Genomic DNA, 288,358 nt, shown 5'->3' with positions numbered 1-288,358 from the left:
TGGCCCGCGGAGCTGGGGTAGGGCAGACTGCACATCCCCTGCTCTTTAGAATCCCTAGCCTGTCCTACAGCCAGGATTCCCCGAGATCAGGATACATTCTCCACTCCTCGGTATCCTGAATATAAAGGATGAAAAATCCTATACACAAGCTAGAGGAAAGGAATCAAAATCGGTCACTATCAACTAATCCAACAGAACACAAAAAATGCATTTGCCACAAAAATAAATAATTCTCGGGAGTACGTGCTGTTAGTCAATAATCTGTCCTCCTGCTACGTGCTCTGCTGCAGATGTAAGCCAACTTTCTCCCAAAATGTGTTATCTCAGTCTCCCACCAGTTGCCAAGCCACGCAGCGTATACGCAGGCCTCAAGGCGCCCAAAATGATCACTGCTCGTGCAGTTCCTGGAGGCAGCATTGAAAGCAGCGAACAGAAAAGATGGGCTCACCAACTGACAAAGGAGGCCAGGTGCTAGAAAGGCCAAAAATGTCAGAGGTCCTCATTTTATCCTGCTGAAAGGAACGATCTAAAGGTCTCAAAAGAGTGCTCTTGTAGGCTAGATGTCGTCTGTGAAACCAGAAGTCCTTCTTTCCAACTGTAACGTGAAAGCGGTGTGATCCTGGGCAATCACTGTTTTGTCAGCGCGCCAGTTCCTTAAACTGCAAAGCATGAAGGAGAAGGATTACTCAGTCTAACTCATCCTACAAAATGAGCTCAGTGGCATGAGAGACAAGCTGTGGATACACGCGAATCCACCAATGAACTGGACTTCAAACTTGAACCTAAGGAATAAAATCATCTATTCTGTCCTATGCTTTTCAATGCAGTTTTTGGGTGCGCAAAGGCAACACTGAGTGAAGAACATGAAACCTGTACGTGGTACATTACCCAGTAGCCCATTGGCAGCGACCCATACTGTCCCAGATCCAACGCGGTCTCCAGTTTTACCACTGCATATGGAGCAGGAGTACAGAGCTCACCCAATAAGCTGGCGCAGTGCTGGCTGCCTGCAGAATGCCATGTCTCATCACAAACTGTGCAACTCGGCGACAGTGGGGTTTGAACAGGTAACTTAAGAAGTACTTCAAATTATTCACCGGTCAGAAATTTTGGACAAAACTGGACCAACGTATGCTCAGAGGACCCACTTAAGTTCAGGTAAGAGAGTTAGCTCCTGACGATTCCACCGGCGCTTCATGCTCCTATGCCACGACGGTGAGTATGCAACTACGGTCCAGTGATCCATGTTCACATTCTTAGCAATGAAAGTTATTGGAAAGGGATGACCATGCATGTGAGGACAACAACTGGAAGTTAGAACAATGTTTGTTGTTGGGCCATGAAAAAGCAGCCTACAGCAAGTTTTGATTGTGTACCTCTGAACACACAACAATGCTCGATAGATCATTTCCAGCACCTGGCCAGGCTTGGACTGGACATTCTTGGTCTACCAGGGTAGGAACAGGGAGCATCAGACAACTGGTCAGGCCTGGAAAAAGCAGCCATCATACTAAACCAAGCCTGGATGGGTACCAGTGCCATGCCACCTACACAAGACTATGGGAAGTAACCTCTGGCAACTATGAGTGTAAGATATGGACAGGCCACTTGGTGACCTGGCCAGCACTGAACAAAACTCATGCGCCAATTTTCTAGGAATGGACAGGGCTTCCTTGCACCATGACTAGGGCCTCGGGTAACCTCGCTGGCCTAGGACACGGCAGCTCTAGCAACTCACCAACACGTCAAGACAGATCTTCCATCAAAGAACAGAGCTGCTTTATCTGCAGCTGGTTCATGCAAAGAAGTCTGGGTCTGCTCCGCCAGGAAAGGGTGGATCTTCCTGTTACACTAGACACACTAGCAAGGCGTGAAAATACAGACACTTTCTCATCGATATTGCAAACCGCAGGCACTGGCGCCGCCGCTAGCCACCGGCTGACAGAAACCTCCAAAGATAGATATGCTGGACACAAATTGTAAGAAGTAAAACAAAAGAGAACTTCAAAAAAGGGAACAAAAGTTAAGACAAATCTCACCACCCACTTTGAAAAAAAAGTGCCTGCCTATTTTACAAGGATTACTGGCCTTACAGACAGCCAAGGTGGGAAAACACATTTCTAATTGTCTATGGCACAAGAGCACAAGAAAAACTGGGAGGAAATATGCTCTAATGGACAAACTAATGGCTTCAGTTATATAAGTGAAATCTAATCCATCTTCCACACTAGACCACATTGTGTGTTCCTGGCAAATCATCCCTGTGCATTAATCCTAAATCAGCCTACAAAGCTCGGGGCATGTAGAAACAGGTCAAGGTCAGTATTGAGTGTGATAAAAGACACTCCTTTTATAGACATGATTTTAATGCCAATGTTTGCATGCAATCAATAGAGATTAAAAATAAATTTCAGGGTGCCGATGAATGGAACAAATCTACATACATATTACAGCATTTGGGACCCTATTTTAAACCAACAAAAGGTGGTAAACCCCAACATATTAAAAAATCAAACTGGAGCAGTTTTGTTGCAATTCTACCAAAACTGCAGCGAAATCTACAGTTAAAATTCAACAAAATAAAAACTGAGCTCAGGAAATCTGGAAGTGTCTACAGTAATTTTCTCTGGTGATTTATTTTCAGAATTCTTGCTGAAAAGGTTTGTCCGTCACTCACTTTTTGTGAGCACCCAGTATGGGTGAAACTGCAATGTTGGGTAGGACTACAAAACACTGGGTGCCCACGAAGCAATACCTTTAGACTGGCAGAGGCAGACAGGCGCACAGATGAGTCAAGATAGCTGCGACTGAATGACATTTTCCTAGAGTAGACCAAATAGACATCAGTTCTAACCTCCTAATGGCAACCTGATTACAACCTGTCTTTTTAAGTGTCGAGAAGATGAAGGGAGTAAGTGAAAGGAAATGTTTTTTCTGCCACACCCCAAACACCGAGAGCCTGTGAAGTGGAAAGGAGGCCGATGAAGGCTCTACTCATCATTCAAAGAGAGGAGTGAACACTAAGCCCCGCTGAGTATTCTGCCTCTAAGAACTTTCAGAGGGACAGTGTAGGAAAGTCCCAATAGTAGAGATAAAATAATGAAGTAGGAACGGAGTTCGTATGTAGTTTAGGTATTTAATCCACAGGAACTGAGTACAGCAGAGACAAGCAGCTCTCACAGCACAATGGATAATAATCCCCAGAACCTCCCTTTAAGTCATAACATTCCAATTACATATATAGGTTCTAGTCCTAGACCACGAACCCATTTAAAGCGATACACCATCGCTACAGACAGCATATATGCTTGATGAACTGAGAAGGCTGACGAATAAACAGGCCATCGCCTCCCTCTAACTCTAAAAGCTGGAAGAGCCTACTTCGTAGCGCTATTCTAAGAATGCCACCAGTTTGCTAGCAAGGCGACTCTCAAATGCATGTTCCTCAAACTTTGAAGAAACAGTATTTTTTGGTCCTACTACCGAATAGGTTACGACAGCTGTATATGAGAAGAGAAAGCTATATATGATAAGAGAAAGAAAGCGATCAAGACAGAGTTGTACTGCACAGCAGGGATAAAGGGTTCAAATCTGTACCACAGTAAACGACACAGGTCCGAAATGAGGTACACTGAAAGCGCAGTGTGTGGCTGAAGTCCTAGCATACCCAGCTGTGGCCAAAGTCATGAGTGAGTGGTTCTGGCAGAGTGGTCTGAAGACTCCCTTACCGTAGGCGGGCTTCGAGTACTGGATGAAGCGGTCAGGACTGAGGTGCACGATAAGAACTCGCTGTGTGCTTCCAGGGCTGGGCATCTATATTAGAAATGGGGAGCTCTGCTAGAGAGACATGTGGGATCCGGCCCTGGATCAGGAGATCAGGGCTGAGGCGCTCCACATTAATGTAATGCAGGTCAAAGAGGCTGTCCACAGGCACAGCTCGCCTTGTGCGCCCCAACACCGAGATAAAATGGAACGCTACATAATAGGAGCGGGGTACATTGTTAGGGTAGCTTTCAAGGGCCCAGTACTTCAATGATAGGCATCAAGTTCCACAGCAGACCACTTTCATTGCCACATGTATGTAAGGCAATGTCCGGCCCCTCTCCTCTCTTAGCAGTGAAAAAAAATGTCACACGACCCTGCTTGTTGAACCAAGTTTACTTAGATAAAATGCAGGTTCCTCCCGAGTGTTGGAGACGCACTCTTTGAATGTTTTCCTTTTTACATTGGTAATGTTTCTATACAATGTGAACGTAAATCATTCACAGGGGTTTCAGGTTAATTTCCTACCAAACTCCGCCCCTTATTATTAAACTACTAGTCCAAATGGATGTGAAATTTACACTCAAACTGACATGTTTATGCGGTTCTAGAAAATTAAGTTGGCCATTACGCTATCAGCGACACTGCACTTTACATTCGAAATCAACTCAGAGAAAAAATAGAAGATAATTATCTCCGTTTCATTACAAAAAATCAAACATAGGGTTACTTTATTAGAGGACGGATTTGACACTTTAATTGTATGGAGTAATAGTTAATGGAAGGCTAGGAGAGATGTGGTGGATCTTGTACTGTTTCTTTCAGACTAACAAGATTGCCAATTCGTGGGCGGTTGGTTTTCATTGCGGCCTACCACTAGAGGTCACTCCAGTGCCCATTTCTACTGCGGCCAGAGAAAGGCTAAAACTCGTCACAAAGGCCCGTCCACACTCAGAACTGGCAAGCACTACTACAGACCCCCCCTGCTCTAAGGACCTAGGGCGGAGGCGCTCTTACACACTCACAGCCAAAAAACGTCAGGTCCGCTGGGAATACGTCACAAGTATCTGATGGCTAGACACGTGAGAAGGGCAGAATCACTGTAGGGCAGCTACATGGAGAACAAGCCTGTCCTAACCGGCACAGATATGACCACCAGTGAAACCTGGTAGAAAGCCAATTAAGTAAAAAAAAGAATCTTGGGGGACCTTGGAAGAGAACAATTACTTTACTGACAACGTGTGTTAGAGGAACTGTACTGTGTATAAATCCCTCAAAATAAACAAGTAAACTGCATACCTGCAAGTGTGCTTGCTGCGCCTTAGTGCAAACCTGCTGCTATAATGTGCGCGGAGAAGCCCCCGGCTCTGCCTGCTAAGAGGAAAAAACCCGAAAATAAAGAGCCCAGCATAACAACTCTGAGAAGAAGAACAAGCAGAATAAGTGGTGCACGTGCGCCACAGCGAGCGATCTGTTTTCAATTATCGCGCCCGTGTCTGGGCACGATAATTGAAAACAGATGTCGGCGTGCGGGTAACAGACACCAATAGGCCATGGGCGGAGCAACGCGACCGCCTTTGGCCTATTGCGTGCTGTCTTTCTAAAAAAGACGACCGCAAACGCCATTACCGTGGACCAAAAGGAATCGCAAACGCACGAGCTTGTGTGATTCCAGGCTCTGTTTTGGAACCCTCCACAAAAGGACTCTTGCTGCACAAGCAGGGCTGCACACTGCATCGCTAGGCGCGAGACCTAAAAAGTGTTTATTATCATTTTGTTTTCCTTTCCTGCCGATTTGAGGCTGGGGGCGACGCTTCTCTGCCATAGCGCAGTAGCCGCCGCTGAGTGGTATTTGAGATTGAAAAAGGGAAAACAATACACCATGGTATTGGTGTGAAAGGGATAATAGTTTTGATGGCATTCAGAAGCATATTCTATAGCAATTGCTGATCATTTGATCCTTTCAAAACATACCTATCATGGTGTCAAAATCACAGACAAAGGCAGCCGTACTCAGAAGGCACCTCATCTCCGTCGTGATACACATTAGATACCATTTTGTGTAATAGACAAACATGAAATTGGAGGACAGATAGAGACTCGGTTCCCTTTTCATAAAAACCACTACAAGTACTTGAATTGCTACCTGCGCTTTGTGAGTTGTCCATCACTCTATCAGGCAGTCACAGTACTGCAAATACAAGATTGGTATATTATGAGGATACAAAAAGCAGGCTTCTTTTTGTCAACTGGCCAGTTGCCCTGGCAAGTGGCTAAAAGGTGCAGCCTTTCCATCTAAGTGAAGAATGTTTGACGTAAAAGACATCTATTTTTTGAGCACCCGTAACTCTGCAAATTACACACCTTACTGCCTTATCGTGTCTGTGGTGCTCTTTTCCCACGCTTTGTAAATGTCTTATACATTTCTTTCCTCCTGCCTGGCAGATATTTAATTAATCCTATCTGCCAGAGACTTGCCTTGCTCAGCCATTTATTTCCAACAAATATATAAGTGCTTCACCCTTCAATGGACTATACAACTTGTAATGGAATCTGGTTGGGTGCACAGGAAGGCAGTCATTACTTTCCTTAGGATAGGACTCATGGACAGACTAATTGACAATCTCCATCAGCACACTGTTCAGATGAAAGCCCCTGTGCTAGCCTGGCTTGCAGATTACTAACGCGATGTGGTCATACATCACCTTTGGACTCCTCGCTCAGTCGTCTTACCTGGTCAGCAGGGCGTATGAAACAAGATGGATGTTCTTCATTTTAATTGGTTCATGGATCTGTGACCGGTTGCAGCGGTAGCAGGGATCTTGACAGAGCCCACAGTAGCTTGTTATTTAGAGTCCATTACACTGTCCTACCAGGTTTTAGTTCCATATCATAGCTGTGCTGTCCAATAACAAAGGACATCTCTTCCACATGATTGCACATCAGCAAATCATTGCAGGTCGAACATATCTCCAACATGCATTAAGCAGCTGGAAGATGTGTTTGGCCAGCGGAAGAGTTGCTATGCCGATCTCACCCAAGTTCATCTTCTGCTGTCATCTGTGGGCAATATTTGTGGACTTGTGGGCTGTCTCAAATGCACCAAAGAATGGATGTCAACTTTTCATTTAAAACAATATCACTGGGTTTTCCATCCGTGATCAAACCTTTCCTTCTTCCACAAAAAATAAAACCACCTCTCAATCTATTTATGGCAGATATTGGTTTCTCGCAGTTTTCCAGGAGTAATTCTAGAAAGCTGAGACTATCTCCATTTAACCAGATCTCCTAAGACACTTTGGAACTCCAATCATTACATGGAATATAAACATGCATGTATACTTGATAATGTCGCTTTTGTCATTTTTTCACTCACACCCCCTCCAATCTGCTAGTGTTCTCACCCCCATCGCTCCCTGGAAAGGTATTTACACCAGCCTTTGACAGGAGTAGACCTTAAGCAGTAGTTTTTAAATACAAAAACAAGTAAGTTTGTAGGACTTCTCAGTCTTCTAGCAATCCCGCCCTTGAACACCCCTCCTGTCTTTAGGATTAGATATTCTTATTCGAAAATCTTCACATGAGTATCTCTTTGCACGCGTGAAACCACGTCTTTTGAATGTCAAAAGCAATTTGACACTGGACCACAAGGTAGTTTGTGTATGCAAACTGTGTAGTTACACATGCAAATAAGTTTGTGAGTTGGGCCCACACTTGTCTTGTCATAATAATTCCTTAGGGATCTGGAGGAGATGTTGTGCCATCAAAATATTTGAAAATGGTTGATTGACCACAGGCAGTAGAAATGGCAGGCATTTCGCTATGGCATCTGTCCCAGTTTCTATCACGTCAATGAGATACAGAAACACATACAATATTTTCCAGAGCCTGTGGATATGCAGAGTTTTATAGTGACTCAATTCGGCAAAGCCCCAAATTAATATTTGGTGGTGACATGTGCTTGGCTACCTCAGCATGAAAGTGATGATTTTAAACAGTGGTGGCTCCTCCACAATGGCGGAGGAGCGTCGTCCCACTGGCCCAGAGCCTGCATCTGAAAAATAAAATATTATATTATCGTTTTTATTTTTCAGCTGCTGGCTGAGCCAGGGTGTGCAGGGAGAAGCAGGGCAAGGTTGTGGGAAGGTTGGAGGAACAAAGTGGTGTCTGGACTTCTAAGTGCGCATGTCTGTTTGGCCATCCATCTTAGGCCGGCCAAACAGGCATGCCAATTAGGTTTCAACAACTCAGCTGTATTGCACAGCTGGGTTGGAGAAACAGCACAGACTTTCTGTGCTTGAGCGCGCATTAAACCAGCCCGCTCAACAGTAGAGTGGTGGGGGGTGATTTCGACGGAGAATGACGAGAGAAAATTAAATAAAAAATTAATTTTTCCTCGTCATCATCCGTCAAAATCCTCCCCCACCCCACCGCTCTTACCTGAGCGTGCTGCTGCTGCCGCTCAGGCCAATCCCCGCTCTGCTCTCATGTTTGGTAATAGCATGAGAGCAGGGCGGGGATTGCACGGGGAGTCTCTGATGCTGTCCCACTGTCAGCTGGGACCAGGAAGCAGAAGAACACTGAGGTTTGTGGCGGCTTGCAGCTTCAGGTATGTCTTAATTTTTATTGCTCCACCCGCCCCACCTCTTTTTGTTTATGTTGGCTGTTGTTGGTTTTAGATTGTGCACTAATAGTAGCCAAATAATGGTAATTGCAATTCCTCTGTAATATTTAAAACATCTTTCAATCAGGCACCTCATCAATTGAAAAACATGTAATAAACGTTACAATAAGCATGCTGTATTCTTCATGGCATATACTGCCTCTCAAAATCCCCAACGAAGATCTGGGTGGTACATGACAGCTCTTGTTATTTGTGGTCAACGTGAATGTCTCATTCCTCGAGCTTTATTTCAGCTGTACCCAAAAGTGACCCAGTCTTCAAACACACCACTATGTATTTGTCTTAATCTACTCAAACACACGAGTGAATGTCCACCTCTCGGACGGTTCTCAGACACCTTGGGAGAGGCTTTGCCAGGAGTCTTGGTGGTCCACGTGGCAGGAGCTCCTGGATCCCACTGAAGACACCACAAAGATGTAGGCAGTTCATTGTGCTGAAGCTGGTGGAGCCCACTGCTGGCAGTACGAAAGGTTACACCAGAATGCTAAGTGCTTCACTTTCTTCGTAGGATCAAGAATTATAACAGAACTGTCAGATAAATGAGGGTGGAAGAACAATTGACTGTGCATTATAGAGATACTGCAAGTCACTGAGGAGTCTAATAAGTGCAGATGAACAGGGACAAATAATCTGTTACTTTATAAGCTCATACACTTTTTGAAACTTTTACAGAACTTAGGGACATATTATCAAGACACGGCGTTAAAGTTATCGCCGCTTTAGCAGCAGAAAACTGCCGGTAAAGCGGCGATAATGGGCTTGATAATATGCCCTTGAGAATTCCCATAGAAGCCCATGTTCTGGTGTCAACATGGGCTTCTATTGGAATTCTCTGCAGGGCATATTATCAAGCCCATTATCGCCGCTTTAGCAGCAGTTTTCTGCCGCTAAAGCAGCGATAATTTTAACGCCGTACTTGATCATATGCCCCATAGTAAATACTGTATTCCTTACAGTGCATGCTCAGACTGTCACACTCGACATACACCTCTGTTAAATCTCTTGCTTCTTTTTATGAGAGATATCTTTTAGCTGTAGGCATGCAGAATGTGGAATCTGTACTCTTGGTATCTGCAAGTAAAAATGAAGCATGTAAGTCAATGCAATTACATATTTTATATGAGAAACAGTCTTCACCGCGCAATGCCTTTACCATTCATCATTTGACATGCATGTTTTTACCACGCATATGTTTTTACCACGCATGGCTTTAACACACATTTGTCTTTAAGACGCATACCTTTACCAAGCAAGGTAAGTATAGTTAAGGTAAGTAAATATCCAAATATAGATCGATACCTCCAAGATACGGCGGAAACTGCAGAGAGGGTATCGCTCAGTTGCTGGGGAAGCGATCCAGCAAAAAATATCCCCATATCCACATAAGTAAATGTGCTCAATTAAGGTACAGTGTACTCTCAAAAACGTTTATTGGGTGCACAGCCTGCACAACGGTGCATTTCGGCCTTGATACCTTGTTCACATTACTCTCCCTATTACAATACACCAGATATAGTGGAGAAACATAAACAAAGGACAAGCAAACATTCATAACTGTGGGGGCCATCTTGAAATGGCAAATGCAAGAAATATAAACCATATTACAATGATAGTAAATATTTCATCACTATCCAGTGAACTTATTCCAAAATAAATTGATGAAAAAGTTAACTCTCGTTGCTGCTTTGTGACTCACAATTTATTTCCACTCAGCGAGCAAAGATATAAATAATGCAAAGGGACATGCGTGCCATCTTGGAATGATAGGGAACCTCATGCAATAGCGTGATGTGTTTTGCATGTAATATGATCAAGTAAAGTAAAGTAAAAATAATAATACATTATAATCGAAATCAAGGTACCATCAAGCCCCAGTGGACGGGCAGTGCTGAAAACTATAAAGCATCAGTTGAGGGCTCCCTGGCTACTGCCAGCTAGGGTTGGCGGAATTGGCGGAGTTTGATTCTACAGAATTCCACGGAATTACATTTAAATTCTGCAAGATACTACAGAATTCCATGACGGGGCAGAGTGGGAATTCGGTGCTAATTATTTAGTGCAAAATGCACCCTCAGATCAAAAAAGGGTCATGAGGATGCATTTTGGGCCATGAAAATAGCACAGCCAAACGCCACTCGGCGCCCTTACATACTTTGCAGTGCTAAATGCAGAGTATATAAGGGTGCCTCCCCTGAGTGGTATGCTGCAGTTTCTAAACATTAGAAACCACTGCATATGACTCTGCAGTTCATACCCCTCAGTGCCCTTACACTGCAGTAATCACTGCAGAGTATGTAAGGATGCCAAGGGGTATGGACTGCAGTGGTTTCTAGACAGAGTCGCATGTGGGAGCAGTCACTTTACGTTTAAAAGCACTTCAGATTACACTTTAATCTGGAGTGATTTTTAAACATTGAGGGACTGCTCCCTCTTTGGAAACAAATTTACTACAGGTTAATTACCCCGACAGAACAAAAGAATTTATTAGTACAAGAGTAACACAGAATTATCAAATTACTCTGATTCCGCTGGTGGAATTGATAATCTTGCCAGCCCTACTGTCAACCAAATTATTGCAACAACATGTGTGGGCACCATCCTGAGATGAAGAGGATCCTCCTAGAATAGTACAGCTATCTACGTCACACCAAATGTCAATATACGCATATCATATAAACAAAATGACCCCTGAGTATACAACTGAAATCTTGCACATGGTCCAAGTTACAATCAGACCTAAGTGGATGTACATTGTTGGTACATGCAGAAAGTGTTGTTGGGATTACTACACAATAGAAAATAAATTATAATATACAAAAACAAAATGGGAAAAAACATGAGAAGAATTTACATATTAAGGGTGGATCTCCACAGCAATCAAAACAAACAATACCAAAACAAACATCAACTCCTAAAGAAAATCTCATCTGTGTTGCAGTTCCATCACCAGAAAGTGAAAAAATAACTGAAGAAGAAGATAAGGTAGGGATGAAGGCAATTGTTGCTGATGGACCTGAAACATACATTATAGGTGTTGATATTGGTTTTGGTATTGTTTTGACTGCTCTGGAGAGCCATCCTTTCAATGCACACTTTTTCATGTCTATTCTAGCGTTGTTGTTTTAGAGTATAGAAATTTGAACTCCCACACACGTACCAATGCCATACAAAATGCTCATAGCACCAGACAAATGACAAATCTGCTGCAGAAAAAGGGCACAATAACCCAGGGCATTTCCAATGGGTCTTTCAGTCACAACAAGAATGCAGCTAAACTCTTATTCAGTTGATTTCAGTTAGGTTGTAAATACTTGCCAATGAGCAACTTTGGTGCCCTGGCATTATTAGACTGCTGATTTTGGTACTTTCTCTCATGAGATGTGAATCTTCAGGTTGGCGGAAATTGGCATTAAGGACACAGCTTTGAAGTGGTGCGCATCATATCTTGAAAACAAGTGGTCCATATCCTGCTCTTCCACTCAGAGTTTTGTCGTATTGAAAAATGTGTTTATTATGGCTCCACACTGAGTCCTACTCTACTAAAGGCCACTAGCTCATCTAATTCATAACTAGGGTGTTGCCTTTTGAACTACGCAGATGACACCCAGCTGGTCATCTCTGTGGACTCTAAGTCATCTGCTCCCTTTGAGAATTGTCATCACTGAAAGAACAAAATCACACACTGGTGAACCTCTAATGCCCTCAATTTCAATGAGGATAAAACTGAAGTTCGATGCTATACTTTGAACAAGATTCCCTGGGTTCTCCACTTAAATGTTTGTCCCTCTTAACCTTACTTTCTTTAGTGGGTTCATCTGCTCTCAGGGATAAAAGTTCCATTTCAATAGCAATTTATCTCTGATGATCCAGGTAACTAGGCTGGCCTCCACATGTATTCCCTTCTCAAAATACTCCACAAGATACCACCTTTTCTTCTTGCTTTTCACTGACCCCTGATTATTCTGCCACTATTTTAATTCAGCTAGAATATTGGGGCTCACATTTTTTAGGTCTCCTGATTATTTAATGAATCACCTCTTCGGCAAAAGGCTGCTGCATCTTTGGCTCTTACCCTTCCTTGGTCTTTCTATGTTTCTGCTGTTCTGAAAAATTTACACTGGCTTCTTTTAACGAAGAGGATTCCTTTTACGTTATTGAGGCCCTGTCCGCAGGGCCTTCTATCAGGTCAGCCCTGTGTATCTCTGTTTCAAGTTTAAGTGGTATTCCCTTGGTGACAAAAGCAAGCGTGCCCAATGCTCACTCTTTATAACAACGTTCGGTGCAGTGGGCCACGTCTTTAAGTGCAGTTGATGTAAAATTTGAATACGATCTAACCCTTTCTACAATACACACAAAACATACCACAAACTCACAACTTTTTACCCAGTGAAGAATACAAGAGCACATTCAACCTGGATAGCTCTACACAGCCTGTGGTTGGTACTAAACATAAATACTCCACAGCTTTTGCAACAAGGAATTTTTGAAGACAGCAAATTCAAACTGCAGCATCCATACACTAAACAGTTAGGAGGCTGCACTGCACAGATTGCAGAAACTCATGCCGTGTTATTTGCAATATAGAAGACTGATTCTTTAGTTCCTATTCTAACAGAGTCAGATTCATCCTTCTATGTTCAAGGATACAATGTTAATTTAGCACATTGATATCTAAATGGATTCAGAGTTTCAAAAAGGGAATCAATAAAAAATCATAAACAGCTTTGGGGAAAGGTAGCTTTATTACAAGATAATCTCCCTTTGGTCCAGATCCAACACAACATGGCCCATAAAAGTGACGGAATTCACACTAAAGCAAACTGTGTAGCTGACTTAGCTGCAAAGGCAGCAGTTCATACTTTCAAAGTAGCTGTGCTAACCTAATCTCAAACCAACAGCAACAGACATTTTTTGGAGTGATTCAAATAATGTCTAAGGATGAAAAGCTTCCTGACAGCTTTGTCAGTAAGTACTATACACCCTCGCTCAAGGTACACTCCAATGGTATTTTTACCCAGATTGGGAGATGCACATATTTCTAATAGGCAAGTTTGATTAAATCTATTTAAGCCAGCTCATGACGGGTTAGCATCTGTGCATGCTTGCTTGAGCGCACAGTAGTCATGCTGTAGAAAAATACTGGTGATAATAGTTACCTAACAAAATAAACATTATGTGCTGCACTGTAATATTTGCCAATAAATAAAACATACTACAAATTCAAGACTACTGAAGGCTCTCCTTACTACCTCCAGTCACCGTTCGGGTAATTTCTTTGACCATATCGGGACAATCATATCCGCCAACTGATATAAATTTATATTAGTTGCTGTTAATTCATGCTCCAATTCCTGTGGTTTGACAAAAGAAACATGCTGATACCCAGGCGGTCATAAAAGACTTGCAGTGCTTAGTAGCAATGGATACAATTAGTACCTTTCATTCAGACAATGGTCCTGCATTCGCCACAAAGGCACTAAGGATGCTCTGTCTGCTCTGGGCGTATGTCTGCAATACTTGCACGCTTTCCGTCTGGGATTAAACGGGTTAATAATGCATGTCAATGGAATACTTCGTAAAGTTTTGACCGCTAGGGTATTAAGTACAGACTGAGTTGTCTACATAATCTGTGTGGAGTTCAGAGACCATCAAATAACTTTGCATAGAGGGTCACTAGGTGGTTGCTCTTCATATAAGTTGTTTTTCAGAGTAGCTAGATGGCACATGATCTATAATGCTGCCTCCACTGCCCGGTTCAAACAAAAACCCTCTGAAGGAACTATTCTTAGAAGAGAACAGTCATGCTGAAATCTTGAGTCTCAATACAGGGACTTCAGAGCCTGCTGTGTCCCCAGCTTTACACCAAACGCCAAATTCCATAGAGGAACCTGATGCTGCAGTTTCAACAGTCCCAACAGTTTCAACTATTGCTGTGATTTTCCATGAGTTGCCATCAATTGAAATAACACCCCTGCAAGAAATAACTCTATATGAAAATCATTTTGACTTTAAGTTGGGTGAAGTAACAACACAGTTCACCATGACCAATGGCTCTTTGAATGCTACTGCTTTTGAGACTGGTATCTCATACCACTGTGGTTCTGCTTCTGGATTGTTACTGAAGACTTTTGTCTCAATGTGGATCATTGTGCTGATTGCTGTTTTGCTGTTAATGACTGGACTTTACATTCCTGATAGACCTGTGCCATTCCCCGTGGTTCAGAAATTGCAGCTGCATTTTTATCCTCGCAGGGCACATCAGGCTCATCATGCTGTGAACATCGCCGCATATCCCGTGCTGGATGGTGTGGTTTTGAGAAAAGCTTCCAAATCAGATCATGGAACTACTGAGCTACTTCAGGTCCATTATGTATTAAAAACATACACTCGATGACATCATAATTACTGGTTCCTTTTCAGATCAATGGGAAATTAAATCTGGTAAAAGAATGTTACAAGGTTTGTAAGTGCATGTCACATTTGGTAATAAGGGGGCATATGTATCAAATACTCTATGTGCGATTCTCAAATAGCGATTTTTTGAGAATCGCTATTTGAGAATCGCAAAACGAGACATAATTAAAATTCTAAAATATTTTGCTATTCCTTGGTATTCCTTAATTGCGCCTCGCAAATTGCGAGTCGCAATTAAGGAATGTCTTTCCATTCATTCCTATGGGCCTAGAGACCCATAGGAATGAATGGGACGACATTTGCAATTTGCTAGTACCCATGCAATTTCAAGGGTGCAAGGGTGTCATAAGGACACCCTGATGCACCCCTGAAATAAGCATGTGTGCACATGTGGCGCACATACATGCCCTAAGGGCATGTATGTGCGCCACATGGCACTTTGAAAAATGCCCAAAAGTGCATTTTTCAAAGAAATCGCAAATTACCACCAACTTGAAGTTCGTGGTAATTTGCGATTTCCTAAGGAGAAATCGCACAACTTGGGTGCTTTTTACATCGTATTAAAGGAATCGCAATTTGCGATTCCTTAAATGCTTACGCAAAATAGGGCATCGCAAATTTTGCGATTCCGTAGTTTGCGAGGGCCTTTTGGGATGATACATCCCAAAAGGCTTTTTCCCGTTCGCAAACGGGCCGATTCTCAGAAACGGCCTATTTGTGAATGGGAAATGGGCTTCATACATATGCCCCTAGGACCCTTATTTATGTTCACAAAGAAATGTGATGTGTTTGCCACTTTGGCCATCACTAAATTGACAGAACTAATAATCCCTGAGAAATATGTAACTATACACAATGGGAACACTGCCAAGCTCCACACACAAATAGCTATGCAGATTTCAAAATGAAATTTTCTTATTTTAACAGCGCTGACTGGTTAACCATCAGATTTGTATTATTCACAAGAGCCTGAATAAACCTGATGACTAATCATAGACTGATATATTCCAAAGAATTTATTGAGACTCTTTCTATACAGGGCTATGAGAGTTGGATAGAAAATAGTAATGAAAACAAGTATTTGGGGAGCAAACACTTGCCAAATTCAGGATAAGAAAGCCTTTTTTAGAGCATGCAGACACCCTAGAGAAATTATTTCCCTGAACAAAGCCATCCTGCAGACAACTTGTCTGGGATTTGGAACCACTAGAGTTTTAAAGACACACTCAATTCTAAAAATCAATTTGACACAGCTTCCAAACTGGTAAAGGAAAGAAAGCACTAAAGATGCTGAATTAAATGACATGGCACAGAATAATTTGACCATGTTACACCATGAAGTGATAGCCCTGTGGCCAATTGATACTAATGGATGTATGCACAGATGTCTTTCCAAGACGTCTAACCCTTAAGCTGACTGCCCAGACCCCAAGTATAATACATATACACCTGTAACTGTTACTATGTACAGTGTGGGTAAATTGTGCCAATGTTGGCCAGCACATGCCAGCCTAGTAGTTGTGATGGAGCACCTGTCCATAATTAGTGAATATATGGATGTTAGTGATTTCCTCTTGAGTCCTCACCCTGTTAAAGTTAAATACTTGTATTTGCAACACGTTATGCAACATATTAATGAAATGCAAATATATTCAGAAAAAGAGTTGATGAAAGAATTAGAAACGCCGACATAGAAATAGTACAAACTACGTTTAACATTACTGACTGTAACATGCAAGCACTCTCTAAACGAGTGTACACTATAAGCACTATATCTGCCTGTGACCTTCTAAAAGAAGACTTATGTCTTTTGCAACATGGACAGACTCAGCTGTGAGCTATTGCTCTACAAAATTAGGCACTACAAACACTAAAAATCTGAATTTAACAAAGTGCCTTGGCAGCTCATAGATGAGAGTGCCATATTTGAAGCTTACACTTTTACTTCCACACAAACAAGTGGCTAAGAAAGAAGCCACCTACAGTCTGTTGACTGTGGAAGAAATGGAAGATGCCCCGTTTTCCATAGCAGAAGACACTCATAGCAGGTGGTTTCTACATGGAGTAATCTCCCTGCCCAGTACTGTACCTCATCTATGGGTGTTCACATTTAATTTTACTGTTATAGCCAAGACAATCCAACATTCATAAATATAGCTGGATGCCCCAATCCTCTGGGTCACTCATCCCATTATGAGTCCATCCATCACTCTGTATGGGGTGTATAACCAGCTGAAGCCAGAGTTAAGCTGTAAACTTTTGAACCACCTACTTCATCCACTTCAACCTTGCACACACTCCTGAATAACGATTCCTATTTGTTAATTGAAAAATGAAACATGCTGTGGAATGTCCAGTTGTCAACCTTATCTGTTAACTGTATCAGAAACCCTAAAAGTGTGGTATAACCTTGTTCACCCCTCCAACTGAAGGGCTCTTGAAAATACTCCATGGCCCAAAATAGGGATGGGTGATATGTGCCTAGATAAGTTACGTGTTGCAATATTAATGCTAAAGAGGTCTTCATAACCGCAGGGACAGAAACCTTGGACTTACAAATAGCCCGTCCTGCATCAGAAAGTCAGAAGCTCATTTAAACTGGGTATACTACTCATTTTTTATATTTTCTTCTTCAAAAACATTGGATCTGGCTTGTTAACTGGTTTAAGACTGTCTTTACATTAATTCCTTCATTTTTCTATTCATTGTTCTCCAGTGTGTTTAGCTGATTTCCAACAATCCTTCTGATCATCTGTGGTGGCATTTGAATCGTTTTTCTGGTTAAGAAATAAAATCCAGATTCAACCAAAGATAGGATTTTTGATTAGACAACTGAAAAGCAGTGCAATATAGTGTTATGTCGCGAATAAAAGTTGCCAACTGTTTTAAGTGAGCATTGGACTCCATTGCTTCTCAAACTAGACGTCTCACAAGTGAGACTAGTCTTTTGGTGCATAAACTGTTTGCAAACAAAATCCTAGAAGTTCCATTAGAGATGCCCCCAATGGCGCCTAGCAATGTGAAACAATTGCTTCCACCACTGAAGTTGCACAAAACGTATTGTCGAGCAATGCAATGGCCAATCTTGAAGAATACTCAACATGATGGACAAGCTACTGTTTCACTAAGAATAAATCCACATGAAATGTCACCATCTATGGGATCCCTGGACATAAACGTTCTGTTCCATCACATATGACCATCTCCTCCACCTGCAATTGCTAATTTGAAAACAAAGGGTTGTTGTCTTGACCATAATCATGCTTTCTGGAATGCCTGAAATCCTACTGCAAAGATCCCAGGATCTCATGAAGACTGCATGACCTCATCACTGATTCCATAGAAATAAGCAATGTTTGAATCACTTTCCAGCATGAAAGGGAAAGGGTTGTTTCGTGCTCTTCTGAAACAAAATGAATACGAGTGTATCAAAAGGATAGGTTGTACTCTTTTCCATTTCTCCAATTTGTATATTTTTGTATCCAGCTTCATAAACAAGAAACCAAATGCTTTGACTGGTTTGCCTGTTTAGTTTATCAATCCACAGATAATAGTAAAAGTGTTCTAATGTGTGTTTCATAGTTTCTTATGCTTTTATGATATTAAAAATTCCTCCAAATCATCTCAATGAATAAACCGGGGATGTTGTGAACACTGTGACAGTTCCTATTTAAGGCTCTTTTATTTTCATCTTCTACCTTCTCTCAGGTTCTTTTATCTCTTTTTAGAAATTGTGAAGTTTTTAACCATGCAGAGAAATTTTGCCATCATGTCTACTTATTATCTACGCTTACGTATCTTATTGTTTTTAGTTATGGATGCTGACATAACATCATGGACACTCACTATAATAGTTGGCACCTTTTTATTGTTTTTTGTGATAGGAGCACATAATCAATATGTGAATCAAGATCACACATTTGTCTCCATGTTTGTTTAGTCTTGTTGATCTTTAAGTGTCTGTAAGTGTTGTTTTGTTTTATAAAAATAAGATAGAATTGGTGATCAGATACAATAAAAAGTCAGGTATCTGACCACTGGGTAGAGGGACTTTGTGCTAGGACGATCATGTCAGTGGTTGTGTGATGGAACAACGTATGCCTCAAAAATGCATGCCTGAACCACGCGGTATTAACCATGACCGTGCCTTTTCCTTGCATCCTTTACCACGCTAATTTGTGGTACAGACATGTTTGATAAAGGGACATGTGTGGTAAAGATCACACTACTGCCCCTCTGCCCTAAAATTCGGCCCTCCTGCAGTCTATTCTACCTGCCACAGCCCTATAAACTACCCAACACCCTAGCCCCCAAAAACTACTCTGACCCCAGTCTCCCTCCTTGTGCCCTAAAACCATCCCCCACCCTCTAAAACATACCCCCACCTCCCCCCCTGCCCCAGCCCAACTGCCCCCTCGGCCCGAACACTTCCCATTTCCTGTCCCCTGCCCTGAGCCCTAAAACCCTGCCCCCACCCCCTTAAACCCCTTATAAACAACCATGAGCTCAGCTCCCCTCCCTGAGCCCTAAAACCAGCCACCACCCCCTTAAACATACCTCCACCTCCTCCCTGAACCAGCCTAACTGCCCCTTTCCTGTACCCTGCCCTGAGCTTTAAAGCTCCCGACCCCCTCATGCCTGAAAACTACCCAGACCCCCAGCCCTGAAAACTACCCCAACCCATACAAACTACCCCCCACCACCCAAAACCCCACTTACCTCACTGTGTTGCGTCCTCTCCCAAACCTTCCTCTTCCTGCTTCCGCCAGCCATCAACTGGACCACGCCTATGCCTTTAACCACGCATATGCGTCGTTAAGGCATATGCGTTGTTAAGGCATATGCGTCGTTAAGGCAAGCGTTGTTACACATGCAATGTCAGACCACGCATGGCTGAGGCCACGGTGATCCGACTATTTCCCCATGCCAGTGTACAGTGCCAACCAGCCTCAGTTAGAGGTGACGAAAATAATGGATTCAGGTAGACAGTTTCAAACAGAATCAAAAGATATGGAAATTTTTTTTGGTAAAGTCTCCAGTCAAAATGTATTGAAAATCAAAATAATCTTAGTAAATCAGTGTTGCAAATGAACTCGCCAACACGTGTTTGAGGGGGCGCAGGGGGCAGTGCTAAGAAGTGGCAATCAACCTCGCACTGGTTTTCATTTCTGGGCAAAGAATAGAGAATAGCTGAGTTTCTATTTCATAACTAAAACAGGTATGCCGTGTGACCCATTTTAGGAAACTTAAACAACAGGCTTGCTATTTACTGCTTCAGGCAAAATTTCAAATAGGTCTAGAAATAGCTATTGCCTGTGAGGGTGCTAAGCGTTTTAGAAATGTTCTCGCAGTTTTTGCTGACCATGACATCCATCGCTGAATTTATATTTGCATTGTATGTGGTTCCCGTGCACTAGACTAGGATTTTAAAATAAACATTTTAAAGTACACTCTATTGTTTCTTACGGGCATATTATCAAGAAACGGCGTTACAATTATCGCCGCTTTATCGGCAGGAAACCACCGCTAAAGCGGCGATAATGGGCTTGCTAATGTGCCATGTTGAATTCCAATAGAAGCCCATGTTCTGGTGTCAACATGGGCTACTATGGGAATTCTCTGCGGCATATTATCAAGCCCATTATCGCCGCTTTAGCAGCAGTTTTCTGCCGATAAAGCGGCGATAATTTTAACGTCGGACCTTGATAATATGCCCCATAGTTCTATGTTGAGTGTGTTATTCATTGGTGAAAGAGTGTTTGGAGTTCAACTGTGACCCTGAACTAAGCTTGTGGGACTGATCATTTCCGGAAACACTTCCAGCGCAATATTCTTCAGCGGATTGTGTATGGGCTGCAGTCCAATGGAAGTTCTAATTCATATTGGTTCATCAAACCGAGTCCTTGCCCCAGGGCACCTACGCCGCTGGGTGGGAGGGGCCCAAGAGAACGTATCACTGCAGCAAGATTATCTAAATTATGTATGAAGAAATAAAAATAATACAGCAAATCATCTGTCAGCAATTATTTTTGAAACACACAAAAGGTAATAGGAGGACGCTTGCAATAAGTCTAACCACTGGCAATAGCGCAGGATAGCAGACCAACCCATCATTCTTTTGCTCACCGTGCCACCCCAGTTTGGGCCCAGTTATATCCACATTAGGCTTGATTCATCTCCAATGGGAACTGCCAAGCCAGGCCCTCCTGAACCAGAAAACAAGCAAGCCAGCTCTGGTTTCGCCCTAGTTATGGGCTCATCAGCCAGGTACAGCTTGGCTCCACTAACACAGTGAGCATGGGATCCACGTCTGGGTATACCCATGCCACATAGGGCGGTACATGAAACACACAAAAGGTGACGGTTGGCTGCTTGCAAAAAGTCTAACCACTGGCAATAGCTCCGGGTAACACTCAAACCTATTGTTCTTTTGTAATGTAGCTTTCGCCGCTGGGTAGCAATAATTAGGACCACGCTTTCATAGGAAAAGTATTTTTGGTTTGGTAATAACTTTGCACCTTTTAATGAATCTTCACAAAACTTTCCCAAAAAAGTTTATCCACCTCAGCTCATGCTTGGAAAGTTTCTGGGGGATCTTTCATGTGGGGTTCAAGCAAAATAGGGGGTCTGAAAATAGGTTTTCCCCATCCATTGTTCCTTGGGATAATTAGACACAGTCAGAGCCAAAACAGCTAAGCGGAATTAAGCCAAATTTGGCTGAAAGCAAGATTTTGGTCCAAAACACATGCTTTTTGTGATTTGGTGCAATTTCGTTCAGTATCTTTCGAGAAATTAAGGCTATACAAAATAGATATTTCACACAGCATATGATCTGTGGAGCCATCTGATCTTAAACAAAGATCTGATTGACTGCCATCACATAAACAAAGATGTGGTGGCAGCTATTTAGGACTCACGGTCACACTCCCGTTTCTTCAAGCCTCAATGAGGCCCCGGGGATCCCCTCGCCCTGGGACAATGATTAAGTAAGGAGAGGGCATGCACAGACTCCCTCCATAAACCTCCTTGAGACCCTGGGGACCCATCCCCCCGGCCGCTACTTATTTAAAGGGGATAAAGATGTGTGCCCCTCCCTTCCCTGAGCCTTCTAGAAACTCGGGGTAATACTTATTTAAAGTGGAGGGTGGTGTGTGGCCCCCATTCCCAAGCCTCCTTGAGGCCCTGAGGTTCCCATCCCCTGAGGTAAGTAATTAAAGGGGAGGGGACATGCAGCTTCCCTCTGTGAGCCATATTATGGCCCTGGAGACCCCATCGCCCAGGGCTGGCTATGCTGAATTGTCTAAGGGTCCCTATTACCCGGGACACTGCGGTTCACAAAAGCACGGGTAGGGAAGTCTAATATGCTCCCACCTAGGGCAGGGCAATTTTAAGGAAACTTAGAATTGTGTCCCCCGCAGAAGCAAAAAAAACCTGCTCCCACTGTGTGGGTGCTATGCCGACTCCGGAAAGCATCCAGGATTGGTGCTGGCAGGGAAGCCGGTGGAACTGTGGGGACCTTGGGGCTCCCCACGCAGTCCCCAACATAGAAAATGCTGTGGGGTGCCCCGGTGGGTATCAGGGCACCACCCTATTGAAAACAAAAGTAAAATGTTGCCAGCTCCTGTGTGGCCCAGAGGTACTCATGCAGGGAGTCATTGGGGTCCCAGGAACACTGGGTGTCACCCTACAGTCCCCAACAAAAATAATGATATGAGGTGCCCTGTTTAGGTACCATGGCACCCCTTTATTAAAACAATTTTTTTTTTGCCTGCTCCTGCGTACTGCTGTGGAATGGGTGTGGGACCGGGTCACCCATACAACAATTACAATAATGAAAAAGGAATAATAAATGAGCTACTAGAGCTGGTCTTTAATTATTCACTGCTCCTAGCAAGGAACACCCCATAATGCCATTTTTGGACTTATTTACATATGTTTTACTGTTGGTGATGTCCCTCATCTGGGCTGAAACACCACCAGCATGTTTGATAAGTATTTTAGGGGCAGTGATGTTATCAATGATGTCATAGAACCTTGTCGTGAGTGATGTAATATGTGAGGTAATTAGCTGAAATTAATAGGGAAAACGCATTTTGGGACCCCTACTTTTTACCTACCCCTGCATGACGGATCATCCAAAACATCCAGGAAGGAGCTGAGGTGGAAGAAAATGTTTTGAGAAGCTTTTTGAAAATTCGTCAAATGGCTCCAATGTTGTTAGCAAAATAAAAAATATTTTTCCTATGGAAACGTGGTCCTAACTATAACTACCCAGTGGCGACTGGGTGTTTAAATATACACACTTTCATGCTAAAAGGGTGTTCCAAGACATGCATGTGACATGATAATCTGAAATAGCCCTGAAAATCACCAGTTATGGTATACAGTGCCCATTGCAAATTCATCAGTTATAGTTTGCAGTGCAGTGCATGATGCACACCATAACTCACACCAACACCATTTTGGCTCTCGGGAAGGAGGCCTTTTTTTACCACACCAGTGACAAAGTGGTGCAGTGAGCATGGTTGGAGGAGAAAAATGTGGTAAGTGTTGCATTCCATAACTCGGAATTTCAGGGCTTTTCAGGTTTATTTCCCTGACCACTAACTAACTTAGAACTGCTTGTGTTTTTCAGAGAATTTCCAGGATATTGTTCCAGATACACTGCATTCACCTACCTGGAGCTGTATGAATTTGAAAATACGAAGAGTAAGGTAAAACTGCTGTCTGTCAAATTTTAGATAGCTCATAAAGTACTAATAAAGCTAGCAGCAAATCAAAATGTTTTGAGCATCCCATGAACTTTTCCACTGCTCCACCATTGGAGGTAAACAAAACCTGAAATACCCACATTGCGTGTACTTTGTTAACTTTTTGCAAAACGCACTATGTTCTCATTGTATTGCCACTAACCCCGAGAACGTTGCACGCCTCTGTCAAATGTTGTGTGTAAATGTCACACATTGCCAAAATATTTAACAAACGGACACTTTTTGATCCCTCACATTTTCAACCGGTCCTCCACTTCATGGATCTGCATTAATATGAAAAACTCAAGGGTAAATTTAACATGCTAGGTGCCTACCAAATGTCATACATATTTATCAAATGGTACCAAAATTATTAGCAAATCGAAAATGTTTTCAATCGCTTTTACTTTGACCACGTATTGAATCTGGTGGTTTCAGCAATCCATCCTCAATATCCTTGTGTTTGCTTTGTTTACCCTAGGTTGGCAGGGTATGACCAGACGTGGGTCCCTTGCCTACTTTGCCACTGGATTCAAGCTAGCCTGGCTGATAAGGGGTGTTACCCCGAAACCGGTCCCAGGATGCTTGTTTCCGGCCCAGGGAAGACCTGGCTTGGCAGTTTGGGCTAGACTGTTCCCATGATGACATGGTCAAGACTGATTTGCATATGGCTGGGTCTAACTTTGGCATCAAAGTGAGCTAAAGAACGATGATGGATTCAACCCAGATCTGTGACTGGGAGTGAGTATCTGAAAAGTTTAAACAGTTCGTCCATCATCTCCTTGTGTTCACCTTTTGAATCTGTACAGGACCTAAAACACCTGCACTGCGTGTAATTCACTAACAGCCTGCCATATTTTATACAGGTTCATCAAAGAATATAAAAGTTATAAGCAAAGGAAAATGTAACTGCCCTTCTTCTCTTTATTGGCACAAAACTTGACATACAATTAGATAACCGATCCTTCTAAACTTCTTCAAACTTTTGTGCAGAACCGTCACTATCAGCGGCGGCTCCTCTGCTATGGTGGAAGAGCGTCCTCACCCCCTGCCAGATGGCAAAAAAATGAAAAATAAAACAATAATAAACCCTTGTTTATTATCATTTTTATTTTACTCTTGGACCTGAGGCTTGGGCTGGGGCCAGGGGGATGACAGGCACTAGGGGGAGAGTTTTACACTGTTATCAGTGCTCAGGACGGTTTGGCCGGCCTTCTCAGGACGGCCACACTGTCATCCGCACTGAAGCTGTCTATGACCCGAGCTGCATTGCCGGGTTGGAGAGAGCAGGCACAGGCTCTCTGTCTAACAAAAAGCGCAAATTGAGGATGCTCAGGCCAATCCTGACATTGCTCTCATGCTGCCAGAAGCATGAAAGCAGTGTCAGGATTGGCTGCAGTGGACTCTGGCCCCCAGGCCCGCACCTGTATGCACCGTACCCCCCATGTACGCGCCTTACCCCCCCCCATGTATGCGCCGTACCTCTGCATGTACGCGCTGTACCCCAGGCCCGCACGTGTACGCACCGTACCCCCACCGCATGTACGCGCCTTACCCCCTCATGTACGCGCCGTACCTCCGCATGTACGTGCCGTACCCTAGGGCCGCACGTGTACGCACCGTACCCCCACCGCATGTACGCGCCGCACTCCAACACCGTACCCCAGCACCCTCACCCAGCATCGCGTATGTTCGGATCGTACCTACGCGAAAAAGACTCTTACAGAACCAGGACACTGTAAAACAGCACAAGGAGGGTCAATTCGACTCGCACAACACCACAAAACACATCTACATGACAAAATACATCTCAATGACTGACCTGGCACATCCAAACAGGCAAACAGAGGGCCTAAATCACAACCACCTCTTATAACACACCCACCAAAATTCAAACACAGCCACACCCAAAAATGGACCAATAAAAAGGGCCCACACACACAACCCATGAGCCTTTGCAACAGACCCACTGCTGCCAGACCCCACAGAGAAACAACTCCACATTACTCATACCTTCACTACACCTTCACTGACACACCTTCACACAACCTCCTTCACAATCATCCCCTCTTCACATTCACACACACACCGTCACATTCACACCCACACACCCACAACCATCCACACCCACACCCACACCCCACACCATGCCCACAGACAAGAATCCAAAGTTCACAACGGCGGAGCTGGACCTCCTTGTCAACGAGGTCATCAGAGTCAAGCCACAGATGTTTGGAACATTGGTCAGACAGACCAGCATAGCTGAATAATCTGCCATGTGGCAGAGGATTGTCGATAAGGTGAATGCTGTTGCGCCCATCCGAAGGACCAGGCATGAATGCCAAGCCAGGTGGTACGATCTGCGCAGGGCGGTCAAGAGGAAAATGAACGAAGAATATGCCCAGAGTAACATTACTGGAGGTGGGCTGCCCCGCAGACCCGTACACTACCATCCCTGGGAGGAGAAGGTGATGGCCCTGCTACCGCCGGTGGGAGTACACGGAGTCGAAGGACTCGCAGAGCCTGGTGAGTACACAAACAACTTACGTAACATGGGGGCAATGGGGTCCACACCACATATACACCAAATGCACGCAACTTCCCCCAAGCACTCACCGCACACAACCACACTCAAAAACCACGCTCATGCCACTAATGTTTCCATGCACCCTTCACAAATCAAGGCAAGGCCATGTCCAAGGCTACAACAACCACAAACACAAGACTGGATGTCCGGGAGGCTGGGAGGGTGGGCCCCACACAACACATTGTGAAAATGAGACGCAGCCACCAATGCCCTCAGCCTCTATGACATAGGTACATACCCATGCACAATGCACAGGGACTGGCAAAGTACTGACAAGGTAGCTGACACTTGGCCCTGCTGTATGCAGCACAAGGCCCTCCTGGGACCACTGTACACTCAAACACCAACTCCACAAGCACAGGTATCTAGCACAGGAACACACACTCACTGTCATGCCAGCATGCACCATGAGGGGACAGACACATCACCTGGGAGACCCAATGACAACTCACACTACACACAACAGCAGGCCCGGTCACAACCGCCCCCCAACACAAGCACACACCCCCGGGGCAGGCAACGGATTTACACACTCCCACAATGGACATGTGACACAACAAGACCAATCCATAGCCAAATAAGCATCATAGCCATCAATCTACAGGTCAAACACTCAGGAGAACATCCCAATCTGTCCCCCGCAACATACCCATCCCCAAGTGGACATTGAGAGGAATGCTAGGCACATCCAACTACCTGGAGGAACTGTGTCAACTTGAATATATATGAAACATAGATGTCGCATGAAACACCAGTAACATTGTCTCTCTCTCTCACACACAGGGCAACGTCGTCGATCTCCCCCCAACACTGGGGGGGAAGAATCACAGTCCCAGGCTCCGCATGAAGATGATCCCACCGGCAGCGATGACTCTCACCACTCCCTGGATGACCCCGACCAACGTGGACCCTCTGGTGCCCAAGCCCCTGCAGCACCTGCGTCAGGTACATCTGTGCCAACCACCACCCCCATTCCTGCCACATCCCAGGACACACCCAGGAGCCCTGCTCGCACTGAACAACAGAGCAAGTCTGACCAGGAGGGACAAGGTTCTCCGGGCACCCAGGAGGAGGCAGGCAACCCTGCAAATGCTATCCCTCAGGGGTCCCGTAGACCCGATGTGCTCAAGTGGGCAGGGGTGGTGGGAGTGGAGGCAGGCGGAGGTGCGAACCTGACCAGCCAGCTCAGGACACCGGTATGTCACACATACGCAACATCCTGGACTCATACCGGCGTGACACCAGAGGCATCAACCAGGACGCGTCGAGACTCTCAGAGATGCAGGGGACCCTCGATGAGATAAAAAACCTGCAGGTCGAGCATCATGCCAGTCATCAACAACACCAAGGACGGATGGAGGCAAGACTGGCTGAGCTCCTGGCGGTGCACAGGGACATGAGCCAATCACTCCGTCAGATCGCCCAAAGCATGGGCAACCCTCCCTGTACCACCAGGCGTAGACCAGCACCAGACACAGGGAGGGAGGAGGAGGAGGAGGATTCGTCTGACAGAGCGTCCCAAGCATCGTCAAGGCCTGCATCTGAGGGTCCCCGGAGAAAGGTGGGTCGTCCACGGAAAAGACCGTGAGAGTCAGCGGACCATCCACATCTCCCAGGTCACCTGGCCTGGCACCTGGCCCTCTGGCACAACAGCAGCACCTCATCCAATGACATTCTCTGTACATGGACTTGCTGGTCACAGTCTGACCAATGATGACCAACACTGTGCCCTGGACTCTGATGACTTCCAATGCCAAGGATACCATCTCCCCCTGTGAGCTTTGGATTCTATTCCCCTGGTAGAACACCTAATTTCATCTACCAATACACGTACCCCACCGCAAATAAATATATTACTTTGGTCATGAGACGTTCCTGTCATTTTGCATTATTCAACGACATATGTGTGTGGAAATGTCAAACTATGCCTGAGTGTTGAACTCACTCCAGCCATCCATACCCTGGGATCAGAGTCTGGTACAGGACACACATGGGTCACAAGGTATCATTCAATGTAGGCATGGAGCACAACACTCACCTGTGATGGCCTCTGGCTGCTGAGGGGGGGCTTGCTAAACTGTGCGGACAGACCTATTTGGGAGATTATCATCAAGGCGTAGAGGTCATGGCTCATGTGGAGGTTCCCGGGGAGGGAGTCCCAGGTATGTGTGGCCAGGTGGGAGAACAATGTCCTGTATGCTGGAGTACGGTGGATGTGAAGAACGGTGGCCAGGGCAAGGTTGAATGCACGGAGATGGCCCAACGGGATCTAGGATGACAGACGTACAAGGTTGGTTTGGGGTCGGGGTTGTGGACTGCCTCCTGAGTGTGGGTGGGGAGTGTGGAGGTCATCCTGCAGCAGACAGTGATCCATTGCAGCTATCTATGGTGGACGGTGAGGTGGCTGGGGCGCAGGGTGTTGAACTGAGGTGTGCAGATGCACCCTGGATGTGGACAAGTTTCCTGGGAGTTTGGATGTACTTGCTCCGTAGAGGGCAGGGCAGTATTTGACACGGATGTTGTCATGGACCTGGGGGATGGTCTGTCTTTTCGTGGAGTGGATCTATCTGTGGATCATGTGCATAATGCAGAGGGAGTTGCAGCATGAGGTACAGATGCTGTGGACTAGCATGGCAAATGTGAGCGAGCCAAACATGATGCACACCATCTTGTGTGTGTGGCCACTGGGTGCTTGTGCAGGGCTCTTGCGGGTGGGACACAAGTACTTGACCCAGCTGGAAGGGAACAAACTTTAGATGATCACCTCAGTCCTGTACAAGTCCAGCCTCAGGTGGCTCGTGTTCAGCCATACATCAATGGATCTCATGCATACTTGAATGATGGAACTGCCAATGTCTGTGTCTTTGTTGAGGGTGAGGAGCACCTGGTTGTCAATGGCATACGAGCTGATGAGGAGGTGCTGTGCGCATGTGATGGTGGAGAGGGGGGTCCTGGACACTCTGTAGATTGACATGCTGAGAGATGATACCTGTGCCATGTCCCAGACGATGACACCATACTACATGCTGAAGCCTTGAGTCCCACTCCCATGCCCTTGCTGGGCTACAGAGCCAGTGGGGAGTATTAGGGACGTGACCTGGTTGGTGTGACAGGGCCTGGAAGGCGGGGCAGCGCAGTGTAGGCAGTTGGAGTTGCACACTCAGCATGCAAAGGTGTCGTGTGTGTGCCCAGGGTATGTCTGACAGCAGGCATTAGATGTGCGGATGGACATAGCTTGGAGTGTGGCTGCTACATCAGACTGTAGTGTGATGTGGGTTATGCAAGGACAGGATGGTGGTGCAATGTGCACCTTGCATGTGCTGATGGCCCAGCCTCTGGCACCGCGTGGCGGCAACAGTGGCATAGACAAGCTGAGTACAGCCAAATGAATGGGTGGAGGGAGGAAGTGAGGAGCATCTTGGAGGAGTGTGTGTTGCCAAATCTGGATATTCTGTGGGCCCTTGCTGCAGGGGCCGCAGTAGCAGGCGGCATCTCCTTGCCAAATGCCAGAATTGGCACACAAAGACTAGGATGTCAGAAGGACAACTGCAACAGGCGCGTGTGTAAAGTAAGGAGTGTCCAGTGTCACATGGCACACCCAGAGACAATGCATGCACAATCACCAAAGAAGCATGACACCGGATCAGGAAACTGAAGGCCGACCTGCGCACAGGAGACACACCCTCAGCAGCTGTTGATGGCCCATTGTGTGGACCAACATGCCCAAAAACATACACGACCATGTACTTCATGCCCAATAGGGAGCCTAATCCATGAGCAACTGCATGCATGTTGCTAAACTACACATGGACTCCTATGCATAATCTTCCACAACTATGCCAGATATGCCGCATGCAAAGTGGCAAGAGACCTGCATTGACAGAGATGAGGCACCTTGGAGTGTGACGAACACCTTTATTACTCAGCCTCTCACTAAGGGAAATGCATCAATTGGAACAGACTCACAGGTCATTTGGCTGACCATGTGTGACCTACACTGGACACCCCCTTCAACACACAGATGTGGTAAATCCTACTGAGCTGGCACACAAGTGAAGGGGTTGAGCCTAACACCCCTTGCTGCACACGGAGAGTCTGCAATTCCCCATTGAGCCTCATATGAGGATGTCCCACACTATGTCCACCATTAGCATCCCGTATGTTCCTGAGGGACGTTATACACACATTGATGCCTTCACCAGAATCCACAAACCATTACAGATAACTGTCAGGAAGGGTGACTATCAATTCATGGGAGCCATGCAACACGTCATGTGGCCCATGGTGAGTCGACATGTATGCATGGTAACACACCATGCACAGGAGCAGTCCCCACATATCACAAACACGTACCACCCACAAAATGCCTTGCTGCACTCCTTACCCAAAATGACTTTTCACCATGTCTGTGCATGTAACTCTGATCCAGCACACGTTGCAATACTCATGAGGAATAGCAGGAGGGCAATGATGACATGAGCAGACGACAGCCGCAAGAACCTGGGGAGGACAGACACACAACAAGTCAGCGAAGAGCTAGTAATCCGCAGACATGTACATGTACTCTACAGGAATGATGTTGTCACCATGCTCTTAATAAATTTAGTGTCCCAGCTAAAATGTGTGGAATGACATCATCACTTGAATGAGACATCAGAACACACCTCCAAGTCACTTAGCACACAGTCAGCTGGACACACACATTGCAACACATGCCACACAAGGCTCAAAGCGTGCACACTCAGACACAGGGACTCACCATCATGAGAAGAAGTTGCGGATAAGCTGACTCCGGATGTCCTCATCCTCATCCTCATCCTCACTTGCCCCGTGCCCGAGCCCTTCATCCTCCACGGGTGGATTATCCTGCTCATCCGGATCAAGGATGAGTGGCACAGCCTTCTCCACTGCCATGTTGTGCAGCATGCAGCACACAATGAAGATTTTGCAGACCTTCACCGGGGCATATGGGAGGGCGCCGCCGGTCTTGTGGAGGCACCGGAATCTGCTCTTCAGGAGTCCAAACGTCCTCTCAATCACGCGCCTCGTCTGCCCATGGGTGTCGTTGTACCGGTGTTCTGCGGCTGTTCTGGGGTTGCGGAGAGGCGTCATCAGCCATGGCATGTTGGGATAGCCAGAGTCCCCTACATGGAAACATCATGTGAAGAAGTGGGTCAGGAGATGCCGTAGGATACAAAGATAGCGCTAAACACAGGACTAACAGAGTATACCCACCACCAAGACATGCTTGTTCCGTGTGCAGCTGCAGCATCATTTCTGGCACCCTGCTACGCCTCATGATGTATGCATCGTGTGCGGACCCTGGAAAACAGGAACAGACATGGGAAATCAGCATGTTAGCAAGACACACCACAAGGGCATTAATGGAGTGGTAATGTTTTCTGTTTCTATAGGCTACCTCCGGTGCCTGTGGTGGTACCAAAGCCACATGTGTCCCCTCAATGGCCCCAATTACATGAGGCATCCCTCCCAGGGCATAGAACTCACCCTTGACACCTGTCAACTGCTCACGAGTGGGAAAATGGATGAATTCATCCAGGTGCACCAGCATGGCTTCTAAAACATCATGCAGGACACGGCTGAACATTGTCTGGGACATGCCACCAACATCAGCTATGGTCAATTGAAATGTGCCGGTGGCTGCCATCACCTTCATCCTGGGGGTCAGAGCTGTAGGATACCTGTGTTGTGGTTGGAGGTGTGGTGCAAGCCGGCGGGTCAAGTCCTCTATCAACTCTTGCGAGAAGCGGTATCTGCGTATGCAGTCATGTTCACGCATGGCATCCAGGTCTGGCATTCGTCTGGGGAGAGGCGGTGCCCTGCAGAGATTTGGAAGGAATAACGAAGAGTGAGTACATTACCACACCAATGTCACTGAGATGAGCACATGTTCAACAGCTAATACACATCTGCTTAATACAGAGTCTGGGCTGTGCAATACATCCAGGACACGTAGGCCAGCCAGGTGATACTCTTACGAAGAGCCAGCCACAATAGTTGCATGGCAATGTTGACGTGACATGCCATTAAAATAGCTGTGGGCCAGTGTAAGTGACAAGCCAGACACATTACATGAGTGACAGACATCCACATATCAGCATTTGAAGGATGTCATCTCATACAGACAGCTGGCGGGAGTCTAGACGCACAGGTCACATGTCATCTGAAAAAGGACAGATAACACACATTTCCATGAAGGGGTACATGTCATTAACTGATGACACAGACATTGAGAGAACGCAGATATTGCCTCATGTCAGGAAGTCTTCTTCGAACCATCATGACACATGTAACGTGTGAGTCCACATGTGGCATGGTGTGCGTATATGTGTGTCATGCACATATGCACACAGACACATGTTGGATGCTGCAACAGCAGATGGAGTTGACGGAACACCAACGGAAAGCTCATGGGAACACATGACACACACATGACATAGTCACATCGTGGCACGCTGGTAGTCACATGTCAGGTGTAATTATCCGTGTACCTGGCATCAGGGGACAGTTGCGGGTGTTGCTGACTGTGCCATACCAGTGATGCAGTGCTTGACACGTGTGTCCTACATGCACACATGTGCAAAGTGTGAAGGGGAAGTGTGCCACGTAGTGCCCCATCACACATGACATGTGTAAACAGCTCATCACACATCTATTGTGCCACAACATGAGGAGACTTGTGCCACATCACTGACTGACACACCCAGGTCCTGCACATGAAGGACTTCACTGACAATGACTTGATGTCCAGCCTTGTGCGAGTCTGACACCTCCATTCCTTTCGTGTGCGCCTCCTATCACCAGTGTAAGCTGTGAAACGCAGTACACATGCTCTGAGGGTGTGTGTACGGCCCGTACTCATGCGTGAGTACCTGCCGTACACGCGTGAGTACGTGCCTATCACTATAGTTGTGTTACTGTAGGTCCGAGTGATACGGCACGTACTCACGCGTGTACAGCACGTACTCATGCGTGTACGGGCCGTACACGCGCGAGTACGTGTTGTATCACTAGGGCCGTGCCGTATCACTAGGGCCTACTGTACCCCCGACTATAGTGATAGCCCCGTACTCACGCGTGTACAGCCCGTACACGCGTGAGTACGTGCCGTATCACTAGGGCCTACAGTACCCCCAACTATAGTGATAGGCACGTACTCACACGTGTACGGGCCGTACACGCGTGAGTACGTGCCGTATCACTAGGGCCTACGGTACCCCCAACTATAGTGATAACCACGTACTCACGCGTGTATGGCACGTACACGCGTGAGTACGGCCCGTATCACTGTAGTGATGGTGCCCTAGGGGTGCGTGTGAAACGCGCCGTACCTGTGTGGGGATTTAAGAATTACAATGGGGACACATGAGGGACAAGTATTAGGGCCTAAATGCATGCTGGTTGTCATGGATACCGAGTTTCAAGTTCAAAATTTAACATCATGTGGTCTGGAAAAACCAATTGGCCACATTATACATTGTTGCAAAGTGGTTGTTGACTTGACATGATGCTGCAAAATCGAAAGATGCAAAGGCTGTCACTGGTGTATGTTTAAAGGGATTGGAGGAAACGTAGGATGCAAATGAGTCTGACCAATCACTCTGTACTCCTGTAAATGAAATAGGCCAGCAAGGCAGATATCAGGCAGGCAGAACCCATGAGAGGGCACTTGCCTGCACAACATGTCAGTCGATACCACTGCTGCTGTATTGTCTCCCTCTGGCACCATGTCAAGGACTGTGGAGAGGGCCCAGCCTTTCACCCAGGAGGAGAACGAGGCCCTGCTGGATGTGATCCTCCCACGGTACCCCATGCTGTATGGTCGACCAGGGGAGCAGGTGAGTGCTGACTCCACTACCTTTGCCTGTGCACCTTTATTGTGTCTGTCACTTCTGGCATTGTGTCCAGGTGTGACAGACATGCAATGTTGGTTGGAGTGGGTCCCAGGGGGGGTGGATGGCTTAAGTCTCTCATGCAGGGCTTGATGTAGTTCATGTGTGCAGTCCTCACTTGCATTGTGCTTACTGTGACATTCACTGCATAGTGCATTGCACATTCAGCCAGCCTAATCCTCTTGGGCATTCTAGTTCTATTGTACTGCGGTGATTCAGTGGTCACCCTGGTGTGACAGGTGCCTGCACCCACAGATGTGTGTGAGAGTTGAGTGGAGCTGTGGTGAGAGTGGTGAGAGTGTCCAAATGATGTGTACGCCCCCTGGACATTGATTTGTGTGAATGTTTCTTGTCATGTGGGCGAGTGTCTATGTGGAGTGTTGCACCACAGCTGCATGGGGGAGGCAACTGCTCAATCCATCTGATGTGTGAAGTAAGCCGTGCTGTGTGTCTGACTTGCTGAGCTTGCCCCACACCTGTGACCCCCCCTGGCAAGTGGCACATGTGCAGAGTGAGGTTTGCATCCGCTGTTGCCAATGGCAGGTGATTGATGTGTGCCTGTGTGTGTCTGTGTACTCTGCTGAGGTTTCGTCAGTGGCCTGGGGCATGTGCCTGCTTTGCGGTGCTGTCCATCAGCCTTGTGTTGCTTGGGATGCACAGTGTGTGCCATGATCAGGGATTGTTTCGCACCCCTCATGCCACCTGTGTACTTACTATGCCATGTAGTGCATTGGTGCGTCCCCAGTGGAAAAAGTCCCTATGACTAAGGTGCTATTACTTGCCAGCATACTATGCCCTGTTCAACAAATCAAAGATGTTCAAATGTGTGTCTCTGTGACATGGTGCAGGTGTAGTGATGTTGTCCCACTTTGTCATCCACACAGGTAACCGCCTACCACAAGGGGAAGATCTGGAAGGATGCAGTCAAGGCCGTGCAATCGGTGGAGGGTCGCAGTCGGCGCCTGCCACAAGTGAGGAAGAGATGGCAGGACATCCGGTGCTGGACCCGGAGGATCGCCCGGGTCATGCTGAAGGAGGAGGCTCCTCGCAAGCATGGCGGGCGCCGGCGCCTGACCCACCAGATGAAGCGGGTCCTGGCAGTGGTCTTCCCTGACCTGGATAGGCGGATACAGGAGTTACAGCAGCAGGAAGGGGGTAGGTACATGTGTGTTTGTTGTGTGTCGCCAGCTTTTGTAGCTGCTCAGTCGCCTGGATACACTGCCAGGCTATATATGTGCAGTGCATATCCTGTTCCCCCAAGTCAACCTGTGCTGTTCTTCCTCCCTTCCCCTCCTTGACATGTGTTACCTGGTCTGTGTGTTATCACTATTGCACATGGTCATCTAGGCTGCCAGTTTATCAAGGTGCACATTGCTTTCAGCATCATGTGTGGGGGTGGTCTGCCTGTGCCCTGTCCTGTTCAGTCATTTGGGGGTGCATAATTGTTGGCACTGATGCGGAGTCTCAACATAGGAGTGTGAGGTTTCAAATGAATAGACTTGCAGCATGCATTACCAATGTTGTGGCCTCAGACATGATGTGAATGAGTGGGATATATGCATAGTGCCGGGACGGTTGCTCCTGTAACAGTCAGCTCATTCCAGGACCATGGAGCAGTGTGCCCACTACAGTCCCCTGACACTGCCTGCCCTCCTACTCATGTGCGTCATCCAACACTGTGCACATTCACTGTGGGTTCAGCATGGCTCTGCCTCTGTGGCATTGTTCCCTGGCCTAGGTAGTATTTTTCACATGTGTGATACATTTGTCCACTGGACAGGGATACACCAGGTTGCTTGTGCATACTCACACTGGGCAGTGCCTGTGTGGCTATTCACAACAATCTGTTGATGTTTGTTTGTGACCAATATGTTTTGGCAGCCCTACAAGGCGATGTCGTGTTAATGAAGCTAGTTTTCAAGCACAGTTATTGTAACCCTGAATAAGAGGTGTCACTTCTTGATCGGTATCAGTCACATTGACTCAGGTATGGGCGGGTGTGTGCGGGAGGGGCGTACATGTTCAACCCTGATGTTTCATTGCCAGTTCTGACTTGTGTGTGATGATTCGCAGTACAGAAAGTCATCGTGGAATGCCCCCGTGATGTTGGCCAGTGCTTAATGTTCGTGCTTCATAGCCTGTGTCAGTTTTTGACAATCATGTATCCTGCTTGTACATTTTTGGCACCTGTGTGTGGTTCAGATGCTACACAGTTGTGACTTTGTGTGCTGACATCTGTGGGTACATTCTGGCTTGCCATGAGGGGGAACCCACAGTACAGCTAGGCTTTTTTGCTAAACAATTGCAGGCCCATTAGCTTATGCATTGTCCTGGGTGTGGACATGTGTGCCACTCCAGATGACAGTCAGTAGGTCATATGTGCAGCCAACTGTGTGATCAGGTGACGGATAGCCATGTGACAAATGACATTATTCAAGTTGTTACTCAGAGAAAATGGCCATTGGCACTCATTACACCTGTCAACATGTCTCAATGTTTCATATGCTTGACCTTGTTGTTTTGTTGTGAAGGACAATGATGTGCCTGCATGACAGATGTCTTCCAAGGAAGTGCACAAGACACCACCTTTACACTTTCCAGGGACACGCTGGCACATTTTAAAGTAAGGCACAGTTTGAACAAAACTTGTTTGGAGTTCATACATATACATGTTCCCACAGTGTGGTAGCATTTGGGTTAGTCCTTGGTTGTTGCTGATACCAACTTACAAGTGTCAAGTCATCCAGACCACTGTGGTGCCATGTATATGTACTTACTGATACGCCATTTCTGCCTAACAGTGGCTGATTTGAATGAGTCTGGCAGCTCAGACAATGACTGTGTACATGTAGTTTGGTGTGCACCTCCTTGTGTGACTTCTGCTATACAGACACATGTGTGCTGTGTTCACAGAGTGCCACATTCACACATGCTAGACATGTCCATTGTGTAAAGGGTTGTGATTCTCCAGGAGTCACAATGTATTTCTTTGGGGTGTCAAAAGTACTCACAGGTCTCTGAGTGTGGGGACACCTTCTACATTGGCATGTGGTATTTGGCCTTGGGTGCGACAATACTGTTTGGTTCACAGTGAACAAGAGGTGGCATGCCTTCATAGTCTTGCTGTGCTCAACTGATCCCAGACACTAGCTTCTCATGATGTTGTGATTTCAAGTTATTTGCTGGTGTGACCTAATTTTCATTGTTTCCAAGTGGCATGGTGGGTCAACCAACTGGGGAGTGCAGGGCTTACATATGTGGGGAGTATCCTAGATGTTACTCATGATGCCTTTCCTGATATGCACTGTTGCCTATTTTGTTTGGACTCATGTGTCAGATGTATACAGGTGACTGATTTTTTCCTGTCTCATCACCTTGCACACAGCATCATCGGAGGGCACCGAGGGAGACACCGGCACGGACGTGGAGGAGGGATCGAGCAGTGGTGCCACCACTGCTGAGGAGTCGGTGGAATCTAGTGGCACGGAGGGCGAGGGGAGTGAGGCGGAGGACCTGCCCAGTACCAACACTGACTACGAGGCAGACGGGTCCGAGGCTGAGCTCCCAGAGGGGGTGGAGGCTGCTCCCACAGCTGAAAGCAGCAGTACATCTCTCGCCGCCCCCTCCATTCCCATCACCGCCCTCCCACTTGCTTGGATCCCTATCTGTCCATGCTAGGCCACACCGTGTCTCCTTCGTGCCAGGCATCGCACCCCCTGCCCCTGTCCCCCCTGCTGCCCTTACTGCCAAGTCTGTGGACATTCAGCGGCAGTTGCAAGTTGGGCAGACATCGATCCTGACTGTCCTCCATGGCCACACCAGACTGCTGACCCAGATGGTGTCGGACATGGAGGGCATGTCATCAGCGATGTCTGACCAACGGATGTTGCTGAGGTCCCTGGACTTGTCACTGACGGCAGTAGTGAGTCACCTGCAGCGCTGCCTCCCCCCTACCCCTGCCCCATCCACAAGTCCCACACCCATGCCTGTCCCAAGCACACCAAGACATCCACACACACGCACCCCACCAGACACAAGCAGCACACCACCACGTAAGGGCAAGCGCACACCTCCTGACACGCACACTCAGGGGGAAGCAGGTACACCCACTGGGTCTGGGGCACGCAGGCACGCAGCCACAGTCATCGTCCACATGACTCACTCCCCAGTCCCTCTGATGTCACTCCCCTTGGCTCCCCTGCCCCAGATTCGGAGAAGGAGGCCTACTTTGCTGGGCTGGGCCTCAGCCCCACTAGTTCACCAGGCCGGAAACGGTCAAGGCACTCCACAGGTAGGGGAGTTAAGTCCCCCAGCCTGTCCACCACCTCCCCCAGTTGCCCTGCAACCCATCCCTCCGACCCCCCCCCCTCCTTGGGGCCTGTTGTTTCTCCGGGTGCAGGGGAGACGCTTGAAGAACTGGCAGAAGTGTGCAGCGCCGAGCTCACCTCCACCTTTGGCGCTGCCCCACCCCCTGTGGTGGAGCCGTCCGTCCCTGTACCCACCACACCTACCCTTCCCCCTCCTGTCCCTGCGGTGCCTGGTCCTTCCCCACATGATGCCCCCCCCCAGTCGCTGAACCAGAGGTTTAGTATGTGCAGGCAAGCTAGGGGAGACGCGTGGCCATGTGTCCCCCCCAAGGACTTCATATCTGGACTGGCCATTGGCCTTTGTACATAGTGTTCTTTACTACATCTTATTTTTTCATGCTGAATAAAGCATTTTCTTTTCCGTTTTGAAAAGTCTTGCATTTCATGTATTGATGTTGATGCTGAGGCTCCAGGAGTTGGGGTTGTGGGAATGTGTTATGTTTCATGGACATGTTGTAGTCTGCATCTCATGGGGTGGAACCTGGTATCTGCGTGCCCTCACAAGGTCTCTGCAAAGAATCTTTGGTCGTGTCTGCTCTTTGTGTTTGGAGACATTGTCCCTAGGAGTGTTCCTTCCTCTGTGGCACCTGACATCTCCTCTGCAGAGGGTTGCACAATTGTTGTGTTGCCCTGTGTCTACATTTCCTTTGTTGGTGATGGATCCCTTCAACTCTGGCCATGCCTGCTCAGCAATGTCTCCGGCTGCATCGTCTGTGCCATCCTTGGTACTCACTGTACTTGTGTATAGAGTATTTTGCCATGCCTTCATGGAGAAATTTTCCCTTTTCCGCACAATGCATGTGTGTAATCCCAGCCTAGTACACATATGGTACTTGTTCTGCTGGGTATTTGAACACCTGACTCACAATTGTGGGCATTGTATCTGTGGGAACTCCACCCTATTCCTTCCATGACAGACAACATCTTGGTGGCTGGCCCAGCACCTGAACATTCCTATCAGTCCTGGGATGTGCGTGACAGTGTGTGTTCTCTTTGGCTCTCTTAGTTTATTAGGCAGTGACATGACTATACAGTCTTGTGGCATGATCTCAGTGTGTGTATTGTGCTGCATCTGCCAGGGGTGGGTATGCATGTGTTATTTGTCCTCACACCCACATGTTGTGTGTCATGCAGTGGGGGAAAGACATCCATCCTCCTGGGAGTGGGACACTGCTGTCAGTGATGTGTTGTTATTGCACTATCATCATTGTCCAAAGTTAGGGATGCGTACATACACCCATGTAGTTGTGGTCATCTGATAATGATGTACACCCCCCATGTCTCTGTCCACTGCTGGGAGTCCTCTGCACCCACCCCCATTTGTCTGTGTTCACTGCTGGGAGTGATGGGTACTCACCCCCATGTCTGAGTCCACTGCTGGGAGTCCTCTGCACCCACCCCCATGTCTCTGTCCACTGCTGGGAGTCCTCTGCACCCACCCCCATGTCTCTGTCCACTGCTGGGAGTGATGGGCACCCACCCCTCACATGTCCCTGTCCACTGCTGGTATTCCTCTGCACCCACCCCCATGTCTCTGTCCACTGCTGGGAGTCCTCTGCACCCAATCCCATGTCTCTGTCAACTGCTGGAGTTGATATGCACCCACCCCCATGTCTCTGTCCACTGCTGGGAGTCCTCTGCACCCACCCCCATGTTTGTGTCCACTGCTGGTATTCCTCTGCACCCACCCCCATGTCTGTGTCCACTGCTGGTATTCCTCTGCACCCACCCCCATGTCTCTGTCCACTGCTGGGAGTCCTCTGCACCCACCCCCATGTCTCTGTCCACTGCTGGTATTCCTCTGCACCCATCCCCATGTCTCTGTCCACTGCTGAGAGTCCTCTGCACCCACCCCCATGTGTCTGTCCACTGCTGGTATTCCTCTGCACCCACCCCCATGTCTCTGTCCACTGCTGGGAGTCCTCTGCACCCACCCCCCTGTGTCTGTCCACTGCTGGTATTCCTCTGCACCCACCCCCATGTGTCAGTCCACTGCTGGTATTACTCTGCACCCACCCCCATGTCTCTGTCCACTGCTGGGAGTGCTCTGCACCCACCCCCATGTCTCTGTCCACTGCTGGGAGTCCTCTGCACCCACCCCCATGTCTCTGTCCACTGCTGGGAGTGATGGGCACCCCCCCTCACATGTCCCTGTCCACTGCTGGTATTCCTCTGCACACACCCACCCACCCACTTGCGCCCTTGCTGTGGTACACTGCTGTCCTGGGCACACACCACCCCCAATTTACAGCTGATGTGCTGCACCAAGCCGTACACCTACATCCGGGGCGTGTGTACGCCTTGTATCCATCATGTAATCGGGCTGTAGGGGTACGCGTGGTACGGCCCGTACCCATGCTCTGGGGGCGTGGGTACGGGCCGTACCACCATTGTGGCGGTGCCGTAGGGGTACGCGTCGTACGGCCCGTACCCATGCTCTGGGGGCGTGGGTACGGGCCGTACCACCATAGTGGCGGTGACGTAGGCGTATGCGTGGTACGGCCCGTATCCACACTCTGGGGGGCGTGGGTACGGGCCGTACCACCATTGTGGCGGTGACGTAGGGGTACGCGTGGTACGGCCCGTACCCACGCCCCCCAGAGCGAGTGCGGGCCGAACCACCATTGTGGCGGTGACGTAGGGGTACGCGTGGTACGGCCCGTACCCACGCTCTGTGGTCGTGGGTACGGGCCGTACCACCATTGTGGCGGTGACATAGGGGTACGTGTGGTACGGCCCGTACCCACGCTCTGGGGGCGTGGGTACGTTCCGTACCACCATTGTAGTGGTGATGTAGGGGTACGCGTGTACGGACCGTACCCACGCTCTGGGGGCGTGGGTACGGCCCGTACACGCGTATCCCTACATCACCACTGCAATGGTGGTACGGACCGTACCCACGCTCTGAGGGGCGTGGGTACGTCCCGTACCACCATTCTGGTGGTGACGGGTACGCGTCCACGTCCACTTCCGTTGTGGCGGGACGTGGGATTGGTGGACACGCCCCCCAAAGTGACCAGACCATGGAGGTAATTAATGTGCAGGATATATTTGTTTTTTGTGGGGTGTGGGTTATGTTTCCTGCCCCTTGCAATACCCCCCCCCTTTGCCCCTGGGGGTTGTTCTGACCTTCTGCGGCATCTGCGGCAGTTTCTGAACACGAGGTTGTAGGCTATGAAGGTCGGGATGACGCGTAGGTTGGGGTCCATCGCTGTCCGTCGCGTACCGGTGCTCCTTCTTCGTGTCGTCCTCAATTTCCCGGCAGTTTTTGGCACCCGTAAAAAATGCTACGTGCGGAGTGACGTAGGCATGAATCGTACTTGCTGGTCCGTAAAACGCTGTCTGACTCCGTCCGGACGTCGCGTATGCGCCGTCCAGATTCTGATTTGTATGTATTTTTTTGCCGGTCGGTCTTTTGTACGACTCGTACGGAAATGGTATTTCTGTGCGAATTGTACTTGCGAGTTTGTAAGGTGTTTTTCCCGGGTACGAGTCGGACAGAGAAAACGCTCCGTACGACCATTTGTACCCGGGTTTTACAGGATCGGAATCGGCACCTAAGTGTAGCGTGAAAAGGGGGTTTATGTACAAGGCAGCGTTAAGCCACTTAATGTGGCTTAACGCCGCCTTGTATATAAGTCGAAGGGTCAATCGCAACTGCAGGTTTACAAATAGTGACGTTTCTGTGGCGATAAGCACTTGTAAATATGCCCCAGTATTTTTGGGATGGACGCACAGACAGACGGACGGACGGATGGACGGTAGTAGGTCGGTAGGTGGTTGAATGTGTATAGATAGATAGATAGATACATAGATAGATGCCACTTACTCTAAATGAGAGTATGTGAATTTCATAGTACAAACCAAGCTATCACGGCTCATTATTGCAGCGAACGCGTTAAAATCCAACCCAGATGTTATCTTTAGAAGTGGATGACTAAGCGAACTGTTTCCGGAAAGGAAACCCTGTAGAGTGAGTGTTCTATTAAACTGGAAGTGCATAAATCAAACGGATCATCAAAAAGAAAATTGAAATCGCTGAGCACAATTAAGTTTTCGGTGGTAGCTAAGAAAAATATAATGGGGTCTAAGCTTTCTGACCCTAATATATTACAGTGTTCAGGTGACTGAGAGATAATAATTGCTGTGATAAATGCTATGAAATTAATGAGATATTTAAAAGGTAAGAACTCATGGCAAAAAAATTGGGAGTAATGATTTGGTGGATAAATTAAACCTCCCCCTGTGCATTTCATAAAAGGAGCGTGGGTGGTGCTCATTAAAAGTTAGTACAATGCCCCGACCCCATGAGCTAGAATATCATATTTAAATAAGAAAAATGCCTCCATTCAACTGCTTCTCAAAAGTTTCTAGGTGCTAAAAGTTCTGTGCAGTGGGTTGTGCTAGCAGTGCCACAATTACACTTTAAGGTGGTGAATTCTACCATAAAGAATTACGTTGTTTAAATTATTTTTTTGAAGAGAAACAAGGCCAGAAGTGCTAATAGTTTTCTTTTAATTTCTTCTGTGGTATTTCCTTAGTCTTTTGAGAAGTGAAACCTTGTATGGTAGCCATTCAAATGTATCTATGCAAGAATTAATAATTTCAGAAGCTGCCATTTTAGGTCCGAGTTTTATCAGCACATTTTACATGTCCTGATAGTAAAAACCCCACATTGTCATTTATACTGTGGCAAGGTTAGTAGGGCCGTTGGCAGGATCAGGGTTACACGCTGATAACCTAGCAGTGCTAACTTCTGAATCAGACTACCAAATATGGTACTTCAAAGTATGGAAAGAGTTGTTGCAGTAAACCCAACTTGTTGCTCAAGTTCAAGTTTAAGTTCAAGTTTATTTTTATTTGCATAGTTACTGAAAGCTATTGCAATAACATTCACTAAGCAATACCACTGAAAGTGCACAACAATTTGAAAAACAATTCTGACCATATTAAGATGAAAACCGAATGGGTTTAAGTAGTATAAACTCACATCATCAATTTCAGAAAACATGCCGGTTAGTGGAGGACTTTTAGGTTAATCGAGGTGACTGTATAAAAACGATGCCGCAAATAAAAGTGTAATTGGTATATTAAAGTGCAAGGTGAACAAGTGCAGGCCTCTTTCCCCATGGAGATTGGGAACACTTGACACATGTCTGATCTTCAAGAGTTTGATGTGCAATAGTTCAATAAGTACAAAATGCGTGGGTGCTAAAATACCAATGCGCAGCCTCCTAACACACAGGAACAGGGCAGTTTGAAGCACAATAAACAGTTGCAAGGATCATGGCCACCAGCCATTGAGACGGGCAAGTCTGGTAAGGCCCACCTAACAGAAATCCATAAAAGTACAAAATAAGCAAATTTGAATTTAGTTAATCGCCCCTCCTTTAACCAAAAATGTCAGCAAAACAGAGTGAACTGCTATAAAACCAATGGATCAATAAAGTACCAACCTGGTAGACTCAGGTGCAGATGTACTGCACCCACAGCTACGGTATAATAAAACTACAATTAAAATTACAATAAAAAGGAGGCTGACAGGCCATTAATTGTTGGCATGTCCCATTGGTTGGTGTGGTCACACTTTCAAAAAATCAGGCAGCTAATGTCCGCAAGTCGACTACGAAGCATACAGTTTAAGTCTCCCATACCCGCACGCCTGTTGACGCTGAAGCTGTCCAGCATCAGCTAAAGATCAGGCAGGCAACGTTCCTGGAAGTTGGTGGTGGTTGTGGTGGTGGAAGCCGGGCAGATCCGGGCTGGCATTCTATTTTCCACCCGTGTGAGATATTTTACCAGCCGGCAGTTCAGCTGCAGGTCCTCAGCACCTCTTGCCTCCGTGTGCGATTCCTTTTTGGTTCAAGGGGACTCTAAGCAGCTGTCTTCTTTCCCACAGAAGCTCCTTACAGGAGTATAGTAAATGCGGCAAGTCTACTTTTCCGTTGCCGCACACACATCAGACATTCAATGTGGGCTCCCTCTGCCAAGGAGGGAGGTGCAGAAGAGAGGGGAGCAGCCCTAGGCGGTATTTCAAACATTTCTCCTTGGCAGCTCTAGAGTACCCTGTATTAAAGTATCTTTGGAATGCAAGAATTCTATAGCTGTCAAGAGTCATCCATGCATGAGTTCTGCATGCAAAGGCAGCCTTGTCTTCAGTAGGTGAAAGAAGCGTCTATCAGTTTCTTGAAGGCCAAGTGGGTGATGGGAGTTTCCCAGAGCTTGGCAAGCCCAGCGACAGACAATGATTCCTGGAGGTAGTCTCTGGTGGCCAAGGTATACCTGTGTTGCAGCTCCTACCATAGATGGTAGTCCAGGGTGTTGGAATCGGCCTTTCTGGGTTTATTCCAACAATTCATGAAAGCCTCTCGCCTGGCCTGGGTCTGCTTTTGCAATCCAAACGCCAGCCTGATCTGAGTGGGTGAGGTTTAAGCTGGAAGATTAAAGATGATCGTATATGCTTTCGTGTTTGTACTGTCCAGTATTTTAGCATCCCTTCCTCTGAGTAGTTTGCTTCCATATGTTATGGTTGGTAATAACTTAGACTTCGCGGCTCAAAGGAGCGGGGAAAGCGTTGGCCCTGTCAGTTTTCTTTTTCAAATGTTTTAGCATTACTGCCATTGCCAGTCTCTTCCTTTTAGTTGCCTCTTTCTGGCAGCCAAATAGGCCGACTTTATCAATGATTACTCCCAGATATTTATATTCTTCTGTCTGAATCCGTGAATTGGCCCAATGCCTGGACAGTGTGCTTTTTTGTTGATAATAATCATCATAGTTTTTATTTTTTTAACGTAGATATTCAGTCCGTCCTCCGCAGTGTACTCTTTCGTTGTGTTGTGAAGGCTTGCACCCACCCAGGTGTGGCTTACCAGGACCACATCATCAGCATATAGGAAGCTGGAGAGTGAAATCCTCCCTAGTTTTGGGGCAGGGGAGTTACAGGTGTTCAGCCTCGCATCAGGTCAGTCAAAAGACAGTTACATAGGATATGTGCGAGAACACACCCTGCTTCAGCCCTTTTGCTCTGGGTATTTGCCTGGAGAGGTGTGTTCTGATGTTCAGCTTGACCTGAACCCACATCTCCGTGTGAAGCAGTATAAGCATGTCCAGTAGGGCCTAAGGGATTTTCCAATGTGCCAGCTTGCTCCAGAGTTTGCCCCGGTCCACAAGATCTAAAGCTGCCATGTAGTCGATAAAGCAAACGTGAAGAGGTATCCTGGAGCTTTTGGCTGCATCAGTAAGAAGTGAAATGGCCATGATGTTAGTTTTTGTGTTTTGTGTGTCAGCTTAGAAAACCCTGTCCTGTTCCACGGGATTATGGTGTTGTTGGATATCCAGGATGTTAATTCGTCTAACAATGACCCAGCAAAATATTTAGCCTTATTGGCGTTGACGGTGACCAAACAGTATTGTATTTGCAAGGATTTGTACCCGCTTTAAAGATGGGTGAAATTATAGAGCCTCTCCATGAGGCTGGCAATACACCCATAAGCCTAATTTGGGAGAAGACTGGTTCCAATGTTTCCACCCAGTGCTTTGTATCTTGCTTGTAGAGGGCAGGGGCGATGCTGTTAGGGCCCAGAGACCCCCTCTTCTGCCTTTTGCAATTTGGTGTCTGATAAGTTTAATGTGTGACAATGTTGAGGCGTTCTCTTGCCCTGCTGGGGGTTGAGAGGAAGTTGGTGCCATACTAACTGCCTTTGAGTAGATGTTATTGGATGGTGCTGTTAGAGTTCCTGTTGGTGTTTGGTGCAAGGCGCTTCTGGCCGATTGGTGATTGAAATGGTTGCTCAAAAATGTTGCCCAGGTTCCCTCAGGTATGTGTGAAGTAACTCCTTAATGCGCTAGGCTTATTAACTTATTGACCGTCACACACAACCGTCAGCTGTTTTTATGCTTAATGTCCGAAAACAGTTTCGCCCATAGCTCGTCTTTCTGGGACCTGTTGATAGCCCACTTCAGCGTCTAGAGTGAGGCTTTGTGAAGTATTAGCATTGTTGGAAGACCTGGTTTACAGCGTTGAGGTCTTAGGGTGCTATTTAACGCCCTTTTGAATTGCTTTGGTGGTGTTAGTTGGGCCCTGGGAAGGCTGGCCTGCCCAGTGAGTATTTGGTGGGTCCTTGGTTTGAGTGGAGAATGAAAAGTAACTGCCAGCCTTTTGGTGAAGCACTCCCACCTTTTTATAGCGCAAGTTGGTGTTGCCGGTAATCCTTGTTGCAAATCCTTTGCCGACGTTAACAGGTCCCAAAAGGTGGATTGTGAGTACTTGATTCACTTGAAATTAACAGTAAACACGGTGCCACTTTGTGCCCTAAGTAGAATGAATGGACCAGTGGAACAATGAGAGGGTAACAAAAGTGTAATAAAGTGGAGAGCTCATAGTAATGGAGTGGAATGAAGATGCAGGTGAGTTGCCATCTGCAAACCTACCATTGAGGGCGTTAAAACTGAGATAAAAATTAAATTTAACTTGTCGCTCAATGTAATTTTTATACAAATGGCAACTTTCGAAAGTTGCCTATTTGTTGCTCAAAGCTTTCCAGTGACCGTTTACAGTTGCATAAAAGCTGTTATCCCCGAAACACCCTTGTGTCCTCCTGGGGAAAGGTGTGAATGACTCTCAGGAAGGAACACAAAGGGTCTGCCATTGGAAGAGGTGGGACCTCGTCCTGGCAAGTAGGCCGTATGAGGTGAAAGCCCAAATAGTAAGCTTCAAAAGTGAAGACGCCTTTGAAGGGCAAAAGGTAGTCACACACTACCGGGCCTGTTCTTTTGTTTTTAGCAGACAGACTTGCATCTTGGATGGAGAGGGAGAAGCAGTTGTCAAACCACTTTTTCTGTGGCCGTTTAGCCCCCTCATATTCACACTCTTCCATGTTGGGAGCGGGCCGAATGAAGCATTTTGGGCTAGCTAAATGTCACTCTTCATAGGAAGTCCTCACTAGGTGCGAGGGGACCTGGTAGCCCACTGGCTAGTATTCGCTGCACTTCCTAGGGAAAGAATTGCCAATAAAAGTGGCACCACTGTCACCCAGACCTCACATCACATCTGTACTGGGAAGCGGACCAAAGAAGGATTACCCTGATAGTCAATGGACTGAGCAAAAGGAGGCTGCACCAAAAACTGGACTGCACCCACTGCACCTTGGGCTAGCAAGGAAAGGCTTTGTCTGTGGTGTACTACTGGAGCAAAGTTTTCCCCAATTCCAAGACAGGGAAAGGGACTCCAAGTGTTAGTTGGCAGACTTCCTTTTAAAGCTACAGGGCCATAAAAGCTGAAGTAGTCCGCTGTGGCGAGTTGGTAGTCAAGAAGGCTTGATTACTGCTGGACACTAAAGTGCAGCCTGAGAGTTCAGGCTCTCAAGAAGTTACACCTAAGTTTGCTGGGTTCATATGGGGCTCCCATTCCACAAGCTATCCCTCCTATCACCAGAGCAGTTCTTGTGGCCTGGCGCTCTGCCCTGCGCTAAAACGAGATGGGACAAGAGACTTGCCCAACATACACCGCTGTGGCATGGCACATGGCTCCATGAAACATCAGGATCGGGTCGGGATTTCACTCCTTAGAGACGTATGGGGGGATACCACATCAGTGCCTTCTTCGATCTGCAACAGCGTCATGCCCTTCACACTACCCAGTTTTACAAGTATTTAGAACTCCGCCACACCCTTAATATGCATATCCCACCAGGCACTTTGCTTCCTGAGTTCAGCCCGCTAGAAGCCCAGGTAATGATGGGAAACTTAGGCAGAGGTGGGGTGTCACGGATATACCGCTCCCTTGTTAACAATGGCCCTAGCACCCCAGACTCGCTGTGAACCCACTGGGAGGGATGGCTTGGTCCCCTAGAAGAGGCAGGTTGGCGCGATGCCCTTATGGCTCCCAAAACCTTGACGACCTCCTACAAACTACGTCTCATCCAAGTCTACTACCTCCACATGGCTTATCTCACCCCCGCGCACCTACACAGGGCAGGACTGCGCCCCTCCCCAGATTGCACACGATGTGGCCAAGCTCTGGCCGATTTCTATCACATGGTCTGGTTATGCCCTAGTCTTGCCCCATTTTGGTCGGGTGTGGAGTCTGAACTTACACAAACTCTGGGGTGGCAGGTCCCTCATGATCCTCTATGCCTTCTTTTGGGAGTATTTGGCGGGTTGGACGGCTCTAGAGCTGACAAACTCTTTTTGGGCACAGTGGGGGCAGTGGCCAAGCGAGATATTGCAGCGGTCTAGGCTCAGGCCAAACCTCCTAACATCCGATTGGTGTGTGGCCCAGGAGGAACCCCTCTTTGAGGCCCGGGGATGTCCTAAGAAATTTCAGAAGGTATGGGGCAAATGGCTAAACCTACTATCTTGAGAAGTGTGCTTGTTTTTCCTCCTACCTCGTTATACTGCTTTTCCGGTGGGGTGGCTTTCTCGAAGGCGCTAACTTATGGCTGGGATTTGTATTGTCTGTCAACAGTGGAATTTGTTTTACTATGCAGTCACAAACTGTCCTTGTATGTTTGGTTTTTTCAAATGCAAATAAATTTGATGATCAAAAAAAAAGTCTGCTGGGTCCAGGGGAGTGATCAGAGTGCAGTTTGGTTGCCCAGTAAGGACGTACCTACCAGTTGAAGGTAACTGTTGGTTTTGCTGTAAACTGGTTTTCAGCTGAACTTCACCCAGACTTTGAGGACCATCGACCCCTGATGCCAAAGTTGCCCCACCGTATTTGTGGATTGTGGGGTGTCCACAGGAAGACCCCCAACACCAGCTCAGCATCCTCCTGCGTCTTCAGCATCCTACATCCCTTGAATCAGAACCACTCCATTGATTCCTATAGAAGTTCACCCATGGACCCTGGAATTGACTGGAGGCTGCTTTAACTGCTTTATCTGCAAGGTAACTGTTCAACTGGACCTTAGTGGTCGCTGTGACTGGCGCCCGGCTGGAGTTGGCCAGTAAAAAAGTGTCCTTATAGTATATGGCAGTTTTCAAGTTACTTGTTGTCGCTAACCCTAAACTGCAAGTTACTGTAGATTTCAATGATTTATTGTGCTAAGTGAAAATCTGAGATTTAGAGTCCCTTTAAAAAATTCATATCTCCAGAACCTTCCCTTGGATTTATGACATTGAGGTCTCTATTTAAAGATAAAAGTGCAACCTATTTTTATAAATTACTTTTGGAGTTTTATTATGTTGTGTTTTATTCTTATTCAACTGTTTTAGTAACTCTAAATGCTTAACACTTGTTTCTTTGATAAAGCCTGATTGCTCTGCGCCAAAGCTACCCAAACGAAACCGACTAGAACTGATAAGGAATTGCGACTTTATTACACATGGAGATCGCACAAGCACATCATATTATAAACCACTTTCCTCAAACTGTCATGGAGATATTAGTAGGACTCAAATGAAGGCTCCATTTCCACCTGATCTTCATTTCACATAAACAGAACTGTAATGAAGGCAAGACTCCCTTCACTATAGACTGGCTTTAATTTCTTACACAGCTTTAATGTGTTACTACTGTGTTCTCCCCCTGTGTTAATGTATTAACGTCAGCACAATTGTCATTGCCACTGCTTGTTTATTAAAGGAAGTCCTAGAAATCAAAGTAGAATTAGGACGAGGCAAACACAGGCAGACACAGAAGAAATTAGATAAATAGCAAAAATGGATGGAGCAGGGTAAGCTAGAGGAGAAGAGAGGCTAGATGGATGGTGACAGGACTTCTCATCACTCAAGGAGAGCAGAAGAGTGGGAAAAAGTGAAAAAGTCAGGAGAAGTACAAGATCATTATGGGCACTTGAGAATGGCAAGACAAGGTAGTTGAGAGGGGAATCTGAGGACGTCTGCCACAATGAAAATGAAAAGTGGTGTTTTAAAGAGAATAAGGTAAGTGGGATAGCCCCATAGTAGTAGAAAAGCAACACAAAGTAAAGTATGAATTAAGGATGAAACAACTTTTTATTTAATACTATTCCAGAGTGGAAACAACAAAAAATTACATATTCCTTTTGCTGGCATGCAGGACACCAAGATCCACCTTGTCGCCATTTAGAAACATGGGCATATGTTAATATGCAGACTTGCATTTAAGCACTGCCAGCAATTAGGAGAACAACTGTAACAGATAAAGTATGACACACTAGAAAGAGTGGAAAAAAGCACCTGCCTGGCGTTGATCAACAGTTTCAATTTTTTTGGAGACCCACCTAAAGCAACGCTAAGCATATCATTTGTAAAGACACCAGAAATAGATAAAGCATTGTAAAGCCTAACCAAACAGATCCCATATTGGAAATGGCCCGTTCTGCAGGGTTATCCCCAAACCTTTTGCTTCTTCCTCCCTTGTTATTCCTGATCTGTGGTTGTTGGCTATAGGACTCTGGCCACTTTACCGCTGCTGATCAGTGCTAAAGTGCATATGCTCTCTGTTTAAATTGTTATTGTGATTAGTTATCCATGATTGGCATATTTTTTTTACCAGTAGGTCCCTAGTAAAGTGCACTGAGTGTGCCAGGGCTGGTAAATCAAATGCTACTAGTGGGTTTGCAGCACTGATTGTGCCACCCACATGAGTAGCCCATAAAAGAGGTCTCAGGCCTGCCACTGCAGTGCCTGTGAGTAGTTTGTTAACTGCCATGTCGACCTGGCCAGAGTACCAGGTCTTACCCTTCCCTTTTCTTACACCTAGGACACCCCTATGGTAGGCCCAAGGTACCCCCCTGGGCAGGGTGCAGTGTATGTGAAAGGTAGGACATGTACTAGTGTGTGTAACATGTCCTGATAGTGAAATACTGCTAATATTGTTTTTCACTATTGAAAGGCTATCTTGCCCATAGGACAGAATGGGGAATGCTGTGTAACATATTACCATCATTTTTTCCCATAGGAGTGAGATAGTGAGATAGAAACTTGGAGTCTGCTATCCCTGAACTCAGAATTTGATACCACATCTTTTAGGAAGGATGGTTTTTAAATTCTGTATTTGAAAATAGCACCTTTAAAAAGTGGCTATTTTCTTGTTCAACCTTTCTGTGTGCCTCTGCCTCTTTGTGGATTGACTGTCTGGTTTGAGAGTGACAGGGGCTGGGGTGGCTCCAGGAGTCTGGGTGAGTCCGCACTAGGCTGAATAGGCTGATCTGCATTTGGAGTGGAGGAAGGAGTAGCACCTGGGCCTGAATAGGGCTGTGCCTGCCTTCCACACTGCTGGCTCCCCCCCTGAAGTGTGTCTGATGGCCCTGGCTCACACTAACAAAGGAAGAAGTTGGGCACTGGCAGAGTGCACCCAGAACTGGTTTGGACTGGGTCCAGCACCCATACACATAGAGAACAAAGACTTTTGGGGTATAAATATGAGAGCTGAAACCCCTGAACTTTAGATCATCCTGCTGAAATTCAAGAGGAGAAGAGCTGGAGAAACTGAAGAGAAGGACTGCCCTTGCTGTGTGTTCTGGGGCTAACTTGCAGTTGCTATTCTGCCAAGGAAAGGAGAAGGACTTTGCTGTGTGCTGTGTCCCCTGCTTGAAGAAGATCTCCAAGGGCCTGAGGAGAGCTGGCCTCCTGTTTTGAAGGAATTTATGACGTTACAACGCATACATTTACAATCCATGCCTTTACAACGCAGTTTTTACATCGCACCATCCTTTACAACGCATTCTTTTACATCGCATGCCATTACACCGCATTTTCAGAAACTACCTTTACAACGCATTCCATTACATCGCATTATACCTTTACAATGCATACCATTACAATGCATACCATTACATCGCATTTAATGTAAGTGTTGGATAGTATAGGGGTAATAATTACTATTCTAACTCCAGTGAGTGCAACAGAAGGGTAAGTGTTGGATAGTGGAGGGGTAAAAATTATTATTCTAACTCCAGTGAGTTCAACAGTAGGTTAAGTGTTGGATAGTGTAGGGGTAACATTTACTATTCTAACTCCAGTGAGTGCAACAGTAGGGTAAGTGTTGTATAGTGTGAGGGTTCTATGCGTTGTAATGGTATGCATTGTAATGACTTGCGATGTAATGCCTGTGTTGTAGTGACATGCATTGTAATGACATGCGATGTAATGACTGCGTTGTAATGACATGCGATGTAAAGGATGTTGCGATGTAATTGCTGCTAGGTAAAGGTAGTGCGATGTAATGACTGCGTTGTAAAGGTTGTTTCCAGTTTTGAAGTCCCAGGAACAAAAGGACTTCACCCCCAGCTCCCCCCTGAACTCTGCTGTGTGAGTTCTGACCTGCCTCGAGTACTTAATCCAGTTGTCGGGCCTCTGGAGGTTGTTGCTGCTGTTTGGGAGCTGGAAGAAGAAGAAACGTGAAAAGAACTGCAAAACCTGCTGAAGCGCTCTTCTTGCGGCACGTTTCACCAGTGCATCTCGACGGCGTGAGAAGATTTCCACCGCATCACCGTGCCGCTGAGAAGATCGTCGCAGCGCCTGTCGCCACTGCAAGAACCGACGCATCGAGGGATCGTGGCTGAAGAGGACCGACGCGGCGCCACGCTTCCACATTGATCACTGTCGCATCCCGAAGATCTACGCATCGTACCTGTGCGAAATGCTTTCCCGATGCATAACTTGCAAATAGGAACCGGCACAAAGACTCGATGCATCGCTCCCCCTAAAGACTGGACTCGACGCCTCAGGGTCTCAGGAGTGTCTCATCTCTTTGTTTTCCAACGCTGCAGCTGTTTGGCTTGGAAACTTTTGTCGCATCTACAGGTACTTTGGTGCAAAGTCACGTATCCATAGATTTCTATGGTACAAGTTCTTGAAACCTTTTTGAAGTCATATTTTTAACTGTGTATGTTGGATTTCTGTCGTTTTGGTCTTGTGTAGCTTAGATGAAGATACTTTATTTTTCTAAACTGGTGTGGTGTCCATTTGTGGTGTTTTCACTGTGTTACTGTGAGTGTTGGTACAAATACACATTGTCTTTGGGAAAAGACTGTCTGCTCGTGCCAAGCTACCAAGGGGGTGAGTGGGGTTATCTAAAGTGTGTATCCCCCTTACCCTGACTAAAAGCAAGGGTCCCTATTTGGTCAAAGACACCTACCTCTGCCAACTAGAGACCCCCAGTTCTAACATCCCACCTAACCAAAGCCCCTTAAAGTTACCCTAGCATAGTGCACCAACCAAAGACCTACTCACAGCCTTCCACAGTTCCACAGAGAACAACCACCAGTTAACAACTACTTAGTACAGCACAACACTGAAAGTTGTATGTGTCACAGAGCAAAGCAAATGGAGGATCTACTCCGAGTTATCCAGGGAAACAAGGATGAAGGGTCATGCAGTTGGAGATAGAATTTGTGAACACTAAGAGCTGTGAGTCAATGTAATACAAAATTCTTATACTGTCATGAGTTAAGCAAACAGAGTCCCAATGAAGATAGCTGTGTCAGATGAGGACTGAAGGGGTTCTGGACATCTTCTAGTGTTGGGTAAAACTCCCGCCCACTGACAGCCCAACAGAGCCCAATTACAGAAAGCTCTGCCAGGCTTGTTCTAGACATTGTCTGGTCTCAAGTGAATCCCTAGTCCACACACATCCCAAGAGAACCCCATTATAGAAAGGTCTTCCAGCTGACACCTGACTGGTTCTAGGCATCATCTGGTCTCCAGTGAAACTGTGATCCCCGGACAGGCCAAGTGAACTCCATTCTAGAAAGATCTGCCAGGTGATACCTGACATGTTTCAGACATCTTCATCTACATATTTCTGAAGACAGCTGAACAGAGCCAATTTGTCAAAAGGCCTACCAGATTATACCTTGAGGACCCACCAGGGTTACTCTAGCTGTTAGCAACGCTAGCCTCAAGGAGAAAGAAGGGCTCAGAGCATGTACCTGGTCAGTATACATCAGGATGTCTTATGGACCACCTTTAAGATAGTTAGCCTCTCTAAATATATGTGCTCTAGCAAAATATGTGGCATGTTCTTTCTTAGATTATTCACTATGGGGCAGGTCACAGAATTCATTTCTATCTTCAAGAGTAGTTTGGATTTTAAAAGGGCTCTCACTTGTGATGTTTTGCAGTAAATCTAGCATTGCTTTATGCAACAACATAGGCCCCAGGGACATTGTATTATGGTTTCATGGGGTAACGTGTTACTTCTCGCTTGCCTTTGGAATCCCAGAACATCCCTTCCTCTTCTGGTCCCAGCAGGTGTAAGAGACCTGTCTATGTTTTGTAGTTTCCACTTCTTGACATTCTCAAGCCCCTCAGCAACACATAGGAGGTTACTAAGGCTCAAGTGTCTCAACCTTGTGATTTAATCACAAATGACATCAGGGCTGCAATGGCCAATGGACAATCTGGCATTTCCCCTGTGGTCAGCTGGTACATGGCTGGTCTGCGGAACCCGGACCAGTCCTGGCAAAAATGCTTCGTCTCCTCACACTATCTCTCTCTTTAATCCGCCTGTCCAATCTCTCTCTCTCTCTCCTTCTCGCCTTCTCTTTTCTCGCTTCTCTATCTCTGATCATTGACTCTCGTTCTACCTCTCTTCCTAACTCTCTTGAATCACCCCATGGCCTGCTGAAATTAACCTCAGAGAGCTGGGGAAAGTGACTGAGGCACCAGCCCCTGGGCTTTCAAAGCAGGCCTCCAAGAGAGAATGTCCAGTGGCCTAAAGGTCCAGTCCAGCCCTGTGGGAGAAGGTTACTTTCAGAGATGGGTTTGTTGTCATTATGCAACTATCAAAATTATTTCCTAATATAGTTGAAAACAAAAGGTGCACTTATTTGAACCATTTAGACCCATTTAAAAAAAAAAAACATTTTTCAGGAAGAATTCCGGCTTCACACCCAGAGTCTTGATAAAAAGGCTTTCTCGCCAAGCTCACTCGCATGAAAGGGCATTTATGCCAGGGCTGATATGGTTCCCACTGAGGCCCTAGTCAAAGTGTCATCATGTAACTTCCCACTTTCACTATTTTGGAAATGTTGGTAAATTGCCATCCATGTGCCATTGGGCGGGTACTTAAATATATAGGTGCCGATTCCGATCATGGAAAAACCAGGCACGAATCGTCGTACGGAGCGTTTTCTCCGTACGACTCGTACCCGGTAAATAAACCGTACAAACTAGCAAGTACGATTCGTACAGAAATCCTATTTCCGTACGAATCGTACAAAAGACCGTACGGCTAAAATACACATACGAGTCTGATCCGGGACAGCGCGAACGCGACGTCCCCACGGATTTAGGCAGCGTTGAACGGACCAGCAAGTACAATTCGTACCTACAGCACGCCGTACGGCTCTTTTTTTACGGGAGCCAAAAACTGCCGGAAAAGCTAAGTACGCTGCGAGGCACGACGAAAAGGGGGCCGGGTACGCGACGTACACGCCATCAACCACATCGTACGTGTCATCATGTACGGTGCGTACTCCAACATTGCATATGTACGGTGCGTACATACGCGCTGTTGGGGTACGCACCGTACATAGGCCAAGAGTGCGTATGTACGGTGCGTATGTCTGGAGCCTCCCCCCCACGTATGTCCGCACCGCAACCCAGGCGTACCCCAATCCTCGCGTATGTACGGGCCGTACATACATCCCGTATGTACGGGCCGTACAGACATCGCGTATGTACGGCCCGTACGTACGCTAGGATTGGGGTACGCCTGGGGTACGGTGCGGACATACGCGGGGGGCCGTACGACTCTTACCCCGGGCACAAGTTTACCCGAGATACGAGTCGTACAAAGTTCGCTCCGTACGGTAAGTTTTCCATACGCTTCTGTATTCGGAATGCCGGTACAGATCGGACTTGTGCGCTCGGACTTCAGTTTTACGAATCGTACGTAAAACTGTCTGGGTACGTCTCATAAACCTTTTCCCGATACAATTTGTATGTATTTTTTACCTACAAATCGTACTTCACCGGTTGGACGGGACTTGTACGATTCGTACGTAAAAAAATACGGATACGAGTCGTACGGGAAAATTATTTCCAGGATCGGAATCGGCACCTATGTGTCCTCACTATGTTCCACATATACCAAACCGTTCGGCTAGTAGCGGCTTCTGAATGGTGAACGCCACCTTTGAATTATTGTGGCTTACCAATGTGAGGTCCCAGAAGTCTAGTTGCAACTAGGTGGGTAAATTATCTTAAATATTTTCTAACTCTCGAAAAATGCTAATCCCAAATAAATATTTCTGGAGAAATGAAGACTGTTTGAAAATTACTTTTGATGCGCATTTGAAGCTGTCTCAAAAACTTGCTTACACCATTGATAGGGTCTGCATTAGGTGAATTGTGTTTGGTGAAAAGAGAAAAGACGTATAACATGGATTAAATAAAAATCTGTAAAAAGTTACTGCTTTAGCCCTGGGTGTCCCCCTTATTCTTCCATAGGAGTTTGTGAAAAGGTGTGAAGCAGTTCAATTTAGGCTCCACCCTTATACGTCACAAAAATGCAGGTATATACTCATAACTGACATTATACGCACTGTATGCCTTATTTCATTAACGTGTGTGAAACATTTAAAGGCATAAATGAACTGTAATCATTTTAGGGATTAGAGATTTATATACGTATACACTAATGTTCCATTTAAACATGTAAGCATATATTCTTTATTCACGCTTTTACACTTACACTTCAAATTATTTTTGAATGTGTAAACATATACTCTTTACTTCATATTTTCCATTTATTCTTAAAGTTCATGTATAACCATATATTCAAAGTCTTAGCTAAACTCAGCCTGACTACAGGCCTCAATTTAAATGCTTTAGTTCTATTTTTTTCTTTTGAGGTGTATTATGATGATTTTAGTTAGCTAGAGAAGGGCTTATTGATAGTGAGGCATGGAGGAAAGAACTTAGCAGTGAACGTGGAGAATTAATGGCCGAAAGAGGAATTCATTTACTCATGTACCAGGACAAAAGATGTTCAAGGTTGAGAACTCCAGTTCCAGTTCGAGGCGATGGGAAACTAAAGGAATGTTGTAAATGTACTTGAGTAACAATTTGGGTGGTCCCTGGTGGTGTGAAAGGAGATTTCTGAATCTCCTGTTACTTTTAAGTTAGTTAGACAAGCTCAGCAGGTGCCCAAATACTTCCATGAATGGGAACTGAAACAAGACCTAGCAAAATAAATATTTCAACAGGGGTGAACAGCACAGATAGACCAATTAGCAACAGCAGAAAATGAAAAATGCCAATCTTTCACAAACAGGCACTACCATCCTCAGTCTCTGTCAAATGCACTGTCAATGAGCTGGGATATTTTCTTACCCGTTTCCCCTGGCACCATTGATGCACATATCCTTAAAGTTCAGCACATCCCACATTCCTCCGACTCAAGTGTCAAAAGGGAGGCATATCAAGCATGGTTGTCTTACATAAAACCGAGCACTTATGGGGACAGATATACAAGCCCCTTGCGTGACTTTTGCGCCGCCGTTGCATCACTTTTGTGATGGAGCTGCGGTGTAAATGTTGCGGCCCATTTACAATGTTACGCATCTAGGGAGATGCATCACATTGTAAAGCCCTGCGTGAGGTATAATGTGTGCAGGGTGGGTGTTTCCATGCAAAAAGCCATGTAGAACTGACACAGTGAAATCTACAAGATTTCAATGCGTTACTCTACGCGTTCACTGCATCGAAATCCCAATGCCTGCTCAGACCAGGCGTAAGAAATGACGCAGGGCTTTTTGAACGGGACTCACCCATCTTTTGTGGTGCATTGCTGGAATTGCGTCAATTTCATGAGCAACTCCAGCAATGCATCACTTTTGCGCTAACCGCTGCGCCAAAGTTTCTGACGCATCTGTTAATCCTTGCGCCATGGAGCCCTGTATTGTAAATACAGCGCATCCATAGTGGCGCAAGGACATTCGGCACTGACGCAAGGAAACTGACGCATCTATGCAGATGCATCAGTTCCTTGTAAATCTGCCCGATGGGCTTTTTTCAAAGATTCCAATAGACCCAGACACTCTAACAGTGCAAAGGGGGGTGTTTCACCAAAGTACAGCAGCAGGGGTGTAAAAAAACCTCAAGTGGCTCTCCTGCAAGAAATGATAAATGGGGAACCCATCTCCTCACAGTGCTACCCAGATTTCCCCCGAGTGTTTAAATACCCAACCACCGCAACACACAACCTATGGTATCAATAGGAGTTTTAGTGATACAGTTAACTTAAAAGATGAACATGCTGTACAGTCAGTGGCATCCAGGCATAACACAAGCCATTTTCTTTGTCATTGATTTACAAAAGTGGTGTTGAGGGGCTGACTGTGTGTCTTTCATTGATCTTAATGAAACTTACATAATTGCACCCCTTAATAAGAAGGTCATGATGGGTGTGCTATAGCGTTTACTGGGCCAAAATAATTCTAAAAACGCAATGGACAGGAAATGTCAAGGATGAATTTACCACTCTCTTGGTCCTCTGATGGACCTTACTGGGTGCTGAGAGGGGTTGGATATAAAGGGTCCCAACAGTCATCCAACTAGGACCAGGAATTGGATAACTGAATTACAACATAGAGATAAAAAACATGTAGATTACTCTCAAGACAATACTCTAAATATAAAAATTATCACTGCAAGCCCAAATTTTCTGAAGAAATGTAGGCGAGTCAAAATCATACATACCAAGAGTTCAGCTAAGGCTATACAGAATAATAACATTAGAATTTGATGCTCTGAGATCTCTCTAATAGGTTCTCCTCTAGACATTAGTAAACCCAAATTGGAAATGCACTCTAACTTTTATAAGGATGAAACATGACAGCTGGGTCAAAGTAGTAAATTGTTTAGTTTATCAAGTATTGCAAAGATAAGTACATCAATGGACTGCATATGATAGCATTCAAATAAAGAAAGGTCCAAATAAGTACCAAAAGCTCAAGAGTTCAGTAAAGGGATAATTGTGCCAGTTCCAGTAGTCCCCCAAGGAAGAAACCACAACCACATATGCCATATGTGTCAGTTCAGGAAAGAAGCCAAATGAGTCAACCTCATGAAGGTTAATCTACCAAGTAAGTTCTTCAAATCTCCGTTAGCAGTTCATAATCAGCAGGCAATGCAGAACAGCAAATTGTCAGGTTAGACAATAATATATTCTTAGTGTTTCCGTGGGTGACACCTCCTGGAATAACCTAATCTGGTCAGACAACTTAGTTCATTGGTCAGTTCGTATGGAGTGTATGTCTGGCAACATAAAGAAGACACAAAATCCAGAAAAATAGGTGTGACAATAATGCAGTCCTTAACCCATCCAGTGTTGTGTAGTTCCTAGGAATCCCCAGGACCTGCACGTTTTGGATGACCGAAACTGAGGGCTTGGTGTCCCAACCGCTTCAGGACACACCCACAATATGATGTCAGCCATTAGACCAGCTAGCTCTACAGTGCCACTACCACCCCCCTGTATCTTACATCAGTGTAGGTAGTTTCTGGCAACCACTGAACATGATAACCCTGATTCCTCAGGGATCATGGAAAACAGTACAGTACGTTTCGCTCAGACACTTGTGCTTGCTTATTCTCTCAGAAAATACACAGGAAGGCGATTAGGATGTTTCAATAAGTATTTATTAGTCAAGCGTCAGCCTTGTGTAAAACATATGTGCTGCGACCATCAGGAGACAGAAGCATACAAAAGAGATTGTTAGTACCAATATAGTAAACAGTAGATACATTTCTACCATAGTGCTAATAAGAAAATAATCAGTTCAGATAAAAACAGTAGCACTTGCATATTCCTAAAATGCACACCCTAAGTAATTTGCCTAAATGTACCTAGCCTAGATCTGTATGTGTAGCATGTATATGCTTATACGTATGTATGGGCAGCCAAGAAACCCCTAGGGAAGGACCATCCCCCTCACCTGATGGTTTAGAACGAAGGACCCTGTCCTGGGTCGAGGATGACAAGCCCGCAAAGGATGTCAGACCGCTGCGTATCGAAGATTCAGCATGCAGGACACCGTGTCAGCTTGGAAGGTATTCTCCTCTAATTTGTAGGGGGAGTGAGGGTCTTTTATACTAGAGTGGACACCCCAGGGTTTCTTCTAGAATCGATATGTTTTGAAAACAACCATAAATGTTTTGGAAATAATCATGAATGTTTTTACAAACAAATGTGATTATGCACAGCTGGCAGTTGGCCAAGTCTGAAAAAAGTGGTGACCCTTGTACAGAATTATTATACCGTGCCTGAGAACATGTTTATGTACGTCAGTACAGGGATTATGATAGAATACCGAGAGCCTGGTGTCGAAGAGTTAGGAGCAATCTACTAGGGAAAAGGTCACCTGTTTGGAATCGTCATTGTTGTGTGGATGGAACAATGTATGTTAAATGGGGTATACATGACAGGACTATCCTAAAAGACATGACGCCCACTCCTCATTAAAAGGTCAACAGGGTCAGCTAGGTAATGATAAAGCTAACGCTAATAAAATGCATAAAAATCATTTACAATAAAATATGCTAAAAAGCACTTTTAATAGCCTGAAAAAATGTCCATAAAAGAAAAGTCATTTTTCCCTAAAAAGCATTCAGATAGGTCCTCTAAGCTTGTATATGTGGTTGTTATTACACTGAGCCCCTTGAAAGCTATTATGCTCAGTTACAGCAGAGAAAGAGAAAAATAAAACAAAGTCAGTTTCAACCTTCAATTTAGTAAATGTTTAAAAAGTTGCCAAACGGTTCCCAGCACAGGAGAGGCCAGATTGTTTAGGAATTGTGCGCAGAAGACTCAACATCACTGAACATCGTGTGCACAGGTGGCAATCCCCCCAGAACTTTCAGTATCATGTCGAGTGAGCAAAGATGGTCATCTCTGGTTCCCACAGCCGCAGCTGCGGAAGAATTAGATGCCTACACAGCTGATCCTGATGCCTGTACTTCTGGAGCAGAGCTGATTTCCCTTCCAACAGGAGCGGAAGAATCCCTTGGAGGCTCTAGAAATGCCACCAACAACATGGGAATACGCTAGGGACAACTGCACACGTGGGCCTGCAAAAGCTCCAGGAGAATGTCTAGGTCTGGCAGCGCAACTAATGGAAGTGTCAGACACAGGTCCAACACGCAGCCAAATCCGCAGAAGTGGCAACGGAACACAGGCAGGACACAGTCTAGCCAGACTGGTCTGAAAGACAGGAAAAAATGCTCACTCAGCTCTCGTAGCCGAGACATAGTCAGGTAGAACACCAAATGCTCACGACAACGTCGTTCCAGCAGTATTATCTCCAAATCTTGAGGGATTGAGATGTCCATTGCGAAGCAATAGGATTAAAATCAGGATGCCTGCTACCGAAAGCAGGACCAAAGGAAGCCCTCCAAAAACACTTCTGAGTACGGAGTGTATAAAGGCTGGAATTAATCTGAAGATGGTCTGAAAGGTGGTTAAGAGACCTGATCCATGTCGCTTAAATAAGTGTATGATCCCACTCGTATCAGACTTGTTAAAGATACGATGAACCGTTTCTCTGAAATGGATCGGGATGTTCGTACGGGCCAGGGCCTGTAGACCTTGCAACCTGGAGATCAAAAGTCTCTCCGGCTGAAGTTAAGACCACATTTTGTTAAAACAACATGGCTTTCAGTCTGATCAGCGAATCAAACCATATACTGGAAACATTCAATAAAGGCCACAGTGGTGCCTCCCTAACTGTGCAAGCCGGGGGAAACAATACTTGCATACAACAAACAACCCTGAGGTTTACTCTGACTAGATATGTGATGCCTGGCGCCATCCCACTACAGCCTTTATCATTCAGCATTAAATAACTACCATTCAAAAGTAATTCAAAAACTGGATAAATCACTGCAGGTGGGGATCCTTGCTAGTGGCATGATAAGTTCGCTATTAAAGCATTACACGCTCTGTGAAGTGAGACCTCCTTGCACACTAAAGATCCACTTAAAGCCCTCTCACAGTCTGTTCTACTTAGGAAAACTTCAGTGTCCTGATTTCTGCATCTATATCAATACGGTAACTCCCAGGTTTCCTGTATGTACCCTACACTCAACAATTCATACCTGCTTGCTTGGGTGTATCTAAGGCAGTATTGTAACTGGAATGTCGTGATTGTCAGTGTGATATAGCCATGCATTAACCATTCAGTAGCGGGTGATTCTGCTACTGTGAAAGGTAACTTCTCCAATTTTTCAATGATCAGCAAGAAGTACTTTGCATCGCTGCATGCCAAGGTCAACTGTCTGTCGGTCAGATAATAAGCTGAGGACAGATTTGAGCCGTTACTGTACCGCCATGGCACGTGGCCAGAACTTAATGATTGTAGCATCCAGCTTAAAGCACAATGGAGTGCAATTGAGATTGCCCATGTTGTATAATAGACAAATCTTGTTCCATTATGTCGATGGCTGAGGACACAATGTTGCTCAGTGAGTAAATTTGCGAAGAAAGTGTGGTCCTACCATTGTCTACCACAGCCAAGGCCTTTTCTAGGTTAAATCTATCAATCTGACGTAATCTCTCAGCAGCAACCTGTTGGGAGACTTTCAACAGTTCATTGTAGATGGCATATAAGAAGTGTTCTTTAAGCGGTTTCTTAGGACCTAGAAAGAAATTCCTAAGATCCATGTTGTCTGACAGAAGAGACAAGTGTTGTTTCACCTGTCGTAGTGTTGAGGTTTTTAACCATGCTAGGCACAACTACCCAACACTATAAGAAGCCACTACCCCTGGGTCGTCTGTGTGTACATAGCGTGGGTCAGGCCTTTGGATACTAAACCCTTCGGTGGTAGCCTTGAATCTTGACTGGCACCTATTTGTGTCGATAGGCCAAACCAACCATCCCTTCCAATTGGGAGCTGATGAATTGTATGTACCCTTCTGTACCATTGCACCCCGCATCTCCTCACTTATTAGTGTGTTATTCAATAAAACTTCAATAGGTGTGGGTAAGGGGGTGCATGGTGTTCTCAGGTCTTTTATTTTTGCAAACCCATTGCACGGAGTCTGGTGCACTGTTCTGTTTAGGAAAATTATCTGTAATGGTATGAGGCAAGCTCTAAATAAAGCCTTAGATCCTCGAACTTGCCATTCTTTTGTCCCACAGATGGAGTTTGTGTCTATTGTGTCCCTCCAATAGTTGAAACCTTGTATAGACAGTTGGGAGATAAAAGGTGCTAAATATATGGACTTGGTGTTTGTCAGCATAATGTCTTCGCAGTTGCATTCATCTGTACTAACTTATAGTAATATGACATTGTGTCTGATGTATTGAACCCTGAAAACTATGCACATTTCTGTACGAATGTGTCAGAACTACCTTTCGGTGGTGTCAGTCAATGTTCCAATTGATGGAAAGTGTTAACAGTTTGTGGGACACTAGCTCTGTGCAAAAAGTGATGACCATAATGTTGGTAACAATACATACTGTCGAAGTCAGGTGTGTCTTCATACAATTCCCTGTAAGAAAATGCAGCCTATTGTCCCAGATCTGAGAGCATAGTATTTACAGTCTCAATGTCCCAATCATCAGAGAGTGCACTCAAGCTAATAAAATCATTCAATGAAATTTTAAATACGTGTGGAATTTTCAAATGTTCGGTAGGACCAAACACATCATAGGAACCTCTATCCCAAACTTTACCATCCAGTACTGGAACTGCTGTAATGTTCACTAGGGACCAGTCTCTTTGTTCACGGTGTGATGACGTATGTGGTTTCAGGACCAAATTCAAATGTTGTACTGCAGAGCATTGTGAAGTTAATGTCCATTCAGTAGCAGGAAAAAGACAGTTACTGTACCAATCCAAATTAAGAGGAACATGTTCCCTAATGAAAACCAAAGATGCAACCAAGGGAACACAAATTAAGTCATTTTCAACCAGAGATTGAATTGTCGAAATTGTTCTTTCTTGGAAATGGGTGGCATTTGCTCAGGTTCACTTGGATCTGAAGAGAAGTCATCGAAGTTGATGAAGTAGCCAGACGCAGTTCGATCTATCTTTGGGAGCTCAGCAGTGTTTGTAGAACTGGCAGTTGCTTCTTGTGAAGGCAGGTTGATGTAAAGTTCATTATTGGGCCAATTGCAATTTGCGTTTCAGTTTACATGAGTAATTTTTACTCCTTATTAGCCACTCTGGCAACTTGCGCAGAGGAGTCTTTAAATGTTATTAGTCTTTCCATCTGAAATTGCTGTATAGTAGCGGCTACTCAGGACTCCACGCAGCCTGCTGTTGAGAATCGGCCACACAGTGTAGTTTGCTCAGATCAATGGAGACAAATCTTTTTTCTTTGTTGCCAGCAAGAGGCAGAAGAAGAACTATTCTTGTTCCTTGAACCTTCAGGACTGGTACAGGTGTTATTTAGATGGCCCAAACTCCTTCTTCTCCATGTTCTTTTCTCTGACCAGGTCCCCAACCTTTGGGACCCAGACAGGTCTTGCCGGAATTGGTTTCACTTCCTCATTGGTGGTACATTTTACTTGGAAGTTGCTTTGTAATGCCCGGAATTCATTAAGTTCCTGTAAAACAGCCAAACGATCATTCAATTCAAATGGTTTTACATCCGGCACTGTGCTGGCACAATCGAGGTCAGGTACCCACATTCTTGTCCCAAACAGGATCTCATAGGGGGTACGTCCTCCCAAGGATTTTCTTGGCATATTGTTTAGTGCCCTCTGGACCCCATATAGGTGATTAACCCAACTACTGCCCACACCTAATAACCTTGCTGTTAAGGATTGCTTTAGGTTCCGGTTTTTCCTCTCCACCACCGAATTTCCCTAGGGATGGTAGGGAGAGGAGTACCCCAAGGCCACGCCTATACTTTCCATGGCTTCCTTGTAAGCCCAATAGCTAAACGCAGGGCATGGTCAGAATGTAACTTTCTAATTGCGTATTTCCCGATGAAGACTTGTAAATCCTATATAACAGTTTGAGAGTCAGCTAAGCGCTGAGGCAAAACCCATAGAAATCTAGAGCATGAACCCACTGCCACCAAGATGTACTTGTAAGCCCCGTCTGAATTTAAGGGGCCACAGTGATCCAAATAGACACATGCAAGAGGTCTGTCTGAAATGAGTAATGGTGTTTGTGGTGCCCGTGCTATGGTGGAACCCTTCACTCGCTGACAGATGTCACACTTTAAGCAGTGGCAGCTGGTGACATTTGAAAGTTGTGGGGCGTAAAACCTCTGTATGGTTGCCCGGTGGCGATCAAGCGTAGCGAGCACCCCCGACCACCATAAGAGTTTTTTGAAATAAAAGAGTGGGCAAATGGTGCATTCCAAGTAAATTTGAGAAAGCAAGAAATTGATAAAGCAATTGTGAAAGAGTAGTTGTGACATCACATCAATAACGAGATTTCATAGGATAATAACATAGGTAGCTGCTTACGTAATGAGCAGGTATTATGGGCAATTTTAAAGTGACATTCTTTGTTTAAAAAGCACATCTTTAATTCCAGCTACATGCACATCGTGTTATTCCACTTAAACAAGCATGTTTTGCTTTCAGGATGCCCGCATGATCCCTTGTGTGTGGAAGGAATGGCTGCTTCTTTCCCGCCTATACAATATATATGACATACGTCTTGTAAGAACATCTTTTTGCAGAACCAATGTATGTGTCCCTTCCTTTGAAAGTAATCCCTGTGCTAAGAATATTCTGCTATGTGTTTTATCTCGTACCAGGGGAGAGTTTCTGCAAGAGAAGCCCGTCAGACTCTTGTTGAGACAAGCACAATTCAAATGTTTGCCTTTCTTTTGGTGTACTGCTTCCCCTTGCACCAAATCTACTCCCACCCCCTTCTCAGCTACTCGGCACCTTCACAGCGACCTTGTCTGACCTCTTTCCAAACAAGGTACCGAAAATGCTGTTTTTATGGTCCTTTTCAACATTACTTTGTGAATCTCCCTGGTGAATATGTCACTGTCTTGGGTACAGCGGCCCCTACTCCCGGCCCAGGCCTCCCTCTCTCCAGCGCAGTTAGCCCTGCCCCTGGAGAATGTGCCAACTCTCCCTGTGCCCTTGGTCCATGCTGGTGTCTATCTCGCTAGTGAACGTGTTTCAATCTCTGAATGCAGATGTCCCTCAGCAGCACGCGGCAGTCTCTCTCTCGCTCTCTCGTGCAGGCCTCCCTTTCTCTAGTGCAGCTCTCCCTCTCCAGGTCTCCCCCATGAACGGGCCCCTCTCGCTAGTGCAGCATCCCCTACCCCGGAGTAGGTCTCCCTCTCCTGGTCGCCCCCCCCCTTCCCTCCCCTACTGTGAATGGGCCCCTCTTCTCTGGTGCAGCACCCAGTCTCCGGAGCAGCAGGAGTCTATCTTCCATGTCTAGCACTCAGTAACCCGCTGCTTTATGCCCCGGCACGGCTCGGCCCCGGCCTCTGAGATCATTTACACGCACTTTATGGCTCTCCTGGGCCGGGCGCATGAATTACCATACATTACCAACTTAATATGCTTTTAAAGGCTTTAGATCACGCTTAAACCTATTTATCGTTCTTTAGGACTCATATAACAAATTAAATCGTGTAACTTAACTGCTCTAAGGGCCAGATCACACACCCCTCCCCAGCGCATGCAAGAACCCGGCTGTGTATCTCTTCAGCGAGCAGCGTTGCTACATTTTAGAAAAACAGGAGAGACAAAATGACAAGTGCACACACTGTGCTGAGGTAGATTACACTAGCAAACACACCAAATGCCAGGATTACCTCTGGGGCCAAAGCCTGGCCGATCTGCTGCACCCCCTCCCTGCAGCCTCCCCCACCCCACACACACACACACACACACACAACCTCCCAGGCTGGGACAAAGGGTTTTTAAGTAAGTGGCTAATTCAATTGCGGTCCAAAGGTGACGTGATCGAAGATTCGAATTACAGAATTCCCAGAGAAATGCGAGTTTATTTAAGGAGATCAGAGGCGTGATAAAAACATTAAAAAAAACACACTCAATATTTCGTTTAGGTATTGGGGGTTTTGATTTCCTGCCGTTTTTCCAGCCATGGGAAAATAGACTGCGGACACCCAGTCACGGCCGGATTTGCGGGTGGGGGGCGGGAAATGGGGTTGTCGCGGGGGAATGGTGGGAAGCGGGAGGGGTTTAATTAAATACAATGAATTATCAAATAAAAAACTTTCAAAAAGTACTTACTCAGCTTATGGATGGGTCCGGGTCTGGGTCCGACTCCAACCGTCCTACGGAAAATTCCTGCAGCTCTCCTCGTGAGTCTGACCTCGTCATCAGGAAAGGAAGCCTCCCTCCCTCTGCCTCCGCCAATCACGACGCTGCTGAGGCGCTGGGGAGAGCGCCCCAGCCGTGCCATTTTCTCCCGCATAGAGAACAAGGAAGAGTGGCCAGTCGCGCTGGAGGGCAGGGGGGAGTGACTTTCACAGTGTTGTGGGTACTGGCTGTTTGGTCGGCTCCAGGGACCGACCAAACAGTCAGTACCCACAACAGTGGGTAAGCCACTCCCCCCCTGCCCTCAAGCACGACCGCCCACCCTTCCGTCCCCAACCAGGCACTTCTGCTTTCTCGCAGTGCGAGAAGCAGAACCATAAAATGGTAGTTTTTACCATTTTATGTTTCTGCCTTCTCGCACTGCAAGAAAGCAGGGGGGCGACGCCCAAACGCCCCTATGAAGGAGCCGCCACTGACTTTAAGACATAAGCCTTTGTTTGTTTAGAAAAATCTGGCCACCAGAATCGCCGCTTCAGTTATGAAATTGTAGCGGTGACTCCTGCGGGTGCAGAGCCCAGACCCTTGTGTGCAGCTAGCATTAAACCTAATCTGAGAGCCATGTTTGGTATAACTCTATCCCCCACTCCTGGAATTTGAGCATACAATGTGTTTTGTGCATCCAATTTCTAGTAATATGGCAGAGCCGTTCTTTGAGGTGTCGACAGCTATCAGTATGTCTCTGTCTATCCTCATGCTAGAACGAGTGATTGCAGCAACGGCAGTAGTTCACACTGTCACCTTGGCAGCTTCATCAGCCAGTGAATTCCCTTCAATGTGTACACCAACATGCTGATGACTCAAGGTGTGAATAACTCAAGCCAGTGGCAGGTATACTTTCAGCTTTGCCTCTTGTTCCAATAACAGTTTATATTTAATTGTGCAACCCTTGGAATCTCTAAACCCATTCTGGCCCCAGTAATAAAGATATTCATTGTAAGACTGCGCACAGTAAAACAAATCGCACACTATCAGTGTGGGGAATTTCTGATCCGTATACTGTAGTGCTAGTATCAGGGATTTCAGCTCTGTCAGCTGTGCCGTACAATCTCCTAGAGATTGCCTCGTCGTATTGCTGGGATGGAACTAACCGTCCCGCATACGTCCCTTCACTATAGCACATGCTGCGCTATACTGTTGTTTACTTTCCATGGCAGGCTGAGCAGAACCATCAGTATAAATGATGTATTCATATTTTTCTAGAGGCAAGATTTCATTCGAGAGATGGTATTCTTGTTCGTACTGCAGGAACGTTTTGTGTTTTTAATGTAGAATCGTATTTGTAATCTACTTCTGTTGCAGTGAGAGAATTAACCCATTGTATCTATCGTGGATGGAGTGCTTCCACATTTGGAATGCTTGCTTTAGTTACAGCTTCTAAACTTGGTACCGGGGTTTCGACAATATGGAGTTCCTCCTGTGCTAGTGCTCTTTCTCTCATTACAGCAGTCTGCACTGTGGTCAATATTTTTTCAGTTTCCGCAAATCGTATTTCAGCATTTCTGTATAAATGTGATTTGTATGCAATCGGGACTGTCTTACCTTCATTGAAAGTGATGTAGGTATATCCTGATGTACCGGGGACCAACCGGATCAACAAGTTAGTAGTATTCACACGTGTGTGCAAATGTTTTGATGCTATCATGCCAGCCGGAACAGAACGTAGTGTATCTGTGTGTTGCTGTGTCCAATGATGTGGTGTGAAATCAGGTCCTATTAAATCGTAGAAATGTTTTACTTTTTCTGCGTAATCTAGAATGTATGTTCTGCCAAAATTTAGAAATCCTATAATAGATTGCAAACCTTTGAGAGTTTTTGAAGGTTAGAGCAGCGCACACTTTTCTAAAACATTGGCTGCCAGGCTCTTGCCTTCATTTACCAGCTCATATCCCAAAAATAGGACATTGAGATGGGCAATTTTAGTTTTCTAAAAATTAAATTTGTCAATCAATCAATGGCATTTGTATAGCGCGCTACTCACCCGGAGGGTCTCAAGGCACTGGGGGGGGGGGGGGGGGGGAAAGTTACTGCTCGAACAGCCAGGTCTTGAGTTGCTTCCTGAAGGCGAGATGGTCCTGGGTTGTTCGGAGGTGGATGGGGAGGGAGTTCCATGTCTTGGCCGCCAGGTAGGAGAAGGATCTTCCTCCGGCGGTGGCTCTGTGGATGCGTGGGACGGCGGCGAGGGCGAGGCTGGCGGAGCGGAGCTGGCGGGTGGGCTGGTGGAAGGTCAGGCGGTTGTTGAGGAGCTTGAGGCCCAGGTCGTGGAGGGCCTTGTGTGCGTGGGTGAGGAGTCTGAACGTGATCCTTTTGTTGACAGGGAGCCAGTGAAGGTCTCTCAGATGTCCGGAGATGTGGCTGTGACGGGGGATGTCCAGGACGAGTCGAGCTGAGGTGTTCTGGATCCGTTGGAGTTTCTTCTGGAGTTTGGTGGTGGTGCCGGCGTAGAGGGCGTTCCCGTAGTCCAGTCGGCTGGTGACGAGGGCTTGGGTGACCGTCTTCCTGGTCTCGGTGGAGATCCATCGGAAGATCTTTCGAAGCATGCGCAGGGTGTTGAAGCACGAAGACGAGATGGCGTTGACTTGTCTGGACATTGAGAGGGAGGAGTCCAGGATGAAGCCCAGGTTGTGTGCGTGGTCCATTGGCTTGGGGGTGGCGCCCAGGGCAGGGGGCCACCAGGAGTCGTCCCAGGCGGAGGGTGATGACCCCAGGATGAGAACCTCCGTCTTGTCTGAGTTCAGTTTCAGGCGGCTGCTCTTCATCCATTCGGCGACGTCTTTCATCCCTTCATGTAGGCTGGCTCTGGCGGTGTCCGGGTCGTTGGTGAGGGAGAGGATGAGCTGGGTGTTGTCGGCGTAGGTGATGATCTTGAGGTCGTGTTGGCGTGCGATGGCTGCGAGGGGGCTCATGTAGACGTTGAAGAGGGTGGGGCTGAGCGATGACCCCTGTGGAACACCGCAGATGACTTCAGTGGCCGCTGACCGGAATGGGGGGAGGCGGACTCTCTGGCTTCTTCCGGCGAGGAATGAGGTGATCCACTCAAGGGCCTTCTCCTGGATTCCGGCATTGTTCAGGCGTTGTACCAGGGTGCGGTGGCAGACAGTGTCGAATGCTGCGGAGAGGTCCAGGAGGATGAGGGCCGCTGTTTCCCCGTTGTCTAGTAGGGATCTGATGTCGTCTGTGGCTGCGATGAGGGCAGTCTCCGTGCTGTGGTTGGCTCGGAAGCCAGACTGCGAGTGGTCGAGGGAGCCGTTGGTCTCAAGGAAGGCGGCTAGCTGTCTGTTGACGGTCTTCTCGATGACTTTGGCAGGAAATGGGAGGAGCGAGATGGGGCGGAAGTTGTTGAGGTCGGTGGGGTCAGCTGTAGGTTTCTTCAGCAGGGCGCTGATCTCGGCGTGTTTCCAGCAATCCGGGAAGGTGGCGGTGTTGAAGGAGGCGTTGATGATGTCGCAGATGTGGGGTGCGATGATGTAGTCGGCCGAGTTGAAGATGTGGTGTGGACAGGGGTGCGTGGGGGATCCGGAGTGGATGGTGTTCATCGTGCGTGTTGTGTCTTCGGTGCTGACCGGGGTCCAGGTGCGGAGGGTGGCGGTGGGGGGCGTCGGTTCGGTGGTGGGGGTCGTGGTAGGAGGGCTGAAGCTGTTGTGTATGTTGGCGATCTTGTCATGGAAGAAGGTGGTGAGAGAGTCGCAGAGGTCTTGCGAGGGAGTGATGTTGTTGTTTCCGGCGTCGGGGTTGGAGAGCTCTTTGACGATGGTGAAGAGTTCTTTGCTGTTGTGGGTGTTGTTGTCCAATCATTCCTTGAAGGCTGTCTTCTTCGTGGCGCAGATCAGTTGGTGGTGTTTGCGGGTGGCGTGCCTGAGGGCAGTCATGTTGTCTGTGGTCTGGTTGGTGCGCCAGGTATTCTCCAGGGAGCGGCAGTTCTTCTTGGAGGTGATGAGTTCGTCGGTGAACCAGGGGGTTTTCTTGCTGCCGCGTCTGCTGGGGGGGTTCTTCAGTGGTGCAAGGGCCTCAGCGCAGTTGGTGATCCACTGAGTGAGGTTGTTGGCGGCTTCGTTGGGGTCCATTGAGCTGGTGAGGGGGTTCTGGCTGAGGAAGGTGGTGAGTTGGTCGTTTGTGATCTTGTTCCAGTTCCTACGAGGGGCTTGTTGCGGGTGGTGGTGGGTTGTCGTTTTTCTGAAGCTGAAGTGGACGCAGCTGTGGTCGGTCCACTGGAGTTTGGTGGCGTGGCTGAAGGCGACGCGCTTGCTGGATGAGAAGACTGGGTCAAGCGTTTGGCCGGCGTAGTGGGTGGGGGTGGTTACCAGTTGCTTGAGTCCAAGGTTGGCAAGGTTGTCCAGCAGGGCGACGGTGTTGCGGTCCTTGTTGTTCTCCAGGTGGAAGTTGAGATCCCCTAGGAGGATGTAGTCGGTGGAGTTGATGGCGTGTGGGCTGATGAAATCTGTGATGACTTCGCTGAATTGTGTGCGTGGTCCCGGTGGTCTGTAGACGAGGGTGCCTCTGAGCGTTGTCTTGGGGTCGGAGTGTATCTGGAAGTGGAGGTGTTCGGCGGAGTTGAGGGTGTCATCTGAGTTGCTCGTGATGCGGATGGTGTTCTTGTGGGCGATGGCGATGCCTCCACCCGTCTGGTTGACGCGGTCCCTCCTGGTGATCTTGTATCCGTCCGGGATGGCTATGGCGATGTCGGGCGCTGAGGAGGTGTTCGTCCATGTTTCCGTCAGGAAGGCGATGTCTGGTGATGTCGAGTCGAGGAGGTTCCAGAGTTCGACGGCGTGTCGGTGGATGGAGCGGGTGTTGAGCAGGATGCACTTCAGATGGTTGTTGCTGGGGCTTGGTTTGGCTGGTGCAGTGCAGGCTCGGAGGCAGGAGAATCGGCAGTCAAGGCAGGAGAAGGGTCCGTGGGTGCGTCTCGGGGTGGCGTGGTGGCAGGCGTTGTTTTGTCCGGCGTTGAGAGCGAGGAGGGTTGTGGCGTCGTAGGTGAGTCGGGTGCACCGTCGGCGACGCGGACCAGGGGGTCTGGTGCTGGGCGCGGTCCAGGCGCGGACGGGCGCAGACGGGCTTACCTTTGGCGCACCTTCGGCGCTCACTCGGCGCTCCCGCTGCGCGCGTCCACTGCGCGGTCATAGAGGGGGCGTCATAAGTAAGGAGCCGGGAGGGAGGGTCAGCTGGGTGGCGGGAGCGGGGCGGCGAATGGGACTGGAGGGGGGTGGGGCCGCAGGGAGGCAGCGGCGGGAAAAACTCGGCAGGCAGCGGCGGGAAAACTCGGCGATGCAGGAATCAGGAAGCTGGAGCGGGAGAGTGGAGTGATCTGGCCTGGAAGAGGCAGCGGTCACACTGCAGCAGTCCCCTAGGTCCCCTTAAGTAAGGAGCCGGGAGGGAGGGTCAGCTGGGTGGCGGGAGCGGGGCGGTGAATGGGATTGGAGGGGGGCGGGGCCGCAGAGAGGCAGCGGCAGGAAAAACTCGGCAGGCAGCGGCGGGAAAACTCGGCGCTGCAGGAATCAGGAAGCTGGAGCGGGAGAGTGGAGTGATCTGGCCTGGAAGAGGCAGCGGTCACCCACATTGGCGTATCCCACGATTATGTTGTGCACCCTGCACAAGTGTTCAAGGAATTCATCATCCATCAGATAGATATCATCTACATAGGACACTGCCTCCTCATTGCATGTTTGTAATATTTCTGACACTCTTGCCGAGCATAGCCTAGGGCTTTTCTTATACCCTCGAGGCAAATGATGGAAGAGACGCTGAGTGCCGAGGGCAGAAAATGGTGTCAAATATCTGCTTTCCAGAGCTATATTTGGTCTGAAGAATCAATTTGAGATATCTCATGTCATTTTGTACTTTTTCCGCACAATGTCATTCACTAATGCGGCACTGTGTGCATTTTGAACTGCAAATGTTCACGTGCATGTGTTCAAATGTCTGTAATCTAAAACCAGACAATATATATTGTCAGGTTTCATTACTGAAAACAAAGGATTATTAATCGGGGAGGTGCAAGTCTCAACCACACCTTGGTATTCAAGTTGGTCTAACATTTATTTGACCTGTCTTTTTGCATCGTTTTTTTTATAGGGTACTGTCTCTGTGGATTTGGAGTAGAAATTAATGGGATTTCGTGGTGAGTTGACTCCATGCCACGTCCCACCCTACATAGTTGCGGTATAATGCTAGAGCTAGCGCTAGTGCCCACTCCTGCGCATATGAATGTTTTAAAGATTCTGGAACGAGGTCGGAGAAAGCAGGCAAAATGACGCTTTCCCCTTTTGAGCAATCCATTACAAACTCAGGCAGCCAATCTTTTTCTGCTAGCAGTATGTAATATCCATATGTTAAGTTCTCCCAAAAGAGACCTTTAACCTTTCTTGAGATGTCTCTTTCTATTTGCAGTGTAATTTCATACAATCTGTGTGGGACACTCACTCTTCTATCAGGTGTTTACACCATGATATGCTCATTCAATACTGCTGTCACCAGAAAATCCTTCAGGTTCTGGTGAACTATTGTTACTTCTGCCACGCTGTCTAGCATCGTCAGAGACCATTCCCCATTTAGAAGCTGAGTCCTCAGTAACTTGGGCATGTCTAATTTTTAAGCCAGCTACTTTCTTCTTTTTGTATTGAGGTTTTGCTTTAGGTTGCTCATCCTGTTTGATAATATATTCTGAACTACAATGTGTTTCCCTTTTTGTCTTTGATCGATCTTCTTGCTTTTGTTCTGATTGTCCATCCCTTTCCAAGTTTTTTGATGAACCCTGAAAGAAACAAACGGAATGTGTATCAGTATCCTGATACCTGTCAGGTTCCCTAATATTATCACGATTCCTAAGGTTATACCTCTTTTCAGAGGACTCCTGTTGGGGAGACCCACCACTTGATCGTGAATTCTTATCTGAATTGTTATTTTTAGAACTGTTATTTTCCCATCTCTTTTTAGAAGAAGGGGGTGCTTGCTCGAGTTGTACTTTTCTGGACTACCCGCCATTTGTGGCTTCCCTGCTTTGGTTCCCAAATTATCTCCACCTAATGCAGCATAGGGTCCTTCAATAATTCCTGGTAATTCTTCTAGGTGCTATTTCCCTTAGGCAGCTGTGTAAGGCCATTGCTGTTGCCTCCCCTTTATGTTGCTCAGCATTATTGCCGAGACGTAGGCAAAATTACCTATCAGTTTCATGTCCAGGGCAGGTCCTGCCCCGTACTCATTCTGTATCTGTTTCAATACCTCAAGAACGACTGCTATGGAAGGGGTATTGTGTATTCTAATACATACAGCAGCAAAGATTGTTCCCCATGTGGTACAATCCTTGATCGAGGGAACCTTTCCTATTGGTAAGCAAATGGTTAGCATTCTGTGTTTTTCCTGCAGACCCATATGGGCATATACTGCTTCCAGCTGTGTTATTTTTTGTGCAATCCAGAATGGAATTTGCTCCTGTTTGGAAGGAATTGTTCCTATTACTGATTTCAGCGTCTGCGGGTTAATTGTAGGTGTGGTCTGATGGGGACCAGCTGGAGCATTTCTAGCAGGTTCGACTGCTAATGTTCGCATGACAAATTACACAATGTGTCTGTATAGCCTGACTATGTCTTTGTATATTGCGCGGACTTCATCCACTGGTAGTGTATCTATCTCAGGATGTGGAGTATGTGTCGCTAAGACCAGCCAAATCACTCCTCTGTTGGGTGGACCGAGTCTCACGACAGATGTTATGTGTGGGAGGGCACCTTTAAGCCAGTTTCTATGTTGCTGGTAAGTTAACGGGAATTCAATGTCTTCGTATGGAATGTATTCATCTGGTGGTTCAACTACAATGTGTGTGTAGAACAAATTGGTCACTGGATCTGCAACTGGGAACTGAACCCAGGAATAGTATACAACTGATCCGAACACCTTGTGTGCCTCAATCACGAAGGTAACACAGCCACCTTTTGCTGGTACACCGTGTTCTAACAATTTCATAGTTGCTGCATGTCTGCAATTCTCTGTGATGTTGAGAGCGTTAGCCAATTCTTCTTCCCCCGAGCTACTCGTGGGGTCAGTCATTTTTAAAAGAGAAGAGAAATTTAAGAGGTAGGGTTTTGCACAATGTGGGGAACCTTTTATCCTTACAAGCTTGCTAAACCTTCAGCCAATACATAGGGTATATCTGCAGAGCTAAGGCAGATTTCCCTTCCCACTTCAGATGTCTCTGAAAAGCTTGAGTAGGGCTTTCTGAGAAAGCATGACTGAACTACTCAGATTTTTATTGATAATATAAGAACCAAACCAACGTTGGGCGCCATGTCGATAGTTCCTAGGAATCCCCAGGACCTGCACGTTTTGGATGACCTAAACTGAGGGCTTGGTGTCCCAATCGCTCCCGGACACCCCCACAGGATATTTAAGCTATTAGACCAGCTAGCTCTACAGTGCCACTCCCACCCTCCTGTATCTTTCATCGGTGTAGGTAGTTTCTGGCAACCACGGAACATGACAACCCTGATTCCTCAGGGATCGTGGAAAACAGTACAGCACATTTTGCTCAGACACACGTGCTTGCTTATTCTCTCCGAAAATGCACAGGATGGAGATCAGGGTGTTTCAAAAAGTATTTATTGGTCCAGCGTCAGCCTTGTGGAAAACATATGTGCTGAGACAATCAGGAGACAGAAGCATACAGAAGAGATTTCTAGTACCAATATTGTAAACAGTAGATACATTTCCACCTTAGTGCTAATAAGTTGAACATAGGCAGTTCAGATAAAAACTGTAGCATTGCATATTCCTAAAATGTGCTTCCTAAGTAATTTGCTAAATATACTCAGCCTAGATCTGTATGTGTAGCATGTATATGCGTATATGTATGTATGGGCAGCCAAGAAACCTCTCACCTGAGGGTTTAGAACGAAGGACCCCGTCTCTGCATTGAGGATGACAGCCCAAAAAAGATGCCAAACTGCTGCGTGTCAAAGATTCAGCATGCAGGATCCTGTGTCAGCTTGAAAGGAATTCTCCTCTAATTTGTTGGGGGGAGTGAGGGTCTTTTATAGGAGAGTGGTCACTCCGGGGTTTCTTCTAGAAACTATGGGCCCGATTCACAGAACTAACTTAAGACAAAATCCTAAACTTACTACCATTTTGGTATTCACAGAAGGCACTTACTCATTTTGGTATTCACAGAAGGCACTTACTCATTTCGGTATTCACAGAAGTTAGGAGTCCTAACTTTAGGACTCCTAAATGCCTTCTGTGAATACCGAAAGTCTTAAAATTAGGATTTTTCTCAGTTTAGTAGTAGTATAGTTAGGACTCCTAACTTTAGGACTCCTAAATGCCTTCTGTGAATACCGAAAGTCTTAAAATTAGGATTTTTCTCAATTTAGTAGTCCTAAGTTTAGGACTCCTAACTTTAGGACTCCTAAATGCCTTCTGTGAATACAGAAAGCCTTAAAATTAGGATTTTTCTCAGTTTAGGAGTCCTAAGGTTAGGACTCCTAACTTTACAACTACTAAACTGAGAAAAATCCTAATTTTAAGGCTTTCGGTATTCACAGAAGGCATTTAGGAGTCCTAAATTTAGGACTACTAAATTGAGAAAAATCCTAATTTTAAGACTTTCGGTATTCACAGAAGGCATTTAGGAGTCCTAAAGTTAGGAGTCCTAACTATACTACTACTAAACTGAGAAAAATCCTAATTTTAAGACTTTCGGTATTCACAGAAGGCATTTAGGAGTTCTAAAGTTAGGAGTCCTAAATTTAGGACTACTAAATTGAGAAAAATCCTAATTTTAAGACTTTCGGTATTCACAGAAGGCATTTAGGAGTTCTAAAGTTAGGAGTCCTAAATTTAGGACTACTAAATTGAGAATAATCCTAATTTTAAGACTTTCGGTATTCACAGAAGGCATTTAGGAGTTCTAAAGTTAGGAGTCCTAAATTTAGGACTATTAAATTGAGAAAAATCCTAATTTTAAGACTTTCGGTATTCACAGAAGGCATTTAGGAGTCCTAAAGTTAGGAGTCCTAACTATACTACTACTAAACTGAGAAAAATCCTAATTTTAAGACTTTCGGTATTCACAGAAGGCATTTAGGAGTCCTAAAGTTAGGACTCCTAACTTCTGTGAATACCGAAATGAGTAAGTGCCTTCTGTGAATACCAAAATGAGTAAGTGCCTTCTGTGAATACCAAAATGGTAGTAAGTTTAGGATTTTGTCTTAAGTTAGTTCTGTGAATCGGGCCCAAGATGTTTTGAAAACACCCAATCATGAATGTTTTTCCAAACAAATGCGATCATGCACATCTGGCTGTTGGCCAAGGATGAAAAAAAGTAGTGACCCTTGAACAGAATAATTATCCCGTGCCTGAGGACATGTTTATGTACGTCGGTTCAGGGATTATGATAGAATACCGAGAGCCTGGTGTCAAAAAGACAGGTGCAACTACTAGGTAAAAGGTCAGCTGTTTAGAATAGATATTGTTGAGTGGATAGGACAATGTATGTAAAATGGGGAATACATGACAGGACTATCCTAAAAGACATGACACCAGTATGTGAAACGTTAGAACAATGCTCCTTTCGCTAGCGCACAGGAGAAAGTTCAACAGGACAGTTTCCCAGGCAGCTGTCCTGGAATGGCAACATAATTGTAGCAAAGTCTTCTATTCAATACATGTGAACTCAGTCAGGAAAAACACTTGCACATAATTTGATATATTGGAGAAGTTTCAAACAGTCAGTGAGCTTAGCAAGGCAGGAAACTTCATGAATGCATTCAGGCCTATATTAATTTTAGGCTAATATAACACTGTATATAGAATTATAAGCATACATCCACAAAGGAATATGAAGATGTAATGTTTTTACTATAACTTCTGATGCACTAAGGAACATTTAATAGGATTACAAATAATTTGTGTCAATATAGGGTACTTATTAATTTTGTGAGTACCAGCATGCAAATACATTTCAAATCACACAGTATTAATATCGTTTCAGATAAAATATATTGTTATACAGATGAAGTACATTCTATATCCGTTTTACAGAAGTATCATCAAATAAAAATGTGTAGAACACTTTTCTTTTGTCCTTTTCGGTGCACATGGTTAAACACACACACACACACACAAACACACACAAAGACCGTTTTTAGTACATTTTACTATCATAATCAGGATAATCATACTATTTAATACATCTTATTAGTTAGTCTTTCATATAAATGATATTCAGAAACGATTAGACATAAACTTTATAACATGAGAGTTCAACATTTACATGTTAATAAAATATAGTTCTTTTTTCTTTAGTAAATCACAACTTAAGTTACCTATACATATGATAGCATCCAAACTACTCTTTTTCTGCATGCTTTTACGATGCAGTAGCTAAAATTCTTTGTTTTTATCAATTTACCGATGCAGTAGCTAAAATTCTTTGTTTTTGTCATTTTTCTATAACTTGTGTTTGACGCACATTTGTTATTTTTCTCTCAGAAAGTGTCATGTTCAGTTTCTCTTGTCATTAATAGGTGTAAATGTGATTTCCACTCCAACAGGGGTGTTTTATAAGGAATATGCAGATGTGACCGAAAGCCTTTCAAAAAGAAGTGAAGACTAAACTTTCATCAGTAACTTCCAATTTGAAAAATAATAAGGTTCTTCCTTCTCATTTTCAGTATCCAAGCGCTCAGCTTTTTATAGAATAAAGTCCACCTGGTGTAGTATTACCCAGAGGCCACTGGTGAGAAAAAAACCATCTGACATTGGTCAAATCCCAGCTTGTCCTAGTCTGTCAAAACTGGAAATGCCTAAAGGTGATTGCTGGAAGCTGCAGCAATAAGGGTATAAATATTTTCTCCATTTTGTAAAGAGTGGTCAATCCAGACCCTTTCCATGAGATGCAGGGAAATGAGTAGCGTTTCAAGCAGTTTTGGAGAAAATAGGCCACACTTTGAGTTTTTCAACACAGCTTTCCCAATAAATGAGCAAATATTCGAAAGCTTTGCACACCATTTTGAAGTGGACTCCATTAAACATTCCGTTACTAGAAGGCCTGCCACAGTACCCTAAAGTATTTTTTCTCAGCATTAGCAAGACATGTCTGTGTTTGTCAGAAAACTGGGCATTGGAAAGAAAAACTGTGCACACAAAACACTAATAATTGTGCCACACCAGATGCAGCCCCTGATTCTGTGTCCATTCGTCTTCCTGTGAGTGTTGTTACCCCATCAAATGTGAGCAACAGCAAATAAGATCTCTTGGGAATTTCGGACCTTGAAGACAAAATAATATGTAAGGATGCAGCCATCCGGGCTAAACCACTTGCAATATATGTGCCTGTTGCTTTAACATCCCAGAGGGCTGCTCATCTATATCTTGGGGTGCTGCCAGAAACACAAAGTTCTATGTGCCAAAGCTACTGCTTAAGAAAGAAAAGGGATGCTCAGGGCACCAGAGGCTGCTAAAACCTTCCTGGGGTTCTTATTGTTTGAGGAACTGCTCTTGGTGTCCTAACTATTGCATATGTTCTTGTGTTACAGTTCAATACCCCATACAACATGCAAACCCTTGAAAGCTTCCATGCTGCCACCGCATGCAGAGCATACATTGCATGGGTCAGAGCAATAATGGATGAACACGGTTGTGAAGAGTTGCAAGAAACTAGTATGTAATAATGTTGTTGCCAACTAATTGATGCTGAGTTGTGCCACCTGAACAAAGGCATTCTCCAGTATTGTTGAAAAACTTTCTAGATCCGTTTATGTAAGACATCTTCACCAGACCCCTGTCTATAAGGAAGAGAAGAACAGTAGCTAAGGTAAGTAAATTATTTATTTGGGAGCCTACACCCCATCCGAAGGTGGGGAAGAGATACTTGAACAGACCCTGTGTGAGTGAGTGTCCATTAGAAATGACATCTTTGGTTATGGCTTCGACCACCTAAATTGAATTATTAGGAAAGTCAAGAATGCAGCTGCAGTGGTGTGGACCATGGGATAAACATAATCTGCAAGAGACATGTCCATATTGGGAGGATGTGAGTTAGAGGTGTTGTATTAAGTGAAAGATGGATATCAATCAGTGGGCAGTGTTTAGAAAATAAGGGGGTAAACCACATGCCCCTTGAATATTTGATGGATGATAACACTTTTCCATGCTGACTGCCTGCCACATGTTAATTATTTTGTAGGGATGCGTAGTTGCCAATATCCAGGGTGACTGGGGTTACAAGCCTAGAGACTCTTAAGGAGTCTCTTGAAGCTCTGCACACTCCCACACTACTTCTATCCCATTGTGTAACTGTTTGTCACATGCTTTGTTGGATATAGTCATCAATAAGTCGTAGATATCCAGAGCTCTACTCTCTTGCTATCCAATTTGCTAACATCGCTATTCCTTCTCTTGCTTGGTGTTATCAACTGGGATGGTCAGGGGATGCAAAAGGAGGTTCTATTGGGCACATGGCTTAAAGCCAGGGGCTAAAAACTACATTTCTCAATGATTAAACAAATAAAATATTAGATGTTTAGGTTTGAATGGTTAGATACAATTATAGATGTAAGTAAAATGATAGATGCACATGTCATCCGCGTAAAGTGGGTCTTTTTTCAGAGATGCTGTGCAACATGGCTTAAACCCATTGGCACAAAGACAAGACCATTTGACTTTGCCAGTGGTTGATTACACCTATCCTCCACCACTCTGCCGTCACTCCTTCCAATCTCAAATCTACATTCACCCTGTTACATCCCTGCTACCCCCTGCCAACTCATTACCCAACTTGCACTAAATTGCTCCATCCCTTTCCCTGTGTCTCCTGATCTCATTTGGGGCCACAAGTATCAAAAAAGCATTTTGCGGTCATCAAATTGCTATTCCTTAATATTACCTAATAGCGATTCGGTAAACAGCAAATCACTATTAGGTAATATTACATCATTTTTTCCTATGGTCAGAAAAGACCATTGGTGCGAATGGTTTTGGATTATCTAATTTGGTAATCACAAATTATCTAATGCAAAGCCAAGGGTGCCTGGGGGCCTAAGCCCCCCCCCCCCACTTCCCTGCCGGGAGCACCCCCCTCAAAATAAATGTGCATGTGTAAAGCGCATGTATTCCCTGGGGACATGTGTGCCCTGCACTTTGAAAAATGCAGGTTTGTGCATTTTTTCACAGTTTGCATTTGGAAAATGTTTCACACATGTGTTAAGGGAATCACAATTAGCAATTCCCTATTTTAAAGGGCAATTTCAGGTAATCGCAATTTTTGCGATTACCTAAAATTGCAACTACAAACCCTTTCATACATTAAGAAAGGCTATTTTGCATTTGCAAACAGACTATTTTACCGAATTGCATCGTTTGCGAATGCAAAAAACTTTCATACATTTGGCCCTTGGTCTCCATTTTATGGTTTACTGCTCATGCTCTTTTTCCCAATCTTTGACATTTCTCTTAGTTTCTCTATCTTTTTGGATCATTAATTCCATTCTCTGTCGATTGCCTTTCTTCTGTCTTTGTCACCTCTTTTCTATGTATGTATTTTCCTGCTCCTGTTTTCCTATTACTGTGTTTTCTATTTCTGTCATCTCCACATCTTGCATTTCTTTGTTCCATTTTCCTCTTTATTCTGCTCTTGCTGTTATATATTTTCATTCTATTTTTTGCTTTCTACTTCTTTCTAAATTCTAGTCTTCCCAAACTTGTAATGCTCTCCTTTGTGATTTTCTCCCCATTTTATTCCTATCATTGTAATGTGTAAAGAAGTGGTCGGAGGGTATACTATTTGGGACCTACAGTGGTAGACTAGACTAAAAGTCCTCCAAATTGTCCAGCAGTGTCTGACAGATCTTTTCGGTTATTCGAAGCCTATTCATTTGGTGAGGTATGTTTATTGGAGGTAAGTATAAGTATAAGTATAAAGAAGCTTATTAAGCGCTCGAATGCCATAAGGCGTCTTGGCGCTAGGGTGTGTGTCATGATTGCCGGGAACAACGATATGCCGCTGTAAACAAATCACCTGTAGCGTCTAGCGATAGCGGCAGGCCAGTAGAAAAGCCTGACATCCGGAAGGCTCGGGGCTTCGCGTTCTAGTGTTTGCCCCGCAGGCTGTTCCGTGTACTTCCTGTTTCCTGTTTCCTGTTTGTTCCTCTGGGAGTGGGCGCTCCGGCGTCCGTTTCGTGAGAACTGGACTTCCTTGCTTCCCCATCCTCCTTGCGTGTGGTCGGAAGTACGTTCCTTTATCGGACGTATGTATGAGAGTCTTCTCTCATTTAGCAGAGCTCTGTTTTATACTTTTTGGTACCACACTCCACTTTTTGTCCCGTCCCTCCTTACGGATTAGCTGGCCTTGTCTCTTCCGGTTTGGGTCCTGGGTGCACAGGGATCAGAGCGCTCCGCCCACCTTGCCGGATTTTGTCCCGCGGGCCGGCCGGGTGTCTCTGCCCTGTCTCCCTTCAACCCAGATGTGAGCTGTGGACCTACCAGTGATCCCTGAGGTAGGCTTATATCCAGCTCACGCCATTTTCACCCCTCCTTCTTCACGAGCTCTTCTCCTGCTGTCTTGTCCGGAATCAACCTGAAGACATCTCTACAGGAGCCTTGTGAGACTCCCTAACCTGTGAAGACCTCCGGATTCCCCGAGTAAGATAAGTGGGAAAGGGGAATTTTGGGATTCATCAGAATTTCCGTTGGTGAACTAGTCTATGGTTTTCCCTTTTATGTTATAGGGTCGAACTGCATCCACTCCAGTATTGAAGGGGAATTACGACTAGCCTTTGCCTTTTCCTGACCTCTTCCGTTCTCCTGTGCAACCCTATAGATAGCGGAAGGCTTCTAGCAGTAAGGTACTCAGATAGGAAAGCTACACAAAGGGGGGGTTCCCAGGGTCCCCGTAGGTGTGTTAGAGTCACTTAAATTGTTCTTCTTACCATTTACAGAACACTGTTTTCACGGACATAGACACAGTTCCATAGACACAGCAGAAGGAAGAAGACCGCAGCTCCTGTGTTTCCCCCTCTATCCTTGTTTTGTTTCCCCTCTTTCCGCCACCACCTCTGTGCTCTAGGGATTGATAGAGGCAGTAGGTTGGGGTGGAAGGTTGGGACTTTCTCTACATTGGAAGTTGGTGTTGCTTGACGTCCCTGCAGAACTTCGACCGGGTAAGATTTTTACAGAACGCGAAGCCCACGTGGTGTGTTCTGCCCGGGCGTCATGGAACAACAACACGTGACGTTGGCGGATCTCGCCAACATGATTGGGAATCTTCAGGCAGAGACCCAGGCGTTGGCATTGCGAGTGAATTCTATACAAAGGGAGAGGCAGGGGGAAGGCCGTGTTAGTGATTCCGCTCCCATAATACAGGTTAATACTCCTCCGTCAATCCCTCTTGCCCCGCCTGAGAGGTTTACTTGCGATTCCTCCAAATTTGCCACGTTCATCAGCCAGTGCCAATTGCATTTCACTTGCAAAGCTCCCTGTTTTCCCACTGATCAGGCTAAGGTAGCCTTTGTGATATCATACTTAGGGGGGTCTGCTGCAAATTGGGCAATTCCGTTAATAGAAAGAGATGACCCTCTTTTACAGAACTATAGGGCTTTCAAAGACGAATTTAGGAAATTATTTGATAAACATACGTATACTCTCACGGCAGATACAGCTTTGCTCTCCTTAAAACAAGGGACCAATGAGATAGCCACCTACATCACTTCCTTTCAGAGGTTAGTTGTTGAGGCAGACTGGCCAGAGGAGAAACGTGGTACACTGTTCTATAGGGGTCTGAGGGATGAGATCAAAGACGCCTTGTCCCACATAGTGGACCTTCCCCGGTCCTGTAAGGACCTCATTGATCTTGTAGTTCAAATAGACCATCGCCTGCAGGAACGTAAGAAGGAGAGAGGAAGGACAGAGGTTCGGGTGGTAACGATAAGGGAGAAAAAACCTGAAATCCCCTCTACAGGAGAGGAAGCAGAGCCGATGCAAATCGGTATTGTGAGAGGACCTTTGACCCCAGACGAGAGACGCCGAAGGCGAGAAAACAGGATATGTTTATATTGTGGCAAGGCGGGACACTTTTTGAGGTCCTGTCCCACCAAGCCTGTGCCAAGCAAGAAGTCGGAAAACTAGGAAGCCCGGAGACCTGTGAGACAAGGACTTCGGGTAATTCTGGACTGAGTGTCTCTTCTTCCGACCCCAAAACGCCTTCTTCTGGTCATTTTTTTGTCCCAGCTGATTTGTTCTTGAAACAAGGACAGGCTACAACTCAAATTATGCTGGATTCAGGGGCTTCGGGGAACTTTATGGATAGGACATGGGCTCAGGAACACCACATTCAACCACAAGACAAAGGGTATGGAGAGACAGTCACCACTATAGATGGGAGTGTGTTAAAGTCAGGACCCATAACACATAAGACTGAATCCATCAAGGTTCTCCTAGAAACCGATCATGTCGAGCAGGTGGAATTCGATCTTATTCAGTCGCCGCAGTTTCCTGTTCTCCTAGGCCTACCCTGGTTAAGGAAACATAATCCCCTCATAGACTGGCATAAGGCCACTTTACAGTTTAGACCAGAGTGCTGCAAAGCACACACCCTAGCCGTCAGTCAAAACCAGGAGATTATGACTACCGAGAAGGAAGAGGTGTTGCCTGAGGTGTATCAAGACTTAAGCACTATTTTTGACCCAAAGGAGGCCACTTCCTTACCGCCTCACAGACCCTTTGATTGTCGTATAGATCTTCAAGCAGGAGCCAAGATACCATTCAGTCGTGTTTATTCCCTGACTGAGAAGGAGAACCTTTATTTACGGGAATATTTAGACAACATGCTTTCATTAGGGTTCATCCGTCCCTCCAAATCCCCTGCCTCTTCGTCTCTGTTCTTTATCCCTAAACGGGAAGGGGGTCTACGCTGTTGCATAGACTATAGGGCCTTAAATAAAATAACCATCAAGAACCGATACCCTCTTCCACTCATCTCCGCCCTCCTAGACAGAGTAAAAGACGCCCGTGTATTTACGAAATTGGACTTACGGGGGGCATATCACTTGGTACGGGTAGTAGAGGGGGATGAGTGGAAGACGGCTTTCTGTACCAAGTATGGACTTTTTGAATACTTGGTAATGCCCTTTGGGCTTTGTAATGCGCCCTCTGCTTTTCAATTCTTTATAAATGAGGTGCTAAAGGACCTGTTGGACGTCTGTGTAATTGCCTATATCGACGATTTGTTGATATATTCACAGTCATTACAAGAACACATACCACATGTAAGACAGGTTTTACAGCGCTTGCAGGACAATCAGCTGTACTGCAAGTTGGAAAAGTGTACGTTTCATGTGCAGTCAGTTCCCTTTTTGGGGTTTATAATCTCTCCCCAGGGGTTGCGAATGGATCCACAAAAGGTGGAGGCCATTTTAAGGTGGCCTGCTCCTCAAAAGGTCAAAGACATCCAACGTTTCATTGGTTTTGCCAATTTTTATCGGCGCTTTATCGATGGCTTTTCAGGATTAGTGGCACCTATCACGCGATTGCTCAGGAAGGGGGTTCCGTTCGTCTGGTCAGCTGAGGCCGATAAAGCGTTTCAAACCCTAAAGGAGGCATTCACCCAAGCCCCAGTACTTCAACACCCAGACCCGAGTTATCCCTTTGTGTTGGAGGCAGATGCGTCTCAAGTCGCGGTAGGTGGGGTACTATCACAAGCGGATAAACACTCAGGAGAATTGCATCCAGTAGCCTTTTTTTCACACAAATTAAACCCCGCAGAAGTGAACTATGCGGTGGGAGACAAAGAATTGTTAGCCATTAAGAAAGCTTTTGAAGAATGGCGACAATACCTGCTGGGAACTAAACATACGGTGACTGTGTATACAGATCATCGTAATTTGCAGTTCTTAAAATCAGCTAAGGCCTTATCCATGAGACAGCTCCGTTGGGCACAGTTCTTTAGTGAGTATGACTTCACTATACAATACCGGGCGGGTAGAAAGAACGGCAAGGCGGATGCCATGTCTCGATTAGGGTTTGAGATACAAGAAGAGCAAGTGGAACCTCCCCTAATCATCCCGCCAGACAAGATCATAGGAGTATTATCTGAGAAGGAATTCCTTTTGGAAGTATTGAGGGAACAACAAAGTACAGAGGGGCAGGAACTGATTAAGACCGCAGAATCTGAGAATAGGGATGGTGTTATGTATGTACAGGGAGGGATAGTCCTTACCACACCAGCCTTACAAGGACAAGCTTTAGAGTGGTGTCATTCCCATCCTTTGGCAGGTCATCCCGGAATTAAGAAGACCATTGACAATGTGCGACGCCGTTTTTGGTGGTCTACCCTGGGAAAGGATACTGAGCAATACGTTAAGACTTGTCATGTATGTGCTCAAAGCAAGGTGTCTCGTCAAAACTCCTCAGGGCTGCTCCAACCATTACCCACTCCTCCTCTCCCTTGGCACACGGTGTCGTTAGACTTCATTGTAGAACTCCCACCTACTTCCAAGGGCCATAACACTCTGTTGGTAGTCGTGGATTTGTTTACGAAAACTGCTCACTTTATCCCCCTAAAGGGATTGCCCTCTGCAGCGGAACTAGCCACTGTTTTTTTACAGCATGTGATTAGGTTACACGGATTCCCCTCTGTGGTAATTTCAGATAGGGGTGCCCAGTTTGTTTCTCGATTTTGGCAACAGCTATGCTCCTTACTACAGATTGATGTGAGACTGTCCTCTAGCCACCATCCACAGACAGACGGGCAGACCGAAAGGGTCAATCAGTGTTTTGAACAGTACGTGCGGAGTCAGTCTTTACACTCACACAGCGATTGGGATAAGATGGTATGGGTGGCGGAGTTCGCATATAATAACAGCCAACATGCATCCACGAAATACACTCTCTTCTTTTGTTCGTATGGTTACCATCCAAAGGCTTTTCTCTCTCCAAGTGTATCATCTTGTAACGCACCCGCAGTTAGTGAGTTCATTCACGAGATCCAACATATACATCAGCTGACACAGACTAACTTAGAACAAGCAAAGGCAGCTTACAAGAAAGGAGCAGATCGACATAGACAGTCAGAACCAGAGTATAAAGAGGGCGATGAGGTATGGTTATCCACCAAATACATTCCATTGAAGGGGTCTTGTAAATTTAAACCTAAGTTCCTTGGACCCTACCCGATATCTAGAGTCATCAATCCTGTGGCAATGGAACTAACACTCCCTGAAACCATCAAGGTACACCCTGTTTTTCATGTATCCCTCCTAAAACCTGTGGAACCCGGTACTCGTCTACCTACTCACCCTACTCCGGTGTTGGTAGACGGAGAAGAAGAATATGAAGTGGAGTCCATTGTTGACTCCCGATGGAGTAGACGCCGCTTACAATATTTGATACACTGGAAGGGGTATGGCATAGAAGATCGCACCTGGGAACCAGCCAGTCAAGTACATGCTCCTCGCTTGATACGTTTGTTCCATAGAAGACATCCTCACAAACCCAAACCCGTGGGGGGTGTGTTGGGGGGGGTGTACTGTCATGATTGCCGGGAACAACGATATGCCGCTGTAAACAAATCACCTGTAGCGTCTAGCTATCGCGCATGCGCGATAGCGGCAGGCCAGTAGAAAAGCCTGACATCCGGAAGGCTCGGGGCTTCGTGTTTTAGTGTTTGCCCCGCAGGCTGTTCCGTGGACTTCCTGTTTCCTGTTTCCTGTTTGTTCCTCTGGGAGTGGGCGCTCCGGCGTCCGTTTCGTGAGAACTGGACTTCCTTGCTTCCCCGTCCTCCTTGCGTGTGGTCGGAAGTACGTTCCTTTATCGGACGTATGTATGAGAGTCTTCTCTCATTTAGCAGAGCTCTGTTTTATACTTTTTGGTACCGCAGTCCACTTTTTGTCCCGTCCCTCCTTACGGATTAGCTGGCCTTGTCTCTTCCGGTTTGGGTCCTGGGTGCACAGGGATGAGAGCGCTCCGCCCACCTTGCCGGATTTTGTCCCGCGGGCCGGCCGGGTGTCTCTGCCCTGTCTCCCTTCAACCCAGATGTGAGCTGTGGACCTACCAGTGATCCCTGAGGTAGGCTTATATCCAGCTCACGCCATTTTCACCCCTCCTTCTTCACGAGCTCTTCTCCTGCTGTCTTGTCCGGAATCAACCTGAAGACATCTCTACAGGAGCCTTGTGAGACTCCCTAACCTGTGAAGACCTCCGGATTCCCCGAGTAAGATAAGTGGGAAAGGGGAATTTTGGGATTCATCAGAATTTCCGTTGGTGAACTAGTCTATGGTTTTCCCTTTTATGTTATAGGGTCGAACTGCATCCACTCCAGTATTGAAGGGGAATTACGACTAGCCTTTGCCTTTTCCTGACCTCTTCCGTTCTCCTGTGCAACCCTATAGAAAGATCTTTACAGTGTGTGAGCGTTGACGGAGAGGAGGGCTGATAGCTAGTGGAGATTGAACAGTACTGATGATCCACAATCTTTGTAGCAGATATGTCTTATGGAAAGTAACATGTCAAAGTCACAAATAGCTGCAGCACTCTGAATATTATGGTCTTTGAATTATTGTGGGCTATATATGAAATTACATAATTAAATAATGCCTTGGCGAACCACAAGGCAGCCCTTTTTAGATTACCTGCATATCGAAAGCAGTTTGCTGGTTAGGGTGGTTCCAAACTGTGGGATGTAATCTAAAGATTGCGAATGAGGGTGCAATTATCTCACTGGGCTCTGTTGCCGGGATGTGGGGTAGTGAAGGGTCTAATCCTTGGCAGAACCATCTGGTGATGGAGCAGCCTGTTGGGTGTGCTGAGTTGAGAAAGGTGGTCCACAACAATTTGAGTTCAACAATAGAAATGGATTGTGATAGCAAATGTAGCAATGTTGTATATCTCTCAGGAACTGGGTACAGCCTAGACAGGGACAGTAAAGCAGGCCTCTCTCACACACAGCGAGTACACTAAGCGCATGAGTACAAGATTGTCTGATGTAAAGTATATGTTTGCAGCATGTTTGGCTATAGATACGCATGCAGTGCATACATGCACCATCTAGTTTTGGGTTTGAATGTGTACAACTTGTTTTTCTTTAAAGTACGTTTTTTCAAGTCACGGAATGTGCTGCTCCACCTATTAGTGGTATGGTGCATGGATATCGGCTCCAGTGTTAGGTTGTTTTTTCTCCACCGTCTTGTACAGATGAGTTGATAGGAGCTCCAGTTTGACGCTGTGTGCTGTTCTTGCCGGGAATTCGGATCTGTTCCTTGTCGGTTTTATTTATACCGGGATCCGCTGTTGGTCCTCCATTGTCCACTCGGCTTAGAAGGGAGAGGCACTGTGTCGTGGGGTCACCTCAGTGGATGCATTGGCGGTGTCCATGTCCTGCCCCTGATGGTTGTCTAGAAAGAGGCAAGGATCTTCTGGGTCATAAAAGTCCTTGGAGGTGCCTTGGTGATTCAGAACCGGGCAGGCTCAAAGAGACCGTACTTGATGTTCATCTGGCACAGGTGGGATCAAAGAGAGAGGAAGGCTTTCAGGCGATCATTGAACTCTCTGGAAAAGTCCACTGCCATGCGTATTTCATGGCCATCATGAGAGAGAGGGCCTTGTGAGCGATCCACAGAAAGTAGTTGACTTGGCACAGAAAACAGGCAATAATAGGCCGGGCGAGCCATGGGGTCCTTATGTGGCGGGCCAATGCGGTAAGCGTGTTGCAATTCTATCAGGGGTTCAAAGTGGACGCCCGTAAGTTTTGGGAGGGTCTCACTAAGGAAGGCTTTGACATTAGAACCCTCTATCGTTTACGGGAATCCAAAGAAGCGAACGTTGTCTCTCCTACTGCGTTCTTCCAGGTCAAACAGTTTGCTGAGGAGGAAAAGAAGCTTCCGATCTCGGTCCGGTACATTGTCCAGATGGCCCTCCACCACTGTCAGTCTCTGATCCAGCCCTTCTACACGAGTCTGGAATCTTGCAATGTCCATCCGTATTGACTGTGTTTCCTCCGTCAGGGCGGATATGTTAGCCTCCATACTGTCCAATTCGACGGCCTACAGCCAATATTTCCTGCAGGATATGTTCCTTGGTGTTGTCTTGTGTGGTGTTAAGTAGGGGTTGGTATGTGACATTCGAAAGGGGGGTAGGCCCCTTCACTGCAGCCATGGCATGTGGCTGTTTAACAGCTTCTGTGAATAGGAGCCATCGTGTGGTTTTTCCCGAGGCTTTGCCAGCCAACATCCGTTCATTTTTGTCCTAGGGCATTTTGTTCCCTGTTAATACGTGTTGGCCTCCTGCACTGGTCTTTGCCTGGGACGATGCCTGCCGTCCTGCTCTCACAGCCTCCAGTCTGCAATCGGCGGCGATGATACACCCCCAGGAGAGTGTGAGGTGTATGGATGGAGGGGTGGGGAGGGGCAGGCATCCTCAGTTTTCCAGTCCAAGAGACTCAAAAGTAGCGCTAGTTCCGCTGTATGGGATGGACAGTGTTTGCTGTGGCTTCGCCCATGCAGTACGGTCGCGGGTCATCTGTTTGACCATTAGTATCTCTAGTTGGGGTATCTCTTGCCGGGGCGGTGGGTGAGCCGCAACAACAGGTGATTGGGCTTGCAGTGCTCACTTCCCCCTCAGATGTCCCTACGTCTGCTGCATTGCCCTCCTTGCAAGCAGGCTGTAGAGGTCGTTCTTCAGGCAGTTATGGCGCCATAGAGCTTCTGGTGCAAAGGTGGAAACTTCCGCCTCAGAGGTTGGAGGAGGTTCGTGAAGCCAAAGAGTGGTGCTGGTTCGGTTATGCCCCGCAACAACACAGGGCAGACCACAGCAAATCCCACTGCGTCATGTTGTAAGCAGGCAGGAGAAGCTGGAGCCGTCAGGCCTGGACACTTGCAAGTTGAAGGGCTATGGGTTACAGGGTAAGATCCCCCTGCAAACCTGTACTCTCCAAAACGTGTGGAGCAAGCGATCTCCAGTTTTCTTTAGGCTGGGTGGGAGAGCGGGAGGGTTAGGTGTGTGATGGCCTTACGATCGCTGCTGCCTGTCTAGATGGTCAATTAGGGGGAGGAGAGTGATGAGCAAGGTTTCGGGACCTCATCGTCCACCATCACCCGCACTCCATCAGCTGCTGCGTCCCCACTCAATGCAGCTGTGCAGCAGGTGGGTGGAAAAGAAATAGTGGGGGTGAGAATATGGAGCCCCCGCCTATTTCTGTTCAGTGCTACTGGTGCATTGGGTGCCAGGCGGGACCCTCCTCCTAATGTTTTCCCGGACCACTGGTGCAGGCTGGAGAAGACAGTGGTGTATAGGAGGGGGGACAAGAGAATGCAGATCTCCCATCTACCTACAACCAATGTCTTCATCTAGCCTGCTTCTGTATAGATAGTGGCCGGTCTGCGGTCACCGCAAGCAACACTGGCAGATGGCGTGAGGGGGCCCGTGAATCCCACAAGACGGGCCGCATCACTGTTGTCCCCTTGGTCGTGGGGCAGCAAGACTCCTGGTCAGGACCCATACACTGGTGCCATAGGTCCTGTACTTGTTGGGGCCACGGTAAAGGTTGGAGCGCCGGCAGCTGTTAACCAAACTCAGAGAGTCGGAAGGAGAAGGGAGGGTCTGGGCGGGACCATTGTGAGAGGGCTGAGGCTTCGTTCCTGCCTCAAGGCCCAGCGGGCATCTGTCCAGCCTCAGATTGTGCGTAGAGAGGCTTTGCCGGCGCAGAAACATCCAGAGCTCCCCGATCTGGTCTCAGGGTGTGGGAGTGAAATAGTAGGGATGGGCTGTGGGGCTCTCGTGCCACCGCCGAAGCTGTTGACTCTGTCCAGGAACCGCCTCTCGAAGGAGCTCCAGCCTTAAGCGGCCATCTTCGTTTGTGGCCAGATCACGGCCCCACACATACTTTCTAAGTCCTTTGTGTCTTCATTAAGACCTGTGCAAAGGTCTTAATTTTCAAATTTCTTCATTTTTCATTTATTGCCCTGAAATGTAATTTTTGTCTTTATTTTCCCATAAGGTAAGAACCCCAATGCGCACTGTGCTTCACAGAAAAATACCTCTACTTCCACTCTGTGAGGACCATCGGCAAAAGAAGATGGCTAGACAAAAAAAACCTGTAATGAGGACATAATTACATTTATTTATTTATTTATGCGTTTTTATACAGCGCATACTTTACCCGAAGGTGCCAGGGCGCTTAACAATAGAACCAGTTGCATTACATAAGGACTTCAGAGTAAATGCATTACATAAAAGATAGAAACGGATAAACTCTAAATTCACATTAGAATGGTAGTAAGTACAAAGTCTACTACAGATACTAGTGTTTAGAGTTACATATACACAAGTTGCAAATTCACTCAAGGGTACATTGACGAACCTAAACCAGTTTGTCCCATGTACCCTTTTCCTCTTTTCACCCCTCCCCGCTGCCTCAGGAAAAAAGAAATTGGAGGGAAACTTATAAACTTACTCTTTCTCAGTGGAGGAAAGTCCGAATAATATGCATTTCCGTAAATCCACTTAACATCTAACAAAGTCACCGTTTGTAATGTTTTAAACATGCAGGGTCCGTGTTCTTGCAGATGCATAACTCTACCTCCAATTTAACGTGTGTTAATAAAAAACGTTCTCTGTGTGGCGCTCTATGGTGTTCTGTGGCATGTTGACTGACGTGATACAACAGTGCGCCCCGGGAATCAAATTAAACAGGGTCTAAATTGTTTGACGCGTGACACAAAAAGTCCCAGATAACAGGCAGATATCGGCCATGCTTCTGTAGGCATGCCCTGTGTCTGAGAGGGCTGCGTGACTGGCAGCTTGTTTTACTTCCTCCTTCTCATGCTGGAGTTGCTGACAGAAGTACAGACAGCAACAGAATGTCGACTGGGTCGCCCCTCAGGTGAGCAACTCCTCTCCCTCGCCCCCAAGCGTGGAGCTAATTTGAGGATAAGCGCACTTTAAGGACATTAAACTAGGCGCTTTGTGTTACCGATTCTTAGTGCAGATAAAGTTCGCGTTTACGAGTTCTGGACACAACATCGGCGCGAGGGTGGAGTTCAGCTCAGAATCACTGGGTATGGACGCCTGACGAGGCGTTCGAGGGCGGTAGACGTGGTGGGTGAGCTGTGTGTTTTGTTAATGGCGATGGTGGATTTAGGGGGAAGAAAGAGAATTGAGCTGACCCCCTTCATGTAGAATCAGGCCAGCGAGGGTCACGTGGCTGCAGATGGGACGGTGTTTGGTGTCACAACTATCAGATTTACGAGTGCCCAGGCAGGATGAAATGTTTGGTGGAGCACTGGACTCTTCAGTTGAAAGTAAGATTGCATGTCAAGTCCATCGAATCACCCTTCTAAGAAATTGGGTTACTGATTGAAGGAAGAGAAACCCTTCTCACGCAGCAAACACTATTAATTCTCAGGGTTAAGTCACAAGCAACTAACTCTAAATTAACCTTTGCTCAGCCCTTGGGTAGCCTGGCACAGAGCAGTCAGGCTTAACTCAGAGGCAATGTGTAAAGTATTTATGAAACACTTCAAACAGTGACACAGTGACAAAACACCACAAAAGCATCCAGCACCAGATTAGACAAATAGGGTAATGTTTAATAAATATAACAAGCCCTAAACAACATATCTAAATCACTAAGACCGCAGATATGAGGGTTTTATGATTTCAATAGAAATAGCACCAAAAAGAACAAAGCGGGTGCTGTGTATATCTGGTTGCGCCGGACCGGGACAAAGTCACAAGTTCAGGCTGACTGCAATGGATTGTGGGCTGGCTACAGGGACCTCGTTAGGCCCGTTGAACAGAATACCTTAAATCCTGGTTTTTCAGAGCATTGCATGGATCAATGTCAACGATGCGTCGTGTCAGTTCTGAGATGCGGCGAGGATGCGGTGCGGATGCGGTGCGAGGGCTTGTGTCATCATCGATTATCCCGTCGACGAGGGCTTGCGATTCATAGTTCGGCGAGGATGCGCAGTGCAGTTGGGGTGATGCATCGGTTCCGAGGAGCTGCGAGGCTCCGATGTAGAGTCTGGCGTCATCTTCGAGGCTGCTGTTGATGAGGAATGTGAGTACCTGCACCGACGATGTGTTGCGTAGCGGCGGTTTCGATGAGGGGACGGGTTACAATGCGGGTTTTTGTGACAGTTCTGAAGCATGCAGCATCGGTTCTGCTCTGGTTTGTGCCGCAGAACAGAGGAGGTGAGTCGGTTCCGCTAGATCCACAGAGGCTGGCAGAGCTCCTCAGGCCCATTTCCAAGGGTCCATGGCTGGGGTGGCACCACTTAGCAGGGTAGTCTCACACATGGCAAAATCCAAGTGCCGGGTCCGAAGTTGTTGGAGCTTTCTGTCTCAGAGGATCTAGTCAGGAGGCAAGTGAACTAGCACTTGGAGTCACGTTGGATTCCCGAGTTCAGCAGTTGTAGGTTCAGGCCTTCTTACTTAGGCAAGAGGGCAGCAGGTCAGTACAGCAGGGCAGCAGTTAGAGCATCAGAGTAGTAGTCTGTTCAGCAGCACAGCAGTCCTTCTTTCTGGCAGAGTATCTACAAGCCTAGAAGTGTACTGAAGAGTTGGTGTCCAATATTTATACCCTGTTCCCCTTCCTCTGGAAGGTGGGAGAAGCTTCTATAAATTCCCTTTGAAGACCTCATGCATCATGCCTTCCCTGCCCTGGCTCCAGACTAACTACAGGGGTACACAGTCCTTTGGGTGTAGGGAGAACACAGCCTCTTCAAGTTTAAGTAGGGCTGTGCCCAGCTCAGCCCTCCCAGCCCGCCATTGATGGCCCATCCACACACACCTAAGCTCTGTATTTTATGTGGCTGTCTAGAAGGAATACACAAAGCTCAGCTGGCAATACATGCAGTCATGCAACCCAGAGACAAGCTCCAGGCACTAAATGGTTAAGGAAAGTAAATGCTTTCTTTCTAAAGGTGGCATTTTTCAAAATTGTAATTTAAAATCCGACTTTACCATGAGAGTGGATTTTTCATTATGATTCTAAAGACATCAAACATGACCTGGGGACCTACTCTCAGTTGGCAATTGCAGCGGATTACATGTAAAAAGGTAACTTAACGTTTACCTAAAGGAGAAGTAGGTCTTGCAGTAGTGAAAAAACGAATTTAAGAGTTTTTCCTTACTAGGACATATAAAACTTAAAAGTACATGTCTCACTTTTTAAATACTCTGCATCCTGCCCTATGGGAAGTCCAGGGCCTACTGTAGCAGTGACTTGCTTGCATTATAAAGAAAGCTTTGGTCCTGATAAAAGGCTCATTTTACCAGGTCGAAATGTCAGTTTAAAAACTGCACACACAGGCTGCAATGGGAGGCCTGAGACAAGTTTAAAGGGGCTACTTATGTGGCTACTTAAGTGCTACAATCGATGCTGCAGGCACACTAGTAACATTTAATTTACAGGCTCTGGGTACATGTAGTATAACTTTACTAGGGACATACACATTAATTAAATGTGCCAATTGGGTGTAAGCCAATTTTACCATGTCTTGAAGAGTGAGCACAAGCTCTTTAGCAGTGGTAAGGTGCACAGAGTCCTAAGTCCAGCAAAAACGAATACACCAAAAACTGGAGGGTAAAGGCAAAATGTTTGGGTGTGACCCTGCAGGGAGTGCTGGGTCAAACAGCCCTGTACAATTCTTATTTAATCTTATAACTAGGTTTACCAAAAAGTTTTTTAAATATTCAATGCTCCTATTGTGGGCTATCATTTAACATCCTAATGCATTCTGGGTATTGTAGTCCACGTTAACCTCAGTTAGTCCAAATTGAAATAATACACCTTAAAACCAGTAGTGTAGCAAGAATGCAACAAGCCCTGGTGCAAGCAAGGAAAATGGCCCTTTTGAATGCTGTTGGGGTAGAAAATACAGCAATTAAAAGATTTCAGTGGACCCCTCAGGTCACCAGTGGCACTGCACCAGCTGCACTAATGGTATCCATGCCCCTGCTGAAACAATGATTTGTAAACGAAGGACCCAGCAGTGGATCATTTAGTTCTTAGTGACATGAAGTCACCCAGTAAGTTTAGCTGTTACCGACCGGTAACTGAAACGTTTACACCACTGCACTGATTTTGAGATCAAAAGGGGAAGCCTGCTGGCGAGTTTTGTTGGACTGCACCAGAAAGTGAGAAGTTAGGCATAATGGAAAAGAAAGTCTGCCTGCTGAGGAGCAAAGGGCAGAGCGAGCAGGTGTTGTCAGTGAGGTATTAAAAACAGATACAGATAAGAACATCTTTGAAATGGTAATTATTAGGGGAAAGGAGCAACCAATTCATGCTGTTTCAAGTTTTGCGAGCACTGTGACTTTCACAGAATGTTTTGCAACTATACAGAGATAACTTAATCAGGAGTCCTGCTACTTTAATGTTTCTCAATTTCCTGTCTCTTCCGGGTTTCATACTCGTGACCGTCCAGTCACTGCTGAGGTTCCCGATGGGAAATGACTCGCTGAAATGCATGCCAGCATTTTAGAACATGAAAGTGGGAGCATTTGGAGAAAAAAAGTTAGCATGTATTTTACCCATTGATTTAAATTGTAGCAGAGGCAGTGGAGAGCAAAAAAAGAAAAGCAATTTTGTCTTCTAAAATCGGGAGTATCCCGCCGGAATCGGTTCTGTTGGCATGTGACTGAGCCTCCCCCATGTACTGTACTGTACTGTAATTGCATTTATATAGCGCCTACTACCCCTGACAAGGCATTGAAGCACTTTTTCGGCGAGCGGCACGATACTCTGAAACCCATAAAGGGTTAGTGGTGAATTAGCATAGTGAAATATGAAAGTAATTTGAGTGGTGGGTATGTTAGTCTATTTGACTTGAGAAGGGTAGGTGGCGGGATAGAAGAGGGAAAAGGTTTGCATTTATATAGCGCTTGCTACCCCTGATGAGGTGTTGAAGCGCATTTTCGGCACGAAGCACACAACTCCGGAACCCATAAAGGATTAGTGGTGCATTAGTATAGTGAAAAATGAAAGTAATTTGCGCGGTGGATATGTTAGTCTGTTATTTGGATTGAAAAGGATAATGGAGGGATAGAAGAGGGAAATGTGTGGCCAACGGAGAGGTTTTGGTCCATAGTTTCAATATGTTTTACCTTAAAAATATTTTCTCTCCTGTGCTTTATAATCTGTGGTTGGATTATGTAGGTCCTGTTTCCAGATTTCAACTTTTGGGAAATATAATGATACTGTGGGTCCAAAGTGTGAATGGAAGCTCCGTCTGGGAACCGTTGTACCTTATGAAAGGGCCACAGTACCCCTGGCACAAACACAGATATTTTCAAATCTTGGCCCATTGGGGGGCTTCCTGCGTGTCACTAGATGGAGAGGCCCCTTAAAGGAATGACCCAAAACCAATGTTTTGCATTACAGAATTTATTTTAAGAAAACAGCATGTGGAATTAAAAATACATTGTAAGAAAAGGAGCCACAATTTGTAAGGCAGTTTAGAAGGTGTCTAACAAAAATAATTGTACAGTCTTTCCTTTTTTTTTTACAGTATCATTTCTGGGTCAGTTGACCTTATGCTATGGTATTACAGCTTCCAGCTCTGGATTTTTAGCCAAACACACTTTGTATGTTGAGCTTTGTTTTAACCTTTTACTTACAATGTTAAAAGCGCATTTATGAGTTCTACTACAGGACCATGGTTAATATATCCAGACTGATTGATGGTACACAAGGTGTGGGATCTCTTGCAGGTCTGAATATATTTAACATTTCAAATGCTGCAGTTATGTTCAGTTATTTTTTTTAAAAGCACCCTGAAATACATGTTGGCCATTGGCAGAACATCCACCCTAAACATCTTCATAGTGTGATCCTTTATCAATATTGAGGTGATTTGGGGGTTGTATGATGCTTCATTTGACCCCTCCTAACCAGCACCTGATCTGATTGACTAGTGTTACTAGCTGCCCGTTAGCAACCGGCTCCAAGCTGATCTGTTTTCTTCCACTAAATCTCAAAACAGTGACAGACTAAGTTCTCCTCTGCTTCTGAGCCCCGCTCCCCCTTGACAATCCTTTGCGCCCACCATGGAGGCTGCCGCCATAGGAAAGGGGGTTTGAAGAACATTGGTTTAGAGGCTTGGTTGTCGCTATCAGACAAATTAGTCAGGACTTTTGGTGTGAGACGACAGGATATGGAGGGGAAGGCACTGTAGGAGATTAAGGTTTGTACGGGTAGCATTTGAAGTGTGATAAATCAGGTAGATCTCACTCACAACACGTTTCAATGTTTAAAACAAACACACCATGTACAGCAGCAACAATTTGATTTGCCCGAACCGATTGCCAACTATCTTAAATGTATCTCGGGAATAAGCACCAATATTTAACACTACAACTGTGCAATCCAGTGGCTCATTAAAATAACTTTGTTAGAGTTGAAACTATCCGGTAGTAGAGGTGTGTGAATAGTGATAGAGGCCAAAAGTTGTTTGGGGCATTGATTTTCGGTAGGGGTGGAAGGGATGGAGAATTTGTGGTTACTGTGTGATTGATTTAAAGATTGCTTGGCGTTAGCTCAGCTCTTGTTTATTTCCTACCAGTGATCAACTCATTTATCCTCACCACCCTTTATTTCTCCGTCCTTTTGTTAATAAGATAATAAGCCCGGATGCTTCGAGTCTATATGGACAGTGTACAACGGGAAAACCTACTGGGAGGTATTACAATAAGGGTAGCCACAGCTTTTTAAATTCATTGTAGCCTCCTCCCCCCTACATTTCCACCACCCAATTACTAAGTCTTTTTGTGGCTGAAATGTTCCGATTCTTTTGTTCCGCTGCATGATCGAACATGGTTCCCCGCATTTCTAGTTAAAAGTTAACACTGATTTGGGAGCTCCTAGTCAATTCAACACAAGAACCCTTCTTGCCTTTGTCTGCCGCTTGGGAAGGGGGGAGCCTGAGCCTAACACCACAAAGCCCATATCATTTGGTAGAGGATTGCCAATAACAGTTTTCATTCCTGCTGGAATTTCTGTCAAGTATCTTTAAACAGTTTAGCAATCCCACCATACATGCTTACTCTCCAGGAAGCTGCAGCCTCTAATCATATAACGTCAGCCTCTGGGTGGAACTGATGTATCTTAGTCAAGTACATGTAGCCATCATAAATGAGTTGGTGGTGCGAGTCCATCCCCTTCATGCTTTTGATGTTTTACACTAATTTCTTGCCAGAGTAATCTCCATGTGGCCTCCCTGATTTACATCACTAGAACATGTGACCATTGTTCTATGTGGGGGCATTGGAGTATAGAGGTTGCATCAATTAAAATGTCATAGATTTTTATATAATGCCTTTTGAGCCTGCTGTGGAAGCCATGAATTTCTAGACGGGTATGTGATCCCTGGTACCTACAGGTTTCAATGTGAGGTGCATTACCCAATGCCTTAGTTAATATCATGGAATATTTCTGCCTCTTCAATATTGAAATTAATTGTACAAGTTTTGAATGATTTAATTTGGGTATTCTTAAACATATCCATGATCATGGTATATCCCATCTTCTATTGCCAACCCTCTGATGTACCCGATGCTGGAGAGAAGGCTGGGTTCATGTTAATAGGTATGTATTGGAGGGCAAAGTGGTAGGATCATGGGGGACCTAAAGGACATGTTAAAGGGGTGTTTTAAAATGCAAAGTAGACCTCCTTTCAGTGCTTGCTCATGTTTGGCAAATTTTATCCTAGCAAGACCACTCTGCTATTATCTGTGGTTGATCTGCTTTGTTGCAGACATGGAGGTTGGGGCAGTCTATGCCACCTACTCTCAAGGCCTTTTAAGGATCTTTTGTGCCAGTTGTGGGCGTGAGCCCTGCCACATGAAGGGGGTCAGATGCTGATTGGTCTCTTGAACAAAATTAGGATCGACTATTACTGGAAGTGCCTGAAACAGACCGAGTAGGTCTCAGCCGGACATCCAGTTTGATAGGATTGATTTGCCCTAGCCGAGAGATGATTTTCTCAGGTCACTGCATAGCAGTATTGAAATCTTTTGTGTAGTTTGTTCCAAATAAGTTGTGATATTGACGCGTAGATATTTAATTAACTTAGCCACCCAGCCAAAGACCATCTTTTTGTAGGGCTGATGGATAAATTGAGTAGCTCAGACTTGCTCAAATTAATTTTAGAGCTTGCCATCTTTTCAAAGTCCGGCAGCAACATCATTGGATTTGTGCATGATGGTTCAGGAGAGGAGAGGGTAAGAAGAACGTTGACTGCAGATATTGATAGTTTTAGTGGTTATCTGGGCCAAACAAATTCCTTCTGTGCTGGGCTCTTCCTGGATCCCAGTTACCAGTGGCTCTGTGTGCTAAGGATCAATTGGAAGGAATAGATCTGTTGGCATGGGATGGCAGTAAATCTCATTGATGGGATTTTGTGAACAGTTTTGCATTAGTGTTAATAAGGGATACTGTTCTGCAGCACGAGCACAATATGGGATCTTTCCCAGGTTTAATTATAAAGGATATATCGGCCTCTCTTGTTGAAGGAATCACCCTAGGCAGCACATCAAGATTGTTCTATTGGGAGGCAAGTTTAAGGAAGAAATTATGTACAAAGGCTCTATAGAAACCTCCTGGAAATCCATCTAGGCCTGAGGCTTTACCAGGTTTTAGGGTTTGGATGATCACTCCCACACCTCTGTTATGATATGGATGTCTGTGAGATGGCAAATTAATATAAATGATCAACTTGTAGACGGAGAGTCCACTTTGTAAAGTAGGATGTGGAAGGAGTGGAATTCCTCTAGTTTAGACCCTTAAGAGAGAAGGTGATTCCCCTCAAGAGACATTCTGCTTATTAATCTTTCCCTGCATTTCAGTGCCCTGGAGCGTAAGGGCAACAAGGGAGTCGTCTTGTGTTGTTGCTTTGTTGCTCAAGGTGCTTTCACTACAGGCTTCCTCTCCTGAGCCCTAATTCAATTGAGACCCACTGCATTTCCATCTCATCACTGTCTTAAAGGCATCCAGTGCAATTTTAACACCACCTCTCTTGTATAATTGATGGTGAAATATTCCACCATTTGGGTGTCCAGTTTTGTGCCTCATGTGTGATATGCTGCACTTTGCAAATCCTTAATTGATTGATCTGAGGGCCAGATCTCTCTGCACGACTGTCTGTAGGCCCCATCTGCGGTATGTTGGAGCTCCTGTGATCAGGGTCTGGCTGGGACAGAATCTCGGCCCGGGCACCAAAATGAAAGTGCCCCCATTAGTGAATTACACACCTAAAAGAGTGGCTGTTTTTTGCAATTTGGGGATTTTTCAATTTGCAAAGACACACTGTATAAGTGTTTTGAAAAGTATGGAAGACTGCATATTTTTGAGCTTGCTGCAGGCAATGTTTGTTTTAATATCGGGGAAGTCAACAGTAAAAACAGGCACAACAGTCCATGGAACAGGCCCACAAACAGCCAAAAACTGTCCCACACAATGACCTATGAGACCAGCCCATAAGGCACTGCCTGATTACCCTATAGACCAGTCCGATCCCGGGGCTAGGGAGTGTGTCAACCGGGCATGGTCTGAAAAAGTGGTGGAGTGAATTTCCACTCCGATGTTTTCTGCTTCTAGGTTGGTTCTATTCAGTATATAATCTATGCTTAACTACGTTCGATAGTCCTGAACAAAAATGTGTAATCTCTAGTGTCATTGGATTCGCTCTAATTGTCTTTAAGGTCCAAGATTAGTTTGAGGATTAGCAGAGCCTGCTCTGTCTGTTTCGGGTTTTATACTGAATTGAAATAGCGTACGTGTACTCTTTACTGTGTCTCCATCACTGTTATGCTCTGTTGCGTGTTTCCTCTCTTAAACATTTCCGCAAAACAAAATGCAAGACATGCTATAATACTGCACCTCTAATTCAATTGCAATGCAATATTCTAGTCTCGTGATATTCACCACAGGCGAATTAAAAAGATGTATGCTATAACTGCAGAAGGAACAAGCATTGGTAATGCATTGGTTTCGTCTATGTAACGGATAAAGAGCTGTTTTCATCAATCATCGTCCAGGAGAAGGAAAGAGCTCCTTAACAGATAACATGGGAGTGGAGAGGATGTGGGGCAGCGGGCAGAGCAGCTGACTCGAGAACTTGGGATCCCGGTTCGAGTCTCTGCGGCGCCGCACAACATCCTGTGATTCTATGCATCACCCAACACCTGCAAAAACTCCACTGGCTCCCCGTCGAGAAGAGAGAAACTTTCAAGATACTCACCCACGCCTACAAATGCCTCCACAACACGGACCCCAATATCTCAATGGAAGAATTTCCTTCCACGTACTCAAGAGAAACCTCTGATCCGCCAACCTCGCCGAACCCCCGAGCATCCACAGAGCAAGAACGGGTGGAAGAACCGTCGACACAGACGCGCCCCCACTCTGCACATCTTCACTACCAACCTCAAGGCCTGGCTCTTCGAATGAACCGGAGCTGCTCCCCCGCACCCTCCCACCCCCCCCCCCTTCTCAGCGCCTTGAGACCCTCACAGGTGAGTAGCTGCACTTCAAAACCCCCTGATTGATTGCTTGATGCAAATCACTTAATCTCTCCGGGTGATAAATTGTTATATAAATATGCTGCAATAGTAAAAGGGAAAACTTTATGAAAATATAGTTCCACCAAAGTGGGTGACATCAGTTTCCCGCCACCAAAATACTGTTAAGAGAAGCAGACGAGAAACAAGCATTGGTAAATACAAGAAAATATGCTACAGCCAATAGAAATGGAGGAAAGGTAAGTGGCACAAACAGGAACCAATGAGAAGCCAGGAAAGCGAGGAGGCGGGATGTAAGTCCCTTTTAAGTTTATAATAAAAACAATAGATTTCTCAAGCACAGCGCAAGCACTGTGCAGACGAAACCTAAGAATAGAAGAACTGAAAACTGCTGTATAAAGAAAGTAATGTAAGCATTTACAAGTAATAAAAAGCAGAGGAACTCTGTTCCTTCTCACTTCAGTGTCGATATAGTCCCTGAAAAATACACAGTAAGTGGTTCAAAGGCATCTGTGGATTCCTGAGGTTTTAGGTCCAGCTATTAAAACTTTGCTGAAATGCACGTTGTGCTTGGCTGTCCATGGAGACACAGGATGTAGGATCCACATTATTGACTGGGCTGTGCCTGTATGGAAGTACTTATCACTGTAATGTTTAGTGCAAAATCATTAAAAAAGTGATGCACAGTCATCCAGACACGTTTGACCTGCACTAAAGCACACTTTTTATTTAAAATATCTAAGCAGTATGTATGTCATCAGAGTTGATTCCAAAATTAATGTTTTGTCAAACCTATGGCCCCTTTACACAAGACAATGGATAATTCTGGAATTTTTAGCTTGCTGTAACAAATAATCTTCCTGCTATATTCCTAATTTGGATGTCCCACTTACAGACTGTGGCCAACCACAACTGAATAGCCCAGCCTAGCCCTGGCTTAGTTGCTTTAGCAGTTACCACCCCAGATGCAGACATCCATTCCTTTAACATGGGTCTTGATCAGACCTAAATAAATGCATGCGTGCTAGCACGGAGAAACTTGAGACACAGCTCAAATTCAAGATTGATCGCAGTCCACTAGCAACATTAAAAATAAAGACTCTAAAAGGAACAGGGGCCAAATGTGGAATTTGTTGGATTGGCACACCTGACAACAAGTGGAGATGTCTCATCCGCCCTACTCAGAAACCCATTGACATGAATGGACTTGTAATATAGCAGACAGAACATCTTCCTGCTATATTCCTAAGGTGGGTGGCCCACTTGCAGTATCCAATCAACCGCAATTGAATATTAAGCCAAAGGTAAGCAATGAGAGGGATGCATTCCCAGGGAATCTTTCAGAATGTCCACAAGAAGTCTTTAGCAACCAGACAGCAGACAGTAGCAGCACAAACTAAATAAAAGACGCTTAAAAAAAGAAAAATGAGTGGGTGTGCAGTGTTTATTTGAATTTCAGGGAAATTTGGGAATCACTACCTCTTTTGGAGGGGTTGGTCAGTATTCACGTAGGGTCCTTCCACTGAAGTTAGGAGGGGTGTGTCTGCGTTCACTAGAGGATTTGTTTAAGGCAGGTGTAGGCAGCATCTTTCAAACGCCCAGCAGGATTGTGGAAATCCTCCTTTGTTCGAGTCTGGAGTGGCAGGTAACAAAAGGTGTCTTTTCGACCTTCAGAGGCAGCTGGTCACGCCTCCCTGCCGTGGCATTTGCAACATGTGGACTTTACAAACATGTATTGCAGGAATGTAGAAAAACTGGAGAGCTGTCCACAAAAAACACGAGTGCATAACTAAATCCTCCATCTACATTCGTCATAGATTTCAAATGAATACGTGTGTTTGTTTGGTAAAAAGTGTCGTGAGCCTCAAAGTAAGTTGATGAGGGAATGAGCAGGAGAAGGAGGAAAGGCGAGAAACGGAGCATGTGCTGAATAATCAAGAGCGACAGCTGAGAAGTAAGGCCTGTGATGAGTGTAAACAGAGAGTCAGAGGGAGCAGTCTGTGATGAATGAAGTCACAAGTGGAGAGGAAGAGAGAAGAGATACGAAATGAGATGAATGAAGGCAAAGGGCGGGATGAAGAGGTGACAAACAGGAGCTGTGATGAAGAGAGGCATAAGATAATATAAATAACGGAGAACCACAGCAAGTGCTGAACACACACCCCATGAAAGAGGGAGAAACGAGCAACTAAGACACACCCAGGGCTCGCTTTAAGGTGGTGTGAGCGGTGCCACGGCCCTGGGCGCCGAGCTCGGAGGTGGGCGCTGAGTTTATGGGTTTAAGAGCACCTGCTGCAGAGATCCTTGTGGGTCCAGCAATTGTCAGCCAACAATAAAAATGTCTAGTAAACTCTGGTGATTAATCTACCTGCTGGAGAGGGAACGAATTTTGCCTGGGGGCGTTTTTGACTCCTCATAAAGTAGCAAATATGTTTAACATGCCTGCTTCGGAGTCCGTGTACCATGTCAATCATAGAATTGTATTTTTATAGAGATTGCTCAGTGGGTTACTACTTTTGTCAGAGATTTTTTTACTTGTAGTTCATAAGTTACAATCTTTATATAGCAGATTGAGCTATGAACTGTAATCAAAGAGCATAAGAATTGGCTTGGTAGTTTGGTTTGCCCTGTTCCCATCATGCACTGGGACAGGTACAGACTAATTTGCATGTAGCCAGGTTCTGAGCTGGGATGGTGCAGTGAGCTAAAAAACGGTGATGGATTAAAACCATGATCTCTTGACTTGGTAAGAGTATTCTGCATCATTCAGAAACTCTGTCCATCACCACCCCCTTTTTCCCAAATCGTTTTTAACCACACTCAGTGTGGGAGGGTATGCTCAGACGTGAGTCCCTTGCTCATTGCACCATCAGGATTCAGGCAAGCCGGGCAGACGAAGGCTGTGAGGCCAGAAACCGGTCCCCGGAAGCTTGTTTCCTTCCCAGTATAAGAATTGGCTTGGTAGTTTGGTTTGCCCTGTTCCCATCATGCACTGGGACAGGTACAGACTAATTTGCATGTAGCCAGGTTCTGAGCTGGGATGGTGCAGTGAGCTAAAAAACGGTGATGGATTAAAACCATGATCTCTTGACTTGGTAAGAGTATTCTGCATCATTCAGAAACTCTGTCCATCACCACCCCCTTTTTCCCAAACTGTAATCAAAGAGCTGCATACATACTGCAAGGTATAGTCTAGAGAGTTATGTTTTTCCCCTGTCTTTCATTGTCCTAATACTGGTAAACAAGCATTTGCAATGCAATAGGTCTCACATTTACGCGAATTTGAGCTATTGATATTGCAAATGATAAAGCCATTTATTTTTGTTTTCCTTTTTAAAACATAAATGAAAGGCATAGTAATTTACAATGCCAATAGCTTAAAGTCACGTAAATGCGAGACCTATTGCATTGCAAATGCTTTTTTGGTTTAAAGATATCGGCATTTTCATCTAGATTAGACACAGAGGGAAGGGATGAAGTTCCCGCTAACGCCCAGACAAGCTGCCCTAAGAAGTGGCTATGACGAAACCAAACGAGGTGACGCAAATATGATACAAGGTGGTACACAGTAGGGGGTCCAGGCATAACAAGTGGATTCTCCCATCCTTTTAAGTAGTAAAAGACAAATGTAATGGAGGTGGGATGGGCCCCTCGCACTCCTATCCTAGATGTGACATTCCCTGATGCGCGTGCGGTAGTTCTTCCCCGGGCAAGTTAATTTACAGTAACATGGTCTTCGTTGTATGCTAGGCCTAATGGCAGAAAAACTCGCCTTACATCTATGCAAACTAAAACCTAAGGGGAAATAACTGTTCGAAAGCTCACGTTTCCGGAAGGTAAGACGTTCTACAAAAATGACATTAATAAATGGTTAAAGAACAGCCGTGGTCGCATCTGTCATCAAGCCTTCGGACTCCAACCCAAAATTGACTGTTTAAAGAAAGCTGATGTTACGTCTCAGGTTAGTGAGAGATTACTTTTTCCAATGAAAGCCTCTACCCAAGCAGATAGAGCTGTTCATGAGCATCCCACATGGAAGCCAGGGCATGCTCCTGACATTAGCAGAAGAGCCATAGGTGAACGCTGCAGGGAGCTGAAACTTGTAAACGCATTGCACCCCATAGGGGTGCCGGAAGAAAGAAGACAACCTCGACTGCATTTTAAACTTATTTCAAATGCAGACAACCGTGGACGGGGCAAAATAAATAAAGAAGTGTGCCCGAGGCGGACCAAACTCAAAGCGTATCGCACTGAAAGTAAATTAAGAGTGCTTAAAATTCCCCGCGTCAAGAAAGCCAGAATGGGCGGATGTTCCTTTCGTGTTGTGGCTGCCAAAGAATGGAACTCTCTCCCCACGAATATCAGGCAAGCGGATTCAGAGCCCTTATTTAGGAAACTTTTAAAAACTTATCTGTTTTCTTCTTAAACTGCCATCTCTTGGCTCTGACTTTTCTCCACAGCGCGGGGACACGCCGAGATGGCGTCACCATGCGCTTTACAAGCTCCTTTATTATTATTATTATTTGTGATTCTGAGTCTGAAACAAACTGGGATTTTCTTTGCAAGTCGCGTGTGTTCTCCCGCTTGCCCCTCAATCCCCTCCCTTCTTGCAGCCCCCGTCAAGATAATAATAATGCCTCACCTCATATTCTCCCCGTTCCCGGATGACCGGGCAACCGCGGCCAAGGCAAAATAAATAAAGAAGCATGCCCGAGGCAGACCGCACTCAAAGCGGATCGCGCTGAAAGTAAATTAAAAGAGTGCTTACCGACTTTTAAAGGACACCGTGTAATGCCACAATTAAAAGATCCAGACCAGGTGGGCGAGGCAAAAAGGAGACAGGGCGGTAACAAGGAGTTACTAAAAAGCCTCACTTACAATGGAAAGCCAGCGTTTAGCATGCACGATGATGCAAACCAGTGGAAAGAGGGGGCGGAACTACACTCCACTTCTGAAATCTGCTCGATTACAAGAAGCCTCGCAGAGCGTGCAGCGCATGCGCGCTGCAACGCAGGTCTGCGAGACCTAAAAAGGGTTTGTTTGGGTAGAAATATATTGTTATTAGTAAAGCCAACCCCAACCACTGTGTTATGTTTTAAATTCTGAGTTTTTGCTTCTTCAGGCCAAGCACTCTTAAAATATATTGCATGCTAGTATGGATGACATGTGACTCTAACACCTTGTGGTTCTCTTTGTCTTATGCAACATTTTCTATACACTGATTTACACACGTATGATTCATTGTCTCTGTATAATGTATGTGTGATGTAAAGTGTTTAACACCCTACACTAGTATGAGTAGCACTATAAAACAAATAAAATACCTTTGAGATAGGAGCTATGGAGAGATGAAGGGCACCGTTGGTTGGTGGTAGTGAGGGTGCACCAACAAAAGTTGACGCACCAGGCGAAATCTTCACTAAAGTCAGCCCTGACCACAGCCAGTGATGCATAGAGTCATAAGGGAGTGGGAAAAGGGAGAAACAGAGACTGTGTTGAATAAAGTCACACAGTAAAGAAATCCCAAAGCTGCCCCAGATGGTCTCCAAAATTACAGTCCAGTCTCTGAGTTTCCATACCATGCCAGAATCTTGGAAAATGGTGTCAGTGCTCAACTTAAAGACAGCAACATTTTAGTTGAGTTTTACTGTGGGTTCAGAGTACCAAGGCAGCTAGCTTACAAATCTTCGACGAGGCTCTTTGCATTTTGGACAATAGTGACTTGTCCTTGGCCTTGTTCTTTTGGCAGAATTCAACGCTATCAACTATGACTTCCTCATTCAAACTTTAAAAGACCACATGGGCATTAAAGGGAAAGGCATGATTATTTTGGACCACTTACTGTCTAACGTGGTAGCTGTCTCTCAAAGGGCACCCCAAGGGTCTGTCCTAGCACCCGCTTTATTTAATCTTTACTGCAAACCTCTGGGTGAAATTATAAAATAATCTGGTATCTTATCACCAATGTGCCTCTAACACCCAGATGTACATGAGGTACATGACCTGATATCTCCCAGCTGACCCAATCCTGTATAACATACAATCCTGGGTGATGATGCACTATCTTAAGTGCAACCCTCAGGAGTTGGAGTTCTTGTGCCACAAGCATCATCCACACCAATACAAAAATGCCTGATGTCCACAGTCAAGTTGACTGCTCTTCCTTTATTATTAATAGCACAAAATCTCGAGGTTTCATTTTGGACTGTAGACTGGATCTGCAAAGACATATCATCACCCTGGCTCGAAGCGTAAATTACAAGCTCGGATTTATAAGGAGGATCAAACCCTTCTTACCTGAACAAGACCTAAAGGAAGTTATTTAAGCACTACTATTATCAAGATTAGACTATGGGAATACTATTCTATCCAACTTTTCCCAAAACTCCAGCTCTTCTTAAAGTCTTCTCACATGCTGCAGCTTATCTGACCCGAGGGGCCGACTGCGTTGATCACAGTTCTCGCTCCTAATTGATGGCCTGCAAATTCCAGAAACTCATCCACTTGAATGAATTGTGCTGCTGGCTAAGAAACTGAAGTTCTTAGGTAGCCCCTGCCGTCTTCATAGTAAGGGATCACTATTACGCAAAATTAAATCTTTCAAGAAAGATGTACCTTTTTACAGTCCTTTGCGGGCTGTGATCCTAAAGCATGGAACTCAAACCCCCCTGAAATTCGGATTCTACCCTCCTGAGAAGTTTACAAAAAACAACTATCTACTTTCTCCTGATCGAGTGCTTCTCAAGCTTTTACACCAAGTATATTATATTTACATTGGAGGCCTGGTACTCGCCTCTTTTCCACTTACAACTACGCTTGATCTCTCACTTGGTGGCCAAGTTGCTGCTTTACAAAGACCGTGATACTCTGCTCTACTGGGAACGCATTAGTTGCCATGTTTCTAGACTTTACAGCAGCTGTGCAAGCTAAACAGGCATCCTTTATGAAGTGACACAAGGACTTACATAACATATGTATTTGTAAAGCGCACGTTCACCCCCAAAGGGGTATCTTGGCGCTGAAAAACAGATGTTTTTTGTTACCCAACTCAATGGTACTCATTTTATAGACCTCAGAAAGGATGAAAGGCTTAGTGGACCCGCTAGGAATTGAACCCGGGACCATGAGGTGGAACACACGCCCCTGCAGTGGAGGCATTTGTCCACTAAGCCACCGGACCCAGATATCACTCCCGGCGAAACTAAGTGTGATGCTCAACAGTACCCCCCACGTCTTCCTGACCCCCTCTGATGCCTGGGAGTGGTTTGAATTGTACCAGGCTGTAGGCCCATGTGAAGTGGCAGTGAGGGGCAGGCCCCAGCCTCGGCATCTGTGAAGGAGATGCTGCAAGCCCACAAGCCTTGAACACCGGAGAAAGCCCACACAAACACAGGTGGATGCAGTCAGGGCAGCAGCATTGCGGGCAGTGACTGGGATCATCAGTGGGGTCACTTTGGATCCAACCATGGCACACTGTTTGATGACCACTCTGAGGGGTCTTCTTCTGATGCCACAACTGCCAGTAAATGGAGCATGCCCCAAGTGACTCCACAGAAGTCTTGATTTGATATCAAGGACTCATGTGGGTGAGATAGTTCCACAGTAGAGGGGTGCTGCAAATGGCGATGAACTTGAGGTGCTATTCTGGGTAGGTGTCTACCTGTAGTATGTGGATGGTGGGCTGCACAGGCTGAGCACTGGAGGGGGACAGAGACCTGTCGGTCTTGTGATGGATCACCTTGGCTGTACCAGACCCACAGCAGACACCCACCTGATGCTGACTCTCTCTGGCTCGTCTAGCTGTGTGTCCCTGGTGTGCTTTTCTACCAGGGTTTTCTTTGTGATCACTGAGGGTGCTTGTGGCCTAAATGAATGAGATAGAGTCGGAGCGAGATGCCTGCATGCACTGCTTGTGTGACTGTCCTGAGCCCTTACCATTATTCACTTACTTGTGGATAGTGGTAGTACATTGCACTTATAGTTCATCGTGCCTGCTCCAGGGTAGGGGAGTTGGGATCGGTTTGTTTGTTTTTGGACTCTGAGATTCGCATATCCTTGCATGCTAGGTTTGCCCACATAGGCGTGGGGGCCCAGGATGGGAAAGCCAAGACGTGGGAGGCACACTGTTCCTGTGGAGGCATCACATAAAGGGTTTAAACTGCTTACATGGAACATAAGGGGCATGGGATCAGCGGCCAAACGCCATAAGCTCTATATGTTCTTAAAGTGCATGGCAGTTCACGTTGCCTTATTGCAAGAAACACACCCTACCAAAGGCACAGCAGCTGGAAAGGCGCTAAAGGGGACAGGGACATGGGACAGGTATATGCTACTGAGTATTCTGCATTGGCTAGGGGTGCTCTGGTCTGGACATGGGCAAGGGTCCCCTTTGAAGCATTGCAGGTCACAACTGACAGATAACATTGGATTGGATAGTATCCTTAATAGAAAATATATAAAAAAAGAAAAGACTTTAGAGGCACAAAGAGAATCTAACATCTGCTTCATGCCCTGACCAGCATTAGGCTATTGTGACCTTAGAAAATGAAACGGACGTGAAATATTTCTTCCTCTGAACTTTCTCCTATCCGAGTTGCCACAGAAATTGGAATCTCTGTAGAGACCGTTTAGTTGGCTCCTACAACATGCTGTTTTGAATTTACATTCTGATTCACAGACATCCTGACAAGTTGTATATACATTTCACATTTTAATAAACTCCTGTTGGTCCTGAAGAAGGTGGTCTCCCACTGAAACGCGCGTTGACCGCGAAATTGCTTTCAGCACAGTGATACTGGAGATTGTTATCTCCCATTTTGGAGATCTGGAGAAAACAAAAAAAAAAAAATGTTTTTCGATCTATCTCAGCACACGACGACATTGAGACCAATTCGAGGGTCTTTTGTTTCCCATTTCCCTTCCCCTAATTTTCCTCCTTTTAGATAGTGCTTATTGCCTTGTATCAATGGAAGTATGGATGAGTATGCAAGTGATTTTTATGTCTAGGGTGTCACTTTATAATATGAAGTACGTTATATGTTTGTACCAAAATCATAGTGGTTAAAAATTGCTTTGTTTCTTACAAAAGGAAAAAATAAAAATGTTTTGTTTGTTCTGACTATATGTGATATCAAGTTTAAAAGATAAAAGAAATAATACATTTGGCTCAAAAATCAAAAAAGGAGTCATAATTTGTCTACATAGAATAATAAAATGACATTGTATGATATGTGGCAGGAATCTTTGGCAATGTAGAATCTAGCTAGATCACTCATTTAAATATATAGGCCGGTATAGAGGTTTCCTTGTTACAGGGAAGGCAGATATGTCTTACTGGACGGGAGGTTAGATGGCAAACACTTATTGATAGGGTCCATATATGCCCCAGAGCAGGGCCACCTGGCCTACCTTTCCGGTCTATCCACACATTTGAGCTTACTCACTAACAGGAACATGCTCCTGGGTTGAGATTCCAACTGTGTGGCTGACACAGAGTTGGAACTCTCCACCCAACATTTGCCAGAGGCTCCTGCTCGTAGACTAGCGTGAGGGCTCAGGGACTGGATGGGAAGCAGGGGGATTGAAGATGTCTGTAGGGTGCTGCATGGCCTAACCAGGGAGTACTCCTTCTATTCCAGCCTATATACACTGCATGTCTGCTTGGATAAATTCCTTTGTCCCAGCCAACTGCTTCCATTTATCAGGCATACAGAGTACCTTGGCAGCACTATGTCTGATCATAGCCCACTATTGATGCGCGTCCACCTGGGGAAAGAACGTCTGGCAATCCCCAAGTGGCGCCTGTGCCCCAGTGCTCTGGAAGATACTACATACTGAGAGGGCCTCCGGGAGTCCAGATCGGGCTACTTTGAACATGATCAAGGTACTGCGTCAAACTGCCTTGTGGGGTGGGAGGTCTTTAAGGTGGTAGTGCGGGAAAGCTTTCTGGGTGCATCTGTGGGGATCAGGAAAGACCTTGTGAGGGATTTGACTAAAATGGATGGCACTATTCGGCATCTGGACCATCAACTTGGACTTGGTCGGGACTTGGGGTGCGAGGCTTGCAGAGGGCAGGGAGCAGTATAGTGTCCTTTTGGAGAAGCTCCAGTGTCACAGCTATAAGGAGTATATAGCCTGAGCACACAAGAGCGAGGGTAGGACGGTACTGCTATCGGCATGGATGGTACGGCCAGAGAGTAGGGGCCCAATGATTACTCAGTTGCATTTGCCGGATGGAGGGCTGGTGCACTACCAAATGTATATCAATGACATCTTTCGAGACTATTATACGATCCTCTGTGAGAGACATGATGAGGATTCCAAGGAGACCACAGGGACCTTTCTGAGCCCCTTGTTATAACACAGACTTGCTGCAGAGGCTGTGGAGGGCCTGGGAGGCCAAATCACACGGCAAGAGATTAAATGTGCCATGTGTGATTTGGCACATGGGAAGACTCTGAGGCCGGATGGCTTACCAGCAGAGTTTTACTCTGCCTTTACTGGAATGTTGGCACTGAGACTGGCCGCTGTATACACTGAGGCCCTGGAGAAGCAGGAGCTACCTGCCTCCGCCAGGGATGCAACGGTGAGCTATCTCCCTGAGATGCAAGTGCGAAGAGCACCTGCCACTGCGTATAGACTATTGTTCATGTTAAATATGGACTTTAATATTTTAATTAAGATTCTAGCGATGTGACTGCCCTCACATATGAAAATGCTGGTGCATCCTGACCAGTGCCTCTTGTATATGCTAATGCATGCTCCATCTTTGCAGGTGTAGGGTCATGAGGGGATAGTGTCGATCGACCTGGAAAAGGGGTTCAACACAGTTAGCTGGTCATATTTGGAACAGGTCATGCATAAAATGGGATTGGGAGTTGCCTGGGTGTGCCTGCTCTTCACTGGCCCTACTGCCAGGGTGAGGATGGGTCATTGGGTTTCCGGCTCTTATGGGGTTCATCGAGGTGCAGTGCAGGGATACGATCATCTCCACTCCTGTTTGTGCTGACTATTTAGCCTTTGGTGGCATTGTGCAGGGAGAAAGGTTGGGAACGAGGCACTGAGCTGGATGGAGCTGAGCACATTATTCCCCTGTACGCTAACGGTTTGCTATTTATTATATGTGTCCATTGTGGAGACCAATGTCCCATACAGCCCCGGACTCGATCGTCCGAGGCTTAGCCGAAATTATCACCAACCTAGACAAGGAACGCAGGTCCATCCAATCCCCCCCTGGGTACCCTCTACATCTTACACCAACCACCACAAGTGCCCTACCTGCCCCTCAGCAATCACCGGGTCACGATTGCAGAGGCTACCAAGACCGGTCGCGGAAAGCTGGTCACAAAATTCCCAGAAAAACTCAGCCCCCTCCACTAGGGCGCAAAGACGCTCATATTCAAATACCGTGCCTCTGACTTCAAGACCCACTAGGACAGAAGCTGCAATGACGGACAAAGAAGCAGCTGATCTAGCCTCCTCATATGGCACACCCCACACACCTCACACCAACTCCCCAAAATCCAAAATCCCAGTGATCACGCGTTTCCGAAAAGACCTGCCGTGCATAAAAATCCCCAGACTGCCCTGCCTTTCCACCCTACCAAGGGCCCCATAGCAATGATCCCTAGCCACGAAGAGCCTTCCACCAACTGCTTGCTTATTAATTGCAGGTCGGCGTCCATGCATGCTACGGAACTAGCAGAAGCCATCCTCTCACAGGACATCGACATTGCATTCATCACGGAGACCTGGCTCAATGAGCTCTCCTCACCATGCTTAGACATGCTTGTGCCACCAGGCTTTTCCATTATCAACAAAGACAGAAAAGACCAACGAGGGGGAGGGGTAGCTATCATTCATAAAGAAAACATGGTCATCTCGGTAATAGAATCCTGCAAATACAACACATTTGAATGTCTCTCAACCAACATAAAGACCAAAGATAATGGTACTCTGCTCTGCCACCTTCTTTACCATCCACCAGGCAATACCTCCGTATTCGGTGAGCATCTATCTGACCTGATAGCTCAATGTGCACTAGGAGATGCCAACTACCTAATCCTTGGTGACCTTAACCTGCGGTGGAATGAAACTACCAACCCGCTAATTCAAATGCTATCCAATCTCCTCCATGACAACAATTTAATCCAACACTGCGCGGAGGAGACACACTACAAAGGAGCCATCCTGGACGCCATCATTGCTCAACGAAACGCAATTACAATCAACCACATACTCCCCGTGGACTGGTCGGACCACCACATGATCCTATTCCACATCAACCAACAAACTGTCTCCCAACCGCCTAGGCAAGCCCCTTCCAAATGGATTAGAAACTTCTCTCAGATTCCCATGGAAATCCTTGAAGACAGGATAAACTCGCTTCTTCCCCAAACCAATGACCTCCTCTCCACAGCTGAACTCACCGATCGTTACAACGCAAAGCTAGTGACCATGCTTGATCAGCTTGCTCCCCTAAAACTGAAAAAAAGCAGAGCAATCCCATCCAGGTCATGGTTCAACTCTGACCTGAATTCTGAAAGGAGAAAACTAAGAGCCAAAGAAAGAAGCTGGAGGAATAACCCTACCTCCATCCTCCGCGAACAGCTCAAAACAGCCCGCAGGAAGTACAACAACCACATAAAAAAAAAAGAAATCCAGCTTTTTCCGCCCAGCGCTCGACAGCGCAAAAAATAGACCTAAAGAGCTCTATAGCATCATTAGGAAACAAACCTCCAATCCCGTGAACTCCTCTATACGGGCGTCCAAAGAACTCTGCAACATCTTCGCCAACTTCTTCAGGGATAAAATCAATAAGATCGAACTCACACTCGACACCCCCAATACACACCCTTCAAGAAGCATCACGTCCGGGTCGCTCGACTTCTCTCCCGATACCCCCGCCAATTCCTGGCTCAGCTTCCGCCTCATACAAGAATCCGAGATTGTCACGCTGATCTCCTCCTCCAAACCATCAGCACATGACCTAGACCCCATTCCTCCCCTATTGACCAAAAAACTGAAGCACACCCTGGCCCCTCTTTGGTGCACAATCATAAACAGATCCTTAAAAAATGGAGTTGTTCCAGACTGCCTTAAAATGGGACAAGTTACGCCTCTGCTGAAAAAACCCGGCCTTGACACTACGGAACTGAATAACTTCAGACCCGTTTCGAATCTCCCTCTTCTGTCCAAAACCCTAGAAAGATGCGTGTTCCAACAACTAACCCAACATCTGAACAACATCAACCTACTGGACTCCCACCAATCAGGCTTCAGAAAAGGCTGTAGCACAGAAACCGCGATCCTCAACATCATTGACAATATCCACAGATCACTTGACTCTGACCAATGCTGCCTCCTCATACTCCTTGACCTCTCTGCAGCATTTGACACGGTAGATCACAATCTGCTCCTTAGGGCTCTCCAAGAAAGAGCCGGCCTTGGTGAAGTGGTCCTCCAATGGTTCTCCTCCTTCCTGCACAACCGCACGCAAAAAATTAAAATCAAAAACTTCACTTCCGACCTCCAACAAGGGTGTCCCGCAAGGCTCAGTGCTATCCCCACAACTCTTCAACATCTACATGGAGCCTCTCGCTAAACTACTCAAAAAAGCCAACGTCCGCTTCCATCTCTACGCTGATGATACTCAGATATATTTGGAAACTACCTCCCTCAAAGACATTCAAAGACTCAATGACGTACTGAGCGATGTTCAACACTGGCTATCTTGCAACCACCTTAAACTAAACCCGGACAAAACTGAGACACTCCTCATCTCGAAGGAAGAAAACCCCCAAATTGCCGAATGGCTAAAGGCTGTCGATGCGCTCAAAGGAAATCTCACTCTTGCAGATTCTGTCAAATCACTAGGCATCACTCTAGACCCGAAACTGAACATGACCAGACATATCAAAAATTCGGCCAAGAGTGCTTTCCTTAACCTCCGACTACTGAACAAAATAAAACCCCTCATTCCTCCCACCGATCTCAAACAGGCCACCCAAACTCTGGTACTGTCAAGACTGGACTATGGGAACGCAGTCCTATCTGGAATTCCAAAATCGCACCTGGCTCCCCTCAAAAAGACGTTGCATGCGGCAGCCAGAATGATCACCGGTATCAAGAAATTTGACCATATTTCTCCTGCACTCAGGGAACTTAAGTGGCTTCCGGTCAAAATGCGGATTAGCTTCAGAACAGCCTGCCTCACTCATAAAGCACTACACACCGGCAAACCCGAATATCTGGCAAAAAAACTCAAAAAAGCCAGTCAGGCTAGGAATCTCAGAAGCTCAAACTCACTTCTACTCATCCCACCAAAAACTCGAAAACAAAAAACTGAAGATCGGTCCTTCGCCGGTAGCGCTCCAAAAATCTGGAACTCTATTCCACCTCACATCAGAACCATCCCCTCCTTTGCAAAATTCAAAAGCCAACTCAAAATCTTGTTCCTCAACCGTTCCCTAGGGAATGGATAGGATCAATCGGAGCAGCGAGCCGACACTGCGCTCTGCTCCAACGCCAAGGCCCGAAGGACTACAAAGACTCAGTCTGTCTTGCACTGTTATTCTGACACTCTACTGTTTTGTGTTGTTGAATCTATGCAATTTTTCCCGCTGTAAAGCGCTCCGATACGGAGCAGCGAGCTGACACTGCGCTCTGCTCCTACTCCAAGGCTCCGAAGGACTACAATGACTCAGACTGTCTTGCACTATTATTCTGTCACTCTACTTAAATAAATAAAATTAAATAAATGTTGCAATTGCTGCAGTGGTTTGGCAGGGTTTCAGGCCTATGGGTGAACCTGGTAAAGTCTTGCATATTCCCTCTGAGCCTCGGGCTGGCAAGACCTCCATTCTTAATACCAGACATTCAGTGGGCCCACCACACCTTCTGCTATCTGGAGATTCAAGTTTATCATAGGCTGGTGGACACACAAGAGTGTAACCTAGGTCCTGTGCTGCGCTCCTTGCAGTGGTGCGTGGTCTTTTGGTGGACATTGAAGCTACCCCTTATGGCACAGATAGCACTGGCCAAGATGATTATGTTGCCCGAGCTGGTTTACTACTTCACTAATCTTTCTGCCTGATTCCCGGTTGGGTGGGTCAGACAACTGGACCTGCTCTTTCGGGAGCTTATAGGGGACAGTGGATGCCATTGAGTGTCCTTGGCCACCCTTGGGCAGTTCATCATAGGGTGGGCCTGATGGTACAGAACTTTGAGACCTAGTATTTAGCAGCCCAGTTACATAGGATCATTAAGTGGCTATATGGAACCTTTTTGTTGGAATTAAGTTGGCGTGGAACTGAGCCTAACCAGGAGGTGCTACTGGTGTGACTCCTGCAGAGAGTACCAGGGAGAGGGAGGGAGACCTTGTTACTATCCACGGCCCTCCACTGTTGGTGGAGGTGTGTTTAATGCATGAAGGACTGCCCATTATATGCCCCAGTGCTCCCACTGGTGGGTCTGCCACACGGTGACCCCCAACTTTTTATCTGGTGACACAGATGGCAAGCTTGACTGAAGCGGGGCTGATAATGATGAGTGACTGGTATGAGACCTCCATACTGATATCTCTGGAGACTCTGATTGACACTTATGGTCTGTTCCCGGACCAGTTTCTCCGTTATGATTCACTTGTTAGGACCTTCACGGCTCTTTGTGATAGTGGGATGGATGAACCGCAGAAATATTTAGTCCTCCAGCTGTTATTGTACATGGCAGCCAGGAGGCACCTGGTTAAGTGGTTTTATGGGACTTCTAATGGAACACTCAGGAAACCTCTACATGCACTAAAGGATGAAGTGAAAGAGGATACTCGGTAGGGACATACTGCACTGTGAGTGGACGAGTATGTTGGCGTACCCACGTCTCCCATAACACACACCTCAAATGTATGCTATTTAACTACCTTCATCAGTCATACCTCACATCTATGGAACTTACTGCCATTTATAGGTAGAGGCAAGGCGCTGTGCTAGATGCGCCATGGAGGAGGTAGACTTCTGCCGTATGACCTGGTCCTATGCTTACTCCCTGGACGTTTGGTCAATGGTGGTGCAGAAGCTGGGCAGAACACTCAACCCCAGTATGACTTGCACTTTAGAGATGTGCTTGCTAGGGTCCTTCCCTCGGCCAAGGAGTAGGAAGGTGGGGAACCACTTCCTTGATTTTGCAATAATATCGGCCAAGAGCTAGATTACCATGACCTGGAAGTCAGCAGTGACTGCACTTAAGGAGTGAGCTAGAGCAGAAAAGTTAGAGCTTTGGAGGGAAGAAGCAAGTAAGGGCCCCCCTATAGTGCCTCTTTGGATGGAAGTGCTGGATGCTTTTGAGAATCCAGACGGCCAGTCTGCACCCTTCACAGGTGCATCAGGTTCAGAGGACGGAAGTGAAACAGTAGACCACTAGGCAGCCACCGGCAATTGTAGGTTCTTTGGCTGTCTGGTATGTAATTGGTGGCCCGCAAATGGATATGTAGAATGTGCCATAAGTTAGCTAATGCCTGGTATTGTTATCCCTGATGGTTCATGCCTCTGCCACCTTCCTGAATGAGTGGGGGGAAGCATTGGCCCAGCTTCTCAGGCTCATACGTGGCAAAAAAAGAAATAGATAATTACCTAGACCCAACTGTTTACATTGTTTGGTTATGGTTAATGTTTTCAAGTCTGTTCTGTACCTCGACAGGAGCTATGTATCAGACATGGCTGTTCTGTTCCAATGTAAGGCAGGCGGAGATCTCCTTTTCCGGGGCATTGTGCATATATAGTGGAATGCAGAGAAACAACTCTGAAGACCACTGTGGACATCCATGACCTATTACCGGCATGGTGTAAATTCCTAAGACATGTCATTACATTGTTTGTATGTTTCACTTTGAGGAAAACCTAATAAACATATTCTTTTTTAAAAATAGAATCATTTTTGATTGATATCAATATTGCTCCATGAAGGACATTATTTCTTGGACTACTTGTAGTCTCCCTGCTGTCCAAGAGTTCTTGGGTATATATGGTATATATGGTTATACATGCATACTCTATGCCTCATTTCTACATAGTTTGTTTTTCCATTATTCCTGAAGATGTCATATGCATGAACATGTGTAATGCACTCTGATACTCTGAGGACTTATAAGCGTTGTATAAATATCTTCATAAATAACATAAAAATGTAAGAAACATTAAATAAATATGAATTGAAAAGAAGAAACTGAAGAATGACTGAATTCTTGACTCAAGTTTCTTGTGTTTATGGCATTTGCCTATGTCACATACAAATTGTGGATTATGAGTGCATCCCACTTCTTGTATGCAATGTTTTCTCATTCTAAATTATCTTGGTCTAGTACAGGGGTCTCTAACCTTTTGTTTAGTGAGAGCTACTTCTGGTCAGTGAAAATCGCCGTGAGCTACTAAACCCCAAGCAACTTGCGCATTTTTCCGAGAGACCTCCCACGCACAGTTTCATTGATGTTAAGCCTATTTCTTCAGAGCCCATACTGTGGTTTGAACACAATAACACTGAAAGGAATTACTTTCGATTTGTGCTGTTGGCAAAATGCTTTTAAGACCTTTCAATTAATAGCTTCAAAATTAGGACCTATCAATAGCTGTCACTGAAATAATCATTGTAATACAGCTCAATTAACAAACAAACAAGAACAGCAATCTTACCTTCACTGTGGAACTGTATGATGTCCTCTAATGCTGTGTAATCTGGTAGCCGGGGGGGGCAGTTGCGAAGAAGTCATTATAGTAGTGAAGTAGTCACGGTGTGTGGCAGTCAGCCTGTGCAAAGCTTTGCTGAATCACAATTGCAGATGGATTCTTCTACTGTAGCTTTGACAAGATCGCTGTGTTTTTCACTTGTCAGATAAGCTGAACTTCAGCTCTGTTTGGATTGGATTCATAGGAAAGTACAGATTTTGTCCTCCACTCTGAATTCTTCATAAGGTTCCGTTTTGACTTTGAGGTTTTTATGGCACCAGTAATGTTCGCAGTTGTATTGTTATTGCTCCCTTTACTTTGTAGGAGTGTCAGTAAACCAGGACTGCAGTACAAATTGCTTTGTTCTTATTCCACTTTAACCCCTTCGCTGCGGCACGAATTCCGCCGCAGCGCTGGGGGGGGGGGGGGGGGTTGGGGTGAGCGCGGCGCCGCCATGCTCATGACGGAACCACGCCGTCATGAGTCACGGGCGAGCTGTGCTCATGACGGAGTGGTTCCGTCATGACTCCACCCACTTGCGCTGATCGCCCGCACAGGCGGGGAAACAGCGCCACATGGGCGGAGCGGCCGCCAACGGCCGCAGCATGACGGAACCACTCCGTCATGAGCACACGGCGCCCGTGGCTCATGACGGAGTGGTTCCGTCACGAGCATGCAACGGGTTAAAGAACTTTGAAAGTTGCTGAAGATTCTTCTCTTTAGCTCTTTTTTTATCTTGATGTCAATACACCAGGCCTCCAGTAAACACTACTTTTCTCTTATCTTGTGCAGCAAATAAACTTTTAGAAAGGTGCTGAAGATTCTTCTCTCCAACTACTTTTTTCTTGGTGTTTGAAACCCATGTCTGAACTACACATTGCTTTGTTCTTGTTCAACTACTAACAACTGTTACTAACAAAAGGAATTTTGAAAGATGCTGAAGATTCTTCTCTATAGCTATCTTTTTTCCTTGATCTCAATAAACCAGGCCTCCAGCAAACACAGCTTTGCTCTTGTGCAGCAAATAAACATTTGGAAAGGTGCTGAAGATTCTTCTCTCCAGCTACTTTTTCTTGTGTTTGTAAAACAGGCCTGCAGTACAAGTTCCTTTGTTTTTGTTCAACTAATAAAAAAAAACTGGGGGCTGAAGATTCTTCTCTGCAGCAACTTTAATCTTGGTGTTCGTATGAAACAGATACCTAGGTTTGGGATTTCACCAGGAACTGTCATTGAACAAGTATTGATTGCGAATGCATTAAAATTATTTCAGTGGGAGACTTGACACTGCATGGTGTCCACTAATCCCTTGTAATCTGGGGTGTAGCTTGAGAGGGCAACTCTTATGGAGTCATTTAAATGTTCGTCAGTTAGACGTGTGCGTAAATTAGATTTTATGAAGTTTATATCCGAAAATGTTGATTCACAAAGAGAGGTAGAGCCAAATAGGGGAAAACGTTTCAATGCAGCTGTGTGGATGTTCCTAAACTTTTCAGCATCCACAAGACTCTGGAAGTTAATGTCAGATTGCCTTGATTTCAATTTAATGTCATTTTGAAGTGTGATAATCTCCATTTCCATTGTGGCTGAGTCAAGGTTCAAAAGCACACTAATTTTCTCAGAAATGTTAGTAACATCCACTACCATGAAGGGGTTTGAAGTGAACATCACACAGGGCTCCAGTTGCTCAAAATCACTAAATCTGTCACTGAACTCTTGATTAAAAAGCCTCATAAGGAGGCTACTATATTTGTCTATGTCCAGGAGCTCAGCCTCAGCTTTGTTTTCTGAAAGGATTTGGAGAACAGAGGGAAAGTGCTGCATCTTTCTTTTCTGTACATGCTGTATGAAAAGGTTAGGTTTTGATTTGAATGTTTTGACAGAACTTACCATGTTGGTTATTGTCTTGTTTTTGCCCTGCAACTCGTAGTTCAACACATTAAATTTTTCTGTCACATCTGTTAAAAAAGCTAAATCGAGCAACCATTGAGTGTTTGATAACAGTGTGGTATCTTAATTTCTAGACTCCATAAAAGCTTTGACTTCTGGCAATAGCGAAAGGAATCTTCGCAGTATTTTTTCCCTGCTAAGCCATCGGATCTGAGTGTGCAGTAAAAGGTCACCATACTCGGCTGATAGTTCTTCAAGGAACAATTTGAAGGTTCGGTGCTGCTTGGCCTTTGCACTAATTGAATTAATAATTTTAACAACAGGAGTAATGACATGATCAAACCCCATTACCTTGGCACATATTGCCTGTTGATGTATAATGTAGTGGTAGTTCAATAACGGAGGGAAATCTGGATCTGCTTTACAATTGGCAATGAAGCCAGAATGACGTCCTATCATTGCGGGTGCACCATCAGTGGTTATCGCCACTAACTTTTTCAATGGGACATTTTGCTTCACAAAATAATTTTTCACCTCATTGTGGATGTCAGATCCTCTGGTTGTGGTTTTCAGAGGCAACAAAGTTAAAACTTCCTCTTTATCAGTAAAATCTTCAAAAACCATTCTAACGAACATTGCCAACTGTGCAATATTGCTTGCATCAACAGATTCATCACATTGAAGAGAAAAATATTTGCATGTCTTTAAATCGCGCTCTAACTGCTCTACCATGTTGGATGATAATGCAGATACCCTTCTTGCCATAGTGTTTGACCCTAACTGCACATCTGAAATGGCAGACATAATTTCAGGGCTATTTTTAAAGTCTTTGAATAAGGACTGGGCCATTAGAAGCATTACTTCCTTCACAACGGCTCCATCTGAAAATGTTGCTTTGTGCTTAATCAAGTGATGAGAAACTATGAAGGATGCTTCAGTTGCCGCAGTGGCTTTCTTCGTGGGCTTTGTAAAAAAAGATTGCTGTGTCTGCAATGCAGATTTCAGTTAATTTACTTTTTGTGACCACAGGCTGCTTCCTTAAGGGAACTTCCTCTCAAAATGCATGTGCTTAGTTGAAAAATGCCTCTCAACATTGCCCTTTTTTCCCACTGCAACTTTAGCTCCACAGATTAAACATACACAGTTGTCTTTAATTTGTGTAAATAAAAATTTGTTTTCCCACTCTTGATGGTAGTAGTAAGTCTTACTCTGTGCCCTTTTGGAGGGACCGGGCTCTTCATCCATGATTAGTTGTTAAGGCTGTAAGCAAGAGTAAAAATTTTGATGAAGTCAACATACGGCTAACAATACTGCAACCCAATGCCTCCCCTTTCTTCATTATCACACATGACAGCACCTTGAAATGCATAAGTTGAGTGTGCACTGTACAAAATGAATGAGGCCACGCATAGCCACCCTGCCTGGCCTTGAATGGCCTCATACATATATGGAGGCAAGGCAGCGCAAGTGGCTGTGTTGCGTTACGCTGCCCCACGGAGGTGTTCCATGAGTGGAGCATGGGTGCTACCAAGCATCGACCCATAGATTTTGGCACATTCTCAAATTTGCTATTAGTGGTGGACCTGGGAATGCGTCAAAAATGCTTCGCCACCCCAGGTGAGGCGTAACAAGGGGAAATACCTTCATGGCTCCTCTTTTTTTCCCTTTTGAAATGTGTGCTGCTGGGGGTATTGCCTGCCATGAGGTAATAATGTGAAGAAGACCAAGCCAGAACTCTCGCACCCAAGCCAGATCTCAAGTATGCACAGATGTACAGACGTACATCACACTTTGCCCACACAGTTGCATTCCATCCATGGCAAAAGAATATCATTACACATTTGTCATAACATAAACCGGCATAAATGATAAAAAATGTGGGCCATTTCACACAGTAGTACACAGTCACTTTTTTTTTGGTTTTGACTGGACCCCACACGCTTCAGATCACCTCGAGGGGGTCATGTCAGACTCAGTCCAGCTCCAGCAAATAGTTTATTAGTCGGTCCCGGCTTGTTGAGCACGCTAATCCGGTGATTAATTTGTTATTCTATCTTGCAGCATGGAAAAGAACCAGAGTGTGGCTTCTTTAGTTAGTATCTTCCTTTACCTGAGCCCAAGGCAAACCCAAACTGCCCAGTCACGCAGAGTACACTCGTCCAATTAACTACTGACCCAGTCATATGGAAGTAGTGCCCCATCCATGCTGCATTGTACAGAAATGAAATCCACTTACCAACATAAAAGTATGACTAACAGCTATTATTACACAGTGCTTTATTCACTGGGCAAGCCAGCAGCTACTCGGAAGCCAACGGGGCGACTCTGCAATGACTCAGTAATTATCAATCCCGTCATCCATCAGTAAGCAGGGGACTCACAGGGAACGCTAGTCTTTTTATCACATAATTAAGGGATACACACGCCTGCTGAACAGATCTCCAACAGAGCATGTCATTTCTACATAGGAGTCTCCAGTCAAGAGCCATGAACTAAGCCACCTACATTGTATGCTTGGTTCGATTCACTTCCAGACATTTACTAAAGCAGCATTGTAAAGCATCAGCACTTTAACGCAGCAGTGCACTCTGTGATTCAAAGTACAATTCATAACAGCCTTACCCTTATTCATCTGACGCCCTCTCTCCAATGCACCGACTGGGTAATTGAAGTTGTCAAAACAGCATGTGCGTTCAGCGTTTGAGAAGCACACATAAAGCAATAAATAATACGTGTGATGCACAATGAAAGGCATTTTTTCACATTGAGATTACCAAATCCACAACAACATACAAATACTGCAAATCAAGCTGAATGACTCAGAAAACGGTAGTAGGTTGTGTTGCTGAAAAAAGACAGTAGTTTTGGCAGGTATGCCTGGGTTAGACCTCTGTGATCTCCATTACAGCCTCTTTTCATTCCTAACTGTGCAGTCCCTGTGTGTTTGCCAGTCCTCTTCAGACCTGGCCTGCCCTGCACACGTGCTCAACCAATGGTCGCACCTTCTTCCCTTATTCATGTGTTTCACTCTGGTGGAATATAGGGCTAGCACTCTCAGATCACACTCCTCCTGTTGTAGGTTTATTTATTCCAAAGGTTTGGTCGTCTTTTACAAACGCTTGTGAAATGATAAGTGTATCAGGTTTTTTCACAACCTGACACGGCTTCCTATGTTCCATTCTGGCCGAATGTCCCCCTTGCACCATCGCACTTCGATACATAATGATTTAGGAGAAATCACAGTGATAACAACTCAGAAAGAAATGCCTTTAAAGCAGGCCTGCTTAAAGTTTAACTTTTGCAGCTCGCTTTTTTGCCCTGCAGACTGACTCTCTTGCAACTGACGCGTGTCACCTCCAGGTACCAGCTGTGGGTCACAAGCTAAAATGGATGTCACAGCAGGATGTGGATGAGCCTTACAAAAAGTCTTGAATCTGTGTGTGCACGCTCGTGTGTGTGTGCACGCTCGTGTGCGTGCACACAAGTGGATGGTGTAAGTAAGCCACTACACTGTCGTGATCATTCCTGCCATACTGTGACACCTGTGGCTTGATGGAGACCCCCCTGGCATGGTAGGACCAAGAGCTCCATGGCATACTGTTGACATCCATGGCTCAATGATGCCCAATCTTGGTATAATAGTTAGTAGTGATTCGTCGTGGTATATTGAGGCCTTCCATAGCATAAGGTGGTGATACAAGAGCATGGAATGTGAGTTTTATCAAAGCAGGGTGACTTTGGTACTAAAAAGGAAAGGCTCCGTAGCAGGACAAAATAGGGCTGGCTTTTCATGGAATTTTTCACTTTTTATTTTGTGGACTGCGCATCCTTTTCCAAAATGAAAGGTTTGTTTATGATAGCAAAATGTGTGTGTTTTCACATTCTGAAGAGTGTATGTGTGAGGTCAAAATTATTCATTTTCAAACAAATTTTTAAAGCTGATAGTTGAGTGCTATAGCTGCTGCTGAGACCCTGCGTTGTGTGATTTGTGTATGATTCCCGTCCAAACCTCTAATTCTCTATGACTCGAGTGACAGGATTGTGGTAGGAATGTGCACCATTAATGCCTCTTTTCTCTCCCAGAGGATATTACTATTTGACTGGACGTGGGAATAAGTCAAATTTCATGAACCATCGGCCTCGACACTTTTATGGGTTTTAAAATTGGGTTTCAAAACTGCACTGGCTGCAACGTGCAACTCTAGGGCCCAGATTGATAACGTGGGAGTTTTAATTAATAAAGTGCAGATACCAGTTTACTCCGGAAGGCGCTGACTCGTTGATAACCAAGCTGGTGCCCCATTATTAACACCAATCACGTCGTAGTTAATGCTTGCAAAGGCAAGTCACAAGTAGAAGCAAGGGTCCTCAACCTCACACGCTTTTCTCATATGCCACGTCTAAGTGCAGAAATCGGATATTACACGGCGGAGCATTAGCTACAGCTACTATCATGCAGGCATAGATTTGGGGCCCACGCTTCAGCACACAAAGGGCTGCCTGGAAGAGACGGATTGGGCCAGAGAAGGGTTCATGGAACGGTACACCCTGCAACGCGTGACCGCCTCGAGTGTGACAACTTAACTTATTATCACTAGGTATCAAAAGTAAGTAACAAATCCGTGTTAACACCTCTGAGAGGCCTCTCACACGGCTTGCCTTACCTGCTGCTCGCTTGATAGAAGGCGGCAGGCTGTACTGTTGAAGAGGGCAGATGGCACGGGTCCCAGCAGTTCTATACTGCGTGCGCGCCCTGCTGCTCTGCCCTGTCACGCCCGCTTCATCTCTGCACTTGGCACTTGTGACTGAACAGCGCGGTGCCTGTGAGGAAAAGGCAGGGGGCGCTTAGAGAGGGTCACAAGACTCTGCTCACGAAGGAAGGAGAGGAACATCATCCTCTTCACCCCGCCCCACCCCAGCTAAGCTTAAGGCCAATCTTAGCAGCTGGTTTGGGTGAGGGCGGGTTCTGTGGACGTGTAGGGACTGTTTGCAGGGGTGAGGGGATTATAAACAACATGCATGCACATTAATCGCTCAGACCTGTGTAAATATAATCCTACATTCACGGGTGGGAATGCCTGCTTCAGATCCGTGCATGTACAATACATTATGGGTATTTACAACGGCATAATTTTAAAGATGCCACCATGGCAAGGCACATTGAGCACAATGCAGCGCAAGCTACCGTCAGGGTCTCGGCGAGCTACCGGTAGCTCGCGATCGACTGGTTGGAGACCCCTGACATAGCAAAAACCAAAGGAAATGATGGACGGAGTGTTGAACATTGCAAGCACTCACCCCCAGTCAACTGATCTGGGTTTAATCCATCACCGTTCTTTAGCCCACTCTGCCACCCCAGTTCAGACATGGCCATATGCAAATCAGTCTGACCCTGTGCCTCATGGGAACAGTCCAGCCCGAACTGCCAAGCCATGTCTTCCCTGGACGGGAAACAAGCTTCCTAGGACCGGTTTCTGGCATTTCAGCCGTCTTCAGCCAGGCTTGCTTGAATCCAGTGGCAAAGTGAGCAAGGGACTCACGTCTGAGCATACCCTGCCAACTTATGGCGAACAAAGCAAAAACCAAAGGAAATGATGGACGGAGTGTTGAACATTGCAAGCACTCACCCCCAGTCAACTGATCTGGGTTTAATCCATCACCGTTCTTTAGCCCACTCTGCCACCCCAGTTCAGACATGGCCATATGCAAATCAGTCTGACCCTGTGCCTCATGGGAACAGTCCAGCCCGAACTGCCAAGCCATGTCTTCCCTGGACCGGAAACAAGCTTCCTAGGACCGGTTTCTGGCATTTCAGCCGTCTTCAGCCAGGCTTGCCTGAATCCAGTGGCAAAGTGAGCAAGGGACTCACGTCTGAGCATACCCTGCCAACTTATGGCGAACAAAGCAAAAACCAAAGGAAATGATGGACGGAGTGTTGAACATTGCAAGCACTCACCCCCAGTCAACTGATCTGGGTTTAATCCATCACCGTTCTTTAGCCCACTCTGCCACCCCAGTTCAGTGGCATCACTGATGACATCACTGATGGCATTTCACATGACATCACTGATGACATCAATGATGACCTCAGTTGAGTGTAGTGTTTTTAAGGGTTTAATGGTGTTAATCATATATACTAACCCACTACAAAAGTTAAATTAGTATACTAGGTGCACTACTACTGAGTGATACTAATTCTAACATATATCATGTGAGTGGCAGTGTGACTGTATGCATCCTTGTGTGTATGGTTGTGTGAGTGGCTGTATGGTTGCATAAGTGGGTGTGTGAGTAGCTGTGTGAGTGAGTGAGATGCTGTGTGAGTGGCTGTATTGGTGAGTGAGTGGGGTGTCAGTGGCTGTATGGGTGAGTGAAGACCCGCCTGCAGAGGATATAAATTACCCTCATTGCACCAGGGTCGAAACGTCGACACTCTCCCCCAGTGGGTCTGTACCTGATATCATCCCAGCCTGCCTTTTCACAGATGAATGTTCTCTGTGCATCATCAGAAAATCATGAAATGAATATTTGTAAATCCATAAGGGACTGGCCTATCTGTAAAACTGGTGCCACTATGAACCACGACCAGTTTTACTAAGGATACCAGAATGTGTAATTGATTGGTTATTGAAATTGGCTTTTGGATTCCCCTCCTTTACATCTGTCCTACCTCACGAGCTCTTTCCTTTTTCACACTCCCCTTGGAGCAACCTCTTTCTCTATTTTGGAGCATTGAATATGGTGATCTGTTATAAAAGTAACTAAATAATAAACAGTCACTATTGGAGCGATATTTTGTGCCTTCTGTGTCTTTTGAGGATATACTAGTTTGCATTGTAAAGAGTATGGTGGTACATTAATGATACAATGCTAATTCTATTTGTACCAGATGCCCTTTGACTAATGAATGTTTTTCATAACTGAATTGTAGCTTTAAAGACGTCTAGGACCGTTATCTCCTATACCAATCATTACCCAGGTCCGTGGACAATTGTGGGTTACCCCATTATATCATAATGGATGCTCACCATAGCACAACGGATGCCTGGATTATGCCTGTAATGACCACCATTAAACTAGGGCCACAGTTGTGCCAAGGCTGAAAACCAGAAGGATCAGTGATAAAACCACATATCAGTCACGACCATTAATATGCCAGGAATAGGTACATATAGGCCAGTCATGCTCAGAGTAGGTCTATGATGGCTGCCAGCATACCACAACTAGACCAAAATACTAAAATAGTCAAGGATGACCATAATTATGCCATTGGCACTATTATGTCAAGAATGGACACACTTATACCAAATTTAACACTCTTATGGTGGGGCTAGCATATATATTTGGCGGTTCTTGGCACCAGGCATAGTTTCAGGAAGCAATAGTGTTTATTATGGGCACACACATAAATGTTGATGAATCTCTTAATTTTCTCTGGTCTGGATCATACCCTGTTCTCCTCAGGTCTTGAGCTGATCATGCATCTAACTGACACATTTTCACTCTGACTCCTGCAGTCCCGCACTTTGGTGGGTCAGCACTGATTACAGCTCTGGCTACTTCTGCCATACTTTTTTGATGGTGCACTGTTCACACACATGTTGTGACTGATAAAGGAGGACTGTAACATGGTCAATCTCCTTGTGGCTTAATTATATTAAGATTGGATCATGACTGTCATGTAGCTGGTCCTATGAGCTGGCACAGTGTGTGTTTGAGTGTTAGTATGAGTTACTGTGATAAGTTTGGCTGGCTTTCACTCTTAGTGTCTTGAGATGATCAGTGCTTGCTTCTTTAATAGGCACCTACTCTGAAATTGATACTTTGAAGGTACTGGCAAGCTACCAGTTGCTCCCGAGCTACTCGTTGGAGACTGAACATTTATGTAGTCTTAATCGCTTTTTGGACCAATACAGAGAGAAGGAAATTAATCAGTTTCTTATTATTTTACTTGGTGATTTTAACATTCATTTGTGTCACAAGAAGTGTCAGGTCTTTGATGAACTGGGGCCAGTGGGCAACTCAGATGTTCATTTTGAACATTCTACACAAGGGGGACTTTTAGAGGATGTGATAGCTGATTTTGGGCTGGCATTGCCAAATATATCAGAAACGGGAGTGAGCATCCCTTCTTTTAAAGACAGGGGATTGTTTTCCACCGTTGATTTTATATTTGTTAACACCACCATGATTCCTATGGTCCTGGATTATACTGCAAGGTGGTCCCCTCATAGTGACCACAATCCTATTTGTATCAGTTTAAAGGGCTGTTTAAAAATTACAGAAGCGGTAGAATCAAGAACCAGGGCTTCCGTGATTAAGACCAAGGACCAAGGCCGTAGACTGAAATGGGCCAAAGTGGTGCTAGATCTTTTTTTACATGATCTGTTAAACACCATAGGGAACGAGATAGCTATCTGCCAAGATAGTTCACAGGGGGGTGTGGTGATTGCCACAGCTTTTGACAGGATATGTAAGCATGTAGCCAGTACTCTCTCCTTACCTAACAAAAGTGGTACCATTAAAGCAGAGAGGTGGTTCGATCATAAATGCACCTCCACCCATCAGAAATTATTATGTGCCCTAAAACAGAAATCACAGGATAGAAGTTTAATAATCAGGGCAAGGGCGGAATACAATCAGGCCAGGTATACACGCACATTGGAAATCAAACAAGAAGCATGGGAGGACCTGCTGTCTGTCGACATAATCAAGAACAGTTCCAAACTTTGGGAAATAGTAAATGGGCCCCTTTTCTCTGGCCTTGAGAGTAATGTTGTTGAGTGTAACATGTCAGAAGAACTCTGGTACAACCATTTCAAACATATCTATGATAGTCGCAATGACAAGATAAACACAGGGACCTCGTGTTCCACATCTGAATACAGCTTGATTTTTTCCACACAAGAAGTGGTTGTGGCCATAACCCAAATGACAGGCAATAAATCTCCAGGCCCGTACTGGGTCCCGGCTGATCTCTTTAAAACAGATGTATTTCTATGGGCAAAGTTATTGGCCAACGTTTTGAACACGGCATGTCAATATGGAATGCCCAAATCCTGGTCCAAATCAACTATAGTCCCGGTTTTCAAAAAGGGTAATAGAGGGGACCCAGGGTGTTATAGGCCTATATCCCTGATTGAGTCCCAGTCAAGGAGATGGGAACGGTGGTGCTAAACAAATTAAAAGAATGGATTAATGAACGAGGTATATTGGCCGATATCCAATAGGGTTTTAGGAAAGGCAGACGCACCCTGGATCAGTGTCTTAATCTTTATCTCATAATAGGAAAGTACACTGTAGCCAAAAAAGGATCCCTCCATATTGCGTTCATTGATCTATCCTCGGCGTTTGACCGAGTTAATCGATCCAAGCTATGGGCTCTGTTATCAGCAATGGGTATGGACAAAAATCTTGTGTATTTTTTGTCTGACCTGCATATTGAACTCTCGGCTGCAGTAAGATTCGACCAAATGGGTAATTTGACACAGAAGATAGATGTGACAAGAGGAGTCAGACAGGGTTGTATTCTGGCTCTTCTGCTATTTACCCTTTATATTATTAATTTAGACCTGGTATTGTGTGGTGCTGCTCAGGATATTCCCCATGCGGGGGATCGACTGATTCCAGCCCTGCTCTATGCAGATGATGCAGCCTTATTGGCACGCACTGACGTGGGGCTTCAGCATCTGCTATCGTCGTTCAGTGATTTTATGGGCTCACTGGACTTGAACATCAACTTTCCCAAATCACACGCTATGAGTCTGGGAGAAAAGACTAGTAAAACCAAGACGCTTGGTTGTGACGGGAATGAAATAACCAGGGTCTCCTCATTTCCGTATCTTGGCGTCTTATTCGATAAGAGAGGCTCTTGGGTTGCACATATGAGGGCAAAAAGAGTAGCCATGGCTCGCTCCTCAGGCTCGATACTTGACTTTGCACGATGGTTAGGTGCTAACCCAATGAAGGCAATGTTAAACATATTTCAATCTAAGTGTATAGCTATCGCTTGTTATGGCTCTGACTTCAGGGGGTTCACAAATTGTCCAGAGATCCAAACTGTAGGAAATTAATTTCTAAGAAGCCTGCTTTCAGTTCCTCAGTCTACATCTTCATATATTATACATGAGGAACTGGGTGTTGGCTATGTGACTGATGTAATTAAAATGTCCCCTTTTATCAAGTGGCTCTCTAAATGGTGTAACCCAGAACTGGAGCTAAATCTCAAGATCATTAGAGATTGTATGTCATTGGATAGGGCCAGTAGGATTCCATGGCTCAATTATGTGATAAACATTGCAAGGGAGCTAGGTCGCCCCAATGTTTTTAATAACCCAGAAAATGTATGTAACAAGGATGTGGGTAGGGGAAAGACGGCATTCTTGTGCCTTGCAACCGCAGAAAGAGAGGTTGCTGAACTACCAAAGCCCACAGTACGAGCCCATCAGGTTTTAAAAACTTCCATCATGATGGAGACCTACCTGGACATAGTTACTGAACCCAGACATCGTTTTTTATTGACTAGACTGAGATTTAACCTTTTACATTTCTTGTTGGCTGAGCCCCTCGGCTGGAGCAGGCTAGAGGACTTGGGCCCCTGTTCTTGTGACAGTTTCTCAAGGCAAGACACCATGCATTTTGTAATGTTTTGCGACCACTACTTGCAGTTACGGAAGCGTATTATATTCCCAATTCTAAAAAATAAGGGCTTCCTGCAGGTTCGACCAGCCCTAGTGTACCTGCAGATGCTGAACAGCCCTTGGGAAATTTTTAATATTGCCAGTTTTTTAGTTGCAGCAGTTAGAGCAAGAAGCAAAAGAAAATAACCTCTTATGTGGCTGAATTAATATGTGTCATAATCTTGTCTCCCTAATGGCTGTTGCATTTAAGACTGTTTTATCTATTTGTGTAGTAGATTCTCCAGTAACGCTGTACATTTTTAACATGAAATATTTAGCCCTGTATTTTATTACTAACGGCCCATGAAATGTCATAGATTTTATCTTTTTGGAATACTGTGTATTTTTGTATTTTTGTATGCTTTTATGATTTTAATTGATCGAATAAAGCAATCTTGACTGACTGACAATTTATATATATTACCTACTGGCGGTCGCCAGTAGGTAGTTATAGTTAGGACCACGTTTCCATAGGAAATCCTCAACATTCTATTTTGAATAACTTTGGCGCCGGTTGACGAATCCTCCCGAATTTTTCAAAATAGGTGGGGCGCTACGCTCCGCTCCTACCCGGAAAGTCTCGGGGGGATTCGTCAAGCGGGGGCTGAGATAAAAGGGGGGTCCCAAAACGCGTTTTTCCCATGCATTTTTCCATAGGACCTTTAGACAGGGCTACAGCCCGAACGGCTGAACAGAATTACTAGAAATTTGGCAGAGAGGTAGTCCTCAGGTCAAGGAAGTGCCTTTTGTAGGTTTGGTGTAAATCTGTTCAGTAGATTCTGAGAAAATAGCCTTTAAATCAATATATATATCTGAGCCAGCTTACGGTGCGCTTACGGTACGCTTACCGTACGCGTACGGTGGCGTGCGCGAGCGCCATTCTGATTGGCTCTTAGATCTTAGTAAACATTCGAATCGGCCGAAACCAGGAAGCGGCGGCCGCCATTTTCTCTCTCGCACTGAGAGTTAGGTTGTAAAATAAAGCCAAAAAACATGTAAAGGGGCTGTTTAGACAGCTCCCACACACATAGCCATGTTGAGGGAGTCCCCAAAGACCCCCCAAGGCCAAAAATGCAATTTTTATTTTTGCGCTAATTTCACCGATTACGCTTACCGTACGCGTACGGTAAAAAATTATAAAAAAAAAAAAACTATCCACACTCTCCCCACCCTGTGTGCAGTTGGTGGCCGCAGGCCACCAATTGTGCATGGCGTATTAAAGGTGTGAAAAACTAAAATATTTTAAACAAAAATAATAAAAGAAAAAATTATCCACACTCTCTCCACCCCGTGTGCAAATGGCTTATAAAAATTACTAAAAATTAAAATATTACCTTTCAAAACGAAGTGCATCATATGTCCTCCATGTGCGCACGGTGCGCGAAGCGCATCGTGCGTACATGGCCCATCTAGCGTAACGTGGGCACGCGGTGCGCGTAGCGCACCGCGTGCCCACCGTGCGTGCACGGCACTAACTGCGTAAAGTGGGCGCGCGGTGTGCGAAGCGCACCGCGTGCTTACTGTGCGCGCACGGTGCGCGAAGCGCACCGTGCGCGCACGGAACTAACTGCATTAAGTGGGCGCGCACGCCACGAATGGCGTAAAGTAACTTAGCATTTAAAAAAACGTACAAATTCACTGAAAAAACCATAGGTTTCACACACGTTATAGTTAGGAATTAGCATTTAAAAAACCTTGCAAATTCACTGAAAAAACCATAGGTTTCACACATGTTATAGTTAGCGGAAATTTTACTGATAAAAAACCAGTGAAATTCCCCCGTTATAGTTAGTGCAGGCAACTATAACTCACGCGACCGCAATCTTCTGCTGATGACATATGTGTCTTTATGAAAAAAATATATTTATAATATATGTATAGCTAAAAATGTATGGAAGAAGACATGGGCAAATAAGTGTCTAAATACAGTATTAGCATCAGCAGAGGATTGCGGTCGCGTGAGTTATAGTTGCCTGCACTAACTATAACGGGGGAATTTCACTGGTTTTTTATCAGTAAAATTTCCGCTAACTATAACATGTGTGAAACCTATGGTTTTTTCAGTGAATATATATATATATATATATATATATATATATATATATATATATATATATATATATATATATATATATATATATATATATATATATATATGTATGTGTGTGTGTGTGTCTATATATATATTTATTCTTGTCCTTGTGCTCATTTTGACTCTCTTTAACTTATTATTGTAGTCACCCCCTCGCCCAGCTACAGTACCACACACACACCCACAGTCTCTCTCTCTCTCTCTCTCTCTCTCTCTCTCTCTCTCTCTCTCTCTCTCTCGCTCTCTCTCTCTCTCTCATAAATCAATGAACAATCATTTTTAGCAATAGGCCAAACCTATTTGATTTAATTTGATTTGATTTAGGATTTCTAGAGCGCGTAGCTACCCTCGGGCGTCCCAGCGCTAACGTAAAAGCTTGACAGTACTCCTGGGGGTGGATTATTGGGGGAACAGCCAGGTTTTCAGCAGTCTGCGGAATGAGAGAAGATTATTTTCTTTTCGGATGTTAAGGGGGAGGCTGTTCCAGAGCTTAGAAGCGTTATAAGAAAAGCGGCGACCGCCAGCACGAGCTTTCCTTATTGTGGGAACGCTTGCTAGGAACAGGGTGTCCGATCTGAGCTGTCGGGATGATTTGTGTGGCTTGAATAGGGGTCTCAGTATTGGTGGGCCCTTGCCTTGTAGGATTTTGTGGGAGATGCACAAGGCTTTGAAGGAAATGCGTTCTTGGATGGAAAGCCAGTGAAGAGCTTTAAGGGAGGGTCTAGCTGAGCATCTAGATTTTGTTCCAGTCAGAAGTCTTGCTGCAACGTTCTGGGTATGCTGTAGTTTTTTTATGGCAGCTATAGGTGCACCCAGGTATAGGGCGTTTCCGTAGTCCAGTCTTGATATAATGAGGCCCTGAATCAGAATTTTCCTAGACTGGGGGGAATGAGCGGAAGGATCTTACGGGCTGCTCGCATGAGCCCAAAGCAAGTCCCGGCTGTCTTTCTTGCTTGGGCTCTGAAGCTGAGATCCTGGTCTAGCCAGAAGCCAAGGCTTTTGATTTCTTGTTTTGGTATGGGGGGGGAGCCCATGCTAGCTGGCCAGGCAAGGCTTTTGGGGAGTTTGTTTGGGTTGCCCAGAAGCATGATTTCGGATTTCTCTCCGTTGAGTTTGAGCCTGGAGTCGCCCATCCATACAGATATGTTGTGCAAGCAGGAGACTAGATTATCCATTGATTGATCGTCCTGGTTGATGGAGACGACTAGTTGTGTGTCGTCAGCGTACAGGACCACCTTTATGCCGAATGGAGAGACGATGTCATCCAGAGGGGCCATGTAAACATTAAAAAGTGTGGGACTCAGGGAGGAGCCCTGAGGGACTCCACAGTTCAGGGGGAGAGATTTAGAGTGGCCGTGGCTATCGGCTACCTGGAAGGACCTGTGCTCCAAGTAAGATTTTAACCATGCCAAAGCGGTCTCTGAAATGCCCGTTTTTTGGAGGCGGTGTAGAAGAATGGTGTGATCCACCGTGTCGAAGGCAGCACTCAAGTCCAGGAGGATCACTACCACTGATCCTCCCGCGTCTAGAATGGACCTTGTCTCCTCAGTCACTGCCAGAAGGGCGGTATCCGTCCCCTGTCCAGGCCTGAACCCTGTCTGTGAGTGGCGAAGGAGGTTGTTAGACTCTAAAAAAGTTGAGAGTTGTTCATTTACGATTCTCTCTGCCACTTTGCTAATGCCTGGCAGGAGGGAGATGGGTCTGAAATTAGAGGGGTCCAATGGGTCTAGGTGAGGTTTCTTTATGAGTGCGCGAACTACCGCGTTTTTCCAGCTGGCGGGGACTGTGCCGCAGGAGAAAGAGGCATTTATCAGCCTCGTGAGATGGGGAGCTATCGTGGGGGCTACTAATTTAAGTTTGCTCATGGGGACTGGGTCATCTGGGGATCCACTCTTCACACGGTTGAGAGTGTCCAGCAGCCTCCCGGTGGAGACGGGAAGGAAGGCTCTTAGTGTTGGTGCGTCTGGGTCGATGGGCCCAGCTGGGAGGTCGGTTGAGGGATCGGTGTTGGGGAAAGTCATTGTGATTTTTAAGATTTTAGCAGAGAAAAACTCAGCGAGTTGGGTACACCTGGCACCGGTGGGATCGGCGGCTGGTTGAGGTTCAGGGACTTTCAAGAGACTTTTTACTACGTGATAGGTCTCCCTGGAGGAGTTGGAGGCAGCCATGATTTTCTCTTCGTAATAGGAGGCTTGTGTCTTTTTGATAAGAAGTTTGTATTGTTTCATAGCCGATTTATAGGTTTCTTTGTTGTTAGGGGTCCAATCTTTTCTCCAGATACGTTCCAGTTTTTTGCATTTTTTGCGGAGATCTCGTAGTTCCGAGGTGAACCAGGGGGATTTGTATGAGTTCCTCTTACTAGGGAGCAGTTTAGCGGGGAGAACTGCATCCAGAGATGATTCTATCCAGTCTCGGAATTGGATGTCTGCTAGCGAGGGATCTTGACTCAAGGTAGGGGTGGAAGCTACGAGCTGGTGGGTCCAGGCATCCGTATTTAGTTTATTCCACGGGCGCGACGGCGCTTGGGGTGGAAGGCTGGGCTGGTCTGACTGGTGCTAGGGATACTGAGGAAGATAATGTGGTGATCAGTCCAGGGAATAGGAAGGGGAGAGGAGGTGAAAAGTTCTTGAATATTTGAAAAGATGGGGTCCAAAAGGTGGCCCTTTTTATGAGTGGGCAGGAGGTTTTTCAAGGAAAGGCTGATTGCTGAGAGATCTTCCTTGAGGTCTTCCGCTATTTTGTTCCCAGGATCGTCAAAGTGGATGTTGAGATCTCCAAGCACTGTAAAGTTGGACGATAGACAGGCTAGGGAGGTGGCGGTCTCTACCAGAGAGTTAGGGAACTGTTCAAGAGGTCCCGGGGGTCTGTATATAAGTATACCCGACAGAGTTTTTTCCGGTGAAAGATGTAGGGAAAATTTAACATTTTCACAATTGAGGATTGGACTGTCCTTAAGCTGGCAGGTAAGGTGGGCTTTTGTAATTATTGCAAGTCCGCCTCCTGATCCTTGCGGTCTATCCAGATGTTTAATTGTATAGCCTGGAGGGAGGGCTTGGATTATATCTGGGTCAGATGCGGAATTAATCCATGTTTCCGTGAGGAACAGTACTTCAAGATCGAAGTTCTGAATTAGTAAGTTTATTTCGGTACCGTGTTTGGGGAGTGATCTACAGTTGAGTAGAGCCATTTTGATTGTCTGTACTTTAGGGGTTGACTGCGAGGTGAGTTTGTATGCACAGTGTTTACATTTGTTGTGCCGCTCTTCTGGAGAAATTGAGTGGAGACAGAGATCAGGGGAGTTTGTTGCTAGTTTCCTAATAGTGTCTGACGAGTAGGTAATGGGGGCTACAACGAGAGGAACAGGGGTGCTGGGCTCTGGGCACGAACTGGCACGGACGGGCGCAGACGGGCTTGCCTTTGGCGCCGGCAGCGAGCGTCCGCTGCGCGTCCGGTGGAGGCACATCCTTATGAGGATAGTAGTAGGGGCGTGTCCTAAGGGCGGTGGGCATGGCCTCACTTCCCTGCAATATGGCGGCAATTAGTTGACAGGTCCGCGGCAGCGTTTAGATCGGCTGTGCGGTATGAGAGCAGCTCTAAGGAGGGGCGAGTGCTCAAGGAAAATGTGCAACAGCAGGTGAATATTTAAAAAAAAACAGCTATTCAATTCAGTGCTTTTTAAAAGAAACGGCGATCGTACCTCCCGGCTTCCGCCTCAGGAGTGTTTGTGTCAGGCTAATGCGGCTTGTTTACTCAGCGCGTCTTATATAGTCTCCAGGGGGGGCGTGGCCTAAGGGCGGTGGGCGTGGCCTCACTTCCCTGCAATATGGCGGCAATTAGTTGCCAGGTCCGCGGCAGCATTTAGATCGGCTGCGCGGTATGAGAGCAGCTCTAAGGAGGGGCGAGTGCTCCAGGAAAATGTGCAACAGCAGGTGAATATTTTTAAAAAACAGCTATTCAATTCAGCGCTTTTTAAAAGAAACGGCAATCGTACCTCCCGGCTTCCGCCTCAGGAGTGTTTGTGTCAGGCTAATGCGGCTTGTTTACTCAGCGCGTCTTATCCAGGGGGGGCGTGGCCTAAGGGCAGTGGGCGTGGCCTCAATTCCCTGCAATATGGCGGCAATTAGTTGGATTTGTAAAAGCTTGTCCGTCATGATTTGAGAGTTTGATTTAATACTGACATTTGTTTGGTAACTGTCAAAGAACTGACAACGATATCAACGGATTATCAATGTCTCTAGAGTAAAGCCCGGTCAGAGGCATTTTTGAGGAAGTGAGAAAATGAGGATTAAGATGCATAATGTAATATTTGCCAATGATATTGGGTTGCATTTGGTTCTCATGTCATGCACGTGTTTTTACAGATATTTGTGATAAGTATGCACGGATATTTCCCATTGCTCTACTTCAGGCTGGTCTGGGACTTGTAGTTATTGTCCTGATGCATTCGGTGTACGCCTTACCCTCCTGTTGGTTCTGTTAACCTTCCATGCGTTGTGACATTATGTCAGCGGCACTTGGGTGTGTCGGGGCGGTGTGGCTTAGGTAGGTGTGCAGAAAACCATTCTTCATCCGATTACACTAGAGATTGCAGAGGTGCTGAAAGTAGGAAGTGCGAGAGCTCGCGAAGAGCCCTATTGTGACTGTTTTTTCCTGTGGTTCCTTTTTCTACGTCGTCTTCCTCATTTTGCTTGAAATGGGAACAAAACGTGGGTTTGGTGAAAGCAGAACAATGACACACCAAGAGAGCAGAGTGTTATGCTTCTCTTCATCTGAAATGGATGTGTCTTGCACTTTACAGGAGTCCCTTTCCCTTTTATCTGCACAGAGGCAAGATGCTGGTACCAGTACAGCTCACCACACATGCGTTTAAGGCACCAGACTTGGAGTCAGGGCCTGGCGGGTGCTGCTTAAAGACCATCTACCCTACGATCCCCCAGGAACCAACAAATGACCTCAAAAATGGCTTATGCAAGAAGAAAAATGCAAAATATTTTTTTGTTGGAAACGCTGTAAATGCTTGCACCAAAGCAGGCGCGACCCAAGACTAGCTGCCTCACTAGCCGAACCATGGCACCTCACCTGCGTTTACCATTTTCAATTCTTTAAGATACCTGCCTCGAATTTTGCACCCCATTTAACTTTGCATCGTAGGAGCTGCCTTGTTCACCTGTTTTGAGTGGGCGATCCCTGCACCGGAGCTGATCTTAGGAAAGGCCTGGCCCTAGGCAAAGATTCCTTCACTGTGATCACTGCACATCTGGGCCTCTGATTGGGATTGTGCAATCTCTCTCACAGGGCACACAATACCAATTGATAAAGACTTAAGAAAACACATTGTCTACTTTTCTCATCTTGTCTTTGCTTCCTTTAACAAAAAAGCATACTTCCGTGCCAACGTTATGTGTGATGTTATACGCAATTATAGAGCATGCAGTGCGCCTTTAGTCTGGCCTTACATGATTTGGTACCTTCTTAACCGGTTTTTGCTTACAATAGGAGTGAGAGAGGTTGGTTACGGATGGTGAAGGTTGCAAGTTCTTGATCTGGATCGTGTGAATTGGTAGGGGCTTCCTTTGCATAAAACACAACGTTTTGCAGGACACCAAATTGAGAACTTGACTCTGTTAACCATCATGTCCCTCTTAATACCTGCAGCCTTCACTTTTTCTGGGTTGCATTACTCGGGTCTGGGAAGATAAGCAGTTTACACCCCCAAGACTAATTTGTCTTTTCTTAGCCATTTCCCTCATCATGATTTCCCACTGTGAAATAACAGTCCTAGCTCCGAGTGTGCCGCTACCAACGATCCTCAGTGCCTTGTGCACGTCTACGGAAGCCTTAGGTGTAGCTTTCAAGAATTGGAACGTAAGGGTAGCAAGGTCCTCACTCTCCGATAGGGGTAGACAACCAAAACATAGATTTTACTGCCCTTGGAAAATTGTCCAAATGGTCTATTGCTTGCGCCAGCCTAAACAAGATGGTGATTTTGCACTCTCGGAAGTCCTCATGTGTTGCTAAACTTCTGTGTATGACCCCATCCTCACCTGTAATGAATCAACCCTTTTGCTGCCTCCAACGTCAGCTGCTCTGATTTTCCAGCTTGCTCCTTTAGCTCCTCTAGGATATTCCCCTACACTGTCACTTTATTCTCAGTGGTCGTGGTCTCTCATATACTGACATGGTCTCATAGCCATGAGCAATGTGCCATTCATGGATCTACCTCCTCCCCGTCATTCTTTGTAGATAGACACGCTGGGGCAGCATGTAGGGCAAGGAAATCCTTCTCTTAGTGCGCTTTCTACTTGCCCTCTTTATGGGGCATTTTGAAGCAATCTCCACAGGCTATGTTGTGGCCCAGAGTTCACTGTGCACCCTCACAAGTAATGTTAAACTCAATTAGCAGAAGGGAAGCCTCGTCTTGGCTTCTACTGCTGCCCCCCCAGCTCAAGAACATTTCCAGCTTCCCTGTGTTAGACTTCAGTGTGGGACAGGCAGGATCTCCCTGTATGTCGATTTATCACCTATGGGTCTCCATTCAAGTTGAAAGGCAGCCCAAAGTTCCTCACAGCCAGTCTTGGAACCTGGTGAACCATCTCCCCTGTGATTGAGTTCAAACGTCTGCCACAGACGCATTATTACTTGTAGCAGCAGTGGCTGTGAGGGAGGAAGGGTGCTCCACTTCCCTGATCCCCGCGCAAGATGCCCAATGTTTCACCAAAACTATAGCAGTATTTAAATTGACATTGCTTGTGCTTTGTTCCGCCATGATGATATTACCTGAAGTGATGACGCATGAATGGAAATCCTGATGAAAGTCCAGTGTTCTTAATATTATAAGCAATCTATTTTATTAAAGACTCCAAATTAAAATCCCTCAGTCCCATTGTGGGAAAGGGGATTGACTAATCTCTTGGAGCTGTAAAACATTTGTTATGTACAGCATCACAAAACACATCACACACCCATGAAGGTTAAGGGTGATCAAATCAGGCCACGAGCAATCGAAGAAAGAAATAAAACTACCCGAGATAAACCCCACCAACATTACCCCTTCACACATGCCGACACAACTATGCAAAACATGGTACACATGCATACTGCAACAGAGGTTCCAAAATATTCGGAAAAAAGAATGCAAACTTAACACAATATCAACTCCCACAAATAACACCTCAGCAGTGTGTAGATCAGGGGTCTCCAAACTCTTCTGTGTTGAGAGCTACTTCTGCTCAAGGAAAGTCCTGCTGAGCTACTAGTATATGTTATCACTGTAAAGTAGTGGCAGCATGTGTTAGCATTACATTATGACCACTCTAAGCAGGATTGTCAGTAGTAATCACCCAAGCATTCAAGATAAGGTTACCAGCAGAAATAGCAGGAAAGCATTTCTCACTATTAAATGCCACCCCCTCACTAAGGAAGTTACATTCAAATTATCAAATGCTCTGCGGCACAGAGGACAGAACTAGAGAAGTAAGTCCCCCCCCAACTCAGCTTGAATTAGCATTCAGCTATCAACTTTAAATGTGTTTTAGAAATAAAATATTTTGTCTTCGTCAGCATATTAGTTATTAAAAAAAATACACATTTTTTTTTCTATCAAATACCACTTTCCATTTTGGGCAAACAAACTCAGTTTCCAGAATAAAAATCTTTTCTAAAATACATATTTGCCATTAAAATATCAGTTTTCAATTTTAGAAAACACAAAATCCGCAAATATCAGTACTATCATGTAAAAATGCCTCACATAGACAGATTCTGCTTAAAGTGCCCAGGTATTACAATTATAGGTAATGGATTTTCACCATAGCACCAAGTATGCTTTTGTTATGCAAATAATGCCCACCGTTATACCAGGGCCAACGTACCAACGCTGGGCGCCATAACATCCAGGATGCCCAATGTATATCAGTTATGACCATTTTTATGCAAGAAACAGTCATCATTTTGTCAGGGGTGGCTAAAAGTAGGCCAGTCAATATGTCAATGATGGCACCCGGTATTGGAAAACTACACTAAAAAATACCCGTAATAGTCAAGGATGACCATTTTTACAGCATGGGCACTATTATGCCATGAACGGAAACAATTGCACCAAAGATAAAACCCTTATGATGCAGGCCAGCAAACACATTTGACGGTCCTTGACTCTAGACGTAGCTTCCAGGAAACAACACTGTTTATTAGGGAGCGACACCATGTCAGACAGACGACACATAAATAAATGCAGATGAGACTATAATTTTTTATTTGCTTTGGATCCATACACTGCTCCTCTCAGCTCTTGGGTTGATCATGCTCCTAACAAATGTTCTCTCCGTCTCCTACAGTCCCACACTTTGGTGGGACAGCACTGATTACTACTGTCATTCTTTGATAGTGCATTGTTCACATATGTGCTGGGACTGAAAGAGCAGGGTGTATAACATGGCCAATCTCCTTGTGATTTAGAGTTAGAGTGGATACAGACGGTCATGTGGCGACCCAACTCAGTTTGTGTTTGAGTGTTATTAAAAGGGTCTGCTATTGGTTTGGTTGGCTTTCACTCTAAGTGTTTTGAGATGAGCGGTGCTGCCGCCTTTAATATGCATAGACTCTCTGAGATTGTCTTGGCTTGTCTTCAACTCTGAGAGCTACTTTCAGGGTACTGGCGAGCTACCAGTAGCTCCCGAGCTACTCGTTGGAGACCCTTGGTGTAGATTATAACCTCCGCTACAGCCTGCATGGCTCCCATGCCACCTTTATACTGGATACTAAACCCAGGTCGATTGCAATCAACAGCCAATCACAACTCAGCTGATTGCAGCCTGGTTAATGGCTTTAAATTCAGTTTAGGCTTGAAATTAAGGGAATCCCAACGCAAGCGAAAGCATCCACAAATAACTCACTCAGTCACACACTCTCTCTGTCCCTCGGCATTTCTTTCTCTCTCGGTTTATGACATCAGGCAAACCATGGATCTCAAACACCAAAGTATTCCGTTAATACCCTCAAACTTACAAATCCCGCTCTTATCTCTTCCCATCTCTTTCCACACAAACAAACCTGGCATACACAAAGCTTCCTGGGTCCACAGTAACTATCTCTCCTACTCCAAATTACACCACTCACTTGTCACTCATTGATAGACTAGTTGTAGAAAATTAACCCCCAACTAAAAAAGTGTAACGCAGAAGTCCTCCAGTGGCTAAAACAAACTCGCCATCAATTACACATCACCCTCCCAAATGTCTTTGTGCACAACACAGCAAATAGATATTCTACTTTAAATGGGTGCTCGTATGTCTGCCTCACTCACCAAACCAAATACACCTCTTCCTAAAGCCTGCATTTATTCAGCATTTCTAATTATTTCAGCCAAATGGGAATAACCATTCCTGCATTCTAAGGCTTCTGCCTGCTTTTGTTGGCCCTCTGCAAATCCATTGCCTTCAATAGGCCATCTAAAATGCCAATATTCTAAAAAAATGTTTGTAAAGCTGCTTGCAGTTATGTCTGGTCAATATCAAATAACTTTTTTTATATGGGCAAAAAATATAAATATCGACAAGTAAATGTGCGTTTGGATTTCTGAAAAGCACTGCTAATATGGCAATGCTTGTTTGTACAAGTGAAGCATTTACACAGTGCTTAATTTGTAAACGAAATATAAGTGTCAGGGACAATCGGTTCTCTTAAGAAGTCAGTCTAGGTACTGTGACAGCTGGTGCAGTGTACGACATCCCCCAGGGTCATTAAGTTGGAGTTTTTTTTCCGATATAGTGTTTTGTGCTATCACATCAAGCCCATCACCTCATCCTGCAACTACTCCAGAGCTACTAACTCGGCTACAACTAAATGTAATTGTGCATTATTTAGACCCCACTTCTACAACCCTGCATCTACATCCCCACCAACATTTAACCTACCCATATTCCTACATTTTGAAAGTCCAACAAATTAAAGTATATTATATTAAATTAAATTATTTGTTAAATCTTATCTAACCCTAATTGGAACTATAGCAATACAATTTAAATAATTGATGTGCTTTAGTTACTACCCTTAACCTAACTCTACTGCTTACCGTATTCTTAATTATTTTTATTTTACTTACATTTAATACAAATTAACCCAGCCCCTAATCGAACCCAAAATTTTAATTTAAAAAATATACAAGTAAATTCAATCTAAACCTGATTTTAACACAGGTCCTATTTGTAAATTATTCTTATTTCAAATAAAGTAACTAAACGCTCACCCTACTTACAATAATATTACATTAATTTATCTTTAGCCAATTCATTTAAGTCGAAATTAGGTTAAACTCTGTTTTGCTTACTAGTTTCTATGTAGTGACATCTGTAATTGTACTAATTACTATCTAGTGGCACTTCGATGTAGTAGATCTGAGGTAGCCCACTACCTCAGATGTATTACAACCTCTAGTAGTTCCCATGTCAGCCCTGTTGCATTGCTCCTCAAAGAGATTTGCACAGCACCATAGGAATGCTAACACACACTTCATCTTACCATTTGTTTAAACTATGCTGAGTTCCTTACTTATGTAGAGGTGGTCTGATTCTGGACTGTTCTATTTCTTTTTTAATGTCCTGTGCTGTTTTTTTCCGTAGCATTCTGGTGTTTGTAGATGAGCATTTATAATGGAAAATATACCACAAGTGCTTGAGTTCAGTGTAAAACATGATGGATTTGGTTACTTTCCTGCCAAGGGTTTGACTGATAGTTTTAAATCCTTGGTAGTCTCCCTAGAGATGTTGTATGATGCTGGTGCCGCTTCTCATTAGTTGTGCTAGCAGTGCCAGGATACCATCCTGTTTTATAGCGCGCTTTACAATCAATATAGCATAGCACTGCACAGCACAACACAATGCAACCTATTGTCAACATAAAAATTTGACTGTCTGTTTGGATGTCAGCATTCTGCTATTATCAAAATATAGAATTCTAAATTATGCTTGACAGTTAAAGCAAACTGTTTGATTGAGAAATTGCACACTGAGCTATTTAATACCACTGTGAGAGAACTATTTTTCAAAAACTGTTTCTTTTGAAAATGCGTAGAACTGACAATTTTAGTTTCACTTGCTTAGGGTAGCGACATTTCATGCTTTGGTTATTCCATTTCTTGATAATGTTCAAACGTTCAAACGTTCACATGTGTAACATGAAACCGCTTTTAGAGAGGATGGATCTTGTTAGACCTGTCAGCCTTAGGGTGGTCTTCCCCCCCAAACTTTTTGCCTTCATCCTCCATTTTTTTCCTGATCTTGTTTTTGCTGGAATTAGGACTCTGAACACTTTACCACTTTTAACCAGTGCTACAGTGCATGTGCTCCCTCCTTTAAACATGGTAGTATTAGCCTATCACCAATTGGTATATGTAATTTACTTATAAGTACCTATAACAGGGTGCTACATGTAACCAGGGTCTGTAAATTAATTGTTACTAGTGTGCTTGCAGCACTGATTGTGCCATCCACGTCAGTAGTCCTCTTAACATATCTTAGGCCTGCCATTGCAGAGCCTGTGTGTGCAGTTTTAAACTTCCATTTCAACCTAGCAAAAGAAACCTTTTGCCAGGCCCAAAACCTTCCTTTGTAATACATCTAAGTTACCCCTAGGTTAGGCCCTGGACAGCACAGAGGGCAGGGTGCAATGTATTTAAAAAGTTGGACATGTTCTTTTAAGCTTTACATTTCCTGGTACCAAAAACTCTTAAATTCATTTTTCACTACTGCAAGGCTTATCTCTCCTATAGGATAACATTGGATTTGCCTTATTTTATTTTATAGGTGTAATTTCCAAATGGGAAGAGATACCCAGTTCATGTTTGGTGTCTCTGGAATCACAATTTAAAATCTTAACTTATGGTGTTGGATTTTAACTTGCCATTCTGAAAATGTCACTTTTACAATTAATTCATAATCACCCTTGGCAACGTTGTAATTCTTATTGATTTGTGCATGTACTAGTTTATTTTCTTAACAAAAGCATTTTCTAAAACTTGGTATGAAACACCATTTGAGCTTGCTTGACCCGTTCGCTACTCATCATGTATATTTGGATCGATGATGTTGTTTACAGTACACTGTATACAGTGTTTTGTTTATGGTTGCCGTTTTTCGCGAAACGGACTCTTTTAAGTGCTACCAGACCTTTGTTCTTCTATCTACTCCATTCACACTTTTGGTGATTATTTAATTTTTTTCACTACTATTAAATCTTCGCAGCACCACTTCACCCACACACTTCACCATTGTAATATGGCCGCCTACATTTCACTACTAGTCCCCTTTTCGTTGTTTATGTCACCACCCAGGGCTCGCTAGCAGCGTTGGCTGAACAGTTAAATTAGCGGCAAGCCTTTCACGCTCGTTAATTCATTTCCGGCAGAACCGCGTTCACTGGCAGTTCGAGTGCACAGGTATTTACTTCATTAATCAGCGCGGTTTTAGGCGTTTGTTTTACCTGTATTACTACATGACCTAAAAGCACGCAGACAAACACTTCATCTCGTGTTTATTTTCGGTTATAGGTTATCATTGACTACCCGTCGTTTTGTTGTGCATCTCGCCAGATATGTTAAACGTTTTTTAACGCATGCCGTTCATACTGTTTGTTGAATAACATAGCGGGATTTCACGCCCGGTGAGTTGACACACACTCTTTTGTGATTATTTCGTCAGAATATTAGTTACTTTTAAGACATGGAGACTTACTTTCTGTTTTATTCACAGATACTTGCACACTTTATTTGGTTGAACATCCAGATTGACATCGTTTTTTCGTTTCTTTCGTTTTCTTTGAGGTAGAGCAGCTTTGGTAAATACAGCACTGATGGTGTTTGGGATGTTTCACATTTCGGTGTGTTGAAGTTTTTCAGCTTCTCTGTACGGTCACTCTCCCACCCTCTGTTATCTAAATCACTGGTTATGAGTTCTCTCTTTCAAACTGGCATTGCAGGTTTCTCTATTCCTCTGTGGCACTTAGCCCCTCCTCGATTTCTAATCATCTCTTTGTTCTCATCAAAATGATATGTATAGTGAATAAATCGATTTTACTTTGTTTATAGATATCCCCTGAAGAAGGGTGATAGATTCACCCGAAATGCATTGGGAATGTATCTCAAGGTTCAACACATTGTTTTGAAATATGAACTGGATGACCTTGCATTGTTTTGAATTTCCAGAATCCACAGAAGTACTGTGATTAAAACATTACTTCAGCAAGAAGGAGTCTGTTTTCTATTTGGATTACACCATCTATCACAAAGTTGTTAACACTGTTCCATTGTATATATATTTTTTTAACCTTTGAAGTGATGTATATAATGTTTATTACTCATTTTTGAGTGTTTTAAGGTAGTGCAGTTCCTGTCTGGAGCAATTCGCTCCAGTCTTATTCTTCACTTTGAACCCGGTGGGAGGGTGGCACCACCTCAGGCACAGCACACCAAGTCTTTAGTATTTTGAGTAAGAGCATCTACACGATAAATTTGGCAAACTCGAGTGCACGTCAGCTGTTTTTCTTTACCTGTTTTTCTTTACCACTTTTACAAAGTTGGCATTTTCCTGCATTAGCCATTTAGTGCCTGTAACCTGTCTCTGGCCACACAATTGGATATAGCTGACAGTTGGGCTTTGTTTATTCCTCCTAGACAGCCACACTCAATAGGGAGCTATTGAAAGGGCCTTCACTGGCAGGATGGGAGGGAGGAGCTGGGCACAGCCCCACATAAACCTGAGTAGGCTGTGCCCTGCCCTAACACAAAGGGCAGTCTACCCCTTTTAGTTAGTTTGGAGCCAGAGCAGGCAAGGCAGGATGCTGGGAGACTTACCTCTAGAAGCTTCTCCCCCACTTCAAAGGCACAACTAGTTACAAACTCTGGACCTCAGACCCCATCACTTCACCATACATATAGACCTGTGGATACTCTGCCAGGAAGAAGGACTTCTGTGCTGCTGAAGCACTGCTACTCTGCTGGACTGCACTCTGCTGGTCTCCTGCTTTACTGTGGTGACCTTCTGCCCTATTGCCTGGGTGAGAAGGACTAGACTTGCATCTCTTGAACCCAGATCCCAGAGTGACTCCAAGGGCTAGTTGGCTGACCTCCTTATCTGAAGCTTCAGGGACATAACAGGCTTCCAACAACTGTGCATCTGCACTGGACTCTGCCATCTGTGAATCTACCCTGCAAGTGGTACCACCCCAGTCTTGGACCCTTGAGAGTGGGCTTAAGGTGCTTTATCAGCCTCTGTGAATCGAGCGGAACTGACGCATCTCCTCTGTTGCACAACCCTGAGCAGAACCGATGAATCACCACTGCTGTGTTGATTGGACCTGTTGTAAAGACCCACACTGCATCGCAGCTATTCCGAACCACCATATCTCCCCAACTGCGCAGCACAGCGCATCCTCTGAGCAGGCTCTTCCATCCCTCTTCCACCAGCAAGCTCTCTCGGTAGCTGGCACTTGCTTCCACATGATAAAAATCCTCAAAATAGTTTTTGATCTACTTCCACTTACTACTAGAAAAACATTTGCAGTTGCCTTAATCCTGTCTCATCTGGATTACTGTAGCAGCCTATACGCAGGAACTAAGAAGGCAGTTCTGAAAAAACAACAGATAGTCCAAAACGCAGCAGCCCGTCTGGTATTAAAACTGCCAAGGGGGTCATCGGCATCAGCAGAACTCAAAACCCTCCATTGGCTGCCCATACATAAAAGGATTCTTTTTTAAGATCCTAGTAATCACCTTTAGAACTTTCAGGTCAAGTGGACCTAAATACCTCAGGACGAGGATCAAACCTATGTCACCCAACGGCTACTGAGATCATCCTCTGAAACCTTTCTAGTACCTCCCTGCTTTCATCTGACGTCCAGAGGGGGAAAGTCAATAGCAGTCCTGGGAACAAAAGCTTGGAATAGTTTGCCCACTCAGCTGAGACTCTCACAGTCAGAACCTATGTTCAAAGAACTTTTGAAACACTGGATTTTTGCTGCCCCAGATAATTTAGTGTTATCACTCATCTGAACATTTCCTGACTGCTCTGATGACCTTCATACCACTGCCCCCCGCATTAGCACCAAGATGCTCCTCGGAGTGAAAGCTGCACTCTATATATTACATAATTAATTCATTGATTTGTTGCCAGCATCCGTGACAACAACGCCAGATTCCGCATCGCAGCCTCCCAGCTCTCCGGAACCAAAGCCTTGCTCCGACTGCTTGACGCATCCTCGGCGCTAGACTTAGCATCGCAAGCCCAGCTGACATGATCCTCGACGGTGATGCAGGCTCTTGCATCACAGTCTCACCACATCTCGGAACTGACACATCATTTTGACTGCGCAACGCATCTTCGACGCGGATCCACGCAAGGCTCCGCAGACCAGGATTTGAGGTACTTTGTTCAGCAGGCCTAACTAGGTCCCTGCAGCCAGACGGTGCTCCATTGCGGCCGGCTTGAACTTGTGACTTTTTCTCAGTCTGGCGCAACCAGACATCCACAGTTGGTGCTTTGTGCTTTTTGGCGCTATTTTGATACAAACCTTTCTTCTAATTGGATTTTTGCGGTTAATTTGGGGTTTGCTTGTGCCTGACCCTGACACGAATTGTGTTAGCTGCTTGACCACAGCTTCCACCCCAGTCAACCAGTAGCCCAGTTTGTTGTAGATCTGAACACTGGTTTGAGTCTTCATACAGGTATAGACAAGGCCACTAGAATTACGCAATATTGTGGCTGTGGTGTTTTCTGCATAATTATGAATTTGACACATAATCCATCATCTGCTGCATAATTAGCAGATTATAACAAAAAAAATGTTCTAGCTCAATTGGGTCAAAAGTTACTAAAATGTGACAACACATGATGCTGCACAGTGAGGGCCGTTTGCAAAGGTTCGACTGGTCTCCTTTCTGTTGCTGTATTTGTGTGTCAGACTAGCACTAATTACATGAAACCTTTGCCTAGACAATGTTAATTTGTAAAAATGACAACATAACGAAGTCTCAAAATGTGCCTTATTATGCAGCATAATTCCCTTTTTTGGCTGCATAATTCAGCTAACCCTGCCGCATAATTTTGTCCTTCCTTGCAGCATATTTCCATTGGCCCTGGATGTAGGTGTCGAAGTGCCACAAATGATTAGGATGTTTACATGCAAATGACAGTATAAGTGTTATGAGTTGCCTATGTGCCTCTTTGCCACCTGTCCTTTTTAGGTTGAGCATTCAAGACCTCTTGTATATACTTATATATTAGTATATACTTATATGTGTATGTACTTTGTGGGCTCTGGAGATCAGCCCTAGGACTTCTGCTTCCGCTTAGGGACTTTTTTTTGTTCAACTGCTTCTATTTAACTGTCTTGATAACTTTGTGGGCTCTGGAGATCAGCCGAAGGCCTTGTCTGCTTCCGCTTAAGAACTTTTCTTTGTTCAACTGCCTCTATTTAACTGTCTTAATAACTTTGTGGGCTCTGGAGATCATCCCAAGGACTTGTCTGCTTCCGTTTAGGGACTTTTTTTGTTCAACTGCCTCTATTTAACTGTCTTAATAAAAAAGAACCAGTAGAGGTCAGTAAAATGCCAGAATTGCTTTCTGCCAAGGGACTTTCTTTTTTACATTTTTCTGGCAACTTCCGCTATTAAACTTTCTTGATAGAAACCGACCAGCAGAGGTCAGTAAAATACCAGAATCACTTTAGCAGTCTCTAGATTCCAGTCCATAGAAATTGTCTTCCACGAGCACCCCTAGACAATAATATTTTTTTCAAATCTTGAATTTTCAGTGATATGACCACCGAAGGCCCTGATTTTATATTAAAAACAGAGCTTTGGACTATACCATTTCCCGCTGATTGGCAATATTTCTCACCATGTGGTCCCATACTTTGTGTGTCATGCAGTTTGGTGCTTACTTTCCCTCCATGTTAAAGAACAGTAGATGTTTCAACATTAAGGCTAATGTGCTGCATAGCTAAAGACGTATAAAGTCCCAAAGGCGAGACCGATTGTATTGCAAATGCTTGTTATAAGTCCGGTTATCTCTATATTTTCCTTGCAATCCTTCTTTGCAGTTACTCTCTATCTTCCTTCTAAAGGCTTTTTTAAACCTTCCTTTCCTTCCTGTCAATAGGTTGTTGTCCATCGCGACTGTGCTAAATTCCTATCTTTTATCTGCTCTATCACCTATTCTTCTGCCCTGTGGTGCGTATCACCCTATCTTATCTGTTTTTATTTCTTTAATCTGTCCAACCACATAGGCTCTCATTAAAGGTTTGCCAGTTTTTGATATAGGGCCCAGGAAATGGGAAACAACCTTTCTTACTCTGGAAGAGCTTGTACAATTATGTGTGTGTTTCCCTGATTCTATAGACAAATCCATAAACATTTTCCACTTGCTCAGAGCAGAGGGATGTCAGTGTGATGGCAGGATAGAGTTGGATCTGCAGTTGGACTTGGGGTGGGGTTGGTGGGTCATGCAGGCCAAGCCAGTGGGCCTGGGAGAGCATTGTCTGCTTCTCCGTGGTGCTTCAAGTACTTAGCAGGGGTGTTAAAGCGCTCCTGTTCTCATCCCCAGCCTCTTTATCACCATCAGTTTCACAGAGTTTCATTCTTACCTGATGAACCCGGAACCAGTGTCTTTGAAACAGGAAGTAGACACTGGGTTATTTGTAAAGGCCTCGGGTGATACCCCCTTGAGTTAGTGCTTCAGTGGGATACCGCAACTAGTAATGAGGGCCATACAGGGAGGCAAGAACAGGTGAGACATTTTCTCTACTGCTCTTCTAAAAAACGTTCTTTCTGGTCTCTCTCTTTTTATTCTTTCCTAATATTCTTCTCTGCTGTTTGCCCCTCTTCTGGTATACTTTCTAAGGTTTATTCCTCCTTTATCCAAACTAATTCTCATTGATGCTCTTCTAATATTTCTATTTGGTGTCAGCTTCTAACTTTCCTCTGTTATCACTTCCTTGTGCTCCCTGTCTTTACCCTACTAGATTACCTCCAGTTAGTATCATCTTTCTCGGCCCTGCTGTGCTTACCTTTCACTTTGCAGTCTCTGTTGTTGCGTCACTCTCTAATTATTGGGGCCGCAACCAGTATCTCTCCCAAGAAAAGGAGAACTGGCAGGTGACTCTCGCTCCGCTGCTGAACTTCTTCGGTAGGTGGGTGTTCTAGGACTAAGACAAACCTGTCCGAGAATTTCTCATCTGCAGATAGTATATATAAAGTCCCGCCCCATAACACAAAATCAGTACACACACAATTGTAGTATTTAACTCTATAATTATTTTTCATAGACCTACAAGGAATAGTCTGACTGTAAATGTTAACACATCAGCAGTTATTAGACAAATAAGGAAAAGTTGAGATAAGCCCCTAACATGTTTTATTACACACTCCTATCCTATTCTTCTAAAACCTACCTAAATTATCACCAGCTGCATAACAGAATGATTGTGTTGGTTCTTCATAATATTCCAAATCATGTAAAGTCTCCCTGTGTACCTTATTGTTCCATCAGGCCTGAAGTCGATCTCTGTTTTGCAGCATCATTCCAACAGCTGGTCTGAGTGACTAACCCTGCCCTATGGTACTATCTTCTAAACCTTTTTTTGGAGTTCTTTCTAGTGAGGTAGGTCTTCAGTGGAGCGTGGCCAAGTCAACTCATGCTCAAATCCTGTGTTGTTACACAGGATATTGAACAAGCTTTTGGTCAAAATATAGTCATACGCTGAAGCTTGGTGTTACTTTTCTTTCTTATTCCTACTAGACACACCACACATATCTCTTCTTGTAGCCATATTTTAGCTGCCACGTTCGTGAACGGTGCATGCGCAGAGGATGGAAATTTTCCTTCTCAAATTTGATGGTGTATTTTAAGAAAAACATAAAAAAACATTCAGTAGTTACAGCACAGACAAGGTACCCTGCTTTTTAGGACCTGAAATTGTGCCACCATATTGTCATCTGTATTGCACAGTGACCATGTTAGCATACAGCCAGGCCTGTGCTGTATGTAAAATGAAAAAATTCGATTAGGAACCTAGTAGCCACCAGTACTCTCTCTCAGGATTGTGTATTTCACTGTTGCACGTATGTTATCATAATCATTCTGTTGTGTAGTCTTTGTTTTGCTATTGCTGTCCTTCATGTACATAATCGTTCTCCCCAACTCCCCAGCTCCTTTCTGATGCCCACCATTCTTCCCACAGGCATACATTGGATTAACTGAGCGTAACATTGTTTGAAGCTACTTGCATTATATATTGTGATCTTGTGGGATGGTTTGAGAGGTTACAGAAATAAGGTTGATCTCCACAATCAGGATCTAGAGGGATCTGAAAAGCCAAGAGTGTACCGATCCCCAAAACAATAACAATTTCACACCATGTACAACTGGCTATAGGTGAAACAGTTAAGAACTATATAGTGACAATTAACTATATGACATGAAGCTGTGAGCTGAGGTGTTTTCTCAGAGATGAGCGGTGAAAGAGGGTGAATTAGTGGTAGAGTAAGAGAAAAAGTGATTGGGGTGGATAAAACTATCTCCAGGGGTCCACTTAAACTTTATTGGGTGGTGTCTAGGATAGAGTCTAAAAGAGGACTAGGGATTAATCAAATATATCCATTACAAGGGTCAACATGTTTCTGCCTTAAGTATGTCCCATACAGGGATCCAGGGGCATTCGTCAGGACCTCTGGGTTAAATAGTTACTCAGCACGTACTCTGCCCCTCATTCACCCTCTTTCATCTCTAAGAAAACACCTAGCTCCTCCCTGTTGGGGAGTCGTAGCCCACACCTTGAACCTTCCAGTCCAGGTGTGAGGAGGGAACCTATATGATGAAGCACGTCACCAAATGGTGAGTGTGGGTTCTTGTCCTGAAAGGATTTCTCTCTTTCCCTTTTTCTGTTCTGACAGCTTCACAACATATAGTTAATTGCCACTATATAGTTCTTATCTGATATCGGATATTCAAATTCTTGTTCTTTGTAAATTGTTTTAAGAAGGCCTGAAAAATTTAAAAAGACCGAAACGTGGCAATATGAAAGAGGCAATTTACAAAAAATTAGAACTTGAGTACAGTGTACCTATACTTAATGACACAGAGAAATATCTTTGAATGTTCCTCCTGTTAGCAATTAACATACACCCATAAAGAATAGTGTGCCTGGTGCCTGAAAAGATTAGGCAGGAATGGACATGCCCTTTTAATATATGTTTCTAATGAGATGAGTTTATATACGTGTGAGGTGATAATTGAAATGGAACTAAAATGATATTAAATCTTGATTGATACATTAGACATCTGAGAGATTTCATTTTTGGTTAAGGAAAACAGTTGGTAAATGAGAGCAATGCATTCTAACCAGCTTCTATTAGAAAACCCATGGACCAAAATTTAATTAGGTTGTCTCTCTAGATACATAAATAAAAGGAATTCATCCACATTTAGGTATTCTTCACACATTCAGCAATCTAAACAAATTCAGATGCTGAGCCTCGACAGACACCTGCTCAATTTAAGAATTATATTACTTAATCTTGGTCCTGTATCTTCGGCGAGCCACATGAAATTGTTGACATGAACTATGGCTGCTTTCTATATATAAAATACTGTAACTTTTGGGGTCTATTGCCAACACCTTTCTTCCTGAAATGTGTTTCTTTCTTCTCTTTCCACAGAAATTCCATGGGACCAAACTATGGATCCACTAATCCTTTGCTTGGTGCTGACTTCTCTGGAGATCCTGGTATGATTACATTTGTGTGCCATCAGTGAATGGCTTTATACCTATGAAGCAGCAGTTAAGAATGGCATACTAATGGAATTCTATGCAATTTTCTAGAGAGTCGTGAACCAGTGGCTTTTCTGTTAAAGATGCCGGATGCATCATTCCCATTTATTAAGTGTTGCATTGTAGTTCCACTGGCTAGACTACGTGGATTCTGAAGGTTAATTCCTTACATCTTTCCTAGGATGATATGATGAAATTATGAATTATGCAGCACTAACGCCTATTAATTACTGGTCAATATGCAGTCCGTTCTGTAGTGTGGCATTTGTAAATTACCATATTAATTCTCACCATCAATCAGTGAGCCTAACTCAAAGCAAGTTTGAAATTATTTCAATGAATATAGTTTGTTAGAGGGCAGAATGCTTTTAGCTCCTCCGTTATTTTTCTTTGTTAAATCTTAGTAACGCATGTGACTTTTATGGAGTACTTCAGGACCAAGCAAAATCGAGAATTGGGGCAGTAGTGAAAGGCACAGTTGCCACTTGATCCTTTCTCAAGTGTTAGTGTTACCCAGTTCTGGCCTTTTAGACAACAGTGCTTAGCTTGTTGGGACCTAAAGGTCCCAGTGTGTATAGTGGTGTTCTCTAAAAAGCTATCCAGGAGCCATGTAAAGATCTCTTTAAAATTGAGGGCAAGACACTTTCTAAGATATCAGTCAGTGAAGGCCTCAAGTCGCTGTTTTTCAATCAGGACTTGGAAGGACTGGAGTATTGAGAAATCATACAAACATTCCTGAGAATGCATGCAAGTGATGTCATTTTGACAAATGCTACAGCCTGAAAATATTTTTTTTAGGAGGGATGGATTGTTAATTCACAAGATCAGCGAGGAAGTGTCTATAATTTAGGTAATGTGTTTGACTCATGGTTTGAGCTGCTTATTCTTTCCATTTAGGTGCATCAGGTCCATATCCACCCCCTATTGGTGGCAATGCTGCCACCGCTCCACCCTCTCACTTGATGGACAATGTAACTGGGTATGAAGGAATATCAACAGGAGGTGAAGGTAGGTGTTAAACCGATTGAAGGCATAAGATAGACTTCAGAAATGCACTGAAGGTGACTACTTACCTTGTTAATATTTTGGTTGTCAACACTTTGGCCATCAGTATTTTTGCAGCACAATATCTCGAACTTGATATTCCAGTACGATAGTGTTTTGTGATGTGTATCTTCTTTCTATTTGACCTGTCTTTTTACTATCTATATCTTTCTATATATGCTTCAAGTGTTTTGCTGCACCAGGCCGTACACCTTCCTGCAGTGCCAGAGATGGCGGCAGCTGCCGTCTGTATTTTCTCCCCAAGTACTTTCTGGAAATCCAAGAATAAACAAAGCAGCACACCTGTCCAGAGGTGTGCCGCTTGGTTTATTCTTGGATTTCCAGAAAGTACGGGAGAGAAAATCTCTCTATATGAAAAAATAAAGGTTAAAATAATGTTATAGTAAAGTGTGATAAAAACATCTGTTTTTGTTTGAAAAAAACCTTAGTAATTCACTGAAAAAAACAAAGGTTAAAGTAACGTTATAGTTAGATGAATTTGTAAATGCCAACATTAAAGTTTTAAGTAGAACAACCTCAGGTACACATCAGCTATGGTTAACAGCACTAACGATAACTTGCACCCCCCGCCACGCACTGCTTATGATCTCGCTTATGACCTCACTCATGACATGTTTTATGACATAATTTATGACATCACTGATGACATCTCAAATGACATCATTGATGACTTCACTGATGACATCATGCAAGCTTTGTTTCCCCCCCATATGGCTCTATAAATTACTATGGCATTATAGGCCTGACAGTAAGTACAAAATAGCTCAGAAGAATATCAGGCATCATTAGTGCCATCACAGAAACATCTCTCAAGTGTAGAAAACAAGCATTATGTGCAACATTGACCCTATAATATACACTTTACAAGTTGCATATATCACATTAACAGTCAACCACAGATATTTGGGAATCCTTAATTGAGTATCGTTTTCAATCTCTATACAACTGTTCACAGAAAGCTAAGTTCCAAAAAATAGCGAATGTTAGTTCCAAAACAAACAGCTTTTATCTACATCAAACCCTAATATCAGTAGAGAACTGGGTACTGTAAACAGTGTTTACACTATGGAGGAAGTATATTCTATACTATACTGTTTGGAAGCAGTGAAACTCGCATGAGAAATACACCACAGAGTATTAAAAAGAGTCTATTAAGAACAGTGTACACCCTACGCAACAGTTGTTAAAGAAGACCCTATTTGCTAAAAATAATCAAGATCTGAAGATGCTAAGATCAGATTCCCTGCACTCCTCATACTGTGGTGAAAACTAAACAGATATATATTCTGATTCAAGACAATCACATGTACATAGGTAAGTACCTGGTGCACACAGTCTTCTATGTTAAGTAGAAATTGTCATGCTGACACGATTCTCTCTAATAATAACTCAATGCTGCTTAAAAAAGTTAGTATCTACTAGGTAGTAGAATCTGACTCCTGTTGAAAACGTTTTCTGCAGAACAAAAAAACTTGTGTAGAACATAATGAACACAAGTTAACTGTCACCTGCTCACAGAGTTACTCTTGAATACAAAGATTTAAAACGTGTTCAATACTTCTACACACCTATGGTGCATTAGGAGCACATGTGTTTTGTAAACACTTACACCCATTAGCTGGACCCAGTCTGTACACAATTACGTAGATAAGTAAAACATACAAGCATTCTTATTGGATGATGTAATCACTGATGTCATCAATGATGTCTTAGAACATGTCATAAATTTATGACATATGTGGTCATAAGCAGTGCATGGCCGGGGTGTAAGGTATAGTTAATACTGCTAACTATAACTGGTGAATTTCAGGTTTTTTTTTAGTTCAAAATGGTAATGTTGTCATTTACAAATTCACCTAAATATAACATTAATTTAACCTTTGTTTTTTTCAGTGAATTTCTAAGGTTGTTTTTAAACAAAAACAGACGTTTCATCACACTTAACTACAACATTGTTTTTTTCAGCAGATTTCTAGTTTAAAAAAAATATAAAGTAATACTTAATTACCATATGTAAATGCAACCGCCGGCTTGCACGGCCTTAAACCATGCGCGGCGGGGGGGTTGGCTGCAGGTCCTGGCCTATTGCCAGGCCCTGCAGCCAACCACCCTCCATACAACCCCTGGGACTCCCCATGGCCTCCAGAGGATTGGGGGGAGAGTACCATGTGGCCCCTCCCCAATCTAACACATTTTGGCCCCGGGGTGGGCTACCTGTGGCCTTTAGTGCCCCAGGGAGGGAGGCCACTCAGTCCCCCTTCCCTTCTTTAAAGAATTTGACCCTGGGGAATGGGGTCCCTGGGCCCTCTAGAGGCTTGAGGAGGAAGGCTCTGTGGTCCCCCTCCCCTTTTTAACACATTTTGTCCTCTGGGGTGGGCTCCCCAGGGCCTTTAATGGCTTGAGGAGTAGCAGACAGAAGAGACCCAAAAAGCAGCTTTGTAGCTGCTAAAGTTGTGGGTTCATGACTCCCCAGCATCCATCCTTTACTCCTTTCACTCATTCATCTAAACATCCTTTCGCTCCTCTATCTATCCACCTTTTCACTTCATCCATCCATCCACCCTTTACCTCAGCCATCCATACTTTCACTAACTCATGCATCCATACTTTCTCTCATCATCCATTTACCCTTTTGCTCATCCATCCACCCTCCTTTTCGTTCATCCATCTATTTCACTTGTCCATCTACCCTTTTATCCATCCTCTCTCACTTATCAATCCATTCTTTCACTCATACTTCATTTTGTCCTTTCACTCATTCATCCATCCATCAACTCATTCAACCTTTCACTCATCCATCCTTTCACTCGCACACCCATCCATACTTTCAATCACTCACGCAATTTTACTTTATTTATGAGCCTTTGTTTGCCAAAGACAGTCTGCTGTCAGACAGAAAAGCCCCATCAAGAACCCGAATGCAAATGATGACTTTCTGGTCATACAGAATACCTAGTCGCAACCTTGTTTTTTTATGCCCAGGCCCAACATAGTACTTCTTTGTCTGTCCCAGGACAATACACTGATTAATTGTCATCGCCCCTGACTAAAGGGTCATCCCTGAATTCAGACGTTTAGCTGAATAATTGTTCTTTGTTGTATTGTCCTTGATTAACAACTTATGTCTCATGACACAACCTCTACTATTCTACAGCATGCACCTCCGATAAAAAAGACCTACCTCTATTAATTTTATGGGCCTGTTTTAATCTTATAACGTCCGTTCCCAACAAAAGGGTGGTTTGGCCTGACTTACTGCAACATATTTAGCTACACCTAAGGAATAGAATGGTAGTCTGAAACATACAATGCTTGAGCTACAGCATCCACTTTGCAACAATCTCTTGAATTGTCAGTCATCTGTTTTTTCAGGAGGAAAATATCTTCCTCCCCCGTCATATCCAGGATCAGGCCCTGGGAAAGCTGCTGCTCCCCCAGATGTGCAATGGAGGTAAGATGCTTCCTTTCATGTCAACTGCGATATCATTACATTTGAATTATTTGTTGTCTGTTCCTGTGACACTAAGTAAAGACTTATACTGGTTTCTTCCCTGTGTTGGCGGCATGCCACAGTTTTATGTGGAAAACAGTGCTTTGTCTTAGGCTCATTTAATAGAAATTTACCAATTTCACAAATATTAATGCCATACTTATTAACTTTTATTGAGCGACATGTCTTGGGGTCTGTCTTACTCCAGATAGTCACTCCACATTACATATCATTACATATCATAATTGGTGTAAAGGTCTCCATAGAGTCCTGAACACTTAGAAGTTACTTTTTATGGGTAATGTTCTTACCACTGGTGTTCTAAGACCACAGTCCTATTTCACTCCAAATTAGATATCAAAGCACTTGACTCTCTCACGATAGCATTACTGAACAGTCAAGGCTGACATGAAGTGTTGGGGCTTAAAGAATCATTAAGACAGAGCCAGAAAACATTTACAGGCAGTCAATGCTTCACTTAAAAAAGTGCAAAACTTTATTATCAGGTAAGTAAAATAGTACGCAAATGAAAATGATACACCGAGAAAACCAGAAAGTCATTGCACCTTCATAACATATTAATAATTTCAGTGTCCAGAAAGTATGCTATGTTATATAATGAGTAGGACTTCAATAATGGATAAAGTAGTTCACTTACCAATTTGATGGAAAGCCAGAAGGTTCTAGCATAAAAAGATAAAAGATACAACTGCAGATATTTTAGAGCTCTCTTGCACTAAGTTTTAGAAAATAATTTCACCCGGAGACCAAACACCAAAGTTTTCTATAGGGGTCGCTTAGGGACATCTCTGGTCCTTTGGGAAACAGTACAATGCCTTGTAAAAATATGAGAGGTATGGCAGGATACTGGCCCAGTACTCTTACCCAGGAACCTTTTTGACCTAGCTGCCTATGGTATAAAGGATGTAGCAAAATGAAAGGGGTCATCCCTTAAAATTGTCCACAGTTTCTAGATTTAAAGGGGGGGGTTCCTAAAAATCCCAATTATCTCTAAGCCTAAAATCCCATCACCCAAACTACAATGTATCCACCCACAAGAGATGTCTTGGGCAATATCTGTAGGGCCCTAAGTAGCATATTAACTAGTCAGTGGTGTCTGGTTGAGGCTGCAGGGTGCAATCTCTTGAGCCCAGAGTCCAGTAATGATCCAACTGGACCCAGTGTTGAGATCAGCGATTAAATAGTGGCTAATCCTCGGTATATGCCACTTTAGGAGCCTTGTGGGATAGGAGCCCTGTATGTCAGTGCTCACCACTGACAGTAAATATTTTTCTGTGGTGTAGTTTTCAATGTGACCAGAGCACCCCTCAAGTCACCTGGACCACCTTTGAGTTAGAAGCGACTGCATCCTTGACCAGTAATTGTTTAGGAGCTCTAGCAGTACCAATGGCTGTGGAATCATGGTGGCATCTTCAGATCAATGGAAATAGACTCTGTGCCAGGGTTGAAGACTGACTGTCTTCTGGTCCAACAGAAGCAGTAAGATTTGGATTTTTCCATCTGGCTCATTCCAAGAAGATTCTCCATAATGTTATATATATATCATGATGATATTGAAAAGAAAAAGAGTAGAAGTGAATTAATTATTTTGATAAATTTTAGGAGACGGAATGAAACTAAATGCCCTAGGTATTACCTGTATAACATATGGTGTTTGGCTTAATTTTTTGGTTTCTTTTTTGTGGGGGGAGATTTACCATCACCTGTCTCACCCTGGGGGAGAAAGAAGGGGTTGGCCTTGTACTCTGATATTCGAGGCTTGCCTTATCACCTCATTTGTTCATTTCACATTTGACAACTGCGGCTTCTTGAATTTTAAATTCATTTGAAAATGCGTGAACATATCGTTAAGGGATAGCCATGCATGTGACAACACAGTCAAATTAATTAGTTATGTATTCTTTATTTTCTAATAAGCCACTTTTCATCCTAAAAAATAATGAAATCAATATTCAACAAATATACAGTACATTTCTGTTATTAACTCGTATTAATCTTTTTAATTCTGGCTGAAGAAAGAAGAGGTTGTAGCACGAGATACAATACTGAGCATTGAATATCTTCACATAGATCCTGGAAGCCAAGGCAAGCACTTTAACGTATGATCTATTACTCAAAGTCTAGCATTGAATGGGCTGAATCAATCGCTTACTGGGCAGCATTAGGTGGAGAGGATTTCAAAAGTGATGTGTGCGGTAACACTGGCCATAATTTATGCTTAGGAAGGGATAATGGAACTTCAGTCTTTACGCTCTTGCAGGCACATGCATCAAGCTAGGATTTTGCTAGTCCTTAATTGCGAATATTAAGGATTCGCAATTAAGGACTCGCAAAATCCGATGCATGTAGGGATCGCTATAATAATAGCGATTCCTACACATTCCTTATTTGCGACTCACAAATTGCGAGTCGCAAATAAGGATTAGCTTCCCATTCATTCCTATGGGCCTACAGGCCCATAGGAATGAATGGGAAATTGCATGCGCAATTTGCGAATACCAATAGGTCCTCGCAAATTGCGCATGCAATTTCAGGGTGCAAGGGTGTCAAAAGGACACCCTGTTGCACCCCTGAAATTGATCTGTGCACATATGTTGTGCACACACATGCACTAAGGGCATGTGTTTGTGCAACATGAAACTTTGAATAATGCACATAAGCGCATTTTTCAAAGGTTTTGCAAATTACCATGAAGTTCAACTTCATGGTAATTTGCGCCCCCTATTATCGCTAATTTTTTAACTTTAATGCACTGCATTTAAGGAATCTCAATTTGAGATTCCTTACATGCAATCGCAATTTAAGTTATCGCAATTTAGAGATTACTTAAATTGCGATTTTTGCATTTGGGATGATGCATCCCAAATGCAAAAATACCAGTCGCAAAGGGGCAGATTCTGAGAATCTGCCCGTTTTCGACCGTTTTTTCTTTTGATGCATGTGCCTGTTGGCCTCTCTACTGAGTCACATACCTGTGTTTCTGTACATATGGCAACCCTGCTAAGAAGTGCCAGAAGTGTCCCAATAAAATATAACCGTTCCTGAGTAATCTCACATTACTCACCATTGTCCTGATGAGTAGTGTAAGAGGTGAGTTCAGACTCCATCACGACTCAGTCTTTGTCATTTCTGCGAAGACTTCCAAGGAGCGCTGTGCCCGAAGCACTCACCTGATCTCTGGAACAGCACAAACTATGCATTGTCATGCTTAACACAAACACACACTGCACTTTAAATTAACCTGGTGTATTTAAGTTAACACACATTTTTCTACTTCTAGTATTCCTTCAATTTCTGAAGATACCGCAAAGCAAGCCTTTATACAGTTTGCAGAGAGCAAGTGCTGCTACCAAAGTGCTCCTGCCAAGGAAATGGTGTTTCGCGATTTCCAGTCACTCAGCACCTACAGAGTATGTACTATAGAAGGAATTATTGTACACTTTCTTCCAGAATCCCAATTAGTTTCTGGGCGATTCTGAGTGTGCCAATACATGTATCCAGAAAAGCAATAGCTGTATGTTGTGTGTGCAGTGAGTGTGTTCAACAGCCTCTGTGTATGCTCTAGAATCCTTCCAGAAACGTGGACATCTCTGCTGTAGAGGCATCAGCTGTTTCATTACATGGATGTTCATGCGGCTTGGCTGCTTGTATTTGGCTTTGAGGGGTTAATCTCTTCTGTTTCCTAGCCAGTGACTATTTGCTATGCACTGGGCACTCGTCTTGTGACATGATTAGAGATCAGTGCTCTGCTCAGTTCAATGACCATTCTATGTCTGGAAAGGTCAGCCTTAGTATGAGGGGTGTCAGCTTCCTTCCTACTTCTAATCTTTTACATTCTGAAAGATTCTCCTGAAGGGTTGAGTTCAGCTCATGCCCACTCCATGTTTCCCCTCCTCCTCACAAGGACTTGAGTTGTAGTTTTGTTGTCTTGATGGTGAGAGAGTTATCCATACACATTGTGTAGCATTGGAAACCCTTTCGCCGGATGTGAGGCAGGTGACCTATTGTGCATATTCAGTCTGTTCAGAGAGCATCACTAGGTCTAGAGAGCTTGAATCGGAGTGCCATTCTCTCCTTGGGTAATCCATAAGTGTAGTGTAAGAGATCTTTAAGTTTATGACCATTCTTTATCTTGTCCAATCTTGTGTCTTCTTCTTTCGTTTGAAATAGTAATAAGTACAATTATTGCTTTATTACTATATGATTTGTTTTTCCTAGTATCGTCTTGAGACGTTCACGGAGTCCAGATCCTCAGAGTGGAAAAGTGTACCTTATAATGGTAAGCTGGGGTGTCATCTTAAACCTTGCCTAAGAGTTACACTTAAATTAATGCATGATATTTAATGAGGAAAACCTTCCATTTCCTCCACAGAGAGTGAAAGAGCTTGTATTGCTAAATGCCAAAGAATGGTACATAAAGACTGCTGTACTCAAGTGAAACTGCTGGCTATTAACTCCATTTATTATTTTATTTAAATGTTTAAATCGCTGTATTCGCCTGAAAACATCTTGGCAGTGAGGGAACCAGTTACTAGATATGGGTGAACTTATCCAAGAATGCTACATGCACATTTGTAGTTTTGCTAAGTCACCAATGAATCTTTCAAGGTAATTAGTGCGCCTGTCCTAACTTCATATATTTGTAATTTTTTATCTCTTTGGGAAGGGCAGACACTTGCAGTATGTGTGATAGACTTCAATCAGAAACATTAAATAATGTTAAATTTGATGTTCAGGGTATTAAATAGTGAAATCAGTTGAGTAACATACAGCTAATTTGCTATATAGCCCGCCTGCCAACATATAGTTTGCAAGATATAAATGATCATTTTGTCACTTCCAGCTAGAGAAAGGTGGTTCTGGGTAACTGAGTCAAAGATTTGTCCGAAGTTAAAGAAATTCCCATCCCAACATCATCAGCAGTAAGTTGCTCTTACAACGTGTGAGGAAGTGGGTTCCTATTTTGCTCCCCTAGTTATTTAACTTTAAGGACAACTAGTTGTTTTATCTCTACAGAGAGAGATTCTGACTGAGTCTCTCTTACCATATTCTTTAGTAATAATGGATTTTGAGTGTGCCTGCCTTTTAAAATAAGGTCCACTTCTGCGCAGCTGTTGTAAGAGGCTCTAGGCCGGTTGCTCATGGACGTGACACATGCCTGTGCATATCTGTGTGCGTTGAGCAAGTGGGACTACTTTCTAAATCAGTATCCGTATCTACTCACTGGTAGCCTGTTGTATATGGGACCCTTAACAGATTGTTTATGGCGTGTGCAAGCCTTATGATTTGATTAGGGATTGAAAAAAAATGTTTCTATTTCTTATTGGCTGTAGTGTAAATCTGTAGTGCTTCACTGGAAGTCTAAAGTGTTTAACTGTATTCACATTGTTTCGACCTGAGGAGGAGCTTGATGCATAAACCTCCTAAGTAACTATTGATCCTGAGTGCAAATATAACATTATTTCAATCATACTTACACTCCTTCATGTACTCTTCAGTTTGGTCATATTTATCTTAGCGCTCTGAGTTAGCACCTACTCTGTTGGCCAGCGGGAGGATCAAAGCCTTCCACACACAATAGGTCATATGAAAGGGATTAGGCCGTTTCTGGGAGAGGGCAGTTTGTGGGGGCTGAATCTCCTTAGATTAATGATATTTCTCACTGCCTAGAGAGCTGTTACCACTTGAAGTCACAATTTTGAAAAGTGTCATCATGCTGTGCAGAAGTATTGGGACAGGGCTGGAGTGATCAGTTGCATTCTTTGGACTAGGCAGATGTGCCTACTTTCTGGAATTTTTCAGTCCACGTAAATATCCAGCACTAGGGAGAACATGAAAGAGGAGCTTTCTATAGGATCCCATAAAAAGTTAAACCCCTGAAGGACGTTTTTCTTCTGGTGAGATGGGACATGCTGGACTTCTTCTGACGTGGATTCTGTAGATCTCTCCCTCCAGGCCCAGTGGCACTGGCCTCCCCAATTGTCTGGTGGTGCAGGGAGTGGACCTGTTGAAGGATCCTAGAGTAGAGATTTTCCCTAAAATATCTATGGAATTCTCTTGTAGCTTGGCAACACCTGACACGGGGACTCCCTGACTTTTACTAGATGTATAGATATTCTGTATGTGCCAATGAGACCATGGAGTTTGGGGAATGCCAGTAGGGCGAGTACTGTCCCTTGAGGGCTTTGGTCTACCATGCTCAGGACTGAATTGTATATGGCTGGGTCTAATCTAAGGTGGCATAGTGGGCAACAAGAAATTATGGACTGGAATGCAGCCCTAAGTAATTATCGGTGGCTGAGATTAATTCTAGCATTCCATTCCATTCATTACTTTTTTGTTTACCTTAGTGGGTTACCCTCAGTGTGACAGGTATGTGACAGGTATGCCCAGACATGGGTCCTTACCTCAGTGTGCCGCTGGAACCAAGCTGCCCCCACTTGGGTAAAACTGGCTGTGGGTTGTTTGTGGTCCAGTTCAGAGAGTCCTTGGCTTGGGCTGGATTGTTCCTGCGATCAGTACAATGTAGGCAGGATCAAGACTGGTTTGCGTATGGCTGAGTCTAGTCTGAGGTGGGATAGTGGGCATGTACTAGCGGCAAGTAATTACCAGTGACTGATAATAATATGAGCATTAATTTAGGCATTCCACCCATTACATTTTTGTTTACCTTAAATGAAAAGGCACCTGAAAGTACACTTTGCTGAAAAAAGGACATTTACGCTGCCATGCATGCCCACATCTTATGATGCCCTAAGATTCAAAAATCGCCCCATGAGCCCCTACAGTAGACTTTAAAATCCTCATACTGGCTAGTGGTGCCCAAAGGAGCGGGGCCGTGGCATCACCAGGTGAGGTTCAACATGTTTGGGGGACTCTCAGGAATTCAGTGGCCAGCCCCAGGATCAGGAATTACAAAAATTGAATGAAAGACTGACCTTTGGAGACTTATCTTCAGTTTTAAAGAATACTCATAGCTGGCACTTTTGTTCCAAGTTTAGGAGTGCAGGGGCCCCTAACTTGCAGGTCCTTAGGCTTCATTGTAGAACATCATAAAGTATTAGAAAAGATTCATGCATGACACAATATTAAACTTTCAATGCTTTACTGCTAATGACGATGATATTCAGGAATCATCACACATGGGATTGAATATTATCAAACTGTGGTACCATCCTGCAATGTTTTAATATTGTTTGCATTGGGTTTTGATTTTATATTTATACTTTTTTTTAGTTTAAAGAAGAAGTTTATTAAAGAAAGGAACAGTAATAATAATTTACAATGTAATGAGTAAACAATATGATAAATAATGTTATGTATCTCATAATAAATTACCTATATAACAGAAGTGAAAACGAGGGAAGAGGCAGAAGAGAGAAATGACACAAACAATGTATATTTATGGTGAAAATAATTAATCTAAAACATCAAGAATCATAACAGTGTAAACTGAACAATCGATTTGTTCAAATCTGGAATAGTACAAAAGTCAATTAAGTAAATAGAGAAGTTAAGGAGGGTTAGAGACTTCTTTGGTTAAGGGTTGATGTAGTATAGCATATAAAACACAGAAAACAAGGAAAATAGTAACTGGAGACCAAAGAATATCTCTTTTGATAGTTAAAGATTTATTTGAAAAGTTTTATATAGCGCTGGCTAGACCCTAAGGTACCAGAGCGCTTTACATGAGGATCCACAGGTTACAGGTCAAGATATTTGGGTGGTACATGCTTCATCTAGTCTATGATTGTAACATACACCATACCATCAGGCTTCAAAAGATATATCAAAAGAATGCTTCCAATTTATTGTTATTTTTGGAATGCAACTGCAAGTAGTAAATCTACAATACTTACATTAAAATCACAATCATTCTAATTGTCCGAAAGACTTTATAAAACAGATTTGTAAGTGTGAAACCTATGTGTATATGAAAAATTTAGTTAATTTGTGACCAAATCTTTAACCAGAATTGACAAGTGGGAGTACATTCAAATAATATATGTTATACGGCTGGAAAAGACACATTACATGACCAATAGGAAGATAGAATAGTGGGATTAAATGTGTGTAAACTAGCTGGGGTAACCATAAGTTGGTTGTAAATGAAAAATGAGGTTTGAGTTGTGCTGGCAGCACAAGATATTTTTTGTATCTTGAGTCATATTCTGTTCCATAAAGAAGGAGAAAAAGAGGTATGTAAATCAGTTTCCCAGTGTTACTCCAGTAATGTTCTCAGTCTGATTTCTGGGGAGATTGTAAGATTCTTATAAATAGCAGATGCTATACAAACGGTTTATAAAAATGATTGTAAAGGGGATGAAGTAGTAATGGAAGTGGTGATTAAACAGTCGGGAAGAATAGGAGTTGGAAATGACCAGAATCAAAGAATTCAATTTGTCTTTTAAGAGTTAGGAAAATTAAAGATGAGTTGAGCTTGAGAAAAGGAGATAAAAGATGGATGTTGGAATAACTGATGTGTCCGTAATGAGCCTTTACCTCTCCAGGATTTCCAAAAGAGAGCTCCATTATTAATTTTAATGAGTTTATTGTACCTACTTGAGGAATGGAGAAATCGATCAGAGATAGAAGTAGAAACATAAATTAGATGTAATAATCGACAAGCATTTTCAAGAATAGGAAGACACATGGAAGAAGGACATTGAGTACATGGAAAAAATTCAGAAAAAGAGATGGGATAGATAAAAAATAATTCGAAATCAATCCATAAGGGGTAAATATTTGTATATTGATATTTTTAGTAAAGGGCTGACAGTTGAAAAAAGAAAGCATTATGATATGATTGGAAATCAGGAAAATTACCGCCTCCTTGAAGTTTAGTGTGCTGTTGTAATCTGCTGAGGGAAATATGAGGTTTTGTAATGTTTCATAAGAAAGTACTTAAGGTATTATATATATTTTTTTAAACGGAGAACAGGATGTTAAATGGACATTTCGTTGTCAGGAAGGCCAAACGGAACTCTCCACGGAGGCAGAATGAAGATAAGTTCCCAATGCCCTCCTCCCAGAGCTCACTGCGTTAATTCAGCTGCTCCAGGCAGGGGGAAAGGGGAGTTGGACAGAGAAAGAGACACTCGAGCTGGCCTGGCTCCCTCCTCAATCTTCAGTGGGATTTCTGGGAGACCTAATGCACAGAAGGAGACAGAATGCCATTCAGTACCCTTTCTAACCTACTTAACAGATCTTGTTCACTCGCTCTCTCTCTCTCTCTATCTGAGCTTTTCTCCTACCAGATCTTTTGCTTGAGTATTGCCTCTCTTTATATTGTGCGATGTTGTTCTGGTTACGGCTTTCTATAACCTGTATATGCACAGAAAAACCCTGGGTTACTCTCCACTTACTTCCCTCAAGATTCCACCATAACATTACTCTTCTACTCTTTCTTACCAGTCTATGTTCTTAGCAGATATGACAATTCGTAACCGGAGTTCTGAGAACCTGTAGTTCTTTCTTCTACTACAAGTCTTGCTGCTTGGAAGGATGGTTGCAGTGAAGTCTCAAGTCTCCCTTGCTCTCAAGGTAACGCGCAAAAAGGGACAGGGAAGGATAGACAGGAGGAAGGGAAAGTTCAAGGAAAAGCGCATAGGGCGGTAAGGGGAGACAGAGCTTGAGACGAAGCAAAGTTCTGCTGAATGGAGAATGAACTGGACACCAGTCTCTCTGAATCTGCCACTTGAGATAACTGAGTGAACACTCTCACCGTATCTGCTGTCGGTATCCAAGCGGACTCCTTACTCAACGGTAAGCCTACCGGAGGACGAGAGACCCTGGATATTCTGAAGTTACTCTGGAACTCTGATACCACTTCTCCTTACTTCCGCGACTCTGGTTCAATTCTTCAACTGACTAATGTTTTTTCTCTCTCAGACTTTAAGTCTACAATTCTCTCTGAGATGCGTCTCCATCCGCTGACAACAGTCCTGCGGAGACAAATGAATTTCCTAGTGACAGGAGTTCTTTTGTGAGGAGCGTGAACTAAAGCTCCCTCACACGACTATGGTTAAATTGAAGTGCGCAGCAAGACGCGCTTCGTGAGGAGACGAAGTCTCGTGATCCCGCGAGACTTCAAACGCAATGGGCTAGTCAGGAAAACTCGGCGGCCATCTTTGAACGAAATCTAAAGCTCTAAATACTTGTCCATAAATTGCAGAGGGAGGGCTTAACCCAAACTCGATGCAGTCCTAACGAACTGCGCGGCGTGATTGTAGCATTCAGCCCCATCCTGACATTCGTAAAGATAGAAAAGGATGATAGGAACTAACATCATTTTGGTAGAATCTAACCTACCCCACCACAAAAAAAACAATGGATGCCAACGGTAAGTATGAGTGGATAAAGTTGTGAGAAGGGTAGAAAAACTGCGAGAAGTTAAGGAATCAATAGACCAGAGACCCAAGTATTGAATTTTTACCAGATTTCAAAGAACGTTTGATGGTTTGAAATCATGTTTATAACATCATTTGTTAAGAGGGAGAATCTCACATTTGTCACAATTACCTTTATAACCAGAGTGGGAAGCAAAAGAGGAGACTGTTTCCAAACCTAGTTATAAGAAGGAATCAGGGAAAGACATTTACAAAAGAATGCCATCAGCGTAAACTGAAAATGTAATTTCTTTATTTTCATAGTGATAGCTAATTTCTTTATTTTCATAGTGATAGCTATGTATGTTTTTATGTTGTTGAATCTTAGATAAAAAGGGCTCGAGTTCAAGAACAAAAAGAAGATATGGAGGTCAGCCTTGCAAACTCCTCTTTGAAGGATAAAATAAGTAGAAATGAAGACATTGACTAAGATTGATGCTTTAGGAGATAGATTAATGAACTTTTGCCCAAACCGAAAGCAAGTGAGAGTAGAAAAAATACAGCTCTAGGGCATGTGGTTGAAGGACTTCCCAGCATACATAGAGATAGCTGCTAATGAATGTTTATATGTTTTGGATTTATTCAAGATGTCAAAGAAGATGTCTGCCTTTAACAAATCCAGATTGTTTCATGCCAATTAAGTTTGGGAATAGAAGATCTAGACGTAAAGCAAGAATTTTAGTAAAACCTTTATAGTCCGAATTAATAAGGGAGAGTGGCCTGAATTTTGCAAAATCTAGGATCTTTGTTATCTTTAGGAATAAGACCTATTAAAGCATCTTGAAAAGAACCAGTAGCAGTATTGAAGGAAACATACAATTTTAATAATTTATGTAATTTAGGAAGTAACTTTTTGTAGAAATGTAGATTAAATTTGATTGGGAATCCACCAGGACCAGGGGCTTTGCATCTTTTAATGGAGTTGAACTTATTGTGAATGTCTTTAACTGAGAAATCAGCTTCAAGGGAAGAAACATCAGTGTTTATATGAGTTTCTTTACAGATAGAAGAATGGTATGAGTTGATGTCGATTTGTAGAGGATTAGTTGTTGCTGTGTAAAGAGCTTTGTTGTATTTGGTAAATTCAGCCAAAATATTGTCCTTAAAAAGAGATCAGTCATCACGTAAAATAGTTCCTAGTTTGACGCAACCTCTTTTTATACTTTAAGTTTGCCTGCTTTATTTTAGTGTCCTTGTATTTGACACTGGATCAAAGAACATAGGAGGCAGCATATTCCGTAGAGAGTTTGTTAAACTCAAATTTGACTTTTACTTATTCATCTTAGCGTGTCTTAGATTTGGGCAAAAAGTAAGAGTGTTCTAGTGTTTTAATAAAGTTAATGATATCCAATGCTTTTTTTGAATTTGCTTTCTTTTTTGTAAGAAACATATGAAATAAGATTCCCAGAGGCAGCTTTAAAGGAGTCTAAATCTAACATGATCTGGTACCAATATCAGCTTGTAAGATGTGTTGAGATAAAGCGTCAGATACAAATATGTGATCAATCCTAGACTGAGAGGAGTGGATTGGAGAGAAAACTGTGTATTCTCTTAAACAAGGATTCAAATTCACCATACATCTATAAGGTATCTTTTCTTATTAGCTTAAGTGAATTGTTTTTTTTTCTCAAAAACCTTTATTGAGGCACCGAAATACAGACACATTACATCGTGCAATAAAACAGCTCAGATGAGCTTAAGTGAATTGTTTATGAATGGAAGAGGGATCAAAAGTAGTTTTGGAGGATCGATCTAAAAAAGGAACTATTACAAGATTGCAATCACCACCAAAAATTATATAACCATCAGTGATAGACATCAGTTGGTGTGTAATATTAGGCCAGCATGTTTCAGAAAGTGTGTTGGAGCATATACATTAAAGACAGTAAGTGGTATCTTATTGATCGATAATTTCACTATAAGCCAGTGACTTTCCTGATGTAGTTCTTGTTACATTAATGTAACATCTAAGGTCTTTTTTTACAAAGCATTACAACACCGTTACATTTTCCAGATCCTGGTGAAGTAAAAGCATGGTGTGCCCAACTTCGAATTGGTTTCTTGGTTTCCGATTAAACAATATGAGTTTCCTGTAATAATGCAATGTCAGCATTAAATTTGGCTATGTGACACAGTATTCATTGCCATGTGATGGTTGAACCCAACCCTTTAACAATCTAAGTAATTACACGTGTAGTCATACAGAAAAAATTAAAATGTAATTAATATACTCTATATACAGACATTTATTAGAAATAAATGTACTTATAGAATGAAGAACTGTGTACATGATGTCATCAACAGGGAATAATAAGAAAGAGAAGCTCTCGTTTTAATGTGACCTGTCACTCTAAAGAAGCTTGGATGAAATAGACCAAAATGGGCACCAAGGGAGTGTTGAGCTCGGCGCATGTCTGGGAATGTTTTCCGTCTACCCACCATAGGTTTGGCTAGATCCTGAGCATAAAATAATGAGTTACCAGACCAAATAACACTGTGTTTACATTTTGCTTCTGTAATCACCACAAGGAGCTCCTGGTATTACAGAAAGAAGATAATAGCTTAAGGTTTGTGTGATGACGAAGACAGTTGATGAAGATCACCAAGTCGAGGGGCTCATCATATATTTAAAGATATAGATTCTGGCATATCAAGAACTTCAGGCATATATGTTTGGAAAAATGCAATAGGTTGAGAGCCCTCCACACTCTCAGCAAGTCTATAAATGTGAAGGTTGTTACTTCTATTGTGGTTCTCTGAGTCTTCAGTCAGTTTTCTGAGATGTTTGACTTCGTATTTGAGAAGTTTAACATCTTGAGAAGTATCCTGTATGTTGCAGATCTGCTGTTCCATAGAAGTAACTCTATACTCTATTAAAGACCACTTTTCATCAATTTGCTGAAGTTTCTTGTTAGTGTCTTCCATGTAAGGCTTACATGCTTGAATTTCATCTAGTATAAAGTCCATGGACACCAGAGTAGTAAATTTGACTGGGGGGGGGGGGGGGGGGATTGTTCTTTTCAGGTCTTTTGTTGGTTGATAGAGGTGTTGTCATGGGAGTTTTAGAGAGAGCCTTAGATGAAGATGCAGGTGTGCAGGATGAGCATGATGGGATAGCATCCTGAAGAGAAGTATTGAGGCATTCCATATTATATTCCGGAGCTGAAAAGGAATATTCTTGGTATCAACCATATACTGACTAGATATGGGTTTAACAGGTGTATTCAGCTTTAGTTTTCTAGTTTTTCCACCAATAACTTCAAGTAAGAATAATCAAGATAAAGCTACCAACAATGCTTGGTAAAGTTGAATTGAGGCGACAAAGCAGAGACTTAAATTACTGGATTTTTGCACTTGGAAAAAAGTGTATATTGACGAAGCTACTAATAAATTATGAGGTAAAACAGAAGCAAGATGAAAGAAAGATAGTGGAAAAATTGTATACTTCCAATAAGCTGTAATTATCGCAATGTTATGAGCAGTATCTTGAAATGAGAATGCAGGCAACAAATGATGAAACGCAACGCAACTATGACCGACCTGCACCTCGTGTATGTTTTCTACATGAAGGGACCAATCAGCATGACGGCGCAGCACAGTTTTAAGATTCAGGGCTTGCTGGTGTGTAGGCTGTTAGTGGAACCTTTATCATAGAGGGTACAGTGTACATTCAGGGGGCTACTTATCTATGGGACTCTCTTTAGTATGCAACCTTTGTTAATTGTGAGGCCCTTTAGATGGTGTCGCCTTAGGCATATCCGTCAACCGTCCTGTATATTTTTATGAATTGGTGCATAGTCTTTTGAAATTTGTAATTTGTGCATAATATTTTGTAGTGTCTGCAATAAAATTGAGTATTTTTCCTTTTGATTGGAAAAAGAACTGACTAATGCTTGATTGCTGCATTCTAGGGAGTAACATGTCTGGCCCTCAGCTCTTCCTGTTAGTAAGCTTTGGACTGCCCTGCCTCACTACCCTGAGTGACAAGTGCTAAAAAGAGGCACATGGTTCTTATTAAATGTAAGATTTTGGTCTCACGTCCTTCTCAGCTAATAACCCATTTTCTTACGAAAAGCAACGTTCCAAATACAGCTTAGTGAATATTTTAAAATGTTTACTCAGAAGTCAGCACTTGCTGTGTCCTAAGCACGCATGGCAGACACGAGAGGGAAATAAATCCCAACAGTTCTGTGGGTAGTATTTGACCTTTGTCAGAACCAGCTGTATCTGCAGGCAGCTTTGTGTAAATGTGCGCACACATGCTCAGAGATTAACTCGTATTCCACAAAAAAACAACAGAGCTACATAACCAATACCTATGTCCTATGCCAATGAGAATGGGGGAGTGGAATTTCGTGGACCACTTTCTGGCCTGTCGCCGCTCTGCCAACCATGATACAAGCTGCCGACAATGTGGACTCGGAAAAGAAACCCTAATGCACGTCCTATGTATCTGTCCTCAGCTCTTACTGCAAAGGTAATTGCTACTTTGTGCCGACTTTATCAGCTTAGGTGTACGCACATCCTGCCAGGCAGTAATCACCAGCCAGAATCCACAAAATTTCAACTCCACATGAAAACCTTCAAATTTCTTTAAATTGTAGCCACCAAACCAGGCACAGCAAGTACAACAAGTATTAGTTGAAACACGCACCTGGATCTAAAGCGTTTGAAACACAGTCAGGCTGGGGAGGAGTAAAATCACTCACGGCCTGTACCCCTCAGACTCTAAGCACTGCTTGCACCTTAAAATTAAAGCACTTCAGAATTGTAATTTCAAAATGTATTAACTGAACGCCCAGGGGAAGGCTGGAGCAACAGCAGCAGACATTCAACCTCACAACTTACTTTCTGGGCCTGGTCTGTAGAAACCATTTAGCAGATGGTCGAACCAAACCGTGCAATTTTGCACATGGCTGCAACGCTTTAGGGCTCCAATCGATGCAAAGAAGGCTGGTTTTAACAAGCCTTATTATGGACTAATGAAAAATAAATTGCAGCTCTTCGCACTTTATCACCATTATTATTTGAAAACTCAGTATTTTAAACTTCTGTTCTTTTGTAAAGGTTTTTATTACCTATACAATAAATATGACTGGACTATGACACTAGCTGTATCTTTGAATTTAGTGGTTGTACTAGGAAACTACCCTGCAGGAAGCAAAGGGCAGCTATTCTGAATTATTTCCCTCCATTCGTACAGAGGATAATCACCTTTCTAGCTTTTTGATAAACTTTTCAAAGTAGTTATATACTAAGAGTGTCTTCCAACCTTTCTTAGACTATGGTTCTATGCGGCATCAGCACCTGGAGGGATATCTGCTTACAGGGTGCATGTTGGGAGTATCTGTCTCCTTATTGGGGTAGGTAAGAATTGTGAATAGATCTATTAACAAGTGGCCAAAGATCAACTTTGTTGTAATATATTTTATTTTATTTTCCTCCTGGTTCCTTTTGAATGCCACTAAGAACCTATTGCACTATGAATTGCGTATACACTCACTAAACCCAAATGCGTGCACAAATAGACATCTTTAAAGAGAGGGTATGTCGCAGAACTGTGCTGTGCATCAGTTTGATTAATGTTTGAGCTTCGTGGCTTCTTTTATGAACACTTGGCTGGCTGCTGTGTGGACTTATTGATTTTTGTACCTTTCTAATGACTTTGTGATCTGATAGGTTTACAATAACTTTTTCTACCTTTATTTACTTTACGTGGTATTTTTCATCTCAGGTGAAGTTATAGATGCTTATGGTAGTGGTTCAGTCCCTCTTCCTTGGGACATTCCGGTGCTGGTTCCTGCCATGTTCAAAGATGGTAACAAAAATATCAAGGTGCCTCACACGTCGTCTCTTAAGGTATGCTGTCCCAGTGTGTTTCTAACTTTTGTTGCACAATCAATTATGCAGGAATAGCACCATGTTTGATCAATATAGCATCTGGGAGTTTGACCAAAGATTACCTACTTATAGTTTAAAAAGATGTAGCATTTCAGATCTCATTTAAGAGTTGATGGCTTGTTTTTCCTCTAAATTTTCTTGATATGAGAAATAGATTAGCACCTTCATCAATAGGAAGTTATATTCATTTTAGACCTTTGACCTAAGGACTTTACCTCTAAATCTTAAATGTTTGTTTATGTGTGGGCGTTTATGCATAAACAGTGAAATACATAGTAAAAATAATGTGTAAATACAAGTACGCTGTATCTTCTCTTGTCTTCCTTGATTACAGCCCTGTCAATTATGTTTGGGCACGGGACAAAACATCTGCAAAAAATGTAAAGGAGCCGGAAGGGTAAGTGCCATCTTGTTGCAATATCAGCTCATACTGGTAGAGATTGCATGGTTAATATTGTTTTCCTGTGAGGCTCAGGCATGACATGGTCTTGTGAAGCCTTTCAGAACAATGTAAACGAAAGCAGACATTAAGGAATTAGTGGGCCTAGGACATCCACTTAGATTAGATTTGTCTCCCAAAATCTGTCTGAAAAGCCAACTTTGTCCCTGTCTCATTTAGAGGTAAGAGACCTGCTTGGTCTCCAATGATGGAGCCTGACTCTGCTATCATAAACATATAGCTCAAGTAACTCATCAGTCATAAGCGGTAGTGTGAAAAGGACATTCCTTTTTCAGCTATGTGTCTGATGCCCTTCTCTCATGTTTGTGATAGCCATTTATCCATGGTAGTTATTAGAATTATCTGGGTTTTCTATTTTGCAGACACAAAACCCCTCTTTTGTACAGCTGCCAGTATTTTTTCACCTATTGCAACCCCTGTGCTGGTAGAGCACCTTTGGTGAAATTATCCTTGGCGAGGCAGCACAGTGGCTAATGGTTCACCTCCAGGCAGATAGAGCCTGAAATCTGCCACCCTAGTGGGTTGGCACACTACCCACCAAACTGTACATAATGCCCTAAATCCTCAGTCCTACACTCCCAATATGACATTTTGAATGTCTACAAGTTCCTCACAAACATCTTTCCGCTGATGTCTCTAACGTTAGCTATATAAATGGGCTCACTGCTTTAAGGTAGCGTTTGCTCCTGTAAAGTTGGTAACATCTCATAATAAGGTTGTCAACCAAATAGAGATATTAGATCAGAGGATCTTGTTGATCCTAAAGAGATCCATCTCAGACCCAGAAATCATAGAAAAATTTGGACCTATTACTAACCTCTCTTACTACTACAATTAAACTGCTTCATAAAGAGAACTTCCCCACTAGACTTGTCTCAGTCAGGCTTTTGAGAAGGATTCCGCATGGAACACTCACGCTGAAAGTAATGGATGGCCTTCTTCATACAGGTTAAAGGTGAAGCCTGCCTCCTGATACTATTAGACTCGTAGGCAGCCTTCTAAGCAGTGGATCAGGAACTGCTACTACAAACCTTCGAACACAGGATGGACTTCAGGGACGATGTACTCAACTGGTTCGAGACCTTCCTGAAAGTCAGTTCGCATCCAAGAAAACTATACAACTATTTATCCTCACCCAAAGAAGTATCTTACGGATATCTACAGGGAGTCACACTCACAGATTTTATTGTATGCTGAACCTTTAGGAGCGCTGCTCGGCAACACAAACATTAGGATTCATCAATACCTAAATGACAAACCGTTGCATTAAAAAATATAATAATTCAATGGTATCCCCACCCTACAGGTCAATCTAAGAAAATTACACCATTGTAGGGTTTTACACTGTTTCAAACTAAACCTGTAAAAACTAAATGTATTCTCATATTTAGAAAAGCCTCCTCTTTTGAGGCTTATAGCAATCCAGAGGCAAAAGCTGTCTCTACCTGTAAACCTGTAAACCCTGTCTAGCAGTGAAACAATGCTTCATCTTGGCCCCGCGCTCCTGCAACTCCACACCCACACTGTTCAGATTGGCACTTGACATCTTCTTTTTTCAGCAGAGGTCTGAAAACGGATCTCTGCAGAATCTACTTTGACATGTTTGACCCTTAGAACTCTAATTCTGTTGTGAGCTACATATATTACACCGAATCTCAATACTCAAATTGGATTCTAGCCATGGACTATTGATTCTTGATGGTGTGTTATGATATAACTGAGCCCCCGCATGTTTTCCCTGCACTCGTCCTACTTTCCCCTCCTTCTTCCACGACACTTTGAAAGTCCCACTGTTACTCAAACTGTCCAAACATACTCTGTTCATCGTTTACTGAGGTTCTCTGCTCTTTGTTCTTCAAAAGAGCTTGAATATGTATCGCTGTGCTGGAACTGTTAAAACTGCTAAATACATAAATAAATTAGGTCTCTGTGTTACCTAATATAAATATCAATTCTAATCGTATTTTCTTGGCTGGTATAACTGGCTGTTCTTTTGCCCCAAAGGCCAATTTGAGCAGAGAGAGGACCTCCAGGAACCAGGTTTTGAACTAGCTTAAATGACATGAAAAGGGGAGGGCAAGGAGCTGGTGACAGCAGCAGCACCAGCTGCGGGCTACAAGTGTTAATCCTAGCAGTGGGCTAAACCCATCCTCTGAATAGCCAAAGCTTATTTCAGTGAGCTGCGAGAAAACATGGTGGAAGTACAACTGCTCTTAGGTGAAAGTGGGGACTTGACAGAGAAGGGTAGACTGCGAAAGGAGCTGACCCACTCTTGCTGTTTGATTTGAGTCGAAATGGAATGGGCTTGTCATTCTTCCTCATTCCAGCCCCATCAGACCCATTTGTATGTTCCCGCTAAGCAACCAAACCAGAAATGTGATTACTTGCCTCACTTTGAGGCACTATATAGTGTTGGCAGGTGATGGTGATGCATTCTGAATTATCTTCCAATAGCCAAATTGTCACAATTATTGTTCAAGTTCAAAATATCTCTCTTTATCATAGACCATTCATTATGCATTGTCAAGAAACATTACACCTAAATCAATATGGGAGCCCCTTACTTCACACCCACAGCCAGATTATCTCAAACCCTGATTCTTGTTATGCTTCAGGTAAGCTCCACAATATTAAACTCAAGCCCTGCAACCGCTGGTACATCGAAGAACCTTACTTCTTAAGGCCAGCATCAATTTTTATCTCCTTTGCAGAGGAATCTGAAAAACCAATGATCCTAGTGCAAAGGAAGATCTTGTGAGAAAACTCCAGCTTTTACCGGCAAACCATTGATAATGCTATCAATTAATGTGAAGCTTTATTTAATGGTGCCCAGTGCAGCGTTTTTCTCCTCACATTCCATGCCAGACGTCATTGAAAAATCAACAGACATTATTTGGGCTTTTAGTTGAAAAGAAGGGAAGATCTTTTGCAACAATTATTTAAGCAATCAACCAGCTACGCCTATTTCAGCTATTCTCTGCCAGACAATTGAATGGTTGGCCGTTCACTTATATACCACAATTGACTAGCCCAATACCATTTAACCCATGATAGCTACATCTTAGGAGGAGGACAACCTTTCCTCATTAAACTTCATCGGTAGGTTGTGTTACACTGGTTGTTTACATTTTCAATCATGCTGGAGAACTCTTTTTACACAGGAAACGAAGAGGCACCGGTCAGCTAATCCAGTGGACCTCTTCCCAGCCTTCGACATGGAAGACCACAGAACATAGTTCACTACCTGAGCACAACTGATTGGAATTCTTTCTCCTTATTCTTCTATAATCAGATTGCATAGGCTTACTTGTAGAGGATCAAATCACCAATTGGCTGCTTCACTTCACAGAATCTAGTTTGTCACCCAAGCCCTTCAACCCTTACGTGGAGGTGTAATTGGTCTTTGCTAGTCATGGAAGTATTGTTCATACTCCAGGATGGGAACGACATCTAATAATACCTGTTTTTGTACTCGTGCATTGTCCAGCATAGAAGGCTGCCAGTCAGTTATAAAGATATAGATATATAGTTTCTTTCTCTACAGCCAAGATTGCTTTTGTACTTCTTACAAATAAAATCAGCATGCTTATCAATAGCAAGACTCTACGCTTTCTCTTCCTATCACCACCCCTAGTAACACATGAATTCTCTTTTGAATTGTCTTCTAACCAGCCATTCAACATTATCTAAAGAAGAGAACACAAAAGGCCTTGTTGCAGCTATCCTATGTCTGCAACACCATGTGTATGTGTTGTAAAATAACTTCCAGTCCCGAAAAATATCCCTGCTCTTCTACTTCCTTGATGAGATAATGATCTACTCATTGGCTTCCCTGTTCCTCCGTGAGGCCTCTGCATTAAAAACTGATCAGGATTGCTCACAGTCTTTAATGCCAAAGGAGACATGGCAGTGTTGGCCACATTACTCAGCTCTGGCCAAAGTAACTTTGCTCTGCCTACAGACCGGTATCTTATTCAAATCATCTACCATTTATGTCGTTTCATCAAAAAAGACACGACTACCAACGTACCCCATCACAAACTTCTCTTTTTCCTGTCGGAGCCGCTCATCAAAATTCCAAGAACTGGCTAGCCAAGTGCAAGAAGCAACACCAACAACGATAGAAAATCTGTCTCGGTCTTCACTCCACAGGATGTCAAAATCTCTTCCTCTTTCAGTCTTACTAACCCCAACTGTTTTTGTATCCAGGTGCTACTCCAAGACCTCCTGTTTATAATGCATCTTATGACAGCTCTTGAAATTTATAGGACTATGAAAACACCCTATAACTTTCTAAGGGCATCAACAATAATTACTAAGAATCATCACAAGCACACTGAAACTTATATATAGAACCCTCTTCAAAATTCATCAAAAGTGTGTAGTTTAGAATTGATTTTGCCTCGCGCCCTGAAAAGATTTACATTTACATTACATTGCATTAAAAAACAGATAGAAGCTGAAAGAAGTGCAACATTAGATGTAATACACCCTTGATCGCAATAGCACAATCTGATATATACTGGAACCACTACCCTTTTGGAAAACCCTATGTTCTCCGCAGAAACTTCAGAGCCAGGTTTTATTCAGTAGATAAGTAGTTGTTTAAGAACTATGGGGATAATATGAATTTCAACATCATGAACAGTTTTCTTGATATTCTGGATGAACATTGTTTACTCCTCCAGGACTATATTACATACAGGCAGGTGTTGAGCTGGATATTACATCGGGCAGACCTAGGTTATGCAGAGCTCTTGTGGGGCGCTAAGTGGAGCTGATGTGTCCGTGTCTGATGGACCTCATGGTCGAAAGGTGTGGATGAAATCATCAAAGTGTGGAAACATAAGGTAGGAATCAAGGGCTCCAACTCCTTCTGGCAGAGACTGCTACAGGTCACAGAGTTGATCGTTAGGGCCTCGAGTTTAGAAGAATAGAATTATTTTTTATGTGTAGTTTGTGCGCCCGAAAAATCATTAAAAGAGTGTGGTAGAAGCTTGGAGCATACTGTATTGTAGGTTTCCACTCAGCCCAGATTCGCCATTGGATTGCTTTCTTCTAGAAACCACAAACTCCTGGGAAAAAAAGATCACTTAAGCAATTATTCATCAGCGAGAATAGTCAGGATATGGAATTCTATCCCTCCCCTGTCAGGACATATCGCTCCTACGGAACAATCGCAATTAGAATGAAGCAGAGATGCTTCTTGATACAGCATTTCCCTCGATGAAAGCCTACCTGGTCCGAATGCGTGCACTGATGGCCCTCGCCAAACCCTGGATAAATTGCTCTAGTTGTATATTTTACTAGAACTATTTGCTGTTTTGATTATGCTTTATAGAACCTATATTGCAGTCACTCGCACAATGGGTTGCTCTCTTGCACTATTGTACTGTATGTTTTTTCGCATTCTTTCTAGCTTAAAGTTTATTTCTGCACCCGCTGTACAGCTCAATAAGTGTGTCCATTGGTGTGAAATTGGATAAACTGTAAGTTGTATCATTTATGATCTGTAAAAGACTCTGGTGCTCCATGGGTATGGTCCATATTACGTGAAGCTGCAAATAAATAAATACATTAATAACATTTCATGTTTTTTCTACTTAACGCTGAACGTTTACACACTTGAAATGTATCCTATTGCATTGTGTTTTCTACTTTGGTACTAGGGCTTTATCTTCATTCCTCCTCTCTTGATGCTCCTGCTTTGGCCAGTAAAGGCCTCTTGCAGGTTTATAATGGGCCCCTTATGGATGAGGCAATAATAACAAGGCTAACAGGAACCTGAGTTTGGAAAATAATGAATGAAAATGGTCTCTGAGTATTCACTGCAGTTGTAGAGATCCTTGAGGGAGGTAGCACTTCTCCTTTAGTGGTTTACAAGGGAATGTGATGTTATCGTTCAGACCAAAAGCAAGATAGTTCCAGTCCAAAAGCTTTGAGGGAAGTAGAAGGCTGCTACAGGATCAGAAATGATTTGGTCTAACACATTCATGTTTTTTGCACAGGTTGTGTGCTGGGTTTGCAATGGGTCCAGACAGCGAATGAATGAGCCATGTTCACACTGCCAAGGCATTGGCAATGAAAGGTAAGCTCTTACAAACAACCCCACTACTTTATTGTCTTATTTGGGTGATAATCCATGATACGTATTCTTGCCACCTTTTCCATTTTTACAGTCTTGCTACAGACCCCTCCACATTATTCCACAGAGTTTACCCTTGCATATGATTAGGTGGCTTTCTCATCAATCTCAGTTATTTCTTCTTATTATTTGTTTTCCTCCCAATTCTTTGTTTGTCCCTCCCCCGGAGCATAGCTCTTTTACCCTTGCTTTTGATTGCTTGGTTAGGGCTGCGCCTTGCTCTGTTGATGTCATCTGACTCATTTATATTAGTGATTTATCACTTGATGGGAGTCCATGTTTTTGTTTTCAGAGCACGCTTATGCACTCTACTTTAATATACCCAACTCTCCTCTTTCTTTCCATTGCTGCTCTTCTGCAGTGGACCAGATGGAAGCCTTCATGATGCTCTGAATGTCCCTTATCACCCTCCCTCCTAAAACTCCACGAGTGACTAAGATGAAAGAATAGAAAATAACAAAAACATTGGCTTCTATTGTTTCAAGTTGGCCACAAATTTGTGTGACTTAACAAATGTTGCTCTGTCACATCGCGCCAAAGCATGTAATGAGTCAACACACATTGCATCATGCAATTCAATGGCAATCTTGAAATTATAGAGAGCAATGTTTTCATTGCTTTCAGTACTTTTACCATAGCCCCCTGGACCTTTTCAAAGTCGATCATATCTCTTGCTGAACATTGGCAGGGAGGGTGCATGCCTGACATTGGTTGGAGAGGATTTTCAGATCCTAAGGTCATTCCCAAAAAAAGATTTCACGTTAGTGAATGATTTCTTCAAATGCGGCCCTTCCAGTTACGTATTTATTATACTACAGCAATGCTTAGTCAAGTAATCAAAACAGGACTGTTAGACCTGTCAGCCTTAAGGTGGTCTTCCACCCAACTTTTTGCCTTCCTCCTCCATATTTAGTGATCTCGTTTTTGCTGGTCTTACAACTGTGCTATCCAGTACTAAAGTGCATGTGCTCACTCCTTAAAACATGGTAATATTGGCTACTCCCCAGTTGGCATATTTAATTTACCTATAAGTCCCTAGTAAAGTGGTACTACGTGCACACAAGGCCTGTAATTTAAATGCTACTAGTGAGCCTGCAGCACTGATTGTGCCACCCACTTGACTCGCCTTTTGAACATGTCTCAGGCCTACCATTGCAGAGCCTGTGTGTGCTGTTTAAACGGCCATTTCGACCTGGCAAAATCTTGTCAGGCCCAAACCTTCCTTTATAATACATGTAAATCACCCGTAGGGTTGGCCACGGACAGCCCAGAGAGCAGGATGCCCTTTAATTTTAAAGTATGACATGTTCTTTTCAGTTTTACATATCCTATTGGTCAAAAACTCTTAAATTAGTTTTTCATTACTGCAAGGCCTATCTATCCCATAGAATAACATTCAAATTCCTCTATTACAATTTATCAGTGTAATTTCCAAATGTAAAGAGAAAACCAGTTCATGTTTGGTTTCCTTGAAATCACAATTTAAAATCGTAACTTATGGGGATGTCAGATTTAAATTTGCATTTCTGAAAAATGCCACTTTTAGAAAGTTGCAAAAAGAACAATTGATAGACAGAATGCAGAGCAATGTCATACATTCACCCCAGTACAGAGATCTGGGCCTAAATCCATAGTTTTTTTGCTCCCCATGTCATTCCAGTTTGAACCCAGCCATACGCAAATCAGGTTTGACCTTGCACCCAATGGGAACAGTCCAGCCCAAACTGCCAGGCCAGTTCCTCCTTGGACTGGAAACAAGTATCCTAGGACTGGGTTCGGGTTTTCCCCCCTCATCAGGCAGGATAGAATGACTCCAGTGGCATGGAGAGCACGGCACCCACGTCTGGGCATACCCGTCCCACTCGGGCTGACAAATGCAAAAAGAACAATTGATGGACAGAATGCTGAACAATGTCATACATTCACCCCAGTACAGAGATCTGGGCCTAAATCTATAGTTTTTATGCTCCCCTTGCCATTCTAGTTTGAACCCAGACATATGCAAATTAGCCTTGACCCTGCACCCAATGGGAAAAGTCCAGCCCGAACTGCCAGGTCAGGTCCTCCTTGGACTGGAAACAAGTATCCTAGGACTGGGTTCGGGTTTTCCCCCCTCATCAGCCAGGATAGAATGACTCCAGTGGCATGGAGAGCACGGGACCCACGTCTGTGCATACTCGTCCAACTCGAGGTGACCAATGCAAAAAGAACAATTGATGAACAGAATGCAGAACAATGTCATACATTCACCCCAGTAAAGAGATCTGGGCCTAAATCTATAGTTTTTTTGCTCCCCTTGCCATTCTAGTTTGAACCCAGCCATATGCAACAGGATTGACTTCACAAATAGACTGTAGATGTAGAATGTAGACTGCATTGTACAATCTCCCTGTTGAAATGATGGAACGACTCAGGAGGTTTATTAGGGCAGTCAAGGTGACTTTCCAACTAAGTGCATTAAAGTAGGACGGGGCAACATAATTCATAGTAAAGCAGCCATTTGATACCTCCTCAAACTTTGGGGTCAAGCATGTACAAGGTTTGGCGATAACAAGAAAAGTTTGGAATATGTGCTGATGTCACTGAGGTTAGAGGAGGTGGGATGATGTGTGGATATCATATTTTTGATGGAGTCCTGTACTTAAAGGAGCTTCTGTGTTTTCCTTGTGCAGGTGTTCTACTTGCCATGGTCAAGGCCGCACGACTTGTACTGTCTGCAATGGAAGGAGGCAGCTGCTATGCTATATCGAAGTGAAAATTACATGGTAAGCATGACCCACTTACTCAGCTGGGGTGGGGATTATTATGTTTTGTATGCCTGCTGTCACACAGTGCACCAGTGTACACCAGCTTTCTATTTAAAATATGCAAAAAGACAATACTTTAGCACTATCCATTTTGGCCTACAGGTTATGTCACGATAATCAGACTTGCACCACATATTCACTTTTTAGCAAGGTGTGCTAATTTATGTTTGAAAAAAATGCCTTTTCAGCTTACTTCAATAAGATTTTCACCATTATGCTAGCACGTGTCCCCCCTCCTATTTCGGCAAGTGTTGGAAAAGGGTAAAACATAAGGCAGCGATTCAAACCACTAAACTTATAGTCTCTAGAGAGACTGTGGAGCATCTTACTAAGATTATACAGGACGCCACAATCTTCTGCTCATCTTTCCTGTTCTCCAGTAAAAAAATGTGTTCTTTAGAGCCATTGGCAAAGTCATCCACTTTGCTTTGCTTTCTAAAAAAGTTTTGAACTATGCTTTCCCAACCCAACATAGGTACAGCTGGTTTGGAACTCGCCATAAGGAATTTTAGGGGGCTTTAGTTTCCTGGTGTTAATCGGTTATCTCTCTTTGAAAATTTTGAAAACGTGGCACCATTACCTTTGTTTACCATTAACCTTGTTTCCACTCAAGGTGAAGGATCTTTTCCACCGTGTTATCAGCAAAAGACTCCTACATAAACAGGGGCGATTAATCAAATGTAAATACATATTTTAGGCAATAATGAGAGTTGTGACTAGTTTTACAGGGATTTATTTTCTAATAAAAATGTAAGAATCTCTGACTCTTCATTCATTAGTCAGGTATTAATCAGGTTACAGAATTGATCATATCAAAAAACGTTTAGTACAGAGCATATCATCAATTGCATACAGTGCGTTCCATAAAGGATCCCTATTCTAAGAAAATGAGGCACAAATGATGTCAATCAGAACTCATGAAGAGTTCAAGAATAGAAGCGAGAGTAAGCTTAGCATGAAGCTAAATCAATAATTAATAATTCCAGGATCTCCCATAAAGAGAAATAAAGCATAGAGCAAATAAGCCTTGGCAAAGCCAGTTAGTCAAAGCATTAAGCTTGGGGATTTTAATAAAAGTCCGAATGGAACAAAACCTGTATCTAATCTGCCTTAGTCTGCCTCCGTTCTGTTCTCCATCGAGGTCTGACCTCTCCTTCCCTGCATCTGCAAATCACATCTGCTCTCCTCCCTTCATTTCTGCATCGAAGTCTGAAACTCCTCTGCAATCCCTTCTGTCTCTAAATCTTTCTGCAAGGATTCTAAAAGTGACCTGAAACTCCTATCTAGGAACGCGTTTATCAAAGAAAAATGTTACAAAGCATGGAGCATGACTTCGTCTTCATCCAACTGTAATCCAGCATTTTCCAAAAGGACACCTCCACCCCTCAGCAGACTGCATATGTCATCTTATCAGACAGGCGAAGATCCTCCCTACAGCATATTCTGCATTTTATTTAATATAACTTTATCTCCTAACCTTCCTTTAAAGAAACATTTTATTTCTAACTAAACACATAACATGAGCTGCAAAATAACTTTTTAATTAAGCAAGAAACATTAAACATAACATGGTAGGGCACTTTTAAAATATGTGTGTTTTCTATTCTCTATAAAACAAAGAATGAACAGAGGCTTTGTTTAAACATTTCCAACAACTAAATAGATGGGGCTCTGAGGTTACAAGCTGTAAATTATGCCAAGAGTTCTTCTGTCAAATGAGAGGAAAAATTCCTTTGCTTATCTCAAAGGCCAACTGAAACTCCCAGAGCAAGAGCTACATAACGAGAGCTGTTTCAGTGTTTCTATATTATGAAATGTCGTGCTTATTCTAATACAAGTTATATTCTACTAATGCACATTTAACAGTTTTACACATTAAAATCACATTTCCATAGTGAGAACAAAATCTAAACTACACACATTTAAATCAAGCTATGAATTAATTGTGCAATATTGTACACGAATTGCCAAGTGGAAAGCTTCTGACTAAAGCCTGTGAATATCAAAGCCTCATGTTTTCACTTTGCACGCCAAATGTCTGCGTGTCACTTTTTAAAATGCAGTTTCATTCTTGAAGCCCAAGGCAGGTTTGCCATTACTAATGCTTAATGGAAAAGGGGATTTTCATGCTCCTTCAGTCCTCCTTCTCATGATTCAAATCATCAAACCTCTGAGTATTGGTAAATCATCACACCAAGTTCATTCTACATGTAAGATCATTAAATAGCACCCCATCACTAGTTGGATCAATACAGTTTTCTTTACCTAATATATTGCTACTCATCTGTGGTATGTGTAGATGTGGTAATTCATTATTCGACCTAATTTCTTTATGGTATGTAAAAGAGCCCTTCTAAAACTAGTATGATCAGTATCAGTTGTTATTACAAAAATTGAGCACATAACAATTTTACATCTATTGCACAATTTTCGTCTGCAATCAGGTCATATGTAGCCAAGCTCAAACGTTCAGTGCAGAGTTCTGTAAGTAGCTTCTTAGAACGGTTTAGTTTTCAGCACTTCAAATTTCTAAGTAGACAATCCTTAAACCTACTCCGTGTTCTTCTAAAATAATAAAGTCTAACAGAACAGTACTTTTTTTTCTTTCAATTGATAAATAATTGTTTTCTTTTTACCGTTTAATAGTTCTCAGTCATTGTTTTCAGCTTTAGTCAGTTCTTTTAGTCTCAAGCTTGAAACAGGGTGGCTTATACAGTTCAAATCCTGCATCACACAGTTCATCCATTGTGACGTTCAGTGCTTTGTCCATGCAATATGACCATTCAGGTGCTGAATAACTCCAACAGAGCACCATCGATCTTTTGGACTTTCTCAACCCAAGCCTTCCACCTTCGTCTTCACTTTGTTCTGATTCAGACATTTTAGCTATGGTTGCAAATGTTTTGTCAGGGGACAACTGCAGACTTTTCGTATACACCTTTAGCCAGCTTTCTTCCACTTCCCTCATGGGCCCAGAACACTAGTTCCTTCATCAGAGGCGGACCTGGCTCATTCACTACTTCAATACCAGTTTCATCTGAGCCAGTTTTCACTTCTTGCTTTTCTAGTCCCACCTCGGTTTGCTCTAGTGCTGCTTCAGACTCAGGGTTTTCCCCTACAGCTTCACTGACCCTCTCCCGTGGCCTTTTGACCACAGCTGGCATCTATTCTGGAAGAGGAGCTGCTTCACCAAGGGGACAGAGGACCCTACAAACATGAAAGGCATGCACCCAGTTCAGAAGGCCACCACACTTCCCAGCAATCGTTTTGACCAGGATCATTTGGAACAAGACTTTCCATCTTGGTTTCCACAAAGCATTCAAAATGTGGTTCTTGATCACATCATCTCTCAGATCGAGGTTGTCGCACCGTTCACTATGCAGTGTGGTGTAGCAGATGCAACTTGGTGAGAAACTGTATGCACCATATCAGCCAATCCTTCACAGCAATGGCTTATCTTCTCATCTGTGATTGTCACAAGTGCTTTTACAGGTACATCATCAAGCCACTTCAGTGATGTTGAGACGTGGACTTTTGCAAAGCGAGACTCTATGGTGTCTTTGTGTTGTTTGATTATGCTTGAAACTTCGGGTCGATAACTACAGTGAAATCATTGTTCAGTCTGTAGTTCTGCATACATCATTTTCAAGACTTCATTGATAGAGTGGGTCTTTTGATCTGATTTCAGAGAAACTGGCAATCTATACCTGAAGATCGATTTTTGCAATAACACATATGCTACCATGTGGTTGTCATTTCTTCTGGTTGTGTAGGAATCAGGCATTTCAATTATGTTCTTTTGCATTCTATTGAAGGGACCTTCTGATCTCCCTATGTGACTCAATGTAGCGTGTATTCTTTTCCCTGCATTCATTTGTTGTCATGTCACATCTCAATGACACTCTTCTTCTGCAAGCTTCCCATACCTTTGGTGGTATCTATTTGTTCTAAAGAGATGTTTCATTTAATCCCTCTCTAAGTATGTATGTCCATGCATGTATTGTGTCATTAGAAATGACTAACTGTCTGGCAACATTGGTCTCTCATCAGCTGACATTTGGATGTCATTTGCGTTTTTCTCAAAACCTTTTCTGATCCACCCTGTTGTTCTGCCTTTGAAACATTTTCTTGAACCCCTTTTAACTCTTCCCAAGTGTACGCTATTGACATCAACATTGGATATACAGTGTCCGTCTCAGATTCACATGTGAAATTCCCCCTAAATGTGTAAGCTAGCAGGACATAATATTGTGCAACCGAATTACCATATATCTTTCCCATGACAATAATCAATTCCATTTGAGCAGTTAGACTGCATGCTATGGTAAGGGCAATCAATTTTGTATCTTGTGCTGAGATAACTTCTTGAAGCAATTAATCTTAGGCAACATAATTCAAGGTGCACTCTACATATGCTTCTCCTAATGTGCCATTGTTACCTCCTAGACATTGGCCATCTACAAAATGGACATGATCGGGCTCAATCAGAGTTCATCATTAGGGTCTAACCTTGGCTTCATGCATAGATCCATGACACCCAGACATTCAGGTTCAGCTTCATCACAAACATTTTCCTTTACTTGCAGTAGACTCAATACATTTGAATTTAGACATGTTTTGATCACAAGATTTTTCAGTAGCAACTCCACAAAGTAGGAGACCATTTCAGTTACTGGGCATTCCATAATTATATGATCACGCTTTTTGTAATTGACATCAACTGCAGCTACTCATTTAAGGCAGCTGGGCATTTATGTGACAATAGGGTCAAGGGTTGTTGGGATACATGTCACAGACTTTTGAACATCTCCATATTTTTTAACAGGAACAGAGAGAGTGCAACCCTTCCTGTCACTGCAAATTGGTGTATATTATTTTAAATAAACTTGCATCCCTAGTGCCGGGGCACAACACACTTTCTCTTTGTACTCTAGGTATGCTCCTGTGCAATATTTATCCCATCGAAGCGGATCAGACAAATCCTTGTGTGTCAGCCTAAGTAAAGACTTAGCCACTAGGGAAAGGTTTGGTGTTGACTGTCTACAGTAGCCAACCATTCCCAAAAGCATCATGACATCTCTGAGTTTGAGGTGGATTCATTTGGTGAATTGCTTCCACTCTCTCAGGTGACACCTTTCTAGCTCGTTTTTCAATTGTGTGTCCCAGATACTTATAGTCTTTTTGGGAGTACTCCTGATTATCCTCATGTAATGGCACTATGATATAAACCTGACAAAAATCAACAACAGTAAGCCATTCTTCAGTAAGTGCAATTTAAAGAGGTATGTTGGCTGGATTCGGTACCATAGGACAACATAGAACAATTATGCTGCTAATCTCCTGCACTATTGTGTACTTCTCATTGGGTTTCTGTAAACCTGTGATCAGAGTTACATGAACTTCCAATCAATTCCTCCAAAAGTCCCTCGCTCGGTTTATCTTCAATTAAAGGTGAAATTCCTGCAACTGTTCTTGTGTCGAATTGTATGATGGTGTTGCTGAATACATAGCATTTGATGTTAATTTGACTAAGCCTGGTTCTGCAGTTTTTATTAATCCGACATCTTTCTCTGTGAACTCATATGCTTCTGGGTTTACTATTTCTTTCAAATCAGAGGGTAATTTTTCAATTGTCATTTCTGAAACCAATCCTACAGCTGTCTTTTGTTGAGCTATTTTAAACTGTACATCCTCATCAGGAGTCTGAGATTCAATATCATCCGGTGTACAGTAAATTGTGCAGTTTAACTTGCATCACAAATGTCTTCCTTGCAGGCCTACAGTACTTGAGTCACAAAGAACAAATTGATAACTTAGCTCAAATTAACCTATTTTTGCTATAACCTTCTCTAAAACTGAATTTGCAATCTGTCTGTTTAGAATTCCTACAGCTTAGGTCTTTTTCCCTAAGTAATGTAGGTCTGGAATTTACACTGTTCTCACAATGGATCTGGTGATATCAGAAATGTTGGGGCTAAAACTGCAACTTTCAAATACAGCAGACTGTTGAAATCTGTTCTGATTTTGGTCTTGAAAAGAATTCAAATTTGCTTTGGACAACTGATCTAAGTTTAAGTTAAGGTTTCCCCTATTTTGTGGGACCATCTGGACTTGGAGAACTTGTCATTACTACCAGTTTCTGATTTGACATTTGCTGAACTGGCACATTTTGCATCTGCATTTCTCCCTGTATTTGCGCATTTCCATTTACTGTGTCAGGTTGAAGTCTCCTCTTCCTCCTCCAATGCTCAAATGTGTTACAAAGATGGCAAAAGGTCACTTTCTTCAGCATTGCGACATCCATTATCAAATTTGAACCAACCAAAACTCCTCTATCTCTTTCTTGTAAAACACTGAATCCTCCTTGAGCACATTGTATGCCTGCTTGTGGAACCACACCTTGTATCTCACCTTCATTCTTCGCAATTCCATCTATCAACTCTCTTTACCAGCCAACCACTCTTTGCTGAGTGTGCACACCGATCTGACCAAAGAACATTAATCCAATAACAAATTGAGACACAAAGAATCTCAGTACGCTCTCTCCTGCTGTGCAGTTGAAACTCCTGGCACACTCTTTCACAAAATGAATTAACCGATTGTTTTAGTTCTCATGAGACTCTTTTGATCTTTACCCAATTAAGATCTTTTGGTGGCACTTGACCACAGTACAGGCGTGTCTCAATTTTGGAAATTTGTTCACAAATGCTGCAAGTTCACCTTCGTTCCAAGTTGCATGAACATGCACTTCTCCCACTATTTCTCTCAATGGATAAGCTGAAGCTTCTCCCTAATCCTGTTTGTCTTCCTCAACTAGGTCTGGTGGTTTCTTTTTCTTCTCATGTTTCCTTGCCCACTCATTTCCTAATTTCTCAAAACCCTTCAACTTACAAATATGTATTTCCACATTTCCAGACCAAATCAGTCAGTCTGTCACGTGTAGTTTCTGCACATTTTGTAATTTCCTTACTCAGGTAAAGTAAGTCTTTTTTATGATACCGGTTCACATTCCCAAGATCAAAACTTTCCCTGATAATTTCTTCAAGTTCAATTTTTAAATTTGAAACATTAAGTGGTCTCTCTTTTTCGGGTTCTGGATCAATTTGTTCCATCATGCTCTCTGTCCTTTTAATCCCTGCTGCTTTGGACAACTGATTTAAGTTAATTTTAAGGTTTTCCATATTTTGTGGGAACATCTGGACTTGGAGAACTTGTGTCATTGGTACCTGTTTCTGATTTGACATTTGCTGAACTGGCACATTTTGCATCTGCATTTCTCCCTGTATTGCGCATTTCCATTTACTGCGTCAGGTTGAAGTCTCCTCTTCCTCTTCCAATTCTTAAATGTGTTACAAAGATGGCAAAAGGTCACTTTCTTCAGCATTGCGACATCCATAACCAAATTCAGACCAACTAAACCTCCTCTATCTCTGTCCTGTAAAACACTGAATCCTCCTTGAGCACCTTGTACGCCTGCTTGTGGAACCACACCTTGTATCTCACCTACTTTTTTCGCAATCCCATCTATCAACTATTTTTGCCAACCAACCACTCTTTGCTGAATGTGCACACTGGGCCCAATTCACAGAACTAATCTGAGACAAAATCCTAAATTTACTACTTTTGGTATTCACAGAAGGCACTTACTACTTTTGGTATTTACAGAATGCACAAACTACTTTGGGTTCAACATACTACTTTTGGTTAAACTTACTACTTTTGGTATTCACAGAAGGCATTTAATAGTAGTAAAGCTAGTTACTACTACTAAATGCCTTCTGTGAATACCAAAAGTAGTATGTTTAACCAAAAGTAGTAAGTGCATTCTGTGAATACCAAAAGTAGTAAGTTTAGGATCTTGTCTCAGATTAGTTCTGTGAATCGGACCTACTGATCTGACCAAAGATTATGAATCCAATAACAAATTGAGACACAAAGAATCTCAGTACACTCTCTCCTGCTGTGCTGTTGAAACTCCTCACACACTCTTTCACAAAACTCATTAACCAATTCTTTTAGTTCTCATGAGGCTCTTTTGATTTTTACCCAATTAAGATCTTTTGGTGGCACTCGACCCTTCATAAAAGTAATCACTGTTTAATTTTTCTCCATAACAACAGAAAATGGTGCATTAATGCAAGACTCTCTCATTGTCTCTTCACTTGGCCCTTGCATAACAACTTTACATTCTGACCACAATTTAATTGGCTTTGGAATGCCAAGGAACATTTTGAAAATAATCCACAACACCTTTGATATTTCAATAAAGCCATCAACTTGTGGGTACCACAGTACAGGCTTGTCTCTCAATTTTGGAAATTTATTCACAAATGCTGCAAGTTCACCTTCGTCCCATGTTGCATGAACATGCACCTCACCCACTATCTCTCTCAATGGATAAGCTGAAGCTTCTCCCTCATCCTGTTTATTGTCTTCCTCAACTAGGTCTGGGGGTTTCTTTTTCTTCTCCCGTTTCCTTGTTAGGTTTGGTGGTTTCTTTTTCTTCTCATGTTTCCTTGCCCATTTGTTTCCTAATTTTTCAAAACCCTTCAATTTACAAATATGTATTGCCAATTCTGTAATCGTATTCATGAAGAACGCGATGTGTTAATTGTTTCATCACCCATCTTTACCCTGAAACGTTTCTGAAATGGAAAACTTCCTGAAACATCAATTTCATATTTTTGGGCCAAATCAGTCAGTCAGTCTGTCGTGTAGTTTCTGCACATTTTGTAATATCCTTACTCAGGTAAAGTAAGTCTTTTTCATGATACTGGTTCACATTCCCAAGATCTAAACTTTCCCTGATAATTTCTTCAAGTTCAATTTTTTAATTTGAAACATTAAGGTGGTCTCTCTTTTTCGGGTTCTGGATCAATTTGTTCCATCATGCTCTCACTCCTTTTAATCTCTGCTGCTTCCTCATACCATGGTTGAAAAATCCCATCTTAAATTAAATTTGTTTCTCCCTAGACTATTGGTGTTGTAAAAACAATCCCTCCTCTACCTATTAATGCTTGAACTGTCTGGGGCAGTTTCTGTTCTATAATCTGGGATTTCTGAGATGTCAAGAAAAACCCTGATGTAATTACTCCTTTTACAATTCTTTGAGTTTCTCAGTTGGGACCATAGTAATTTAGATAGTCAAAATGTGTCTACGCACTGTTTGTGCAGCTACAGTTTGTAGTATTTGTACTGAATCACAATTGGAACATTGACACCTGGAGGTATCATGTTGATATGCAGTCAGCAGGTAGTGGGCCAATCTGAAATGTCTGTAAAGTTCTCTCAATCTGTATTTCTCTTGATTCAACAGAAGCAGTAGCCACTGAGGTACTTGGTGGTACACTATTATCAGATTTTGTAGTGGGGAGCACATAAGGTGGTGGACACTCAGTTAACAATTCATCCAATATTTCATCCCCTAAATAACTACCGCTATGAGGCTTTTTGTCCTCTATAATTTCCTTCTCCTGTAACTGATTCTTTACCCTTTCGTTCTCTCTTTTCTTGTCACTTGCTGTCTTTTCCCACAGGCTTAAGGCTTCAAATTCTGCGACTCTAGATGGTGATTTTTTTTTATATAACATTTCTCTTAATCTGTCAATAATTTGCAGTTCAAAAGTACCATATTTTGGGATACTCACATGACCCTCTTTTTCAGTAACCTTGCATCATTGGCAAATCCACAAACATGAATATAGTCCCAAATTTGGAAACATAAAATGTGCAGGCGTTCCATCAGGTGGTGTTTTGTCACTGACCCAAATCAAATTTGTTGATTTACCTCTCAGAAGTGTCTTAAAGCCTTCAAACAATTTCATTTCTGCAATAAATCAATCCAATATTTTGATTAAATTCCGTAAACGTAAAATTTTGTCCTCCAATCCTGTTACAGTTTACATTCTTGAAGACTTTCATCCAATCTCAATACGGTAATCACACAACGGACCTATCACTGCATGGCACACTCTGACGTCACTCTCACTCCTCACACCAGTTCACCCTCCTTCACAATTTCACCTTTCACATTCACTCTCGCAATTATCAAGACAAGTAAATGTCTGCCTTTCTAAAAGATCGATAGCGTTCAGTCACTCAAGAACATCCACGCACAGCGACCCTCGACCTGTGCTGGTCACTTTAATCGATGATCCACCCCTGTTACCACGGCTTCCCACACGATCCTAACAAGTCCACTCACACAAAGTTCCTTGTCTCAGGTGTGTTGTCGATAGCACCTCACGACATCCCTTCAAACCAGCGGTCGGACAATAAGAGCTAATCAGTGTTTTCTACACCACAATTATATATCCCAGGATCTTAGGCTACTCTTGAGTCCGATAACCAAAACAAAACTCTTGGACCGCGCCCATTCCGAAAACCACATTCACTCTTTCCTTCCAACTCCGCAAGACATCACACAATCAAATCATCACCGCAATCTAGCACTTTCCGTGCAATTACCGCAACCACAATTACCACAAAAGGAATTACCGCATACTCAAATCTAATCCAACGCATTACTGCAAATGCAACTACCGCATACCATAATTGAATCCAAAGCAATTACCGCAAATGTATTTACCGCAATTTCCATAGTGACAACCAACTCTAATCTAAACACTTTTAAGTCAAGCTATGAATTAATTGTGCAATGTTTTACATGAATTACCAAGTGGAAAGTGTCTGACTAAAGCCTGTGAATATCAAAGCCTTGTAGTTTCACTTTGCAGCAGCAAATGTCTGCATGCCACTTTTTTAATGCAGTAGAATATCTGAAGCCCAAGGCAGGTTTGCAATTAATAATGATTAATTGTAGAGGAGATTTTCATGATCCTTCAATGCCCATTTACGAGTAAATGACCAAAAGCGGACAAATGTTTGGAATTTAGAGATTCAACTCCAAGGAACTTCTCTCAATGGCGTAAATAGAAACCACACAGAGCTCCCATCATTCTCCTTGGTTGAGGCTGCTATTCTATGCTGATGGTGTCTAAGATGGTGTTTGAGTAATGCGCTGCTCCTTGCTCTAATCAGGGAAGTTTGGTTACTCTTCTGCATGGTGCATTCAGCCCCCTGCAAGCTCCCCTGCATCCTGGCTCATCGCTCACATTTGGGAAGATTTCCAGATTGGGAGAATGTTGAGCTGGCTGGTTGCCAGGAAACTAAGTGGCTCGTTCCCTACAGACCGCAAGCCGTGAGAAGGAGCTGTGGACCAGGATTGCCAGATAGGTGGGTTTGGAGGGGAGAAGGGATGAAGTCAACCGTCATATAATTTTTCTGGAAAAAAACTGCTACAAACATACCCCTTGTTCAACGCCAGTACCAAAGAGAACCGCAAGGAAGGGAGGCACTTGTCACCGGAAGGCAACTTAATTCCAGAGGCTCAGAATAGTGCTGAGAGCACAAATCATGCATCTTTGGCACCTGCTTAACTCATGGTATGGGAAAGTTTGCAGGTAAAATAATAGAGGTACTTTGAGAACATTGGCACCAATACCTGAGCCCTCGCGCAAGTCCAGACCCTCATGAGAGGTGAATCTCAGGCCGCCCTCATAAATGCGCTTGTTCATCAGATTCTTGGGGAGCTGAAACAAATGAACATTTCTCAAGATTAGGCATATAAAAGAACAGAACAGCAACTAAGCTTAATCCACACCAACATGCAGCAGTTTACCACATGGTTCTTCAATGTTGAACAGTGAGTTTCTGATCTAGAAGACGCCGAGCCTCGCCAGAAAGCTTAAACCGATAAACTACAGATCAAGGATGATGACTCAGAAACAGGTAATGCCGGTAGAATCCAAGGTTTACTGGGATTCCCTAAGGGCACAAGACTGGCCAGATAGTTGCTACCTTAATTTCAATTCTAATCTCTAAACATGTCTACCCTGAAGCTGCAGCTCAGAAGCTTGATCTAACAATTATGCGAGCCCATCGTGTCCCCGCAGTCCAATTCCCCAATGCAAAATATCCACGGACGATCATTGTTAATTTTGGAGACTTTAGGATCAAGGAGTGTATTCCCTCCAATGCCATCAGAGATAAAACATATCATACCCCGAGAACTTTTCTTTCAAGATTTTTTTAGACCAGCTGGAAACTTAGGGCTATTGGTTTAGGGCTTTTATGTGGACATGTAGGCAGCTAACACGTAGAAATTAGTACGTAAAATGGCGACCTTTATGGTTGTTTCCTGTAAAACCAGTGGGATCAACAATCACTTTAAATTTAGATCTATTCTATCATGGCTTAATTCAGTTGGTGCCCAAATAATATTACTTCAAGAGACGCATTTGAAGGCTTCTGCCAAACAACCAACTACACCCAAGTTTGTGTTCTGGCATTCTACTACGTGGCGGCTAGGAGGTGGTTATCCCTCTAACCCATCATTTTAACAGTGAAGTGTCTCGGGTGGTGCGGGATCCCAATGATAGGTGGATCTTGGTCAGTTTGTCAGCTTTTAATCAAACTGTCCATCTAGTATAATTTTATGGACCTTTAGAGGACGATGGAACTTTTTAAGAAGAAGTCTATAATGTTCTTGCCCCGCTCTCAGGTCCAATAGTAATCGGAGAGGAACTCAACATCATCCAGGATGTGAAACTCGATTTCTCTACCAAAATAAATTACAGAATAAACCGAAATCAGCTTGGTTACTTGCCAGTTTGGAATGGGATCTTGTGTTGGTAGATCCCTGGCGAGGTGACCACCCTACGGGGCGGAAGTATACTTGCTTCTCCATATGCTTCAATTTTGCATCCTGAATCGATTATTTTTTAGTCCTGCATAGCTCGGGAAGAGTTGCATCAGGTATACTCTCAAACCCATTCTCTGACCATTCTGTTGCTTTTCTAGACCTTAAAAGGAATAGCCTTGTGAAGGAGTGACCACGATGGTCACTAGACAAATCACTGTTAACGCAGGAGGGTTGGATTCCAACCATGCAAGTGGCAGTGGTAGAATTCCTTTGGTGAAACGTGGGCTCGACCTCTAACTTCTCTGTTTGGGAAGCATGTAAAGCTTTCATTCAGGGTGAAGCAATTTCCTATTCGGCCCAAATTGATAAATCTAGAAGGGGAGAAATTACCACCCTGCAACAAGATTTGGAGTTAGCTCGTATGGAGGACCTCAGGGTACACACTGCCAATTTGGCCTGCGACTTAAGGATTTTTTTACCTCCAGGCATCTCGTCAATCAGATATCTTGTTTCCAGTGATTCTGGGAAGAGTAAGCATGCGGGTTATATTTTTGGCATGGTCATTCAAAAAGAAACGCAACCCAAGCGCCATTGAAGCAATCTTTGATCTCAAGCAGAATTGCACTGTAACGGACATTGAGCAGATTGGCAGGGCATTTTTAGATCATTACACACATCTTTATACTTCTACCAGTAGCCCCTTGCCTAACGCAATTGAAGCTTTCTTGCACCCAACACCTTATTCAACAGCACATTTTCAGATAGGGTCGGGCTTTAATCACGTGTACGGAAACCAAAATAGCACCTAAGCTTCTGCCCAATGTCAAAGCATTCGGTACCAACAGCCTACCATCCAAGTATCCCAAAATTATCGCAGCACAATTGCTAGATTTTTTTTGTCATACTCTTCAATCAAATCCTGGATGGATGTGAAATCCCTTAAGAGTTTGCGGAGGCAGTCATCGTCCGCTTTCTCAACATGCATTTGCAATGCAATAGGTCTCGCATTAGGAAAGTTTGAGCTTTTTGTATTGTAAATTGACAAATTTTTTATTTATGTGTTGGTATTGAAAATATTGAAATTACTAGCTTTCTCATGTACAATATCAATAGTTTTAACTGTTGCAAATGTGACACCTATAGCATTTGTAATGCAATATGTGTTGTATTTACGTGACTTAGATGTATTGATATTACAAATAACAATGGCTTTTAATTTTTGCAAATAATTAATACTTAAATAAAAGTTCATGTAAATTATAATGGCAATCGTTTAAACTTTTGTTAATAACTCTTGTGAAGATTATGTTTAGTGTATTTAATTGCGCCTAAAATCCAAGAACAGAAGTTAAATATTATCATTTTTTTTGTGCCATTTGTAATAAAGCCTAAATATTGAGAGAACATATTAGAGCCAGTTGTTGTTGAATGGTTGTACAGATTGATACTGTGGTGGCGGTGAGTGATGTTGTGGTGGTGTCGAGTGATGCTGTGGCTTAAATTGATGCTGTGGTAGCGCATAGTGATGTAGTGGTGCTCTTGAGTGATGCTGTGGTGGTGCTAAGTGATGCTGTGGTGATGCGATAGATAGATAGAGTGCAATAGTCCGATAGATAGATTAGATAGATAGATAGATAGATAGATAGTGAGGGCGATAGATAGATAGAGTGTAATTATGTAGAATATAATTATGTGGCACTGAGTGGTTTTGTGTGGAGTGTATGTTGATTTTAGTGGCGTGTAATTATGTGGCATTTAGTGTTATTTTGAGTGTATCTTGCATTGTAATTAATTGGCACTGAGTGTTATTTGGAGTGCATGTGGCATTGAGTGTAGTGTAATTATGTGGTGTGTAATTATGTGGCGATGAGTGGTATATGAAGTGTGTGTGGCATTGAGCGCTGTGTAATTATGTGGTGTGTAACTATGTGGCACTGATTGGTTTTTGGAGTGTCTGTTGTATTCCGTGCATTGTAGTTATGTGGCATGTAATTATGTGGCTCTGAGTGGCATTCGGAGTGTATGTTTCCTTGCCTTGTATTTCTATGGTTCCTTAAACCCTTAGAGGCATTTCCTTTATTTTAACTAAAAGGATGGTAGTTAAATGGTGTTTACGGCAGGATAGTCGTTAAATGGTGGCTACGGAGAAGCTGTGTGCTGAAAGGCAAAGAGAACACGGGCATGAAAGTGAAAGCGAGGATGAAAATGGAATGAGTGTGGCAGGATGGTCGTTAAATGGTGGCTACGGAGAAGCTGTGTGCTGAAAGGCAAAGAGAACACGGGCCAAAGCTGGAAGAAAACACGAGATGCGAGAGGCATGTGTGTGTGGCAAATACTGGTGGGGCTCAGAGCATTCTGTTGCTGCCTGGATGCCTGTGTGTGTGAGCAGTGGGGCTGTGTGTGTGAAGTGCCTAAAGTTGCAAGAAAACATATGGTTATTTAAATCCGTAGACGCAGAATTAATGGAGCTAATGTTATCGACCTTAGAAGGATGAAAAGGGAATGAGCCCGGCATATGTTAACTTTGTAAGCGCAGAAAGCATGCAGGGCAAACTTATTATTTTGGTTGTTTGAGACTCAGATCTGGGCAAAGCTGCAAGAAAACACGGAGGGGGGAGGGCAGGCTGTGTGCTGAAAGGCAAATAAGACGGGTATGAAAGTGAAATCGATGGATGGCAATGCGTCCGTGAGACTAGCCCTGTGGTGGGGGACGGACAGTTGTGAGAGGCGCCATGAGGAAACAATCTCTCGGCATGCTGTGGTGGGGGCGGGGGAGCGCATTCCAGGCGGGGGAGCGGACCCTTTGAAGTATGATGCCGAGGCTGTGGCTACACGTGCACGCGACAGTGGGCTGAAGCGCTTCCCCAAACGGATTGCATGGCGGCACGATGCACGTGATTGTGCGCGTGCTCGCCATGCAATCCCCTTTTGGGAGCACTTTGAAATGCCCCTCTTACTAGAGTCTCGCATTGCGATTGCGTAAACGCAATAGCTAGGCGAGACCTAAAAAGGACTAACCTCCCGAACAACTGGGTTCGTATCGCCCTATCAGCCTTTTAATTTTGTGATTATAAGCTCTTCACTAAAATGCAAGATTTACCCACACACACAGTCATCATCAGTGCAAGCTCCATTAGCACACAAAATCAAACAGCACAGACAAAGCAGTGCAAGCCCTTGATCATACACCAACTCTGAACATCTTTAGGCCATGGCGATTGTTGATGCTTGAATGAGGTAGGGTGTAAATACCTGCCCCAAAATTAAGAATGCTGGTAGCTGATGTGAGCAAAGGAGGCATCTGTAATGGGAAATTAGGTACTTCTTCACTTCAGAGTTTCAAAAAGGGTACCAAATACTGCATTCTGCTGCACAAACATTTGCTGAAAAGCTGCATGTTCTGAAAGGACACTCTTGAATCATTTTAGTATTCCGATGATGTTCGATCAATACTAACCCTACCCTCCTGTTTAAAAAGCCAAAGATTATGCAGGCAATTCTGAAAATGCATTTCAACTGGCCTATCCTTTGCTTTCCTCTCTCTTCAATACTATATCACACTTCCATTCATTTTTCCGTTCTGTTCCTTCCAAGAAGATTTGTAATGATATGTTGTGACAAATAATCTCCTTGCAAGGATCAAATATAGAAGAATTAAAATAATATGCATGTATGGCAATCTTGGGTAATTAACAACAATGTTGGATCTACTTAATGGGCTCACACAGCAGTACTAACGATCAGGTAACAGACGTTGCAGGTTACGACTACTGACTAGCTATACGAGTCATACAGGCAAAGGAACACAGACAGCAGAACAGCAGTAGCTCGTCCTTAAGGGCGGTGGGGTCAGGCAGCCAGGTGCTATATATGCACTAAATGTGCAGGCCCCTGGCTGCCTGAGCTGAACTTTGCTGGGATGAAGATTCACTGACCTGTAGGTGTGATCTCCTCAACCTGGCAAAGTCCCTTGAGGTCCTCTTCCTCATGATGAATGGGAGCATCACTAATAGCTTCAGACATGGGCTCTTCAGTTTTAAGCCCTGATGTGCCGATGGCAGAGCACCATCAGTGACCCCATTCCACTCTGTGACACCTAAGGGACTGGAGCCTCCTCCAATTAGCTGACCCATAACAAGGTCAGCCAATGAGAGCAGGCGGCGGTCCCAAACCTCCAGGTACCTCTTAGGCTTCATCCACTTCTCGGGATCACCACTGCAGCTGGTACATTTTTTTTTGTATGTGTGGTATGTGCATGCATTGTGTGAATGTATTTACTTGTGAATGGTGGATGGGTGTGCTTGTGAATGGTGGGTATATGTGTGCATCCTTGTGAATGAATGTGGGTGTTAGTGAGTGTGCATGTAGATTGGCGAGTGTATATTTGTATGTGTGTACGTGTGTGTGGGGTCTGCCTGCACCCACTCCTGCTTCAATTACTGGCCTACCCACAGAAATTGCCAACTTTTTCCAGGGACAGCAGTGCCAGTTATTGGCATGGATACATACAAGATGCATTTGAACCACTATGGCAGGATCAGTATTTTATCAGGGGTGACATTCTGTTCATGTCTAGAGAATTACCATCAAAATGCCAGCCATAGCCATCGTGGAGGCCATTTTGAATTGGCTTTAATATGACAGCCACATACAAAGTAGTAGGTTATTGATGCCCACCATGTACCAGTAATTACCTATTTATTTCAGTGTCAGCCGGATACAGGAACGGTATCAGTCTGACACTGGAAATATGCCAGAAATTACCAGCATTATCCTGGTACTAGCACTTTACCAACCATGAGCACCATCATGCTACGGATGCTCACAGTATGCTGGCAACTGCTCCATGTATAGCAATGCTATTTTTAGTTCAAGGGTGAGCACCATCATGCCTTGAATGCCCACCACACAATAAGAATGACTATTACCATACTAGCATTATACTGTGGGAATTATCATATTAAGAGTGCAGTGTGCTTGACACGACCACTGCTGTGACTGGCATCACAGGTGCCCACAATATACTAGCTGAATTGCCGTCATTATGGTTGGGCTAGCATTTTGTCAGTGGTTGTCATCGTAATGCCACTGATGTCCATAGCATACCAAGAATTACCACTATTATGCTAGCGCCAAGATTAGGACTTGTTTGCACCACAAGTCAATTTCACGGCTTCGCTTCCTGAAAAAGTCATTGGAAAAGCGACGACTACCCAGCTTAGTACATTTATCTGAACCAATAACTTACTCGACCCATCTCAATACGGGTTTGAAGGGGAACATACCACTGGGCTGGCTCTAATAAAATCAACAGAGGAGGTGAGGGATACTGATCATGTTAGATTTGTCAGCAGGGGTACAAGGTACTGCTTGGAATATCCTGCAGTCCTTCCTCTCTGAAAGAATGCAAACAGTGGAATTGGACAACAACAGGTCAAAGCTGTTCTCTCTCCCATGTGGGGTGCCACAGGGCTCATCTCTAAGCCCGACGCTCTCTAATGTGTATGTGATAACTCTGGCAGGCTTGATAAGATCCTTTGGCTTCCAACTTACCTCCTATGCGGATGACACCCAAATAGTGTTGTCACTTAGGGATGGGGAAGAGAAGGAAACAGGGGCGTGCTTTCACGATTGTATGAAAGCCATTTCATGGTGGATGTCGTCTAATTGCCTAAAACTAATTTCAGGCAAAACAGAGGTCATCATGTTTGGGAATAACCCTCACATATGGACGCCAGATTGGTGGCCAGAAGATCTGGGTATCTGCCTCCTCCCACGAGGAAAGCAAAAAATCTGAGGGTGATAGTGGACAACAAGCTTTCGTTTTGTGATCACATAAGTACGGTGGTCTCAGCATGTTTCCTAATACTCAGTATTATAAGAAAAATAAAGCTAATAAATGCGGACAGTAACATTTACTCTAAAATACTAGCGGTTTGACAAGCTGGGGTAATACATAAAGTCATATTACCAAGGCAACATGGATTCATCCCTTGGCGAAGTACCGTAGATCATATTAGGAGAACTATCTCACTATTTGATGCAGCACATATCACTAGAGACCCCATAGCACTAATTTTACTTGACGCAGAGAAAGCCTTTGACAGAGTCTCCTGGCCATTTTTATGGGAGTCTCTGTCAAGGGTCGGGATAGGCCAGCGATGTATACAGGCATTTAAGATGTTATATTTTCAACCCACCGCAAAACTATTTTTAAGTGGCGCACTTACCGACACTTTCAAGATAACTCACGCCAGGGATGCCCCAGCTCACCTCTTCTATTTGCCGTATATATCGACCCCTTCCTACGGGTTGTGGAAGCCAACCAAAGGATTAGCCACATCACCACTCAAGGGTAGAAAATGAAGGTATAATCACACTCTGTTTTCAGACAAGCCAATAGAATACCTCCTAGGGTACATACCCACACCTATTGAACTCATAATGGGCAAAGATGCTTGGGGATGGGCTTGGAGGTTTTTGAATGAATCGCATTACAAAAAGGTACGCTGTAAAACGCTGGCTGCTGGTCATAAAGTAATGAAAGCGGTTCGTAAAATGCTAGGACTAGGCCGCTTGAACTATTAGTCACCAATTTATAACAACTCTAACCTGCCCGAAATTTTTAACGACAGAATAAGTAAAGGTTGGCATGATAAAGGCCTGGCTAAACTTGGCGATTTCTGTTCCCTCACCGATATAGCTTCCTTTGAAACCCTGAAAGAACAATACAATTTAAACTGGAGGGATTTTTTCAAGTATCTGCAAATACGCGACTTCCTAAGCAAAAAATGTGGCGGTCCACTAGGCTTTATTAGTAATCCCCTTATAGATAATCTGAGGCAGAATCATCCATCTATAGGAACTGTGTATAACTCCCTCAATTCTCTAATGCCGGATGACTTGGGACTGCGGGCTAGCAAGTGGAAAGAGGAAATAGATATTTCAGAGGATCTATTTCTTTACTCAGCTGAACTAGCACAACATTTTTTAATACCAGCACAGCTTCAGGCGCAATACTATAAAACCTGCTTTTTGCTTTACTATACGCCGAAAAGGATTGCTAAATGGGTAACAGGGAAAGGGACCTTATGCCCCCGATGTTCTCTGTATCAGGCTGACCTCGATCATATGCTTGCCTCCTGCGCTTCCCTGAATAGCTTAAAAATGGAAATAACTAAATTTTTTAGAGAGGTGTTAGGGAGGGATGTAAGTCTTTCATCAGCCCTAATCTGCCTTGGGGTAGATCAGGAGAGCCAAGGGAAGCTAGGATATCAGCTGATTTTCATAGGTATGGCTGTATATCGACTTTCCTTGGCCTCAGCCTGGCTAGATCCATCCCCCCCTGGTTATCATCAATGGTTAACACGACTAGTGGCGATCTAGAACTTCGAAAAAGCTAAATATGGGAAAAGAGGTTTTCGGGCTCGCTGGAAAGGTGCAAAGTTCTGGGAACCACTGACCAGATGCCTCGAGAGATAAGAATAGGTGCTTAAGCCATATTCGGCAAGATACTCTTTAGCACCCCCGGCATAAAACTACTAAACTGTGTCTTAACAGATGGCCAACCCTGGGGTGGGTGGGGAAGGGAGGGAGGGGGGTTTAAAAAAATCTATAAAACCCTGCATGAGGAAAATGTTAGGGAAATGGTATTGGCTTAATGGCATGTGGTATTATGAACTATGTTATGTTATGTTATGTTATTTGTTTTTTGTATAGCGCACGGATGCCGCAGCCAAGAGGCGTCCCGGCGCTTTTGGAGACAAAGAGACATAACACCACTGAGATAAGCCAAAAAGACAAAGACTAAGCTGTAGAAAATAAGAATGTTTTTATAGCTTTCCTAAAAGGGAGCAAATCTGGGATAGAGCGAAAGGAGGCAGGCAAGGAATTCCAAAGGGTGGCTGCCAACACCGAAAAAGAACGTCCACCTAATCTCGCTTTTTTAAAACGCGGAACGATGGCTAAATTAGACCCTGCAGAACGAAGGGTTCTAGAAGGAACATAGGGCTGGATGATTTGAGTGAGAATAGGAGGGGAGGCCAGCTTGAGAATTTTAAAAGTTAAGCAAAGAGCTTTAAACTTAATTCTCTGACCTATTGGTAGCCAATGAAGATCTTGGATGGTACTACGAACCGAGACAAACTTAGGAAGGCCGACCAGCATCCTGGCCGCTGCATTTTGAACCCTCTGGAGGCGAGCTAGTTCTGCCTGATTAACGCCTAAAAGCAGAGAGCCGGCATAGTCTAGCCTAGTGAGAACCAGAGCTTGAACTATGATCTGTCTGGTATCCGCATCAAAAAATTTAAAAATGGGCCGAAGGCACTGCAGAGCACCAAAACAGATACCAGCTACGCGTTTGGTGTGGGGAATGAAAGAAAGTTTGTCATCGAGCCACACGCCAAGGTTTCTAACTTCGGCTACAGGAATGGGAACAGGCCCTAACTCCGAGGGCCACCAATGATCTCCCCATACCCCAGTTTCCCTGCCAAAGATGATAACCTCGGTTTTGGTGGCGTTAAGTTGAAGTCTGTTTGTCGCCATCCAGCCAGCCACTGCCTTAAGGGCTAACTGAAAAGTAGAGGCATCCATATTGGATTCACCATTAAGTGCCACCGCCAGCTGCGTGTCATCGGCGTATGACACCATGGTGAGACCAAAACTGTGGGCTACCTCCGCTAGTGGCTGAACATACAAATTAAATAGGGTAGGGCTAAGAGCTGATCCCTGTGGAACACCCTGAAGAATGGGGCGAGGAGCAGAGACAAAAGGCGGTGAAGATACCTTGAAGGTTCGGTCCGTAAGAAAGGAGCGGAACCATTCAAGTGCCATCTCTCCTACTCCCGCCTCCTCAAGACGCTGTAAAAGGATATGATGGAAGACCGTGTCAAAGGCGGCACTAAGATCCAGTAGGATCAGTGCCGCCGTCTGACCCTGGTCTAACAATTTCCTTATATGCTCCACCACCACCAAGAGAGCAGTCTCGGTACTGTGGCCCGCTCGGAATCCGTTCTGGGATTTATCCAGTATGTTAGCGTCCTGCAGGTGAGAAGATAAAATTTGGTTAGCGTGAGCTTCCGCTAATTTGGCCATCCAGGGAAGAAGGGAGATGGGTCGGTAGTGCTCTGGTTTTGTGGGGTCAAGGGAAGGTTTTTTAAGGATAGGTATAACAGTGGCCTGCTTCCAAGCAATGGGGACAGTGCCGGTGCTAAAAGAGAGATCAATAAGGCTATGCATGACCGGATAGCAGCATTCGGCAAGTGCCCGAAATTGAATTGGTCTCATAGGGTCATCCGGTGACCCGGATTTAACTTTAATCGTCAGAGCTTTAAACTCCTCTTGCGTGGGGCTAGGGATGACCTGTAGCCGTTCAGAGGTCAGTGATGCTCTGATATTCTCACTAATAGAGAACTGAGAGAACGACCTATAGATTGCGGCCACCTTTTCGACAAAGAACGAAGCCAAATCCTCACAATGAGCCGTGGAATCTATAGAAGTAGTAGCTGTCTTTCTGCTAGTGAGGTCCTTACACACCCTGAAGATAACCTTAGTCGGGTTCGAACTATTCTTTATCTCCAGTGAGTAAAAGGCCGCCCTGGCTGTGCATATGGCCCGGTGGTACATTCTGGTGCAGGTCCTATAGGCTGATTTAAGGCCAGCATCATAGGTTCTGCGCCAAGCGCGTTCCGCTTTTTTACAAGAAGACTTCAACACCTTAAGGGAATCGTTGTACCAAGGGCTGGAAGGGCTTGATCTAGGTATAAGGATGTCTAATGAGTGGTCTAACCACTTACAAAAGCTGTCATAACCACGAGAGACTTCCTTAGGAGGTTGAGGATGGTGCTTCATCAAAAGATGATGAAAGTGCTCTAGATTCAGATTTCTCCAGGGACGTTTGAAAGTGTCAGGAGTGTTGTTCCTAGGGGAAGGAATGTTAGTGACAATATGCGCCTCGATCAAATAATGATCGGTCCAGGCCATGGGTTTAGGCTGGAGTACTAAGATATTGGAGGAAATATTAGTCAAAAAGGGGTCAAGCAAATGTCCACCAATGTGAGTCGGTGATTCTACCATTTGGAGTAATCGAAAAGCTTCAAGATCGGCTAAGAAGCTATGGACCGAGGTGGAAAATGGAGCATCTATATGCATGTTAAGATCTCCAATGATCGTAAAGTTAGCTGTTTTCATAGCTAGGGAAGAGACCACCTCCAGAAGACTAAGACGAAAAGCACACTCGGGACCTGGAGGCCTATAGATTAATAGTCCCGACGAAGTAAAGTGGGGATTTACAGTAATATTAAAATATGCGCTCTCACAACCAGCTATAGTGGTCGGGGTCCAGGCACACGGATAACATGTTTTAACTGCTACCGCAATGCCTCCGCCTCTAGCATTACGGTGAAGCGAGTGCATAATATATCCCACTGGGAGGGCTAAGTTAATAATAGCCGTGGATTGGTCCTGCAGCCAAGTTTCAGTAAAGAAAAAGATATCCGGGTTCTCATCAGTAATCATAGAAAAAACTTCTTGAGAGTGAGAAGCTAGTGATCTCACATTTAGGTGGAAGATTTTGAGGGCCTGGCGGGAAACTGAGCCCGAAACAGAGTCTGGCACTAAAACCATAGGAACTTTGGGTTGGCGACTCACAATTGGCAATGGTGTAGGAAGTTTGAAAGAACAGGTGGGACACTGAAAAGGTCCGCTTAAAGGATCCAAAGAACCATGGCAGCCACTCACCACGCCGCGCAGTAGGCGCAAGCCTTCGGCAGATATCATCCTGGGACAGCCAGAGAGCCCTGCCCTAGCCCTGCCTTAGCGCTGACGGGCGCAGACGGGCAGGACTCTGGCGAGACTCAGGCGTAGGGAAGGCGTGACCGCTGCGCGTGACCGCTTTGCACCAGGCGAGCATTAAATAGGTGAGTGTCGATGAAGAGCGCTAGTGCGCTAACCCCAAACAAAGTAAGGACACTGCCTTCCCAAGATGGCGCGTCACGTGACCCAGGAGCCCCGGAGCCCGGACCCGCAAAGAGCGGTGGTTTCCTCAATTATGTGCGGTAAGGGGGCTGGGGGGTCGCAGCGGCAGGGTTAAAATCAGGGGGAAAATAAAACCAAAATAAACTTAGATACAAAACTAGGATAGGTAAAAATATCGCGAGATGCAATACAGCGCTTAGCCAGTATCTCTACACACACGGTGGTCACCTTCTCCAGGCTGACCCCGTGTCAAAGCTCACCTTAAATAGGTGAGTGTCGATGAAGAGCGCTAGTGCGCTAACCCCAAACAAAGTAAGGACACTGCCTTCCCAAGATGGCGCGTCACGTGACCCAGGAGCCCCGGAGCCCGGACCCGCAAAGAGCGGTGGTTTCCTCAATTATGTGCGGTAAGGGGGCGGGGGGGTCGCAGCGGCAGGGTTAAAATCAGGGGGAAAATAAAACCAAAATAAACTTAGATGCAAAACTAGGATAGGTAAAAATATCGCGAGCTGCAATACAGCGCTTAGCCAGTATCTCTACACACACGGTGGTCACCTTCTCCAGCTATGAATTATCATTGTGAATTAATTGTGAAGTAATAAGTGAATTAATAAGGGTATCATCTTTTCTGATTTCATTGCTGTTTATGTTAATAATTGCAAATTGCAAACTAAAAGTGCTACTTGTAACATTGTTATCATGCATCAATAAAACATTTTTTTTTTAAAAAGACATCAAAGACTACTATTCTAAACGTGAACATGTAAATACCCTTACATGATCAGTGGTATATCAGTAGAAAGGAAATGTCTGGGTGTTTTGGCACATGAGAAGTACATATCAACATTAAAATTGTAAACATTTTTTATCAGATTTCTTTGCTTTTCGTTGCACTAATTGTTAAAGGGTTCATTACTTTGCTAAGTTGTAAACAATTGAAAAAGGATTAATACTTTGATATATGGCAGTCATTTTTCTGGGTTTAGATATATTTATGTCTCTAAATATTGATGAAAAGGGCCTGTTGCTAATACTTACCTACACTGAAGTGAATTGCCGTCCGCATGCCAGAAGTGTATCTTTATCCAAAGTGCACGTCTAAAGATCAAATGGATCTAATAGGGAACCAGGAGTACAAGCCTTCTACATTGGTGAAGGGCCACAGTAAGGGCCCCATGAAAGCCTTGCTGCAGGTCTTGGAATTATGGAATTTACAGCATTACCTACACAGATGCAAATGGTCCTCGTACTTGGCAACAATAGGATACCATAAAAGTCATGGTTCTGGTAATACCGAGGGGTTAGTAACCATTGGACTGGATTATAAATAAATAAAAATAAGCTTTTGCAAACTATACGTTTGCTAATGATTACATGTGTTTATACACACAGGTAAAAACCTAATTAGTCTAACACTTTGCTTGCAAACTTGTTCTACTTTCATTGTAGCTGAATGCCTCCTTGTTGGACATGGCCCTTCTTAGGGGATTTTCCCTAAAACTTTTTGCTTTTTCTCCTCCTGGTTTTGCTGATTCTCTTTTTGTGGCGTTAGGACTCTGCACGCTTTCCCACTGTCTTGCAGTGTGAAAGCCTGTGCACCCTTCCTACACATGCTAGGAAGTGGTGCTTAATTGATGGGTTTAGGTGTTGTACCTGTGAGTGCCCTGTAAAAAGGTTTACCATGTTCCCAGGGCAGGTGCTGCACTGACTAAGAGTGGGCCACAGCACCGATTGTGCTACCCACCAGAATAGCCTTTAAACATGTATCAAGCCTCCCATTGCAGGCCTGTGTGTGTACAGTTTCACGTATGCTCAGGTTGGCATTTCTGAACCAGTAGTCAATGCTGAATGGGCCGTTCACTACCACTAGGACATATCTAGTGTAAGCTCCGAGGGGTAGGGCAAGTGGTAGGGGAAAGGCAGGATAGGTGCACATGTGTGTTCCATGCCCAGGAAGTGAATAATCCCCATGTGAGTTTTCCCTACCTAGTAGGTCTCTTCTTCTCATGGGAGATCTTCTGAATTACTTTTAACTGCAGTTTTTGCTTACAGCAGGGAGTAGCCTCATGGTGGTCCTGGCTGATTCTCTTTTCATGGCCTTAGGACTCTGGGCCCTTTTCCACTGTAATGCAGTGTGAAAGTGCACCCGCCCATCCTGTACATGCTAGGAAGTGGTGCTGACCTGATTGGTTTAGGTGCTGTATCTGTGAGTACCCTCTAAAGAGGTATACTACATACCCAGGGTAGGTACAGCACTGGCTACTAGTGGGCCGCAGCACTGATTGTGCCACCCACAAGAATCACCTCTCAAACAGGTTTCAAGCTTGCCATTGCAGACCTGTGTATGCACATTTGCACTTATGCTCAGGTTGGCCTTGCTAAACCACTGACCAATCATGAGGGTACTTTTCACTACCACTAGACTAGAGCAACTCTAGTGTAAGCTCTGAGGGGTGAAGCAGGAAGCAGGTGGAAGGTAGGGCAGGTACACATGTGTCTTCCCTGCCCAGGTCGTGAAAAATACCCACGTTTGGTTTAACTACCTATGAGGTTTGCTCTTCCTATAGTTTAACATGGGGGAATGGCTAAAATTACTTTAAAATGCAGTTGTGGCTTACGGTGGAGCAGCCTCATGGTGTTTCATTGGATTCGCAATGACAAATCCTCACTTGTGGTAAAGGTGCATTTGTCATTTATAGTTTAGAAATACCAATTGTAGAAAGTAGGTATTTCTCTGCTCTAAAACTATTTGTGTGTCTTGCAGTTTGACTCCAGTCCACACTGGAAGCTGGGGGAGCACATCTGTGCATTTCCCAGGGACATCTATATACATTGGCCATGCAAATGGAAAGACAGCCCTCTGCCATTTGAGGGCCGGGCTGGATAGCTAGGAGGGAGAGTTTTAGACTCTTGGCCTTTGGGGAGCCAGATCATAGCCCCACTGCAGATTAAGATCTGCCTTCCATGGCCCCATGACAGGCAGGACTGAAATTTAGGGGAGACCTCATTAGTTCAAAGGGAAACCCTCCGAACCACCCCCAACTTCAAAGGCACACTTCAGTATAACTACTGGTGCCATACTTCAGCAGGGCAGCGATACACCTGTGGGAACGTGGGACCAGAGATCCTGGAACTGCGTGGTGCACCCTGCCAGAGGAATCTGTTGTGCACAAGGAGCATTACTGCCATTGGAAGGGACAGTGCACCCTTCCTGAATAGTGGCTGGCCTGGGCTGACTACCTGCTGCTGTGTGACACCTCGAAGTGTGCTCTCCAAGGTTTGGTGGCTTGCCCCCTGTTCTCTTGTGGAGGGCTCAGGGACATCAAAGACCTCTTGCAAGGGACCCTCACCATCTATGTGTGACACAAGGAGAGCTGTGCCCTCTTAAGGACCCACATCATCTGCTGGATCCCAACTGGTATCGTGGCGTGAGTATGGAACTAAATATTATGGCTGGAGACCGGATTGCTTAGTAATGCGCCCCAAAAGTATTGCCCGCATCCAAGGAGTGTGGCCCTTGCAGTGTGGGAGCTTCATCACCCATAAGCGTCTTGTTAGATATGAGCGGAATCATCGATTGCCGTATCCAGCATGGACATTTCATCGAGCATGCCTCATATCTCTTGTGCGACACGCTGACTACATGATCATTGCATGTGGTGTCCAATTTACAGGTTGCGACTCTTGGAGAGTAGTGCCTGATTCTACCTTGTGCGGCACTCCTGAACTTGCATCTGTGTGGGTCACTGGAATTGTCAGGTGCGACCTCTATCAGTGCGCACCAGGAGCTGTGCTTCATTTCCAGGGAGGTACGGAATTTGCAACTTTGCTGTGTGTGACCGGTACTGTCTGGTACAACCCGTATCAACTTGCACCAGAAATTGTGCCTCATTTCTAGGGAGGTACTGGGTTTTTCAACTCTTCATTGTTTGTGACCAGAGCTGTCTGGTGCGACACGCATCAAGGCGCACCAGACATTGCGCCTCATTTCCAGGGTGGTGCGGAGGAGCGGACTTGTGTTTCATGGTGCCCGGATTGCCTGGGTGCTACTTTGATTGGAGTGTGTCTGACGGGGTGCCTCCTTCATCCGAGAGGCTCCCCTGCTTCATCCCCCCATTCATCAATTGTTCATTTTGTGCCCTCAGTGCAGTGGGCCAACCGCCCTCTCATCACCTGGCCCGACGACTTTGTGTTGCCAGGTAGTATTGCCCGGATCAGGCGAGGGTGGTGAGAGTAATTGACTGGGCTGAGGAACCCTTCCAAGAGTGGTCGGAAGAGGGTCAAGAGACTGTGTGACCCCCTCGCCCCGTTCTTCCCAGAACTGGGATGGTTCCATAAGGCCATTTTTGATTGAAATACTATTGCCTTCAGCCCGCTTCTGCTCCGCATATGGTCGGTAAACTTCCTGATTGGTGGCCAACTCCCATTTGTCAACTGCCGCCCAATTAGCCCTGCTACCTACACCCATGTCTTCCCTGGAACCCTGACTAAATGTGACTTGGAACGCGATCGGCCTACTACCAGGGGGAAGGATTTCCTTATCTCCAACCGGGGGTATATGGTAGTCAGGGATAGTTGAAGGGTGGAAGAAGGCTTGGGCGGCGGGGTCTGCATGTGCATTATCAACTGACCTGCCGGATATCAGTTGCCCCGCATTACAGGGCCCGCTTCGTGTATGTGCGAGTGCTCTCCATACGGACCTGCCCGAAATCCATGGCACTGCATAGCGGTGCTGAGTGAGTATGTGGAAGTGACTGCATGAGGACTGTCTGTTATTAATTACACCGCGTGGCGGAGTTGCTGTACATGTTGATTCCTTGCCAAAAGAATACTACGTTTGACATTGGTTTTTACCTGTGCCGCCTTGGCCCACGGTGCTGTTTAAAAGTATTTTCATAATCTGTGTGTACATACTTCTGATATTGTTGTCATCTGGGGTACACCCTATAATTGTAAGGTATTGAATTCTAATAATTGCCATGGTGGGCCTAGTTCTGACAATGTTTCGCAAGGGTGCTGGAGTGGGTAAAGTAGAATCTTTCCCAAGTGTGCATACTACTGATGTTACTCTAACACGGTTGGGCCTAGAGCTGCTAGTTATATTTCCAAATGTGATTTATGCTCAGAAATACATGCTGTTCATGTTGTGTTAACTAATGTGCGTGTTGAATACAAACTTTATTTACATACACCACCCGTGAAGTCTCTTTTGTGATGCTCAGTGTATTTATTGTGTGAGAAAGCTGTGCTGATGCTTTACACATTGCCTCTGTGATAAGCCGACTACTCCGTGCCAAGGTACCCAAGGGTGAGCACAGGTTATACAGTGAGTGTAATCACCCACCCCTGATGGGAGTGGTCATATCTCTCTGACTAGGGCTCTGCCTCAGCCACCCAAAAGTGTCAGTTCCAACACTCCTGATGTAATCCTTTGGGAAAGCTACCATTTTAAGATGGTTAATTAGTTCAGAAAATGTATCCAGTCACTCACATTGAGCCAAAATGGTTGCACATATAGGCTAAGTGGCATGAAGCACTCTTAAACTGTAGGTGCGAAATGTGATGCACCTCGTTGCTGAAATCCTATTGGTTCATTGCTATATTACTGCACAACACTTTACCCTGGAGGTGCTTATGTGGTACTGTCCTAGAACATAAACATTGTGACAGAATAAGCTACTTGTGTCATTCTTGAATACAGATAATGCCATTTAAAAGGAAATTCATGTTTTACTAGGTACAATATTTAAAATGGCCTCTTCTGTACAGGCACCGTGCCTACAGATAACAACACATCGGGCCATGTATACAGATTAGACATAGAGCCATGCATTTCGAAATTCGTAACCCAGATACAGAGATGTTTTAGGGCATGGTCAAAGTGTGCAATTGCCCCGGGCCCCCACCCTCCAAGGGTTCCCCTGTGAAACTGAACTTTCTTACTATTTGACCTTTGTCTATTCTACTTCTCTATCTAAATCACTCCCCTTCTGCCTACCATCACCTCTAACTGTCTCACAAAACCAGTGTCATCCTGAGGTTTTTTGGGGTCTCAGGCATTGACCTCTGCGGGGCGCTGTGTAGAGCAATTCTTTACGATTTAAAAGCAATTTCTTTGTGCGTCCAGCTTTCAGACAGCAATAAAAATGGCAAGATAACTCGTGTGCGATGCTAGAGAGAGAGATGCAGTTTGTCTCGTCGCAGTTTTGGTTCGCCATTAAGTAGCGCAGAGGGTTAACATGCCTGCTGCAAAGAACAGATCGTTATTGTATGTTGTTAGCTGATTGGATTACTTAAGCCAGCTTTTACTAATGCTTTGAAACAACTGAAATGTTTGTGAGAGAGGAGCTATAAAGAGATGAGAGGCACTTTTGCCGGGTGGTAGTGAGGGAATTCGAGAAGAAGGCCCACCAGGGGAGGGAGGAAGGCGGGAGAGGGAGGTGGGGAGGGAAGTGGGTCCAGGAAAAAAAGATTGTCGTACCAGGCCCACCAGCGCTAGAGGCGCCTTGGCAGCAGGACTGGTCACACGGCTTTGCTGAAGGACTGCTGATACACAGACGTGTGGAAGGCTGCAACAAGATGGGACCTTCTGCATCCTGCTCACCCATAGCTGATTCCATCCTTCCACACCGGGCATGACCACAGCACACAGGACACAACACCTGGGTGCAGCCATTTCTAGTGTTAGCCTGACTGTGGTATATTTTTTATCATCATCAACATTTTCATCCACTAGATATTTGCACAAATTCTGCAAAGCACACGACTGTTAAACACAATGATCCTTGTGTCTTCTCTTAACTAAACTAAAACAGATTTTAAAGTTTCAGTTTATTAATTGAATTACATTGGGTGGCATTTGTAAAGCACAGACCAGCCAGGGAGCAGTAAAATGACATTTGTCTTTGAAGGAGGTGCCTGTCGGCCATCAGTTGTTCTATATGGAAGAGTATGTTGTACATAGGAGAGCATGTTGTGTGAGGTCCTGTTGATGTACTTGGGCAAATATGTTGTGAGGGCTCCTGTCGATGTTGTACATAAGATAGCATGTTGTGCGGGGCTCTGTTCATGTTGTAGTTCGAATAGTATATTGTGTGAGGTCCTGTTGATATACATGGAAAAGTATGTTGTGAGGGCTCTTGTCTGGGTCCTGTTGATGTTGTACATAAGATAGTATGTAGTGTGGGGTCCTGTTGATCTTTTACATGGAAGAGTAGAATGTGCGGGGCCTGTTGATGTTGCACATAGGATAGCATGTTGTGCGGGGCTCTGTTCATGTTGTAGTTCGAATAGTATGTTGTGTGAGGGCCTGTTGATACGCATGGAAAAGTATTTTGTGAGGGCTCTTGTCTGGGTCCTGTTGATGTTGTACATGGGGTAGCATGTTATGCGGGGTCCTGTTGATCTTTTACTTGGAAGAACAGGCTGTGCGGGGTCCTGTTGATTTTACACAGAGAAGAATATGGTGTGCCGGGTCCTTTCGGGATCCTGTTGATGTTGTACATGCAAGAGTATGATGTGTGGCGTTTCTGTGGATGTTGTACACGGGAGGGTATGTTGTGAGGGCTTCTGTCAATGTTGTACATACAATAGTATGTTGTGCTGGGTCCGCTTGATGTTGTACATGGAAAGGTATGCTGTGCATGATCCTGTAGATATTGTGCTTAGAATATGTTGCATGGGGTCCTGTTGAGGTTGTACATGGGCGAGTATGCTCTGCAGAGTCTGGTTGAAACCAGATTACAAACAACAGGATGTGCTAGGGATAGAGCAGGTAATGGGAACTGTACTCAAAGTCTTGGTTTTGGTTGATTTTATGGTACTAGAATGTTTCTTCTGACATTTCTTTCCTACATTACAGGAAGAATAATATCCATGAATATTTGTCTGACAAGAACTCGGGGTTTCCCACTGAGCTCTTCAAGAAGGTTAACGGCAAGAAGCTCTATACAGATGAACAATTCATGGTAACTCATGGTGCATGCTTTTCATTTCCTTAGAATCATCAACATTTGAATATTTATTTTGAAAAGTAAATACCATTAATGACCACAGAGCTCAAGTATATTTTTCTCTGTAGATGCTTCTACATGTCAGTCCACCCGACTGCACAATCCGCTACTAACACAGTCTGACAGTGCACCAGAAGCCTGACATGCACCTGCATTCCCCCAGTACACATCCTATTCTGTCCATGACACTCACTTGACTAACTCCATTTTGGACAGCATTGCATGGACCACTCAGTCTTCGCATGCATATACACCTCACTCTGTAGTACTGCGGCATCTGCTCAAGACTCATGCCAATAGACCAGAGAGGCTTGGCATGCACCCACACTCCTGGTGTGCAAACCACACTGTCACTCTTACTAACTTGACTAACCCACTAAACCCCTGCAGCATTGCATGCACAGCTCAATCGTAGCATGCATTTACACCTCACTCTGTAGGACTGCACCACCTGCACACAACTCATCCATGCCAGTGCACCAGGGGCCTGACATGCACCCTCACTCCTCTGGTGTAAGTCTATTCTGTTACTCCACCTCACTTGACCAACCACAACATCACCCTGCAGCATTGGTGTTACTCTAGGTCACTTGGCTAACCCGACCACACCCCTGCAGCATTGCATGCACAGCTCAATCTTAGCACATATTTACTTATTATTCTGTAATACTACAGCACATGCACACAATTCATCCATGCCAGTGTGCCAGGCACCTGACATGCACCCTACACTTCTCCGGTGTACAGTCTATTCTGTTACTCCACCTCACTTGACCAACCACACCATCACGCTGCAGCATTGCATTTAAAACTCAATCTTACCACACACTCATTTACACCTCACTCTGTAGTACTGCAGCACCAGTGGCTTCCTTGCAACAAGATTATGCTATTTTTATTTTTTGGCTCTGCTCTCTTTCCATTGTGGCCTCCACGAATCACAGAAAATAAGGTAGAACTGATCTCACCAGTGCTGGGTGTGTCCCTTTTGGGACAGTTTTGTCACTTGTGGTTGGCACGTCAATGGACCTTTGGTTGGTGTTGCATAAGGATCCATTATCTAGACCTGCTGAAAATCTGCTGGAGGACTGGAAAGGCTTCAAGATAAAGAATGTTTCTCACCTTCAGATTTAGTACATTACAAATAGGACACAATGCAAATATGAAGGCAAAGTATCAGATATTGGGTTTGTGTTTAAAAAGATGGCTCTGCAGCTTCAGAAGTAACAGACGTGATCATAACTGGAGCCCAGTTAACCCTTGATTGCTTTTCCTTTCACAGGTTTATCCGCTGATGACATTCCCTGATGCTTCCATTAATCAGGCTTCCCAGACTGCTATTCAGCAACATCTGGCCCAGTTTGCTTCAACATCCCGCATTCTAAGACAGGTGAGACACAACAGATTTTTCAAGCTGTGTTTGTGTGATACTTGTTGGTGAGGGGGTGTCGGTGAACCACCAGGGAAGCAGAGGTGCTGCCACACACGCATACCAAGCGAGGGAGGATGGTGCCATCTGACATATGTCTATAGTTAGTTGAATTGGGTCTAAGTACTTTTTAGACAGGCGGCTTGTTTGCATTTGAGCTGAGAGTAGCTGCTTCCAAATAGTTTCCCGAGGTATTCATATGTTCCTGTAATGCAGCATGAGTTGCATTTATCTGATCCCCTGTTGCCTGTTGAGCAGAATATTATATATATATATATATATATATATATATATATATATATATATATATATATATATATATATCTGAAACATGAACATCAGATTATTTCAGAGGCATCTAGTGTCACACGTCATGTGCAAGACAGTTAGGGGTGGGCGGAATTTGCGTAATTGCGTTACGCAAATCTCCGCGAAACGGTAAAAAATCTCCGCGAACACGCAGAAATTCCGCGAACACGCGGAATTGCTTGTTCGCGATGCTTTTTTCCTGTTCGCAATTGCTGTTTGCGTGCTCGAGGAGAAATATCTCGCGAACATGCATTTTAAGAACGCGAACAAGCAAAAATTTCGCGAAATCGCGGAAAGCAGACTTTTGAGCAATTTCGCGTTCTCCGCGGAACGCGAAATTACGCAAATTCTGCAAATTCCGCGAGCGGAACGGAATTTGCCGCCCGGGCCTAAAGACAGTATACCAGCTGCCTTGAGGGGATCAACATAGGGGTGATGTTGCTGATTTCCAGTCCAATGCCTGGGTAGCTTCTATCTCCTCTGCTCTTGTGCTTGGTTTGGAGGACACTTTAGAGGTAGGGGAGCTATACAGCACATGTCCAGAAATGGTACTGGTAAGACATTTGAATTGTAGAGTTCCTGACCACAGATAGCGGGTATCTTGAGTGGTGGTGTGCAGACTCATGTAAGAATGAGTATTTAATAGACACATCTGCAGTAGAGGAGATGACCCAAGAGATCTGAGCAGGGTTTTTATCACTCCACTATTCAGGCAGTGATGTTGCAGGACTTGGATTTTTTAGCACACCAATGCAGGACAGACATTCATAGGAGGGGAGGTTGTGGTTAAAATTCTTGTCAGAGATCATTTGTGACATTCTCACGCAAATGCAGAATTTCTAGTAAGTGAAGTGCACAGATAATGTGGGTGTATGAATAAAGGGTAGTTTAGCCAGTGGCCTCTAGAAGCTTGCCCAATATGGAGGTAACCTATTCAGTATTGGTAGGAATGAAGTGAAACACAGACACCTAGGTTTTGAGGCTTTGTATTATATTATCAAATCGTCAAGGGGCATTTTAGTATTTGTCATCTGAAACTGAAGGGTGACAGTCCTTGATGCATGAGGAAAATGTTGAGACCTCTAGATCTCTGAATTACATGGTGCTACCTGGCTTCTGAGCAGGAGAGTTTACCCAACAGGTAGTTTAGCAGAGGTTTGCCAGACAGAGGCCTAGACAGGGGTTTCCATAGAGGCAATGATAAAGAAGTGCAGGAAAAATAACTTTGTAAGATGGATGCTTAACACAGGTGGCTTTAAAGCCTACAACAGTGACCCATTTTGCCAATAGGAACCTGACAATAAACTGGGTACAAACTGGTTGGAAGGAACCTTGAAGAATAAAGGTCAAAACCAGGGTGAATGCAACACAACTGTACTCACTCAGCAGGTCTTAATGGTGAAGACCCACTATAATTGTTTGTGTGCTCCAAAGTGTAGCTTCCGAAGGGCACTTCAGTTGGGCGCATGGGTGAATACCTTTGTTGGGAAATCTGTAAACAGTCAGGAAGCGGCCCACAACGTTAGGACCTGCAGTGGTACTTGGTTAACTCGCACCAGGGGTCAGGACATGACTATTGGTACAGTGCATGTTCTCATTGTAAGGATAAAATGATTATAGTTCAGCCCACATGGGAGACTGCAAGATTGTGCATACAGTCACTGTCAAGGAAGAGTGAATTATCCCTTGACAATGATTGTTCCCACTGTCTTGCTGGGAGAGTGAATCCTCCCTTGACACTGATGGTGCGCACTGCTTTGCTGGGAGAATGAATCCTCCCTTGACCATAACAATATGCATTGTGTTACTGGGAAAGTGAAAACTCCATTCACTGTGTCTTGCTGGGAGAGAGAATTCTCCCTTGGCACTGATGGTGTGCACTGTCTTGCTGGGAGAGTGAATCCTACCTTGATACTGATGGTATGCGCTGTCTTGCTGGGAGAGTGAATCCTTCCCTTACAGTGATGGTATGCACTGTGTTGCTGGAAAAGTGAATTCTCTGTTGACTGTGATGATACGCGCTGTTTCAGCACTGTCTTGCTGGGAGAGTGAATCCTCCCTTGACAGTGATGGTGCGCACTGCCTTGCTGGGAGAGTGAATCCGTCGCTTGACGCTGATGGTATACACTGTGTTGCTTGATGAGCCAATCCTCCCTTGACACTGATGGTGCCCACTGTTGTGCTGGGAGATTAAATACTCCCTTGACAGTGATGGTGTGCACTGTATTGCTGGGAGACTGAATTCTCTCTTGACAGTGATGGTATGCACTGTGTTGCTTGGCGAGTGAATCCTCCCCTGACACTGATGGTGCCCACTGTCTTGCTGGGAGAGTGAATCGTCCCTTGGCACTGAGTGTATGCACTGTGTTTGGGGAATGCATCCTCCCTTGACAGTGATGGTGTTCACTGTATTGCTGGGAAAGTTAATTCTCTCTTGATAGTGATGGTATGCACTGTGTTGCTTGGTGAGTAAACCCTCCCTTGACAGTGATGGCACGCGCTGTCTCCCCGGTGACCATTGCTGAGGCTTTCCCGCTGTTCACGAACAAGGATTCACTCTCCTTTGACAGTGATGGCTCGAAATGCCTTGCCGTTTCCCTTGTGGTCGGACTTGTTCTCTTTATCTTTTACATTTATTGTTTTCTATGAATAAATCATCTAAATCATATTACTTTTGCTAAGCAAGAAAGAACTAACTGAACTGGAGATACATGAGGAGGTTAGTCGCTGTGCAATGCTTTGGCATTATGGATGCCACCCTCACTCTTCTGATAAGAATGCATGGTACAGAGCCTGAGTGGAGTCCCTGCACTGTCAGTCACACTGTAAGTGTGATGGAAGGTCTGCCATTGTTTTTAAGAGTGCTGATGTATAGGATTCAATACACAAGAGGGAAGCCTCACAACTGATGAACTCCTAACATTTTAGGAGGTCAAATTAACTGGTCTCAATATATATCAAAGTGGAAAGGGATCTGCACCCAGGTGAATCGTGTGAACCTTGCATCACATGGATATATTAGTAGGATCCTCACCAACTAGTACCACCAGTGGTATGCTTCATCATCGGATCGCGACCCTGTGCACCCAGTGTGAGTGGGTAGGCTCAATGCGGTTTGTAAGCATTGTGCTTACTAAAACCTAAGTACAAGTTAATAAATCCTTCAGGATCCTAATTCTTGTTTATTAATAAGGTCTTTTAGCTGGGATACAAACAGTGTGATTTTCTATGAGTGCAATGACCAATAACATCTATAGTTCAGTAAGTTCAACATGTTTCAGCCTTTCACATGTGCCACTCAGGGTCAGCAGGCTTTCTTCTTGACATACTAAATCCATAGATTTTCTACAGATTGTTTTAAATAGCTGCAGCGTTCTGGAGGATTTGCAATGTATTCAGGTGTTGGTTTTGCATATTAAGGTACAAGCCATCACTGTAGTCAATTTTTGATAAAATCAAAGCTGTGACCACAGTTTTCTTAGCCTCATCTGGGATAAAAGGTAGGACTTTCTTGATCGTCCTCAGTATGTAGAAAGTAGATCAGATCACAGCAGTCCCCTGTTCTCTAAAAGTAAGTTTATTGTCCATATTGACTGCTAGATTAATGGCTTTATTTACTGGAACCAGGAGGGAGCCTAACTCCTCCGGCCACCATGACGGAGACCAGAAGGTAGGTTGGTTCCCAAACAAGATGACCTCACTTTTACCTGAGTTGAGTCTTAAACAGTTTATGTTCATCCATTTGCTTATTTCTAACATGCAGTCATGAAACCTTTCTCAAATGCCTATGTCATTGGTTGCCACTGAAACCACAATTTGTGTATCATTTGTATAAGAAGTTCATTCAAAACCGAATGATCTAATTTAGGAGGTAAGTGTGGTGACATAAATATTGAACAGCGTTGGGATGATTGAGGAGCCCTGTGGGACCACGCACTGAAGAGAGAAGGTGTCTGAAACAAATGGATCCAGGGCCACAGTCTGTGACTGTTCCGATAGGAAGGATTTTAACAGGCAAAGAGCTGATCCTTCAATTCCTTTAGCTCGGAGACGGTCGACCAGCAAAGCATGGTCGACCATATCGAAGGCAAGCGATAGGTCAAGAAGTACCAGAGCAACATTACCTACTTTATCAATAGTCGTCCTTAACTCCTTAGAGGTCTGAACTAAGGCTGGCTCAGTAATATGACCAGATCTAAAGCCAAACTGAGTGTTATCTAATAAATGATAATTCTGAATAAATTGTGCTAGTTGTTGGTTCATTTTTCCCCCCACTAATTTTGCTGGCAGGAGCAACCAGGAGAAGGTTCAATAGTTTTTAGGATCTGTTGGATTTAAACTAGGTTTTTTCAGTAAGGGGAGGATAGGGGCAATCTTAGGGAAGTAACCTTTCTTAAACGCAACAGCAATTGTTTCAGAAGTGAACTTAGTTACGGCAGGAGGGCAGAGATCAAGAGGGGATCCTGACTTATTTTGAATCTGCATTATAACCTGGCTCTTGGTCAAAGTGGAGAATTCTGAAAAGGTAGCTTGATCTACTTCCCTGGTCATCTGATTATTGACTTTCTGAACGGGGTTGGAGTTATGCTCAAACTTGTTGTAAATCTGCTCCACTTTCTCATTAAAAAAAGTCACAAGCGTATTACCGAAATCCTGATTACTGTCTAATTGGTTATTAGCAGGCACAGTAGAGAGTTTAGAGACTTCCTGGTAGAGTTCTTTGGTAGAATATTTTGCTAGCTCTTTTTGTGAAGTATCTAGCTTTTCTTTTAAAATTAAGGCTTTAGAAGCACTGACCGATATTGTATTTTACTTTCTCTGCCTTGCTATACTCCTTCCGCCATTTCCATTCGGGAAAGTTTTCTGGTTTTAAGTGGAGCTGACTAAGAAATTGCAGAAGACAACCATTCTTCATAAGAGATGGTAGATGGATCCAGATCCTCTGTGATATCTGGCTGCCCCTGAGCAAGAATTTGATTTAGTAGTTCAGCCTGCCCAAGCCTAGACAGCATTACAGGATATATTTCCCAGCATTGTGGTGTACTGTAGAGTCATCACAAATGTAACTGCATGATGGTCAGTCCACGTCAGTGGCAAATGAGGAACCAGCACAAGGTAGTAATTGTTTGAGAATATCTAATCCAGACTATGGCCAGCAATGTGGGCGGGGCCATCCACCAGTTGGGATAGACCAAAACTAGCCAGTGTGTTAGTAAGGTCCTCTGTATCTTTGTCATCTAAGATGATAATTGAATTCTCCTAGTACAGTCAAATTACTTGCACACAAGCTTGCTTCTAAAAGATTAGGAGCTCCTTGAAAGACAGAGTTTTGGTGAGTTCACTATTAAAAGTCAAGACCTCACATTCTGGCCAGGGTGCTGGCTCAAAGATGGCCGTAATGATTTCCCTATGTACTACTGCCAGAGATCCATCTCGTTTATAAGGTCTATCAGGACCAGAGGATTGGTCGGCTCAGGTATCAGTCATGAAAATTATGTCCAGCTGATTGCTGTCTAAAAAGTCCACAAATTCAGAAGAGTGTTTTATCATTGATCTGGCATTCACAAGGGCAGAGAGAATTTTGCATTTAGAGTTCATATTCATGCTTCCAGTTTGTAATTTATTACTGTTAGTTGGCATTTCCATAGTTATAACACTCAGCTTACGATTAACTAAGGGTAAATTGCACTCAGGACAGATCATATTAGGGTTGTGAACAAGCTGCAGTGGGTCTAACAGATGGCAGGCAGAACTCTTACCATTTCGGTTGAGTGCACGGCAGGGCTGGACTGGGAACAGAAACCGGCCCTGGCAAACTGCTCAGCCGGCTCCCCCTGGGGTGAGGGGGACTGCAGCCGAGCAGTTTGCGAGGGCCGGTTTCGGCAGATTTTGTTACAGGGAGCTGATATTGCCGACCCCCCGTAACAAAAACGGCCCCCCAGGAGGCCAAAGCCGCCCCCACCCTAGCGGCCTACCGGAGAAACGACCGGTGCCCGCTATGGCCAGTCCGGCCCTGGCGCACAGAGAGTATCTGCTGTATAAATTCTACGCGGGACTTGGTGAAAGTCAAAACCAGCATAATGGCGTGCAGAGTGCGCGGTCTAGGTGCGGTTGGGCACTGACAGGCTTGCCTTTAGTGTGCCAGCAGCGCGGTTGCGCTTCCTGCCAATTTAAATATCCCTCCATGCGAGGGGGGGCGTGACGAGGAGCCGGCGCAGTGCAGTGTGAGTCTGAAATAACAGGTGGGTTAAACAAAATGCAAGACTGGGGTCCAACAACCCCTGCAATCAACTCGCAGACTCCCCGCGAGGGAGAGCTACTTGTAACCAAGGCAGAATTAAAATAAAAGTGAGCAAGGTTGAAAAACATAAAGCAATTAAAATAGGGTAACAACCCTTCCAGTACGGCAGCGATATGGTGAGGAGCCAGGCACTTCCTCATACGTGCACCACAAGAAAATGAAACGATGGGTGCCAACCCAAACCTGCTAGGGTATCACACAGTGGAAACTACTATGGTGAGGTGCCCTGTCTTACTATTAGTAGAAAGTAAGGGTTATATCCGTCTTTTGTTGTGTGACCCCCCCCTCCTCTCTCTCATTCCTTCTCCATTTCATTAATAATCCTCTTCTGGGAGGTTGAGTAATCATACATAAGTTTTTCTGGCAGAATGGGGGGGGGGGGGGAGAGGGGAGGGGAGGGGAGGGATGGGAAGCGACGGGAAGGGGTTCAGGGAGAGTTAGTTGGGGAAGGGAGAGATAAGGAAATTTAATAAAAAAAAGTTGTTGTTTTTTTTTACCTTTTCTGTTTTGCTTTCTCTTTCAGAGGCACACCATTGAGCTGATTCCGCTCACCAAGGTGGAGTACAGCTGGAAAGATAAGCCACACTTTTATTTTGTGTATGGAGTGGAGAATCAAGTGTTCACAGATGACTATCCGGCGAAGTGCTGCTGCTCTGTCATGTAACCAGTAAAAGGCAGCAGAGAGCCCGTGAAGATTGTACATGCAAAAAGAAGGAAGGAGCCATACTCTCCATGGACTACATCGGCTAAGCACGCTGACCGACTTATCTCAACTGATCTACCCCACCCTCTCAGGATGCGCCTTTTGTGGTTGTTATCCACTTTAGGGCATTATCTATGCACTTTTTGAGGTTATCTATTTTAGGACTTTTTCTAAGCACCTTTTGTGATTGCTATCTATTTAATGACAATTTCCATGACCTTTTTGCATACCTGTAAGTATAAATAGTTTGAAATGACATACGAGTGATGAATTACTATATAAACAACCTATAGTTAAATATTTTAGTGCACACAGTAGGAAGATTTTGAAAAAATTTTAATAAAAATGTATATGGTGTCAGATTTGCATGTGTGCATGCCTGTATTTAACCAGAGTACATGTACTATCACTAAAGCTAAACACATGTGCAAAACATGCTTTATAAATTTCCATCAGGGTTAGCAATCCTAGTAAAGTTACATGGTATGTGCGTAAAGAATGTTTAATCACTTCTGAATCTCCCAGCCCAGGGACAGGCGTCCAGTTTTACGTAACAGTGTCCATCATGCTGGATCGGCTGAGGAGTCCTAAGGACTAAGCTAGGCTCATGCAGACATACCTAGCCACACAAAAGGTTATCTGTCCACAAAGATAACTTCTTTAAGGCTGCTCCTGTCTACCTTCTAAGACTTCCATCTTTAGGGAAAACCCCTTTGGAGGCTAAGTTCACACACCCACATTTTCCACATTATCCCCGCAAGGAGTCATAAGCCTATCACCTTTCCGAATATAAAAATCTGGGGCCATGTTGAAGAAGCTCCTCCCTGAATTTTAGAGTCAATTTTTTGCCCTACTGACTGCAGACTGCCACCTACAGACCAAATATGTACATCGCTTGCCACCTTCTGAGGCTTCCTAAAACAAATTTGAAATAAATATAGGTCTGGTGGCACAGTGGACAAATGCATCCACTGTAGGGGCCTGTGTTCGACCTCATGGTCACAGGTTCTAATCCCAGCGGGTCCACTCAGCCTTTCATCCATCTGAGGTCGTTAAAATGAATACCATTGAGTTGGGTAACAATATACATCTGTTATTCAGCGCCTTGAGACTTTCGGGTGATACGTGCGCTATACAAAAGTGCATGTTATGTTAGGTAAGTAGAAGTACAAGATCTTATTTAGATTTGCTAAAAGGGAGTGATTTGGTGAACTTTAAAAAAAGCAAATCCATTCCTGAATTATATTCAGCCTTATGTGGCATTCAAGGAACTGCCCTGAAAGGGCTGCAAAATGTTATGTCAGGCAGAACGCAAACTATCATGCTAGGACCCTATTTGTCAGAACCTATCAGCTTAGACAGAGGTGTACCCCAGGGCTCCTGCCTAAGCCCGACATTATTTAACATTTACATGGCTCCGTTGGCTAAAATAGTAGAACAGCTAGGTTTTGAGATCATCTCGTACACTGATGATACTCCACTTATGTTCACTATTGGCCCTGATATAGAAGCAGAGAAAGCACGGTTTTCCAGAGGAATGCTCGTAATCTCCAGCTGGATGACGCAGAACTGTCTCCAGCTGAATCCTGGTAAAACCGAGGCAATGCTAATGGGAAAAGCCAGAGCCAGTGGGTCGGTTGAATGGTGACCCTTCCAATTGGGAGCAGCTCCTGTTCCAACAGTGTGTTAAAAATCTAGGCTTAAAATTGGATCAGTCATTAACTATGAAAGACCACATTGCTGCCACCACCAGCTCCTGCTATTATAGTTTGCGTTTGCTTCGCAGAATCCTTCCTTTCATGCCCACGAACCATCGCAGAACCCTGGTCCAGGCTATGCTCATTAGCCGCTTTGACTACGGCAATGCTTTGTTGGCAGAAGTGGGGGGGACTCTGCTAAGCAAACTGCAAGTGATTCAGAACACGTCGGACAGAATGGTACTGAATCGCCCAGCGGGTTCTCCCTCGGCTCCTCTGCTGAGAGAGCCTCATTGACTTTCGGTGAGAAAGAGATCGTTTTTTCAAGATCTGCTGTCTCACCTACAATACGCTGAAAGGAAGAGAGGCCCTCAATATCTTCAAAAGAGACTTGTTAAACATATACCTAACAGATCCGGTGCTCTTGGTCTTCTACTTTCCAGTTTCAGGCTATAATTTCTAGACAAGCACCGAGATGCCCCCGGGTGATTCGCGCGCTATAGAAATGAAAAAAAATATATATATATTTGCAGAAACTGTGCCCGTATACCCTGCGGTCAGTCTGAAGGCACAGGCTGGTACACAAATTAGTGTAAAACCTCAGCGATCTAATGAAGTGTGCTCTACTATTGCTCATTTGGAATTTGGTGGCTCTGGAGCTGGCAAACAGTGGATTTCTTCAGGAAGGAGAGAAATTTGGTAAAATGTAATTTCCTTCTACGGAAGACAGACATTCACGCTTCCAGTTTTGGAGGTTTTCTTGTAGAACCGTATTGTATAGAAGATGGATGCACACTAAATTCACCTCCAGTTTTGGGGTTTTCCCTTTTAGATCCTATTGTATATTCATCTCATAGTTCTTTATATCATTCTATGCGGCCAAGTATGAATGGATATATTCATGACTTGTGCATTGAAACCTTTGCTTCATTATTTTGCAGCGTTCTTTACTGTGCCAATTTAACATCACTGCAAACCTATGTGTTGTCACTTGTTAATCTGCAGTATGCATCATATAGTCCAGTGGTATTTCAGAATTCTACCTCAAAACTCTGCATCTGCCTTGAAATGTACCTGATGATCTTTCTGAAGTTGATGCACCCACTTTCCAACATCAGCCAGAACACTCTCTCTTTTGTCTTTCTTCCAATTATTTCCTAGGTCTCTCCCTAGCGTTTCCTTACAGGCACAAAATTACAGTATTAACTTGAATAAACCTAGTGGCCTATCTGCCTTTTCTGCCTTTTGATGCAGTTTGGGTAGCTAGCACAGCTTTCCAAGACATCAGATTCCACGGCTTCCAGTGCAGGACCTTCTGCACAACAAATGTCACTTTGTAAAGTATCCTACATATTTTCATTTTTAATTAGCTTTTAATGAACTTTGTTATAAAAAACAAACACTTTTTCTAGCAAAAATGATCAAAGTGCCTAGACATTAGTCTGTTTGCAGAAAATGTCTCTCAATTAAATACAAAGAAGGGGCATTCTTCAGATTTCATTCTCACCCCTATTTGGTCGTTTCAATCAACTTTTCTTCTGGAGGTTAATTCTGGCAAAAACTGTTCTCACAAAAACATAAAATGTTGGATCTGGAATAAGATTTTGCAGCTTATCTGTTGTAACATGTCTTTAAAAGTAAATTAAACTGCCTTTTTTTTGCCCCCAAATTTCTTAACATTTTCTGTGATTGCAAAATGTTGAAAAAACGTCCCTAGTACATGAAAAACTTTCACCACTCAGCAAACCTCTATCACTTTCGCGGACAATGTTTTTATAATTTTAATTTGTGTCACTAACACTCTTAAATTTAATTTGTTTCCTTTGTAATCTATTTGCTGTTTCTTTGAGACCATGTCATTCCTTAACCTTTGCTATATCTTATGGTATTCTCTTCTCTATTTTGTTTTTCCACTTTGCTTTGACAGGATGCACAGGTGATTTTTACTGCACAATGTTTATGCTGGAAAGCATTCTTTCAGCGGCCTTGTTAAAAACGAAGCCCACAGACTACTTACTAGTGAACTTTATGTTTGTGTTATGTGTAGTATGCTGCCGATTAGCAGCTGCAAGTGTGTGTGTTTGACCTGTAAAGGTGATAAAGAGACAAAGGGGTAAACTACTATTATTATAAAGAGGTTTACACCTTTCAGATGCAAGGAGTTCCTAAACTCGTTTTGTTCTTTTAACCCCTTCAGCGTGGTGCGGATTTTCGCGCTGTGCTGAGGGTTCTATTGAGCGGGCGGGGCCATGACGGAGCGGTTCCGTCATGCGCACAGCGCAACCGACGCTCATGACGGAACCACTCCGTCATGAGCATCGAAGGGGTTAAGCAAATTTCATGGGAGGTTTTGTTTTCTGATCGATTGTGTGAAAAGCCATAGCCATTTTCAGACCTTTTGTAGAGTTTTCCAGATGTATCCGTATATTTTGTAATGATTTGGGGATATTTTGGAACCCCACTTGACTTTAGGGTGTACATAAATGCAAATACATATAGGGTAGGGTGGGCATGTGGTGTGAGGCTAAACAAGCTGCTGTTTGTTAATGATTGAAGTAGTTGCATTGAGAATCTATTTTCCTTCATATAATTGTAGGAAAAGATTTTTAAAAACACAACGTGTTGTTTAGCCCAACTACCAGAGTTGGACTTCCATTTGTTGATGGTGGGAATGTGGTAATTGCTGCCAGAGGAGATTTTTGTAGGCAGATGTCAGCCTGTTCTTTCACAAGTTAAGATCTTCTGTTAGATTGACATTTAGGATTACAAATCTATATTTTTGTGGAGCAAAACACACAGTAGGTACTTGTAATATGGTAGATGGGATATCCACCACGTTGTGATATTGTCCCGTCTACAAATCTCTAAATAAGGCCCTTTTTCTCATGTGCCCTTCGTAACGCAGGATGATTAATTATGCACCTCTCACATTTCATATATGACATTAATTTGCCAAGATCAATATTTATGTTTATTTCAGTTGCTGTGTTAGGCTATGCCTACTACAGCATTATTATATATCCTAATTGTAAGATGTATGTTGAGTTTGTCATCTCTTGTAAAGTACAAGAAGGTTACTGTAAAACTGCATTTCTGTATATGTTGTATCTTTCATAGCCTAAAATGATCATTGATTACATTTTTTTGTGAATGCCATTAAATTACGAAGATATATATCAATTCTTAAGACGCATGGTTGTGCCTTCTAAATCTAGAGTTAATTAATGATTCTGAGTTTTGAAATATGTTATCTCTTCCAAATACCAGGGGCATTATTGCAATATATTTCAGTTCTCATAAATGTTGTGACTTGCACATATCAAGATTAATATCTATGCTCATTGCACTTTCTGTGCTTGATTTGTTGTCCATCACACAGGATCAGTATTTTCTTTTGGGTTGTACATGTGGTGACTTCTATAGCCCATGGTCATTAATAATTAAGGCTCCCAGTTTTCCATTTTTACTGATTTTTACAGATAAATACGGACAGAAAACAATGTGTTTCCTGTCTGTATTTATCGTCAAAAGCGGAAACATACTGAAAATGGTGATTCTTGTGAGAGAATCCCCATGTGGTGTTTTATGAACTCCAGGCAAAAGCTAATTACAGAGACAGCACGGGGGTTAATAAACAGGGGAGACACACACACACACTCACACTCACTCACTCTCTCTACTATTTTACGACTACATTTATTCACAACACACAAAATAAATATGGATAAATACAGAAAAAAAATGTTAAAAAAAGAAATACCATAAAACCGGGAGCCCTGTTAATAATGCGTGATCCAGATTTTCTAAATGTTATATTGATTAGGATCTGGGTTGTGCCCTCAACAGTCTCAATCTATTAACAACGGATGTCGGGCTTGCTGTATCCAAAGGTCAATATTGATGCATTTTCCAATTGTTTTTATATTTATAGCCATCTATGGATCAACATCATTAAAGGTTCTTGTTCGAGATTTAAAGGATTTTAAGCCTTCTGCAGGGAAAGATAAATTTAGAAATACTGATTTTAATTGTTTTGTAGTGTCCTGTCAGCTATAGCAAATTATCTTTATTAGCTCATATTCCATGTTCAATTAGTGTTGAGTATTCCATATCCATATTCATGCATATTCCTGTTTTTGTGTGTGTGTGTGTGTGTGTATATATATATATATATATATATATGTATATATATATATATATATATACACAATCACCATTAATAACCCAATGCCATTGCTGGTGTATTTTGGAATTTTAGTGGATGTTGTGCTATACAGTACCAAAAGTTTCCATTGTCATGAAACATACGCCGTGAGCATCCTACAACAGTGCTGTGCTGAGCAAGCAGTGGCATATCACTAATCAGGCTTTAAACAATTTTGATGCACAAATTTAAGTGGCGTGTTTGTTCAAGGAACACTAAATAATATTAATTGTATTCACTACCCAGTGTATATGATTTTCATGTATCCCATGAGGCTCCTAATTTTGTGATCATCTTTCAATTTTGCTTCAGTATATGTATTGGCTTTGGTTAATGGGTAGACCTCAACCTCATGTAACATGGCTGACTCTGTATCACAGTAAGTCCACTCTCATGCTTTTAGCACAACAAATACATCTGTTGATCTTCTCTGTCTCATGTACTTAACTGCATATAGTGAAATGACCCCGACATTCAGATTATGCTAATTAGGATATAAGAGACACAATGTCATGTGTTATAAAACCAAACAGTGAAATTATCCTGTAGGACAGCTACGAAGATGCAAAATATTTTTTCTTAACTCAAAGAAAGTGTCTTTTCTTCTGTACAGAAGTTTGTATCCAGACAGAATCACCTGTGCAACTATGTACAACTTTATGCAAGCTAGATTATATTCTTCAAATGTTTTTAATACAAAATTTGAAAGTAAATGCTATGTTTTGACATCAAGGAAGGAATCACATTTTTCTGATTTTTTCCAAAGTACACCAGACATAGTAAGCCCCATATCCCCTCATGATTGTATGCTCCAGGATGTCCATACCAATGGTTGTGAAGGTGGTACTCGCATTTGATCATTGTATTTGCTGGGTTGACAATGGTGGGTGGGATACAGGGGTTTGAGGGCCACACGGGATGCAAATGGAGCCACACGCGATGCATGCTAGGGGCGGTGGGCTTGTGTGCCATGCAATCAATGAAACGGTGAGGTGGTAGGTCTAGCCAGGATATGTCGGGTACTGCTGCTGAGCAACACCAATCTTCTAGAAGCCGAAATAGGCACCCACTGCTGCAAAGGGTTGATGATGCTGTCCCTCATTTCCCTAATTTTTGTTTGACTACAGGCACCTGTACATTTTGCGTAGCTACCGCAATTAAAAACAATATTTGCAGCATTGTAACTTTTCAGAATACGTGAATTAATGTACCTGTGAATTGCCACCAAAATCCATCATGACTGTTAAAATTAACTCTAATGAGTCAGGTCTTTTCATCTTGTAAAGCACTATTTAAAAACTCCTTAAGAGCTATGTAGCAGGTTTTGTCTGGTTAATCTCTTGGTTGTTTTTAACACCAAAGACTATGTCATTAAACTTAAGCCACATTCTGAATATGTTTCTATGAAATTTAGATTCTTTTATCTATTGAAATAGCCTCAGATGGCAAGATGGGACTTCTGAGGAATGCAAAGTAAGCCCCACACACAGAGGATTCATGTTTGCAAGTTGAAACAAGTTAAGTAGCCAATATGTACACTGTAAAAGTACACATTGAACTTGTCTACTTGATTATTTTTTTTGTGAAAAGTACAATTGTACTGCAGAACCGTTACAAGGTTTCTGAGACCATGTTCTCCTCAAACAAGCATGTAGACTTCAGAATGTAAATTACACAGCATTGAGTGCAAGCCATCTCCACAAGAGATTATGATGACTGCTGCATGAGGTGCTTGGGAGCTTGTTATAGATATGATTGTCAATAGAGGTGTAGTATCACCTACAAGGTACTGCTTTTAATGTAGAAGAGGGTATGTTTCACTCATTAAGGTTTGAGCATATGCTCTAGCTCTATCATTGATGTTTCACTCCATTGATGCTGGTAATCTGAAAATAGAAAGTCCTTGGGTCAGATTATCATTTTTTTACACGGGATACAATGGTATTACAGAAGAGGCCGTAGACGATTGTGCATCCTCTTCTGGAATACTGATAGCGCCGGCACACATATTGCACCAGCGCTATCATGAGAGGGCGTTTTCTCATCTGCACTTACTGCACTTACTGCACCTGCCTGCAAGGGGATCTCTAATCCCCCTTTAACGTACAGGCGGGTCGCAGTCTGCACCGGGAAAAACGTAGCAGATTTTAAACAGATGCTCTGTATTTCACTTTAATGTGCTGCCTTGTGGGCAGCGCAAGTTCACAATTGCTCTGGGGGCAGTGTGTTCTTTTTAATACGGCACACTTTCCTTCTATGTGCAGGCGCATCTTTTGAAAGGTGCATCATGGCGCAAACAAGGAAAATGCACCGTATTCATAATTTGGCCCCAGATCTCATTTGCTGTTAAAGGGATAACGTTTCGTTAATGGAATTTTTGATAAGGCCTCGCATTGGCACATGTTAACTTGGTATTAATTTGAGGTGGGTGGCTCTCTCAGTCTCATTGACACTTGAATCAGATGTACATGTCTTGAGCTGTTGAAGCTTGGACGTGTTCTTTCAGTTGAAATGGAAGGGAGGTTATGCAGCCCCTCACTACTCTATCAAAAAGAGGAGATCTGGAGGTATATTGCTTATGGTATTACATTTAAAGAGCTAACCCATACCATAAGTCCAGAAATATCGCCCAACCCAGACCCAATTCTTGTTTTCATGGCAGGCATTATTAATGACATTACTGAACACAATGTACTCATTTCCTCACATTAAATTTATTTTTCTTTATCAATACCCAATGTGCAAATCGAAAATCGAGTGATGCCCAAATGCAGGATTGAGACGAGGTGGTGTGCAAATGCATAAGATAAAAGCTCATCTGGGGGAGGTGAAACCCTAGTCAAGCAGCAACCAGAATTTCTGTAAGGGAGAAACACAAGCAACACCTGCAATAACCTGTGCATAACCCTCTGGTAGCTTGGAAAGGAATCAGTCAGGCTTAACTTAGAGGCAATTTATAAACTATTTATGCAGCTCTTCAAACAGTAACAAATTGAAAGCACAACACAACAGAAATCCCACACTAATTTAGAGACACAGAGTAACATTTAAACACTGTGTACTAGTATCAAAAGCTTGGCCTGGAAAAAGTTGAAAGCAACTGCACAGAGAGATACATGATGTGACAACAATCTAAAAATCTGCTTTCAGTTAAAGAAGGCACATATGTGCCACTGGATGTGAGTGAAGGGAATATTAACCTCCCTGTCTTGATTGTCTCTATGCAGGAGTTGAGAATCTCTTTTTCATGTCTAGTAAGTGCTAACTATCTTGTTATATATTTTGACAACCAGTCAATCACCAAGGTAGCAGAATCTGCAATGAACATTAAAGACCTGGCTGTTTTAATGAACAAATCACCAAGCAGCTAGCAACCCCAGCGCCTCGAGACCCTCAAGGGCGACAAGCCCCAGTTTACAAATCCTGATTGATTGATTAACAATATTTCCTATAGAGTTCTATTTTAGGTTCCTGCCTCCTTTATTTTCTATGAAGGGTGCTGTATTATCAGTGAGTGACCATTTGTGGTTCTGGTCTCACTACTTCTTTTTGGCTGTATTAACTTTATACTCATAAATAGGTTTCAACCACACTTTCAGGGTTATGGAGACATGTAAGCCAACACTTCTGAGTAACTTTACACCTGAAAATAGTGAATAGCCCAAAGTAGTGTTGTCATTCAAAAGTATGAGAATAAACTTACATTTGTATTTACTTGTGTAAGTTTAGCTTTGTGAATAGGCCCCATGCCTCTAAATCCTTCTCACATATATTCACCAGCACGACCACAATAACCATGCTCCACACATCCTTCCACATGCTTCATACATATCTTCTCCGCACTCTTTTCTATAGATACTGCTCAAGTCTACAAATCCACAAAGCATTCCGCCTATCCAAATCCTCTCCAAAGTGACCAACACTTTGACTCTTATGTCTATGTTCTGTCACACCTGATCTCACTCGTTAATACCCCCTCTACTCACATTTTGCACACTCAAATCTGCAAATATCTTAACATTTGGTTTAAACATCCATTGCTATCTTACTTCACAAAAAATTGTGAAAATCATATCCTGCATGAGTTGTGGGAGCGACTCTGGATGAGGATTTAAGGCTACATCATTAAACCTGACTAGCAAAATTAGTGACTATGGAGGTTTTGTTCCAGATTTAAAACTTTCTTTCAAATTGAGCTTTTTAAGGAATGTGAAAGTTTTTGTTCTCACGTAACTGAACCTCATTTAATTAATATAGTTTTAGTGAATTTTATGAGCTTTGTCATGGCATATTAATCAGGTGTGGCTTTGCCCTGTGTGTGTTATGTACAGCATGGTGCGTAGCATATGTGAGACCTTTTAGTTAATTCCGATTTGGGCACAAGCTCCTCTTCAGGTATGAATTGGAATTCATCTCAGGTGTTAGGTGCTCACTGCAGGTGTTTGCCCACATATATTTTGTCAGAAAAAAAACTTGGAGCTAATAGTCCAGAAATATTGTGTGAAATCCAAGTCTACCCATCTCGTAACAGGTGAGACACATGCGTTTAAAGCCTTATCTGCCATTCCATGGTGTGATGTGATGTGATGCGTTATAAACAAAGATACCAGCACAGTTAGAACATTGATTAGGTGCTGGTGTTCCCATATGGTCCAATCTAATAAGCAAATCTGTACACCAATTCAGTGGTCTGTTTGCAACCTTAAGGCCCTTATTAGGAGACCAAGGGCCTGATATAGAGTTTGTCAGCAGGATAATATGTCGCAAATGCGACAGAGTACACTGCTGGCCAAATCCTTGGGCCGCCCTCCTCATTTAAAAATGGGTGGATCTTATGTATTCTGTCAATGGAGCCCCATTTGGCAAAGTCAATGGAATACTTAGTCCACCGGCCTGGACTTTACACCGGCCGCCCCATTCATGGGGGGATCATTGTAATAAAATCCTGGCGGTGAGGGACAGGTCAAAAACAAAAAAACTGACCCCACATCCTGGGAGAAAGCATTCAGGCTGTGGGGTCTTTCTTTTTTTTGGGGTGTTTGTTTACCACAAACGAAATAATGGTAAAAGTTTGATGGACAACCATCAAAACCAACAGAGCCATTTACCAACCCTTTAGAACATGGAGAGGACCTGCCGTAAATCAGTCCCCAAATTAAGTGGAAAAAACCTAAAAGCTTTTGTTCGCTATCATATTGGCTTATCTGATTTAAAGCTTGTCTTTGGAACCTGGGTACAAGTTGGTGTATGGCGGGGTTGGGTTGAAATGCAGCTTCCCCACAGAATTACGATTTTCAAAAGTGGCTAAATGAAAGGAAGATGGAGTCCAGGTAAGTTGCAGATCATCCTTTAATGCAACCGATCTCCACAGCTCCCCGGCAGCAACTGCCAGTGCCCAGACATTCCGTGTTCCACGCAGGGAACGCAGGAGAGGAATCTCGACACGAAAACCAGCACAAGAACCCAACACACGCCCCTTGCTTCACAAAAATGATGAGAACATTCTTACAGCATAAAGAAACAAAACTCAATAAGTTGTACAATTGATAGTTAAATAAATAAATCGAGAAGATGCAATACCTGACATAGTCCCGAAATCTAGAAGGAACAACCTTCGTCCTGAAAGAGGTAGTTCGGGGAACAACCTCCTTGATAGGAATGGAAACCTTTGAATTTTCCCCCAGGGAAGTGAAGTCGTGCAAGGCGTGTGAATTCCAAACTTTCCTTTCACAAACTCAACTTTTGACCCCGGCACCACTAAGACAGCACACTTCTTCCGGATCTTCCCATTCTCCAAGACAACAACACGCTCTCTTACTTCTTTCACTCTAACTGGAGCCGAAAACCGAGGAGAACCCTTGTGAACAAGAACAGGCTTCTTGATTCTCACCCAGTCCCCTTGGCGTACTGGAGATGCCCTGGCACAATCAGATGCATACCTGGCTTAAGCAGCAGCCCTGACATCAGCTACCATCCCTAGCTTCTGCTGATTCACTTCCTTCCTTGACATCCAATCCTTGTTCAGTTTAGAACCTGCAACCCTACCCCTTAGCAAGGTGAACGGAGACATGCCAGTACTCAAGTGAGGAGTGATTCTCAATCAACACTAAAGCATATTTAGGAGAACTGCCCATACCACCAAAAGGACCAGCTATAGCAAAGGCCAATTTACACCAGGGTGAGTTTTTCACCGCTATGGGATTGATGGGAAAGGGATAAGTTACTTGAGTTTTGTCACTCTAAACGCACACACCACAGTCACGAACACAGTGTTAAATGGACCTATCAACACCCGGCCACCAGAAATCCTCCCGAACCGTCCGCTTCATGGCACAAATGCCGAGATGACCTTCATGGGCCAGGTCCAAAACCTTCTTGCGCATGGTCATAGGCACAACCAACAATCCCATCAACAAGGGACAACTCGTCACAAATTCTTTTGAAAGGAATAAGTTCGGGAACCAAATCTGCTTACCTTCATGATCTCTAGGTCTTCAGACAAAGCCAACTTCCAATCGGCTTCAGACAAAGCAGCTCCAGTGTCAGCTACTCTGCTAACAGCACATACCATTTCCAAATTGTCACCCACAGAGTCACCAGCAGACTCAGAAAGAGGTAATCTAGACAGGCAGTCAGCTACATGATTCTTCACACCAGTCAAATACTCCAGAAGATAATTAAATTCATTTAACCTGTACTGCCACTTGGCTATGCATGGGGTGGCCCTACCACCACCCTTGGTGGTGAAAAGATCAACCAGTGGCTTATGATCAGTCTTTAGAACAAATTAATTTCCCCACAAGAAATTGCGAAAATACTGTACACCCCACTACAGGGCCAGGGCTCCCTTCTCTATGGTAGAATAAGTGCTTTCTGCTCCCCGAAGTGCTCTAGAGGCAAAAGCAATGGTGGTCTCCCTATTGTTAGATCTTTTTTGCATAAGGACAACACCAAGACCCACATTACACGCGTCAGTGGTAACAATGCAGCAATCATTAATATTAAACAACTTAAGTGGGTTTGCTTGCACAATTGCTTCTTTCAACAACTTAAAGTCACAAGCACATCGGTCTGACCATACATACTTCACATTTTTTCTTAGGAGCTCACGCAAACACACAGTCTTATCCGAGAAATTAGCCACAAATTTCGCGTAATACTCCACCAGCCCAAGAAAGGAACAAAGCTAGTCCTTATTCTGTGGTTCAGGTGCATTTTGGATGGCATCCAGAAGTTTAACTTTGGGTTCTACCCCTTTCTCAGAAATGTGGTGCCCAAGGTAGTCCACACCTTCCTGGAGGAATTTACACTTGTCTTTTCTTAGTGTTAAACCACTAGACTTGACAATATCCAATACTTCCCTGACTCTAGAATTGTGCTCTAACTCTGTTTTACCATAAATCAAAATGTCATCCTGGAAAAACACGACTCCTGCAGTGTTCATAAACAAACTTCCCATGAGGCGCTGGAACACTGCAGAAGCCGATGCCAAGCCAAACGGCATGCGTACATAACGAAATGCACCTTCGGGTGTCACAAAGGACGTGAGATGTCTCGAGTCCATGCACAATTCTACTTGATGGTAAGCAGAGGAAATATCAAGGGAAGAAAAATACTTTGCACCCTCAAGAGTAGACAACATTTCATTGATATTAGGTAGGGGCTGGAGGTCCACCCATATGCAAGAATTTAGGGTGCGCAAGTCCACACACATTCTAAGAGATTTGTCGGCCTTGCGCGCCAAACCAATGGAGGACAACCGCTCAGACACTTCAATGGGCTCAATTACACCCATGGAACACAATCGCTCAAGTTCCTGTTTGAGCTCACCACGCATACTAAGTGGTACTTTACGTACTTTATGTGCAACAGCTTTTGCACCTTCTTTTAAGACAATACGGCGCTGAAAACCTTTAAGTTTACCCAAATCACCATTAAAAATCTCTGGGTACCTTTGAATCCAATATCTCACGGATAATGATTTGGTGGTAACAGTATGCACAGGGGTAACCTCAGGAAGATTGGAGTAAAATTGCTTGGCCTCATGTTTCGATAAAACCATGTTCGGATGATTGGGGTCTAGAATGATCCCCAGCTCACCTTGCTCCTTCCAACCTAATAAATTCGCACCTTCCTTTACTATGTATACAGTCCCATGTGTTGATTCCCCCTTGAATTCCAACTTGCCCTCAAATTTGGCAAAAACTTCTACCCTTTTCCCACCATAAGCGAAGATTTTTATGTAGGACTATGTTTTTATGTAGGCAACGTGACTCTTCTGCAAAGTGACGCGGGACGACACACGCGCCGATTGTCACTACGCGATCACGCCCACAATGAAAAACAAAAAATGAAGAAAAGCTCACCGGACCTCTCAAGGAAGGTGTGATTACACCATCCGAGTCCTCACTAAGCACGCCACAACAACATCCAGACGACACCTCCGACCAGACCTAGCAGACGCGGTTAGAGGCAGGGCAGATATCAACCACGGCAAACGGCAACAAACAGTGGGGAGTCCAGGTAAGTTGCAAATCATCCTTTAATGCAACCGATCTCCACAGCTCCCCGGCAGCAACTGCCAGTGCCCAGACATTCCGTGTTCCACACAGGGAACGCAGGAGAGGAATGCCGACCCAAGAACCAGCACGAGAACCCAACACTAAATAATGCTTTTAATTATTCTACCACCATCCTGAAGCTGGTAGAAAGTAGAAGTGCTCCCAATATTTAACTGAAAAGTTTCCAGAAAGGATGTATTGGGTAGGAGCGGAAAAAGTCGGGAGAAACTACAGTTTAAGCAACTGTTGTTTTCTCCACGAATTTGCTCGCATTTTCACTCTGACAAAGTTTTAAAGTTTGATGTAATTGATAGTTCTTTTTCAATGTGTTCATGGTTAAAATATGAGGAAAGAACACGAAGCACCACAGCACCTTTTATTTTTTCCTTGTGCTATCTCCATTAAAACTACATTGTCTAAATGTTTAATGAGTGTGTCAGTTGTGCTTGCACTCATTGTGTAGTATTCTTACTGAAGTTTTGGATTCAATTCAGTGGGGTGTACAATATAGGAAATACCATAGATAAATGTTTGCATGCACCGGATGTTGCATATGTTTTAGCACAGTTTTTCGGCTGCGCACACACTCTTTTCACCAGCATAAATGTTATTTCTGCATAAGCGCTTGACCCTGTGGTCATGAGGGGGTCAGAGGGAAGGCACATTGAATATCTGGTCTCACTTAGACGTTTAGCTTATGTGAGGCTGCATGTATCTCATGTTTGAAGTTTCATGTGTTGCCTCTCCCTGATGCCAAGCATAATTTTTTTAAGCAAGTACCTACGAGCCAATCAAGAGGTCATTGTATCTAGTTGTGGAAATTAAAGGTTTCGTATAACTAAGAGATTTGACGGAAGTAGAAAGTTTGCAAACTGTGAAGATAACCAGCCAAATAAATTACCAGCAATCAAATTAACCACAAGTACAAATCTCGAAGCTGGCCATACTATCGAAAGCAACATGCAGCTTATTACAGCCCCACATGAGCCTGAACCGCCACTAAAAATAGACAGCGGAGGGTGCCACTTCATAGAACAGCAAAAGACACACAATTGATGGACGGAATGCAGAACAAATCAAAACATTCACCCCCAGTCAAGAGATCTGGGTTAAATCCATCATTATTTTGCTCACTATGCCACCCCAGTTTAGACCTGGCAATATGCATATCAGTCTTGACCCTGTGCCTCATGGGAACAGTCCAGCCCGCTCTACCAAGCCAGGTCCTCACTGGACCGGAAACAAGCATCCTAGGACTGGTTTCGGGGTTTCACCCCTCTTCAGCCAGGATAGCTTGATTCCAGTGGCACAGTGAGCCCACCTGGAACTGGAACGGCAGGTATGCTCAGACTTGAGTCCTGGGCTCACTGTGCCACTGGAATCAAACCATCCTGGCTGAAGAAGGGTGAAACCCCAAAACCGGTCCTAGGATGCTTGTTTCCAGTCCAGGGAGGACCTGGCTTGGCAGTTCGGGCTGGACTGTTCCCATGAGGCTCAGGGTCAAGACTGATTTGCATATGGCTGGGTTCAAACTGGAACGGCATGGTGAGCAAAAAAAGATGGATTTAGGCCCAGATCTCTGTACTGTGGTGAATGTATGACATTGTTCTGCCTTCTGTCCATCAACTGTTGTTTTTGCATACTTCATAGAACAGAGCACAGAAAATTAAGAGTTGGTTGCATCGCCACAGGCTAGGGGCAGAGAATGGACATCCTCCCCTTTAATTGAAAACCTAGGTTCAAGGGGGAATAAGGCCGCCCATGATGACAACAGAGTAACCACAACAATGATCCAAAGCTTGGAAACACAACCCCTCGCTGTCGGTCAAAGGGCCCGAGTGCACAGGGAATCGGGCCCGTGGTCTAAAACAAGGGTGTGTACTGGCACCCTTGCTTTTTAATCTCTTCACTGCAGACCTTGGCAAAACAATTTCCAAAGCCAATTTGTTACCTCCGAAAATTTGGTCTACCAGACTGTTTCTACTGCAGTATGCAGACGATATGGTGCTCATGGACCATACCAAAATGGCCATGCAACGAATACTGGATGCACTAAACATCTATAACAATGAAAATGACCTAAGAGCAAACAAAAGTAGTAATTTTTGGGAAGTATGCAAACAAACTCAAACAACAATGGAGAATGGGTAACCTGAAAATAGCAACAACAACAAAATACAATTACTTAGGGGTTTGGAGTATGAGCAGTGGGAAGTCTGCAGCACACACTGCATCCATTGAATCAAAAGCCAAGGCAGTGACGTATGCCCTTTGCAAACTGAATTCTAAGCTAAGTAGGCCGACAACTGGACCCATTAGAAAGGTTATAAGAGCTAAGTTACTCCCTTCAATTACATACGGCCAACTAGCATTTCCCGCGGCATCAATTAACATCATGGAACGCGCCAATTGCCGGGCATTTAAACAGATCTTTCATATACCTGCTCATGCTCGGAACACCGTGGTACGTCCTGAATTTGGGCAAAATAAACAGCGCTATGAACATTGGGCATCGTTTGTTCGGTATTACCGAGGGGTAGGTGCTGCCCCCCCCAAACACAATGAAGGCAATCTTGAAGGAAATGTTTGTGAAAAATAAAAACTCGTGGGCCAACGGCCTTCTAACTGCTTGCACTGAATTGCACCTTGACTTGTCCAACTGGCAGGATTTTATTTATCAACCCGGAATTTTGAAAACCATCTTAAAGAAACAAGTTGGATTGCTATCCAAGGAAGAGGACTTGAAGGAACTAGAGTCCTCCAGCAGTAACATCAGGCTATTAGCCAGTTCCTTCTACGATAAACTGAGCCAGCCATACCTTGACCCCACCCTGAACAAGTCCATTTTAAAGCAAATTCTGTCAGTGAGATTGATGGTATTACCAATAAAAGACATCAACAGCCGTTGGAAAACATTAGAGGCGGTCATTACTTGCAGACTGTGCCACCAGTACGAGGAATCCATGGCCCACATGGTCTGCATATGTCACCGTTTGAATCATGAACGTCGCACTTTATTGAAACCCTTGTTTTTAAATTATGGGATACGCACCTGTACAGATGCCATGAAACTTCTCTTCAAGCTGGAGATCCCAATGGAACTAGCAAGACTAGCGGAATTTGCCCACAAGGTGAAAGAACTATTACATAACGACTCAAAGACTAGAGATAAACTGTAGTTTTGATCTTGCATTCCCACCTTTTTTTTCTTCTCTTTTGCAGTAATTATCAGAATGTTTTAAAGAAATAACGTCTTAAATATGACTAACAGTTTTGTTAAATGAAATGACCATGTTTTATCTATGATCAAAAACGTGTCTGGACGATGTGCTCTCCAACCAGCCTTTTTCTTTTTTGTAACAATTTTAATTAATGGAAACAATAAACAAATACAAGTGACAATTGGAGGATTATCATTTGACAGAGAATGCTCCAACCAAATTACACCTGATAGAAGTATTGGAAGTAATTCCGCAAGAGGATTCTCCATCACTGAGAATACCCCAATGCAAGATTCTCCATTCACTCCAAATATCAAAATATTTTCTGTTACCACCAATTCCAAATTAGGTTCTTTGTCACTTTTTTCTCATCCACTTATCTTGATCTATTTACTTTGGTCTGGAAGCAGACATTCAAATGCTAGAGTGTGATTCCTAATTTAGGGCTAAGTTCTGATCTCTGTGCAACCTCCTATAGGCACAGAGATTGGAATTACGACCCTGCACAGTTTTCCACATTGGTGAATTACCAGGTACTGTGAACATCAGACCCAATTAATTTTCCTCCAGTCCTTTTTCTGTAGGTCAAACCTGCTGTACTTTACAGCGAAAGCATGCTTATTTGATTACAAAGCCATATATAATTTGATGCCATAGGCACCAAATTCCACATTTCCCCACATAAAATGATTTTTTTTTTAACTTCTTGAATTATGAGGTATTTATTGAATCTGGTAAATACATCAGTTGGCTTGTGGTAAATATTCTTTTTACCGAAACTGAATTTCATACGGAATCTTAAAAAATACAGTAAAATAGCTCAGAATAACAAGAGGCAGAATCCGTGGTATAAGAGGTTTCTAAATGGGCTTTATTCCATCCAAAATGGCCGACTCGAGTCGCGGCCTTCAGGTTCCGTCACCACGAGGGTTCAGGAAGTGAAGTACAATACTTTATTGACAAGAAGTAACTTTTATAGGTCATACATTTACAATGAAACAAGTGCAAAAAGGCGTAACAATTGATAAGATAAATTAACATAGTGATACGTAATTGAAACTAGGCGTAATAAGGAGCAAAAAGAAACATGATTGGCTCTCATTATCTTACATAGGTGGATCTATACGATAATACTTAACATGGATGCGTGCGCAGCAGCATGACGTGTGATTGACGTGCAACTAGGGGGTGAAGGGGACTTGACATTTAGCTCTACATATGGAGACGAGAAGTCTAGGGGGTCATGTCAACTTAATCCCAAATCATATCTAACATCCTATGTTTAGAGAACTATGTTATCCACAAGGAAGGACTCTCGGACAGAATCTATTCTATACTAACTGTATGTGCGTGTACAAGCGTCTAAGTGTCTATATGAGAAGCGAGGGGCAGAAAACTTTCCATGGCAACAGGGCTATGAATCACTTGCAGGAGGACGGAAAGGCTGAGTCCTTTGCTTGTGAGCTAAAGGAAATGTTTACCTAAATCACTAGACAGGAATGCATCGGCTGAAGAGCAAAATAGATAATTCGAAGGTGAAATACAGCTTCTTGGCAGGCAGGCGAAAACTGGCCGAGGCAGGCACCGTTAGCTGCACAGGGAGTAGGACAAAGTTCATGGATACAGATGCGAGCTCAAGCTGAAACTGTCAGAGACAGAGAGCAGGGAAAGGCTTTGAGGAAAGAATCGGGCCTACTTGCCTGAACTGTAAAAATGGAGTACCTTAGCCATATAAAGTCGGTGGCTTTTCATACTTAGGAATTGAATATCCAGCCCATTGATGGCGGATCTGACAGAGAACATGTCGACGGTAGACACACATATGTTTGCGTCTTGGAAACTGGAACTGGAGGGAACATACATGTACTTGTGACATGCACATAGAATCGTTGGGGTCCAAGATAGGGGACATAACTGATCAGGAAAATCCACATTTCCACATTCCCTCCTTGTCCCCTACTTGCCCTTCAAGAGATATCAATCTTCATTATTCCATCGATTTGCTCATGGAGCATCATTTCTTCTTCCTTCTTTTTCCGGCATTTTGAACGAGAACTTTGATATGGAATGCATGATGTGGCACACAGACCACAAATCGCTGGTCCACATTGCAGGCATAAACAACAACTGAAGAGCATAAGAAGGCCAATACCTAGGAAGGATAGAACTCTCCATCCCCAGGCTGATATCACACTCCAAAACCACCCGGACCACGTCCAAGTGCCTGGATTCTCGTGTATCTGGTTTACAATCTTATGAAGGCGTGTTATAGCTTTATATACAGATGGCGAATTTTCTGGTATGAATATGCAGCAGCTGGATCCGATGACCCTGCAAGCTATCGGCCAGGATGACGTCAAGGACAAGACGATTCTGGAGAACAACAATTCTCATCACTGATTGTTCCTCTGTCAGATTGCCTAGGGCGGTTATAGTCTCGTTTACTACAGCTTCAAGAGTCTTGGTGAGTCTGCGTATCAGCTTACTATTTGATATTGTACCTATATAGGGGAAGATACCTTTATTGAAATCTACATACTTGTCCCATGCCGTCTCAGTATAATCGACAACTGGGAGATCTCTACGCTCTCTTTTGTGTACTAAATGAACATTTCGATAATAATCAGGGGGAGCTAGGAAAACAGGTGGCAAAAGGAATGCTATGTAACAGGTACCATCCCAATCTAGAGGCAGACGCATATATGCCGTCTGACCACATATAAAGTAAGAATGGCGAGAAGCTCTAAATGAAGATTTCCCTTGATCACTATATTCTACTGTAGTAACGCATTTGCTATGGCCCATGTGTATGGAACCAACTTTTCTCACACATAATTCACCCTTAACTGGAAATACTGACATAGTGGGCAGAATTAATTCAACTTCGGATTTGACGTTCAAAATCATGAGGTTAGGCGTAAAATTACCTAATTTATACACTTCATTTTCTAAATCAGTTCCTGTTCTACTGGGGTGACCCTCCTTATTAGGGTGACAGACTTTGAATAAAACTAGATTCAGATTTCCCCATATCCAATGTTGTTGATAAACTGCTGTGTCTGGGTCTATGGAATTTAGTAAACTAAACCATGCTCCACAGGAGCCATTGTGTGTGAACGGATGTGGAAAGAAAGGCAGAACTCCTTTGTTATTCTGATAGGGAGGGAGTCGGCCACACACCCAACAATTGGTGGCATTACTAGTCTGATGGGAATGATGTAACATACTAATGAAGGTGTTATTGCGCAGCGCAAGTCTATAAGATAATTCATGTGGCGGTAGGTCACTAAAAGAATGTTCAGCAGTAATATTATAAACATGTCTAGAAATAGGATGATATATGTGCAAAATCACACTCGTAATGATTATTAAAACACTCAATAAAAACAGAATTAATAATGTCCTCACACAGTAGCTACGCAGTGATTTACAATACGCCTGTCGTTTCAACATTTCTCTGGTATTTTCTCTACTCAGGTCCAAGGGATACATGTCAGAGACAATTCAACCGCTTCACCTTGGAGAGGACTTAAACAATCAAATTGCTCGACTGTTTGGGCCTAAGTTTTAATTTATAGTTCTGAGAGTCATTCCTTTCAACAAAGGGAAGTTTTGAATCAGTCTGTGAGGGAGTGCAGGGCACAGTGTCTATATCCGAGGATAGTCCATGAAATTTCTTAACGTGACTGGAATGTATCCATCCTTTGCGGCCCTCCACTTTCACGGCTGTTCTTGTGGTCAGCAGGACTAGCTTCGGTGTTTTCCACCTGGGCTCCAATTGGGTTTTCCGATCGAAATTCCTCACAAACACCAGATCCCCCGGAGCAACGTCATGGGGTTTCACCTCAGTGTTGTCAGGAAAAGCTGCAGCTACCTGTGAACGACAAGATTGTAGTGCAGACATCAAGGAAGCCAGGTAATCTGTCAGCATATTACAATTAACATCAGTTATTTTACGTGGTACAGGCGTCCCCCACATATTTGGTGGCCTTCCGAAGATCACCTCATACGGGGATAGCCCTGTTCGAGAGTGTGCTACCATTCTTATGTAAAATAGTGCAACTGGTAAGGCTACTATCCAGTCAACACCTTTCTCCTTACATATTTTAGACAATCTGATTTTCAAAATTTGATTATGTCGTTCCACGAGACCTGCTGCCTCGGGGTGTCGGACACAGTGGAACTTCCACTGATATCCCAACAGAAGTGAGACATGTTTCATTAATTCGGATGAGAAAGGCTGGCCGTTATCTGAATATACAACACGTGGTAGCCCGTACCGTGGGAAGAATTCTCGAACTAACTGTTTGGCAGTAGTCGGGGCCGTGTAATCTGATACTGGGTACGCCTCAGTCCATCGGGAGAGAGCGCAGACAACTACAAGAACATATTTGAATCCTCGACATCGTTCCATCTGGATATAATCCATTTGGAGCACTTCAAAAGGATGATCAGGGGTCTGGAATCCACCCTGTTCTACGGGAACACTTTTTCCCGGGTTGAACTGACAACATATCATACAGGTACGGACCTTTTGTTTAGCTGCTGCTCGTAGATGTTTATTGAACCAAATGTGTTGAATGCTATCTAGCATAGCTTTTTCTCCTAAATGCGCCGGGCTGTGAATTGTAGCTATAATGGCTTGGACCATAGAGTCAGGAAGAAACCATACAGATTTCTCCTTCGTCATCCATCCCTGATCTGTCTGGATCCCTCCTAGTTCAGTCCATTTCTTTAATTCTTCTGCAGTAGCATGTGTCTGTATGTCAATTACGTCAAGTGCGGGATCCTTAATTGTCATACACTGTGTTGGTGTCTGAACTATTGGCTTTGTCATGTCTAATGTGCGATTCTGAGCAGTCTGTTTAGCTGTTCTGTCAGCTAAATCATTGCCTTGAGAAATGATATCAGTAACCTTCGTGTGTGCTTTACATTTCATAATCGATATAGCAGTAGGTAGATGTATTGCGTCTAACAAGGCATGAATGAGGGGTCCGTGCTGAATGTGGGCACCATGGGAGGTTAAATAACCTCTCTCTCGCCACAGTACGCCGAAGTCGTGTACAACTCCGAATGCATAACGTGAGTCAGTGTATACATTAACTTTCTTATTAGTGGCTTGAATACAGGCTTGTGTTAGAGCAATAAGTTCTGCTGCTTGGGCTGACAAAGTATCTATACAATTTGTCTCAATAACTTCAGTGTCTGTTGTGACTGCATACGCGGCCACTAAATCTCCTGTACTTGTTCTCATGCACGATCCGTCTACATACAACGTCAGGTCTGGATCTAACAATGGAACGTCTGTCAAGTCTTGTCTAGGTTTCGTCTTTATTTCAATGATTTCAACACAATCATGAGCTAGTGGGTCTGTTCCAATTACAGGTAATAGTGTAGCAGGATTCAATGTATTACACCGTCGGATCTCTATGTGTGGTTGAAACAATGTCAGTTCATAACCGGTAAGTCTTGCTATGGTCAAGTGTTGTGTTTGTGTTCGGTTCACAAGAACCTCTACTGCATGTGGTACTTGTACTGTCAATGGATGTCCTAATACTATGGCATCGCTTTGTCTGATTGCTAAAGCTGTCGCCGCCACTGATTTCAGGCATGCAGGCAAAGCCTGAGCTACGGGATCTAATGTACTGGAAAAATAAGCACATGGCTTGCGTGATCCTGCTTGATCCTGAGTGAGTACTGACAAGGCAGTACCTTCACGTTCTGTAACAAAAAGTGTAAAATGTTTGCTATAACATGGTGTTGCTAAAACAGGTGCTTGACATAAAGCTTCCTTTAGGCTTTCAAAAGCTTGTGTATGTTCCTGAGTCCAAGGGAGAACAGTCGATGTGGCTGCCTCCTGTGTGGTTAGCTGAATGAGTGGTTTTGCTAGAAATGCGTACTGAGGGATCCACTGCCTACAATATGAAGTGAGGCCTATAAAAGCCCGCACTTCCTTTTGTGTCTGGGGTATTGACATGTTAGCAATTAACTGGATGCGATCTGGTGTAAGCTGCCTTCCCTCCTTGGACAGCGAGTGACCAAGATAAATAACTCGCTGGACACAGAATTGCAGCTTAGAAGGAGACACCTTGTGCCCCTTGTCTGCTAGAAAATGTAAAACTGTCAGAGAAGCCTTTTCACATTCACGTTCGCTTCTCGCGGTGATCAGCAGATCATCGACATATTGAAGCAGTGCAGTATTGACTGGCATGTGGATACTGTCAAGTTCTCGTTTCAGTGCTTGGCTGTAGATGCTGGGGCTTTCTGTGAATCCTTGGGGAGCGCGTGAGAATTTAAAGCTGCGCCCATTTAAACTGAATCCGAACAAATATTGGCTTTCCGGATCTATTGGGACGCTGAAAAAGGCATTCTTGAGATCAATTACAGTAAAGAATGTTGCTTCGGAATCAATTGCTGTCAATAATGATGATATATCAGGGACCACAGGAAATTGTGGTACAATGCACTTGTTTAGTTCACGCAAATCAATAACCAATCGGTATACTGGTGGGGCAGTAGGATCAGTTCGTTTAAGAATCGGAATTATCGGTGAATTACATACATTGGAGTCTGTTTCTACAACTACTCCCTGGGCAATTAGCTCATCAATGATTTTCAGCAAAGCCACTACAGCATCATGTGGTAACTTGTATTGTCGCATTCGTGGTAGTACCACTCCTGCTTTCAATGTGACTCGGTATGGTGTAATGTTCATGCAGCCAACATCCGTAGGGCCTTGTGCCCATAGATGTACTGGTAAAGTCTGTAGTCGGGGATCCATGTCCCTAGACACATAGTGACCTTTAAAATCACGTAAAAACAACCTTACTCCTTCCGGAGAACAACATATTATGGCTCCTAGTGCTTTCAGAGTTTTAATTCCTAACAGATTTTCTGGGCATGATTTAGTAAGCAATAAATCTGTAGTTCGTGTCAAAGGTCCTATCGTAAGTGGGAGAGGCTGTGATACTTCATTAACAATAGGTTTTCCTGAAAAACCAAGGGAAACATTTTGAGAGCCTGAGAGGGGTGCCCCTGGAACTTCACTACGTTTTATAGTTGTTCGACTTGCCCCTGTATCGAGTAAGAATTTTCTATCTTGACCTAATAATTCACTATGTACATACGGTCCTTCTTGATCTACAGGAATCTCGATGAGCGGTAAGTCAACTTCCCTCTCTAGGCTTGTTCATGCGTAACGCTGATACTCAGGATATTCATATTGTGCAGTCTGATACATTTGTCGTGTTGTGGTTTGTGTGGCAGTAGCAGGCAACGGTGGTGCAGCTGGCACAAACTGTATGGGCTGCTGTGAGGCTGGCATGGACTGTTGCTGAACTGGCATGGACTGTCCATGCTGCATAGCTCCTTGTTCATTCTGATCTTGTCTAACTAATCGTGGTCTCTCTTTTGCAATACCTGTAGCTATATTACGTTTCAGGACTGGACAGTCGTGTACATAATGGCCTAGTTGTTTACAGTAATTGCAGGTTCCTTTTACGGGAGCTGCAGAATCACCAGAATGTGTCACACCCTTTTTGTGACCCTCTGCTGGTACTGTCTGAGAAACTAGCATTTTCATTTTTGTATCCTTCATGCGTCTATGCTCGTGTTCTTGTTCATCCCTAATTCTATTGTGATGATACTGTAACATTTGTAGCATTTGTGACGGAGTGTTACTTTGCCAGGTACTCTCGAATTTCAATATTCTATTCTTCACTGGAGGCAATGCATTTTCCACTAATTTTGTCACAAATAAATGTGGATATGAGTCACTACTTGCTTTTATACCACTGTTTATACCAAAACATTTTTCAAATCGAGCATAATAATCGCTTGTGTCTTCATCTTGCTTTTGTTTGCAGGCTGTGATTGCACCCCAATCTTCCTTTTTTGTAGTTAATAGACGTGGCAGTACCTGTACTAGTAAACCTGGTAACAGTTTAACTTTATCCCCGAGCCCTGAACCTGCAGTTCGGGCCCTTTCTTCCTCTGCTAATGCTGTCCAGTCTATCTTTTGGTCTCCCACTTCCCACTCTTTTTCTTTCAGTTTTTCATAGATGCCAGCAGGCAAAAGCACCTTTAATATCGTCATAATATCAGGAAAGGTGTACTCTCCCATTAGTAACATGTCCTTAATTTCTCGGTGGAAACCCGCTGGGTCTTTGTCATGACTAGGTACTACTTTCTTCATTTCTAATAATTCCATTTTTGATATGGGTGTGTAAACAAATACACGGTGAAACTCATTGTCTTCGCCTTTTATTGGGTGCACTTCTCGTAAAGGATTTTGTCTATCCATATAGTACGGCGTTCTTTCTCTGTGGGGCAGCGAGAGAGAATCCGGATTTACAAAAAGGACATACTGTTTACGTGACACTAATATCTCTTTAATTAGCTTGTTACTAGAACCTCTCCATCTGTTCGTGAGTAGTTCCGTTAATATATCAGGTAAAGGACCAGGGTCAGCATGTTGGCTCTTATATAATATAAGGAGTTGCTGAATCATATAGATTCCAGCTAAACGTTGTTCATCTGCACTGAGATTAAAAAACGTGTGTGCTACGGTCTCATCACCGTATATTTCAGGACTGTCAATCCAGTGAACAGCTGATCTGGCTAATTCTTGCTCATCCATGGAATCGAGGAGGTGGTAACCCCTTCGTTCTCGTAGTATTTTATCTGCGGCTTGAAACAAATGTTCAGGAGACTTCAGATTTATTACAGGCGTCGGATACGTTCTGCTATTATTTGGGCATACAGAGTGTATGGGATCAGAAAAACATCTAGCATTATTACAGGATCTTCCTCTGCCTACATAGGCTATGGTCTCTGACTGTCTTGCGGAATTCCCTGATTCGGACACTTCATCTGGCTCGAACTCGTCTGTTCCCAATCTTTCTTCATGAATACGCTCTATTTCTCTACGGATTTTTCGGCACATGGCTATTATACAAATTTGCTTATCGTGTCTCCCTTCTGATATATTCTGGCTCCATCTTGTAAGAATAAGCATTGCATTCGGGTCTACCCCCGGACGGTCTTGATTTCTGATCACACAGTTTATGAGGAAACGTAACAGTTCCCCCTGTATCTCTACTTTCTGGAATTCCATAGCTCTGTTAATACATCCTGGATCTCGTCCTGTTTGAACAAAATGGTATATGTTATCTAGATGCGTAGTCATTCCTGGTAACCTTGCTAAATACTCTGCGGCTCGCCTGATGCGTAATGATGCCAGGACCATTTCGTCCTCTTTACCAACCACCGGGTCATATCTACAATTTACAAGGAGTTCCTTAAGCGTACGTTCACTTACGAATTTAGGAGTACGTGAATGCGCTGATTCTTGAAAGACAAGTTTATTTATTCTGGGTGGTGTAAAGGTATTGCTAGCACCTCCCGTGGCCCCATCTGGGGCATCGGGTGTGAATGGGTTCGTTGAACGTGACACAGCAACTATGGGTGTCGATACCACTGTAGAATCGACTGCGGGGACAGATGTGCTTGCCGAAGCTTGTATCGGGACTTGCTGTTGCACGGGGTCGGATACCTGATCCTGACGTTGAACCCCTCCGCCAGACGGTCTATGTAGTGTGGCGTTAGTATACTCGGGAGCTGTGTCGTCTAGATATGAGGAAAGAAAAACATCTTCTGCGGTTCTGGGATGCCCCTTTTGATGTACCTTAATTGGAAATAACGGGGGTGGCAAGTCTTTTGGCATCCCTGGAACAGCCTTGGGTAGTCCTTCGGTTAGAAGGGGATACATACCATTCATAAGAGCATTTCTTCGTCTATTTACTTGTTCTGACTTCACTCGGATACCTTCCTCAATTAATAGATCTTCTTGAACTTTATTTGAACTTTCTTTACTCCTCTCTTCTTGTCTACGTGCTTTTTCTGTACGTCTATGAGATTCTTTACGCCATAACTCAACAGCGTCTTTCTGTGACTGTCTGACCTTTCTTTTCCATAACTCTTCCTCCACTTTCATGATGCACTCTGCATCCCAGGTTCCCGCTGCGGGCCACCTTTGACTTTCCGGCAATCCCTTGGTATAATCTACCCATAGATCAAGAAACAATATGGCATCTAAGCCATGCTTGTGGTACATAAAATGCCCTGGAGTGTCCCTCGGAGGAATAGGAACTGCTTCTTCAAGCACCCCTTTTCTGGTAGTAATCTGTCTTAACTTCGAGAAGAGCGGCATATTGACAACTGATCTGATACTTACTCTTGAATTCACTTAATACGAAAAAACACAATAATGAACAGTGAACAAAGAACAATCATTCATACCACAATATGCAAGACATTTGAACACTTTAAACATTGAATATTAAACATTTTAACAATAACCGACAATGATGACAGTCTGCCTAACTAATCACCACGCTGAATTCTTGACAATAACTAAATACTTCGGAATACTTGATATACTGCTAAACAGTACATATACACTGCTAAACAGTGCAGACCGGATTTGTGTACCCAAATCCGTCTTGACCGGCACAACCTATGTGCGCGTCAACACGCCTCCTCGGCGATGGTACTCACCGAGTAGCTCCTTGAAACGGAAGGCCTCAGAGAATGGACAGGACTCGATAACTGCGGATAGCGGACCCTCTGGACATCGGGATTTCGAAAAACCTGGTGGGCTTCTGTATACCTCGGATCTTGCTCTCTCAGCTAGGCTCTGGTCGGGATACTTCGCACTTCTCACCGCCTCGTCTGGGTTGATCGCAGCCTCAGTCGCCCCCGCTTGACCGGAGGGAGCTTACAGGAAATCCTGCTGGTACGCGTTTATGGTCCGTCCAGCTGTGGCAGGAGACCGGGCCTGCAACGCACCGCCGGCGCGTGAGATGAGAAAGTGTCCCTGTTCGGGCGCCATTATGTGGTAAATATTCTTTTTACCGAAACTGAATTTCATACGGAATCTTAAAAAATACAGTAAAATAGCTCAGAATAACAAGAGGCAGAATCCGTGGTATAAGAGGTTTCTAAATGGGCTTTATTCCATCCAAAATGGCCGACTCGAGTCGCGGCCTTCAGGTTCCGTCACCACGAGGGTTCAGGAAGTGAAGTACAATACTTTATTGACAAGAAGTAACTTTTATAGGTCATACATTTACAATGAAACAAGTGCAAAAAGGCGTAACAATTGATAAGATAAATTAACATAGTGATACGTAATTGAAACTAGGCGTAATAAGGAGCAAAAAGAAACATGATTGGCTCTCATTATCTTACATAGGTGGATCTATACGATAATACTTAACATGGATGCGTGCGCAGCAGCATGACGTGTGATTGACGTGCAACTAGGGGGTGAAGGGGACTTGACATTTAGCTCTACATATGGAGACGAGAAGTCTAGGGGGTCATGTCAACTTAATCCCAAATCATATCTAACATCCTATGTTTAGAGAACTATGTTATCCACAAGGAAGGACTCTCGGACAGAATCTATTCTATACTAACTGTATGTGCGTGTACAAGCGTCTAAGTGTCTATATGAGAAGCGAGGGGCAGAAAACTTTCCATGGCAACAGGGCTATGAATCACTTGCAGGAGGACGGAAAGGCTGAGTCCTTTGCTTGTGAGCTAAAGGAAATGTTTACCTAAATCACTAGACAGGAATGCATCGGCTGAAGAGCAAAATAGATAATTCGAAGGTGAAATACAGCTTCTTGGCAGGCAGGCGAAAACTGGCCGAGGCAGGCACCGTTAGCTGCACAGGGAGTAGGACAAAGTTCATGGATACAGATGCGAGCTCAAGCTGAAACTGTCAGAGACAGAGAGCAGGGAAAGGCTTTGAGGAAAGAATCGGGCCTACTTGCCTGAACTGTAAAAATGGAGTACCTTAGCCATATAAAGTCGGTGGCTTTTCATACTTAGGAATTGAATATCCAGCCCATTGATGGCGGATCTGACAGAGAACATGTCGACGGTAGACACACATATGTTTGCGTCTTGGAAACTGGAACTGGAGGGAACATACATGTACTTGTGACATGCACATAGAATCGTTGGGGTCCAAGATAGGGGACATAACTGATCAGGAAAATCCACATTTCCACAGGCTATGCCTCAGTAAATACCTCCACCTGCCTCTTGCTCGTAATCAGGGGCCTAAGTCCCACACTATATTTGTAAATAGGTTTTAAATTTAAAAAACAATACAACTAATGATTTTTTCAGCAAATCATTTTCTATCATAAAACATTATGAAACTTTCAAAATGAACAGCAAAATCTCTTCCAGATGTTAATCGTACTTCTTGATTTAAAATGAAGATGAAATCATTGTCCGGACGGTTATGCGATGCTCGCTGGAGGTTCAGCCCATCAGTGAGTTCTCCCTATTCACATCACAGCGCAGCAGCACTTTGCTGGAAAACTGTTGTATATAATGTATTCTCCTCTCCATATACAAAATAGGTAGGTTGCTTCTTGCACCAGGTATAGTTCACCTTGGTGAGAGCAACCAGCTCCATGGTTTTTCTCCATGAAAGCAAGCAAAACAGCAGTCAGGATCAGCTAAACTCCTACAAGAGTACCACCATCATCTGGAGAGTGGTTTCCATGTGTCCAGATCACCAAAGAATGTGAGTTTTTATTTAGTAGTTTCGGAATAGATTTACAATATATCTACATTTGAACTGTATTTAGTCTTACTTGTGACAATGTTTTAAGCAGACCAGGAGGATTGTCTGGATTGCGTAATCTGCATGTTAACAATAATTTTGTTTTTCCTCTTCAGGAGAATGTTTTCAGATAAACCCCCTCCTACAGCCTCATAAGAATAAGTTACGGGCAAGGGAGACATAGAGGTTTCCCTTTCCCACATTGGAAACACACCTAGTCCTGCTGTTCACATGATAAGTTTCTTCGTTTTCAAGATGAGAAAAGTCATTCAACTGGTTTGTGAAACCCAACAAAGTAAGGCATCAGACATAGTGCAACTTTTGGGACGTGGGCACTGCAGCATGGTTTCTGCCTTGAGGAAGTGGGCCCCACACAGCTCCATGTCCATGAAGCACTGAAGCATGGTCTGTACAGCTATGTGACTTTGTAGGCACTCCCTGATCTGGTGTGTATACCAGAGGGGATCTGGGTAGCCGACTCTATACCTCATTACCACACTCCTCTAAATTAGGTCCTAAGACTTGATAAAGGCAATCATTGCTTAATGTTGAGACTTCAATACTTTTCCCATTGCTGTGTGCAGCATTCCTCACCAGATTATTCACAAATGAAATATGATAAGCACCATTTTTTGTATGGACGTATGTTGTATTTGTATATCACAAACCCAGGCGTAAGGCACCGGAGTGCTGTACAGGGTCAAAGGCATCCATACAGTCGATGAGTGATAGGAGAGGCAGATTGATTCTGGGATGAGAAGTATACTTCATTGTAGTGTGGTCTTCTTAGAGTAGTGCGTCTTCAGGACTTTCCTATATTGGAGCAGCAATGCGGTGGTTCTGATGGATTTGGGGATGTGGTGCATAGATGGAAAAGGCCTGCAGTCTTGTTTTTATTCTTTTATACATTTCTTAGGTATTTATTAGGAGTTGTGTTACGAGGTTATGCAATTTGCAAATACGAGGGTACCCGCGCCTGGAATGATCAGGTCGGACATCTCTGGACCCACTCATTCTAGGTCTAGAGACAAATGGGTCTTTCAGAAAAGCTGCAGAGGGTGAGCCTACAGTAGGCAGCATTGCACAGCCAAGCCACTGTCTGGCACTGTCCTAAGCAAGCAGAAATTGCTCCCCGGACTGGCATAATTGTGCCCTTCACCTTGGCTCTCTCATTTAACACCCCTACCAGCAATCCCTCTGACACTTCGCCTGTTTCTAAACGCAGGTGGATAATGTCAGTGCTTTTTTTTCCAGAATGGTGAAAATAATGCTTGGAAAATCACCTGGTACATCCAGGTGTGAGCAGTCATTCCTGATTGCTATATGAATGCAATGAGCCAGGTGGTCATGTATTTCGCACCTAAGATATATGCCCTTAAATCAAGGAAATCTGGCACTGTTGATGCCCAAATGTCCCACACACCTACAAGCCCCGTTGTACACACATGGAAAGCTGTAGAGATCCTTTCTTCTCTCGACATTCATGCCCATATTATAAACACACCTTCTGTTCAAGTCAGAGAGTGCCACTTGCATAACTCCTTCCCAGGTGCAGTGGTGAGCCATAATTTTAGGAGGGCGAGGGGCGGATGGAATACACACACATAAACCATGCATTCACACATGTACACATCCATTCACAACAATAATGTCCAAATATTCAAACATACACACATGCACACACGCACCAAACATAAATTAAAAATCACACTTACCTGCAGCTCTGCCTCGGAGGTCCCAGGAGGCTTGGGACTGCTGCCTTCCCTCATTGGCTGACCTAAGGTCAGTCTTAGAGGGGCTGTCTTCCCTCATTACTGACCTAAGGTCAGCCAATGAGGGAAGGCAGCAGTAACTATGTCGTCACAGAGTGGGATGGGGTCAGTGAGATTGAAACCCCACTCTGTGATGAAGTGTCACTGATTGACACTCAACCCTGGGTGATTCAGGGCTTAAAACCGAAGCGCCCATGTGCGAGGAAATGAGTGACGCTACACCTCATCACTGAGGGGAGGGCCTTTACTGAGCTGAGGAGGTCACACCTACATAAGCTGTGAAATCCTCAGCCCAGCAAAGTTCAGCTCAAGCAGCAGGAAGCCTGCGCATTTAACCGCTTGTATGCCCATGACGAGCTGGACTCGTCATGGAGCACAGTCGCGCTGTGCCCATGAAGAGTCCAGCTCGTCATGAGGTATACCCTAGGGAATCCCTCTGGTGCGGGCACCAGAGGGATTCCCTTTCTGCACAAATAGCCTCGGGAGCTGGGGAAGAGCTTCCCAGCACCCGAGGCCCCCCCCCCCCCTTTCACTGTAATGACGATCGGCGCGCACGTCGCGCCGACGTCATTACAGTGAAAGTGAAACTGAAATGAGCCAAGAGGCTCATTTCAGGTTTCACTTTGTACGTGCTCAGGGGGCTATCTCAGCCCCCTGAGCACGTAGAAAGACGGGAGAGGTATCGTTGGAAAGGGGAGAATCTCCCCTTTCCAATGGTACCCCTCCCCAGTGGATCCCTGCTTGGGGATCGCCACAGGAGGGCGATCCCCAAGCAGGGATCCACCCACTAGACACCAGGGAGGGGGGAGCGGCCCCTTGGGCAAGGGCCTTTGCTCCCCCCTGTGTAATTTTGGGAATTTTAGTATTTTTGCCCCCAATCTGCCCCCCCGGGGGGGTAAAAAGACCACTAGACACCAGGGAAGTTGCGTAAAAAAAAAATAGGGGTGGGGGCTGCCCAAAACGGGCAGGCCCATGCCCCCAACCCCCCCCCCCCAATTACTACAGTCTTTCTGCCCCCCCCCGGGGGGCAGATGGGGCATTGGCCCCTAATCTGCCCCTCCGGGGGGGGCAGAAAGCCCACTAAACACCAGGGATTTGTTTTTAGTTTTATTTTTAGGGTGGGGGCTGCCCGCAACGGGCACGCCAATGCCCCCACCCACCCGCCACCATTACAGACTTTCTGCCCCCCCTGGGGGGCAGATGGGGCATCGGCCCCCAATCTGCCCCCCCCGGGGGGGCAAAAAGCCCACTAGACACCAGGGAATTGTAAAAAAAAATAGGGGTGGGGGCTGCCCAAAACGGGCAGGCCCATGCCCCCACCTCCCCCAATTACTACAGTCTTTCTGCCCCCCCCGGGGGGCAGATGGGGCGTGGGGGTGGGGGCTGCCCAAAATGGTCATACAAATGCCCCCAACCCCACAAAAAATAGCCACAGTCTTTCTGCCCCTTTAGGGGCATATCAGGATGAAATCCCCTTCCCCGATTCCCCCCCAGGGCGGCAGAAAGCCCACTGGGCTCCGATTTTTTTTTAGCAATGTGCCTACCTGTGGATTTTGGGCCCTAGCGCAGTTGGCACGTAGGCAAACCTAGCAAAACTGTACATTCTTTGAAACTAGACACCGAGGGGAATCCTGGATGGGGTAACTTCACTGGCTCTCACCAGGTTCTGTTACCCAGAATCCATTGCAAACCTAAAAATTTGTTCAAAATAACACATTTTCCTCACATTTCTTTGTCGGAAAGTTCTGGAATCTGCGTGGGTCCACAAAATTCCACCCACCCTGCGTTCCCCAAAGTCTTCAGAGAAAAATGGTACCTCACTTGCGTGGGTAGGCATAGTGCCCGCGTCAGGCAAGGGCCCAAAACCTATTGAGGAGACATCAAAATTACCTATCACAAAACAACCTGGTTTTGCAAAGGGGGTCCTATGAGTTTTTGGCCCCGGGCTTGGCAGCCACCTAGGGAAACCTACCAAACCCACACATTTCTGAATACTAGACACCCGGGGTATTCCAGGGAGGTATGGCTTGCGTGGATCCCCCAACGTTTCCTTACCCAGAATGCCCTGCAAACCTCAAATTTAGCTGAAATAATCACCTTTTTCACACATTTTTGTGTGGGAAAGTTGTGGCATCACCGGGCTGACACAAATTTCCTACCACCCAGCGTTCCCCCGGGTCTCCTGATAAAAACGGTGCCTCACTCGTGTGGGAGGCCCAAGTACCCGCGACAGGCAAGGGTCCAAACCGTAGTGCACCTCAACAGGCAAGGGTCCTAAACGTAGTGCGCCTCACTACGTTTTGGGCCCTTGCCTGTCGCGGGTACTTGGGCCTCCCACACGAGTGAGGCACCGTTTTTATCGGGAGACCCGGGGGAACGCTGGGTGGTAGAAAATTTGTGTCAGCCCGGTGATGCCACAACTTTCCCACACAAAAATGTGTGAAAAAGGTGATTTTTTCAGCTAAATTTGAGGTTTGCAGGGCATTCTGGGTAAGGAAACGTTGGGAGATCCACACAAGCCATACCTCCCTGGAATCCCCCGGGTGTCTAGTTTTCAGAAATGTGTGGGTTTGGTAGGTTCCCCTAGGTGGCCGCCGAGCACCGGGCCAAAAACCCAGGTGACCCCCCTTGCAAAACCAGGTCGTTTTGAGGTAGGCAATTTTCATGTCGCCTCAATACGTTTTGGGGCCTTGCCTATCGCGGGTACTTGGGCCTCCCACACGAGTGAGGCACCATTTTTATTGGGAGACCCGGGGGAACGCTGGGTGGTAGGAAATTTGTGTCAGCCCGGTGATGCCTCAACTTTCCCACACAAAAATGTGTGAAAAAGGTGATGTTTTCAGCTAAATTTGAGGTTTGCAGAGCATTCTGGGTAAGGAAACGTTGCGGGATCCATGCAAGCCATACCTCCCTGGAATCCCCCGGGTGTCTAGTTTTCAGAAATGTGTGGGTTTGGTAGGTTCCCCTAGGTGGCCGCCGAGCACCGGGCCAAAAACCCAGGTGACCCCCCTTGCAAAACCAGGTCGTTTTGAGGTAGGATATTTTCATGTCGCCTCAATACGTTTTGGGGCCTTGCCTGTCGCGGGTACTTGGTCCTCCCACACGAGTGAGGCACTGTTTTTATCGGGAGACCCGGGGGAACGCTGGGTGGTAGAAAATTTGTGTCACCTCGGTGATGCCACAACTTTCCCACACAAAAATGTGTGAAAAAGGTGATTTTTTCAGCTAAATTTGAGGTTTGCAGGGCATTCTGGGTAAGGAAACGTTAGGGGATCCACGCAAGCCATACCTCCCTGGAATCCCCCGGGTGTCTAGTTTTCAGAAATGTGTGGGTTTGGTAGGTTCCTCTAGGTGGCCGCCGAGCACCGGGCCAAAAACCCAGGTGACCCCCCTTGCAAAACCAGGTCGTTTTGAGGTAGGCAATTTTCATGTCGCCACAATACGTTTTGGGGCCTTGCCTGTCGCGGGTACTTGGGCCTCCCATACGAGTGAGGCACTGTTTTTATCGGGAGACCCGGGGGAACGCTGGGTGGTAGAAAATTTGTGTCACCTCGGTGATGCCACAACTTTCCCACACAAAAATGTGTGAAAAAGGTGATTTTTTCAGCTAAATTTGAGGTTTGCAGGGCATTCTGGGTAAGGAAACGTCGGGGGATCCACGCAAGCCATACCTCCCTGGAATCCCCCGGGTGTCTAGTTTTCAGAAATGTGTGGGTTTGGTAGATTCCCCTAGGTGGCCGCCGAGCACCGGGCCAAAAACCCAGGTGACCCCCCTTGCAAAACCAGGTCGTTTTGAGGTAGGCAATTTTCATGTCGCCTCAATACGTTTTGGGGCCTTGCCTGTCGCGGGTACTTGGGCCTCCCACACGAGTGAGGCACCGTTTTTATCGAGAGACCCGGGGGAACGCTGGGTGGTAGGAAATTTGTGTCAGCCCGGTGATGCCACAACTTTCCCACACAAAAATGTGTGAAAAAGGTGATTTTTTCAGCTAAATTTGAGGTTTGCAGGGCATTCTGGGTAAGGAAACGTTGGGGGATCCACGCAAGCCATACCTCCCTGGAATCCTCCCGGTGTCTAGTTTTCAGAAATGTGTGGGTTTAGTAGGTTCCTCTAGGTGGCCGCCGAGCACCGGGCCAAAAACCCAGGTGACCCCCCTTGCGAAACCAGGTCGTTTTGAGGTAGGCAATTTTCATGTCGCCTCAATACGTTTTGGGGCCTTGCCAGTCGCGGGTACTTGGGCCTCCCACACGAGAGAGGCACCGTTTTTATCGGGAGACCCGGGGGAATGCTGGGTGGTAGGAAATTTGTGTCTGCCCGGTGATGCCTCAACTTTCCCACACAAAAATGTGTCAAAATGTGATTTTTTCAGCTAAAATTGAGGTTTGCAGGGCATTCTGGGTAAGGAAACGTTGGGGGATCCACGCAAGCCATGCCTCCCTGGAAGCACACGGGTGTCTAGTATTCAAAAATATATAGGTTTGCTAGGTTTCCCAAGGTGCCCGCAGAGCTAGGGTTCAAAAACTACAGCTAGACATTTTGCCAAAAAAGGGTCATTTTTCACTGCGAAATTGAGGTGTGACCACGTTGCGTTTTGCGCCGTTTCCTGTCACGGGCACTAGGCCGACCCACACAAGTGAGGTACCGTTTTTCTCGTAAGACTCTGGGGAACGCGGGGTGGGTGGAAATCTGTGAATTCACACAGATTCCGTAACTTTCCACCACAGAAATGTGGGGAAAATGTGTTTTTTTTTGTCAATTTTTTAGGTTTGCAAGGGATTCTGGGTAACAGACCCTGGTGGGAGGCCATCAAGTCACCCCATCCTGGATTCCCCTGGGTATCTAGTTTTCAAAAATGTATAGGTTTGCTGGGTTTCCCAAGGTGCCCGTAGAGCTAGGGTTCAAAAACTAGAGCTAGGCACCTTGCCAAAAAAGGGTACATTTTCACTGCGATATTGAGTTGTGACCACGTTCCGTTTTGCGCCGTTTCCTGTCGCGGGCACTAGGCCGACCCACACAAGTAAGGTACCATTTTTCTCGTAAGACTTTGGGGAACGCAAGGTGGGTGGAAATTTGTGGATCCACGCAGATTCCGGAACTTTCCACCACAGAAATGTGTGGAAAATGTGTTTTTTTGACTATTTTTTAGGTTTGCAAGGGATTCTGGGTAACAGACCCTGGTGGCAGGCAGTCAAGTCACCCCATCCTGGATTCCTCTGGGTGTCTAGTTTTCAAAAATGTATAGGTTTGCTAGGTTTCCCAAGGTGCCCGCAGAGCTAGGGTTCAAAAACTAGAGCTAGGCACTTTGCCAAAAAAGGGTAAATTTTCACTGCGATATTGAGTTGTGACCACGTTGCGTTTTGCGCAGTTTCCTGTCGCGGGCACTATGCCTACCCACACAAGTGAGTTACCATTTTTATCGGGAGACTTAGCGTAATTCAGTTTTGTAAAGGAACTGTTATTATCTATTGACTTTCGATGTATTTCTGCCTTCCAAATGAAAGATATTGTGTAAAAAAGAAGTCATTCTAAAAAATGACTGATAATTCTCATGCTAGTATGAGTATTCCCAATTTCAGAAATGTGCAAATATCTACTGTTTCTAAACTCTATATTTTGTTCCCATTTCAGAAATACATAGGTGTCTTTCAGACCGATTTTTCCATGTACACATTTTTACAGAATAATTACTATATTCCCGGTACTTAATAAAAAACCATTGCAAGTTGCTGCTCAGTTTTTGGCTCTGGGTTCGTCGGGTTCTTGGTGAACCTACAAGTCCTATATATCCCCACAACCAGTAATGTCCAGCGGATGTAATGGTATATTGCTTTCAAAGAGCTGTCATAATTAGAAGAAGTTACAGGTGAAAACGTTGACACGAAAGGCTTTTTTTTCAACTAATTTTCAATTTATCCTATATTTAACTGTTAGTTTCTAAAAAAAACCTTGATGGATCTACACAAATGACCCCTTGCTGAATTCAGAATTTTGTCCTCTTCTCGAAAATGTATAGCTTTCCAGGATCCATTATTGCTTTTGTACCCATTTGTGCCATTAACTGGAAGGAGGTCAAAAGCACAAAAAATAGCAAAATTAGGCTATGTCCCAGAAAAATGCCAAAACTGTGTAAAAAATGTTGGGTTTCTGACAAAAGTATGGTATCCCCGAAAAGCTGGGAAAATGGTGATTTCAACCCCACAAACCCTTTTTTTGATAACATTTGTAGGGAAAAACCCAGATGCTTTCATTTGCAGCCCGTTTTTCCAATTTTTCCGAAAAAAACCAAAATTGTGCTGTATTTTGGCTCATTTCTGTGACCCCTCTAGAAGAATCCACAAACCCTGAGTACTTTTAGAATCCCCATGATGTTGGAAGAAAAGGATGCAAATTTGGCGTGGATACCTTATGTGGTCAAAAAGTTACAGGGGCCTCAGCGCGCACTACCCCAAATAGCCAAAAAAGGGCGTGGCACAGGAGGGGAAAAGGCCTGGCAGCCAAGGGGTTAATGCATGTCTAACTATGGCTGCCTGACCTGAAAATGAACAGTGTCTGTCAGGTCGACCTTTGCTCAGCCTGACAGACACTGTTTGACATATACGTATCAATTATATTCTATAATTCTTGAATCTTTGGAAACACCATTCAGGGGTTAACTGTTAAATTTCTGATAGTCCTGAAGATGGTCTCATGGATAAATGCATAGAGGACCGAAACGTCGACACTCACACTCTCTTCTGGAAAATAATGTATAATGAGAAGAAGTGTTTACAATAGTGACATTGAAGGATTAACCCCTTGCATGCTTCTGACGGAACCACGTCGCCATGAGTCACGGATGAGCTGTGCTCATGACGGAGTGGTTCTGTCATGCTGCGGCCGTTGGCGGCCGCTCCTCCCACGCGGCGCTAATTCCCCGCCTGTGCGGGCGATCAGCGCAAGTGGGTGGAGTCACGACGGAACCACGCCGTCATGAGCACAGCTCACCCGTGACTCATGACGGCGTGGTTCCGTCATGAGCACAGCGGCGCCGCACTGCCCCCAAATCCCCCCAGCGCTGCGGCGGAATTCGCGCCGCAGCGAAGGGGTTAAACAATTGCATTTATTTTCCTCTTGTTACATTGTTTGTATAACTGTGTAGTACCCTTGATAAATTTCAAAAGATAACACTTTTTTCTATATATACCCGTGTTTTGTCTATATATACCCATGTTTTGAATATTTATTGTTTTGTGATTGGTTCATTGGTTCTTATGTCCTCACAAGGAACTAAAATATTTCTTAGATAAAAGACATTTGAATAATATCTCTGTGGTGAGTTTATCAATAATTCTCACAGTTAAAAATATATATCAAAAGCAATAGAACAGAGTATTCCAAATAAATCCCTTGAAGGCACTTTTTACCCGTTCATTTGATTTGCCCAAGCCCTCAAGGGTAGATTGGGTTTCCCATTATATTCAATTTTGAAAATAAGGTATTTCATAATGAAAGCAACACCATTTATAAGCAAAGGCTTACCTGAACTGTAATGTGCATGCCTCAGTAAATACTATTTAATATTTGTCCAGCAAAAAAACCTCTTGGAAAGTATTTATTAGGGGCAAATCTACACAGACAGGTCAGACTGCGTAATGGTGCAAATATGGACAAGCAATGAGTTTGGATGGGGAAATCTCAAGATAAATAATATTTTTAAATAGTGATCATTTCCACTATTCCTGACAGCCAGCTGGGCTACTTGGCACAATGGTGTCCATTCTTGTGTATGATTGTACTGGCATCAAGGAGGGCAATCCTTGACATATTCCAGGTATTCGTGGAACAATGTTATCCACCCTTGGTGTAATGCTTGCATTTAATCACCCACCATTTAATTCATCCACCCATCAACGCATTGATGTATTAAATATTCACCGATCTCCTCACTCATCGTATACTCATCCTTTCATTCAATCACGTATCCCTCCATCCATGAGTTACTCCTCTTTCCAGTCATTGACTCATTATCACATTTGTCTTTTTTTCTATCCACACATTCACAGAGACAGAATGACCAATCAATACATTATAAAAGAGCCTAAATTATTGGCTTTCACAGAGCGCATTTTAAGATTAATGTTGAATATTGTGCACTATCCTAAGTCATGTCAAAGAGAAACATAGGTGAAATATAAATTATTGCCCCCCTCGTGTCATGTGCCTTCAATTTACACACATATATGCTGACAAACATTTACAGAGAGCTAAACACAAGCGCCACACATCCAAAACTCTCTCTCTCACACACACATACATACACCCCATAGACATGCTCAGACTCAAACTCTCACACACCATCTGGTTACTGTGATATTTTGACATCGACCTAAAATAAATATTTTTGTCCGGATAGCAACCCACATTAGACAATAGCGAATACGCTAACTCTCATTCTATGCCATCCTCTCTCTCTCTTGCTCTGGCCCCCTGTCCCTGTCCCTCTCTGTGCTTTCTATGAACCATAAGAGTGCAGTGGGTGGAAGATAGCCAAAATAGGCTAATTGTAACTTAACCTACATAGCCAAAGTGGGCGACCCTGTAACAACAAGCGATGCAGAGTGCATGTTAATTGGTAATTGTTTTATGTATGTGTTATGTTATATGTTATATGTCATGGGTTTTGGGGAGAAAAAACAAAATTCTTAATAAAAATCTACTGAATTAAAAAAAAAAAAAACGTTTCAAAAACGCACACTCGAAGCTCTTTACAACCACAACATGGGCATCTAACTCCCTCAACCTTCTAATTTGTGGTACGTGCGAAGACAGTATGAAATAAATAAAAAAATTTGGGGGGGGTGTTTGCGTCTTGCTAGGTGGTTATTTTCTCCATAGTCAATAGTACTCGAGCATTTTGGGGAGACGCAAGAAGGCAAATCTTTGTTGTTCTTTGCACATCACAGGATGCGTCTTACTCTGACAATGTAACTCAACAGGTCACTTCCATACTTTAAAACTTAGGATCTGTTTTGCTTTTAAATATCCCTGAAGTCTTGAATAATTTAATGCAATGACATGTATAAATAGTTCCAGGAACTGAACTGGATGGTTAGGGAGAATGGGATTCTTGGCACTGGTTTTGGCAGCCATAAGTCACTTTCATCAAATGTACATCCCGTGCAGCACTGACAGAAAGGAAGAACGCGGGGAGCTTTCCAGGTGCCGCTGACGTAAACAAGGGAGATTGATGAGCGCACCCCACACTGGCTTTCTGCTGCGCCAGCAAGTCCACAGTATGAAGTGACTTTTACATCCCATTGAATGATAAACAAGACATAGCAGGATGAAAGGTGAAAAATGAGAATAACTTCGTTCAACTTCCACCGGGCAATACAACCCTAAGAGCAGAGGAAATGGCATGACATCTGTGACGTGACCTCGATGCCTTTATAGGAAGTACCATTAAGTGGCCTGTGACACTATGATTGAGCAGTGGATTCTCTGGAAAAGTTCTTATTGAAAATCTGAAGAAGCAACAAGCAATGACTTGGGCCCTGCACAAAGAACACTTAGCTAAAGACTAGAATAAGATATGAAATGCCTTCTACCTTCTGTGGTCTCATTGGGGGAATCACTTTAAGTGAAAAAAAAAACAATTGGGATTGCAAGCAGCCACATGCACGTGGCAGGCACTGACACATTAACCCCTTAATGATGTTGATGCTCTATTACTTACTGGTAATCTTCATTACTCCGGGTCCCATTGTCCTCGTCCCATTCATTACAAAGTGGAGATAACCATCTCCCGACAGAAAAAAACAAGAGGAATGCTGGGACCCTCATACTGTCCCTCCCACAGGAGTACATAAGCAGTACTTACCCAGCATCCCGCCTGTACAAACAAGCCCAAATAGGAAGGCCGGCCGCCCGGGAGGGAGGGAGGGGCGTATGAATGGGACGAGGACAACGGGACCCGGAGTAATGAAGATTACCGGTAAGTAATAGAGCATTACCCCCAGGTCCCTTATGTCCTCGTCCCATTCATTACAAAGTGGAGAATACCAAAGCAGAAAACCGGCCTTCCGAACCCACAAGCACACCAGGAAACCACAACAAAAGCAGCAACCCAAGGGAGCACCGAGAAGGAGGGAAAGGGGGACCATAGGAAGCAACCGGCCCGCAACCCAGAACAGGACCGCAGGGACCAAACAAGGACCGGAGACAAACAGAAGGCCAGGACCCCAACCAGGAGGTCGCCAACCAGAGAAACTGGAGACAGGGCAACCAGGACCAAGACCCAAACGACACGGCCAAGGAACACACCGGACAAGGCCGCCCAGCCCAGAACCACCAGGAAGGCACACAGGACCCGGCAGCCACACAGACACAGAGCAAACCACGACCACCCCAAAGAAGGCCAAAGAAAGAAGCCAAGACCGGCCAACAGAGCGCAGGCACAAGCACCCAGACCAACAAGAAAGGAGGAAAGCACAGGCCAGAAACTGGCCCACCTCACCAAACCGAACAACCCGGCCCCAGAGAGCCTAGAGGAGAAAGCCAACCAAACCCTGCAGAGGAGGCCCAGGAACCAGGAAAGAAAAAACAGCACCCCCAGGGCCACCAAACGACAAGCACCCAGCCCAGAGGGAAGAGCCACAGGAAGAGCGAGACCCCAACCAAACCGAAAAGGACAGGGAAGAAGACAGAGACCCAGAACCCCAGGAGGCCAAAAGCCCCACAGAGAAGGAGGCCGCAAACCAAACCAGGAAGGCCACCAACCCAGAACAGAAAGGGTCGAGGAGGTCAACCCAAAGACCACAGGCCAGAGACGCTCCCAGAAAGAACCAGCCAAAAACCGACCAACAACGGGGAGGACAACAAAGACTGGAAATCAACAACGAACAAGCCCAGCAAGGGCGGGGACAGGGCCACCGGCCACAACCCCCAAAAAACCCCAACCCTAAAAGGGAGGGAAAACAAGGCAGGACAGGAGCCCAGGGCAACCGGGAACCCTCGGCAGCCCCCAAACCAGGAAACACCCAGGCACGAACCCATCGAACCACAGAGCCAGGAAGCCAGGACCGGAGCCAAGCAACCAGCCAATGCAGGAAGACCCGCAGGCACAACCAACTCCCGGAAGGAGCCCACACGGCACCCAGGACAACAAAAAAAGGCAGGGAGGAACAGAGACCCCCAGCACACCAGAGCCGGACCACACAGAAGGCCGGAAAAGAAACAGAGGAAACCGCCAAAGCGGAAACCAGAGGAAGCGGCGAAGGCAGAGGGCCAAGCAGCAGCAAAAATCCCAGACGACCCGCAGCCAGGAGGGCGGACCTCACAGAGGCAAGAGGAACACCACAGAACCGCACCCTAACCAGAGAAAGTGGGGGCACCCAAACAGACACACACCGGGAACATAGCCCGGGGAAGCAAGGGAAGACAGAGTTAGTCAGGACACCAGAACCAGGAAAGAACCAGGAATGCCCAGCAAAACACACCCCACAGCCGCCCAAAAAGCGGCAGCACAGCCAGCAAGCCAAGGAGGCACAGCCCGAGGCCAATCCGAACCAGCAGGAAGCCGGCAGACCCGGAGCAACAGGAGGCAACCCAGGACATGCCAACCCAGAAACCCCGAACACCAGGACCCCACACAGGCCCGAACAGGGGAACCGCAACCCAGGAGGAAGCCAACGAAGAAGGAGCACCGGGGCAAAGGGGAAAACCTGACACCCAACCACAGGTGAACCAATCCCGGGAAGAGAACCGCCGGCAGGAGCAGGCCCAGAAGGACCCCCCAGGACACGGACACAAACCCTCATAGCGCCCCGCCAGGACACACAAAGAGAGCACAGGCAAGGACGCAGAGCCGAAAAAGGCGACCTGCAGGCGCACAAAACCCGCAGGAGCGGGAAAGCCCCTGCAGACACCCAGCCAGGCACCCACAACGGGAATCAGATGAGATCAGGACCCTCCAGGGAGCAAATGCGCCCAGATGGACCCCCAACCGGTAGAACCGTAGAACAGAAGAGGGGAAACAAGCGCCGCGCCAAGGACACAGCAGCAGCGAAAGACAGCCAGGCCCAAACAGTAGCAGCACAACCCCAGGGACCAAAGGCGAACCGCCACCGGAAACACACCCCGGGGGGGACACAAAGGAAAGCAAGAGCAGGTGCCCAACCACACCCACCAGAGAAGCCCACACCAGGCACCCCCAAGCGGCCCCAACCTGGAACAAACCAGGCCCGACCAAGCGGAACCCCAGAGACCAGCCGAGAGCAGGAACGTCGGCAGAACCAGGAGGGGCAGCCAGGATCACCGAAGCAAGCCAAAGGCATGCACAGTGAGCATCAGGGCAGGACCCTGGAACACAGGGAGGCCAACCCACAGAACTGGACTAAAGCTGGAAATACAAAACGCAAACCGGACCCGCAGGCAGAGGGGGGAGCGCCGCAGAAAGCACCAGGCACGACACCAGGAAGCCCCAAGAGGAACCAGGCACAGCAGAAGGGACGGGAGGACCGAAGCCAGGAACCAGGAGCCCCCATGCACCAACCCCAACCAACCACGCAGAAGCCATGAAGCGGAGGTGAACACCCAGCACACCTAAGTGGAGCAGAAGCCACAACCAAACAGGCTGCCCGCAGTGCGGAGGCAAAGCCCCCCGAGAAAGGGCGAGCAGACAGACGCACCCAGCACAAGGTCAGTCCACAACACCTGCACCACCCCGAGAGGGATGTACAGGGGCAGCAAAGAAAAGCGGGGCAGACTCTGGCAGGCCAACAGGAACCCAGGGGAGCCAACAGGACCCCCCACGCAGCCGCCAAAGGAGCAGGAACACAGACCTACCACCAGCCGGGGGCAGGGAGCCGTAGAATGCCCCGGAGCATGGAGGACCAGAAGCACACCCCAACAGACCGCAACCCCGACCCGCAGAGCAAGTAGCAGGGGGTAGAACTCAAGCAAGCAAGCAGGCAGGAGGCCCCGGGAAAAAGCCGGCACCCCCACGAGCCACAGCCGCCAAAGGGAGCAGCAGAGCCCACAACACCAGGACCCCTGTACAGCGCACAGCCCCCGGAGCACCCCAAAGGAAGCACCCACAAGGCCTGACAGCCCAATGCGACAAATCTGTGTTACGAGACGGCGATAACACCCTCCCCCAGTACACAAGGGAGGAACGGACACCGGAGCAGGACCCCAACAGCAGAGAAAGCAGTGCACCTCGCCTCGCCACGGAGCACCACAACCAGGGCAACCCGACGGGGCAGACAAAAGTGTGATGGAAGGCACCAGAGCCCGCACTCCAAAGGGGCAAAACCCCACACCAGGTGGGAACAGTGCTCGACTGCTTGCACCATAAGGGGCCCGTCGAACGGGTCATAGGAACCCAAAGGAATACTCTCAGAGGGCACGCCCGGGGTGCACCAACTGAGAGCCATCGCATCTAGGCACCTGAGAAACGACCGTGGCACCCCAGCACCAAAGACAGACGCCCCAGCACTCATTAGCACAACCAAGCACCTTTCAGAAAGAGGCAGCAACGGCCACCACAGGCCGGGGAAGGAAGCCGCCACGGAAGCGGGGGCCACCAGTCAACAAGGTGCCCACCGCCAGAGTACAGACTCGGAAAAGTAGATGGAAGGAAGCCCCACGGTGCAGAGGGACACGGATACGCCCCTGAACCGGGCAGGCTGCAGCCCGAATTGCACACACGGAGGCCAGGCCACCACCGGACCCGCCATCTCCTCTGTTCCCGTGTCCGATTCAATGCCCAAAGCCAGAAGAGGGTGTGTGCAACAGGCAGGTGCTGAGAGCCAGCGTCTCGGATCCTGGGCGCCAGCAGCAGCCCCGAGCCTGGAGAACAGAACACTGCAGCTGCGCAAGAGCACACACACTCGCATAGAAGCACAGCAGAGGCAGCAGCACGTCCCAGCAGGCCCCGGTACCAAAAGTGCCACAGCCAAACACACCAGCAGCGCCAAAGCACTGCATAGCAGCGCACCTGGAGGAAAGAAACAGGCAGAAGCAGGGAACATCCAGCAAAGTAAGAAAACTGGCAAGCGGCACTCACCCGGAGCGGGGGCCAACCACAGGAACAAGGCCCCCACCCCAAACACCATCACACCAGGAGACCGGCAGGAGCCTATCCAGCACGGCACATCTCACCTGGCCACACTCGGGAAGACAAGCCCACGACCTGGAAGAAACCGAGAACTCCAGCCCCAGCAGCAAAGGGCCGGGAGGGCATGCAGAACAAGCAGGATACCGGCTCCAATAGTGACTGACTCCCAGCAAGCCCAGCAGGCCAGGAGACAGTCGAGGGAACCCCGCGCCCGCACAGCCAGGCAGCTGGGCGGGGGGAGAAGAGAGCACCGCCACTCCAGTCCAGCAGGAGCACCACCAGCACCAGCACAGTCAAGTCCATTCTGTCGACAGACAGAATAAAGAACAGGCGGGATGCTGGGTAAGTACTGCTTATGTACTCCCAGTGGGAGGGGCAGTATTAGGGTCCCAGCATTCCTCTTGTTTTTTTCTGTCGGGAGATGGTTATCTCCACTTTATAATGAATGGGACGAGGACATAAGGGACCTGGGGGTAATGGGTAACTGGCATCAGCTGTTGCTGCTATGCTTGCGGGTGTGCAGTGTCCTGAACCCCTGAGAGCAGAGGACCAGTTCTGGCTCCTTTAAACTACTGTCCGTGTTAACACAAGTTGCACCGTGGCCACCTCTTGAGATGAGTCCTTGAGGGATCACGAGGACCTGACCCCCCTGTCCTCATAGGAGTGAGTCATACTTTGACACAGTACCTAAGCCCTACACATGCATGTTGCAGAGAGGGTCACTGTAAGCTGAAAACAATAACATGCCGAATGAGTCCCTACGCTGATTACATTAAGTTTAGAAAGGTTTTAGGTTTGATCAAGCCAGTCCTAATTGAATCAAATACTCTGTGATCACTGACTTTCAAATTTGTTGTGTAAACTCATAAACACTTTCTGTTTTCCTAACAACTCGTCATTTCTTGCCAATCAGCCTCTAAAATATCTATTGAATCCCAAACCTGCCCCCCTCTTCCTTGTCACAATGTCATTAGATGAAAGTAAATAATTTATTTTTAGTGCTTTTCCAATATTTTTACTTTGATTTGCCTTCACGCTTCCCCTAATTCATGGACCATCATGTTGGACCATATTTCAAACTGAGCCAAAGGGATGACCTCTGTATTAGCCCAGTTCCTTGGCAATGCATGAATCCCATCTACACTTATCTGCAGAATAGAGAGTTTAATGGACAGACATAGTACAAAAAAATGTGGTACTCTAGCAAACTTAGATTTATACCTAGCTTATCTTGATTTTGGTATTCACAGAGGTAAGTGACTGCTAGTATCTTCACTACTAGTAATTTTACTAGAAGTAACTTTACTAGTAGAAACTTTACTACTAGTAAGTTGACTAGTAGTAAAGTTACTAGTACTAACTTAACTTTGTGAATACCAACAAGTAGTAAACTTAGACTTCAGTGTCAACTTAGACTTAAATCTACCTTTGCTACATGTTGGTATTCACAGAGGTAAGTTAATACTAGTAACTTTACTACGAGAAATTATACTAGTACTAACTTTACTAGCAGTAACTTTAGTACTAGTCAGTTTACTAGTAGTAACGTTGTGAGTAGTAACACCTTAGTGCATACCAAAAAGTAGTTAACTTAGACTTAAATAGTAAACTTAGCCTTAAATCTAACCTTGCCATATTTTCGTGTTCACAGAGGTAAGTTACTACTCGTAACTTAACTAGTACTTTTACTAGTAGTAACGTTACTACTGGTAAGTTTACTAGCCGTTATGTTACTAGTACTAATTTACTTTTGTGAATACCAAAAGTAGTAAACTAAGACTTAAGTCTACGTTTACCCTTGTGAATCAGGCCCCAGGTCTAAGAATTGATCCCAGACGTCAACTGCAGATGCAGGTATCAGAACGTTAACCATGGAGTATAATCAAGGCCTTATTTACTTTGCTGTTTGCACATGTACGTTTAGCTTGAATGCACAAAAATACTTTTTTTGCAGGTTAAACTACTTTTGCAAGTTAAAAACAGTCTTTTTACACTCATGAATAGATTTACTCACATAAACATTTTCTTGTAAATAAACCAATCCTAGAGGTCGGGGGGGGGGTGGGTTAATCAGGGCAGACATGCCAGAAAAGTGTGTGCACTCCCAAAAGGATCATTATATATTTTCATGATCCGCATCCACCACGGATATAATCTGAGATTATTACTGTGGAGTAACTTCCGGATGGGAACGGGCAGGGAACAACCCTACAATTGGTGGCGGTGTTGTTCAAGGAGTTTCCCCATGAGGTAAAATGTTTCTCACCACAGGCAAAAAAGAAAAATAAAGTAAAAATTAACCATGGTTATTGCTTTAGTAAATATACACGTGTATATTAACTGGCACGATAATGGAACCCACAAAAGACTCCCAGGAAAATGTTGCCAGACCTTTGTGAATTTTCAAAAAAGGTGTAAGTCTACCCCAAATGTAGGTGGAAACCTGCAGGAGTAGATGAGCAATTTTGTTTGTGGTCCTGCAGTCTGTCTTCCTATCTTCGGTAATCACCGTAAACTTTTCAGAATATTTGTATGAGGAAATGATTGTTCATCAACTAATTTTTCAAAATGATAACAGCAAACACGTTGCTGCCTGATGCCAAAGAGAGATCTCTCTGCCACTGGGCAGATAAGACTCATCAGCCCCATTACCCCCAACAACAAGAAACCAAACATGAATGAAACTGAGTTCACCACTGATTCTAATTTGTGTCAACTTCCTTGTGACTGATTTAATTTACCCTGAGGCTATCAGTCACTCCACTGAATGCAGGGTTCTTGTGCCAGATGGTTTTAATACCTCTTTCGACCTATCTACATCCACTACCTCTTGCTGGATTCCAAGCATTCAGCATCCTTGGTGTTCGCTCACTAACACACATATCCTCTAACTCCAGATATATGGAATCCGAAATGATTACACTGCAAATGTCCAAGAGGCTCAAACCTTAACCAAAGGCTGGCTATTTCTTTTCAAATGATCGGGTCTTTCACAAACTTTCAGCGCAGCCATTCTTGTCTCTTCTCTGGCTCCTTCCAAGGTGTTCTGTGCTTTGACAATTGGATCATACCAGGATCTCGAAGCCTTGAATGTGAACAGTATTAGGCCTGGACGAAGCACTACGCTACACTCGCGTAGTTTGCGAAGTTCGCTCTACTTCGCACTACGCGAACTGCACGTAGCACAGTGCGAACACGCGTAGCGTAGTGTTGCGTAGTGCTGCGGTCATTTTTCGCTTGCTCGCGGTCCTCAACGTCAAGTTGGTGACCGCGAGCAAGCAAAATGACATCCTGGCGAGACTTTTTCCTTGTTCGCGATCGCGAGCATGGAAAATAAACCTCCCGGCGAGATTCCCAACGCGAGAAGGTCAGGTTTCTCATTGCGAGGGGTCGCGTATGCTCGCGACCGCTCGCGATGAGAAACTACCAGTTCGCGTTGAGAAAGCTGCAGCTCGAGTAAAAATCTACTCGAGCAGCAGAAAACTACAGCTCGCACTGTGCAAGATGCCATTTTCAATGATTGCACAGTGCCGGTTGCTTGTCCGCACTGTGCAATCATTGAAAACAACATCTTGCACAGTGCGAACATGTTACTTCGCAGTTCGCGAAGTGCTACGCGTAGCTCGCGTAGTGCGAACTTCACTTTGCGTAGCTTCGCGAAGTGCTACTTCGCGAACTACGCCCAGCCTTAAACAGTATGCTACGCTTTTTAATATCCCCAAATTCTTGAAAAAAAAATGAAAAAAAGATTTCACGAATACATGGTTCTAGGAAAGGAAAGCGAGGCTCAGCGTGCAGTGTGATTTTTGGCACTCAGTGGCGGATCATGGCCAACCTTCAGAAGAAGTACGTCATGTCTGATGCTCAGGGCCAGATTTACCACTTTATCATGCAGCGCATGGCAGCAGCGGCAAATGCTGCTCTGCGTGAGCAGGTGAGAGCCAAATTTACTAAAATATGGCACTCTCCTCCCCATCGCCGGCGCTGAAATCAGCTGCAGTGCGCCACAGAGAAACCTTTGCACCATGCTGCAAGGGTGTCTCCGTGAGCCTAGCAGAGGTTTTGTACTGGAAGGGTATCCTCTCAGTACAACATGCCATGCTTAGACCAGCTTTAGCCCTTTTCCCTCGTTGCATGTGTGCTGTAAACTGCAGCATACGTAAAAAGTGGGAAAAGGAATGAGAAATGAAAGCATTTTCTCTTTCCCTGCAACTACTTCAAAAGGGCGCAGTTTTCTGACACTAAACCCTGTCTGCTTCATTTAGTAAATAGGGTTTAGCGCCAGAAACCTTGGGTGGTGGCATAGGAACGCCCATGCTCCATCCGCGGTATGCCTCCTTGGTGCTAAGTAAGTACTGCTTTGCGTTACTTTCACATTATTTCCAGCGCTAAAGTATTTTAGCGCTGAATTTTTTTATTTTTTATGATTTGCGTAACAAAACACGGCGTAAAATCTAAGTAAATCTCCCCCTTAATGTGATGAAACGGCAGGGGTTTTCCAGGTACTGTTGGCATCAGCATGGCAGGATAACCAGGTGAAATTGCAGCTCCTTCACCAAACCTTTGTGCAATGTCCACAAGTCCATTCTTTTAAATGAAAAATATGACTGTAGACGCGACTTAAAACAAGCACGTGAGAAGCCAATAGGTCTAGCCTTCTTTAATACTAATGATACTTCAAGCTCAAGCCCACATCACTCTTTCTCGTACACATACACAACACTGTCAAAACACAATTATCATGCACACAGATGCACCTAATAAGTTATGGTGGTGTTAGTGGTGGTGATAGCGGTACTTGTGGTGGTGGTAGTGGTGATGGTTCTGATAGTGGTGCTGATAGTGGGGGTAACTATTGATGACAGTGGTTATGGTAATATCATTAGTGGTGCTGATAGTGATAGAAATAGTGGTGTTAGTGGGATTGGTAGTGGTGCCTTTGGTGGTGATAACTGGAGTGATAGTGTTGGTAATGGTGGTGGTACTAGCAGTGATGGTAATGGCAGTGGTGTTGGTATAGGTGGTAATAGTGGTATAGGTGTTAGTGGGAATGGTAATGGTGGAGGTAATTGTAATAGTGGTGCTGGTAATGTGCTGGTAATAGTGGTTGTGGCGTTAATGGTGGTAGTGTAATGGTGTTGGTAGTGGTGGTAATTTTGATAATGGTGGTGGTAATGGAATAGCTGGTAATGGTGCTAGGGTAATGGTAACAGCCTAATGATAGCGGTGATAATACGTTGGTGGTGGTGGCAGTGTAAATGATGCTAATAGTGACAGTAACATTAGTGGTTTTGATGGGAATGGTGATAGGATAATGGTAAAGTAGTAGTAGTTGTAACATGGCTGTCTGTTTTACTGCATTCCAAATGAGCAGACTGGCAAGCATGTAAAAGGAGCTGCTGGGCGCTTAGCATTAAAAAGAAATGAGTATCTCAGCAACCATGTCAGAGGGGCTGCAGGGTAAGGGCAAGGCACAGCAGAAGCTGAGTCTACTGTGATCCGAGTCCACTGGAGGTCCCTGGTGGGCTAGTTGGGCCCCCAGGGACCCTCAGGATTCAAGGGGACTTAATCCCCCAAATTGAAACACGCCACAGGACGTGCTTGCACACATGTCACATGTCACAGGAAACCTTCTCTCGCTTCCAAAAGCCAAAGCAGAGTTTGCTATGACAGGGCGGGAGACCCTGCCATAGCAAACAGCAGTGTCCCAGGGATGGGCACCCCGGGACATTACAGGAGCCGGCCCTGGGGGGTGGCGGTCCCCAGAGCCATCGAGGTCTCCAGGAGGGGAGCCGCGTACCCCCCCTCCCAACGTTTTCAAAGCCCCAGGGAGGTGGTGGTCCCCGGGGCTCGGGGTCCGTATTAGACCCAGCATTTCCATATTTAGTGCATGTGGGGGGGCTCAAGCCCCCCACACAGGTTTTCTAAAAATAAAAAAATAGAGCCCCGGGAAGGTGGTGGTCCCCAGGGCAGCGTGGGGGGGATTGGTACCCCCCACACATTTTCTTTCACAGCCCTGGGGAGGTGGCGGTCCCCGGGGCAGCGTGGAGGGGGATTGGGACCCCCCACACACTTTTTTCACAGCCCCGGTGAGGTGGCGTTCCCCCGCTAATTAATTAGCAGTGCCCCCAGGACCTGGCCCACCCGGGGGCTTTTTCAAAACAAAGCGTGTGCTACATTTAAAAAAATAATAATTTCGGCAGGATTCGCGACCCCAACACGATTTTCACGAAATTCTAAAAATAAAATGCTTTTTTGGGCCCTGGGGGTCCTTGTGGGACCCCCTGAACAGGCCTAGGGGGTCAGGGTGTTTCTACCCTGCCCCCTTTTCTTGTTTTTTAAACTCTTTTTGGCTGCCAACACTTCCTGGTTTGGAGTGTTGGCAGCCAATTAGAATGAAGCTCGTGCTCTGGAGGGTTTGCGTACCCACCGCTGCCCTAGATATCGAAACTTTTTCTAATTTCTCAGGAACTACTGAACGGATTTACACCATTTAAAAAAAGGGGACCTTTCTGAACCAAGAGCTACCTTTCTTTGACAAATTTGGTGTAATTCCGTTCAGCAGTTTCGGCTGTAGCTTTGTCTGAAGTTTCCTATGGAAAATAACATGGGAAAAACGCATTTTGGGCCCCCCTTTTTTCTCTGCCCCCACTTGACGAATCATCCCGAAACTTTCAAGACAGGAGCTGACCGGAGCGGGTCACTAGTTTTAAACATTTCGCGAAGATTCGTCAACCGGCGCCAAAATTATTGGGAAAACAAAAAACGCTTTTCCTTGGAAACTAGGTCCTAACTATAAATACCTACTGGCAACCGCCAGTAGGTAATATATATCTATATCTATATCTATATCTATATCTATATCTATATCTATATCTATATATATATATATATATATATATATATATATCAAAACCCAATGCCCACTCCAAGAAAGAATGAGCCCGACATATGCAGGTACACAATATATATATATATATTTATATTTATATTTATATATATATTACCTACTGGTAGTTGCCAGTAGGTAGTTGTAGTTAGGACTTGATTTCTATTAAAAGCTGTTTTTCAGTCGCATTTATCTTTGGTGTCGGTTAATGAATCTTCACAAAACTTTCTCGGCCCGGAGAGGGGGGCTGCATGAAATTCACTAAATAAAAACAAAGGTTACACTGACGTAATAGTTCAGAAATAGAATGAAAAAATCAAAGGTTACAGGGAATCTGGGATCTGTCCTTAAGGAAGGAACACAGTAGTTTCAAGGCCCTGCCTAAGACCTCCAATTTGTGTTGGTTATCAACCAGCAGAGATGGGAAAATGGTGTCAAAGGCTGTGGACAGATCCAAGAGTATCAGCGCCGCGTTCTGCCACGCATCCACATGCCGCCAAACACAGTCCGTGGCAGACTCTAATGCTGTTTCGGTTCTAGGAGTTTTCCGGAACCCGAACTGTGACCTGTCCAACTAGTTTTGCTCTTCCACATACGCCATCAAGTTGCTATTGAGATGTTTTTCCAAGATCTTGGCAGGGACTGTGAGACAAGAGATAGGTTTGACATTTTTTGAAGTTGTTGGGGTCCAGGTTTGGTTTCTTGAGAAGAGGCTTCACCACTGCTTCCTTCCACAGCTGAGGGTTGCTCCCGGATAAGATGTCTGCATTCATCACGGATGAGAGCGAGTGCACTACCAAGCTGCCCACCATGTGAAGAATCTTAGGCGCACATGAGTGAAGTTGAGTGGAATGTGGTACAGTGGAGTGCCATACAGTGGAATATGATTAGAGTGTAGTGGCATGGAGAGGAGTGTCGTAGAGATGAGTGGCACTTAGTGGAGTAGCATACACTACAGTGGTATACAGTGGAATAACATCGAGTTTAGCTGCAACAGTCTAGTGACATAGGAAGAGTGACATATAATGAACTAGCGTACAGTAGAATGGCGTAGAGTGGGATGTACTACTAAAGACTGTAGTAGCATAAAGTGTAGTGACGTAAAGGGGAGTTGAGTATATTTGAGTGGCATAGAGTGCAGTGGCGTACAGTGGAGTGGCATAGAGTGGAGTGGCGTACAGTGGAATAGCACAGAGTACAGTGGTGTACAATGAAGTGACACAACGTGGAATTGCATAGAGTAGAATAGCATAGAGTGTAGTGTTGTATAGTGGAATTGTGTACAATTAAATAGCATAAAGTGGAGTAGCGTACAGTGGAGGGTCTTACAGTGGAGTGGCGTAGACTGAAGTGTTACAGAATAAAGTGGTGTACAGCATACATAGAATAGAGCACAGTGGTGTCGAGTGGAGTGGAGTGGAGTGAAGTGGAGTGGTGTAGAATGGAGTTGAGTAGAGATGAGTGGTGTACAGTTGAGTAGCATACAGGGTAGTAGCATTTAATGGAGTGACATAGAATGGAGTGGCATAGAGTGTAATAGCGTAGAGTGGAGTAGCATAGAGTTGAGTGGTATAGAGTGGAGTGTGTTAATTGAATCAGACGTAGTGTGAAAGTATGTGAGCAGAAGTAGATGTGGCCCGAATATACATTATGAGGTGTAAATGGTAATTTGTGGTAGTATGTATGAATAGGGTAAGTAGTGTTAAAGTATAAAGTTAAAGTTGTAAGTCTTAAAAGGCATAGTTAAACATGCTGAGGAGAAGTCAGTATGTGACTGGCTAAAGGGATGATTGTTGTTGTGCAGGAAGGAATACCTTCTGGCACAAAAACAAGCATTAATGGCGTTTTACTCCTATGTGTGCTGCACACAAAGAAAGAGCAAAAAAGAGGAGAAATAAAAGTATTTCTCTTTGTTGTGGCACTCCTACAACTCCTCTGGGGAGGCGTAGGATTCTGACGCATTCCCAGGTTTACGACACTTTGTAAATCTGGGAATGTGTCAAGTTCAATGGATGAACACCCACAGAAACACCCATCGAACGCCCCTTTCTTTGCAGTGTGATGTGTGAAAGGGGACTATATTTACAAGGCCATGAAAAGTCACGCAAGGTGACTTTACGTAGCCTTATAAATATGGGCAGGCTCAATCTACCGCCTAAAAAAGTGACGTACTGGCGTGCAATGGGCTTGTAAATGCGGCCCATAGTTTTTAATCACAGTTTTGATGCATTCTGCAATCAACGTTTCATTGTGTTCTGGGTTAGTCTCATAGATATAGGGAAGCATTCGGTTCTATTGATGTTCACCCTATTCCCACTTTTTTTAAAGTGGTAGTAGGTAGAGAATTTGTTCTGATTTTCTATATATTTTGATAGAAGTCTAGGGAAACCCTACTACTTACCTATATCTGAAGGTGTAATGCAGAACACAGTCAAACTGAACCTAAAAACAACATGGCTGCCTTTAACCTTAATAAAGGCAGTCATAAGTCAATTTCCTAATGACATGGCATTGCCCAGTTCTGCAGTACTTCGGTGAAATGTGGGAAATAAAGCGACAACACATACCACTAAGATAAAATACCTTATAAGTTTATAAATATTTACCTGTAGTACCCAAAAGGATCATGCGCACACGATAATGTATAATCCTGCCAAATTTCAAGTATATCTGTTAAGCCATTTTCGCGCTTCACCAATCCTCACAAATCTTTACATCTTCTGCCAATGTAGAAAGAAGAATAGGTCTGCAAAGTTTAATGGAAATCTGTCAAACGGGCGCAAGTTAATAAGGGTCAAAATTCTGAGGAATTCTATCTCTGGTAAGCCTAACCATAACTACAGAGTGGCTACTATATTATATATATATATATATATACCGCTCACTTGGTGAATGCAGATCCTAAACAATGTTTATTCAAGCAAACACACAATGAGTTTTGGCCTCCAGGGACTTTGATCACATGGCCACCACTGGGACATCAACCCAAGTGCATGTAATATATTGCAAAACGGTGCCATCTTAGAGGAATAAGCACATAGTTACTTGCTGCAGTACTCAATTTGTTTTTCATATACTAGTCTGCCCTTGAAACAAAAGATATGTGGGCAACACTATACATGCAGTGAAAAAGAGAACACTTGAACATATGCGGGCCATTGAGAACAATCATCCCTATTACCCAATGACAAGGCATTTCAAAGAATCACATTTTAGTGACGGGACAAAATTAGCATATTATGCTATAGAACATGTGCCTCGTAACATCAGGGGGGGGATAAAATAACCACCCTGAGGAGAAAATAATCCAAATATATTATAGATTTGGAAACAAAAGGTCCCGGTGAGTGGAATACAGAAGGAGAACTCAAGGTACATTTGGGTGTTAAATAAACTGTATACAGATGATCTGATATGATTACACTTGAGCAGGATGTACAGATGGATAGTATATATTGGGAAACTGCACATTATAGACCAGTCACTTCCCCTGAAAAACAGCTGAATGTTACTGACTGCATCCAAATCTCTAAAGATGATTTCATCCAATTTAAGGACTTGCCCTGCACACCTGCCTGAGTTGCACGGTTGATCAGAATCTTATAATTGACTGTGTCAAAAGCTGCAGAGAGGTCTAATAAAATCAGGGCAACAACCCTCCTTTTGACCTCCTCCCTTCTTAATTCATCCACCACAGATGTGCTCACTCTGTGTTGTGAGAAGCTCCAAATCCAGCTTGAACTGGGTAGAGAAAGGCAGAACTCGGTAGATGTCTGCATAATTCCTGGGCAACTTGGGCATCTAATAATTTAGATGGGAATCGAAGCGCTGAAATTGGATGGTCATTTTCAATAACATTGAGTCCTGTCTTTGTTTCTTCAATAACTGAATTACTTCAGCATGTTTAAATTCCTAGGCACACTGATTTATTAGGTAGCTCTATCAAAGACCTTTTAATACTGTAGCCATTTCTTTTAAGATGGCTGGTGGGCGAGGGTACTTTGGAGATCCCAATTTAACCTCAGTAATTAGCTCACCCGATCAGTTTAAATCAATTCCAGAGAATCTAGTTTGTTTTTTTTGTTAAAAACTTTTTATTGAGGAATCTAGTTAATTTTATACTATTAGGCTCTATCATAGACTCTGGGAAGTCAGAGTGGATATTCGTAATGCTATCGTTAATTAGCTTTATTTTTGTCTATAAAGAAGCAATTGAGTTTATCACATAGATCCTGAGATCTCTCACCTTTGGGGTTGGCTTTTAAGGAGAGATAAGGTCTTCCAAGATCCTGACAGTTTCTTTCCGCTGTGTCTGGGGGGAGTAGGATGTCTGTGATGGGTTATTTCCAGGGTGAATGCCTTGGACAGCAGGGTTTTGCCTACCTGTGTGTGGTTGGTTGACCTCAGAGGGTTAGCAGTCCATGAAGGGTTCAGCACAGGGTGAAAGTCATGTGCACTGGTGGCTTGGCAACCTAAGGGGAGCTGATATGTCTAGAGGAGGTGGGCTGTTTGTGAAGAGTTAAGTTTAAGGGCAAACACATATTTCATATTTCTTTTCTAAAGAAATTGGTACTGCAGTACAGCTTCCAAGCTACAAAGCCCTGGTACTGTGAGACCATGCAAGCTTCAGTTTGCTAAGCTTGCTTTGGTCTCATGGTACAGTTTCTTGTGGTAGTCCTGCAGTACCACAAGGTACTGCAATCTGGATTTAGGCCCAATCACAGCACAGAATCTGCCCTCCTCTCAGTGACTGATAACATCAAGATGTCACTGGATGGAGGAAACTCAATGATTCTAGTGCTGTTAGACTTATCCGCTGCCTTCGACACTGTGTCTCATGAGATACTTCTCGATCGTCTGAGGGAGAGGGGAATAGAAGGTGTGGCTCTTTCTTGGCTGGAAAGCTTTCTTTCGGATCGCCAACAAGAGGTAAGATTGGGCTCCCACCATTCTATCTCAAGGGAGCTCACCAAGGGAGTGCCACAGGGCTCATGCCTAAGCCCCACACTCTTCAACGTGTATGTGGCCCCCTTGGCGGATATTGTAAGATCTCATGGGTTCACCCCTGTGTCGTACGCTGACGACACTCAGCTTTTGTTCCCCTTTAAAACCCTGATGCCCGCAATACAAAAATCTTTTGCGGACGGAATGAGGGCAATATCTTACTGGATGGCCACTAATCGCCTCCAGTGTAATGTAGGCAAGACTGAGGTAATGCTGTTTGGGGAGGCCACACTTTTGTGGTCCCCGGATTGGTGGCCCCCGGATTTAGGACCAACCCCAAGCCCCAAACAGATTATCAAAAATCTCGGTGTGCGCTTAGACAAATCACTTCTGTTTAAAGAGCACACAAATCAAGTAGCAGGTTCCTGCTTCCAGGTCATTGGACTGCTACGACGAGTCTTCCCATTTCTATCAGATTCTTATAGGAAGACTCTCGTCCAGGCCTTGGTTATAAGTAGACTGGACTACTGTAATGGCCTGCTGGTCTCGGCAAATGAGGAACAACTACAGAGACTACAGGTGGTCCAGAACACTGCTGCAAGACTAGTTCTCAACGCCCAGCCAAGGTCTGCATCACTCCCCCTCTTGACAAAACTCCACTGGTTGCCAATTAGACAGCGTGTAAAATTTAAAATCTGCTGCACTATTCACAGATGTTTGTTTGGCAATGGACCTAAATATTTAAAAGAAATATTCAAACCCTACAAACCCAGTCGTACCCTGCGCTCCAGTAGTCAGCAACAACTCCAGGTTCCTAGGATAAAAAAAGCTAGGCAGGGAGGGCGAGCCCTGTCCTACAAAGGCCCCATCCTTTGGAACTCACTGCCCCCTGCTCTCAAAAATATTATCAATTTTCAATCCTTCAAGAAGTCCCTGAAAACGTTTTTATTTGTCGCCTGTTAGGTTTCTCCCCCCTTCATTTCTTTGTTTAGTATAAGATCCTGGCTCCTGGGTAAAGCGTAAGCGCGGAGATACCCTATCGGGGGTTGACTTCCAGCGCTATACAAGAGTACAAATAAATAAATAAATAAATAAGGGGGGACATGGTGGGTCTAGCAGAAGTGCCGCAGAACCCGCTGTACACATTTATGTTTTCATTGTGGTCTTTAGGGAAGGGGTTCCTGGGGTCCCCCCAGAAGTGCCAGGGGGTTAGGTACACCTACTCTGCCCCCTTGTGTGGGATTTGAAATTTAACTTTTCTTTCTCTTCAAGTTGCGGACAACCAATCAGATTGCTCTGTTCCTTGCGACTTGTAATGGTTCTGCGGAAACACAAGGATCAAATGGCAAAAAAGCCCTCAGCCAATCAGAACGTGTTAATTTGTTTTAATTGCGGCCTTGCTAAAGTACTGATCTCTGTAGTTTTTTAACTATAATTTTTCAAAGACAGCTCAACAGATTTACACCAAATCTCAAAAAGCAATCTTTCTGAGCAGAGATCTAGCTTTCTGCCAAGTTTGGTGTAATTCTGTTCAGCATTTTTTTTCTGTATCATTTTCCAACCTTTTTGGGGAATTTGCATACGAACAACATGTTTGGGGAACTCTGTTCCCACTCGATGGATTGCTTCAAACGTTTCCAGGATGAAGCTGAGGTGGCTAAAGCTTTTTGTGAAAGTTTCGTGAAGATTCATCAAACAGCGCAAAAGTTATTAGCAAAACAAAAAAATGCCTGCCTAGGGGAACTCTGACATGAATGTAAACAAACAGTGGCGAGTGCCATTGTGTAACCAGTGAAAATAAATGTGGCCCAATAGCGAGTTCCCTAGAACAATTAAACTAATAAACACACATTCACATAATTATTACAATACAAAGTCGAAATTGACTTGAGAAAAACACTTTTTAGTGCCTCACAGATTTCATGTAACAATTATGTTACATATGTGTACAACTCTCATATTAGTCATACGGTCCCTCCAATGTGATTTTACCATATTGCACAAATTAACCCCTTGTGGGTATAGTACGTTTTGTTAAAACAAGTACACAAGAAAAAATACTGTGGAATAAACCAGTAGCAGATATACAGTGTAATAATACGCTATTTATCACCATTGTTGGGGGAGGGAAATGCCTGCCTTCTGGGCAGTCTGTATTCAGTTCATGCAGGAATCTCAAGAGTTTCCTGTTACTGTAGTGTCCTGCTTGGCTTGTATTGCAATAGTTAGCTATAACCTTAATAGGGACTGCTGATAGAGCTGTCAGTGTTGTTGCAATGCTATTTATTCACTGTTCTATTTTAAAGCATTCTTATCTCTCTAGGCCGTGTCTTAAGACTTAGGACGTGAGTTTTCAGATGACTGGATAGTGAAGTAAAAGGTTTTTTTGTTTAGATTAATGTGTTTTTGTTCCTCAGTCATTTGATTTATACAATGACCCTCTTTAAAGAAATGACTGTTCCCTTCTGTAGAAGGTCAGCTCTCCAGTAAAGGAGATCGAATTACATATGGCTCTCTGTGAAGCATGACATGTGGGGAGTACATTTGGGGTTGGAGTACTCCAGGCTGGGGGTCCTCACTTATATATGTTTTCCCAGGTTTGTGTCCTGCCACCCGTAGAGTGCTGCTACTTCCATTTCATCCACCTGCATGCTCAAGGCCTTCCCCTGCCCCTCCTTCTTTTCTTATTAGCTTGTTGTCAACAAACTCTAGGTAGAGCAGGGTGGAGTGAGGCTGAATGGAGACACTTGCTACAATAGCCTACCAGATGCATCACCTAGACAAAGACAGAAACTATGGGTATAGCCATAGGTCCCACCTAAACAAAGAGATGTATTACATGTCCTTCCCCAACAGTTCGAGCCTATTATTGGCAAGAGGGATGAATCCCTAACCACAATCCCTAAATGGCCTGGAAGTGATATACATTCCCGATAGACTTGCTGAAAAGTCAACTATCACCGTCAAGTCAAAGGCACTTGGCGCATTATAGGATGTGATCATGTGACAGGGCTGTGCATGCAGAAAGATGCATGTTATTGGATTGTTCCCTATATTAGAATCTGCATTAACTCATCTGGTGAACTGCTAAGGCTCAGTTACTGTGTATGCTTCCATAAGTACACCGTGCATGATCACACACTGCTGCACAGCCAGACCCAGTGAAGAGTTTGTTGCGTAATCAAAACTGCACATGATTTGTAAAGACTGTACAGAACAAAGTTACATCCGCGTAGATTGGATGGGGCTGG

At 44.3% G+C, this 288,358-nt stretch overlaps 1 protein-coding gene across 1 annotated transcript; it reads left to right on the top strand.

The window, feature by feature from the left end:
* The first annotated feature begins 93,433 nt into the window (after positions 1-93,433).
* LOC146797464 (protein SSUH2 homolog) lies at positions 93,434-231,952 on the top strand. Its single transcript, XM_085624490.1, has 13 exons — positions 93,434-93,536; positions 156,254-156,321; positions 157,264-157,374; positions 160,804-160,882; positions 164,223-164,352; positions 165,161-165,221; positions 177,065-177,189; positions 177,566-177,628; positions 183,700-183,779; positions 186,509-186,601; positions 218,182-218,287; positions 219,615-219,722; positions 226,895-231,952. Exons 1-13 carry the CDS (start codon positions 93,514-93,516, stop codon positions 227,033-227,035), a joined length of 1,188 nt encoding a protein of 395 aa, XP_085480616.1. The 5' UTR covers positions 93,434-93,513; the 3' UTR covers positions 227,036-231,952.
* Positions 231,953-288,358: the final 56,406 nt, after the last annotated feature.

The sequence above is a fragment of the Triturus cristatus genome, chromosome 9, assembly GCF_964204655.1.
Source record: "Triturus cristatus chromosome 9, aTriCri1.1, whole genome shotgun sequence".
In the NCBI taxonomy this organism is placed as follows: domain Eukaryota; kingdom Metazoa; phylum Chordata; class Amphibia; order Caudata; family Salamandridae; genus Triturus; species Triturus cristatus.
Note: the sequence above shows the minus strand (reverse complement) of the source record. Positions and strands in the feature narration are given on the sequence as shown.

Excerpts from the sequence above, each read along its gene's own strand:
- LOC146797464 (XM_085624490.1), top strand. The coding sequence starts at position 93,514 with ATGTCGACTGGGTCGCCCCTCAG. Across the intron at positions 183,780-186,508 it reads CAAGGCATTGGCAATGAAAG|GTGTTCTACTTGCCATGGTC; the intron begins GTAAGCTCTTAC and ends TTCCTTGTGCAG. Across the intron at positions 218,288-219,614 it reads ATACAGATGAACAATTCATG|GTTTATCCGCTGATGACATT; the intron begins GTAACTCATGGT and ends TTCCTTTCACAG.